Source organism: Leptosomus discolor, chromosome 2 (genome assembly GCF_034619465.1).
Source record: "Leptosomus discolor isolate bLepDis1 chromosome 2, bLepDis1.hap2, whole genome shotgun sequence".
In the NCBI taxonomy this organism is placed as follows: domain Eukaryota; kingdom Metazoa; phylum Chordata; class Aves; order Leptosomiformes; family Leptosomidae; genus Leptosomus; species Leptosomus discolor.
In genome coordinates, this window is record NC_141392.1 from 50,932,231 (window position 1) to 51,176,023 (window position 243,793).

The following is a 243,793-nucleotide window of genomic DNA, read 5'->3' on the forward strand; positions in this document are numbered from 1 at the left end:
CAGTCCAGCTCCTAGGATTAATAAGGTTATGGGAGAATGTTCACTTTTAAAGCAATGGCCCAGTCATAGAAATAGTATGATGGAGGCTAGCGTTCCCAACCTGAACATGCCAGTAAAAGCACTTTGCTGTAACACCTATTTTTCCTCATGTGAATGGGCATGATCTCTATTGCCCTTACGGTTTGCCATAAGGTCACCCCTTGTTGAAGCAACATCTTGTGAAAGAAATCTTCAAGAAAGAGCGCAGGAGTGAGGAGATCAGGTCTGGGCAAGTCTGCAGCTGCCCGAAGTACCCGTTTTCCACGGTGTCTCTTTGTCAGTCAGTAGCCTTGTCCTAGTTGAGGGGAGGGGATGCAAAAAGAGTGAGTCAGGGAGCAGAGTTACAAAGCTGGTGAGGAGCCTGCAACTTCATCTCATCCACAGCAGTGCTGCCAGGGTGCAGAGGGGTGACGGGATGGGGAAATCCCAGGGACCAGGGATGAGAGCCCTTTCCCATACTGTCCCTTCTGTGAGAAGCTCTGTGGCTGGAGCCCAGTGGCGGGGGAACTGAAGCCAGCTATTGAGGAGTTTTTTGAGGCAAAGAGCAGTTCTGGGCTTTCTCTTAAGGACAGAATACAAATAGCCAAGGAATGAAAGGTAGCCTGGGATTATGCCTTTTATGAAGGGCCTGATTTGTTTCTGAGCTGAATAACTCAGCTCCCTCCAGCACACTTTGCACTCATGGAAAACCTGCAGTGCCACAGTAACCAAACCCAGAGGTGCCAGTAAATGAAAAAGTGTGGCTTGTTGGTGCCAGGGACAATACAGGAGAGGGGTCTGCTGAGGGGCAACAGGGGGAGAAACTGTAAGTGAAGGCAGAGCTGATAGTGCCAAGGTGACAGTGTAGAAAGGCATTTTTGGAAAAGGAGATGTGGCCTTAGCCCCACTGTGGTAACCCACTAGACTCTGTGCTGCAAGGTTTGAAGGCGAAGTCTTGAGTTTCCCAAGACCTGGGCCTACAGCCAGGCTTCACCTCCCTTTCTGACCGGGAGGTGAAAGATTTACAGATACCGTAGATGTGAGGCAGCATATTGGATGTGCTTATTCATCACATGTGTGTGTTAGTCACAGGATAGACACTGTGTGAACTCTAGAGACTTGAGGGAAGCCCCAGCAATGCATAAAAGTAAACTCAGAAAGAACTAAAAACCACATAGAAAAGAAAGGTCTCCGGAGCCTGGGAAAAAGGCACACCTGCAGCAGCCATGCTTCAACCAGGGACTGGTGAGCACTCATGGCTGGTGGCATCACTTGATGTTGCAGTTCCTCAAGAGGCAGAAAGAGTAAAAATCTTCCTCTTAACTTTTTTTCAATTACAGGAAAGAGAAGAAAGTAAAAAAAAAAACAAAAAACCAAAACAACCTCAGGCTGAAGATCCCACAGAACAGAAAAGGGCAAGTCTAATGTCAGTCTAACAACAGACCCAGCTCAAAGTTTCAGCAGGTGGGAAGGTGCTCCCCATGCTTCCTGTACAAACGCAAAAGAACAGGGCAGCATAAGAGCTGTGTCTCTCACAGAGGCCAGCCTTGTAGGGTGTGAACATGGATGTGGATAAGAGCTTTGGGGAAGTCTCATGCGTCTAACACCACAGGGTGCATTTTGCGCTCTTAACAGTTACAGAGAAACACTTGAAAGTGCAACCTGCATATATTTGAAGAGCTTCCAGAAACCAGAATAACAGCAAAAGTCTGTACTTTTAAAAATCTCATGCTTTTTTAGACAAAGCTCATATCTCCTGATGTGTTTCGAGCTGACTCAGTATTTTTAAATGGCTGTCCTTGAGAATTGTAAATCTTGTTTTATTTTTTCTAGGTTTATTCCATAGAAATGCTTAAAAAGCAATAAAGTCAATCTCAATAGCCTTGCTTAAATCCATGATTATATCAATTCCGTGTTGTGGGTATGCAGGGAGAAACTAACTGAGTAGGAAATTGTAAGGGATTCCTGTAACAATAGTTACATTGTTGGTACATAGGTATAGCGTAATAATAGCAGAAAAGCAATAGCTACCTTGCAGCTACAAAAACCACCCAGTACCCTTTAAAGATATGTTTGTGTATGCTGTGTTTACCAAGATTAACAGTGTCATTAGGGACTGATACATTATGTACGATATATCTTCCATCTGATTTACTGAAGTTTTCTCTGGGCTTCTTTTCTTCAAAACTGTGGTTGTGCCTGATGTTCGCCAAGAGGAACCCAAGTTCCATGAAAACTCCAACACCTGGAAGCTGAGATCAGGAGTGTGCAAGAAACATGAATTAATTTAAAGACAGTGCTTTATAATGGACCACATAAATTTTCCCGCTGTAATTGGTATATACATTGAACATTTTATTGTATGTCAGCGCACATTATTCAGCACAGCTGCTGGAGAGGCATTGCTGAACTGGTGTTTCTCTTCCATGACAAACACCTATTAAGCAGTCAGCATAAACTCTTCTTGTTACAGCCTCTGACATCACCCTCAGGGCAAGCGGACACAGAACAGCAATTGCTGAATTGCGTATGAAAATTATAGTTTTATTGTCTATACAAGTGAAGGTTTAACTCCGATTCCTGCTCGAGTCAGCTCTGTTATAAAGGAGCGATTCTTTCAGGGAACAAACAAGCACAGTACACCATTGTATTCAAAGGAACAGGCACTATTTATGTATTGGAAAGCCTTGTTCACAATAGTGCTAACATTCTAATGCCCCAGAAGCCACTATTTTAGCAGCTGTAGAGAAAAAAAGCATGACTAACAAGATGCCATACAGAGTCAGATACAGTTTTTTTGGAACACAAATGGAATCATCCCACTTGATACAACTCAGTTTACTATGCACGACTGGTAAGTAGGGATCATGTATTTAATGTTTATATAAGCAGTTTCTCCACCGCAGCGTTCAAAGGCTTCCAGTGTCTCTTGAATCAGATCTCCAACATTTTCACGCTTCTGCTGGCTGTAGTCTATCCCATCGCCTGAATTAACTGGGTAATAAAACAAAAAACGCAAGAATTATATTAAATTGACTGTTATGCTTTGAAATAATGACATAGGAAGTTGCAATTGCTGGTCGGTCACTGTGCTTCTATTACACACTTTGCTTTGTGACACGAAACAGAGCTGAATTTGAGAATAGGGTGGTTTGGGTATATCTTTAAGGCTCTGTTCAGGCTCCAACTTTATATGCCTTCAAAATTTGTTTATGTACGCACTACTTCAGTATCTAAGTGAAAATCCTAATAAAAATAAAGGCATTTTCTTATAAGATAAAGATAGATGCTCTCTTACACAGTTAGTCTCTGAAGACTATTACTTTTTTAGTTCTAACATTGCTTATTTAGGACAAAATTCTACTGCCAGATGCATAAATGCTTATGTATAAAATGTGACTTAAGCTAGACTTGTTATGGTTTGAAATCTTAAATAGGTACTGTTTTGGGATTGTTCTGTGTTAGACATCATATTCACACACTTATGTTTTTTTCTGATAGAGAGGATGTCATGTGGTCTAAAAGGGATATTTGGAGTATAACTGGCACTCATTCAATTTCTGCTCCTGAAAAATGTGTAAAATTAAGCCAATGTCAAAAAGATGAATTATTGCAGCCCCCAGATGCAGTAATATTTACTGATGCTTTCTCTAACATGGACTAGCAAGGATGACACACGTTCATACACACAGAGCATAATTCTTTAAAAAAATCAGTGTGAACAATTGTGACAAAAAGAAATAGAAGAATAAGAAATAACTTCACTTGCAATGATGCTGAGAGATTAAAAGGAGGAAAATATATTTCATTTTGTTTTAAAACAATATTCTGAACACTATCTTAATATGGGCATATTTGAAGACATATATAAAAAGTAACTCGGTAGGAGCATAACATACTCAGATCAGGTGTGGTGTAGTGGCTAGCTGGAGCGGCTGTCACACTGCTGTAGGGTAGTCCACATGCAATCAGTCAGTGGTCTCACTTTGGGCAGTGGTGGCAACGTGCCCATGTCATACATTTGACACCTCAAATAATGCTGCTTGCTTATTGTCCCTCTCAGCTGGCCAGCAAAGGACACATTTGTCAAGACAAGGCAACCAACGACTCGAGTAGTGCCTGCCTTTCACATTAGAAACATGGTGCAGACAAGGGCGAGGGTAGATTTTGCACCCACTGCTGCCTCCACAACCCCAGGCCAATGGGGTGCAAATGTACAACTGCACCCATCCTCACATCCTCTCCTGGATCTCAGCCCAAGGATCTGGATTTAAAGTTTGCGGCTTTGTTACCAGTAAAAACTGATGAGCAGTGCTCATGAAGAAAGAGCTGATGAACACGGGTAAAAATTATCCTTTTGTTGAATTTTCCTTTACAATATCTGACTGCGCTCCAAGTTAATTATGTGTATATCAGTTTCTTGAACTCCTTACACACATTCGTGTCACTTTGCTTTTTGTAAAATGTTTACAGAAATGCAGATGTGACATACAAGTACTGGGCTTCTGAGCAGAAAGGCAGTTATTTTTTGGTGATGATTACTCTTAAGACATAAATAATTTCCCATATATTAAGTATTTATTTCACTAACATCAGAAGCTAGGGTTGTGATACCAAAATTTATTACAATGAATTTACTGTAATGTTAGAAATAATAGATTATGAGAGTGCATAGAAAACACCAAGAGCTATTAAATAAAAGGATTAGCTTATACAAAATACTAATGCAAAAAGAAAAGCATACCACAACTGAGTGCAATTTAGACTAAACATGGTTTGCTCTTGCAGAAAACAACTGAGATCAACTGTGCCTCATTACCTGTGTTGCATGTGCACTGCCAGCACTCCCCAGAACACCTGGAGGTATTTTGGATTTCACCAGTTTGAGCAAAGGAAACCCTGAACCTTGACCTAAGTCTTGGCAAATATGTAAAGGAATTACTGACTTTCCAACCATTTGTCTATTATCTGTAATTTTAAGCCTACACACATGCTCTGCTAATGAGCTTACACAGCTTTCATCGCTCTTTCAAAGAGTAGTAAAAAAATCAACCCTCTGGAAGTAATGGTGATACATTGCTAAGCAAGTTTGGAGGAGGCCAGTAGGACACCATGATAAAGCTGGTAACAGATGTATTTGCCAGAATCCCATGTTACAGTCTTTATTATAGAGCATAGTCTGTACGATAAATGATGCCTTAGATGCTTGATTAAAAGGTGCCTAAGAGAATGAGGCAATGATAAAGGAAATAGTCTGCAAGGGAAGACTCAATGTGTGATGAGCAGACCGCCATTACGATTTTTTTTTCCTACAGACCATCTGTGCTATATGAAGGCTTGTATCCTCAAGACAGCCATAATTCATGTTAATGTCATGACACAAGCTACAACCAACAATACCAGAAAGTTTATGTCAGTGTTGAGGTCACCTGGTAAGTACTAAAATAGCTACCCTATGCAGTTATAGGAATTAACAAATCTTTCAGACAAAAAAGATAATCATTAACCCAACAGGACAACATCTACTAAATGGATGAGTCAGAATGATCTGCCCAATGCACCTGAGGGTAAGTATCTAGTCATAATAATAATGATGATTAGTTGGAAAAAATAGCTACTGAAGTACAGCGGTCTCAGCATGTCCTTCTCTGGTTTGACTCTATTTCCAAATTAGTTTGCGTGAGAAACCAACTTTGTCCGTCACAAAAATGTGGCATATGTAAAGTGTGAACATGGATCTGATTCAAGCTCTCAATGAAGTTGTCCTTTGTGAGGGAGAATAAATCAACATGAAAATGATAGGAAGCACTTTTGTCCTATCTTTGTCTCAAACTGAATTGTCCGGCAAATTCAGCATGTATCAAGGACTCTTTTCAGAGGAAATGTTATTTCTGTGTTTGGAAGATATGCATGGAAGCAATACTAACAGATCTAGAGCATTACAATCATGAAAAGATCTTGTTTACCTTTCTGGATCAAAAGTTAGTTCCCAGTCTCCTAAATCATGCACCAAGGGTTTATGGTCCTTAAAAGTGAAGTGAAAGGCTTTGCACCTGTCAAGACCTGTGCTAGCTGATGAAAACAGCCAGCACACCAAGCCCAGGAGTGGCACTCCCTGCCCTGCCATCAGCGCTGCAGATGCCAGCTGCTGTAGCCGAGGAAACCCTGCTCAGACCCTCAGGGAGTGAACTCAGCATTTGGCAGGGAACGGAGGAGGATTTGAATTTTGCTTTAAAACATGGCTTGTATTTGAGTCTAGACATGCTTCTATTCGTGACTCAGGATATTAAAGAAATTCTAGTGTTATTTGTATTCCGTCTCATTTAATTTTAAAATTTCACTAGGGTAATACTACAAATATAAAATTGTATTGCATTAAAGAAGGACAAGCAAGTTTCTCTCAGTGCATTAAGAGCTTGGTAGGGCAGTTTTGAAGTCCTGGAGTGGTTGAGAAAGTTAAACCAACTCTTAAAGCTCAGTCAGATCTATTCTTATCTCTGGACATTTGTTAGCATCTGAAAGTGTCCTAGACATTCTTTCTGTTTATTAGATTTCACTTCAAAGCAGGCCAGGTCTCAAATAGAGTGTTTTTTAATCCCCCAAATATGTCAAAGTATCTCACTGGAAGTATCTTGCAGATACCAGAGCTTGCTCCTAGTTGTGGCTGTTCCCAAGGTTCTGCTTCATGGAAAGCACAAATTAAAACAAGTGTTTTCATACACCTGTTGTTGTTCTTGGGGTGTCATAGATTTTGGGATATTACAATTTCCCCAAATGGTAAATAGCTGAGGAATGCTTAGTGTTGGAGGACAGAGTAATACTTAAAAGAGGTTTCTGAAGAGACTGTGAAAGAAGCCCGGTGTCCCTAGCTTAAGCAATATTTTTAATCAAATTGGAACTCAAAGGCCATTCCTTTATTTTTTACTGATGAACTTTTGAGAGCATATACCCACATATATATTTCAACTTGTTGTTTTGGAACAAGTGGGTCCTAACAGAAATTGTTTAACTACTCAACAGAGAGCTCTTTTGTATAATTGGGTTTTTCTTCTACACAGATCAATACAGCTACTTGGAAAGATAGGCATCATTCATCCCTTTTTGAATCTTGAGAAACAGAGATACTGAAAGTTAAAGTGATTTTCTGCAAGTCATGGAAGGGCTCAGTTGCTAATCACACCTTTTGACTTTATATTGTAGATGATGAAAGTACTATTTATGGTAAAATATAACTATGGTAAAAATAATTTTTAAGCTGCTCAGTTCACCTTAGTCAAACCAACAGGTATTTTCAGCAATTAAAATTATTACAGTCATCCAACATGCTGACCACTTAACTGAATAAAATCTCTACTTCAAAAAACCAACAGTGATGGGATTGTAAAGTGCAGATGTATTTCTCAGTATGGAAATGTATTCCTACAGAAAAGCCTGTCACAGAACAATATATAGTTAAGCAGTAGAAACTAGCATTAAAATATTTTGTGGAAAATTTCAGGACTTCATCCCTTCTAGGAGTCAGCATCAGCACCAAGAAATAAATGGAAGAAGATTTCAGCTACAGATTGGCGTGCATGTGTGTCAGGGTTCACATCGCATAGGTATAGTTCAGAGCTTAATTAATTTTTCAAAGTCCTCTTGTTAGGATTAGTTTAATTGTCATAAAAGATGTTGGCTTCCTGACCGGAGTGGAAAATGAAAGTCCCTGATGAGTCAGTACGGTGGGAGGGAGGATCGCTTCTTTGCACCGCTCCTCTCGCTGTGACTCAGAACTGTGCTTTGAAATTGTCAGCTCCAGGAAGGATGAGGTAGTTCGCTCTCCATGTTCATTTAATTGGAAGTCTGTGAAAAGTCACAGGCTAAGACTCAAATCCTCCTGTCTGCTAAGAAATGGAGGGACACCTCTGGTTCATTTCACTCAGGTGAAGGAAGAGCCACCAGGAGGTTATGACTTCTGGTTGTTACTAGCCCAGACAGAACACCCTGTGTTCTGTTACCGAAGGCTCAGAGCAACATGAACACCGGTCTTACATGTTTCTTAGGACACGTGGAATTATGTGCACACAGAAGTGCAAACTGGCCTCACACAGGCTGGTCCCAAAACAAGAGCGTTGGAAAGAGGAGCTCATAGAGTAATTTACATTGGAAGGAACCTCTGAAGCCATCTGGTCCAAATGCCCAGCTCAAAGTCAGCTCCATTTTCAAAGTTAGGTCAGGTTGCTCAGGGTGAAATACCTGAAGTTGCTCAGCGTGGAGTAATTGCAGAATGAGAAATGGTACAGAGATCCCCTCGAGCCAGCCACTTCAGTTGCAATGAAGGGCAGTGCTGTTCTTTAAATATTAAAATGTATTTCGCGAAAGAGGATTTGCTGAAGTTACAAACTTCATATGGAGAATTATTATCTGTTTTGATACAAAGCAAACCTAAACTTTTGGCATAGTAACAGATTCTAACCTGCATATATAGTATTGTTTTTGGATGCTTAATCATATATCAAAGAAATTAATAAAATTTCATCAACACCCTGACTTGAAACTAAGAAAACATGATTTAAAAAAATTTAATATGCATCTTTAAAAGCACTTTAAAACATTAAAGCGGAAAGTACTAATATGTTTTAAGGAGTACAAATCTTGGAATATGCACAGACCTGTTTTTTGACGCTATCAACACTTAGAGTTCCTTATCGCGTGATCTGCTTGGCTCTTCCTTCTATTTTTCATCACTATGCTGAGTGTTTATCACTTTAGAATGCAAAGATTACAGAAGAACGTTTCAATCCAAAAAGAAAGCGTGTATGCTTGGAATTCAAAAAGAATACTAGTATAGAGACCTTTCTGCTCATCATAGCTCTTAGAAAAAAACAATTTCATACTTTTGATATAAATCAGGTAGGTATTATCTATCTAAATAAGAAGCTTCCAAGATTTTCTTAATTCTCATTGAAGGCATTTTGCTTTAGCATAAAGTATAATTTTTTTTCTATAGTTATCTTCCATATGCAGCTTACTTTTAGTTATTTCATAAATTAGCATTTATTTTAAAATATAAGTGCTGTTACTACAAATACTATTCAGAAAGTCAACAATTCAATAAGTGGAGGAAGTGCTCTGGTTGGAAAGAAACATTTGACTGACTTACAATGTTTACTAATGATGTAAGCCTACTAGAGATAGCTGTAACTACTTGTAAATTGCTGCAGTATAAAAAAACCCGCCGAACCAACAAACCAAAAAAGCCCAACTGAAAATGAGCCAAGACAGCAGCTGTTATCACAGTTTTCCATTTCCAGGAAATGTTAGCAGCATCAGATGTAATCCGTTCTAAGCCTGGACTTTTTTTAAAATAGAAGTACAAAAATGAAAAAGAAATCACAGATTTTGTAACAAATTATATTAGCAAACACATTTGATCAATGAGGGAAAAAAGAGATAATATTACTGTATTTTTTTCTTTCCTCTATAACTATTTAAACTTCTTCAATTAATTTAGACTTTGAAGTTTGCCTGTGTTTGTGCTACTGATCAATATCAAACAAAGTAGTATTAAATAACTTTAGATAAATGGCATGCTCAACAGGGGAACAGCAATCGGAGTCCAAGATCTCTATGGCCTTGGTACACTGTTTACTGTTGCAAAATAATACATTAGGTCACCAATGGTGCTTAAAGTGCAACAAGAGTTGCACCACTTACGTGAATCTGATGTTCTGCCAATTGTTTTGGATGTATATAAGCTAGTACAAAGTAAATACTACTTTTTAGCCGGAAATCATGTTTGTGTGTGCAAGATTTGTGTAGCTTTGCTGGACTGATGTGAAATACATTTGCTTGTCACACTGATTTCTCATCCAAATATAGTACAATTAATGCAAAACTAATAAAAACTATGGAAAACCAATTTTTTTTTGTGTATGTGAAATAAAGATAATTTATTTTTTAAAGTAATTCAAAGTGAGAAAGCTGAAAGTCACAACATGTTTTAAAGATCATTGATTTTCAGTATGAAACATAATCCTGCAACAGGCAATTTTTGACACTGAGTTCATTTATACTTAAAGTCAAGATGCTTGACAATCCATCCTCCTTTGTCCCCAGGAAAAGTTTTATTTGTGTAACCAAAATGCTTTTGAGGGAAAGCCCTAAATTTTTCTTTATCAGCAAGGAGTTCAGTAATTCATTACTTTGTGTTAATAACTGTTGATGTGTTTGTACCTCTGTCACGTACTTGTGGAATTTTCTGTGTCTAAATTCACTGTTCAAAATCATTACCACTTAAAGAACCTATTTGCTGTATCTTACCCATCCAAAATTTAACTGACAACTAAATTATATCAATGACTGCTTTCATAACTTTGTGACAGAAGGGTGAGCCCTTTATTATCACTGGAATGCAACCATATAAAAAAATAGGTCAATATATTAAAAATTTCCCATCAACATTATGAGAGCAAGTTGTTAGACATGCCCATAAGATGCTGGATATGCCTGAAGCTGCCAGTTTTCCAGTTTTTCTGTTCCCTAATTAAGCGAAATAAGCAAGAACCCAAAGTCAACTGAGGGTATTTTAGCAGTGATTTGAGAAGGGAGAAGGACATGAAAGCTACGAATGACTGTGTGGATTTGCCAAGATTTCTTTCATTGCTATGGGACAAGGACAGAATTTATGCAGTTTAAAGGACAGCCAGCACTGAAACGTGAATGTACTATTTTATCCTCAAGCCAGGCAGAAAGGAACACCCTGGTCCCCCACATATCTGTACTGAAAGGGTCAGGATATCTCCTTCTGATGCCTCTTTTAATTTAATATATATATATTTTAAAGTAAATTGAGTAATCTGATTACTGTTTCTTTCTGATTTTTTTCAGTTACATCAATGCCAATGGTAGATAAAAATACACACAAAAATTACCGTCCCAAGGTATGAATTTGCATTCTTTTTATGAAGAATCGGAAGGACATAAAAAATAAATACTTATCAAAAGCTAGTTAACAGCTGTTAATTTCACAACACGAAAAGCATACATTTGCATTTATAATAGCTTTTCAAGCAAACAGAAAAATAGCCAAGTTTTATGCAACAAAAATGTATTATTATGTGTAGTCTTTACTTTTACAAGAACGTAAAACTTCTGAAAAAGAAAGAAAACTGTGTACCCTATATGTGGTGTTTCTGCAGATTCATGGCTTTATAATTGTGAAAGTTGAAGCCTTTTGAAAGCAATACAGGAACTGCACATACACTACATGCAGACTGATTTTTTTATTATTTTTTTAAAAGCTTTAGGAATCTCTCACAAAACTGTCTCTTACTTACCTTTTTCAACATTTTTCCTGCATTAAGTGTGAAGAAAGATGAGTGGATAAGAACTATTCCATTAGTGACTCTAACTAGAAAACACCCACCCTTCTTCTTGCCTAGATTACACCTGTACCTTTTGTTGCTTGACCTGTTGTAATTCAAAAGGGTCCCAAGTAGGAAGAAAGCAGGAGGCCTAGCCCAATGTGCTCAATACCTGAGATCTTCTCACATCAAAGTCCATTTCATAAGGAAAGCTGTAATGCTTTGGGAAATAAAGTTATGTGCAAAAAGGCCAATATCTCATGTTATAGAAACTTATTCTTGTATATCAGTTCAGTCTTCTGAAGTGATACTTGAAGAGACTGTATGTTGATGTGCAAAGAAGGCACTCCTATATTCTGAGGCACAGTTTAGCGAGGACATTCTACCACTAGCATGAGGCTATAGCTGAACAAAAAGAAAGTACAGAAGATGGTCATCCCAAGCACATAATCTTTGCATCTTTTTGTGTCCTTTTAAATTAAGTAATAAGCTAAAGGAAGAATAATTTGAGGAATGGGGATATGAAAGCTCTTCAGTATAGCTTACTGAATTCTTCAAATCTTGTTCTGAACTAAGCTAATTTTTAAAATGTTATTTTAAAAATTGGCATTTAAGTATCTTCCTTTAGAGAACTTTTTAGCACTTTTTGCTGATATTAAATGAACTGAGGAGCCATATATTCCTCTGAACATGTATTTTTCCTGAGATAAATCGATGAAAGGAAGGTTGGTTGCTGGCATGTTGTGAAACTGCATAACCCATCTCGATGGTTACTGGAAGTCAACCATCTCAGGTACGACTGCTTATTTGTCTAGCTTGCCATCAAAACTGCAGAGACTCAAGTATTGGAGCATGCTGATACTGTGAGCTCTGATATCATCTGCTGTTTTTGCTTGTCTGAGAAGAACAACTTCACTGAATTTGAAATAAAAAAAAATAAAAAGAAACTGAACTGCAGTGGCAGTTAACAGTAAAAATGCTATTGATAACGTCAGTGGGTATGTACAAAGACAGAAGATATTTACACGTTTTTCCAGTAACTTGACCCAGTACCAAGACCACCTACTGAGATTTAGCAGACTGAGATGCTCTTGCAATACACAGCAAAACCTTTTGTCTCACCACTTACGCAATTTTATCGGATTACTTCCTTTACTATACAATGTAAAATCATTGTTTAGTGTGCCACTATAGGTATCATAGACTCTAGACTGTGTTTTTTAAAATGTACTCCTAATTTTTTCACCAAGGGATTGCAGAGTTAAGTTACCGAAACACACGCATTTTAGTGATGCCTAAATACAACTGTTTGTAACAAAGAAGTAATTACACACAACAGGTGACTATAAAAACAATAGGATGGAAAATGTTTACCAGTTTTTTTTTAGTTAAAACTATTATAAATATATATTACAACATTTTAATACACAATTATTTTTAATATCTAAAAATATGTTTTTCTTTTATTACACTTCATTACTTTTGTTCATTATTTTAAGAAAATGGTGGTATTCCAGCAAAAATTGTTAATGCAGAATCTTTTTTCCCATTCCAGACAGTATTTTTGTGAAAAAAATAAAAAGCAAGCATAGGTCCTAGCTATAGGAGAAAGAATTAAGAGCTTATTTACAGTGTCCACGATACAATTTTACTGTCGATATGTTTTTTCTTATATCGCTTACATGTGAAGAATTGCAATCATCCATAAGCACATGATCTCTTGAGGCCATACTTGTTTTTACATATTTACTGAAAAAGACCTTTAAACTTCTCTATTCTGGGACTGTGCCTTTTCTGCTTGCAAACAGGATATATGACACACATAGAAGGGTAAATTGGAACCCAGTTAAAACTGGTAATACCTTTATAATATCTGTATGGGTGCCTTCACGTAGAAAACATCCAACTGCCAACAACACAGCACTTTTAGTTTGGTTTGTAGTACTTTTCTTAATACCCTTTCTCTTCATGACAAAAGCAGTGAAACTGAACAGCAGTAAAGCTTGAAAAAGGATCTTTGCTTTTCAGGTGAATTTGTATTTGCTTGTCCTAAACTGCTGCAAATATCATGTATCCATACGCTGATGGCAGCATACTAGTTACAGCAAGTTCATTTCCCTTGCAGTGGTGTTTTGAGTGTTTGCTATCCTGACATATTGCTGTGCCAGAGCCTTAAGTCATAGGATCAGCAATTTTGTCATTTGTTATTCTCCAACCAATGCTGGTGTTGTAAGGCGACTATGACCACTTCATGTTCTCCAGCACAGAGTTACAGCATGTTACATTTTGTAATTGCAATCCTAAATTTTTATTCATCATTCACTCATCTTACAGCCCTTCCAGCCCTGGTGCCTGACAAACCGTTCCGCTTCAGAAGGAAAACAGCTCATATACACACACACACACATGCATGTCAGGACACGAGAGGTAAGTGATACGGCTGAATGCTCTCACCAAGAAAACAGTTAAATAGCACAGCAGAGCGCAATGTGTTTGAGTATTTGTAAGTTTGCATTTTCATGCATTATAATGAAGAACAAAAGTAAAAAGCTGTCAAGAAAATTCTTCCCTGGCAACTTAAATATGCTTTCTCATACTTGGATGATCTGAGAGTACATGCACACATTACAACTAGCTTTACATTAATAAAAATGGAATGGCCATTCCCATGAAGGAAAGTCATGAGGCATTTTTTAATATAAATTTGGGACACATTGAAAAGATAACCTAGAATACAGTATGACTAATATCTAAGCGTGACACATTTATTTCAAGAGTAATATTCTTTTGCAGTTTTCCTGGAATACTTACTGCTCAGTGGATAGGATCAGCCTCCAGAGGAAAGGGAGAAGTAACACCTCACAGAATTCCTTTATCACCTCTCTCCAGAAGGCCACAGATGGCTGTTTCACCTTCTACATTGTTTAATGCTAGTGGCTGCAGTGAGTTTACAGGTCTCTGATCCAACTCTGCAGCTGTAGTGCTGTATTGGTACCCATGGAAGCACTACCTCAAGAGTAATAGAAAACTCTGCTTCAGAAAAATATTATTGAGCATTTTTGGACAACAGCAGCTAGTGCAGAATGATGACTTTTGAAAGAAGCTATGGAATATTATTTTAAGGGAAAATAATAACATATGCTAGTCTCCATAAATTCATGTGATTCGAAATTATTCATGTGTCACTAACAAATTTTATCGTTGAATGGTGATATCTGGAAAGGTCTTCCTGAATTGTCCTAACACAGCCAAAGTTTATTGGGTGCTTGACCGATAAATAAAATAGATAATTCTTGTCCTGGGGACAAGAATGTAGACATGGGAGGATTAGAAGATAAAGAAAAATAAAGGCTGAAAATGGAGGAACAAAAGCCACAGACATTCATTTGGCCAATTAGTTTTTGTAAGTGTGCTCCATAAAGGTTCTAATTTATATGAAAACTTGTATCTTGAATTAGCATAGTTACTCCATAGTGTAATTTAATGTATCACACTGGACGCCACTCAACATGTTATATTTGAGTCTGTTGAGTTTCCACTGTCATTTTGTAGCAAAACAGGATGAAAATGTAGATAGTCTTATCTGCACGTCTGTAGCTAGGATCTGATGTCTTTGCTTTACACTTCTGAGTAAGAATCTCACCTACTCACATGTTTACCTCGGGAAATGATTAGAAGGGAATGTCAATGCTACTAATATCAGTATAGGGCTCCTACAGGAATGTGTGCTACCAGCTTAAGTATTGACTTTTTAAGATGGAGGAGGTGAACTGAAGCTGTTACTACTTCATGAGAGGAGAGGTACTAACAGCCTCCCAGTGCTTGAGACCTCTCCTCTTCTATTATCTTCCTTACTTTTAATCGTATGGATAAAAAATAGAGTCATCCAGAGATTTCCTGCTGGTTTGGTAATATCCTCGTTTTAGAGAGGCATACACTTTCCTCTCCTTAATATAAAGAAACGCTGAAGAGTCAGTAAGTCATTTTAGGCATGCTTGTTATCAGATCTAGTGCCTCAGTCATCTGCCTCCACAATTCCTGAAACTGCTGATAGTTTTCTGGCAGAGAGTATAACCACTGTCACTGAATCCTGAGAAGTCATGGGAGAAGTCAGGCTAATATCCGTTTATTTACATATCCTCACTATTGTAATATATCCATATCTAGCATCTCAGATTGGCTTAAACAGGGGTTATGATTCTAGCTCTGTAAGGGAAAAGGTACAATAAGGTAAGAACTTGATTTCATAGGAGAGGAACAATAATAGCACTCACAATTTTCTGGTAACAGACTGACTTGACTCCACACATCCATGGAAGATAACTGTGAAAACAGCCAGGCAGAATTAGAGACACAGGGCAGCAGACAGCATCAAGGTATAGATCTCTTACAATCAGAATGGAAATTTCAGACCAAGTTAGGAATTGCAACACTTAATTTGTCATGTGGGCTCTGCAAGAGAATTGGTAGGGCTGCACCAGATTCGCCTCATGGCATAAAGTAGGAGTTACTTTCCCAAGTGAGTGAAAGGCTGATCAGTGAGTCTCACAGAGGTAGCCAGCAAGGAACAGCCAAGCAGAACAGTGTCTAAAATCTTGCTTTTCTCTGAGACTCAAATGTTTGCATCGACCCTGGAGCTGCAGCCCAGAAGTTCTCCTGAGGGCAGATATCTATTGCCATTCCTTCTGGGTGAGGTTGAATGCTTTCTTCAAAAGCAACTTGTGCAACAAGACAGTAATGGTACCTGTTTCCCATGGATGTATGTTGGTTTTGTGCTACATCTCATTACGATAATACTTCAAGTCTCCCACAAGTTCTACCAGCTAAAAGATAGCATAAGCCAAGGCCTGTTCTGACACCTTGGATGTGATATATACCCTACCAACATTTCTCTCATCATGGGCATAAATTGGACCTCTCCCCTCTACCCAGATGCTTTTTTTTTCCAGAAAACATCACTTTTCCACTTTGATTGAATTTGGACAATGAGTTTAAAATTTTTGGAAGTTGAGGGTGGGGAAAGAATTGCAGAACAGAATAATCTTGTGACATCATAAGTCTTATATTTTTAGCAAGGCAGGCAAAAAAGTTGAGCAAGGGCAGCAGGGGCTGCCTTCGTTGTTACTGTATGAAAACTAATGGTTCCAGGAAGGAGGAAACAAGTCCAACATCATTCAGCCTATGTGGTTTCTAATCTACAACTTTCATGATCAGGTATATTTCACCTAATTATCAAATTAGTTACTCATGGAGAGAGGCTCTTTCGACCTCTATGCTTATGATTTGGCAAGGAAGAAGCTGTAAGACAGACCTTTTGTTAGACTATGAACATGTGCCAATGTTTTCTGAGACCCAAAGTTTAGCACCTGAACCAAATTTTCAGCAGCTACCTGAGCGGGCTGATCCTGAGCCCTTACCGGTTCCCAAATGACAGTTGCAGTGAATTAGAACATCTGTACATGAGGCTAGATACTTAAATGCCTAAATACAGATTTACATGAATACATCTACAGTGCCAAGTTTTAAGTGTTTTGACTTGAACTAACTTCCTAACAGATGGTTATTCTGCATCTATCTTCATTTATTTACGGCTGTTTATGTTTTTACAGACATAATAACCAATCTAAAAGTGATACAAGCTTATTCCTTGTATTTTTATTTATTTATTTTTCTATGACAGGTAAAGACACTACTGTACTGCACAACCTATAGAAATTACATAAAGATGATCTTTCTGTGTTGTACTCACAAGAGGTCCTTCCAAATATTCAAGTAAAACTGCCATGACCATAAAGCAAAGTGAACAAACATAGATGAGATGTTAACATCTTCTGTAACATTGTAAGCTTAAGCAAGATATTAACAAAAATAAACAAAGCCAAAAAACTCTGAAAAAAATGAGGAGAAAATAAAGAGAAATAAAGAAAATACTTCAGTATGTGTATTAGAAGCTTCAGAAAATCGAATTCAACAGAATTCATACAAAATTTCTCAATAAGATAAATCTCATGCTACATATAATGCAGTTTGTGGTATCATAAGCAGATGTAGGTCTGTTTCAGGAAACTGTCATGCAAGTGTGTAAGTGATTGCAAAATCAGAACTAAAGTGTCTTTAATTATATCAAAGCATTTCCTAAATAAAGAAGTAAGCAAGCAAGGCAAGCATGTACAAAGTATTAAGAAATGAAGGGCCTAATACTGCTCTCGGCTATATTAATGCCTCACCATGTAAATCAATGAGTTTCAGAAGACTAAATGAGAGAGGGAGTTAACTTTTCTCTGCCTCCTACAGTGATTAATTAGTTTATTTTCAATGTAAAAAAAAATCATAACTTTTTTTCACAGTACCAAAAGTACAAGAAAACAACAGCTATCCATTACCCCTCTAACAGGAAAAGGCACATGTGACCATGAAACACTGAGACTTTGGTAAGAAATGTCATGAGAAAGAGAATTTCTCAGCTTTGAAGTTGTATTTATTTATATATAAGTTGTAATATCCAGGGAAAGCAAAGTTTGCTGTAATCATTTTCTTACATTACTGTGACATGCATTTTTAATGCACTGCTTTAACTACAACTGTCTGAAGAAGATTCAGAAGATCATTACAGTTGCCAACATTCATTATACACCTTTATTTGCACTGTAATACCACAGCATTTGTATCAAGAAACCAGATCTGGAAGGAAAGGGAGGGAAATTTTCCCACTGAATTATGAAGATGGTTTATTTCCATAAGCCAAATAAATTCTTCAGGAAACATAAACTCAAAAAATTATTGATGTAGAACAATTTTTATCACATCAGCCGCAGAACTCCACTGGGGAAAACAGAAAGGAGAAGCCCTTAGGCCACATTTTGTGTGACCTAATTCTTTCAAGGGTATGTTTCTGCAAATTTTTAGGAAGTGACAATGCAAATGAACGACAGTTCCCACCGTGATGTTTTCATGGAATCTCTGCATAACCTTCAAAGAGCAGACTTTGCACCAACACTACAGTACATAGTTTTGTTGTAGAGTTTAATTACTTTTGGATGTAAATGAGCAGAAAAACAATTATCACACACCCAGCAGAAGAAACAGTTATGCTTCTGTAAATATCTGGTATTCTACTGCTGCAACTGTCAATTTAAAGTTTCAGTCTATATGCTGCTGCCAGTTAATGATTAGTCTACTACATTTTGGTGAAATTGCACTGCAGTCAAGGGAAAAGAAGTAAAGAGATGAGGGAAAAAAGAAACTAATATTGCTAAAGTCTAATTAGAGCGGCAGGGCCAGTGCTGGACTTAGCTGTGATGAGGCTTTCTACTAAATTCAATACACTGAATTCAGTGAGAGCAAGATCAAATGCTAAGGTTTGATTTTCATGGGTGAGTGTTAATAGGCGTGTGGATTAACTTTCTCCTCATGTTGTGAAATTGTTTTTATATTAATGTAAAGCAGAATACAGTCATTCTTCTCTCTGAAAGCATATTTCTAAAATCTGCCCGTTTACTTTCAGAGGTATTAGCACCATGCAGCTTATTTTGAAGGAAATCAGATTCCTTTAACAAAGAAAAAAATTCATTCTTTTGACTTCAGCATCATCAGCAATATCCAACAGAACTTCATTTAAACATTTTCCTATGTCAGACAACCATTTCTTACTTACATGGTTTTAATTCATGCTGGTTTGTTTCTGAATGAGTACTTGCAGGAAGTGAATGTGCTTTCATTTAGCAGCTTAATTTTTTCATTTAACAACTTAAGACCACATTTTAGCTATAGTTGATAAAATGTGAAAATTTAAAAATAATGCTTTAAGAATGTAATTGGATTTTATCTCAAAAAAAAACCCAAAACCAACCCAAAAAACCCACACCCTGATATTAAACTCTGCATTTCTTCCCTAGAACATGTAGGTAACATAACATTTCACCCTTCCTCCAAAAGTACTAATGAGCATTCACAACAGCTTTACTAGTGATACATTCTGAAACGCTTCTGGGTTCGTGACACATGAATTTGGTACAATGTGTTGATAACAAAACCTGTCTGAGTGCCCATAAATATATGTTGTGGAGAAATATTATGCATGATGCTCTTCCTCCTACACCTGCAATTATTTAATACAGAAAGATTCAAAATATGTAAGACAATAAACTTTCAAATGAAAAATATTAGATGCACATAATACACATTTTTCACTTTAAATTGTGCATAAAGTTTGCTTGTAGACCTTTGAAGTTGATGGGAAATTTGAGTATTTATTCTGCTGGAACTTTAAGTATTTCATATATAATGCATATGTTCCCTGAAATAGTTTAAATTGGCTACTACAAACAAATACTGGGATGTTGTATGCACATCTCAAATATTCCATAAAGCAGACAAAAAATGTAACATGGACATCAATTCCTTAATGCTTCATAGTGCCTATTCAATAGTAAAAGACATCAATAGAATTTTGTATTTGATTTGCTAAGGGAACTATAATCCCCCTGTTCCTTAATTAGTCCATGAATGCAAGGGAAATCTAAGGAACGCATATAACAACTATATATTCTTTTTCCTTTTAATTCTACTGTTCTGAGGACTTTCTCAAAAATTCTTTTGATAAACAGCCTTAATATAAACACCTCTATTGGCAGGAATATTTTCATTGGGGAATAACTGTGAGATTCCGTAATCTCTGATGTCAATAGTTCCATCACGCTGTTTATTTATCTCTAATGTGTGTAAAGTTCTCAGATTTCACCTTTCCCAGTGTCTCACAGGAACCAGCTCTTAGGATATAGCTGTACACAAATTCAGGATCCATCAGGACAGAAAAAGATGTGAGAAGAGAATGTTCTGGTAAATTTGCTAAAGCTGTCATCTTCCAACCTATCAGCTTATACTGAGGATTTCTCAGGAATTCCTAACTGGACCATCAAAGCAGTCCATTTGGATCACTCCACATTCAGTCACAGAATGGATAGTTCAAAATTTTGAAAAAGGTCTTTTTGCACCTAAGACTGACTTTAAAGTTGTACCCTAGATTGCTGATTAGGCCCTGGCTTTTTCATTGAGAACTACCTGAATGAACTACTGAAATTTATATTGTTTCGATATAAGAACAACAAACTGTGATTATTGGTATTCTTTAAAACTGCCAGGCCAAAGATGTGGTCTCTGTCCGAAGCATGAAAGTCCTGTAAGAAATGTTTTTCCTACATACTGCAGGGTATATTTCTGTGAGGAGACTGTCATCCTCAGTTGCTCTCTTTTGTATTAATCATGAATCTATCAATCCGAAAAACAAAGCTCATGGGAGCAGAATATAGGCTAATTCAATAAACAGAACAAAAGATTTCAGATTCCCTGTCAGAGGATATTAGATTGACCACAATTCTCTCAGCTTTCAGAAAAAAGCTGAAAACTCACTTCAAATTAGTATCCTTGTAGTCACTATACAAAGTAGCTAAGAAGAAGAAAATAGGACATGGATCAAGGTGGAAAATGTGAGGTTAAGAGTAAATGAGATTGCTGAGCTATTGTGAGTCTAATTAGTTTCTGAAAAATACTCAGATCTTATGATAGGTAATATTAAGAAATCTTATTTATAAGAAGGTGAGAATTACTTTACCCTGGAAAAGTATTTAATGTTGGAAAATGGTTTAACAGAAAATAAGATAGGAGGTTTTAGGGTTTTTTTTGGTTGTTTGTTTTTTGTTTTGTATTTAAATTTCATTTAAATAATCACATTAAGTAATAAATGTTTTGTGGCTGTTACCATAATCACAATTGATTTCTTAGTTGCAATGGTTTCTAAAAAGGAAAATGGTTTAAGTAAAGAAAATGTGCTATTTAAAATTCATGTGTATAGTACTTTGTATTTGTAATAAGATATGGAATATAACTGTGTAATTGACTGACATTCAATTAAAAAGCTTGAAATTAAGTAAAGATGGCTGTGTATTGAACTATTGCATTTTAGTGCACTTCTGTTGGCAAATCTACAGATCACTCATCAAGGGTGTAGAACTGTAAGTTGAAGAGCAGAGTCTGTAATCAACATACTTATCTGTCCCTCAGGGCTGTTATCTTGAGCAATGCACATTTTGATTCCATCTTTTGAACTAAACAGAACCTTTGATAATATTAGGAGAAACATTTAGATTTTTTTTTTTTTTCATGAAGTTAAACTACAAGTAGCATAAGATAACTTCTTTGGAGTGAAAAGCATTTATACGAGCTGAAGATCTGGCCAGTTCTATTTAATTACAAAAGAGGAAGAGTTTTTCCCAAAGATAAATTAATTTATTATTTCCTGAAACAACAACAAAAAATCATATTACCATCTTAAAAGCACCTAGTAAAATATACCTGGAATGTTTAGAATTATAATATAGACCCTGAAGAATACTATTGGAATTAAAAGTCTAATATTCACTCATGTTTATTGACCTAGCAGGAAAGAAGTGTTATTTGAATCTTAAAATTGCTAGCATGTAGTATTCAGTTTGGGTTCAGGAATAAGAATAGGAGTAATAGTGTGAGGGAAAAAATGAACTTTTTAAACCTCTAGATCATGACCTCAATGAGTAGTGTGGGACAGAGGCCCCCATTTGATATTATGAGCTTTCAGTGCTCGAGATTGTTCCCTGGAGCTGTTTCATTTATAATATTGCCGTTAGATCTGATTCACTACAGCCCATGCGAACAAGGAAACGGCAAGACCGTGGTCTTTAGGGATGTCTACAAATAATAGAAAGATGAATCCGCTTTTGTTCAGGAAGATGAAGCAAATGACTAAGGAAGAGGTATTTCCTACTACTACTAAGGTCAAATTCACTTCATGAATATATGAATGTCTTCTACTGTAATTAATGGAGGTGCAATAGGTCTACAAACAGAATCAAAGATTAGGTATGTACCATTTTAAACAACAATAACATTAGTATGATGTATGTGATGCTACATACCTAGTAAATTTACCTCGGTGAAGTTTACAAATTTGGATCTAAATACAAAATGTAGCTATTTGAATGTAAAATCACCATTTGTACTCCATCTATACATTGTGATAATCCTTTTGTATAATTTTAACCATATTTGTTAGTTACATATTATTTATTAAAATACACCAATAATTTTTGTCTTATTTTTCAAAGAAATATTTTCTTATAAGTAACAAACAAGAAAAAAACAGTCCAAATTATTCTACTGTACACAAAATGTTATCAACATCAGCGCGTTTTTTAAATGTTGCTGAAGAATTGGATTGTTGGTTTTTTTTTAGTTTGGTACCGATCGTTGATTCATGTTTCATTATACTAGTTAAATACATTGTCTCTCTATGAATGAGAAAATTAAAAGTACCCTGTCAGCATGTTTGTTAGATGTAATTGAATTTAGCATGTATGCTAGAAATGAAATCTCATTTCTTTTTCTAAATTTGTAGATTATATGTTGCATTAAGTAGCGCCTAACTGCCATACGATGTTTGGATTTTGTACCATTCCATCTCAATAAATTCTACTTCTGATTTCATTATTATAGTATTTCCTCCAACATTTTGAAATTTTTTTTCTGATGAATGTTACATTTTTAATATTTTCTTTCATAACTTCCATATTTCGGAATCCCATGATTGATTAGAATATGGATTTGAACAAATAAAATATACTACTTTTGTTGGTCCCAAACAAAAGACCAAATACAAGCGTAGAAAAGATGAAAACCAAACCAAAACATAATCCCAGGTATAAAAGGCCCTGAGCACCAGTGAATATTGACTGCCTACCTCACTTCTAAAGTGGGCTCCAGTGAAACCCTGACTCCACCTGTGACACTTTCTGATAAATATACTGACTAGCATTCAAATGGATCACTTATAAATAGGACCCCATAATAATCTTTCTTTTCTTCTCTCTTTCAGACAGACAGTTAATATAATTTTATACTTATGTCAGTGGTTATTTACTTTATGGCTTGCTAGCTATGGTAGCAAGTTCCTATTTATGTCTCAACTGACATGTACATAAGTTTTTCAGTGAGCTTGGAAACATAGTTTGAAATATGTTTTCAAATGACGAACTAGTAATTAACATATAAGGGCATGGCTACACTACACGTTGTCAGTCATTTAGAAAATTTTTTGGCTTTACTATTTAGAGGCTGCTCAGTTGGGCTATAGATCTGGATACACATATTAACTTTTACAGTCCTTAGTAATATAATACAAGGCTTTTACCTAGATATAAAACTTCTAGGATTGTTGGCAATAGCACAAAAATAAACAAGGTGCAGAAAAAAGCCCTTCAAACAAGAAACCAAATAAGGCACAGGATCTTCTCTAAAATTGGTCAGCCCAAGAAAAAGAAAAACCTTTAAGTATTTTTCTCTTTGCCCGCAAGCTCTGGAGGTTAATAAAACATATAAAATTGAGTCACTAGCAAGATTGCTCAACTAACCCTGAAGTTTTGCAAAAGGCATAAGATGAAGATCATCTAAGCTTATTCTGCAACCACAGTCACCCACATGATGAAATCAGTGGCCTGTACAAAAAGTTAAATCAGCTTCTGGATGAAGGGAGAGCATGTTTCGACAATATTATCAGGTAACTTTTAGACTTAAATTGGTATGAAGACAAAGGTAAGAGAAGAAATATAGGTAGCATGGTGAGTTAACACAATAACTGGCTTTTCACCCCAACAGATGAGAGCTGGAAGTCAAAGTCAGTGTATAAATGAAATATGTTTTCTGGTGTCATTCTTGTCCATTTGTTCACCGTACAAAATCACCATGAAATTTTCTCTGATTGTGATTGGCAACTGTATTCAAATAGTCCAGAACTGTACTAGATGCTGTTTAAAATGAGAAAGCTACAACATTGATGTAGAAAAGTAAGGTTGCATGATACTTCTGCATTTATCTCCTTTCCATGGTAAACGGCTTTTTATTTTTCCAAGAACACACACGAAACAAGAAATGTAAGTAACGAGGACAAAGAGTCCCTCCTTCACCCCAAATAACAGTAAAATGAAAGAATAGAAAGAGGTTTGGAAGGAAATGCTGTGTGAAAGGTCTTCTGGAAGTTTTCATGAAGCGTGAAGATTATGTAAGCAGAAGAGGATAAAAAACCAGATTTAAACACATTTGATTTAAATTTCAGATAATTAAGATGATTATTATGATGTCAATAGTTAAATCTCTTCTGTTGTTGCTTGCAGTGGCCTTCTGCCACTACTAACTTCACACTCAGTTTGTTTCTTGCAGGAAACCAGTAAGCTCAGGTTTATGGAAATAAACTGAAGGATGTGGGCAGATAGGAACTGTCTTTTTGATGGCTGATATTGCAGATTACAAATGCATTAGTTTCTGACAACTGTGACTTGGTTTCCAGAATGAATCCTGACCACAGGAAGAATTGTACAAGGCACATATTCAGCTGTAGTTTAGAAAAAACTTTGTACTGCCTGAGCCTTCTTCCCACAAAAAGGCTGAAGAAATGTAGAACTATGTAGGTATCAGCCTTTAATTACCAGGGACAACATAAATTCCATGTTTTCCCAGTGGGGTACACTTGCAAGTGGTTTATCTCGTCATTCCTGGTGTCTTCCTGTCTGTCACTTCATCCAGAAATAATGGAGAGAATTACATCGACTTTCGTCAGTGCAGAACTCTCAGCCTCGCATTAGAAAGGCTGCTCTGTTGACTTTTCTACCCATTCCCAATTTACTAATCTGTCTGAAGCTTTATTTGAACTTGCTTCTACTTTGCAAAATTACATGCCATTTCTCGTTCTAAGAAGGCATACTTGCTATAAGTATTGGGTAAATATGGAAAGTAAACCAAAATCTTGAACTTCTTAAAGTTCCCAGGCTATCAGTGCAAAAGCTGGCCATTCCTGTCCACAAACTTTTGCAGTCTTTAGTCAACAAAATGCAGAGAAGTACTAAGTTTGATAGCAACTATTTTCATCGGACAAATCAATTAAATCTGAAACAGTGCATCAGTAAGATGCATCATTGTTATTTTCCCAGTGAAGACAATTGGAATAAGAGAGTGATTTTGTGCTAAATAAGAGATAATATACTCATGCCCACTTAAATCTTTTTATTAGGAAAAATTTCTTTACTGAAACAGTTGTCAGGCATTGGAAAAGTCTGTTCAGGCAGAGTCACCATCCCTGGAGGTGTTTAAGAGACAGGTAGATGTTGTACTTAGGGTCATGGTTTAGTGGTGTTGATAGAGCTAGGACAAAGGTTGGACTTGATGATCTTGAAGGTCTCTTCCAACCAAAACTGTTCTATGATTCTATGATTCTATGTTTAAATCTATCCTAGTTTAGGAATATACTTGATTATGTGCTTAACTGTAAGTCAATGCTTATGTTCATTATGCAATGTTTACTTCAAATTATTAAAAGCGTGTTGCTGAATTCATTACCAGAAGAAAGTTTCCCAAGTTGCTTCTGGAACATCCACTACCCAAACCTTGGAAATACGTTGCCAGATTGAAAATTAAATATACAGGATTTTAATAGTCCTCTTCACTCAGGATCATACTTGTTAATTTTTACACACTTATTTTCTTCTGTTCATTCACGGTGCACTGAAATGGTGAATGGTATTAAATGCAAGGTAAACAAAGATGCTGTAGCATATTCAGGTTCATTTTGTAAACAGGACAGCCCCGAGCTCTGCAGGCAGGGAGAGGCTGGGCTGGGCTATCACACATGGGTAACTTGCCACATTCTTCTCATGCCACAGTGTCGCCTTCCTTACTGCTCTGGGTTGTAATCTGATGAGGGCACAGCAAACATGGCTTGATAGATAGTGCAACGCTAAAGTTAAATGACCCCTTCTGTGAATGCATCTTCTGGGAGATACTGTTTAGGACAACTGATTATTCAAGAATCTTTGGGATAAACTATGACCCTGGTCTCCTGCTTAGCAGAAACAAAAGCATTAAAGGCTACTTATCTCATGTTTTTTCCCTTTTCATGTGAGGTCTCTGGAACATTTGTGTATGACCTGGAAGACCCACATTAACTTAATAAAAACCTTGGAAAACACTGTAACCCCAGATTCTGGATCCATCCCTGATTTAAACAAGCAAAATGCAAATCTGAGCAGTCTTTCCCATTCTTGACTGTAAACAGAAACTGAAGAAATTTAGAGTCAGACCCTGCCTACTGCTTATGCTCAGAGTTACACAGGGAAATCAGAAAGACATTTTTGCACTAGCAGAGTTTCACTCAAAATTGTTTCTTGAATTGAGAAGCAATATTAAAGGTATAAAACCAACACTAAATAAGAAAACAGACACTTTGGTTCTTCTTGCTGGCTAGAAAGTATTTTGCTTCTTGTAAGATATTCTTTTAAACAAATTTGTATTTTTACTAGTAAGGAGAGATCCAAGTCTGATGCCATAACACTTTACAAAATAAGTGATTCTACTGAGTTAGATCGATCATCATCTATGAATAAATATTTATGCAATTAGACATGTTAATTTTGTACAAGGCAATGCCCTAACCTAAGGCAGACAAGATAAAATCAGTTTCATTTAAACAAAGTGAACATAAATTTGAAAAGCAGCAAATTTTTAGTAATGAAGTTTACACACAGAGTGACATGTGAATTACTTTTCATAGACATTTATACTTTAATATTCTTCTGACAAGTGAAAATAAGTTATGATTTAAAATTTGTGACAAACTCTTGATGCAAAACTTCTGTTAAAACAAGAAGGGACAGGGTACAGGAATGGGTAGGAAGAATTTATCTCTGAATCCTTTCAAGTCCTCATTTTCAGCTTCACAACTTAGATATTTTCACTCACGCTTTTGTAAAAGCTTAAAAATCCCTAGCCACTTTTGGAATTCCAGGCATAGATATTCTATTTACAGTTAGATTGTATATCTACATTTTAAAACTTCACACCATCTTGAGCACATCACAATACGAAACGATTCATTACTTTCCTGACATTAAGTCAAGGAAACAGTGTTTTGTATTTATAGAAGATATTCTGTAAAGAAAGGAAATGTAACAAAAACTGTTCCATAATTAAAGTTCAGAAAGTCTCTAGAATCCAATTATCTTCCTATTTTATGGCTCCTTTTAAATTCTTAAACTTCTAAAGAATTAAAAAGCTGTTGAAGTAAGATTTTTTTAAAAAATCATACCATATGGGGAATGACATTTTTGCCAGGAATATATAGCATCTTTGGATCTCTACCTGATATAGTAGAATGATGCCAATTTAGCATCAATGGAACAATGTCAGTTTACATAAGAAGAGTCAGCCCTTGGTAAGAAAGAATCAAATATCCAGATGTTAAGAAAAATATGTTGACTGAAAACTTAGTTATGGATGAAAAAGTTAATTTTAAAACAGAAGTGGATGGATTTTTTAAATTTTTACCCTTTATGAGTTTTAAAATAAAAAATGAATGGAAATTTCAAAAATATTGATCATTTAGACCATGATTTTTAATGCAAATGTAAGCGTGGATGTTTTTTTTTTACTGAATCAATCCTTGGTTACTTTTTCTCAATCAAAAGTGCCAAATTAGAAAAAGTTAGAAAAGTTTCAATGACTATGAAATAGCTTTCTTCAGAAGACATTCTTTAGGCAAAAAAGTTCATTTTTTCTTCAAGCCTAGTGCTGAGCGGACTTGTTAGCTCTGATTTGCAAACATTTCTATATATACACAAAAGCTTACTCACACAATGAGTCCAACTGAAAGTCAGGGAACTTCTCACAAGGGTAAATTTCTGCATATATGTATATGTGTTAGCAGACTCAAGGAGTTACTTTAGAACTTGTTCATACAGTGATAACAAAGCGATGCAGGTACTAAAAAATAATTATTAAAATTTTAATGTAGAGCATGGCACGAACCAGAGTAGATGTGCTATAAAGCATGTAAACCAGAAAAATCCCAGCTGACTGAAAGTTTTTCTTTCTTTTGAGAAAGCAAAAAAGATACTATCTCTTCCTCATGAATAAGCTGTTAAACAAAAAAAAAAGAAAATAGGGAAACTAAATCTGAGTTGACATAGTATGGGCTATAGATTTCTGAACCATGACAGAACACATTACGGCCATTTTTGTTTCTTTAGAAATCATAATGGAAGAGGAAAAGCACTTTAGTCTTACCTTCGAACATACCTTTAATGTTTTGCTTTCTGTTTTGTATTATACTCATTTCTGTATTGTCAGAAATAGTAGTGGATTTCTTTCTCCTGACTGAAACTCCCCTAAAAAATACTTATTTGTAATATACGAGCATACAAACTCATCCTGAAAAGTTTGTGGAAAATGATACATTTGCACAGTAGAGTTTTCTAAACAAAAAAACCTCCTAAAATCAGACTTACTAATCTAACCAATAGCGATGTTAGGAACTCCGAGATGTTAACAGGTTACAGATAATAGAGCACAATATTTATTTTGAGCTAGATAGATCTCCATATCCACTTTTTGAGGAAGAATTTTTAAAACTCACCCAGATCTGAATTCTATCATGAAATCTCTCACGTTTTCAAAATGTGCAGAGAGCGCTGATATGTAAATTCTGAATTTCTTTCTGGAAATTTGGGGTAATAATTTGTACACATGCTACTTTATTTTTGAAAAAACTGTGTCATGCTGAATTGTTATACAAACATAATCAATGGACTATCAGGAGACACAGTACCACAGCTCAAAGGCCTGCTATATGGTAACATAAGGAAAATGATAGTAAAGCAAAAAAAGAAATGGGAGTTATATTAATGATCCACATAATCTCATGTGAGAAGGTTAGTAAAATTTTAGAAAACTGGAATATAAAATGAAAAAAAAGTCCTCCCAGAGTTTAGGACATTTTAGTTTAAATCAAGCCCTAGAACAAACAGAAGTAGTTTCAGTTATTTTAGTGTCTACTGGCTGAAGTTACCCCTTCTGTCTTCCAGTTACTGATAAATTTTTGCCTCATTATAAACATTCCCAAATTGTCCTCCAGGGAAAGGCATGTGTGTTGGGGGGGAGGGAAATCAATGCCAACAAATACAAGTTTCTTCTACTGTATACAAGTCTTTCCTACACTATTCTTAGGTTTCTGAATCATTTTCTGAAATCCAGAATCTCTTTAAAACTACCAAAGCTGAATTTTGCACTGAATTCGGTTAATTCTTATCCTTTTCTCTCATCAGAATTTGATTTACATGTTGTTGAAGTCAGTGGAAAGAAATCACAAAGGATAACATTAGCCTAAGGTTAGTCTCTTAGTCTCCTCAACCTTTACAGTACATGAAGTGATTAGTTTCCTCCTGAGGTAAATCGAAATACCTAAAATTAGGTTCTTGTTTGGAACTGACATCTAGAGAAGTTTTTTTCTAACAAATGTATAAAAAGAAATTCTATGGAAATAATCATCCTTAGCCTAACTGCTAACCTTTTGACACTCTTTGATTCTTCTTCCTCCTCCTTTCCCTGTTAAAATCATCTTCTGTACTGGGTGCATTTTAATTTCATGTTAGCATGTTAGGCAAGATTTCCTTTTTTTTTTTTTTTTTTTTTTCATGTATGCACAATGCTAAAAAATCCAGTATTTTCTTGCAATTAATTATTTTATATTTTGGAGCCCTAGATTTGGCTGAACACATGCTGTTTTTCTTCCATGGGTCCTGGAAGTATTTCTTCCTGTCACCTACTCTACACATCTCTGATGTTTGTAGGCTAATTCAGCTCACAAGCTCAGCAGAAATACCAACCATTCTTTTTTGTTGCTAGATTAATTTTCTGCCAAAATACTTAATTGAATCATTTCTCTTGGGGGTGAGCTGAATGAAGCAGCAGGACCCCTTGGCCAGGAGGGAAGGTGAGAGAGTGCCTTTTTCATCAGTGGCAAAATACTATAATCACTCTGTGACTATGGTCAGATGATCTATTCCAGCTGCTGGAATAGACCCTGTGACTTTGGTTAAGAAGTGACCATGTGAAGTTACTAGCCCTGGAGACTCATTATTGCTCCATCTATCCTCCCAGATTCTCTAGATTTCCTTTGACCACCCCATATAGACGTTTGGTAAGATAAGCAAGAGTAAAACGTAATGAGGAAAACCTTTTTCAGAGAAGCTGTTGATCTGAATTTTTTTTTTTTTTTGTATACTTAACACAAATTATAGTTATGTGCTGAAAGGTGGTAATGATTCAGATAGCACATCACAAATTTTGTGAGAGAGCACCTATAGTCATCAACATAATGAGTTGGTTGGTTGGTTGGTTTTTTTAAAGCAAAATGCTGTTCTGTAGTATATATTGAATCACTGGTAGCCCAGCTTGAACCTGTTCCTTCCCTCCCTCCCAACCACCTAGGTACTGGCACCAATACTGACATCAACCTGTGAGAATTAACAAATATAGGCCCTGATGCAAGACAATTGTACTTCTGTTCATAGTCCATAGTATTAACAGATCTTAAAAAAGCTATTAATAAGAAAAATTAAGAAACATATCTGCAGTGTGGATACAACAGTCATAGTTGCTGCTGTGTCACATTGCCCTGAGGACATTTATTGGGTCACATATATAGGTGTGGCATATATGTCTTTTTGCATGTCCCCAAAAATCTGCCTTAATAAAAATCAGTAGATGTTCTGGTAATGAAACTAATGCACATAAGCAAGGCATTACATTCCTGAAAATATATGCTTTTCAGCTTTCCTTGTTTGCCGTGAGAAAAAATTACAGTAAAGCAATAATTTATGGAAGAATAAACAGGTTTGTCTCTTAATCATTCTTGCCAAACTCATTCTATTCTGGGCACTTTCATCATGGCCTCTTGTTTTCCTTGTGGGGTCCGTCTGTCCCCCCACCACTTTCCCACACTTTTCTATTCAGGAAACCTGTAGTTTGCTTAAGACAGGATTAACACCTAAATTTCATCTATAGTAAAAAAACCAGAGATGTGTTTTACTCTTCCGCCTAACTGCATTTAAAAAAAAATATTACTAATTCCAAAAACAATTGAAGTTGTAAATATCTTAACTGATATTGGAAATATCTTAATACAAATTGCTAAAACATGACCATTTAACCCCTCTCATACGTGTGGACAGAAGAAATAAGATGGCATATTTTACACGTTGATGAAAAATTAAATGGATAGAAGTAAGTCACTGGGTACAGAAGTATTTATTAAATATAAAGACATTAAGCAACGAGACTGTCAGTTAATTAATAACTAATAAACTGTTATAATCTTCTTCCTTATAAAGCCAACCGTATTCTCCCTGGCCCCTTTTTAATAGTTGTATACATGTTGGTTTAAAAATCAATGCATTTAAGATATGTTTGGTAATGTCAATAAGTGGGTATTCTCCTGCCTTGTTCTACTGCTGTCTAATTCACTGCAATTGTGCCGTGCTTCATTAACTTCCATTTTATTATACAAGAAGGTGAAATTTATCATGAGCACACATTAAATGCTGTGACTTCAGCTTCCTGCAATGGGCAAAGTAATGATTAAAAAATGTGTCTGCAACCTTATGGCTAGTTGGAGGGATGCCACTAATGTTTGAAAAATAATGGTCTTGGGTGACATGTTGTTATGATGGCAGTGGGGTGGTGTGCCAGTCATTTATTCCCTGTGGTAGTAATTGCATATGGGGAAGGAAAGAAAGCATCATATGATTGGCATTTGTAAGTTGAACTTATACTAACCAACTGGCTTTACTTCCCCTTTGAGAGAAAAAAAAAAGAAATCAGTGTTGATTTGGCCAAAGTGAATCTTATTAATTTAAGGAAGAAGAAGCCTGGATCCTGTGTCCTTTATGCAAATTCAGAGGGAGTAAATTTGCCTTAAAGAAGAGTGTAGATGTAAGACCAGAAAGAAGTTATTCTAACTTTACTTCACTTTCTATTTTAATTTACCTTTGATCAAACATAAAAAGTAATAAATAAAATTCTGTACTTGGAGTTTATCAATATATGTAGTTTTATGCTGACACCACCCAAACTTGTATTTCTAAGAGAGCAAAGGATAGTTATTAATAATATGTGTATGTTGTATTGTCACACAGATATTAATGATAATAAAAATATTAGCGTAAAAATTCTCCCTTGAAATTCTAGAAATTCAAGAAATCTACAGTCTCTTGTGAACTGCACATTGAAATTCCAGACATGAAAGAACAGAAAATTGTTTGAGCCACAATTTACTCAAAATATCTGAAAGAATAATTCTGTACAGTATGTTCACTGAATAAATAGCAATTTCAGCACATAAGTTAGGATTAGCCTAAGAGTTCATATTTTTCTGCAGTACAGTCAGGAGGAGAATGAATCTTCTTTAAAAACAGGACGCACATTCATAAGATAAATGTGTGACTGATGAACCAAAATACAAAACAAACAATATTTGACAGAAGAGTAGAGCGATATAAAACATAAATTGTTTGAACAGTAAAAAATAAAACCGGCATATTATTTTACGAAAGTACATGTTCACCATAGATGAAGATAAATGGAATTGGTTAGGGATGTTTAATCAGAAAGCCTCACAAACAAGCCCCCCCAATAATTTCCTAGAAACATTTTGCAGTCAGTCTTCTTCCTCAGAAATCATGCATATACTTAACAAAAGATCATATATTATATCTTATTAAAGAGCATCACAAAAACTAATATTAGAGATTATAGTGGGTTTGGAATGGATTTAGATTTTGTTAGAAAATAAGGTTTTTGTGGGCTAATGCAGCAGGAAAAAGCAGCGATCACAGTAGCAGGTCCTCATTCTCAGAAACTATTATATAGTTTGGAAAATAAATAATGTGCGTTGCTTCTAAACACATAAGAAAATAGATTTACTACATTGTGACTGAATAATTCCACTATATATTACAAGCAACTACAAGAAAGGAAATAATTAGAGTGAAAAACCTGTGGAAGGGCCAGTAAAGAAAAGAGTGGATACATTGTATAACATAAAATTTTAAAAGGGAGAAAGCAAAACCAACCCCTTTAACCCCAAACTTATTCACATGGTATGGTTTTCATCTTATTGATTAACAGAATTGCAACATATCAACCTCATTATAGTCTTCCAACAATCATTCAGTTCTAGTTGCCCTGACAGAAATTGTTCTTTTTTCAACCCAACCCAAAGCAGTGCATGGAAGACCTCAAACCCACAGAGAACTGAACACCCACTTTTCTGTAAAAGAAGGATGCTCCTATTTCCCGGTGTGCAGTCACACCTCAAAAAGCTGTGTGAATGGCTCTATAACTACATACAAGTTCTGGGAGAGTTCTGCAATGCACAAACAATTGCTCAAATATGTGAAAGTCATGGGTTTGGATAAAAAACCCCAACAACGTAAAGCTCCACACTTTCTTTGGGACAAAGGGAAAGATTATGGAGAAGAATGTGAAACTAATAGTGAAGCAACTCCTTTCCTAACATAGGTAAATATTCACCTACTTAGTAAACAGACACTAGGAGAAATATCAAATGGAAAAGTTAGTTTTACTGTTTGTTAAGTCTAGCAGTTTTGAGAAGGAATCTGACTGAAATATTTTGAAATATTTAACCAAAGCCCAAATACTGATTTCTCACACAGTTCTAACGCCTTCTTTTGAAAAATTACTTTCATTTTAGCTGCTCATTTTTTGACCAAATGATTGTGTCAAAAAAGGGATTAGCTTAGGTTCAGCTGAGGAGTAGAGCAGAGGAAATTCTGTGTATGCTAGTTACAAAGCAACTAGAAGCTGCAGTAGGCTATTTTAAGCTCTTTAACTATCAGCCGATTCTACTTACTCAGCTTTAAATTTTAGTACTTATGGTTTAGTTTATGCTGATGATGCCCTTTACAATCAAGGAAACCAGATGACAACGAGTGTGAAGTATGCAAGGATTTATACCATATCTGAGTCAGTGAAAATGTCTGTATAAGAACAACAGCAGAAAAATTGTAAATAAGACCTACTAATAATAATGTTTTCATCCAAAACTCTCAAAATTTTTGAGGAGTAGTTAGTTATTATAAATGCTAATAATCGTCACAGATAAATAGAAGACTTACCCAACTAATGCAAAAATATTTTTGAACACTCATACAGTGTGTGTTCGCTTATTTTCAAAACTGCCCTGATGGGAAATGACATGTCACTGGTTTCGTCTTATGGACAAGAAACCAGAGCACAGGAAGCTTTGGCAGAGCAAAGTTAAAACTCACTTAAGATCCTGGACTGACCCTAATTACAGACATTTTGAAATATCTCACATTGAACATACTGACAGACATTTGAGGAGGAAACAGAATTTGCATCAGGACAATTGTTAAGTCAGGTGTGAAAGGCAGTTTATCATGTACATAGAGATGTTAAACAATGTACTACAAGGAAATCTTGGATGCTGACACAACAGAATTTTAAAAATAATATAACATCTCCTCCGCAGAGTGGTTAAATTTCTCCCAGTAAGGCAACCATAAATTCAAGAAGATTAAAAATATGCAAGCCAAGTAATTTCATTGCTCTAACAGTTCCATTTTAAGGGTAGCTTTTCCCCTGTTAGATTATCTCTTTCCCTTTCCTATGGTAAACCAGTGCAGGCTGTCAATTAGGTTCATAAATAATCTCATCCCAGAACTTCTGCTATTCAGTTAAGCTAATGACTTGATTGCAGGCAGCCCAAACCTCAAGTGGTTGTTCCCTTCTACAATCCTGGCAAAGGCTTCAGGAGTTCCTGACTGTGTCAAATAAAAATTTAACACACTGCTTACCAGAGCTCGGGTGGAGTTATAAACACTGCAGCAGGTATGACATTGTAGCACATTACTACTGTGGGTTTTCTTTGCTTTTTCTTCAGTTCATAGTACCCCAATATTACTGTGAAACCCTGAATTCAGACTGGAAGTCTCCAATAAACTGGCTTTTTCAAGACCCAAAAATATCATTATTAAAATACTGTATTTAATACAAATGACTGGATGGTACTTTTAATGATTGAACTTAATTCCATAAGTGATATATAGAGTGGAATAAAGACCTTATAGCAAAATAAAAGCATTTTTTTTTACTGCTAACAAGATGCTCATGAATACTACTGGGCAAATATATCTCTGTTTATGCTGAGAATGAAATAAACTAATTTCACTCTTAAAAGCACATAAACCCAGACTTTAACTCCTTTAAATACCAGGTAAGCAAAGACTCTCAGTAGGTATACATTTTTAATCAGGAAGAAAATAATAACCCTGCTTATCTTGCTGGCTTTGGTTATTAGGTATGAAATTTGTGAAAAAACCTTTTTTACCAAAGGAATTATAAATGGCACCGCTTGCACACAGTGTCTAAATATCTTGACACCTGTTCTAGTGATACCGTGTGTGTAGTATAAACGTAAGTTTGCACCCAATTTGTATTGATTTCTGCTATTGATTCTGTCAATACTCACTGTCTTGTACACATCATACCTAACTTCTGTGCTGCCAGTGAAGTGCACCTGTTTTGCCTCTTTTAACAACTAATATTTCTCTTTTCTTCATCTTAAGAATCAGCCCAAGTGTTTGAGCTGGACACAGGCAATTGTTAAACACTGGCCAAACTCAACAATTAATTTGTCCAAATGTATTTTTGTATTACGAAAAAAAAAAGGTTTCTACTCCATTATGCAGAGCACTTATGTGAAAGGCACAACTGGTTGTTGACTAAACTACCAACCATACAAGACTCATTTCGGTTGTAAATTGCAATTCATCATTGAGTTCCCTTTAAATGTTAGTTTGGGTCTGAAATCATTTAAATAGCAAAAGAAACAATTGCCTGTAATATTTGGAGAAATCATCCTTTTTGAGGAGTGAACAAAAAACCAATTTGTAGGAGCCTGAAAAACATGACATATAATGAATGACATGTTGGCACCAGAGTATGAGTTTTAAAAATGCCAGTTTATATGTCCTTTCTTAGATATACCTAATTAAATAAGTCTTTTGAGACAGAAGATAATTTCATCAGCAGTATTAATTTTCTGTGTTTATCACTTTTTAACTGTAGGAAAATTCAGTATTATCTTACCTTTTTATCAATAATGTAAAATGCAGCTTTTACTGACTCAAACTGAACAAGAAATTCATAAGCAAGGAGAGCTAATCAGAACCTGAAGGTCATAAATAAATGCCACAATGATTGTACCCTACTAGTTCCTTCACAGCATTTTTCCTAACATATTGGAAATACTTCCACTGAGGTGCTCACCGAGTTGCGAAGCACAATTCCAATCTGTAAACATTCTGCATACAGTAATTTGCATTAGTTCCACATAATGTACAGCAGCATCAATTAATAGAGTGGATAGTGTCTGTACATCTGTTAGCTATTAGTCTTTACTCTAATTCATTAGATCTTTATCATTTACCTGAGCAGCCCATCAAGAACAGGAAAATGAGACCTTGGCTCATGTCATCTGTAGGATAGAACAGCCTGGAATATTAAATTTTCTTGTTTATGTCCAGCTACTTTATATGGACAATGATCTCACAAATTTTGGTACAGGACTTTGCAATTGCTCTATTTTTGTAAACTAAAAATTCAAAAATTGTCTAGGTCTAATCTGTGCAACTGCTGTGAAACTATGCTAAATACCATTAGAGCCAGTTTAAATTAACATGTGCTTAAGATCTTTCTCCTATAACTAACTGAACTGCATTCTTCCAGGTTGTCTTCGAGTTTTGCCTCGATTCAGAGCTGACAAAAATTGCTATTAGAATGATGCAACGCGTGTACACAATTCAGTTGATTGCTGTGCTTATTTTTCTCTGATGAGTCTTAAGTCATAGTTTTAAATTTAACTGATATCGTTCCTTCTAGTTCAACGTCATCCTTTATTATGTATCCACCTGTCAGGTAATGAAATTTAGTTGGAATGTGAAGACTTTCCTCTGATTTGAAAACATGGTGAAAAATGTTATTCCACAAACAGTGCAATAAATTGTGCTCTATATAGCACTATGTATTGCATACATTAATTTCAAACCACCTCTCCACCCTCCAGATTTGATGGTTAACTCCTTTGGCAAATAATCTTACTGCCCATCTCAAAAGTGAGGGTATCACAGACACTTTTAAATATTTACGTCACTGTTATTTTGAGGTGAATTCTACTTATCCTCATGGAAAGACTCCGAGTCTTGTTGGAATCTCACTGGCATGAAAAGTTTTCCTAAACTGTGCAAGATTCTCTTAGACTAAGGAAATTTCAGGATTGTCACTATATACTTTATTAAAACAGGTCATGAGTGTGGGAAGAGGCTTTCAACAAAGAAAATGTATTTGATTAATGGACCAGAAAATTAATGATTCTTGGGACTTCAGAGCTAAATCTACGTTTGCACTGATATATACTGTAAGGAGCCATGCATCTTCATTATATCTCTTGGCTACAGACATGAAAACAGATCCAGGTGGCATAATAACACAGTTTTGGAGTAATCCACCAATGCTAAGAAGAAATGGCTTGTACACTAAAAATTAGCACGACCTTGAAAATTAATAGTTCCAATTACCTGAATACTTGGCCTGACATAATGGTATAAAAAGGAATATTTTTCACACAGGCCAATATCGCAGATACTTACACAAACAAGCATGACGCTTCCCAGGAAAGTGATGCTATCAATGACTTATCTACATGGGCAGGCTTTGCTCAGCCATGTAGTGCTAGGCAGTTGATGGTACATAGTAGCTGCATGCAAATGAACAGTGCATTTTAATTCACAATGAGGTACAGAAGAACTTTCTCAGAACTGCATGTTCACTATAAACTGGGATATAGCTCATGTTCTTTAGTATCACTGGTCTCTCTGGGAGGGATTGTGCAGCGTGTGATGGAAACTTCATGAAAATTAGGTCAGTGTCATTGCAATTCCACAATGTGATTACAATTCAAAAAATGCAGTGAATTATCTCTCAATTCAACCTTTTGTGTTTGCAGGGTACATGAACAAAACAGTAGTCTATGCTACAAAATTGGCAATTATGAATGCCCAGTTAGGTGGACACTGCAGTAACACTTGATATTTCACTATGAAGCTTCACATCTGCAAGCCAATGTACTTCTCTGCAACTTTTGGCACTGTTGTTATATGAACACATAGTCTTGTGTTTGAAGATGTCTCTGCAGACAGAAAAGAAAGTGGGAGGAAAGAGGGAGATAAGGAAGAAAAGGGCATGGAAGGCTGAGTATTACAAGATAGTGATAAAGATAGTTTGCCTTTCTGAAAAGGAAAAACAGCGCTCAGGACAGGGAAATAATGAACAGAACTTTTAAAGGGCATATGCCAGATCACACTTTGGTGATTTTCTCCGGAGCAATGCATTCTGAACATTTTAAAAGCTGAAAGGCTAGCTGGCAGTAAAGCTGAGACACAGTCCACTTCAGAGAGATCTTGGCTGATTTTATACACTGGATAGTGTACACTGGAAAAGCCTTTTCGACTACTGAGTTATTGTTAGTCCTGGAGTCTGCTTTTTTTAATCTCTGCAGCAACTTTCAAAGGAAAGTGCAGGTTGATGCTTACTCCCTGTGGCAAAATCCTATTTATTCCTTCATAGTTTAAAGGGCTGATCTTTCTTCTTGGACTTCCTGTGATTCATTTTCATACTTTGGTTTTAATGTGGTGTTGCGACTGCAAACTCCAGTTACAATTAGGCTCAGCTATGCTAGAAAATGTCTCTGTTATGATTTCTTATCTGCAGTTCTTCTGGACTTTTCACTTTTCTGAGAGGAGAAATAAATTTAGGACTTCTGCATAGGTCCAGCTGAAAAATTATCAAAGCAGTATAGGACTAGGACAAAGTCCTAGCTACACTAATTCCAGGCACAAGTAAGTCCAAATACGCCAAGCCTTGCTGCCAACTTTAAAAAAAGGCGGGTGACATTCAATCAGCTTCATCCCAAGTAAATCCAGACCACTCAGATAAAGATAATAAACACACCCGACCACAGTAATGAACTTCTTGCTAAGGATGAGTAGTATGGCAGAAAGAACCAAGATTTGACAAATTTACACTTAAGACTGGAAGCCTTGGAAAAGCGTATGTGGGGACTAGTGTCTCAACAGTGTAAGCAATGCTATTTCTTATTATGCTTTACGCATTTTACTGGAGCTTCAGTTACAGTTCAGAATCTCCATTGTGTGAAGTGCTACAGACACAGGTAAAAAAATCATTCCTGTGTCAAAGAGCAAAATAAATAGGGTGGTAAACAGAAAGTAAGAGGCTAAATCACCACGGATACATGTCATTTAAATGTGAAAATAACTTCTGACAGCAGAGAAATGCTGATTGCTATCACAGTGCTACTTTAGGTTAATTTCGTATTAATTTTTGTGTAGATCACAGCCAGTCCTTTCAAACTCTCGTCATTATACAATTTACTTCAGCTTTGGATTGGAATTTCATTCTGTAGCACATTTTGCTGATACAGTCTGGTCACAACTGAAATGCTGAATTGTAGAATTAATATGATTCTAAACTTTTAGAGTATCCTCAAAACCTTTCCCAGAATCCATTGGATCATTTGGGTTTTGTTCCATTTGCTATTATTTTTAATTGTTTTGCATTATTGAGAGTCAGCTGCAGTAACAAAACTCTTTGATGCTGATAGGTGTTAAGCTCCTACTGATGTCAGCAGGAGATACATGGGATCAGCACTCCTCAGGTTTCACCCTACAGTCTCTATTGGGTTGACAAATATAGCCAAAGGCTGTGGGAGGAGGAAATCTTTGCAAATCTCTGCAGTCTCAAATGTTACAGCAATGACAGTCTCCAGTAATTACAGAGCTAGCTTCTCTGAAGAAGATCAAAATGGAAATTGCGGTTTTGTTATAAGCTGCATGAAGTTCAAACAGATTCCTTGGTAGTATAAAAACAAACTGCTGCCTAAAACATTAACAGAAATTATCTTTATACAATCAATCAACAGAGAAATTTTATCAACATCTAACATAAAAGATATGTAAACATTACCTTCTACAGCCGTTCTCTAAAACACCTAGGATACTTTTTTCACCTTGCTGATCTCTTGGAGCCAAAAAACCCCATAAACATAAAATCTATTTGCTTTTAAAGAAGAAATAGAAAAAACCTCAAGGAATATAAAACAAGAGGTATCAGACAGGATAATAGCTGCTGGCACTGTTTAGTTTCTGTTAATTAAATGGACAGTGTGCAGAACAAAATGTAAACTAAGGACCTGTTCAATGTAAAAGTATCAATTTCATGCCATGATTTCTACAGGGACTTGATTTTCAAGACACAGCAGACTACATCACGGAAAATTTGTGGCCTTCCATTAGTCTAATTTGTGGTGTTTTATTTATTTATTTATCAAAAATAATATCATTTTGAGGAATAAATGCAGTAACTGTGACAATAACACACAGTGTTCTCTCCTGTTTGGCATGACACTGGAACTTCTTGGTTTTGCTCTTGCATGAAGTTGTAATTTTATCAACATATTGGATTTTTTCATTTCCTTGCTCCTAGTAAAAAAAGTTAAAATGACTAATAAAGCTTCCACTTCAACCCAGACATTGTATGTACTGCTTTCTGGAGCCACCTTTTTGAGGGACACAGCTGTGACCAAGTGTTTGGAACATGGTATCATCTTTTAGGATCCTGTACAGTGACACTCAAGGTTCTTGAGTTTTGACTAGACACTATAGTATGAAGCACTACCAAAAATATATTCTGCTAATTTTGCAAGCACAGGCTTCAAACATGCTCCCTTCTTGATGATTTTCTGGGTAACATAAACAGTCCTCAGACAAACATTTAAACTTTCCTTTAAGACATACTTGCTGCTATTTTCCCTGCTAAAATAATTTATTTTATAATAATAAATTCTTCAAAGATCATATTGGCTTGATAAAGGTGAAAACTTCCCCTTTTAGCACCTAAATAAGCAACTTTATATAGAAATATTAAAATAGAAGTGAGGATAGAAAAGGGGCTTTTCACTTGTTCAGATCTCCTCAGTGGCATAACCAGTCCTCTACTGTTTTCCAAGGTTTATCTCCTGTAGTTTTGAAAGCCCTAGGTGACTGTTTCTTCAAGACATTTTCTGCAAACTGAAATATCAGAACATCAGGGAGTTTCCCCCTAATTTCAGTCTGACACATCCTTTTTAAAATTTCATCCTTTCACTCATCATTGTAGCCCCATGGTATCAATCCACATTATTCTCTTTCCTTGATGTGTATAGGATTCAAATATCTGTAAACTGAAGTCCTACCTTTTCAAAACTATACATACAGGGTTTTTTCATGTATCAGTTCCTCCAGCTTCTAAGAATTTTTATTGCTTTCTTTAAGCAGCCTGCATTCAGAAAAAAATTGGTTTTTTTTTTCTTCTGGTAACCTGAAGTCAAGAAATATTCCAAAAAGCCTTGACACCAGATCCATACATGAGGGACTAAGGCTTACCTCTTTCAAGGCTTTGGCTTCACAAGTTGAATCAGAAATTTTTGTCCTCTACAGTACCTTGCAAACTTATTTATTGTCTGCCATCACCCTGTTTTGTTCTAGTCATCGCTGGGTTTTGGACCATTCCCCGCTATCTCTAATTGCAGAAAGGCAGCTGGACAGAGATGAAATAATGAAAAACTGCCACAACTTTCCTTCTGTTATCAGGTCTGAAGGGTGCTGCTAGAGCTGAAAAATTAATATTACCAATCTGGGACTGTGTGTGAACAGGGTACCCAGAGATGCATTACTTCAGTGCATTTCCATAGCTGCTTCTATCGGCCAGCATCTGATGAAGCTCTAACTGTAGTCATTGTTGCCTTTCCCAAGATGTGTGCAGGCACGTAACAGCAGATATGCCAACTGATCTTTCTCTGAAATTTCACCTTTTTACTACTGCCATGGTACAGTTATTGCTGGCAGTACAGCAAAACAGAATTTGCACTCTATGCTGGTTGGGGTAACTTGGCCTGATACGCACTGCAAATTGAAAATGAGTACCTCACATCCTGAAGTTCACATTATGTACTGCCCCATATTGAATAAGTGATGTTTCTCGTCCATCCTCAAAGTGACTGATTGCAAGAGACTATTTTTGTGACTAGGGATCACTGATGTAAAAAAAGATTATTGGCTCAGGTCTATTGTACTTGTGTCAAGATTAGTCATCAACAAAACACGGAGGCAGAAATGGAGATACAGAATCACATATCCTGAGAACTAACTCTGCATCTGATCATCTATGTGTTCTATAGGGCTACGCAGAATACGGTAGTTATGAACAGAAATCAAACTGGACAATGTAGTTGTGCTTTTTGCCCTAAAGAATGACACTGAGGCATGCCTTGCTTCCAGTAAAAATCCAAAATGTTAATTTTAGTGTGAGGCATCTTTAAAAAGAGCAATATAAAATAGTCAGTGGTACACACTGAAGGAGTGTGGCTTCATCAACATGAGACAATGCCAAGAAACTGTATGAGAAGCAGAGATCAAAGATAGGAAGAGAAATTCTAGCAGATAAAGGACACTATGAAAATATGTTCAAACAAGTTCATAGGTATTGAACTTAGGAAAATGGTGGTTTCTGAACGGACTCTTTAATTCTGAATAATAGAATAAAACTATTTCAAAACCAGCAATTAGAGTTGGTTAACCACAGCTTTCATTTCCCAACATTGCAATAGCTTCATTAGCAGAACAAAGGGTGACAAAGACAGGCTGGTTTCTGGTTTTTGACAATATACTGGACTTAAAAACTCAGTTTTGGTCATCCAGAAACAAGCTATATATTTACACTGAATTCTCTGAGCAAATTCAAGTGAAAGATTTTGGTACAGCATAACAGCACAGCAAAAGTGATGTCCGCTTTCTTTAAACTAGCTCAGTAGCCAGGGTACACCTCCCCAGGACACTGAAGACCGCTTTCTGTTCTCAATGATCCGTCACTGAACCGTTTGTGAATTAACACTGACCACCTTTTAGGAGAGTTAACTTTTGAGCAGGAGGAGTTCCAAATCTATAACCTACTAGTACATGAAAAAAGAACGTACACACAAGAAACAAATCCTGATATTCCCTATGAGTACATGGAACCTTAAACAAGAGAACTGCTAGTTAGAACTGCAGCCATTGCTCTGATTTGACTCCCCGCATGGCCCCATGAGCTGGCACTGGAATGAATAGCTCATGTCTGGGACAGAGGGCAGGTGGTGGCAAAGGACTTCCCGTTTTGGAAGCAGCCCATATTTATGCTAGACTAACTATTGGGTAACCACAAGCCTATTTATAAAATGTACAAAACCAGCCCGTAAAATCCTTCTGGAGCTGACCTGTGTGTACAGCACAGATTCGTTGGCTGTGTTCATTAAAAACACGTGAACCTGCAGGATTACTGGAGGAAGAAATGGAATAAAAGTTTGACTTTGTGAGCCATTTAGAAGGAAAAGTTGTAGTACTTTACAGTGATATTAAAACTGCAGGTGACACTGACAAGGAATTCAATGTAAGACTAAAGTTTTTCAAAGCTTTTTCTGGTGCTCTCATGAAAGATACTATAATACCAAGTTATCCTATAATATTGAAACTTCTGAAAATAATAGCAGAAGCTGTAATTTGAGAGTTCTTTGCTTTACTGAAGGAGTAAAAGGGAAAGATATTTGTGAAAATCCCTCTTTGCTATTGAAATCTATTTTAGATTTATTTTTTAAAACACTCTTTCCTGACAAGCACAACAGAAAGATGCCTGCAATGCTTTGGCTACCCTCTGGATAAACAAAGCCTAGGCTGACCACTTTTCAAAATACGAAAAAAAAAGCCTTAAGAAAATATGAGAAAGACTATGACTTGTTTGGTTTTGTTCTCTTTTCTTTTCATTTTCCCAGAAAAAAGATACTCTATTTTTACAGTAAAATTTCACCTGAGAAACACAAATGCAGAGGTACAAGCTAAGATATTATAAAGTAGAAGCCTTCAATGTGGCAGAGCTAATTTTTTTTTTTTGCTTAAATTGCACAGACATTTAAACACTGACCCTGCAAGCACATGACCACATAAGTTTGCATAGCAAATCTTGTAACTGTCCTCAGTGAAACATGCTTTAAGATAAAGTCAGCCACATACGTAACTATGTAAGAGGGACATTTTAGAGGAATTCATTAGTAATATCTATAGTGGCAAATAAAATCACTTGACCCTACGGAGAGACACCCCAGGTCAGTACCCAGTGATTCAGCTAAACTCATCTTGATCCAGGTTGCTACCTCTGCTTGTCCCAGAACTGTGTTATCCTTCCAGGTTGCTTGGTCATAGCTAAGACATTTCAGTGTGTCACTGCAGTGGAGACACTTCTCAATTTGCCAAAAGACAGTGTAGAACTTTTAGACCAGTAGCTGTGACACTGTAATAAATGTAGAGACCATGACTAGCAAACGTTAATCCATAGCTGTCTGAGCTACTCCGTCATTCATATCTGCACACGTTTATGCACACCTTACAAAGAAAGAGGCCGATAGCAGTATGCTGAGATTATGTTAGGATAGAATTTCTACAGAGATAAAGTTGAGAAGATTATTTTATTCTGAATCAGTGTTTTTAAATTGCTAAATTTGTTCTTTTAAAATATTTAACAGTCCTTTATCTAATTGAAAGTGAAAAACAATGACAAAAATGTCACAGTGTGTAAGCTATGTTCACTTTGACTCATGACTATCTTGACAGCTTAAATTATTTGGGTCAAATATACTTTAGAACAAGAGGAAACATTTCCCTTTGAAATCAGTAAGTATTGTGTGCTCCTTCTTTAGATATAAATTTACCCTTTTTATCAAAACACTTCTGTCAATGAGGAATATAGTCTGTCCTGCTTATTTGCCAAGTAAGCCATACCTAAATAAATTTAGTTTCATGTTACTTGCGAAGTAAAAAACCTGAAAATAATACATGAAAATACTCAGGTGAAAAAATCCCCTAATGTGAAGACGATAAAGCCAATACACTGACATTCCCATAACCAAAAGCACGCAATAAGACATTCCTGGGAGATCAATCAAAGCTTGAGTATGTGTTTTTTGCAAACCTATTTTGGAACATTTTTATTGTTAGTACCAGATGTGTTAAAATACATACTGAAGCTTCACATGTCTAGCCCAGAACTACAAAGTATTGAAACAAATATTATTCTGCATTTCATGGTAAACATTCATATTTTGTTTTTGTTACTACCAACAAGAAAACAAATTATCACAACAATAATCAACTGAGGAAGAAGAGTTTCACCCCAGTGATACACAAAATCATATGAAGTGAAAAAGTGTTGTTAGAAACACCTTATCTGGTAAGAAAGAAACGAAAATAGTACAGCAGCAATAAGGCTCTCTTGCTTTAAGGACAAACTGTGGATTGACTCCTGAAAGCCCAAGTTAATATTTACTAACTCTAAGCACATTCAATAGCGTCAGATTTTTTCTTTTAGTGGGGCCACTGCTCCCTTTGTTTGAAGACAGAGCAAAGCTGTGAATAATGCCTAAGAGCAAAACTAAACCAGAAGTAAATTACTTTTTTAATGTGAGACCTTCAACCTCAATTCCAGTTCCCCAGAGGCCATCTTTGACTCCTTCTCACGTAATGTTCTCACAGATGTCAACTGGGGATAAAGATACTTCCACAAAGAAACTGCTGAAGAAACTGCTGCAGAGAAAGGTGAGGTTACAAGTATCTTTTGACACCGGTGAAGGGAAGTTTGGGCAGTGTCATGCAGAATGGCCAATTTAAATAAATGCGCTGTAGGAAGTTAACAGTGACTACAGATAGCACGGGCAAACTACACACTTGTTCAACGAGTCAGTGAAGGCTACTGCTCAGCTAAAGTAGTGCTCAAAATTAATTAACTTTTGGTGTTACACAACACTTGCTGAACTGTTCCAAATGCATTTGTAGTGTATCGTGTTACTGGACCCTTCTGAAGGCCTGTTCTGGCCCAGTCAAAAAATAAAAAAAAAGATATTAGAAAAGAGAAATTTTACATGGAGAAATGACTCTTCCTCTCCGTATCATAAAGGAGTTAGGGAGCAAAGGAAAAAAAGTCAGAATTTACTGTCTTAGTGACTGATGCAAGCAGTGCAAGCATTAAGGTTGCCAGGAGTTAAGAAGGAAGGTCCCAGGAAAGGAATGAAATTAACCTCTTCCCTAATACGGACTGAATATTTGAGCTGAATTTTTATTAACATTTGATTACTCTTCTGGAGTAAGAATTCCACTTCTTTTAATGCATATTTTATTTGAATTGAAACTTGTTTGACATCTTTTGTAATAATTCCTAATAATGTAAAAGTTTTGCACGAGTTTACAATATAGATAGTAATTTTTCATGTAAACTATTTATATTTAAATTTAATCCAGCACTACTTTCCTCCATCCCCACACCCTCTCAAAAGTTAGAATTGGACTTTTCAATTTCACAGCTAAATATGTATTTTAAAACTTACATTTCTTGACACAGTGTATATTCTATTAATTTATTATGTCAGTTTACATCTTTATATCTATGTTGTTCACTGCATATCTCAGCATTCATATGTTCGAGAGACCCTCTCATCTGTGGCTTTTGAAATACATTCCCTCACTGTTTTCACTTAGACTGTTAACATTAGGTGGTTTCGCCCTTTGGTCATGAAATAGTCAACAAAGCCTCTAAGACAGGTTTAGTTAATGACATGTGAATACAGCAAATGAAAAGAAATAAAAAAATGCTAGGGGTATCATGTCCTATCAGAGCAGTGATTAGATATTATTTGGTTCACCATCAATTATGGAAGATAACTGAATGGATGGAGCTTTCGTAAGAGTAGATCTCAGCATAACACAAACATGTCCTCACACACCATGTGTTTATCAAAGCAAAAACTGCAAACAAAAAAAATGCATACCATAAAGGTGTAATTATAAGTGCAATTGTTTAACAAAATATTTGTATAAAAGCGTGTAACAGTCTTACATAAATTAACTTTCCCATGGAAATCTATTTTTCTACTACAAATTCAAAACATAACGTTAGTATTATTTAAAGTCACTGAACTTTATTTATTAGAATCTAACAGAAAACTCTTACCTAAAACAATGTTAATAATTACAAATCTCCTTATCAATTGCTTTGTTAAATGCTTCATGTTTCATTATTTACTACTTTCATTATATTCACCAAGACTATTGTCATTAGGGAAGGATATCAGAAAATTTATACAATATGTATCCCACTGCCTTATCTAGCAACTGAACTTACAAAGTGTTTGTATGCGTTTTAAGTAAGACTCTTGTTTTTATTAGCTGCACAAAAATGAGCCTGCCTTTCACATCTGCCTCTTCTCAATCAAAAAAAGAGTCTTATGTCAAGTAATACAGGTTGTTCTCATACACTTTAAACCCTCTGATGAAAAATTCTTTAAATTGGAAAGGTAACAGCTCTCTTTTTCATCCTCTTTCAGCACAAAATACTTATTGAAAGATGATAATTCAAGCTGTTTGACATTGTTTATCAATTAAATAAAAAATCGAACTATTTTTCCCATATTTTATACAATAATACTTGCAATACTTGATTTTTCCTCATAAATCAGAGATTCACTGCATCATAAGCAGTACCTTTGTACAGAGGTCTTTTCTCTGTGCAAATTTGTCTCTGTACAGATTTATCTTAGTTTAGAAAGCACCTGTATAGCCCAAGATGACATTAAATAGAGCGCAGCATATAGAAAGTTATTATGTTGTTATTATATCTTTGTCATCATATTTATTGATTTGGTATACTAATATTTTAGTTGAAATAACATTCAATAGATCCTTGCTATCCTTGCTAGATCCTTGATACTATTATTTTTTAATAATTATCTTTCTTCCCTAAGTTATCCTGTAGAAGTAGAAGCTAGAAAGGCTTTCACTTATTTGTGTATGTACAAAAGTCTAAATTGACATTCAGCTGTACAAAACAAAACAGATTCTAGACTAAAATATCTATCATCTCAAGTACAGAATAAACTATAGTTATATCTGGATCTTCAGGAAATAGTAGATTTGAGACAATGCTAATCCTAGAGATAAGTTAGATTACTAACACAAGTACAAAGAGTTTGTCAGAAATTACTGCTGCCATTTAAATCGTGCTCATATTTAAAGTCATGATGTCAGGAAAAATGCAGAAGGTGGAGGAAACATTGCTGTAAGAACGTTCATCAAAAAAAACTTACTCCCATATGCCATTACAAGGCTAGCAGCTGTGTTGATGAAATCACAATTTCTTTTGGTGACATCCATATGGAAAGTAGAGCTTTGACATTATCCTTCAGTAAAAGCCGTGGTTTGATTTTCGGCGTGCAACTGTATTAGGCAATTGTCAATTCTATTTGATATTTTATTAAAAAAAAATGTTATGGGGCATATATCTACATGAAATGAGATGAGTTTCGTTTGGTGTGAAATATGTTGTGGTGGGCTTTGTTCCTGATATAAAGAAAATTGTCTGAGTCACAAAACTCAGATTTATGGAATCATAAAGCAATTCAAGCTGAGAAGGACACAACGAGGTTTCTCATCCACCCTCCTGCTCAAACCAGGGTCAGCTATGAAACCAGATCAGGCTGCTCAGGTCTTTGGTCTGTTAGGTCTTTAAAACCTCCAAGAACGGAGACTACAGAGCCCCTCTGGACAATCTGCTTCACTGCTTGGCTGTCCTATGGATGGCTTCATATAGAAGTTTACATTAGTAATTATGTCTCGAATTTTCTCAAACTGACTTGAATTTTCTACTTGTTAACTATCAGGAATGTTCCAATTTTTATTTCTACTGTACTCTCCTTGGGCTTGGTTTGTTTTTCGAGTGCAAAGTCATGACAACTTTTCGAGTATCTTGACAAAGCAGTTCTGCTTCCTTTTTACTTCTCAAAGATCTTAGTCCATTTAAGAACTCCACTTTGTGATTCTTAAAGTCTGGAAATGGCCCTTTTGCATCACAAGAGAAGAATTTTGAAATTATGAAGGTGCCCATTGCACAAGGAATTTCACTGAATCTAAATCACACAATATTTTCAGAACAACTCGGTAATCCAGTCATTGTCACTGACAGTAAGACCATATCCTTTTACCACATCGCGAGTGATGAAGAGCCCTTGATGCCCTGCCATGAAGACAACAGGGACATTATGATACAGTCAATTCTTATAATCAAGTTGCATAAATAAAATTATATGCCAGTCATACTAGACAGCCATAATCATTGTTTCTGACTTATTAAGCTATAGAACTTTATATGACATACTCAGTGTAGACAATAAGTTGAAAAAAAGTCAAAGATGTTGCTTCCTCCCCACGAGTGACTACTGCATTCTGAAATACTAAGAAAAACCAAGGGAAAAAACAGGGAGCTGAGAGAATCAGGAAAGACTAAGGAAAAGCTACAGATCATTTTAATAAATTAATCATTTAATGGGACATCAGATGTACCAAAACAGAATGACATACAGAACAAGTTGCAGCATATCCAATGTTTAATTAAAATTTTCTTATTTGCACCTATCTTTATTAGCTATCTCTTGCTGTCTTTTATATGAAAATAAGGTGAATAAACACTCTTTACATTTAAGGTGAAGTGTTTATTTGGTATCATAAAATGGTATAGGCAACAAATAGGTATTAAAGAAGAGGAAATAAATGCCAACAGGCTGTACCTGGTATGTGGCCCATCATCTTTCTTTAATTGTCCCACCTGACACTACAAAAGTGAGATTACTACAATGACCACTTTAAATTATAAATTAAATTAGGCTAATGAAGTAACTGGAGGAGTCTGCGAGTAGTCACAAAAATGAATGTACAAACAGCAACAGCAACAGAATTTTAAAAAGCAGACTGTACTTCACGCTATTTTATGATTTATATAACTCACCTTAACAGGGAATGAGGTTGTTGGCACTCTAGATGCGCTAATAGGCCACAAATGCCCTGAGCAACCTGTCCTGGGGCCCCTGCCTGTACCCCTGCCTGTACCCCCGCCCACGGGCCCTGTCGAAGCTCCGGCCTGGGCATCTGCTGCCCGCCTGGGCTGTGCGGTGGGTGCGGGCCCGTGTGGAGCCTCAGCTCTGGCTGGGGCTGCAGGGCAGACCCCGGGCACCGCTGTACGTGGCTGTCGGTAGGCCCTGTTACCCGTTACCAGCTCTGCCTGCTGCATTTGGATCCTGTGTGGGACGGTGCCCCACTGCTGAGCGTCACTACCCTGTGCTGGGGTCACCTCTGGCTCCTGCCTTGTCCCCCCTCATGGGGCTGCACTGCCCTTGCTGCTCCCTGACAGAGGTGCAGATCCAAGACCAGTAAGCGCTCTCAGCAGGACTGATACTCTTCCAGCTCACTGAAGGGCAGGGTGGAGAAGCCACCCTCTAGTTAAAGCTGCACATGAGCCAGAGTGAGTTTTCTCTCTCTCATCCCAAGCAGCTCTGTTGCCAGCTGTAGTAATATGATTTAAAAAAAAAAAAATAAATTTGGTTCACGGACTGCTTGAGTAGAAGATTCTTGCCCAGAGCATCTTCTAAGAAATATTTTTTTTAAGTTTACAATGTTGAGGTTTTGGTGAGTAAAAGCAGTATTCAGCAAAAGAAAAACCTAAAAAAAACCCAACAACAAAAAGCTAGAAAGTATCCATTTGCAAAATACCTGCATGGTGGAGTGTTTGTCATACCTCAGCTCCACCCAGCTTGACTTTGAACACTTAACAAGGTTTGAATTCCCTGATAACAGAGCATTCAAACCTTGACTACATAGCTCTTTCATAAGATCTGCCACTGTTGCTCTTTCAGTGTCACATAGCGGTGGGAGGTTTAGTGCAGAGAGGTCACAAGATGTTTTGTCATGCATCTCGCTGGCTTTGGTCTCAGAAGCCGAGACGCCATGGCAGCAGGAATGCCGAGGGCCAGCCTATACAAGCATTCCCTTCATCGCTCGCATTGCTGGAGCAGCACCCTGTGATAGAAGTGAATGTTAAGAGAGTATAAATATGGCAAGAATTCAGAGAGTAGACAGGCTTTTGAGGCGGCCTCAGGATTTGGATGATTATTTAAATGTTATTGGGAAGGCTTGAAAATTAAAGCAACAGCCACTTTTTCATTGGAGAATCAATCAATAGCAGACAAAATTAATTTCGTAGTTCATTTCAGAGTGCCTACTGATTGAATGGCAAAGCTGACTATTTTTGTGCGTACAGTAGCATACTGCTACTGTTAAAGTATACACATGTAAATAGAAAACTTCTGCATTGGTGCTCCAGCTTGCTGTTTTGTCAGTAATACCTTCCTCTTTTTAGTACTTAGCATGTGCAGTAGTAACTACATGGCACACTGAAGTCCTGTGTGGAGACACCTGAACTCTACAAGTTATCATGGCATTTTGCCTAAGGCTTTGTTTCATTCTCCTACAGGGTTAGTTTCCTGGAGCAAGCTTACTTGGCTGCACTGGTCCCAGTACCTGAACTCGGTTGCTCAGAGATAGTTTGTTTTACTGCTTTGTGTGACAAATATCCTCACTGTCTGTCAGGTACTGGAAAGCAAGACACTTGCCAAGTGTTTTAATATGTGTATGCCATGCCTAATGATTATGAAGGACGCTTGTTACACTTAAAAATCAAATTACTTCTAAATGAAAATATTGAAGGTACCTGTGTCATTGTTTCTTCTGACTTTCTTTGTTCACATTATAAACACAATTGGAGGTTTTTAATTTTACACAATTTTATTTCTTCTTTTTCAGTATGGTGCAAATTATTCCACTGAATAGATTACATTCAGGGAACTGAACGAGTACCCTGATGACTACATTTTAGAAGCCTTTTGACTATGGTTTATATAGTAAAGAAAACAATACACATTCAGTATTAAATCATGATATAAAAGCACATATAAAACTGACTGCTAGGTTTTGTTAGTGACACTTAAATCCTGATTTATTTCCTCGAATGCATCAGTTCTGACAATCAGATCAAGATAGGTGTCTGGCTACAACTGTAGCTGTTTAACTACACAAATTTGCATCTTCGCTTGCTCAATGAAGTCTCAGGTTCAAAGTCCAAACATTACTTGGCAGTCACAAAAAAAAAAAAGTGACAAATTTTATCCCTCCTGTTGCATATCAGGGCTAACATAAGGTGAGATTTGTGGAAGTATAAAAGCTAATAAATGTTCCCACGTAACAGCTGAAAATAACATTTCACTCATGCTGTAAGAAAAAAAAAAAAAAACACAAAGACAAAAATGCTGATATTCGAAACAGAAAAAATACGTATTTGTGGCTAAGTGTAGCTTACAAATATGTCACCTAAATCCTTAATATTGACGTTTCAAATAAATTGCAAATCTTCCATTTACATCTATGGTAGCAGTACCACATGCCTTGTTAGCAAGTGCTGTGAAGGAATGAATTTACAAACAAGAAATCCTTTTTTTACCACCAACAAAATACTTGCAGTAACTATCTTAATTCCCAGGTAGAAAATCTGTATTAAGTAGAGACAAAGGTGAGAGTATATTTCTCAAATGTAAGCGTAAAAAGATGTAGTAATTGTCCAAACTAAGTACTAAGATGGCAGGAAAATCAAAGATGAAGTCATACTTAGAGAAAAACCCAATACTTTCAACTAAGCATGGTCTATTTCTTTTCCCTAAATCCTGTTGACCAATTCTGTATTTGGATTTGTGTTCGTGTAAACCATTTAGTTTCACGTGGCCAAAACTTGTTTTAGTGTAATGGGATGCTTACACCATTAAAAACTTTGCCCATGTCTGCATGTTTAGTACTACTTATTTTTTTCAAGATTCTTTTCATCTCTTTTTATCTTGTCTATTGTAAAATGATTTGACTTACAGTGAAGACTGCCTGCTCAGTATGAGCTGTGGATTTACAGTAAGCTATTATTGCCTTTAAGATGTGAAGACAATCACTGTTGACTTGAAAATGTTTGTTTGTGAACCTAGAGAAACAGAGGGGAGAAAGACAAATGTCAAGAGAACAAAGAAGAGGGAAACAAACTAAAAGAAAACAAAAGTATGGACATATGTTCATATTTAATGCATTTATATTGGAAAGACATAGGCTTTTATGTTATCAAAATTCCATCTTTTTTTTTTTTTTTCCCCTTGAGAAATCTACACTAGTGATTGGCACTTGCTGCTGGGACCTGGTTCTTATCAGTGGATCTTGAACAGCATACATAGAATGCAACTCTTTGGTACCAGACATGGATGATCCATTGTGCCAGGATGCATAAGTTCACAAGTGTTTGACATGGAACACAGTTTAACTTGTGATCTTGCCATCTGTAGTTCAAGGTTAATACCTTTTATTTTGAAGCTCATAATGCATAATGGCACTGAGCATCAACTTGCTGTTATGATGTAGTAGGTATAAGCTTCATACGAGAAATAATTGAAAGCTGTATTTCTTTCCTTGGGTACAGACTGTCTTCAAATCTGTCTGGTCTGAAGTCTAGAAACAAGACCTCACAGAAAGTTTGGACAAGCCTTCTATGCTGTGTTGTCGTCCTGCCTCCTTTCATGCATCTGCTTATTTTTTCCCTTAATTCACTGTACTCTCTTGTATCTATGCATTCTTGTCTGCTACACACCTGATTCAGACTCACTTTTGCTCTCTTTTAAATCAATAACAAATTTCCACTTGAAGCTCAGGACGCTTTTCTGGTGATAACATTTTTAGCCTTTTTAGTTATAAAGAGTTAATAGGTCTATTAAAATAACAAAATCATTTTTAATATGCTAATGAACAAATGGACCTAGTTCCTAAACATGAGAAATTCCTGAAAAGAGACCACACATACCACACAATATACTTTCTTAACAGAGAGTACGCTACAAAACTACGTCTGTGCAACAGGCCAATTGATTTAAGCTGAGAGACCAGATAGACGCTAAAGCTTTTCTGCTCCAGCGTACCTAAAAGGAGCTACTTAAAAGGATGAACTGAGTTGTCTTCTCATTTGTTCTCCACTATTTTGACTAAAATCTCTGCCTTGGTTTATGTAAAGCAAGTATAACACTATATTCCTAGCTGCAGTAGCACAGCATTAGTTACCTGTTCTTTCAATGTCATTTTGTGAAATGTCTTAAGTTGTGAAAGTTATCTGATGTTCTAAACAGCAATGTCCAAAGATAGGTGGATTTAAAAAAAAAAAAAAACCAACACAAAAATAGTCACACCTATCGTTCTTTTCCCCTTCATTCAAATGAACACAAAACCATAGAGGCATACTGTTGAGTCTATTGACAAGTACCTAGATAATTCCTTCGCTTAGAGTTTTCCAAAATTTTGACAAGAGCTTCTCTACGTAAGTATAAAAGAGAGCAACAAATTTCAGTGCTGTAATAAATAGTGACCTGACCATAATCCTACAAATGGAGTCAGCAAACATGATGATTGATGACATAGAACAATAAAAATCATGGGATTTTTTCCAATCCATTAATAAAGTCAGAATGCACCTTGCAATAAAATGCTTTAAAGTTTACGAATATACTTAAATCTAAGTAGAGCTTTCTCTGATAATCAGACACTGCATGTACGTGTGCTTCTGTATTAAAACACTACTAGATATTGATGTAGAGGGCCAACGTGTAGTGGCCATTAAACAAAATATTAGGAAAAGAAAACGTGGATGCTACATTACATATCACCTATCTGAGCTTTGCCAAATGAGTCAGAATGATTCCTTCATAGGTAAGCCCTCAACTGCCTTCAGTCATTTAACTAACATGGCATTCACATCTGGGATTTCTGTACACATGCCTGAGCTAGAAGTTAGTGGGAAGAATCAGTAAATTGAGACCCCATGAGCTAACAGAGTTTAAGATTCTCTCCACAACAGCTAATCCTGTGACAGCCATGAGGTTTATAAAGCTGCAGATGTCTGCACCTGTCCAAAGTTTGATGAAGTGTTTCAACAAAACAGACCCTGAGAACTTACGGATAGTCTGTCTCCACAAATTTTGAGAGAACTTTTTTCATATGTAAAAAAAAATAGAATATGGTGTTGGAAAAAAAACCATCTGGCCTAAATATAAGGCATGAAAAAATTTAGTCCAGTGTTTTTGAAACAGATCAGGGTAGTAGAAGCAATGTATGAGAAATTAGTCTGAAGGCGGAAATTTTGTTAGTAAATCACAAAGAAACTGTAATGAATAAGGAACATGGTTTTTAGTGTCTGACAAACCAGAAAGAGAAACGCAGCCTATCTCATAGTCCCACATTTTAAACTATGCATGCTATGATTATAGTAATATACAACAGATACTGTGTCTGTACATAGGAAAACAAAGAACAGTTCTTTTTTAGGAACTATCTGTAGGAAGAACATACAATTTAGTCAACAAGGGAGCTGGAATAACCTCTTGTATTCTTTCCAGTGACTATAGTTTAGTATTTAGCAGAAGGAATGTTTTTGTTCTTTTCTGTGTGCTTTTTCTCTTCTATCTATCCTCCTCCTCTTTCTGGCAAAGCACAGATTTTTTCTGCTCTTGCACCTGGTCTGACAAACAGTACCCCACTATTTTTACATGTTCTAACCTGCAGCACTATTTTTCAGACAGCTGCAATTGCTCTCTAACCAAGAAGGCAAGCTTCTGACCTCTGCCACTAATGCCAATAGGTGATCATACAGCCTATAGCTCTCCAAGTAACAATTTATTCTACCGAAAAAATCTACAGCAATCCTAGTCCAGCAATCCCATCTTAAAATTTTCCTAGCAACTCACTGACTTCATCATGAGATGGCTACTGAATTAATTTCTGAACATGTATTATGTTTTCTTTCTTTCTGAAAACCTGAAACTGTTGGTAGAAGGAATGGGTAAAGTTCAGCCAAAGTGTGTTAAATACCAGACAGCTTTTGAAGACGATCAAATGTTAGTTTGGCAACAACAGAAAAGATTTCCTTAGAGTAAGTTTCATCATCACAGATATTTTTCCTGTTCTACACAGCATACACATTTTCAAAGAAGAAAAACATAGGATAAGCATTTTTGTGTCTTGGGCCCAAATGTCTCTGTGTACTCTGATAAATTCGATTCAGCTTACAGACAGGTTCAGAGGGGAAAACAGCTGCTCAGGATGGAAAAGGTAGGAACAAATTAAAATACGATCCAAAGTGAATATTTTCCAAAGCTTGACTTAAACTGAACGTACTTCTTTGCTTTTAACATTTTCTGGGATTGTAACATACCACAGAAAAATCCTGGGTTTAGAGGATTTTACTTCTTTTTGGAAGTCTTTTCAAATAACCTGTTTTCTCATAGCTACTCTGTTAGTCTTGATGATTCAGGTTTGTTAAGAGAAGCATTGAAAGGCAATTCAAACTGTTAATAAGCAATCTACACTGCACTAGAACTTGGAAACTTCAGAAATTTAGATAAAAAATAAGGAGTTTTTGTTGAAAGAGGGCAGGTCATATGGTGAAGAAATGTTTGTTTGCTAGTGTATTTGATATTTAGACTGTTACTCTGTGAAAGGCAAATGCAAGTGTAAGACAATTTAATTTCCATGTGAAGGAAATGAAAACATTCATAAATTAAATGTGAATTATTTTAAAATGTATTTTCATATGAAACTGATAGGATCTGAAGGGCAGTAAGTCACAAAACATACATTATGCTATTTTAATTTCTTCTCTTCAACAAACATATAGAAAAGTGCCTTTAAAACACAGGAGATCATCTGCTGATGAAGTGAGAGCAACACTTTTTCCATTTTCAGATAGTAATTATAGCCTTCAAATGCTACAGAATCTAAAGAACTTGCAAATAATTTATGAGTTTTCTGGGATGAAAATTTTTTTAAAGGATATCCTTTTATCTTATTATTCCATTTTACTTTTAAGGTGTATTTGTTCCAGATGTCAAAACTTCTAAGCAAAGGGTATACTTACCCAAAATATCAAGTTGGATCTGATTTATGTTTAAACTGTCAGTATCTCAGTATCCTAGAGAAATTAAACTACATAATGAAAACAGCAGTTTTTCTGCACCTCAAACTCCCATGCTTACTCCAGTTAGTTTTGAGAAGGCAAGTATTGTTAAGTCTTTAACTGGTAGTACATATTTGCAGTATAAATTAATCCCATTTGCATAGAGATTTATCCCAAAAGGCACCTTTGCAGGATTTTGTAAAATGTCAAGAGAATCAAGCTGCTTTGGACCAGCATAAAGGCAGCATTCCACAGAGTAAGTTCCTCATGGGAAACAGTAACAAATGAATGGAGAATGAGAGGAGCTTCATCAGTCAACCAGGTTAACCTACACCTAACTGATTATGTGACGAGAGGAAATCTGTCACATGGGGAAGACTGATGTAGGGTTTTAAATTTAGGGGTAAATTTTTCAGTGCTTGACTTTTAGAAATTATAATTTTTAAAATGTCAAAAGTTCCTAATGTTTTCTGGGTGTAAATACTTAATCCAGTAGTCAAGTACACTTTTTCACAATAAAATTATTCTGTTACTTTACAAAAACAGCTAATGAAAGCTATACTTTTAGCATTGAGTTAGAAAGTCTACTTATAGCTTCCTTTTGAGGGGAGAAAAAAGTTCACATTTTGAATCAAATTATCCTTAAAAGAAATATGGGAGGATTAGAGCCTTTATTTGAAAGAAAATGTTCAGAACTTCAGGCTTTGTGAATGTACTGGTGTTCTGGCAGGATCAACTCTATAGGAGTATGCTTGTCCCTTCTCTGCCTAAATATACCACAATTACGCTTAAGTAAACTATTTGTATACCATGAAATACATAGTTTAAGCAATGTATCAGGTTAAGGTTGCTATAGACATCCTATGCTTTCCAGTTGTAAAAGTGGACTGATGCACTAAGAGGGAAAGTAATGGAGGGACAAAAGCTTGGAAGAATGTTTGATGATAAGTCGATTTGGTTGATAATGGCCTAAGAATACCTTCCTATAAGGATCCCTTCTGTCCATTTCCAGCATTCTACTGTGCTCCTCTGTAACTTAGCATCTATTGGCCTAATGTTTTCCTCTTACTGAAGCATGGCATAGTACTGAAAGCATGTTGAGCCCATATCTAAGGGCTGGAAAGAACATAAGAAAGACTTTTCTAGGTTGTTCACTCATTCTGCTAGTACTGGAAGACACCAGAACGACACTGACAAATATCTTGATCCAGTAGATGAAGATCTTTAGTTGCCTCTCTAACATATCTTAACATTGCACATCTAGATGATCGTTCTGCAGAGATGTGTATTTTTTTGCAAGGTAATTACTACATTCTTCTCTCGTCAAACAATTGGGATATTTATCTCACTGAAAAAAGTATAGCAGCACTTTTTTCCCAAATATTTAGCCTGCTGAACCACTGCCTATGCTATGCTTCTTCCTTCTTTTATCTTTACCCCGGCAACACTAAGTAGTCAGATACACACTGATGTCACTAGGAGCTCTGTGAGATATTCAGCCCTACAGAAAACCAGATTTTGTGTTACCTGTCTTCAGGACATTCACAGAACTTCGTGATGTACAGGTAACAAATTTTCAGGTCAAAAGTAGTATTGCTTCAGATTTTCAGATGTTGTACTCCTGGCAAGATTTGGCTCTGGAAGAAAGTACTTGACATTGCAAGGTACAATTACTAAGCTGCCAACTTAGCTATGCTTAACATGTTAGAACGACAACGTATGCTACCTTTTGTACATACTACTAGCTGCATTTAGCACTGGAAGAAATATATATATGTTGGTTGGTTTCTACAATTTACGCCAGAAACATCTTTTCTATAGTACCAGATGCTGACAATGTAAACTCTAAAATGTGAGTTAGCCTCTAAACTCAGTTCTGTTAGGTTTTTTTGATACTACAGAAATAACATACAGGACAAATAAAATTTTCTTGCAAAAGTATTAACACACGGTGCTGCACTTTATGTGAAAAACAAAACCAGAAGAGAACAAGGTTCTGAAACTGATTTAGAACTGAACCCAACTGAAAAGAAATTCTGGTGCAGTACATAGCACTGCAGCACAATGAATAATCAGCTCATAAAGTTTCTGAATGAATCAACTTTTATTCTTTATGTTGTATTTGCCACTGAGTATTCTTTGTTTGTTTGTTCCTATTCTCTACCAGCAGCCCACTTTTTATACATGAAACAAATGTCTATTTATGGATTTATGCTACATTAAGCAAAGTGAAGTAATTATCTACTGTGTTATATGCCCTATCAAAATTAGTCTGACAGTTCATTTGGTTGGTTTTAACTACATAACATTGCAGAAAAATGGGAAATCAATAGAATTGCTAATACATATTTTGATTAAACTGGAGTAACATGTTGTAATTAAATCCATAGTTTTCAATTAAAAAAAAAATAAATTCTGCCTTTCTAAACTATGCAGCTTTCATTTATGAGATGCTGGAGTATAAATCCTGTAAGTAAGGAAAAACAAAATCAAGTGTAATTCAGTTTTTAGATAAAATATTTAGCTAAATTAAGTTTTAAAAGAGAAATTAAAAAAAAAAATAATATGTTAATCTATCTTAAAGATTGTCATCCTTTTTATCTTACTAGACAATGTCGTTCCAAATAATTGCAAGATTTTCAGACTTCTGGCACTATAGAAAAGATGCTTCTGGAGTAAATTGCAGAAACCACCCAAAAGCACAGGATGTACTATTTTAGAATATTATGAAAGAAAATTGCTCTATATTGTACCTGTTGCACTTTAGGAGAAATTAAGGTTGGAAGGTGTAATAGCAACAGAGTAATTTAGTGGTTGGAGTACACAATAAGAGATGTATTCTTGGCATAGTCAATAGGTGGGTATATTTATCTCAGAGACTCACTTTCTCTTTTTACATATATTTAAGTAGGTCAATATTACATTTTTAAAACAGTTACAGATCATCAACTGAAATACCACAATAACGTCAGAGCATTATACTACAGTCATCACAAGATCACAGTAAATGTCATAAACCAGCTCCAATATCTATTATTGAGAAATACAGTAAAGGCCGTGAATAACAGTTATTAACACTAGCATCTTCTGAAGCAAAATTTGGCTAAGCATTTGAGCTGGACAGTGTCTGCTTCTTACTTACTAGAGGTAAGTACAGCTGGTCTTGAGCTTCATAGGAAAATAAGCATATTCAGAAGCACAGGGTGCCTTCAGTACTACAGGGGAGTATTGTTCCTGATTCAGTGAAGGGATTTCCCCCCGCAGCCAAGGAAACTTCTCTATTTTGCTGGCTTTCTTGTTGGTCATTCGGGCTGTGGTTCCCAGCCCATGACAGCAGACTGTGCCATTTTAATAACTTCTCTTGTTATCTCTGACCTACTTGTTCTCCCCAACTCACTCTGACTGTTCATTTCAACTCTGACTGGACCATCTCATACTGTGTTAGGCCATTTCAGCATGCTAGCCTGATAGCAAATTCTAATCCTTTTGTTGGATCATATTTACTAGTAGGAAAAACAGCACAGTGAGGCAAGTACTGGGCATGGCCCAAGAGAACAGGAATGTACAACTGCTGGCGCCAGAGAAAGATGGAAATAGGATGTAGACTAGCTTGGGCTACTGTGGAACACCAATCACTTACAAAAATGCTAAGACTTCCAACCAAAGTCTTATAAGAACTTGCAAACCCTGATTAAAATTGAAAGTGATTCCAAGAATCATTTAAAATTGATTCCTTAAATAACAAACTGTAGATTTTAATACAAAGGTAGAAAATACAAGGCTATAATAGTTAACAACTGACATATAAATTAAGCCACAGTGCATGTCTTGTTTTAATAATTCCAGTGAACTTAAGAAAAAATACATAGGTCCAGATCTAAAGTAATCAGACCTCTTTGTCACCAAAAATAAATTGTAAGAACAATTTATTTTTCTCTGTAAATAGCCACACAGCTGTGCTTAAAATCTCTCTTTGCCACAATGAGAAAAACAACCACAACAAAGCCTTCATATACACAACTGCTAGATGGCTGTTTTCCTGACAGCTGTTTTCATACTGAACAGAGCTGGTTCATTGTTTTCTTGTGCTTCCCCTGTCTGTTGGTTTTCTTCCACCTGTTAATGGCAGATTTGCAATCTAGGATGTGGCGTCTTTTTGGCAGGGAGATTCCTTTTGCAGCACGTTTGCGCTGTGGGGACAAAGGAGTCCAGGTGATCTAGAACTCTACAAGGCAGACCGCTCGCTTGACTTTGTGCAATACAGGGCTTAGATATGGCACTTCTTTCCCCCAGGCTTGAAACATTCTGCAGGAAGGAGTCAATGATGACAAAATCAAACCAGCATGAAGAAGGATCTCCAGCCACTGATGACACCAGATTATTTGCTACTCTTTTAACCAACCTAACTTGGTCCCTTCTGATCTACTGTTCATTCCAGACTTTTTCTGTTTTATCTCATACTACAGTTATTTCAGTTTCAACCATACCTTTTTGCTGTTCTCATCTCTGCTCTATCTTCTTCTTTTAATCATTCCTCTATATGGATTTATCTTTTTTTATTAAATATTACCTAAAAATATTTAACTTCAATGTGAAGCCCTGCACCTTTGGCTTTATGGGCAATGTAGATCTCCACTGCAAAGAAGCCAGCACTTATTTACAGAGTACTAAAAAGGTGCAGTGAGAGAAGCAGAAAGAGTTTTTACAGTCTCGGTGAGGCTAATTCTTGAGTATTTGTATTGATCCCGTGTCTTGCTAGGAAAAAAATGGTGAAAAACTGGCAGAGGTACAGCAAAGAATCACAAGGCCTGAGAAAACATCATACAGTGTGAGACTTCAGAAGTGCAACGTGTTTTAGCTATTTGAAAGAAGACTGAAAAGTAACTTTGTTACAGTACATAAAGATCTTCATGGGAAGAAAATACTATCCACTAATAAACAATTTGATCTTCTGAATAGGGATATCCCGAGAACAAAATGCTGAGGACCAAAGTGAAATTCAAATGCAAATTGAAAATTCAATGCAGATTAGGCATGCAATTTCAACAGTAAGAACATCTGGTCACTGGAAGAAATGCAAACCAAACAAGGCCTTCAAATAAGATGTGGCTGCCTTTGTGACAGCTAAAATTCTGTCAACTTTAGAGCTCTCCCTTTTTCAATAAGAGGCGCGTTTTATTCAAACACACAGTATCAGGCATCAACATCAGAGTTGATGGTTTGCTTATCTCTTTGGCTTTGTAATCTATAAATCTCATGACTTTCAGCAACTCAGTGGCCTCAGTTCTACCAGTCTTGCCTGTGCATTCGTCTCCTGATTCTACAGTTATTGTGCAATGGCTGGCTGTTTAGTATAGAAGATTCTTTTGAAGTACTGAGTTAAAATATCATTAACTCTTCTGAAGTCTCAAAACCTGCTTCCAATTCTGCAGAAAAGTAGAAAGATTACTTACCTCATATTGCTTAGTAGCTATAGAACTTATTAAGCCTTATTAGTTTATGAAGTTTGTTGCTTAAGGTTTTGGGGACCAAGATCAGTAGCAAAATTAGGCTCTTTTATTAATTCATCTCAGTGAATATAAGAACTACAAATTTTGTGGTGCAGTTCAAGAAAACTGAGAGATATTAGTCTAGATGTTTTCAGGACATTTGGTGCATCTCTCCCACAGCAAAAAAATACAGAGTACAACTGTATTAATAAAACAAACAGGGCCACAGCATTGGCCAAGTACTGCTCCAGTACTGCCTGTACTGTTTAACTGTTAGCAGGCATCCAGGCACAAGTGCTCACCCACTAGAGAACAGGCTCGGGATATTTTATTTGCTAATACAGATATGGTCATAGAATCTAAGGCTATATATATACAAGACAATTTCCTCCCCTAAGAACCAGATCAAAATACCTCTTCAATAAATCTATCCAGTCCTATCTTAAAGGCCGTTGTAGAATCCTGAATATGATACATAAATTGTTCCAGGGCATAATAACTACACTCGCAGCTAGAACTTAATGCAAGTTAAGTTTGAAGCTGACAACTTTTAGTCTTTGGAAATTGCATTATCCTCTGTTGGTAAAATTAAGAGCTACCAAGAGCTTCTACCCTTTTTTGTCATGAGTAGGTATCTATGTCAAATGACAAAGCCCTCTCTCCACGGTTTCTGTAGTGTATAAAGGACTAAACTGAAGCCTGTAAATTTCATGTTTCAGGGCATCTTTTCTCATTCTAGAATACTTTGAAATCTTTCCAATATTTCATATTCTTCTTGAAGTGTGAATATCACCTTTGAACACAGCACTGTCACAATAGTTTACAATGAAATGTGCACAGTCACCTTCTACTTCTACGTGATAGTCCTCCTGTTATAAACATTGTATTATCCCATTTAACCACAGCACTGCACTGAGAATTCCTGTTGAGGCAGCGATCTTCAATGACCTTATGTTCCTTCCTGAGTCATTGTTTTCAAAGACAAGTTCTATTATGTAAGTACAAGGTGTGTACTTTATTTCCGAGGCTACTATGTTGCACCTAGCTATATTAAAACAAATTTTTTTCTCTACTGTTTGATGATTAAGGGAACTTTTGATTTGTCTTACTTTTTTCATACCTTACCAGACACTTTTACCTGCAAAGGTTTTGTAACAGTATTTGTATGGTCAATCAAAACATTGACAAACACCAAGTCAAGAAATAATTCACGCTAAGAGATCTCTTCACTTGTGGCCATTGGTATCTTCCCACAACTGACCGCATTTTGACATCTGCTTGTAAACCAATCCTTAATACACCTAGTATATCTGATTAATTCCATGTATTACACTCCTAACCAGTGTGACATACACTGCCAAAACAAATACATTGAAAGATCCATGCATACTATGTCAACGTGCATCATTAAATTGCCTGCTTACAAAATAAATGCTGTGTACATTTAACATCACTTTAAGAGTCTTAAATTAACTGGGAGAGTTTACCTGTTCTGTTTATTCCATTTTCTATTTGTCAAAATAATCTTTCCATGGAATTAGAATAGTTAGTATTATTCTGGATATGCTAGTTGTAAATCCATAGTTACAGGTGCATTGAAAATGTGGTTAAAATTAATTTTGTTGATTTTTGAATAGGTAACAAATAATTAAATATATTCATCCCTAACTCAAAGCAATTATTAAATTGAATATTTGTGAACATTTTCTGTGATTCAAATGAAAGATTCGAAGTTAGATTTTTTAAACAGTTGATTAAAATAACACAGAACAAAACACTGGCATAATATATTACTTTGGGTTTCTCTAGTTTTAAGTATTTAAAATTTAATAAATGCATTATTTACAACATATGTAAATATTGATCAAAATCTCCCACATAGACTGTGTGTTTCATTAACAATGTAAAGTATGTCTATACCTTTTATCTGTATTTTTTCTACTTATCTTAAAACTTGTGAGAGAACAAAGATTTACAGAAATGTCTTGCATTTACAGCTAAATCCATCCTATCCCATTATTCACACTAGTGTCACATATTCCAGCCCCCTTTGCTACTTGCCAGGTGTTTCACTTGCCCTCAGACTGGTTCTCGATGCTTTAAAGTGCCGTATGATAGGAGACGTACATAAAGAGATACATATACACACATGCATACTAACACCCATCCATACATATACACGCAATCACAATAAAGATTGCTCTGTAAATTTGGATTGCTTACTTGAACTTACATGTGCAAAAGTGTCAAAAGTTAATGGATTGATAAATTGGTGAACAAATCATAGCTCACAATGCTCTGAGTTTTTAATGTTTGTACTTAGAAAATGGTACCAGCAACCTTAGCTACGTATTAGTACATCTTTCGTAGCTGTAGCAATCATAAAAGAAACTAGATTGCGAATCTGGTCATTAATTTTGTCTTTTGCTTAATGTTTGTAGTTAATTTCAAAGAATGGAGAGAAGATGCTATTTGCTAGTGGCTGAATTTCAATAAGAATATAATAAAACATTGTTAGAGCAAACTTTTCACAATGAAATTTCTAGTAAAGTCTCACTTTATTCATTATTTTGTAATACAGCTGAAGCAATGTTATAGAGAATTAAGCTCCCATAATACTGCAGAATTATCAGAGTACATGGGATTTGTTATATGAATTTTAGATGAAGACGTTGTGTATTTGGTGCTGATTTAAGAATACATACTTTAAACATTTCATACTTAAATCAATAATGAACAGCATGTGATTCTCTGCACTTCTATTCTGAGTGATTCATCTGAAAACTGTGTGGAATAGAAATTATGTTGTGATATACTATGTTCTTTGATGGAATGATGTTTTTATTTGATATTGCAGCATTCTTTTCAGTGCAAGATTTTGGTGAATTTTCTTAAGTGGCCAGGGAGCCCTGGAGGTATATCAGCTAACACTAAGTTTCTAAACCTGCAATTCAGCAGGTAGAACTGGTTTATCGGCTCTGGGAGCCAAATCAAAACATCCTAGTTTCTCTACTGTTCTTTTATTTTTCTTAATAGTAGTAGAATTTTGCTGCCTAATTTTCGTGTTTGTAACTTCTTTTGCCACTGAACCAAATTCTGCAAAAGGCAAGCTATTTAAACAAGCTGCAAAATATATTTATATTGGCCTCTATAATATGCCATCATTTTCACATATAGATACTGTTTAGTTGTATGTCATGTTAACAAGTGTTAAGATGCCTTATAGGAGAAGATAGTAAATCCATTCTCTATCCACATGTTTTGTTCACATGAAAATGTGAACTGTTTTTGACTTACACCACCCGGACATTCCTGTTGTTCCAACGACAAAGAAGGAAATAAATAAATAAAGACAATACAGTTATTGCAGAAGGCCAGATCCTAACAATAGTGAATGTCAACCGTCTGCCTTATAAACAGGATTTGGCACAGAGACATGTCGGGAGAAAAGCAAGTTTTGGTGAAGTTGATAGCAAAACCTCTGCTAATTTCAGTACTCAGGTGTTCCCATTGGGTGCTTAAAAGAAAGCTAAACAAGCATGTATAATTTAACCTGAAACCAGACTAGCTGATTTTTCAAGGAAATAAAAGGGACTGCTCTCAAAAGCTGCAAATGAAAATGAGATTTTAAAATTACTTTTTATATTCTGCCAAGTACAGGTTCCTATAGCATCCCATTTATCCTTTTGTCATATGTTTTCTGAAAGTCTACCAAACTGCTATCTGCAAAAAAATCTGTGCAGTAAGGTAAGCCTGAAGAGGACATGTTCAGAATCTTGCAAATGAGATGACTAATATGCATGAAACCATTGGACTCAATATCCTGAGGCATGAGCAAACTGTCACCACTGACTGGTGACTCAGAAGTGCAAATGCTTCCTTCAATCTAAAAAACATTAATGTGGGAGAAAGACAGATGTTACTAAAGAATACAAGACTTACTTTATAAGGCTGAAGATTAATTTCTCTTCCTGAGTCTAATCAGCAGTACAGAAAAAAAAGAAGGCATAAATGCTTCTGATTGATTATCTATATTTCTGTGTTTATTTGTCCTATAGTATATGATTTGTATTGCTGTAAACGATCTTCTCCATGCTATCACAGAGTTAAGAGCAGAACCAACCTGTTATCTATTAGCTGGCTGGATATGGACAGTATTTACCTAGAGACTGAAAAAATCAAGATCCTTTACAACTAGAAACTAACTTAAGTAAAGTTTTTTGTACCTAGCCTACATTACTGTAATTTGTCTAATCTGTTACCTACCATTAGTTTTTCATCAGTTAGATTCATTTTCTCCAACATGAACAAAGCACATGTGATCATCAGGACCCGTTATCACAACTGCTAAATAAAGTAGCACAAGGCAATTGTGTAATGTTATTTCAGATCAAAATACACTTTGGCCAATATTTCTCTTCTTTTGATATACGATGTATATTTTCAATTTTTACCACATTTACAAAGCTTACTGTTTATTTGTGTTCCTGTTCAAAGAAAATTGCTGACTCAGGTCTACCAGGAGTTTATCTTGTTGCCACTGATTTTCTCTTCCCCTTGCCTTTTTCATAATTAGTACTGCCTATTTTAAGATTAAATCTGTCTGGAATATGCTCTATTCTATTGAATAATCTGTAAGCAACAGAGAAGAGCAGGATAGCACTGTCACCACTTGGAATGTAGTAGGCTGATAATTTTACTCATAGCAGGCCACAGAGGGATGCAGAAGAAACATGACTTATTTTCTTGAAATAAGCTAAGTATAAAAGTCTAAAAAGTAGATTTTAAGGCTATTGCTGAGGGGCAGATTTGCTACAGGCAAAACCTGTTTACACAAACTGTCTTCCAAAACTGCATGTACAACAGTGTTTTTTGGGATGAAGAAATATTTAATGATCATTCTAATGACCAGTCTTTATGAAACACAGTGACTAGGAAATCCTCTCTGAAACTTCAAGCCAGATGAAATTTAGCAAATCAGTGTAGAACAAAGAATAGATTTTCAAAAATTTCAGAATATATTACAGTCTGAAGTGAACCTGGAGTTTGAATATCAGAAAATATCCTTTTCTCCAATTTTATGAGCTACTTCAATAAAAGATATTTATCTACAAATAATTCCTATCATACTTTAATAAAAGATATTTCTCTACAAACAATGCCTATCATAATTTCTTACAATTTCACTCAACTCTAATTAAAAATGTCATTTGACAGCTCATTCCACCAGATGGAACTGTTCAAAATAGATTTAAAATGTTCAGTCATTAGCACATATATTATACACAGTATGCACAGTATGTATATGTTAAGAGTCCATCACTGAATCAAAATAACAGAGCTACTATGCACCTTGAACTTTTTCTAGACAGATTTAACTACACAAAATGAGGGAAGACCAAATTTTAGTTATAAATTCAATTATAGTAGCAGCAGTAATCAATTTATCCTGTTTTGTTTTGTTTTGTTTTGTTTTTCCTCAAGAGGCTGAATACTTCTTCATGTCCAAGAAGTCTACGAGCTTCCTAGATGTTTCAAAGTTGAATGCCCTTTAAGGAGGCATTGGGACTGACAATAATATTGATAATTGGCATTTTGGAATAGGAGGTAGGTGATTAATGCCGTAACAGGAAAACAGTATTTCTTAATGCTGAAAATGCATACATTTTTCCTGTGACACATAGCAGCTTTGTGACCCTTTCCAATTGTTCTATGGAAATTCTTGCATCATTACTGTGAAATTATGCAGCAGACTTTACACACACAAAGTATTGAGGTTAAAAAACTAACAAAGATTAAGTGAAAAGTAATATCTAACTAATTAATAAAGGAAAATAAGTGGAAAATAAACAGGGTACGTGAGAAAAGAATCTCCAGCATGTACAGGGATAGTCCCCCCAGCTCATGCGGGGACTCTACATTTAGGTTGTCAAAACCAAATTTTTCTAAGCAGACTCATTCTCTGTCTGCTGCAGCTCTACCTTACACTTACTTTACACCTTCCTGAGCGAGGGACCCTCAAACTACTTTTTGGCAGGCCCTTTGTCACAAGCTCTGCTTGGACAAGCTATAGAATCAAGACCATTTTGATCTGCAATATTTTTGTATTGTGAAACCATTCTTAACTGTTAGCAAGTTAAGACAAAAATGTAGACATCAAATTATTGTAATTTCATTGGTAATAATTGCACATAACAAGTCTCAAATACACACTAGCCTTGTTTGAGAGAGTGACTTGAAAGATGCGATTTACACAACATGTGCATACTGAAACAATATATTCTTTGATTCTACAGATGACTTACAGAGATCTGGTATTCAATAATTGCCAGTTATGTACAAATGGAATCTAAGACTTCTTACATTTACCAAATGCTTTATGTACAGTCCATGGGAAATTATGGTATTTTTCTGAATATTTTCCTGCATTCTCTTAATATTTTTAAAAACAAACATTTAAAAATGTATAACAAACCATCTCCTTTAAGGAGCACTAATATTTTTCTTAAATGCTGTTAATACTTAGTATTCAAAATTTCCCTTATAAAAATCTATTCACTACTGTACAGAAGCAAAGCTTTGTAGTAACATTTTATTTGTATAAAGCTGTGAATGACAGCAAGATGAAGCGGCTCTATCTCCCAAAGATAAAACAAAGCTCAAGGAGTGGATGAGAGTGAACTAAGTATTGATGGCTGGCTGTTTTTGTAGATCATTCTATTTAGATGCTTATTGCTATAAGCCGACTGTGTAACTTGAAAAGGAATATTCCACATTGACATGCACTGTAAATGTATCCCCAACCAGCACAGATGGCATAAAATGCTTAGCGTTGTTTTCAGACGACATGTCATGCTGTGGGAAGATATGGCTGGAATAAATACATTTTATTTTGCCTTCTGACATTTTTCCATACGATTTAATTATTCAGAGAATAGTACAAAAGAGAGCTTCAGTATGAGTGGGATCTATTATATACTCGTAAGTGAATTCAATACTTTGTCAAATATGTTTTAGAAAATAAAATTGCATGACATGTAAATAATATAACATTTGGTTGCACTTGGTTTAGCTTACGTATTTTGCCTAAAAGAACAGGTGATTATGAGCTTACTTTCCCCTTCATCTACGTATTCTGAATAATCTACATAATAAGCGATTATTCAGATATCAATGTATAAATTCACAAAATAATTCTTTCATTGCCAGAGAAATAAAAGACTGATTCTACCCTATTTTCACTATGTCTTTTGACAATAACAATGGTTACATGCAGAAGTGGAAAGAAAAAAAGATAGATTCTGTGTCAGCTCTGTGCAGATGCAGAGGAATCAAGTACAATAACCTTTTACATGCATTAATCAAGAAATAGCACTGCACAGATACTTTTTTTTCCTATTGCAGAACAAAGAGCCTGAGTTCATGCATCACTGAATGTGAGGCAGCAGCTTCCCATCAGGGACTGGCTCTTGGGGAGCCTGCAGGCAAAACAATGCAAACTGTAATTAGAATACTTTTCTCTCCCATTCTGGGAATAAACAATCTTTTCGTTGTTCATGTTTACACAAATAACAAAATACTCAGCTGCGTTGTAGTAACTATAGACGATACGGTAACAGTGTTATTATAAATAATATATATGCCAAAGTAATTTAGGCTTTTTAATAAATGTAGAAATTCTTTAAGCATTTTCAACCTCTTGAGTTGCTCAAGCATGTATTTTCTGCATAGTATATGACTCAGATTTTGTAATATCTGTTCTGCTTAAATATTTTCAATCAAATGATATTAAGTATGATCACTTTAAAAAGTATTTTAACTTCTTATATTACTTTTTTCAAAGCTTTTGAACTTTACCTTAGCTAATATACTGAGGGATTACTATAAAAAGTAATAAATCTGCTTGTCTGACCTCAAGTAATGGTTACAAGATTTCTCAAATTTATTTTGATCCAATAAAAAATTAGAAGTAGCATTTTTATTCCCTGCAATTATAACTACTTTATAGTCATGGAAGTCTTCGCATTTTAAGCTAGACCTCTGCAGTTGTTTTTCTTCCTTACAAGCTCTATCTACCTTTAAATTCATTATTTACTTTAAGAAACAAAACACACGGGAAAATTTAATATCTAGTATCATTGCACAGCCTATTTATAAATGGATGTTATATTCCAGAAGTGAAAAGCAAAGCTATTAATATTTTATTACTACTCTTGATTAAACCCCGAACACACTGTAGAGAGCAGACCTTCACTAGCTAGGGATGGGTTTGGATATTTAACACTTTGCCTGAGTTTTATGACTATCTTTACATCATTGTGTTCGGAATGCGTGCTATCATAACATTAACACGTACCAGTAAAATGACTAACACCTTCTAATGTTAGATGACTAACAAAAAAACTAATGGCAATTACACGATATGCTCAGACTAATGTAAAAGAAATACGAGTTTACTAGTTGGTCTTTGTGTGGGTAAGAAGAGTACCCCTTCCATTGAAAAAGCAAAGGAAGACAATAAAGAGTGTGCTTTTAAAATCTATACTACATGTGAGAAAGTAAAATAAAGGTTCATACATAGGCAAAGATTTAAATTATTTGGGTTACCTACACCATAGGCACTTCTCCATGAGAAGCCATCCAAGAATACTATAGGTAGCAGCTTATGTTCTAATAAAATTACCTTTACTTTAGAAGACCTGACAAAATAACTCAAGACACCAAAAGGGCATAGGATGAAGTCTTGCTAGAACATGAGTCAGCCTTGAGTGGATCTTCACCTCTTGTTACCATATATCCTTTACCACAGATTCTGAAATAATACAAGTAGGGGTACCTTTGCTAAAGCTTCCTAAGAAACCTGACTTTGTCAGAATTATAAGAATTTTTTAATCCATTATTCCCTAGTTCATCTGTTTAAGTGATGAACAGCCTTAGAACACACACACACAAAAGAAATGGATCTTCTCAGTTCTAATATTTATTCCTTTTTTGTTTCATGAGTAAAATAGAACTTGTAGATGTCATGAGGTTAAATTTGGATTACAGAATTTCACAAAAATACCTTAACTTTCTGGCCAAAGTTGCTAGACTTTAGATATCTAAAATCAGGTGTCTAAGTATACATTTCAGTAACTGAAAATAGAACTTAATTGTCAGAGATTGGAAGCAACTTCTGGAGAAATGAGGCCTGTGGTTTATTTTCTGAGGTCTTCTCCAGTCAAACCAGGGCTTGGAGGCAAACCAGATATATACAGGAGACATGGCATCTTAATACATAATACCGAAATTCAGAATACAGAAGCTCAGACAAGTACTGTGACCATATGCAAGGATGTGTATCTACTTCCTGAAACAGCTCATAAGATGTTGAGTGTAAATTTGGCTTCGAGCCTCTCTGATACACAGCGCAGAATCTCAACCAGGGATGACCAGTAGGAGTAACATAATTTTTAATCTATAGATTTTTAATTTAACAGCAAAAAGAAAGCATGTTCATAGTCATATATATTCTAATATATACAAGTGTAAGGCTAGGCAATGTTGCAAAGCAAGCCAAAATTTTGATTATGTAAGACTTAAAATTGCGTTAAAGCTGCAAGAAAAGTATGTCTTTCAATTCTACTTCTGGCCAAAAAAATTAAGATCATCTTCTCTTTGATCTTTTATCTTTCAAGAAAATCTGTATCTTCTTAAAAACATGTCATTGCAGTAAAATTGGGAAAATTATTAGTTCCATCTTAACAGTTTTAACTGTAGAAAACAAGTGGAACTAAGGCCTAGACTTTCAACTTCACAGATTGGAAAGAGATGGTGGCAGATTCTCCTGTACCCAGAAAAAGGCTAGAGAATCACCCAGCATCCTGCAACATTGAGGTTTTCTTTCCAGATCAACAGGACTTGTATCTGCATTTCCTACTTCCCACTGAAACTGATTTGATAATCACATTATGCATTAGCCTGTGTTTTGTACATTAGTTTGTGTTTTCTCAGCCACTCCTGTTAAAACTGTTCTGGTTTGCATAGGCTATTTAAATGCTTGCTGACACCTATAAGATGTAGGATACTCAACTCTTAAATGAAAAAAAAAACAATAAAATATTGAAACTCAAGTCCTTGCACTAAGAAATATTTAAGTATGTTGTCCTTAGTGGAATAACACCTAGAGAAAAAAGCCTGAAAAAGCATTGTCAAAAGACACACAGCATACTACAGTTCAGATCTATTTTCTATGTGCAGGGAGAAATTTGAATCCACAACTGCCAGGTTTTGATGGGTGCTTTAGCAAGTAGACTTTCAGGTTAAGGAGATTCAGGTCCCTGCTAATTTTATAATTATGACCCTCATTTATGAATTCTTTTCTATTTTTTTACTAAAACTAGTTGGCAAATTCTAGTTTGCAAATAGTTTACTAATGACAGAAGCACCAACTTCTTAAAATGTTCCCAGTACATGAACCACTTTGCAACAACACTTAGCATGATACATATTTTTTTTTATACCATCTTTTATGCTCCAGGCTCAATTCCATTGTCCCTGGAGTCAATGGAAGTAATTGATTTCAGTAGATACAATGTATTGATTTCTGCTTGTATTAAAAAATCACAGCATTTAGTACATAATCATCTGCTTACATTATATCACTTCCAGCAGAATAGAGAATCTGGATTAAATGAAACTCATAGGTTGGCTGGTGTTATTTTTTCACCTTACTTTTTGTTCATTACAAGTCACCTCAGGTACTTTGCAAATCAGCATGAAACCTACACAGCCTCAAAAGATATGTATATTGTCTTTAATTCCAGGTGAGGAAAGGCTGACGATTTCACTTTAGGTATTTGCTAAGATTTGTTTGCATTCAAAACTCCAACTACAACGCAGGAGGCAAAAAATAGAAATAGAAACTAAAAAGAACAACATTTAATATTTATAATTTATTTTAAATAACTTAATACTAATTGAATTAGTATTACTAATGTTATTCTGGTTATAAAAATTGCCATAAACAGTTGGATTTAATAGCTAAGAATGAAAACCACTATCTGTTCCGAACTAATATAATTTATATTTCTAGCATACTTTGAACTGGTGGATGCGGTCTCAAAGAACCCCCAAAGAATTTCAGAACTTTAGATACACAGTATAGTTCTTAGAATAAAAAAGCTGGACAGTAAAATGTAGCAGCCAGATAGATAACAGCTTCATACACTTATGTTCTACCACAGATGGAAAGGCCTTGGCTACAGTATCAAATCAAGATTTATTTCTTATTCAAGTTCACGGAATCTTCAGTTTTCATTTGGAGTAAATACAAGTCCAGTTCTTAATGTTCTGTCCAAGTAGAGAGCAAACTGCATGCAGTTTAACTACTTTTTCTTGGAAGAAGTGCAGAGTCAATAATTTTATTATTGAGCCTGTGGTTCTCTGCAGTCTGGCAAAAAGGATTCTTCTTTCTTTTCCAGTGATTATTGATTTGCAGAATAGTTTAGATTACACTCTGATAAGATGAATTATATCCTCTAATAGCACATGTAGACCTTCAGTTAGGAAGAGCTGAACCACCACTTGTACACATGGTCCTGTGATTCTGTCGTGATGACTAACTTGGCCACTTTGGTTAATTAAAAGGCAACACAAATCGTTCATTTATGGGCTGATCCAATTCTCGTTACAGTTAAAGTCAATGGGAATCCTTCCTTATTGAGAACTGGGTCAGACTATTCTCCAGTTGCTGAGTTTGGAAGGATATTATGATGTAAGTTTAAGAAAATGCTAAAGCTGTAAGAGATGGGCAGCGAAGCTATGAGAACATTGACAGAAGAAATCTAGTAAAATCAAATAGTAAAGAGTTATGCAGTACGAGGTAGACATTTTCTCTAGTAGTTCATCTCTGAAGTAGCCCTGTTGCTCCCCTCTCTCAACCCCCACTTGAACCTCTAAATGAAGTCCACAAAGTTCACTAATGTTTCAGTTACAACCAGCCACCGCAGAAAAGAGGAATTCTTTGGACTGCAGTGCCACCCAGAGCAGACACCAAGTGCAGGGATGGGAAAGGGGCAACAAATTAGTCTACTGGTAACAGAAAGGTGTGTTTTAAAGAATACATTACATACTTTGTGAAAATGTAGGCTCTTAAGTTTTTTGTGCAGTTAATTTTCTGCTTTGTGGAATCCAGTAGGGCTCAGTCAAGGTTAAAAGACCTTTGGGTAATTAGAGGAGAAGAAGAAATCATCCAGTCACCCCAATGAAAAACTGAGAAAATTTTCTTTGATAATCCATAACCATAAACCTTTAAGAAAAAACCCTTTTGCAATAAAACCGGGGCAATTTCACAATTTGAAGCTTTTTCTAGTTATTGTTCCCAGCTTACAAATGGAAGTTCAGTTATTTTGATACGAGCAATACAGAATAATTGGACTTCCTTTTTTTTAAGGATGTACTTTCTGATTATCTATTCCAGAAGTTGTTACAATGCACCCTGATAAGGCACAACAGTGCATGCACTAGAAAGTCTATTGTTTTGAAATTAATAATTGATAAATTTATTATAATAACAGCTGTAATTAAAATTAAATTATATTAAGTATTGTTGGAGAGGTATATAATATCATACCTATGCATTATATTAAATAAAAAGTTTACAACTTACCAATAAGTGATCATATCATTTGCATCCACAAGCCATTTAAAAAATAATTTTACACTCTTCATGCTTTGGTAATTCTTAGATTGAGTTATATAAAAAAGCAGTACAAAACCCAGAAGTTCTGATATACAGCTATATATTGTATATAAAATTTTATCTATTATCTACAAAACAGTGAAATTTCTGACAACATACAATCTGCTTATGTTACTTTCTATTTTATTCTTGTTTGTATAAACAGAGTTACTGTTAGGTAGAATTGATCAGAAAGAGATGGTTTGTACCTTATAGAATGGCATAAGTTCGTTCACCTGCTTGTCTGAACTTTAAGACTGATGGACTTCTGTACTTGACTCTGATTCCCACGGTCCTTATCCAGCTGTGGCTACGTGCCCTGTTGTTTCACTTCTGACTAGTTTTCCATCTGTTCTTCTGCCTGATTACTTTTGTTTTGGATAAATTTTAGGTATTAGTAGTAATAACGGTAAAGACAGTCGGCTTGAATCAATCTTAATTTGGGGGACAAAAGCCCCAACAACAGCAAAACTCCTAAACCAAACCAAACCTCTGGTTATAACTGGTTAAAGCATCCAATCAGTTTCCAGCCTTCATGCAATTCTGTGTTCTCCCACTAACATTCTTTGTTCAAGACAATGAAGAAATATATCTTACTCCTTTCAACATATATTTCTCATGATGTATTTAAGTTCTGAAAATAAATTATAATCCTGAAAGCACCTACTGAGAATTTTATTTTTCAGTTGGGCAACATACAGATGATAAATAGTACTTCTCTACATTTAATTGAAAGAATTAGGTCTTCTAACATGAAAGTTGGTCAGATTTCAATCGTAAGAAGAAATCAAGAGAGAGACCTTACTTGAAAATTGAAAAGGCTTTTTTATAAGCATTACTTTAATGTCAATGATATGGCTACAACTACAGTGAGTGGTCAGAAGATGATCAAATTTATAAATGTGTGAGAATTCTTAATACAAGTTTGTCCCAAATTTTCACATTTTCAGATTTCTTCAGAAAGAATAGCAGAATAAAAAGCATTTCTGGGGACTATCAGGTTATTTTCGTAATGAAATAGGCCTGTATCAATAAAGACACCAAACATAAAACCTGGTATTGACTCCATAGGTATGCAAGTCATAAATATATTTAGCTTATGCTAAAAGAATTTCGTTACAGCAGACCAAACAGGAGAGAGAGAAAACAATTGTAGTGAAAAAGCTATAATAAGCAAAATAGAAGAGAAGTTTCAGGATAACAATGACTTATAAAATCATTGGTCAAGGCACATCAGGGCTCATTTAGAATCATAGAATCATAGAATGTGTTTGGTTGGAAGGGACCTCTAAAGGCCATCTAGCCCACCTTGCAATAGGCAGGGACATCTCTAACTAGGTCAGGTTGCTTAAAGCCCCATCAAGCCTGACCTTGAGTGTCTCCAGAGATGGGGCTTCCACTACTTCTCTGGGCAACCTCTTCCAGTGATCCACCACCCACACATTAAAGAACTTTTTCCTAATGTCCAACCTAAATCTACCCTTTTCTAGCTTAAAACCATTACCCCTCATCCTATCACTACAAAATTTAGAAATTTAGACTTGCAATTGGGGTGAAATTTCAAATGCATTTTGCTGAAAACTGTTATACAAAATTAATTTTATTGGTCAAAGCACCAGGAATCTGTTTTGTTGCTGACTGTGAAATCCCAAGCAATTCATGCATTAATGGCACACTCCATTTTGGCTGAGCTGCGCCTGGTGGATAGGCTGCCAGCCCTCATTTGTCCATTATATACCCAACCCTTACTGAGAGTAATTCCCCCCATCAAGTCTACCAGTATGACTGCCCACAGAATCACTTCCTAATCAAGTTCTATTAGAATGAACCAGGTTAACACAAAGACTTTTAGACTCTGAGTTCTGACAGACTCAGGGCAAGGAACAATGACACATGCACTATACCAACTTTTAAGTAGATAGGGGGAAGGTCCCTCATTTGTTTTCTGTAGCACCGTCTTGATTTGATTTGGCCGCAGCCATAAAACAAGTCTACCTCTACTGTATTTTCTCATTTATAAATTGCAGTAAGTTTTGTACATCTACAAAGAAGAAAAAAACCTTTGCAGTTTCAAGGTTTACAAACTCAAGTATGATTGTCAGCTTCTATCCATGCTGATATTTTGTATATGAAATAGTGTGTGTGTGCATATATAATGTTTCTTAAAGAAATCTCTAAAATGTTTTTTCTTCAAATTACCATGAATTAGTTAAAGTATATTCCTAACTGCGCTTAAGTGCAGTTTATTTTCACTTAAGTGCATATATGATAGCCTTCAATGGAGACTTAAATGAATAATCTTAAATGGATGGTCTTAAATGGATTGTGGAGTCTATTGATTTAAAAATCTTATCTTTCTTAAATGGAGATAAGATTTCAACCTTAATTTTTGTTAAAAACAAAATCGTTACAAATGGATCACCAACTCTGATCTGTATAATTAACAACTTCCATGAAGTACATGTCAGTAGGTACCCTGTTGCCTGTCTCATTAAATCTTCCTTTTGCTTTCTAATCGGATAGAAAGAGTCCAATTCCCAATTTGAAAAATCAACACATTAAAGAAAATTAGTTTAGACATCGTTACAGTGTACATACATAAGTATCTACATTTTTTGGATGGGCACATTCTAAACAGCATTTAAGTACAAAACATAATTTCTCTGTGTGGCTAATTTGACCACACATATTGCAAACTGTTTTCATTTTCCTTTATTGTCCTCTAATGAGCTCATCAAGAGTATATAATTAGTGCAGTAAACTGCATAACACGGGCTCTGCCCTAAAGCAGCCAAGCGGAGTTCTCACTAGCCCCCTCTCCCACTGGAACTTAGTACTGTTAATGGACCATGATCAGTAGGAAGTATATCGAGGGATATGCTCTTTTTTAAATAGCTTGTGATCTCTGGCTTGAAGCAACAGTTCTGGGGCTATCACCATCTGTACTGACACACACATGAAAGTTGTTCTGTCTCTTTTTAATGAAGCTACCAAGGTCAATTAATAACGGCTTTGAACGGCTGAAAGACATTCTAAAATTCTCTGCTAAAATCCAAAACTACCAGTAGATATGAGTTTGTAAAGACACAACTTGTCAAAGTGATAAAACATTACAGACATGTAAGAAATGCACAAACACAAATATAAATATTGTATAGCAGTCAGCTAGACTTCAGTCTAGGTGTGCTATGGAGGACACTGTACTTGAAAGGTTTCGTTCTTCCTTTCCAACATGCAGTATATCATAAAAAACCAGCACTTTGTAAAAACAGTCACCTTGATGACTTAAAGATCTGTTTTTTAAGATGCACATCTGCTACACTGCTGTTAATGATCCATAAGATAAAGAGATAGTCATGTAATAGCTACATTATCGTGTAGAAATTTATTCTAATTTTCGAGTTCTGCTTACTGCAGGAGATGGCTATATGAACACAAGGAATTACAGACACTTGTTTTTGTCCCGGTGTTTTTGTCCCAACCAGCCCCCAAAACATGTGAAAACTGTCCATAGCCCAGAAACAACACTGTAGTATCACCTTTTCTGCTCCCCAACTGGCATCAACAGGCTCTTTTCAAAGAAGGTATGGCACAGACTCCAAATAAGCAAGTTTTACAATACTTTTACAAGGTAAAAGTAAGACATTTCTTCCAGAAGAATAGGGTAGCAACTGTGCGTGTACATTTGTGTGTGTGTGTGTGTGTGTGTAAGTATATATACACACACACATATGCATACATACAAACAATGTCCACAAAAACAGTTTTAGAACTTTTCCTACCATCAGCCAGCCACAAATAGTTGACAGTACTTAAACACTGTGTGTATGAGTAACTGACAGAAATGTAAGTCAGGGAGCAACAAAAGCTTGTCAAGAATGGATTGAAAAACTAGAGGAAAATGTAATCTCAGTTACTGTAAAATTTGACATCATCATTCCTCTCATATCACTTCTTATTTATTAGACCCTGCATAGCAAAATAGCACACTGAGGACCTTCTCTGGTAATCAGTTTATAAGGGCTCTAATCTTCATCTGCAATGATGATGCAAAAAAAAAATCATATTACCAATTAAATTTTAATTCCCTCTGTTCATCACCTACAGAATAAAGTACAGATATGTAATGTGGTGGAAACAGTTTGCTATTTGAGTAAACACTTAAAATCACAGTAAATGTTAAAATAACTATGCACAAAAGAAATTTCTTCACTTAAGGCTAAAGTATCATTATAATTTATCTTCCAGGGCTGCTGCAGCAGATTTTTAAATTTCACACACTACAAATAAAAGCATTGGAAAAAGGAAAATGAACAATATATTAAGAATACAGAAATATAAATAATCTTTTTAGGATTTGCTCATGTGGTCAGGTTTTTCTGTAAATATAAACAAAATCATAAAAATTATAAAGATTCTTAAACATATATTTTTGCCCGACATAAATATCAATTTACAGTATTTATTTTGAATTGCTACATAAACATTTGCAAATAAATTGGCCAATATATAAAGCAAAATCAACAAGTACTAAGGATGTATAAATAAGAATCTAAGTTTATTACACAACAGTAGGGAATTGTTTGTCACATTCTTTCCCAGATGACATTGCAAGCAGCACTAGATTTTAAACAATGTCTCAAACAGCCATGAATTAAAAAGAAAAAAATCCCCTGAACTTAACGTATTATTCTACTCTGAAACAAAGCCGCTATTTTAACTGAACCAAAGGGGCCCTTTAAATAAGATTTTTCAGTAAGTGAAATTCCATAATGTTTACAAAACTACAATGCTTATAGAAACAGCATAAAGAGTAATAATTTTTTGAGTTTTAATGAAGATTTATAAAATGACCCAGGATTTTTATATGTTCTTATATCTAAAGCAGGACGTCTGGATTTTATAACGTTTTCCTCTTAGAAGGAAGGAGAAAAAGTCTGCACTTCACTACAACTTCAGGATACAGCTGCAAGTCCTCAGGAGTGAAAGAGTGTACATACTCGTGAAAACAAAATGTAAGTGTAGAAAACATCTAGGTTAAAATAAATTTATACACTTCCAGGTCACACGTACAAGTCTGGCATTAAAAATATGCTTCAAGCTGTGCTTCTAGATATAGGTTAGATTTACATTAGATGTAACCAATGAAAAAATGAAATGTCATTCTTCATTGCAATCTATCTCTATTCTTTTCTCGAGCAGAGTAACTTATTAGGAAAAAGTTTTTAAAATATCTGAAAAAAGATGGACATGAAATGAGGCTGTTACTTTTGAAATAGAAGACTTTACTATTGAAAATAGATTTTTATTTCCTGCACTGCAGTTTAATATTCCTTCAAAAATATTTTCCCTCTAATAATGCCACCATTTATGTAATTTTAAAAATTAAAATAAATTGCATACTGAGTAAGGTCTTTAAATAAAATGAAGACCTGTCTGAAGACTAAATTATGTTTAACAATAACTATTGTGCTGCAGATCAGTATGGATCATTGTAGATTTTCTTGTAATTTATAATCTTTAATATTTGGAATTTGTACATTTTATACATATTGTGCAAGAAACTCGATTTTCACAATGTCATTTCATTATATGTGTACTCATCCAACTGCTGAACTGCTAAGCATCTCAATCCCAGATGTTGGATGGATTTTAAGAGCATTCCCAATCTTCACCTGCACTGGAGACTTCCCCAAACCACAGTGGGAACTCTCAAATTTGTGGAAGTGATTATGTCCAAAGGAACTCTTGTCTTGAAAGAAGAGCAATAAAGTAACCCAGTGGTAAATTATATAACAATTCCTGAGAGCAGAGTATACCTAGAGACAGAGCTGAAACCATTGAAGGACTTGGCTTCTGTTTTGCAAGAATTCACAAAATTCTACTTTTGTTCATATTCAAAACACATGCAGTCCGACTGTGGTAGATGAACAATCATAATTTAATGATATAATGGTGATGTAACAGCAGCTAAATGGGTTTTCCACCCAGAAAAGTACAGTAGAAAAGTACAGTCTGTTCCTGGCCTGGTCAGGGACAGATCTTACACAGAAGTCTAATTGATAGCCATAAAAAAAATATTCTGTGCTCACAACCACTTCCGATGTAAAGATAATGTTATGCAAAAGGAAACAGAATACATAATTAATATATACACAACATAATTATGAACATAATATATAATTAATACATGCATAACTAATATAGTTAGTGTTCAGATAAATGAATTTATGGCATGGTGACTGTCACTGCATCTGAGAGTGTGGGTTTCTACATTTAAACCCTTCTGCTTTGGTTAGCACCAGATTCTGCTCTCATTAAGATTTTTCCCTTTATGAAATCTCCTGGCTCCCCTGGCAATTTGTTGCTTTGGGATCAATAACTATAAAAGGTATTGCCTCAGTGTGCATGAGGGTATGAGAACTGGACCCGTGGCCTCTAAATGGCTCCTTTACACAAACAACATATCACATGCCATTCTAACTACACAAAAGAATGCCACAAAAGGGAACTTTTTCTCATAATGTTGGTGAATAATTGCACTGGACAAAACATGCTAAATATTAATCATAGCATAGTAAATGTATGCAGAATCCTGCTCTTGAATAATGTACTATGTATCTCTGATGGCGCTCATGCAAGCAGAACAAATATATTTCTCTCTGCAGTAATGAGAAGTACTTCTGTTAGACCGAAAGAAAAAGAACAAAAAATATAAAAATAAACATAAGGCACAGTAAGTTAACTGACTACTGGTTTTCAAAATTAACTGTTACAAAAAAGGCTCAATATATTTTTGTTGCAGTATCCATATTCTCAACTGAAATACAGTTGTCTTTACTAGTAAAAAACCCCACACCTCAAACATTTCAATATGTAACTTTTTAATCATATTTGCTAAGTCTGAACTTTTGTATGTAATTAATGCAAACACACAAACAGAACAAATCAATGAAGAATCTGCATATATTCCAGCCATTTAGCAAACATTTTAATTGCCACAGATTATGCAGACAGTTTAAAGATAGGATGATATTTGACGACCAGTGCATGTTTAACAACTTAGATTGCCAGGGAGCCTTGACCTCTTCTACCAGGTTTTTGCACTGTGAGTTTTGCCAATCAACAGCAAAACAACCTGGCTACTACCCCTGGAGAAGGGTGCCAGGAATCTCCACCAGTATAAAAATGGCAGAAGTAACAGAGTAACCCTTTGTGCCAATTTTTACCTACACTTCCACTCTATCCAATCATACCCTAGCATAACTGGTTTTGGTTGAAGGTGACTGCAGAATTGTTTCATTTGTAGGGAAGGGACAAAGCAAGGGTGTAATATGTTGGACACTAAACTCACAGAAAAAGGACTTAATTATTCACATGGTAGTACATTAATACTTGTAAAGCATGAAGCCATCTCAGATTCACTTCTTAATCATTAAAACAAATTAAAACTGTCCTGGAAGTGACTGAAGTAACTTTAGTTACTGAAGGAAACAGTTTTTGAACTGTGTCTATCCTCCTGGGGCCAACAGGCAAAAGCATGCTGCATAGCACTTTTGGGCCTTAGGTGATATCCATCTGATCATCAGGAAAAGACTATTATGGTTTCAATGCTCTCTTCAGTTCAAAGTGTCTGAAATAAGGACTTGACCCTAACGCAGCCCAGCAGAGTAGCATGCAAACTAGGAGTGGAAAAAGGATGGCGTAGCGGGTGGTGCAAAACATGATGCAATGGTATTGAAAAACTTTGTGGGAAGAAGGTGCCCAAGTCACCAAAGTTGTGTCCAAACTCCTGGCTGCAGGAATGAACTTGTGTGTGCTTTATAAACAAAAAGATGTGTCAAGACACAAAAAATGTGCCTCGGTTGTGCCACTTGGCACAGGCCAAATCTATGCCAGGCATGGTTTTAACAGTTAAATGACAGGGATCCTGTGCCTGAGCTCAATATTTCCTTTTTTTTTTTAAATTTAGCAGTAAGGATATAGCCTTATTGTCTCCCCTGCAGCCTGAGTCTAAACACGTGGAAAAAAAAATTGGTCACTACTTTTTTTTAGTGTAGAAGCTAAGTCACAAAAAACTAAATAGGGACTACTGCGTAATATCATACAGTGTATGAATAATATATGCTAATTTCTGCATGATATATTAAGAAGACTTGCACACTTTCAAAGGTCAAATATTAAATTTCCTTTTCTGTGAGCAAAATAGACTGAAGAACATGGCTTTATAAAAGCAATGCAGAAAACGTTGAAGTGTCTACACTGAAGAGGGAAAAGAGGTCTAGCAAATGTCTCTCAACTGTCAGCACTTCAAATCTGAAAATCAGAATCCCAAGAAATATGGTTGCAGGCTCTCTTATTTACTATTTACGTTCACTTTTATTTATCAGATCATGCATATCAATAAACCTTGCCTTGCTGCCTATAAAAATCCTATCCTAAATACAGTTCCTTAATGTATCCATCTTTGGAAAAAATGATGTCTTTATTATTGTTTTCGTAAGCACATGAGATAATAGAAGTGATAGCACCCTAAATCTTTCTTTGTAGAACTACATCAGTTCTCTACTAAATGAAGACAGAATAAAACCATCTTTGTTCTAATGCAGTAATTTGAATTCATCAGATTTTTAAGTATCTACTCATTCCCAGGCTGTTAAAACATGATTCTAAAACCAAGATTTTAGAGTGACAGATTTTTTTTTTTTTCATAGGCAAGAAATTAAAGTATATCTACTTTATTGTGATTATTTTGTAATCACAAATGACATAACAAAAAATATTCTCTAGGGAAACACAAAATCATCCTTGCAAAAACCAAAATCACCTGAGAGGTGATGAGATAGATGTGATATACAGTATATATTCCAGAGCAACTCTGTTCTAATCAAAATTTCTGTTTTGGATATTTCACATAAAATAAAACAATATGCAATAATATGTAGTATTGATAGGTTTTGCTGTCTGTGTTGCAATATAGATTTACTAGACCTAGGTTCATACAGTAACAGAGTTCCCGTGGTACACAACCAATGTTTCATCTAGCCAGTTTCAATCCTGCGAGCTTTGCATCTCAGCACATACTAACATGGGCATTTAGGTCTGTTCCGTTACACAGCCACCATGATGTCAGCAATGTAGATGCTCACATTTTTAGTTCTCAATCTTGCTAGTGTTAAAAGTGTCACTTGAAAATATTCCTCAAGAGACATACCAATTTAAAGTGTCTAAATTAATAAGTTACTGATTGTTCATGTAACTCATGTTCAGTATTTGTGCAATATATGGAATGCTTACATAAACTGATAGAGCTAAAAGCTATATTTAGTAATGAAAAAATAGTGATAATATTTGAGACAAGATACAAGAACAGATACAACTATAATGGATAAAAGCAAAACAGAAATAAACTTGAACCATAAATGGTAAACAACCTAAACCAATATGGTAAGTGATTACTTACACTAATTTTATAAATGATCAAGAAGTACATATTCAGTCCCAGGAAATAAAAATCTACAAAAGTTAGAACTTGGTCGATTCACTTCCAATTCAGAACTCTCTAGTGAGTTCATGTACTGTGGGGTTAGGAAGTAAACAAAACCCCAAAATTAATGTGTAAAGTGGCATGATGTTTGTTGAATAAAATCTGAGCAAGATAACTATATTATATTTCATCACACAATATATTAAAAAGGTAATTTTGCACCCAAGTATCACATATTACTCCTCAGAGTTACCTTTATCAAAACAGAGATTTGAGCACATATTATATAGCAGTTGGGACTGTGCTTTTATTTTATTTGTTTTGATAGCTTTGTGAATTACAGTTCACCAAAACCTTTGCTCACTCTAAGAAGTAATACAAAGAATGAAGGAGAGACAGACCACAGCTGACAAATACGGTGTTTAACTTGAAAGGAAATGACTCTGAAAAATGGAAAAATTCTCATTGGATTCAGCGATGTATAATTTTTATCTTGAGAGTTTGACACTTGGGCAATTTCACAGTCCTTAATTCTGCATAAGATCTCCAGAGCTTACTATCTGCATAAGGACTGCAAATTGAAGCCCTTAGTCAATATTATTCACATACAGCATATGATCCAGTGATGTCCTAAAGATCTGGGGCATGGCTTGGGATTATATGTTACAGCCCCCAAAAAAGAGGATGGTAAATTCTGAAACTTTTAGGTTGCATCAGAGGACAAAATATAAACCAAATAGCAACCTGTAGGTTGACTCTGTCTTACAATTAAGAATATTGTAATGTAAATGTTATGAATTTTTTCATTTTATTATTTTTCAATTAGAAAAGCCTTTGGAAAAAAGAAAAAGGCTTGGCATACTTTTCTTAGATGAACACACACTCTACTAAATATGCTTATATTATAAATCCCATTCAAGTTATGTAATATTTTGAAACCTTGTTATAAAGGGCTTGGTTTTTTTCTAAGTTCTGCATCAGATTCTTACTCTCCACTTGGCTGCCCCAAAAAAATCTCTACTCCTACCTTCAGTTTCATAGGTTACTTTGGGATTCCATTCAAGAAATGTTGACTCTTCAGTACCTACTATTTTCAGCTAGAGTAGTAAGAAAACTTTCTATAAGTTTGATAAGCATGCAGAAGAGGTCCTCTGCAAAAGAGGACCTTAAAGGTTTAAATTTATTCTCTGCTCCTTCTTTGTTTCCCTCCCTAAATTCAGTTGTATCTGACCTATTCTCTATACCCTGTAAAAATCTACATATCAAGAAATTAGTTTTCAAGAAGATAGGAAATAATCTTTGCATCTCATCAACAGAATCTTGAATTGCTAAACCCCTAAGAGTAATGTAATAGGATGTTCACTATAGATCTCCTTTCATTAAAAAAAACCCCAATCAACCAACCAACCAAATTACCCCCACCCCCCCACCCCATTTTCTGGTTCTATCACTACATGTGCAATATGCCTGTTCACAGATAAGTATGTGTATGCCAATCACTTCTGATCACTTAAGTTTGCTGGATACATACCTCTTCCTTGTGGGGGTTTGTGACACTGTAGTCTCCCTGCAACAAATATCTGTTTACACCAATTCAAGGAACATTAGAAAAAGTGTCCCAAAGCAACAAAATCATTCACATCCATATCTGGTTTCATCAAAGTGTTTGCATTACCAGTAGGTAGTTAAATAAGGTGTGGACGAGTTTGTTTTACAGAAAAAGAACACAACCAATTTAAGATCTTTCAAGAACAGATTCTGGGGGGCCAATTAGCATGTCTCCTGTGCCTCAGGGAAACTGTCTTTTCATAATGCCTACTGTAACCATTTGTGTCCTTCTTAATTAACATACCACACAATGTTTTTATTACACAGCCTGCAACTCAAATTATCCTTTTGCCTTATATTTATTTTCCTTACTATGTAATCCTGGACATCTATGAGGATTTGTCTGTTATGACCACTCCACTCTATGGCCTCTATTTACAACTGGCAGCCTTGTGACAACAGACAAATCGACTGGGGACATTCTGCTTCTCTCTGAAATCTAACACATGGACAGTTTATTCACCAAAGCTAACTTTGCTCCTAGTAAGGCTAACTTCTCCAGGCTCTTCCTGCAGTCAGTGGAGACAGATATGTTCCTCCAAAGATGAATCTTAGTTTCACATATCCAGCCTTTCTGAATACCTTCTACCTCTTTCCATTGCTAGTCAGGAATACAATATATAATCTACAGTTTAAAGTACAGGTCAACATTTAACATTGCACTCATATATTTGTCAATGTAGCTTTTTGTTAGCGTACAGTTCTCATGAATCTAAAATAGAACCACCTAAAGAGATTCAGGTACGCTTGCCTATGTCTTAGCTCTTTTCATTCCTCTGGTGCTCACTCACTCAAGCTCACATGACTGTAAAATATACTTGCTTTGCTTATCAAATCACAACACACACACAGACGGACAACTACTGAGAAAATGACAAGGAAACAACAACTGTAGGAGAAAAACCATCCTCAGAAGAAACTACAGAACTATCTCTCAACTACAGTAATTTCAGGAACCTCCTCTACAATGAAAAGGTTAGGTAATTTCTTTCTCAGTTTCAAAACAGGTTTCTATCACTTTCTTGTGTAATACTTCCCATAGTGGGAAGGTTAGATTTAACAAACCTGTAGTTTAGGACCATGCTATACTGGATAGAGATCTTAAAAAAGAGAGAAGACTGTAACTGCACCCCCCCAAAATTTGCCTTGGTTGAGGAGGAAAAGTTAATTCTTAAAATATATTTAACTTCTTTTAGTGGTATTTGCTGAAAGAATCTTCTTTCTTACACAAAGACACTGACAATAAGAGTAAGCCAGTAAAACTGAAAGAATTTTTTATTCTCATATTTGGCTCAAAAAATAAAAGCAGGAATCAAGTCTTCTGTAAGGCTGACATAAAGCACAACAGGATTAAGAAATTAATGAAACAGGGAAAAACGTTAGAAGGAAAAGAGAGGGTTGACAAAACAGACACACAGGTGAGGTTTGCTGAAGGACAAAATTCTTTGAATGAAAATTTGCATTTTATGGATCCAGTTTTGTTCCTCAGTTATGTTAGAATCTGTATTCTGTTTGTTCTACTCTGTAATTACAGAAATATTCTGAATATTTATGTGTAATTAGAATTTCTGCTCACCTAAAGTATCAAGGAATAAATTGATCATCATTGTTTGTACTACCCTATACTTTAAAATACACATAAGGGAAATATATGGAGTATTGCATAATACAAATCTACACTTACATTTAATTCCAAACCACAAACCCTAGCTCAGTTCAATGCCACATCATCCGTATGTCGTTGTACTATTGTAGAGCTTAAAAATCCTAGCTAAGGACCTTGGATGATGAACTCATCATTAATTGCACCATACAAATACATCAGAAATGCATCTGCTTCTGCCTCAGAGAACTTGAACATTAAGTAAAAAACAAGAAACAACTTATCAATACACAAGCATTGGGAGTGAAAAAGAAATTATACAATTACTGTTGGCAATATAGGAAAGTGCTTCAGACTATCAATGTCTTAACCAATGTCCAGCATTATGGAAGCAGAAAAGGCACTTTGTAGTGGTAAAGGTACTGTACCATTTGACAACCTTTGCTCTATATATTGGCCAAAGGCCTTTCTTATTTAATTCAGCTGTAAATGAGTTTCTGATCACTGAAATGGAGACTCAAAGACAGACAGTAGCAAAAGGCGACCCTATCATTGTAATGTGTTCCCCAGCCAGGGAAACTGTGTTATCTATAATCGTCTCATGAGACATTGGCTTGGGTGATCTAAATCAAAACTCTAATGATAAGTATAGTGAAAGATTAATCTTAGGGAAAAAGAGTAACTTCAAAAAATAAAGAAACACTAAGTAGTTCTCTGCCTGTGTAAATATATTTTAAAAAACACATGCAAATACAAAAGATAGTTGAAGTAGTTATAGTAGTATTCTTTAAGCGTAACCTTCAACCAAGTTAATTTAGTATTTATTGTAAAATAGTTGTTACAAAATTGCTATATATAGTTATGAATTATATGTGTTGTAATCTGAAGGATCCTTCAGACAGAACAAATTTATCTACAATTGTGACTGCTTGCTATTTAGTCTAGATAGCAAGTCAAGAATAAAGCAAGTAAAAAGCAGAATGAAAACATAAGACACTTCATGCTATACATCGTATTTGTCCTGCTTATACATCTATTTTTACAAGACACTGCTGTTAAGATTTCTTTGGAACACTGCCTTCACAATCTATAGTTTTTTTCTACTTTGCTTGTGCATTACTGACAAACTAATACTAAAAAAAACACACCCAAATTTTTTTTTTTTTTTTTTTTTTTGACCAGCTTTCTTTCATGAGTCCTAAATAACGGATTTGGGGCAATGGTATGATTCCTAGTATAAAAAAGGTTTCTTTACAGCATCTTACCAACAATGCGTAGCTACTAATCCTCAACATGCTCCCAAATTCCTTCTATTTGGTTTGTAAACTCACTGTAAGACCATTAAATCTCTTGTTTAGTAAGTGTACTTTGACAGGATGTCACAGTCTTAGCTGACACTGTGTCTTTTTGAGTTAGAAGTTATGAAGTGGTTTGTAGATGGAGTCAAAGCCTTTTTTTGGCTGGTATTAAAATAATCATAGAATCACAGAATCACTTACGTTGGAAAAGACCTTTAAGATCATCAAGTCCAACCATTAACCTAGCACTGACAAGTCCACCACTAAACCATGTTGCTAAGCGCCACATCCACGTGTCTATTAAATACCTCCAGGGATGGTGACTCAACCACTTCCCTGGGCAGGCTGTTCCAATGCCTGATAACCCTTTCAGTGAAGAATTTGTTCCTAATGTCCAACCAAAACCTCCCCTCCCCTTTTTATAGAGGGCGATAAGGTCTCCCCTGAACCTCCTTTTCTCCAGGCTAAACAATCCCAGTTCCCTCAGCAATTCGTCATAACACTTGCGCCTAATGTTACCCTACAATGTTGGGCTGTGGCAGCTGCTGAACAACATCGGCTTTCTTATCTAATTTCTGCCCTCAGTATTCTTTTACTTTCTGTTGTCTGATCCCTAGAAAATGTTTATGCCTGATAAATAAGTCTGAACATGTTTTCAACAAGCAAGCTTAATACTTAGACTTCATTTTAAAGCCAGTCTGTTTTTTGTATAGGCTTTAAGAAACCTTTGGAAACATATTAAGTTATATTTTTTACTGAAATGATTTTTTTTTTTCGGGTGCAAAGATGAAATATTAAACATAGCATTTACTGGAGTTTGTGAGAATTACTGTAGCTGAATTTTTTTTTCACTTCGCAAGTGCCCTGGTATCTTTGAGAGGCATTTTCAAGTTCAATCCTGTGTATCACAAAAATATCACAAAAATCTGACACAGTGCATGAGAAGAAATTAAGTCAATGGTCTTACGTGATTTAGGATGTTCATAATTTTTCAGATTTAGTAGTTGTCAAGCTACCCTCAAGGTCATTTTGGATAAAGATTTCTAGAGTAGTAGAGTAAATGATAAGGCAATAGCAAAAAAGAATTTCTGCATGTTTCAGGATAAAATAGCAACCGTTTCTTGATTTAACACTTGATTGTATTCTTACTGTTCTGTGGTAGAAACCGTGTGGAGAGGAAATTTTATTGTTTGTAAGTACACTCAGTCAATCACAATTCACATTGGTTGCAGTATGTAATACATGAGGAAAAAAATATACATTACACAACCATAAAGTTAACAATAAAATTTCATATGAAAAATCATCCTAATCCTCAAAACAGACTCGATAAATTCTCTATGAAGTTGTATGTTAAAAAGAAAAGGAAGATGTTAATAGCTTCAAAGATAAAATGGAAAAAAACTTTCCAGAATAACAAGATTTTCATCCTTGCTCACTTAGCCCATGATCTTCAATCATTTGTTAAAGTAACAATCTGGATAACCCATTTAGGAAACATGAGAATTAAAAATAAGCAGCATAAGGAGTTTCCTCAGTTACTAAAATTTCTTATTTCTTATAACAAACCCTAACACTATAGTCATGTGGCATGGGAATTTCAAACTAGATCTAGGTAATAAATGTTAAGGCCAGAAAGAACTATCCTGTTATGTGAGGACCACCAATCTTCTAGAATTACCTTTTTAAGAACTGTGATAAAGAATTACATAAAAAACCAGCTAAAATGCACAGATTTTATGCACGCAACCGAACAGGTACAAAATAGGGGAAAATGAAAGTACTACATGAGTTTTCAAACCCCAGCCTAAATGTAGATGATGGAAAATTACTGAGACAAATACATATATGATGAGCTGCGGAATTCTTCAAAAAGCCAAATGATTCTGAGATGTCTTCCAGATAAGATCTCTTTCCATCACCTTCAAAAGACTGAGAAATGTCAATCTAGTAAGAAATCCTTATGCATTATTTGCAAGGAAAACTAGCACTTTTAAATGGAATTGCTTAAAAAATATTTTTGTTATGGAGGTTTTGATGCCAAATTCTGCCAAATTTTTCCACAGAAAACATTTGCTTTTCAGTGGAAAACTGAACAGCAAATATTTTGTTATTTGAAGTTTCATCTGTGTAAAACGAAAATGTTGATTTGGAAATTCAGTTACCGTGGCTCACTGAAGTTACAGCTTCACACTTCATTTTGTTTACACCTTTCACGAGGCACTCAGTGACTAAGCAGTGATCAGTGCAGGTCCTGAATGAGGAGTATAATGGGGAATTTAACGTAGGTGAAAACTCAGGCTACAGTGAATGAGAGCATGAGGCATCAAAATTAAACTTGAACTGCAGACAAATATTTTCTGGTATCAATTGATGATTTGGTTTGTTTCATTTTCACCCTAAGACCAAAAACAGTTTGCAGTGTTCAATTTTTTAAATAGAAAGACTACAATTTTTGTAAAAAAACATGTAGTTGAAAACTTCAAAAGTTTTTATAAGATTCCTCTTTAGCAGACTAAATTTTTTCAGGGAAGGAGACAGATAAGCATTATGCAATTATTAAAGAGACTTTTATATCTTTTAAAATAAGGAAAATTGTTTAATATCACATTGTCCTCACTGTGGCCACTTTTCTCTTGAATCCTCCTATTTCATTTCCCTTGAATGCATGCATCTTTTGTGGAGAGAATAAATTTTGAACTTATTCCCAGTAGCTCCCCAGATGATCTTTCCCAAATATGTTTTGATACATACGATTTCATAAGCACTTGGCCAAAAAATTGCAACAAATGCTGTTAAAAAATGGAAAGATGTTTAGATATATACTACAGAGAGAAAATGAATATAGAAATCATGTGTCAGTAAAATGTATACAGTGTGTGTACAGCAGTGAAAAACACAATGCAGTAAAAAGAAATTGGAGTGTTACACATTTATCCAAGGTTGTGAAAAATTGTACAAAATATTTGTGTTATAGACAGTCAGTAAACACTTGATTAGAAACTCTATCATAACACATAAAATGAAGCAAGAAGAGCTAGACTTGAATGTTAGCTTTGGCATTTCTTACCTTTTCCTGAATGCTTAATTTAGCTTTCAAAGAGAAAATAACAGTGAACCTAATGTGATGTATAAGTAGAAATTCTTAAGATAAAAACAGGTGTTTGGAGGTTGTGAGTTCCTTGGTTTTGTTTTTGTTTTCAAAAACATAACTCCTAGCTGAAACAGAAGTTTCTGGATTAGATGCAGACACTAGTATTTGAATGTTCTGATCATAAATGTCTAATGTAGTTCGCCTAATTCTCAAATCAGAAAAGTCAAAAGGGGATCTCTCAGCTAGTATGGTCCTGTCAAAGCTGAGATTTTCATGTGCTAATTGCATCAGCATTGGGATGGCCAGGTGATATTATAACAAGAATACATATTTTTATTGGTGTGTCTAAAAAGGAGGATGATGGATGTGCAATATATAAAAAGGAATCAATAGTCCAAAGCTATGTGCCTCACAAAATCAACTTTGTTCCCTAGAGTGTTCTCCAAAAACTATGAAAAAAGCAGTCTTGAAATGAGATGAAATGATATAACAGAATAATAACTGAAGGACCCGAAGCACTTTAATCACCTAAATATTTCGGTGGTTTAACCACAGCGCAGTATTTATGCTCCTGCCAGTATCATTCCATTACATGGGGCTTTAATCTGTTTTCCTTGAGGGCACAAGAGAGATGCCACAAGGAAAATTGTCATCCAGACAAGGAGTTCCCTCTCTCCCTAGACCCTGTCTCTCCATTACCTGTTTTTTTATATTATTATTTTTTTTATATAAAAACAGAAAGGCAGGGGCTGAACCAATTTCTGTGATTTTGGCAACTTCACACTGACTTTCACAGAAACAGTCTTCTCAGAACAGAAATCCTAATTGAGCACACAAATTAAAAATATCTGTAACAAACAAACATAATTCATTTAGAATTATTAAATGAACACATTTCAGATGTATACTGAAAAAAATAAATATGCTACCTTAATAAATATGACAAGTAGAAACCATATGTTCTCTCAAACTTAGGCACATTTGTTTGCAAACATACATAAAAAGAGAAGAATTATGCAGAAAACAAGTATTTTCTCAGAATTATTTAACGTGTGCTCTGAAAGTAGTTCTAAATAAAGCTGACAGTGCCAGTACAACTGAAGAAATCACTTCTCAGTCCCACTAGATGCAAACCAACTACCTGAAAAACGTAGAAATGAATTACCAAGAAGAAAGGGTAAACCCCTAACTGGAAGGGTAGCAGTCAAATTTTTAACAATCTAGATTACTTGTAAGGGGGAGATCCAAAGAAAGCTTTAACATCTAGAGAGGAAACATAGGTGTCTTGGCTCTTTGCAAATCGAATCAGGAGCCTCAGAAGGGCAACAAAGAAGTCCATAGGGAGCTGCCTGCAGCAGATCAATTAAAAATGAGAAGTGCAGATGCACATCTGAAATTCTATTCCTCCAAAGCTTAGGGGGCTTTAATCAGAATTGCAGAATGGATGGCGCAGTCTTGATCTACCTGGGGCAGATGGGGAATTGTGAACCTATGGAGATGTAATCTCACCAAACCGGGGTGTATGCTGAACTCATTGATTCTGCGGGCAGTACTTTATTAGATAAATCTATGTCAGTCTGCACCATTCTTCATGCATTTTATTTTTTAAAAGATAGAATCAGAGAATAGTTTAGGTTGGAAAAGACCTTTAAGATCATTGAGTCCAACCATAAACCTAACACTGTCAAGTCCACGACTAAACCATGTCCCAAAGCACCACATCCACACACGCTCCAGCACCTCAATGTCTTTCTTGTAGTGAGGGGCCCAAAACTGAACCCAGTATTCGAGGTGCGGCCTCACCAGTGCCGAGTACGGGGGCATGACCACTTCCCTACTCCTGCTGGCCACACTATTTCTGATACAGGCCAGGATGTGGTTGGCCTCCTTGGATAACCCAACACCAAACAAGTCAGAAATAAAGCTTCAAGCAAAATAAATTAAAATCACTATGCCTGCTGTGTTTTAATATTAATGTTGTAGCTGCACATTAGATCTGCTCAAAGCATGCCTACAAGGTAGGCTTCTCAGGTAAGTCAAGCTCCTCCTTGTCTCATTTGGATACTTGCCTGCTGATATTAAACATGCAGAATAGACAGACTTACAGATGCTACTGTAATTCTGCATAAATCCAGTACTGAATGTCCAAATCTCCAAACTTGGGATTTCCAAAGGTAATTATTTCCCATAGGAACACAAATCCCCCAAAAGCATTAAACCAAAGCATGATATCAACTCTTAACTTTAAGAAAATGATGTTTCACTGACATACATACCCACACTCCTGGAACTTTGTAAAAGTCCTGATTAATTGTTAAACAAAATGTTGATTAAGGCCTACAACCCCTTTAAGGTTATGCCCATTTTACAGATCTTTACACTGAAGCACAGGAAGAATTTGATGTTTCCACTATTTCACTTGTCCATGAATTTCCTGTTAATTCAGAGGTCCTGACTCTCACCTCTATGCGTCACCCAATGGATAAGCCTCCTTTCCTTGGGTCAACATACTTAAAAAATTAAAAACTGAAAAAGGAAAAAAAAATATTGGATGCAATGTACATCCTCTTACATGGGAAGCTTTTAATTTTTCTTTTATCAAGAATTCAAGATGCCGAATTAATTAGGCTATTAACACATTAAAAGTAAGTGCTAAGTGTTAACAACATCAGTTTAATCACTGCTGAGTCAGTTTTATTTTACATTGACTGATGCTGTATTTTCAGCTAAGAAATTATAGATAGTAATTAGAAATTACCCAGCAATTATGATGTGATAATTCTCTAAATGTGTTATAAAGTACCTGACAGGGTTTTGACTATACATTAAAAGTTTACTATATCATCAGCCTACAATCACATGCTTTGTATTAAAGATACTCAAGCAACAAGTGCTCTGATATAGATGGGTCTTGGTACTTTCTAATTTCCATACTTCAGGGTTCCCGTGGGTTTTTTGTAACTCCATATGCAAGAATGATCACTGAAACAAGTCTGGATTGGCCAGTGTGCAACAAAATATGTGAGACAACGGCTGTTAACTGTTGAGAAGCTCTTTCCTGTCAACCCATATTCAATTATTATATAAAACATTATTTTGGGAAAGCTGTGCTTTCAAGATGAGACTTTTGACAAAAACAAAACAAAACAAAACAAGAGTTTTTTAAAAAGACCTTTTAAAAGACCATGGGCTGATCTCATAGAATAAAAATATTTTGATGTTCTTAAAAACATTCAAGTATATTTGTTAAATAAACATTCTTCGAACTATAATTCATAGGAAGCCTGTTGAAATAGTATAATTCATTACACTTGGGAATGACAAAAGTATATTTGCTTGCAAAATATGCATAGGAATGTGAAAAGTGTCACAATGAAGCATAAGAACAATTTGAATTTAGTACACAGTTTATATTACTGTTTTGATATGACTAGTATACTAACATGCCTTATTTTATCTTATTTATTTATAAGTAACCTTATGCATTATGTGGGAATTAATTAATTTTGTGGGAATCTCCATTTTCTGGTTAAAAAAAAAAAAAAAGATAAAGCATCTAATCTTAGTAGCAGGAGAAACCTGAGAAAAGTTGCCTGAGAATAGTCTGAAATCTCGAAGTTCAGAGGATAAATGAAGAGTACCTCAAATATATTACTTTGTAAAAGCTGATGTTCAAGCCACCCATTTTTTTTTAATCTGAAACATGTTTTTTGAACACAGAGTTGGCAAACTATATTTTAGAACAGGACTGACATTCTTTGTGAAGGACCTTTTGGATTTCCTAGTGGAAGGAGAAACAGTTGAAATGTTCTGGACAAGAGGGTTTCTTTATAGCTTATTCAATCACATTAAAGGATAATTGCTGCTTCTTATTAATATCCATGAACCACTCTGAGGAGCATCGCTGCCTCTGGAATACACAAATGGTTCTGAAAATACTTCAACTCCAATACAGGGAATACTTTTATCTATCGGCACAGTCTCTTGATTCTGCAGCCAAACACTTAAGTTCTGCTTTTTCCTTGAGAGTCTACGCAGTACTACTGTATTTTGTAAAAATAGAGTTCTCCAAAGTACAAGCAGCACCTTTCAGACAAGAGAATGTTTTTTCCCAAGTGAAGTTCAGGTGCTGTAAAGCATGCAGTTAAATTCTGCTTTGTGGCTTCACACTGCATTGACTGCTACGATTCAGCCACATCAGTTATTCTCAGTCATATCTCTAAAACTTTATTTCAAAGGCCTGACTAGATAGGTAGAGACTGTCAGAAGTTTATGTTAGCTTTAAGTTACTGATATTGTCAAAGCATTTTTATTGCAGCCAAAAGAAACTCAGGATTCAGTCTGCCCTGTTACCACTGTTTGCCTTACAGTGACTGAAACAAGTCACACACAAAATTACCAGGCTGGTGAGGTACCTTCCACAGGGCAGTGCCACCCCATACTTCTTCATCTGAGGCATGTGAAACCTAACAATATTTTCTTTTCGTCTATTCTACTTTATTTTATCTGCAAAGCTGCTCTTGGTCTCTACCAAATATTATAAATTGATGACACAAAAATATTTTTGTGTACATGGGTTGATGTAGTTCAGCTGTTAAGACTGCTCGGATTTGACAGCATAAAATAGCCGTTAAACTAAATCAATGAAATTTTCATTTACCTGTCAGGTAAATTATACAAGAGAAATTTGCTATTCATAACTGTCTAATCTTTTTAATAAACAGGTTTCTGTTTCAGACAGTGTTATGGTATACATATACCCTAATAGCATATTCTGGGCTCTGAAGAGTCTCTTTTCTTTCCTTTTCTTTTTATCTCCTGCCTGCTTTCACAAAAGAACAAACTTATTCTATTTGTTTTTAAACTGTATTTACCTCAGATAAGTCACAGATTTATAAAAGGCAGCTTAGAAAATAAGGCACCCAAAAAGAAAAGCTTTTGTGATGAAGAAAAAGACTATTTCCATCTTAGTCTACACATATTTTCCTTTCCCTCTTCACAAGGCTGAAATGAGTTTCATAAGAGTACATTTAACTTACATATTTAAATGAAAACTACGGTGGCATTACGGGTTTCATAATGGATTTAGTAAGCATTATTGTAACTTTTTTTGGTTTCTTACATTATATAGTAGCACATTTGTATTATAGTCCATATGTTGGAGAGCTTGCTTAGAGACTGCTAGTCCCCTCTCAGTCTGCAGAGATTAGACGAAGAGCTCCTACATCTCAGGAGTATTCCCCAGTCACTGGAATGAAATAATGTTCCCTTATCTTGCTCTCCTGCCAGCATTACAACACTGGCTACCAGTTTCAACAGAAAGCTTCAACCCATTTTCAGAGAACACCACGGCCCATCAGTGAGGATGCTCTCACTGTCTCCACCAATAAAGACACTAGTGGTAGTATCACCAACAACAGAAATTTGCTTTAATGTCTTAATGCTCTGTAACAGAGCACTCGGGAACCCAGGTGGAAAGAAATGTCTACTGCAAGTCAGGGCATAAATTCAGACACACCAAGTAGGCTTTGTGCCCCCCAAAGCACCTTGCTCACTACAAAGACTCTTCAGAAGTTCATTGAGCTCTCTCCTCTGGCTTTCAGACAGACTACCTTAGGAGGCTTGGATCTTTCCTCTGCTGTTTGTAACTTAGGTTGTATTGATTTATTTTTACCTGTAGCTTACAAATCAGATGGGTGAGCATGTTTCAGATGTTTTCAATACTTAAAACTTTTAATTTATTTTTCATCAACACTCTCCTTTATTTTTTAAAAAAAGTTATAAAAATTACCAATAGTAAAGTCACCTGTACATAAGAAATACAAATGGATAGAAAATGGCAGAATTTGCCCATATCCAACCAACACAGCTCCTTCTCCATTTCTGTAATTCCAGAGATCCAAATTACAGAACATATGCCTGGCAATTGCTTACCTGAACTATGTCTGTTTTGTGGCCCACAAACTCTAATGATAAAATATATTGCCATATATTTTGTTAACCATAATGTAATGTAAATGCTGTTAACCAATCATCCAATTGTTGGTTAACAGCAATTCCATTTATACTGTGTGTTCTCATGCACTTACAGGGAATTCAGAAAATAAAATCAAAATTATTTCTTTGATATATGAAACTGGAAGAAAAATGTACTTCACTGAAAGGAATTATGCAGAAGAAGTCAATAGAGACTTTATGAAGTATTGACCAAAAATTTTTTAATAAATATTTCTATTATGGGTGTTAAGAATTTAAAATTAAATACCTAGGTTATCTTCTGTTCTGAAAGGTCAGTAGTCCTTTACCACTTTTGCTGGTATTATGCGGTTATCAAGTCAATATAATCATTATGAAGACACCCATTTTGAGACGCAAGCATTTTTGGGAAACATCATAAGATAGGAAAAGACATCAGTATCAGAACCTTTTAATTTAGAAAAAAAGGACTATGTTTTCAAAATAATGACAGGGTGATTTGGAGGTAACAGAAGTAGAAAAAAGTGGAAATGTCAAAAGTACAATGGAAAAGCGAAGAAACATATGAGAAACTGTGTTTATGTGAATAATCAATTTTCTGTATACAATTAAAAAGAACGCGTTAACAACTCTGCATAAAGGAACACTTGAGGCTGGTTAAGAAGCACTTTGCCAGCAGGATGAATAGGAGCAAGGAGATATCATCTTTAAGCACCAAAGACATCATATCACAAAAAAGAGGATTTACAAAGTTCAGAGCCTCCCTTGCTAATCCAGTAAAAATCTGTACTGGGAATCACAGTCAGCTGCACTAAATGGCTGCCTACAGGGAAAGTCATAAAGGCTATCTCCTTTTTCATCACAGAATGCCACTTGAAGACAATGACAACCAAACAACACTGTTACTGACTGTGAAATTGGCTGTGTAGCCTCAGTATAGGGAAACGGATGGGAGTTTGGAAAGAATTGCCTAGACTTAAGTGTGATAGAACCAAGAGCTTCTGAAACTATCGTTGTTCTGAGCTCAGGTAACACTAGGAACTCTGAACAATGATTTATCAATTTTATTCGCTGAAAAACAACTCAAGAGACAAGCATGTGACAAGCTGAAGCTAAGACTATATTCTATATTTGTTTTATTAAATACCTGTTTCCGATATCCTAACATTAAGATTTTACCAATGCAAGTTTTTTACTGTTTATTTATAAGCCGGTCTAATATTGTGAGCAGAATTATGATTCAGACAAATCAGAGGTATGTCGTATAAATAAATTTTCTGAAGAACCTATATTCCAGATAATTTCTAAACTCAATGGGAATTAAGTATTTTCTGCAAGTCTGCTAGGGACCAGTGTATGAAGAACATAAAGATGGATATTTTAGATAATAGCAAATGCCTGTCTTGTCCAGAAGTGTCTCTCAAAGGAAGATGACTTGGCAACGTGAATGTAGGACAAGCATTTATGGTACTTCACAAAATACTTTCTCAGCTCCCACCATGTTGTGATTTAGGAATGTCATGAGCCAGAGGTGATCCATATGTTTTACTGAACAAGGAATACAGTCTTTTTATGACATTTTGGAGCCTCCACCGAACCCATGTAAATTTTTGGTATAATAATTTAAGGTTAGGAATTCCAGAGCTTCACGTCACACTCATTGCACGAAGAATCACTCTGGTTTGTTCTGAACTGGTCACAGGTAACTTGACCTTAAGTAAGTTGACCTTGATGTCTTATTAATACTTTTATTTTTTTTTAAACGTTCCCTTGACTATAAGCTTGTTTAGTGTGAGAGTGGTATTCATAGATGCTGAATTCGGGAAAGAGTTCCTTTCAGCAGGTAGATACTGATCTAGTGAGGTGGCAATGACTAAAACATGGGTCCTTCCAGAAACCTTAATTCTGGACAAACTTCCATAGTGTCAGACTTAATAGACCGCAATTCACACAGCTCCTGGAAGATATACCACAGTTCCTCCTTTCTCAAGCTATACATAAAAGAAGGAAGAAGAGTGTACACTCCACTCACCCCATCATGCACCTGTATGAACAGGCATTGGAGAAAATAGCCTGGATCAGCCTCCACACTTTCTTACAACCGGGATCAAAAACCTGCACCTCAGTTGCCTATTAAGCATACGGGAGATAGAGGGAGCATATATTTCCTGTCAATCACCAGTGAAGGAGGAATGAAATATAAGCTTTTTGAGGCAGGAGGAGACAGGGGAAGAATCTTTCCCTATCATCCACCTGCAAGTACTGAGTAAGTTGAACAGTTTCACATGGTAGGCCTTTCAAATATTATCCATTTCATTGCTGGTAACACTGAACTTTCAGAATCTTTATTCCTAAAAAAATGATGCTTTAATAAAATCTACAATTTTGAACTATTACTTTTAATTTCTTTTTGGTTTTTTAGTTCTTAAATTCCAAATATCAAGATTTAGTGTAGTTTGATATGGCCACAAATTCACATAGCACAGATGCCATGCAAAATGAAAATATGTTTTATTTTGCTCAGAATTCAATCAAAACTTAGAATGTGTTTAATGCCTTGTTAAGCTACGCATCTGGTTACACATGAGCTTTCTCTATTACTCACCTGAAATCACTGCAGAAAAGCCTAGTCAAGAGAATTTATGGGCTACTTCAGGCTGAAATTTGGAAAAAAGCATGTATTGTATATTCATTAATCAATGAGAGTCCTTCTTTTTACAGTCTTGTTTTGTGCCCGATACTGAAACAGGATCTGTTAAGGAGGAATCTCCTAATTCATAAGGAGCCCTACTGAAATTACTTAAGTTCAACCTACAGATTTTATTCATAACCTTTCATCCCACGACTTCTAGAAAGCCACAACCGTCATATGAATTACATTGTATTCGTGGAATTCCATATGTTACTGCAAGTTTCTCCCGAAGTAAAACAGAGTCACAGACATATATGTATTTAAAGGGATCTAAAATCTAAACGTCATTTAAGTCTCCAAGTCAGTCTTTTTGGACAGGCATTTTACAATCTGAGGCGAATCTTGTACTCACTAAAGAGTACGTATAAGATAATACATTCTGTAATAACGCAAACAGAAAGTATAATAGGAAGCAGTCCTATAGATAAGTATCAAAATGCCATGAATGTAACGAAAAACCTCTTTTGCAACATTGTGAGGAATTAATTCCTTTTGATCTATATGGCTGCATGTCAGTAAGAGAAACGTTAAAGTCAGTAACTTGGTAGATAGTTGAACAGGTAAGTACAGATAGATTTACTACAGAAAAATATTTTGAAGATTAGTTTGGCAAAACCAAGATACATCACATTGATTTCAGCTGGTGACTGTGGTGTAAATGCATTCACAGCATACAGTTCTCACAGTACTCGTGGTACCAGTTATTAAAGACCGAAACTGGCAATAGAGGTTTGCATTACAAAGAAAACAACATACTCAACTCTAGATACAAATTAGTTCTAAATTTCTCTGTAATAAAACCCGCTAAGTGAGCAGTAATAACTACAAATGTCACTGTTTTGCTAGCTATTATATAGCTTGAAATTTTTCTACAAGAAGGAGTTCTCTTGACCCTCAAATTAATTAGTTTGATTGCTACTTTTATTTTTATTCTTTCCTAAGCCTGCTAGTAGCAGTGAATCGCTTGTGAAGAGTACAGATTGGAATAAAAATGCCGGACTGAACTAATGTGTTGGAGGGAGGAAAAACCTTTGCAATTTATTAATGCATTCAAAAGACTGTTACAAAACTTTACAATTTAATTATTGGAAGATTATAGAACTGCTTCAGTGCTTCTGTACTGCATTAAATAAACTGTACGTGCATGGAGTAATAAATGAAATTGTTAATTTCAGTTCATCCTTAGGGAATAGTAAGAGGGGGGGTTACATTATTTAGAGCTCCAAATGGATTTGAGTTTATATACAGTAATAAATCTTAACTACATTGTTAATTAACCCTGCCTCAAGCCTCCTTTTACCTTAGGAGTTGAAAGACACAGTGTCTATTAGGATAACTCACCATTCATATTCTTAAAGATGTTTAGGACAGGGAGGATTTGCCGATAATAGGGCACCAAGGCCTCCCCCACCATGTCAGCTGACACCACCAGGTGCTGGAGGACTTTCAGTGTGATGCAGATGACCTGTCGGTTACGAAGGCTCAGTGCATCTGTGATGTAGAAAGAACAACAGGCAGAAAGCAGAATTAATTTCTAAAATGTAGAGGGAGGGGGAGGTGTCATCTAATGGACAAATTTAATTAAACAGTACTCTGCTGGGGATTGTAAGCGGGCCTCTATTAGCCCAGCTTTGAAAGATCCTAAAGATGGATTGCAGTCCTCATGCTATAAAACACTGCCTTGTCTGATTGTTATTTGTTCCCACAATTTGTGCTGACTCTTCAGTAACCCAAAGAATGCAGCTCTTTATTCCCTCATGCTGCCTGTGTAATACTGGTGTGGTCCAAACAAATAAAAAATAAATGTTCAGTAAGTACCATTTGGGGCCAATGGAACTGTACAACTGCAAGACAACCTGCAAAGGTTGACAACAGATACATTCTAGTGCAACAATTAGTGTTTGTATGTTTGTACTCATTTATTTCATGACCATTTTATTCATTCAACTAACAATTCCTACTATTCTGAGAATCAGTACAATGAAGCAAATGTTTATAGGAAAAAAACCCACAAAAAAAACCTTGTAGGCTTTTTTTAAAAGACAAACACTCTAGGAAAAAAAAAAAAAGATTTTGTCTTGCCTACTTAGATTTTTCTCTTAGCTTTCAGTGTCATGCTTCTAATCTTATGACACTAAGACATTTCATAAATACCTTTTGTTTCTCTTTTAATTTTACTAGAAGCAAGTACTTTGCATTCTCTTTTGTAATTAAAAATGAGTCATGCTTGAAATATATTTTCTTTTTTTCTGGCAAAATCCCTCTAGTTATAAAACCTCCTCTGAAATTACGCAGCTGGAAGCAGTTGTCAAATTTGGTACGCTATTATATATTGGTATATTCTCCAGTGTTCTGCCCACTTACATAGACATTTACATCACTGTACTGGAAAAGCAAAAACTGTAAAAGATAAGCTCATATTCAATGCCATATTTTTTACAACTACAGAAGTATATAAATATGTGATTCAATATAACATAACATAAGCACTTGAAAAGAATTATAATAAAGAACACACCAAAATTTGAAAAGGAGTTACTAAGAACTTCTTCAAGAACTGCCTATTCACACTGAAGTAATAGGATTCAGTATTTCTGGCACTGCGTTTTGTAAGTGCACAGGAACGCCGTCATGTAGGGAACGAAGCAGTATTCTCACACAGGAGCTCTGGGGTTCCAACATATAGGTTTATTCATGACTAAATTGTCATACACAGAAAGAGTAGCTAACCAAACTAATAGGGAAATTATCATTAACAGTTGTAATTTTCAGTACAATAATTATTAGTTATTCACCAAACATGAATGAATATTTGTGTTCATTTGTATGAATGAATTCATACAAACGTGAATAAAATTAATAAAATGAATTATTCATACAAACATTAATGAACTTAAATTAATCAATGACAGAAATTACAGCTTCTTACTCCTTAACCAATAAATTGTATCCATTTCCAGAAATAGTTCTTGCTGACTGTAGAAGCTGTCCTAGAGGATGAGAGACCTTATTTTCAGCCATGCAGAGGGTGTCATGTAAGTGGAAATGGCTGTCCAGCCACCCCTAGGGAGAATTTTTTTCGGCAGCTGGTGGCTCCCAAAGGTTTTCACAAAGGTTTTCAGCATTCTGTCTTGTGCAAAGACAACCCTGGTTTGAGTGGAAGCCAGGACTGTCCTGGTTAAGATTAACTCCTTAATAAAGTCAAGAGTGTGAATTATGCCTCATGACTGAGAAGGCATTCCAATGCGTGCAGCAAACTGAACACATACTGAATCCAGAAGGATGTTTTCAAAGAACAGCTCATCACAGAACCTGTCATGCAAGTTTCTTTACATGTGAGTTGTGCTGTAGGAGTGCTTGCTGGAACGTTAAACAGTAATACTGGCACTTGTTTCATCTGCATACTAGAAAATCAGTTGGATACTTGTCCCACCTCCCTCAAAACAGGGGCATCCCATCCTCCATTTGACACACAAAAAAGCAGACAGAATTTGGATCAAGATTTTGAGTACTAAAGTGATGGATATGGTAGAATCAAACAAACAGCAGAATTTGAGCCTGAAGCCCTTCATATTGCAGAAATCTGCAGTGTCTGTTAGGAAAACACTTGTAAATATCAAAAGTAAGACCAAATTGACTGCAGAACTGTTGTTATTATTATTAAATATTTGGACTGTGGCATGCATAGCAGTCAACCAGCTCCTGGCTTGATTATATTAGGCATTGTATAAACATTTAATTAGAGACCGTCCCTGCCCCAAGGATACATCAATTTCAAACATATGTTTATCTTTTAAAAATCTGCTAATTATTTTCTGTGCTACATCACCGCAGACCATTCTCCCACATGAATCAAAGAAAGAAAATTTTAATGCAGTATATGAACTAAGTTCATTTCAACATTTTGAAAAATGTCAGTGATATGCAGAGGTTAACAGAAACGGAAGAAAGTACTAGTATCCTTACACAGGAATAAAGTAGACAATTTAAAACTCAGTACAATATAACTACATATCCCTAAAGAAGGAAACATGCATAATATTCAAAGTACTCCAATTTGAAAGCATGCTAGGCTGTTGCCTCTTGACCTAGAAGTTTGCTCTAAAACGTGGATCTTCACAATAACAGCAAAGTGAATCACTGGTTTGCTTCTCAGTTAAAGCTACCTTTCTGGTCCCTAAAGGGTTTTTAGAGGACTTACCTCTCTCAACGGTATGTATTTCCCTTTAGGTCATCTAGTCTACATGAATTTTTATTGTACAATTCTCTTAAGCAGCAAGCTTGAAAAAACCCCAAACCTAATAAAATCAGCTCTGGTGTTTGTTAGTTCTGATGCTTTCTGCTTCAATGGTATATAAACTTGACGATTTTGCCTGTGATTAGGATACACACTTTTCTATGAGACTCTACAGCTTAAACAATTGCTCAGTGTAAGTATATAATGAAGTATTTAGTTCAAACATATTTAATTTTGTACTGCTACAGTTTTTCAAAAAAAGTATTGTTTGAAGTTCATCATAACTTCCTGATACACAATACCAACTCATTGACAGATTCAGTGATTTTTTTTTTTAAAAATTTTATTGGCAATTGATGTAAATTTAGAATTTTATTTTGTGGATTTCCTTTAAGAGCAGAGATTTTTCTTAAGACATATGCCACTTATTTGCTCATCCATTTAGAGAGAAGCAGCTTACATACAAAGTAATAGAAATAATTATTTTAAAATTTTCAAGTGTTTTCCTTGAGTAACACTTCTAACATCTCAAAGAAAAAGACCTAGAACCTATATAAGTTGATATTTTTTATTTTTATCTTTTATTTTTACTTAGCAGTGTGGAAAATCTTATCTCAGTCTCAGATGTTGCCTATAATAGAAGTCAGAGTTCTCATCTTTGGGACTGATACATTTTATAAGCCAGAAAACGTGACAGCATTCCTCCCAGTCTGCAATGGATCTTTTTCATAACACAATGGATTTTCACAGAAGAGATCGCATCAGAATGTTCTTCCCCAGATACCACATTGATAGCCTAAACTTTACAGAATCGAATCATATTCCCCAAACTTCCATCTCTTCTCTAAATAGTAAAGTTTAGATTTTGGTAGTTATATTTGAAGTTATGTTGATAATTCAATTCTCTTTAATTTGCACTGACCTTTAATTATATTAAATCCCTTTTTCAAATACACCTGTGAATCTATGTTTAGAAATGCACTGACAGTTTCCATTTTTTATTTAGTGGGTGATAAAATGGCATCTGAAATTCAGTACTAATAAATATTAAATAATAATAAATTAATAAATTCAGGAGACAATAGCTCAAACTCCAACTTCAAAAGTGAGAGATGTTGCTTGAAGATTTCGCTTTCCAAACATGGATGAGATTTATCTTTATTAGTTGGAAAACAGAAGTAAAAAGGAGTAATAAAGAACCTATTTTCTACACCTTTTGAAACTATCTGAAATGACCAGTTTTGAGCAGAAGAATCTAACATAAACCTTCTAATTGCAATCACTTGTACTGGTTGATGGAGCCTACAGAGGAGAAATGCTTTGGTATTTAAAAATCAAGACTTTTTTTTTGTTTTTTAAATCAGAGACCTTTGCTTTCTTTAAAAACATTTTAAGTCTATAAAACCATGTTTGTTTAGAGTTAAATTTCAGTCCGTGGTCTTAACAACCAGAACTCGTTCTCATTTAATGATTATTAAGTACTCTTAAATACAATGAAGATGTATGAGGAGAAATATAACTGTGCTTAGAACAACTGCTAGCAACAGGTTCAGCTTTACTTATCTAAATGCAACAGTGACATTGATTTGACATTAAATGGGAATTAACTGTCCAAGACAACAATCCGCATTTTAGATGCAAATAGAACGTGGAGAATAAGGAAACAGAAATCAGTTTAATTTAGAAATTTATTAAACATTAAAAAGGAAAAGACTCTGTAGGTGACACTGAGGGAGGACTGCTCTGTGCATTTCCCTGTATCTGACTCACAAAAAATCTGTTTCCCTTAATGAAACGTTTTCAACAAAGATTAAGGTATCCTTGATCTACTGTGTCACATATGGGATTTTTAACAGCATGGAAAAAGCCTTGAAAAGGAAAACTTCAGTGTATCTTAGAATGGAGATTATTCTTTTTAGACTCAACCAGAAGTGCTGGTCTGCTGACTGCAACTGTGTGGAAACAATACTTCAATTACTTCTATCTAAATTACAATTTAAGTGCAAAGATGTGAACTTTGTCGGCTTCTAGGCCTAAGTTCAGATCACCTACGTGTCCATTTTAGGATTCACATCACAGATCAGAAAAGATCCTGGCAAGTGGGTGATCCAAGATACTTAAGTGTTTAATTTCACACTATTTTCTTAATTAGCAATGCTATATCATGATGTTCCTACCGATCTTCTCTGCTCACTCCAACTTCTATGCTGTTGAGTACTATTCCTTCATTTGTGACAGTGTAGATATAAACTGGACCATTGAAATGATCTGAGTTTAAAAGTAATGCCACTCTGAATATATTTCAGTTTTATTTTTCATTTGGTGTTGTGGATTTTTTTTAATACATTTAAATGTGAGATTCACTTTGCTGCTCCACAAACAATTGCATTAGCAAAAGTCAGTTGCAATGAACTGTGGTGTGGGAGCTGGAACGCTTGGTCACTTTGCGTGTGAAGGTGTTGGAAACTCCTACATTGCCAGCAAAGAAAATGTAAAAGGTAGCACGCTCGCTATCTTTGAAAGGAAAGCAGGTGGTTCCATGCACTCTGTTGGATGTCCTTGTTTTTGCTTATAGAAATACCAGGCAAAGGTGTAGAAAATTCCTGCCCCCTTAGTGTTTATGTCTGCACGTGTGTCTCATGTGGAATCTGGGGAACTCTGCAGTCGGAAGAAGTTGCAGAAACATAATGAAAGCAAGCAAAAGGACTTAAGGCTTTTCTGATCTGGCATCTGTTATGGCAAATGTAATATTAAAAGCAATAATTTGCTCAAAACCTGAGTATCAAAAGGAATATTACATTCCCACAATGACCGCACAGAATTTAGAACAGGACTTTTCCATTGACAAGCACCTGGTACAATAAACATCTCTCACCCTCACGCCCCTTTTCCTGGCTATCTTTAGCTGGCTACAGGCAGTGGTAGGCCACAAGTGAGTTTTGATATACATCAGTGCATCACTGAAAGACATAGTGGGGCCAGACAGATCCCTCTGTTCCTGAAAAATAAGGGAACTCTCACGTGACCTACTGGCAGCTTTGCTTGCCACCCAGAGGCACGTGTCTGGGTTCTGTTCTGCTCTCTTGCCACAATGCAGTTTGTGATATGGGGCAAAGTTAGCCTCCTTCTACCTCTTTATCTGTCTGTAATATGAAAATAACAATATGGATCTTCCTGGCAAACAAGATATTGTGCTGTGTGTTGCGTACAACAGAACTTTCATAATACCTCTACAAAGTGCTTTGCTATTGGCCATATACTTCAGTTTATGAATGTCTGCTCTGGTTTAAATAACTTGGACAATGCGTTTACCTACATCTGCTGTGAAAGGGAGTAAAAAGTCTTAACACCTTAAAGTATTCACATTTTGCATTTTTTTATTTTTAGTTGGATTCCTTACAAGTTTGACATATACAGGTGACTGGTTTTTCCTGGCTAACATGCCATGCTATTACTATATTTATCAACTATTTTATCATGTTTAACCACTGCAAGGTACAATATATATTTTTAGTCTTTATTTTGAGAAATCAAAATAAATTTTGCACATTTTTCTCTTTGAGAAATTAGTGCCTCCAATCTGAGATTTTTTTTCTTCCACTGAACTAAAAACAAAAAAAAGAGTGCCTTTCAATTTGAACAACAAATAAAAAGCAATCCTTTTTCCATTAAATAGCATTATGTCATGTTATTTTAATCATACTTCAGGTATTTGAGGAAAGAAACCGTACCTGTTAATTTCAGTTGTCTGCCTTTTGTTAGTCATTGCCTGTTTGCATAACCAGAAGAAAATTTGTCGAAAGAATTTGGGCTTACAGTAACCCACAGATTCATTAAATAACACAGTTTTAATCTTTAATGATATAGAGTTCAAAAAGTGTGAACTATAAGCAAGGGCAGGTGGAGGATAGATTTCTCCTTAAATAGTTAAAATATAATACAGAATTCTAATATTTAATTTAAAATGTTTTTAGAGAGCAGCTTCTTATTAATATTTTCCTTTGATGAACATGCAAGAGAGAAAACTGCTTTTAAAAGCTTTCTATCTGTAGACTTATTTTTCTTTTATCCCTTTCCCCTCCGTCATTACCTTGCGTATACATTATGTATATTACCTTACCTAACAATTAACTGATTTACTCTTTCATAGTAGAAATATGGTAGTGGTCTAGAAGAAGACTGGTTAATCAGATATAACTCACCCACTGGGACACTTTAGAGACAGGACATGCGTAAAACACAGCTGAGTTTATTGTGGATGCATCTGAGTCACAGAAATGTATAGGTCTGACTATGTTGCCATATCACACAGTCATAGCAAATTTAAAAACTCTTAGAAGAACACACTTTCAGATTCCTTGAGATGGTGGTGTATTTTTTTTATATTAATATGGCGTTAATTAGAAAGGACCGTTTATCATTGATAATACTTAGGCTCTACACATTAAAGCTGATACAGAAGCTTTTTTTTAAATAAAAAAATAAAAAATGTACAATAAAATTAAGCAGAACCAACAACTAAATTTAGCTAGCAGATTCTTGAATGTGTTCCAGCCTCATAAATTGTCACTGATTTAAAAGACTATAGCACAAACCCATACAAATATTCTTGTCCAGAAGTCTCTTTATAATGCTAAAAGCTGTGTAACAGCTAAAGCTTCCAGGTAATTATTTCTAAGCTAGATTCTGGTCTCAGCAAGGCTTTTAAATCCTAACTGAGTAGGATCTGAAGAAATGATTTCAGCTTTTAAAAAATATGACACTACTATAAATATTTTTGGGTGGTGTTGGAAATACAGATAATGACATTATTCCCCTCTTGATGTGTTTCCCTTGTAGCGAGAAAAAAACGTAACATTGTTTTCATAACCTTTCACAAGTGTCACTTACAGAGTAACCATTCTGACTATTATATATTCCTTTTGACATTTTCAAAATCTTCAGGGAGAAAGAGATAATGACATCTATAATTAATCTTTTTAAACAGAGAATAAATTGAATGAAAGAAAAACACATTTCTGACCCTTCTAATAATATTATTTCAGTATTATCAGGCTCCAAACTACATTCTCCTTCCCCTTTTCCAAAACTGTGTTTGATTCTATTCATTCTGTGTCACAAATACAATGACAATACTTCTGTATTAGCATGGATGCTGAATCATCTCAGGAAAACAGGACATAGGAAAGAAATGATACCATTACTGATCAATGATGAAACAGACGCCAAGTTTAACAAGTATGAGCATCTATTAGTACAAGTGTAGCAGGTAGACTTAAAAGAGTCCTAATACCTAACTAGAGAAGGATGATGGTTCAGAATAATATCTCCTCAAGGTACTGATCTAAAGAAAATGAAAAGGAAAAAACAATATATCTGAAAGACTAAGTGTTTTAAGAAAAAAGTTTTCATTTTAGTGGTATTACACTTTGACCTTTAGTGGTTTTACACTTGTATTAAAATAATTTATTACCTTTCACATAGTTTTTCTACAAAAAACTGTTTGAATTACAAAAACTTCAAAATTAGTATTTTTTTAAATGCCAAAATTTTACATACAACATTAAGTAGTCAGGCAGAACTCCCAATTTATATAGATATATGTATATGAAAAGTAATGAGAATGATGATAGAAAAGATATCTAGTGAATAAATGTAAGACAACTATGGAATAAACAAAAGGAGAAAAAGAAACTGAATTCCGTAAGTTTCATCTGTTGATTTCTCCTGTCATTTTAGATGAACTGGTTTATACAGTTACGGATTTACATAATAACAAAATCAGGTAAGAAAATGTCACATCACATTCCCAAAGACCTAGAGCCACACTGAAATAAGAAAAACAGTAACCAGACACTCTGTTCTTCTGGATTACTGCACATACTAGGTGACTGAAGGCATAAGCCTTCTGGCCTTGCACACTACAATTTACTCATCTTTGCAATAATCTCCATGAAATGTACAGCCTGTCATGTTTTATTGTTTAATTAGCAACCTGTCAAAAAATTCTACACTATATAAATGCAATTTTAGCGATTTTTTTTTTCCCATGTGTTCACCTACTTTTTATTGGGATAATGAGCTGAGGAATGACAGGAAGAATCTTGTTTCCACCATGTTCCAGCATGTCATGGATTCCTTGACGAGCAAAAAACTCATATGGAAAAGTCATTTCGCAAAGCCCATCAAAAAACAAAGGCAGATAGTAAAAATAGTCCAGCTTTTCAATCTCTACCTGAAAATACAAAATAAATAAACAAATAAATGCAAATACTAATACAATGTCCAAGAGCTAATTCATGTCATCTACAAAGGTATTATTAGTAAATAATAATTCATTTTGTGTCACTGCAGAATATTATTAAGTCTCAAATACGCTTTATGGCCAGATATTGAAATCCAGAAATATTAGACCTAAAGAAAAGAATTAAAATTTATATGCTCTCATATATTTTCACTTTTCGATAAGTCAGTACCAGTTTCCGATATTCTTGCTTATACACCTTAGTTTGTAAGTTATCCATTGGAATAAAACCATGTGTTTTTAAGAATAACATTCTGTTTATTTCAGAAAAATCTGATCTTTACATCTTCACTTGGACACTCGAAAGAACAAATAAGAGAAAGAATCCTGTAACTAACAAATAACCAGCATAGCACAAATCTCGATATTTGTACAGAATTCCCAACTTTCTAGAATATTGACCTAATTTTATTTCCTATTAATTTCAGGAGCAGAATTCTAAAGAAATTCCATGGGTCTATCCTGTGAAAAAAGGTAGAGAAATTAGGTACCTATTTCTAATAGGAATCTTCCTCCAATCCTAAAATACCAAGCGTGCTAACCTTGCCAAATTATAGACTTCATGAGTGATTTTGCACTCTGTCCTAGTTTTCTTCCCTTTTCCTTCTACCCATCAGCACTCTGATGTTACACTCAGGATAGCCAGAGAGAAACAGAAGTTGTTTGCTTTCAGCCTGTCGAAGCTCTGAATACAGCTAAGAAGTGATTCAACAACAAACCATTTTCTCTGAACAGACTATGATCCTCGAAATGACTTGGAGATCAATCCAACTCTTTAGGCATCCACTTCTGTCTTTAAAGTACTTCTTAACTACTACCCTATTTTTCCAGTGAGATTATATTTTGGAATTGGATATCTTGTCAATTAGACCAAGCCGGAACTCTGAATATCCTAAAAAAATATTTCAGGTTAAGCCTAGCTCTTCATCTGGGGCCAGTAATCACATTCTCACTCGAATTGTAGAAGTCTGAAATAAAGCATCTAAGAATTGAACTTGGGTTTTACACTTCTTGGGTAAATACCACAGTCAGCAAGCAGCAGACATACATTCTCTGTTTGCAGCCATGATTCATTTTCCTCCCTGCTTGACTCTGAGCAGATCTGAATCTTGGTCTTGCACATCTTAGCTACTGACTTGGCTGCTTCGGTCTTTTGTGTTGAAACTGATCCATTCATGATAAATGAAAATTAATTGGAACAGTCACTTGAAAGTAAGTCCTCTACATTTGCTGTGAGCATCTCACTATTGGCAGATGTAGTGCCAATTACATACTTACACAGTCTCACGTGCACTGATTGTTAATCTCTTATAAGAAACTAAAGGGAACAATTGCATAATACCCATTAATCTACACAAATTAAATCAAGTCCCTGTAATGAACTATGCAGAAGAAGGAAAAATGAAACCCACATTTCCTGTTTTCACACCACCGTATATGATGGCTTCTCTGCAATTTTTGCTCACTGGCTTTTTGTTTCACAAGGAAAAACACCTCTATCAGATGTCTTCAGGATCAATTCATGAGAAAGTTCAAAAATAACTATACCAAGCAACCATGTTTGAAGATCTTCACAAAACAAGAGGACATTTAAATTCCTAAATTGATGGATTTTGTATTTCTTGAGGACATTCAGCATGCTACAGACATCACTTGTGAGATGATAAAAGAAGTCTGCCCCTAAAGTCACTGAGAACAGAAGACAGCAATATAGCAACTACAAACTTCTGGTGACAAGCTTAAGTCAGAGGCCAAATTGTTCATTACAGAGAGAAACCTGTATCAGGTAAGAAGTGGCCAGGTGGCCAAAAAACCACTGGCAAAAAGGCAGAACCAAGAATAAACAATTTTTTCCTGTTCTATGTCAACAGGACAGTAAGATGTCCTTCAGTATTTTCCTTTTTAACTTTTAGTTTGTAGTTTATAAGATAGTTACATTGTATTTTTTGTTATTGAATGTTCTGGTTTCAGAAAATGAAAAACAAACTTACAACAGCTACTTGTGTCCGGGGAAAGCTTTTATGTGAAAAAAAAAAAGAGACGCAATTAGTAACGTATGAGTGTTCTTTTTTTTTTAGAATCCATTCCTTACATGGGTTTTTGACAACTCTTTCAAAATTACAAGCTATTTCCATGGAAAAATATCCTTGCTGGATACACATCCATGTTAGATTCCTGAATCAGGATTTGCAACTATTTTGCTGAACACACATATAGTAGAATCTCTCATTTCTTTTCTCCAACTCTTCACTATATCTCCTCTAACTGTATCTACCAGTTATATTTTTTCTCAAAGCTGTGATATTTCTGACACTCTGAGCAATTCTTCTCAGTTGTTCTTTGCCCTTGAAATATGCTTTTCCTGTTTCAGATATAAAGCAAGCTTATGTGTTCGAAAGCTTGTCAATGTTCTTCAGTGATAATAACTGGCCAATAAAAGATATTAGCTTTATCTACCAATTCTGTCTTACAGTTATACATATACACAGGAAAGATGTATTACTTTAAGGTGAATGTGATTTATGGGTTTAAAAACAAATCTGCTTTTTACACATGATACAAAATCTTTATTATGAAAAAAAATCTCTACAAAATATAGGTATGACAAGCTGCAGAATCAGAAAGCATTTATGTATACTCCTCACTTCTCAATTTGTTCCAAAGCTGTAAGTGGTTGGCAACTGGTATGGCTCTGAAAAGGACTCTGATTTCTAACTCATTCCTTGAAGTGTCAGCTGGCCAAGCATAAAGCCAATTTTTATTTAGCATTTTGTGCTCTATAATAACTCCCACAATATGGAAGCCAGAAATATTTTGCCTTACATTCTATGGTGTGAAACTCTTTCCTTCTGTGTTTACTGTTTAGCTTTTAAAAGTGGCTATTATACAGCTGTTCAGAGAAAAATGTGATTTTGCTGTTTACGCCCACAAAATCCTTTTGTTTTTCACATCCACCCACAAAAAATGCTGATTAAAGCTCAAATTCTTGGCAAAACTTGTCCACATCTGACAATAATCCTGCAACTATGGATTTTAAGAAGAAATCTCACAATAATTATCATGAACTTCTGTCCTAGTTGTTTGTAAGTTGTGAGAACCCAACCTCTGAATTTTCAGTAAATAGGCTAAATAATAAAAATTGATATAATACTATAAAATATGATCACACAACAAAATCTGCGCCAGTAAAATCTTCTGTTTCATTAAACTTCCATGCTGCTTCTGTATACTGCAAGCTTGCTAGGTGAAAAAGAAACAATATACAGTTTATAATTGTTGTTTTATCAATATGTGTAACCAATGCACAAGACAGGAGGAAACTAATGGCAATATCACAGTTAATTTGTCCAGCAGAAAATCTGTTCCTGTGAAGTAGCTCATAGGGAGAGGCAAGTCTGCTGAGATAATGAAAACCCAGATAGAGTCTAGCCTGTAAATAGTAAAAATAAGCTTCATGGCTAATCTGCCTGTAAGATGAAGAAAACAAGATATTTGAGAGAACTTAAGATATAGAAGTTTGACAACAAAGATTTCATTGCCCTTTCTTAAATAATCGTATTTAAAGTAATCTGGTAATCTAGAAGGCAAACCTGAGTTTTAGAAGGTAGGGTTTAAGATACATAAACAACTTTATTTTCCATCTCATTTCACACAACTGATTACATAGTATGTCTTTGATATGATTATCCAAAACTTGGATTTGATCTCCTAGAAATATTATATCTAACTCTTTATGTACTCATTTAATGTCTTTATCTAAGTCATTAAAATTAGCTATAGTAAACAAAATTCTGGAATTGTTGGTTTGGTAAGGACAAAGAGGAGTTTTTGTAAGGATTCTTTGGAAAATAATAGTTCCTTTTAAGATTTGTCTTCCATTCTATACCAGCTATTTCATTGCTATTTTCTAGGTTAATGGAAAGAGAAAAGCAGAAACATTCTTGAATAGTCTCAGTTTTGAACTTCCTTTCTGATTTTTCTTCCAAGATTTCTTTCAACCTTCTTTCAAGGTTTCTTTTTTTCTTACAGTATCCTCTACCCACAGTTAAGATGAAGCTTGTGCATTTCACAGTTTTTGGTTTCTTGCTTTTAGTGTATTTGACTCTTCATTCATAATAGGATATTAGTTTTAATCTTCACTAGTATTTTCTAGACTTGATTAAATGCAGTTTTTCATATGGTAACTTTGCTTATGGTACTTATGGTTCAAAGCTCAATTCTGCTGTTGCATTTAGTCTCTACAAGTTTTCCAGCAAGAAATTATTCTCTTTTTAGTCTGCTGTATTTCTTCTTTCAATAACATACCATGTAGGCTCATACTACAAAGATTCTCTATTGAAAGAGTTCTATATTACTACCCATGTTCAATAAAAAAATGAGGGAAGTTGTACCTATATTTTGCATTCTGCAATGAAATTATAAAACACTTATCTTCAAACAAGTGTAAGATTATGAAACTCGAAGAGAAACAGATAATGGCAAGGGAGAAACTAGATAAGCACCCCAATAGGAATCTTTTAACTCAGTCAAACTGAATTTAAAGACTTTTCAACATATTCTGTAGATATTTAACTTCCCACAAGAAGTTAAATAACAAAATAAAATATTTGCCTCCCGTGGGTAAATTAAAAGAAGTAATAATGAGAAATGGTTTTGGAGTGTTACTGTACTGGCTAGCTGAATTCAGCTCTGAAATATCACTTCATGTAAAAAAAACCCCAAAATACAGAAATGTTACATAGATAATAATTTTGAATTTACTGCATTCCCTATTACCTCCATGTTAGTTACAAGAGTAGTGCTGTCATCAATAAAAATAGTTGATGAAAGCTAGGGAGAGATATTGTTCTATTATATTTTATATTGCAAGATATAATTCAATTTTCCATAGTATTCTCTATAACTTGATGTCCTATTGCTACTTTAAATGAAGTTGGAACACAGTAACATTCATGTCTGAAAACACTGAAGAGGTGTATGACATGAATAGGTTCCCAACTATGATGCGCACCTTAAAGTAAACGTAGTTCTAAACTGTTATTCTTTCTCATTTTAGGGTCATATAATTGATAATTACTTTCTAGCTATTATTCCCATCTGCATGAGGTTTCTTCTACATACAGCTCCAAAATGAAGCAATACAACTGTTAATATTCCTGTAGACTAATTGCCTCGTTTGCCTCTCTCCCTCATTTTTCCACTGCTTTCTCTCAGCCGACACTGCAGCCTAATCCATGAGTGTTCTTTTCAAATTATGGAGAAACATAATAAAATGTATCCACTTAGTTTTGGCTTATGCTTGATATGTATGAATGAGAAGCATGACTGAAACAGAATTATTTGGTAATACGGCAAAATTGATCTATTCATAATCTACTGTAAGCAACAATGGCTCGAAATAGATATGATCAAGACCTCTGTAAGATTATTGAAAATCAAATACTCAAATTTATGTTATTACAGCAGACATACTCTGCTCCACAGATATAATTTGGAGAACAATTGCTCCTAGCAATGATGATGGTCCTGCATGTGGTAACCAAAATGTTTTCTTTTCAGTTGCCACACCTGAAGGTGACAACCTAATCTTACTAGGGTTACTGCGGTGAGGAACTTTAGTAGTCAACTTGAAGGTCATATTATTCCCTAAATAACTAGAGGATTAATGATTGGGTGAGAAATGAGGACAAGGAGAACAAAGATATAAATATATGTAAACCCCTTCCCAGCTAGAAAGAGGGTAAAAAACCAACCTGAAATCTCTTCCTATAAATGCAACCTAAGAATAATTTTTTATTTAAGAAATTGATTCTCAGCTACATGTGTGAATCTCTCACAGTCTGTCAGCTATGCCATCCAGAAGATAACCTAGGACATTTCTGTAAGGAGGAGATTCCATCCTTGCATTTTTGTAAATCTTTTTAATCATACGGCCTGGATTTAGATTTTATAAATATACACTTTACTGATAATACAGATCAGGCAGGTCTTGCCAATATAGAGGAGGATCAGAGTATCATAGAGGAAAAAACAGGATGACAAAAACCCTCTGGATTATGAGATACAGGCCTTATAGTATGATATGCGATGTTAAAGTGGCAGGCTAATAGCAAGGGTTTCTGCTACAGTATAGGAGTTCATCAGTGTGATATAGTAAGACAGGAAAGATTTGAGCAGACTAATTAATCATTATGAGACACCAATATGATGCTGATACAGAAAGGGCAACTATTATTTAAAACGTATGAGATATTTCTAGTATAGATAGAAAAGCATTAATGCTACTACACAAGGCAGTTGTGAGAGCTCGTCTGTTACTGTCATCAATTTGACCTGATATAAAATACCCAGATTTTATTCCCAGTAATTCTTCATTGGAAATAAAAGGGACAAACTGATATATAGGAATACCCCACACTGAAGAAAGTAAAGGAAATTAAGTGTTAACTTGTTCTTATTTATTTGGATTCTGATCACATCAGCTTAACAGAGTCAACTGATTTCTAAAAAAGCGTGTAAAATATACTATTCTTTTAATACAGCAAATAGCTGTAGACTATGCTTAAAGGATTGCTTTCTTTTAATTGATGGGAAGCATTATAAATAGAAGATGAATGCACCCTGAGAAAAGTGCTCTGTAAACACGACTCTGACAAATGTGGAATGTGCTAGAGAATTGTTTGTGTGAAGCAAATAATGGACCACATGATAACCTCAGTGGCAGACAAAAGTATCTGCACTACTTCAGAATGTATGCTTATCTAGTTACATTCTTCTTGCTGCTCAAAGACTTGCAGACACCTTGTTAGACACACCCAATTGTTCCATTTTTTTCCTGTACATGATTTATTAATATGTTGTAAGAGTTCCACAAGCACAACAAATGTGAAACTTTAGATTAAGATAGAGAGGCATTATTTCTACATTTTGCTAATCTCTCTTATTTGCAATTGCATAATATGAGCATTACATGATGTGTAAAGATAATGTGCACTTATAATAGCCATGCAATCCTATATGCATCATATACACCTACTTTGAGAAGTGGATGGGAACTATTGACTCCTCAGGGGTCCACAGTCCCATGGTAGATTAAGTTCCACCCTCAGCTGCAATATCTGAGAAATCCCCTGCAGCTGCACTTAGGCACCAGCAAGAAAGAGAGGACAAACTCTGTTCCTTCACTATAGAACACACAAAGAATTATCATTGAGAAGAAGAAACTTGCAATTTTGGAGACACTTAATTAGACACCAGTAGACACCTCTTCTCTGAAAAAGAAAGCAAAGAGGATAATACTGTCCCAGAAACAGGCAAGAGGAGGAGGCTAGGTAGAGATTAATCCCCCCCTCTCAAAGGCAGAGCTTGAAGGTAGAAGAACAATAAGGAGGTGTCTGCAAGACTCTCCCAATACCTTTTTGAAGAAGATATATTGATCTTTGTTTATTTACTTTGTGCAATACGGACTTAATTTTAAACTTTATCGGAAGAAGTGTGGGCCGATTTTTCCATCCCAACAAAACACATAAAAGCACTATGTCAGGATAGAACTAATTTAAAATTTTCTTTTTGGAAAAAATATTCATCTTTTCCTCAAAGAATGTTTGCTACCATTTCAATAAGATGAAACTAAACATTTTTTATGTTATTTTTCAATAATTAATTGTGAAGGTAAATCAGGAGAGTGTCTCAACTGATTCTACTCGATTCAGAAAGCTAGTGGCCAAGTAACTGTTTTCTTGTTTTTTGGCATTCATTTTCTTTCTCTTTGCCAATTATTCATGCAAAGCTGACTGTCAAATTAACTTAAAAATCATTGGTTTTAATAAATAAAACCACAAAACAGAAAAATTAGAGATAAACAGGAACATTTGGACAAAGAGACATAGAAAGAAGTGTGTGTGGGAAAAGTTAAAAACAACTATCTAAAGACTTATCTTGTTTTAATAATTATACTATAGCATAAAATACCAGAAAACCTTCTACAATGTAATGTACAACTAGAATTGTCCATCCATACAATTTTGTCATAAGTTTCAGACATAGACATAGTGAAAAACTGGTGGGTTTACGGCTTTACAAATTGTGGAAGCTTATAAAACATGTCATTAAACATTATGATTTGCATTTTCACACAATATTTTTTAAAAATATAATAAAAATTATGAAATCAAATGGCTCAAAGACAAATTAGAATAGTGTTTTTTCTACATTAAGAGCATTCTATGAGACTGTTCCTATCAGCTTCTAACTCCTGACATTTATTTCTAGGCAGGAACATGGCCAGAATGGTCATAATAAATAGAATAAAATAGTGGTACTGTGTTCACTCACCCCAACAGAAGAGATATTTCTTCAAATGATTTAAGGTGAGTCTACCTTAATATCTTACTTCGGAGACATTACGCAGTTTCAAAGTTGATCCAAACAGGGAATAGTTGCATTTTGCAACAAAAGCAAATGTGTAGTAAATGTACTTCTGTATATAAATGTGATTAAGCTATTTCTTTTTTTTAGCCTTTCCCATTATTTCTTTACACTGAACAAAGTAAAGGGGTTGCTAATGGCTCCCTACAGAATCAGACATGTTATAGTCTTGATCACAAATTCCGAAAATGCATTGCCATGGGGTATTTCTAAGCATTGTCAGAGGAAAAAAAACATCATACCTGTCATACACCTGTTCCAATCTGCAAGTTTTTAGATTTTATTCCTATACCACCAACATCTAAAAGATTCTTCCCTCACATTGTACTAATCTCCAAAGGGGTAACTGTGTATTTGTCGATAACACTATTATTGAGCAAGGATAACTGTACAAAACAGGAAGGAAGACACAGTCCACAGTCTATTAATTCATTTCTTATTGTACAGTTAATCTTACTGATTTCGCACAGCATCTGGATAATTCTCTTAATGAGAACAACCTAGTTTTCAGGTTGATTTTTAAAAAAGAATCTATACTTCTCAGAAATATAATCAGAATCCTACACGCACAAAAGCCCAGTGACTTAACTGCTTGTCTCTTAAGTTTAGTAAGAACCAAGAAGCTGGTTTACAACACTAAATTAAAAGTTTTATAGGTCTCTTGCTCTTATGAAACAGGCTTTCTAGACACAGAGCAGAAATCTGTAGACTGTACTCTGCAGATTCAGCTTGTTGAAAGCAATCTAAAGCACAGTTTTAAGAGTTAACAAAATAACAGATAAAGGATATCTGGCTCTGTGGGTATTGAATTAGGATTTCAAAAAGCTTTCAATAGAGTCTTTTTCAGGAGATTATTAAGTTAGTAGCCACAAGAGGCAAAATGAAGTCCTTTCATGAATTAAAAGCTGGTTACAGTAGAAGAAGCAAAAAGGCTAATGGTCGAGTGCCCTGGGGATTAGCAGAAATGATGTTGCTTAGTATATTATCACAGGCCACAACAGTTTTAAATTAAAAGTATTACTCAGAATGATAGAAATTATGGAATATTGCAAAGAATTGAAACTGGTTGACAAAATTAAATGAATTACCAATGTGGTAAAGACAGAATGCAAGACAGGAAAATAAAAACTATAAATTACTTTTGCAACTTACAATGCTGCAGCTTCTGGTAATTGCACTGATTAATTGTAAGGCCAAATCATGTTGATAACTATGCAAACATATAGGAAAGGTGGTTCTTATTTTAAAGACTTGCAGTTAACAGTCTGGTCTGATTTGTAAAAAGCCCAGGCTGAGGCAAAGGTCAACAACACAGGCAGTACTAAGCATGATTACCTTCTAATATGGGTACTTTCTTGAATAAAATTTTTTAAAGCCATGAAAAAAATGAAAACTTTTTAAAATTTATTTTTTGTGATACTCTTTTCTAACTGCTACCATCTTGAATCTTCTGGAAGTCACAAAAACACTCTGAATTGTGGAATACCATTTTGTAAGAAGACTCAAAGTGATACATACAGTACCAGCCAAGGAAAGATGATAAAGATTTTTATAGATTCTACTAACACAATCTTCTCCAAGAGCTTCAGGGGAGAAGTTCATTAGGTTCATATAAAAAAATAGGCTTATTTGGGAGGAAAGCGAAAACAGTGAGCACAGTTCTCTGTCCCTAGGTCTGGAGCTCCCCTTATGAGACTTGCTCTCTGCTTGCTTTGTCAGTGGAACTAGTCCTACCTTGTATGTTCCCTTCTCTGAGGCGAGCATTCCAGGAGGAAGGTGTTTGCCACAGAAGGTCAGGTCATCCTCTGGTGACTCATTCTGGTTCTATTAATGCCCCATTGGCCCTGCAGTGTGCCACAGTGGCCTACTTAGGAGTTCTTGACTGGAGCTAGACAAAAGTTTCTGCTCACTGAACAGAATTATCTGAGCTGTCACAAAGAGGAATACTCCTCATAGAAGGTTAGTGGGAACTATACCTGATTTTAGATTAATTTAAGTTTGCTACTTTTGTTTATACTCCTTCCATGATTAATCCAATGGACACACAGAAGCTGAGACCTACATTATTTTAAATGCATATAGCAAAACCTAAATGATTTATAGTACGGGTTTGGATGAGGGAATAATTTGTCACAGCAAATTATGTTACATAAATATGGTAAAGCAAGTCATTACTGACATCACATTTGCTGAACTCACTTCTAAAAGGAAATCAACACAACAATATTGGTTTAAAAATCAAAACATTGACACCTAGTCAATCACTTGCCAGACTGAAACTATTTTAACTATTTAAAAATCAAGTCACAAATGTAAGTAAGACGCACAAACTACTGGACATTCCTCCACTTCCTAGATGCCCTAATACAGGGCTCCTAATGGAACTTTATTTTGATACTGTGTAAGCTTAATTAAAGAATAAAAATGTGTAACGGTGACCCAATTACTCAGGATTCCTAATTGTGTACCTCTGGTGCTAATATAGCCAACAAACAAAATTTCAGCTGAGTTCAAGAAACTGTGTAGTTTGCACCCAGCACAACTTGCTCAGTAAATGTATTTTAATGGTATTTCATGTAAAAGGCATCACGGTAATATTTAATAATATTTAGGATATTGTATATGGTGAAATGTATAAAACCACTTGTTTTTCATGAGGGTGGATAAGGTTACTCCAGTTCCTTGAATATTTTAAGATGTGTATGCCTCTTTAACATTTAAATTCTTCACTCTCCTAGAACAGATTATAGACACCAGAAAAAAAACCACATTCCCAGCAAGGTGAAGTCAAGCATACATAAAAAGTGTCTGACTTACCTTGTGACTTCTTCAGAGCCACAGGAACTAGATTAAGCTCTGTACTGATTAAGAGGATCCCTTAAACTCTGGTTAAACCCTTACTGATGTTTAAGACCAAGGGATTTTCAGAAAGTGGCAAGAAGCTGTAAGGGGTCTGTGGCATATGTTGACAATGTAATTTCATAATTAATTTTCTTTTGACTGACATCTCTTGAAAGTCATCCTCCAAGTGATTTAGTGGTACATCCATTTGAGAATCTGTTCCACCGGCCCAATAGGCTTGTTTGGTTGAATTTCCCACATATGAAAATGACATTCCTCCCCAGGAAAGAGAAATGTCTAAACATTTCCAGATAACCAGCCAGAATCCAGAAAGATACTAAAATATATTGGGACAATTACCATTAATGTTGTATATCTAGGCGAAGCACTCCTGTATCTTACCAACAGAAGATATGCAATCAAATCTTCTTGAAACAAGTTGAAGAAAGCAAGGCCACAATGTGTGAATCTTCACTAACTTCAGAAATAATACAGAGGAAAACTAAAACATTCTCACTGCTTGTGTGTTTAAGAAGGAACATGGACTAAGAGCAGTTTTGAAGCAGAGGACTGTCTAAGAAGAAGAGGTCAACCACCAGGAATCCTTTGTTCCATGGCCTCCCAAGAGTGCTGGAAGATGGCTCTGAAGTTACTTCACACATTTCAGTCACAGTCGGGTGGAATGAAATACCTGAGACAATGTGCTAGCAATGCTGAAAGGTCCCCAGAGGTAAGCTACTGACAGGTGAATCAAATACTAAATGAACCAATTCCAGACATTTGACAGAGACTCAGAAATGGAAGGGAATACTGCACCATCTGCTGGCTGATACCAAACACTGTGAAGGTGTTGTCCCCTCTATTTCAAGAGTGAACTGTGAAACAAGGTAGCCAGTATATTATTGTAAATTTCAAGGTCAGATCTTGGAACAAACCTGTTGGGCTACCATGGAAAAGTTAAGATCCTCCCCTTCTGAAAATTAATGATATTCCAAATAAGTCAAACTTAAGACTGGCACATAATTTTCAGAACTGATAACCTCCAGTGTAACTAATAGATGTTTGTGTGAACTATATCTACACTTAAAACCAAAACAGCACAGGAGTCATTCTCTGACCCTGATGCACAGTAGTAGTGAAAAATTTGTGAAAAATAAATCAATAGAAGTTGTCTCGAATGACATTTTAATATTATACTAAATATATCAAAGCACATATGAGCAAAATGTTTGGTGCAGATGTACCACTCAAGACTATTAAGCAAGTTAAATTGATTAGACAATAGCACTCTCAAGAAGTTAAAAATAAACCCTGTTTTAGGAGATTACAGTTGCTTGTGGCATCTGACATGGGTGTCAGTGAAATGAGTCACTGAACACAACTGTTATATTGATGGTCTCACTGAAAATGGTATTTCACAGTTGGAAAGAAGTCTTCAGATTACTTTCAGTCAATACATCCATTTGACTTCACTGATTTTTTTTGAGATCGTATGTGCCTAACAAATTCGACAGAAACTTAAATATTGAAATTATTCATGTGCTTCTTTGTGGTGTATTCATTTACCTGGGATAATTTACCTAGCTACGGTCATTTGGATTTCTGTGCAAAATGCCATGTCACCCCAAACAGAAGTTTTCTTCAGATATTAGATACAATGTTACTGTTATGATAACTGAGTACACTGATACCAATCAAAAAATTCAACAGATCTTTCTGAATTTGGAACCATAACAAACTTACTTATGTATAAAAAAATATGACACTTCGAAGTGGCCGACTATTGACCAAACTCTGACTAAAGATACTGAATTTAGAAACTCTTCCCCATGTAGTTCTGGTTGCTTCATGAAGCATTTATTTGGTCTTTCAAGAAAACCTTTTTTCCAAACATCTTCATTTCAGCAAGACAGATTGAGTCCCTGGAAGGAAGGAGTAGCTTAGGTGAAATCCAGATGGAAAATATCAAAATGTACTGCAATATCCAAGGCTTTATTTTATTGAGCTAGAAAAGTAACAGACAAAATTATCTTTGAAATTTAAAATATAAAATGCTTCTGTAACGTGGGTAAACCAAATGGTCATTAGCCTAAGTTCAACTGAAATTTCTTCTAGTAAAATGTGTCATTCTTACTTAGCAACTGAAAGAGTTGGTAAAGGAATATTTTCTAATTAAAATCACGACTAACAACTCTGGTTGCTAGAGGTCAGAGCATGTGTCTTTTTCTCTTTGGCATAACATATTTTATATTCTTTAATTATACTTCTTTTGTCTCAATGCTAAATTTATCTTGGAAAGTTAAATTCACATGCCCTGTAATGTTGAAATTGTATAGTTTTAAAGGCTTTTAATTTCTTGTTAAAGCCCGTATTATTGAGAATCTAGATAAATTTAAGAAGGAAAATTAAAGTTTATGCTTATTATTATAAGGTCATATGTGTCATGTATGTATTTAGAAAGCATAAAATTTTGTAAGGTATGCCATTTTGCATTTTCTTGTCTGTTGTACACATCAAAATTATCACTACAGAACACGATAGCTTTGTTTATATTGTATTAGTGCATTTTTCTACTTCAATAGTGATCGTTAATACTTGAATCAACAAAGAAATTATTTCTAATTCTTTTCCAAAGATCCCAGAGTCTTTCTTATATTTTGTGGATCTACTCTGTAGGCATATCTATAGTCTTTGTGGAAATCAGTAAAATATTTTTGAAATGGATGTACTTAAGCTCTGAACATACTGCAGATATTGTAGCAACACTTGCCAATATAAAATCCTAACATGCAGGCCTAACTAGACAATGTATTGAAGATAAGACAGTAATATTTTGACTATATATTAACAGCAACAACAACCTTTTGGATTTGTATAGCAAATTAAAATTATTACTAGTCAACTTCTTTCAAAAGCAGAAGCCATCAAGAAAACAGCTAAATCTTGCATTCTTAGCTCAAAATTAGAATTCTCCCCATAAAAAATGGGGAATGTGTTTACTAAGGTTATGTAGTAAGCTACCAATCTGCCACAGCAATGCTTTAGATGTCAACCATCCAGCATACTGACTCAAGATTTTTTTCAGGCTAGATGAACCTCTTCTGAAAATTATGGGAAAGGAAAAACTACAACAGAGGCTGAGATAAATAGCAACAGTAGACTACAGCTGATTTTTAATTTTCTTTGAAAGTAATAAAAAGTGTAAGCTGAAGGCAAATTTGTGGAAAATAAACTGAATTTAAGTAAAATAACTAACAGCAAAATGGTTGCTAGCTCTGTGTTTTTATTATCTCTGCAAACATCAAGAATTATATTATACGAAATCCAGTATCCCACAGTATAGCAAATCAGATTGTATTTCACAGGATCATTGCCCAGTTCTTTGTCTTTTTCCATACAATTTATCTCTGGGAGATGAACTGTGTCTTCCAGGGTGCTGCAAACTGAATTTGAAACAAACAGGTTTTTATGACACAGTTTTTACTAAATGAAACGAGATCAGATCATTGGATTTGTAAACTGTCCTTGAAAACAATACACTGAGGAGGTCAAAACATCATGTTGTATCTGTCTGTAAGTTACAGTATTGATATGTATTCCACATATGTATCTTTATGCATTTACTTAATAAGATTTTTTATTGATACTTCTAAGAGTTTTGTGTTTAAGAGAGTACCTAGATTCACTAGGAATGTTGTTCTGTTTTCACATTGACCAGAAGAATAAATGGCAATAAATTTTGCATAGAAAACTTGAGAGATCTTTCTTACACACATGATTTTTTTTTTTCTTTTCAAACACTTTGTTGGCCATAGCTATATTAATTCACAGTTAAATAGCGTAGATAAGTAATAACATAAATTGGACATAAAAATTAAATGGACTAAAATAAATGTCAAATACAAAGGTAAGATTGCAAGCTTAAAAAACCACCTAACTGGTTCCCAGGTCATATGAAAAAAACTATATAATAGGGGGAGAAAGGAAGTTGATGTAGGTAAAATAAGCAACTGCCTTTGGTTTGGTTTACATTGTTTTCTGTGTAAGTCCTTATATTGGAATAGTTTGTCATGTCAGTACTCACAGTTGATTTATGGCTTATATGGTTTTAAGCGAAATTTATAGTCATATTCTCAGTTCTCAGGTCCTATGTATTTTTGTTTGTCAATAGGGTTGTAGAGTTTGGGGTAGCCCTATTAATGCAATCATTGCTATCCAGTCTCTAAAGGGAAAAGAAAGCAACTTCGAAAAGCAGAGACTGACAACTAAGATCTAGTCATTATCCATTTAATTAATTTTTCTCAAATACAAACATCCACAAGTCATTAAATTCTAACAATATAAATTCTGCAAATCCATGCAAAGTAAATGGAGAGTGTTCTTTTTTTTTTTTTTTCAAAGTAATCTTCAAAATAAATTTAATGATGATGGTACAGACTTCTGACTAGCAAGGCAGGATCATTGAAAACAGTAGAAAAGCCCACTCCAGTACAGATTCTGATGGACAGGTAAAAAAGGTCTCAGGGTTGAAGTAAACAACCAAAGATAGCTAAGAAATCAGAATTTTTATTTAAATATTAGGATACCCTAGATAGGTTTTGATACAGAAAATTGATGTCAGAGCTGAACCCAAAAATAGATGAAAATTCAAGAGAATTTGTCAATAGAGTTGTTCTAAATTCAGGCACTGCTAACATCATCAAGTGCAGAAACTTTACAGATACTAGTTTTATGAATATCTCCTAATCAAACAGTAGTCTGAATAAGATGCAGTATAGTCAGACTGGGAAGAAATGTGTTAACAATTCTTCTTTGGAAAAATAGTTCAAAGGCAATACATAGGAGACTAAATACACTACCAGTAATCAATTGGAGTTGACTGAATTTTTAGGTATACTGATCAGCTAAGCTAATACATTACAGAATGTTTTTGGACAGTAGAGCTTGATAAGGCATACTACTAAAGTATAAATAGACTTCACTAATACAATGGGGATCTCATTTTTAGAAGCCTCAGTAGACAACGACCATGCAATGAAGAAATTCCTTGTGCTTTTTCTTCCACAGACCTATTTCCTAGCAATCATTATAATGTGGTGTGCTTGTCATGCAGTATAGTGTAGCCTTAGCAATCTTACTAGGAGCTCTGCATTAATTTTAGAGGAAAAAAAAAGAACAAAAAAAGCAGACAGGCTACCATGGACTGAGTCCCAAAGCAGTAGCACTACTCTTGGGCTTTAATCACTCAAGTTACCCCACTGTTTGCCTAGCTAACAAAATAGTGCTATGTAATGGAGAGTAACACAAATTATGATCTATTTTTTTAACCATTATACAAATATTTTCAATATTAGTATATTTTATTAAAAGTTTACTAAAATTTTTGCATAGCTGTATCAATTTTTACATTGTTGTAATGTTACTTCAGTAACTTAATTTGCTGTCTGGAAAATGCAGTGAAATAAGTTGGTGTGTCAGTGATAGATTTTTCTACATGAATCTCTCCTTGGACAAAGCTGGGGCATTTGCCCAAACAAGTACATTAGCACTGTCTGTATTGTCTCAGCATTGGGACAAAAAAATCATTTCACTGTGTAACAGGCTAAAAAGAAAAGCTTGTTACTACAATTTTTCTCACAGATTTTCTTTTTTGGGAGTATGCTTTATGTGTCAATGAAGGCTTACTTGTCATCCTACTGCAATAAGCTTCCAGGATGCTTTTAAACTCAGTTGGGATTGAAATGTACTCTAAAGGCTAATATAAACACATATTTATATAAAATGTAACAGAAATGCAAGAAGTGAAATAATAAGGAAAATGGAATCTGATAAAGATTTATATTAATAGTTGTCAAACGGACTGTGGAAAGTAAACTTGAAAACAGGGTGCATAGACATTGCTGGAACACTATAGAAGACCTATTACAATATTATTTTTTATTATTTCCCATATCAGTTATGCCCAACAATACCTCAAGAGTCACACAATTATCTAAATTTCTACTGGAATCCAGCAAAGTTTTAAGTAGGTAATTACTCAAATAATCTTAATCAATTTTTAAAAAGAGTAACAAATGTTTTCATTATTTGAATAATCCAAATTATATTTGATAGACTATTCAGTGGCTGCTACACTACTTAGAGCTTTCTTTCTATAGTATGAAATTCAGTAAGATCAATTAAACCTTATAACATAACAACTTCATCTAATCACAACAGAGAAGCATTCAGGATGGATATTGTCATAGAATAATGAACACTAAAAATAATTAAACTTATTGAGATTTAAGTGATCATAATCAAATTTCAGACTTAATACTCTGTTAAGATTGATGTTTCTGTTTTTATCTCCCATGGCATTTTCACTATAGGAAAAGATGTCTTCTTAAGAATACCTAAAGAGTCTAAAATAAGATTTTTAATACTTAGATACCATCAGTTTCTAGTGTAAAAATCCATTCTATTTCGTTTTAGTAATTGACAATTATCTAATACCATATGCAAGGTCTGGAATTTCAATGGAGAATTAGGGGACATGATGTTAGGGCAATTCTCTGAGGGAACTGGAGACAGAAGCTTGATTTTTTATATCTGAGCCACTTGTTCAAGCTTCAATAGTCATCTGTGCAAATTCAGTTGATATTCCTGGTTCATCATCACCACAAGTGAACTTGTCTGGTGGCCAAAGGATGATAAATATTGAAGTACAATTTCAGAGAATGAATTTACTTTCTAAAACCAGAGGCCGTGTCTCCACTTCAGATAGAGGCAGAATGGTTAGGGAGTTTGGCACACACTATAACCCCAAAGACTGTTATTTGTGCACATGACCTCTGCGAAGAGGAAGGAGATGTGGAAAAGACAGAAAAAGAGGAAGTGATACTCTCTAGGAGAATTAAAAAAGAGAAATGTAAACCTGCCATTCTAAGTCAGAGCAGCAAACTATCTCATGTCTCATACCGGCTAATACTGATACTTCAAAAAAATGAGCAAGAAATGCCTGTTAAAAGAATGTTTCTTTCCAACACTGATGAATGAAGCTTATAAGCAGCATGTATGTATCTATCTTTCAAATTTTAAAAAATTTATTTCATCAACAATTAAAATTCTGATTCCTGATGTGAATAATTTCTTAGCCTCAGTGGTTTCCTGTAAGGTTATTTTTCATTGCATGAGTATTTCTTATGCATTCTATAATCAACATTTGATCTTTTCTTAATTTCAAACTTGTAAGCATTGTACTTTTTCTCGTCACTGTTTAGAAGTATTTTGTCTTCTAGTGAAGTATGCCCTCAAACAAAACTACAAGAGTGAAATTTCAGGCCTGTGACAGTAATAACCAGTCCTTCAATCTCTAATCACCAGCCAAACTTTTTACGTTCTAAGGCCTGTCCAGTAACCACACTGAGGCTGTGACCACAGTGTGGTTTAAATTGCAAGTGTAACAAGAATACCTTCCAGCTCCTCGGCACTGGATAATTTTTAGCTACTTCCAGACTCCATGTTAGGGAGAAAGTACAAGGACGTGTTCAATTTCCTCTCTCAATTTCCTTCAGAAGTAAAGGCACCTAAACAGGAAGCCTGGAAAGCATTTTCTGTAACGCCAGGTCCTTCAATGTCCCAGGCTATACTGTGACCAGCATGTATTTCACAGTTTAGAAATAACCTAAGATTGTACCATCATATTCATGATAGTTTGGTTCAGTGATCAGTGAAATCTATGGAAATCCTCATTGCTGGGTCAGAACCTAAGTCCTCAGCTTATTCCAAAGGCTCATTAGGTACACTAATTTTGAAATAATGGATTATTGTCATATATTACCAAACTGATGAAATATCCCGATGTACCAATTTCATGGTACAAAGGAGACAATTTTACATGAGCACTAGCTCCATCACAGTTCAGTCCAGGGTCTTTTATTGAAAACTGATATGGCATCTAACAAATTTCATTTTGAGAGATCTCAAAATCTTTGTGAGACCAGAACAACAAGAACCCAGATTCCATCTTCCTCCGTTTGTGGCAAAACTGCCTGAGTTAGGACTGGCTCTATCAGAACTAGTATTTTGGAATCATTTAGATAGGTCTAAGTTTCAGGTACAAAGTTTAAGGCCTGTTTTAAAATCAAACTCTGCGTGGTTGATACTTCATTAATAAATACATTTATTCATTTGCATGAGAAGAGAAAATTCTTGAGCAGTTGTATCCTTCTGAAGATAACAGGTGAGAACATTGAAATTGAAGCTATTTGTGTTATTCCATGTTTCCTTCACTTATAGTTTCCTTGACTTCCTTATCTCTTACACATCCTCAGAATGACAACTCCATCTTTAAAAATAGCTCTCTCCATGTCACAGTGCCTTCAGCTCCCAACAGTATTATATCATTTTATCGTGAGTATCAAAAGTATCTTAACTACCATGTTAGGAGGTTAAAAAAAAAAGGAAAGGATTACTTGTAAAGTACATCTGAAGGCAAAACTCGATGCTGCTTCTTCGTGTAACTTTGGTCAAATACATGCCAAGTAACCTCTGTCAAGAGAAACACTTGTAACTAACCTCTTCATAACCTTATGGGCTCCTTACATACAAGAGTATGCTTATCTTACAAAATATATTTACCATTTTGGGAAAAAAAAAAATATTTCTTGCTCTCATGCCAAACGTATTCATCACAATCACACTAACATTTTAGTTTTGATTTCAGACTTCCTGTCACGTTCAATATGTCAAAACATTGCTGTTTAGCTCCAACACACAGTAAAGAAGGTATTCACCAGAATAAAAAAACAAAACAAAACAAAACAAAACAAAACCCACAAAACAGAAAAGGGAATTAACAAACTATCTGTTTGGGGGTAAGGTAGATTTTATATTACAGACAGACATTCAGCAAAGCATACTTAATCCATCAGTTTGCACATAAAACAAAAAATAACTGTAACATCTATCTGCTCTGAAGGGTAAGTTATCAAAAAAGCTTCTCATTAGTTGTCAGCTCAGAGTAACATCAAAAGCAGTCCCCGAGCATCCAGTAATATCTTTCTGACAACCCCCTTATCTCTTACAAGCTGTTGTGAGAGCTGAATCAAACCAGCATGTCATGAAAACTGCTTTCTAACAGTGTAAATCAAAGGAATCGCATGTGCCTGATCAGTTAACTACTCATTTTCAGATCATCACAACAGGTTAGATTTATAGCATGAAAAATACCATAGACAAAAAATCTACTTCTGTCACCTGAACCTGTTTTTTTTTTTTACTATAACAAACAACATGGAAATATATTAAAGACAATTCCAATATACAATTCAAAACTTCAAAACTTTCTAACTGAATTGTAATTTCCCATTTCCATGTTTAAACATTACATTTTGAAAGCAAAGTTAGGAAATTATCTTGGACTAAGCTTTCACTTTCCAGTTCTTTCATGTGACATATTACTACTATCTGCATTCACATCTGCTTTGTAAACATATTTGCATTGAGACAGCTTCCTGAACACATTGCTTCAATAAAAATTCAGGCTGTGAAGGCTGAAATTACTTAGGTATTTGTTGCAGAACACTTCAGAATTCAAGATAAAAAATCATATATGTGTAAATAGTTTCATGTGCAGAAAAGTAGGTGGTATGCGAAAGTTTTATTTTATCTCATTTTTGTAGCTTTAAATTTACCTCAACATGGAAAATATTTTTTTTCCTCTGCTCAGATAAAGAAAGAGAATAAGGCATAGGACATTGGACAAAATCCCTCTGTAAGTCCAAGAGCAATGTGGCTTTTGAGTAATAATTATGGTACATTCCATACCATTACACTGGAGCCCATAAAAGCCCATGTGTATAAGTATGTACATCTTTATGTACGTTCCTTCCTTTTTTTTCAACAGTACACAAAAGAAGGCAGCAAGGAAAGGAGTTGCACCAAGGTTCCAATCATGGTATAAAATGGCAGAGAGAATAGGAAACCACCAACACGAGCAAAGTCGAAAAAAACCCACTTAATCTGTTGAAGAAGAGAGCGTCACGTCGTCAGCCCTGCAATCTCCAGAGAATCTTCATTAGCTGTGGCACGGTTCTAGAAATGCCCCTAATAAGATGCTCTAGTTTTATGCAGACTGCCCCCACCACCCACCATGTCCGAAAGATTTATCTTTAATTCATCTCTTCCCACATAGAATCACAGAATTATTTGGTTGGAAAACACCCTTAGGATCACAGAGTCCAACCATTTATAGAGTACTTACTGACAGAGGAAAGACAAGATCTGGTAGTATCCATCTAGCTGACCAAACCATCAAAAAAATTCTCAATTTTTCAGGAACTGATTAATTCGACAAATTTCATTCCACACATTGTGGATGTAAATATTAGATGACGGATATATGATTGTTCATGCCTTCTGAGAGTTGATATCATCAGCATTATTTTTTATGCTTTTGAAATTCAAGAAGTTTTAGACAAAGGTGCCAGCTTCAATGCTATCAGTAGAACTCTGCACACTTTGTAAGTCTCCTCTAATTTTTCCTTTAATTCATTTCTGTTTGTGGTTTTACAGCCTCTTAGTAAAATTCTGCTAAAAATACTAGCACGCAGACAGTGAATGTGACAAGACAAAAATTAAACTGCGAAATTAATACTTTCAAACCTGTGAAACTTGAATGTCTGAAATTAATCTGCAAATCTGATCAGCTGAAATAAAACAGCTTTGTAAATATGATTCCTATATCAAATGAACAACATTGTTGATGTTCTTAAAGAATAAGTTTCAGCATAGCATAAGATTTCTGTAACTTCAATATGCATTTGACAGTAAGTTCTAAGGGCCACAGTAATTTAAAAAATCAAGTGTTTTCTTCTAATTAGTATTAAGAATGCTTGCAAGCTACTTCTTTATTCACTGAAGAATTCATAATCCAGTAATTTAATGAGACTCCGTGACTGATAAAAAAAGGAATTTGTATAATACGACCCTCTATCATACAGGTCTGAGAAAACAAATCCATTCAAAGGCAAGAATAACTTTTGCAGTCCTAATATTCTATACCTCTAGTTACCCTGTGTCCTACAATGACAAGTCCTAAGAGGCTTAAAAGAATCAAGAAACAAACACATACATACACATATCCACATCCTGTTTTCTTCAGTTGCTATTATGTTCAATAGTTTTAGTATTTTTTTAACTGACAGTGACATTAAAGATGAGGTAATAGGTTGGATTAAGGCTTAGAAAAGCTATTTTCTACTGACAAACTGTATGATCTCTGTGGAAGTAACAGCTTTTCTGCGCATCATTTTGGCAGAGTATGTTTCATGTTTGTACGCGAACAAGGCAGGCCATTTTTTTGGCGATAATCAACTTTAGAAAAAGGCAAAAACTCTAGCATATATGTTCTAGGAGAAAGCTTGAATCTAGGATTTATTGCAGAGTAAAAGCTAAAAAAGCAGGTGTTATGAGTAGAAGCTGTTTCTAGTTTAATTCCCCTAGTGTTTAGGAAAGCAGGACTACACATTTTCTTGTAAATAAACAGAATTGCATTAAAAACATGAATTCCATTAACATTTTTTCCTCCTGGCTAGAAAGATGTGCAAAACCTTTAACTTTAGTTAATCACTTTGGTCAGAAGACATAACAAACAAGTAATGTGTCTAACTGAAAGAAAATTATGTTTTACAGGACACTTGAAGAGGAAAACAGTAAGGATACTCATAAGCAAATGAAATAGGCCAGTGGTTATTTTTATAGTCATATAACAGTGTCATGCAATATATTTTCAAAGGATTCATATAAATTCAAGCTGAATAGATATAATAATTTTTTGAGTAAAAAGATGCAAAATGTTCCTTTATATTATGCACCATTTCTCATTTTAAGTCAGCTTTTCTCTGTGTAGAAAATGTTTTTCCTGTCCAATCACCCCAGTGAAGCCTCCCACTTTTTTTTTTTTTTAAATTCACATTTCTCAGGAATGTATAATGCAAAGCCCTACTCACTAACTGAAAAGAAGACGACAACACAGGTTGATTTAGATCACTGTAATACCATAGAACAAATAACAGCTGGAAAAGATGGACAGAAATAGGAAGTTTCTTCCAGCCAGTTTGAGTGGCCAGCTTCAGTCACCTACAGAAAAGATCCCCCAACACAGATCTATCTAGATCCAGGGTTAAACTCTGGTAAGGTGCTCGGGAGGGGTGGGGGACAGTTGAATGTTTTTTCATTTGTTTTGTGGCCAAAGAGCAACCGGAGTGAACTAAGATATGCCTGCAATCTAGAAAGGCAAGGAAAGAAGAGGACCAATGGAGACCTGTGCCCCATGTATAGCCAGATATCAGCAAAAATTATCAGAATATATGGGCATTCACCTAGTTCATTGACACTGAGCTGGACTTGGGCATGCAGACCATGAAGGCTGTAGAAATTGCTACAGAATTGAAATAATTCCTTGTGAAAAAGCAAGCAGCTACTAAAAGAAGATACAAATGTTTACGACTCTCTATATAAACTACTGTCTAACAAGTTTGATGGAAAATGTGGCACCATTACACATTATCTGAATACTTAAAAAGCAATATATTTCTTTTCCAAACAAAATTAATTTACAGTGGGGATTTAACTACTGAATATATACTATGATTTATTAAATATACAAGAACAGATAGTGATAGAAATATAACATGTTTTCCATCAGGCACATTAAAAATAAATTAAATAAATAAATAAATATTTCTAAAACTGTTCTCATATGGAGAATTGTCTACCAAAAAATTCATAAAAACAGTTTTGAAAACTGGTTCTCTGGAATTCAAACAAGGGAATTCAAACAGTAAGGTGACCTCATTTCATCATCCCTCTATTTTATTCCCATAGAAAACAATGCATTAAATCCAGGTTTTATTTTTGGTTCTTACTGAGGTTTTGGGTCAAAAAAGGGTCAGTATGTAAGAAAGAAATATGGTTAAAAATACAAATATATTTGGCATTTCAGCATATAAAAGATCTTTGTATTTTGCATTAACACTACTTGGATAGCATAACGGGGGGTCATTTTATCTTAATCGTGACAGCTAAGAGTGAAAAAATCTACAAGACATTTTTGGCGGAGCAAGCTTTACACTGAACAGTTTACAGAGCACAGGGCTAACTAGCATTCTATATGAACAAGCTGGGAAAACATAATGACAAATAGAAGTGAAAGTTTTAGGGTTATAGAGCCAGTTCCTTTCCTCTGCAAGCATAAAATATGGTTATGTTTCTTCAGAGACATGTCAAATTCACAGGTCTTCAAGCTTTCCCTATAACAACTAAAAATTACATTCACTTTAATTTCCCATTGCCTTAATAGATAGTATCTAAATTTTCCCAAGTACATATAATTCTCTAATGCAGTTTGTTTGGGTTACTTCTGAAAATACAGAAATATGCACTACAGAATAAATGCTGCTTATGCAATGACCTCTTAGTATAGAAGGTGTCATGTCTTCCTGGTTAAACTTGAATAATTGGTGTTCATTGTTGGGATGACAGAAGAGATGGAATGAGAGATGGGCTGTCAGTCAAACACTCTTACAGTTCTAGGAAGGCAGTGAGACAGACAACTGATGCGTGAGTCTAAGCACCAGTCACTGAAAAATCTGCAGGTGACAAAATTTAGTGCTCTTAGTCACAGAATCACAGAATCACAGAATGGCAGGAGTTGGAAGGGACCTCTGGAGATTATCTAGTCCAACTGCCCCACCAAAGCAGGTTCACCTAGAGCAGGTCACATAGGAATGTGTCCAGGTGGGTTTTGAATATCTCCAAAGGAGACTCCACAACCTCCCTGAGCAGCCTGTTCCAGTGCTCTGCCACCCTCAGAGTGAAGAAGTTCCTCCTCATGTTCAAGTGGAACTTCCTTGTGCCCGTTGCCCCTTGTCCCGTCGCTGGGCACCACTGAAAAGAGCCTGGACCCATCCTCTTGACACCCACCCTTAAGATATTTTAACTCTTGATAAAGTCCCCTTTCAGTCTTCTCTTCTCCAGGTTAAAGAGCCCCAGGTCTCTCAGCCTCTCTGTGTAGGAGAGATGCTCCAGCCCCCTAATCTTCGTAGCCCTCCACTGGACTCTCTCCAGTAGCTTGTTGTCCTTCTTGAGCTGGGGGGCCCAGAACTAGAAACAGTACTCCAGGTGTGGCCTTACCAGGGCAGAGTAGAGCAGGAGGATGATGTCCCTTGACCTGCTGGCCACACTCTTCTTAATGCAACCCAGGATGCCATTGACCTTCTTGGCCATGAGGGCACAACGCTGGCTCACGGTCATCCCATTATCCACCAAAACTCCCAGGTCCCTCTCTGCAGAGCTACTCTCAAGCAGGTTAACCCCCAGCCTGTACTGGTGCATGGGGCTATTCCTGCCCAGGTCCAGGATCCTATACTTGCCCCCGTTAAACTCAATTTGGTTCCTCTCCGCCCAGCTGTCCAGCCTGTCCAAATCTCGCTGAATGGCAGCGCAGCCTTTCACTGTATCTGCCACTCCTCCTAGCTTCGTATCATCAGCAAATTTCCTGAGGATACACTCTGTCCCTTCATCTAGGTCATTGATGAATATATTGAATAAGACAGGCCCTGGTACTGACCCCTGGGGATCACTGCTAGTCACAGGCCTCCAGCTGGATTCAGCATCTCGGATCACAACCCTCTGAGCTTTGTCCTTCAGCCAGTTCTCAACCGTCCTCACTATCCACTCATCTAACCCACACTTCCTAAGCTTACCTATGAGGATGTGATGGGAGGCAGTGTCAAAGGCCTTACTAAGGTAGAGGTAGACCACATCCACTGCCCTCCCTTCATCCACCCAGCCAGTCATTTTATCATAGAAGGCTATCAGATTGGTCAAGCATGATTTCCCCTTAGTGAATCCATGCTGACTACTCCTGATGATAATCTTCTTTTCCTCCATGTACTTGGAGATAACAGCCAGAACGAGCTGCTCCATCACCTTCCCAGGAATGGAGGTGGGGCTGGCCGGTAGTTTCCCAGGTCCTCCTTCTTGCCGTTCTTGAAGACTGGAGTTACAGTGTCTATCCTCCAGTTCTCAGGCACCTCTCCTGTCTTCCACGACCTTTCAAAGATGATGGAGAATGGCTTTGCAATGGCATCCGCCAGCTCCCTCAACACTTGTGGGTGCCTCCCATCAGGGCCCATGGATTTGTGGGTGTCTAGTTTACCTAAAAGATCCCTAACCCAATCCTCCTAGACTAAGGGGTAGTCCTCCTTTTTTTCTGACTTCTTCCCCTACTGCCAGGGTCAGGGATTCCTGAGGGCCAGCTTTAGTAGTAAGGACTGAGGCAAAGGCAGCATTCAACAACTCCATCTTCTCCATATCCTACATCACCAGGGTACTTGCCTCATTCAGCAATGGGCCCACAGTTTCCCTGGTCTTTCTTTTACTACCAATGTATTGGAAGAAGCCCTTCTTGTTGTTTTTGACATCTTTGGCTAGATATAATCCCAAGTGGGCATTAGCTTTCCTTGTTACATCCCTGCATTTTCTGGCAGGATTTCTATATTCCTCCCAAGTGACTAGCCCCTTTTTCCACCTGCTGTAAATATCTTTCTTCCCTTTGAGTTTTTCCTGAAGCTCCTTTCTCACCCAAGCAGGTCTCCTGCCTCCTTTGCTTGACTTCTTCCTCATAGGAATGCTCCAATCTTGAGCTTGGAGGAAGCGCTGCTTGAATAGCAACCAGCTGTCTTGGGCCTCTCTGCCTTCTAGAACCCTAGTCCATGGCATTCCTCCAAGTAGGTTTTTGAAGAGGCTGAAGTTGGCTCTCTTGAAGTCCAGGGTTGCAATCCGATTGATTGCCCTGCTTCTTCCATGCAGGACCCTGAACTTGACCATCTCTTGGTCACTACAGCCAAGGGTGCCCCCAGCCTTCACATCTCCCACCAGTCCTTCTTTGTTTGTCAGTACGAGGTTGAGCAGCGCCCCTCTCCTCATTGGTTCCTCCACCACCCGTGCCAAAAGTTATTGTCAATGCTCTGTAGGAACCTCTTGGACCATGGATGCTTGGCTGTGTTGCTTTTCCAGAAAATATCAGTGTAGTTGATGTCCCCCATGAGAACCAGGGCCTGTGACTGTGAGGCTACTTTCAGCTGGCTGTAGAAGGCCTCATCAACTTCCTCTTCCTGGTCAGGTGGCCTGTAGCAAACACCCACAATAGTGTCACCCATATTAGCTTGCCCCTTAAGTTTCAGCCATAAGCTCTAGACTTGTTCCTCCTCCTCCTCCCCTAGGCAAAGCTCGATACATTCCAGATCACTGCATGCAATTTCACATAATTCAAGTTTCAGGTGGGACAGTGGACTTTGATGATGCACTAAATGCCAAGAAATGTTTAAAATCACTGAGAACATCCCATTGTCAATATTCTCTTCCATCTTTTATTGTTCTAGGCTAAAGAAAACTCCTAGATTCTTTTTCTCCTAAAACAGACTTGATATACCCTCACCCATTTCAGTAGTCTCTGCACTTGTTCAGTTAAAAGTAATATTTTCTGTAAAGAGATTCTGAAAGCAGAATACAATCTGGTCTGTGAGGCCTTATCAATGTCTTGTGTAATGATTGTTTCTTTACAAAAACACCCTGCACATCCCAGAAGTCCACTAGCATTTTTGAATTATGCTGGCAGTTTACAGTCATCACAAAATCATGCAGCACTCCTTGATACCTATTATTTTCCTCACATTCTCCAGATGAAGAGTTCATTGCTTGAAGCCAGAGATCTTACTATTCAATTTCAATTCAGTCTAATTACATGAGTTTTCAAGATCAACCCATTTTTTTGGTATGATGATCTTGTCTTCAGTAATGTTGAAACCTTTCAACTGCACATTATTTGGCACTCTTTAATTGTTCTCCCTTGGTTGCTAGAGGACTCATTAAACATATCATTCCTAGGTCTGATACCTTATAAATAATATTGGAAAGCTCTTTCCCTCCCAATAATTTCCAATTTACCAGTCTCTATTTTACCCATCTCTTTATCAACTTTGAGATTCTTGTTAATCCTTATTGCTACATTAAATAAACATATATATAAACTAACTAAATGCAAAAATAATTTTTTTTGAAAAAAGACTATATGAAAAGCTTTATTTAAATCAAGACAGATTAGTTTTCATTGCATTACACTTAAACCAGAAGTTTTTCAATTAGAAAAACATGCAGTTAGTCTAACATGATCAATTTTTCATAAAATCATGCTTTCTGCCTCCTCTGTTTTCTTCTATAATATTGTCAGACTGATTTAGTGTAGCGTTAGTGTCTAAGTTCTAAAAAAAAAATCCCTGCTTTACTGAATCAATCGGTTTTCAGGATTTTAGTTTGGCATCCTAGTGTGACTTTAGTTATATAATGTGGCTACTCACCGTGTTCTTAGTTTAGCCCTGCATCAGCTTTGAAAAGGCTAGATCGAAGAACAAATATGAATAACAGATGAGAAATGCATATTCACCAACATCAGAAAATGGGGAGTCTGTTGTAATTTTAATTACTATAGAAGACTTCTTTGCCTCTGCCACTTCAGACATCCTTTTACTTTCCCTAGACTGAACTGCAAATCTCCTGTTTTCAAGATGAATAATATCACGGATATTAGCGTTTGAAAATATGCACAGCTTCAACATTTCAAAATTGTTACTACAAGTAGACCTATAATTATTTAATCAGTAAACAAATATTAGCAGTAATTATAGATATATACATATAGATATATACAGAGAGAGTATAATCTCTAGTATTTATCTGTTTTAAATTAGTCCTACATGAGCAATGGTCGCCTTCTTGAAGCTGAGTTACATGAAGAAGTTATCAACTGACCTGTTTAGACACTTCTGCAAGTATGATTCCTGAAGATCTAATGAAGTCTTCCATAAACACCATTTTGCAAGGCTGATTTTTTCAGGAAGTATGTCTCTGACCTCTAATGAACATGAACACTGATAAACAGCAATTGGCAAACACTTTCCTGCTTCATAACACTTAACACAGAATGCTGTAATGAAAGACCACACAGGCAGGAAATAACATTGACTATGTTATATATGACTGTTTTCTGGCCAGCAGGTCGATGGAGGTGATTCTCCTCCTCTACTCCACTCTCGTGAGACTCCACCTGCAGTGCTGTGCTCAGCTCTGGGGCCCCCACCACAAGAAGGACATGGACCTGCTGAAGCGGGTCCAGAGGAGGGCCACGAAGATGATAAGGGGGCTAGAGCACCTCCCCTATGAGGACATGCTGAGAGCGTTGGGGTTGTTCAGCCTGGAGAAGAGAAGGCTCCAGGGAGATGTTATTGCTGCCTTTCAGTACTTAAAAGGAGCTTATAAGAAAGATTGGGACAAATTTCTTAGTAAGGCCTCTTGTGATAAGACAAGGGGTAATAGTTTTAAACTAAAAGAGGGTAGATTTAGACTGGATATAAGGAAGGCATTTTTTACAATGACGGTGGCAAAATACCGGCAGAGGCTGCCCAGAGAGGTGGTAGAAGCCCCATCCCTGGAAACATTCAAGGTCAGGCTTGATGGGGCTCTGAGCAACCTGATGTAGCTAAAGATGTCCCTGCTTACTGCAGGGGGGTCAGGCTAGGTGACCTTTAAAGGTCCCTTCCAGCCCAGACTGTTCTATGGTTCTACGATTTAGAATGGGAATCCACTCAGTTTGGAAAAGTGCTTTTCCTTTGTGATGCAAAACTCAAGCTTTAGCAAAGGTATAAAATCACTAAATATGATAAACACTTTTCTCTTATTTGCAATGTACACACAAATTTTAGTGGATTGGCAAATTTCTAAGTCTGGGCTAAAGCTCTCACAAAAGACATACTTAGGAGATACCAAAGAAGGTGGTGTGAAGCAGACAAAACAGAAAAAACAAAGCTATATTAGACTTTTCTCCTGCCACTGCTTGTACTATGCTGTTGAAGACTTAAGGTTTCAAGATCTGCTAAGGACATGTAATGCTATTATACTTCCTTAGAAAAGAAATCTTTTATTTTACCTCTTTTCTTAAAAAAAAAAAACCAAACCACCAAAATAAACTCGCACTCCTAGGAATTTACTTTTAAAAATATTGAAATAAGCTTATTTCAGAAAGTCATTAGATTGAAAAGCCAGTTTTATCCTTTTAAATAAATAATGCTTCCAGGGATTGAGATTATTTCACATGAATCATTCTCCAGAAAGGGTCAAAATGAGTTCTTCAGCATACCTGCCTATAAAGTTGGCAACACATCAAATATTTCTTTTGGTTTGGGTTTTTGTTTGCATAAGTTTTGTAACAAAGTAATTATAAAATATACTAAACATAGCTTTTAATTTCTAGTGAAAATAAGACTTGAGTTTCTAAATGAAGATATTAATTGTTCTCTTTTCTCTAAAAGCCTTTATGTAAATTTCACAATTCAATTTTGACCCTCTTTTTAGAAGATTATTTGGCTATATTTTTCCTTATCTAGTGAGAATACAAATGTTATCTCTCAATCCTTTAATGTTATATATGACCATCTGTCCAAATTAAGCAAGGAAAATGAAAACAAAGGTTGTGGATGTCATACATACACCAGAAGGTCTTTGGTACAGGATACATGCATCCAATTCATAATTGGCCTCTATGGAGCTCAGTGCCAAGAAATACCACAATATCACACTCAAGGATTTCAAATAAGTATATGTCAAGACTGATAGAAGCAGAGAGATGAATTCAGTGAAAGACATAGATAGAATACTCTTAAATGTAAGTAAAGTTTCAGTTGTAAAAACTAACTGAAAGTTTTAAACTTTAGCTTCTACTTTCAGGACACAAAAGGTATGATGGTAAATATACCTGGATTGTAAAGATCTGCCATCCGTAAAATATAGAGCAGCTTTTATTGTGCTTGATCACATTACAGTGCAGCTGTGTTCTGTTCCAAACAGAAATAGATGAATTTAAAATGAAGTTGTTTGCTTAAAATAACTTAGTCCCTTTTTAATTGTTTTGATAATAAAAAGAAATTGTTATAAACACAAACAAATATCATGATTTGTAATAGTGGTATAAGTCAATTGCACTTGTTAAAGGATATATCAGATACATTTCCTACAGCCTTCGTTAACACCAAACGTATTTCAGAGCTGGAATTGTTCTGTGGGCATCTGTCTCCTCCTTTACATGCATTAGCGTTTGGATTCATTATAAAGGAACTCTAACTGCACAATGAAAAATCGTGAACAGTGTACGAACAGGCAATCACACTCCCCTTTAAAATTAAAATAGATACATCCAGGAAAAGTAGAGCAGTGGCAGATCATTAAAATAATTGCTTCACTTGAGACAAAATGACAGAAAACGGAAAGTTTAAATACTATAATCTTTTCTCTGTGAAGAGCAAAAGAAAGTGTGGGACTTGTTGCCTGCTAGGGAATGAAATGAACCATACAAACTTCATCGAACTTCTCTGTGAACGCTGGGTAGTTGCTGCCACCATTTCAACTCTGCTACCAATTTTTCAGTTACCAAAGGTAAGAAAGATAGTTGTTTCAAGATTCATCAGGAATGCATGGTGTTTCCTAACATGTCTTATACAAAGCTTCAGAATAAAGGAATGTTTGACAAAACTAATGGGAGGGGATTTGAGCAAATTTGCATTGGTTTAAGAAGGATCCCGGTGTGAGGAGTTTGGGGAGACTGAAATGGGAACTTCAATGGAATTAACATTTATTTTCTCAGGATTGTGTCTGTTTCCATTTTGTGGGAAATACTGACATTTTCTAGGATGCAAAAACACCTTTGTCACCCATAAGAATGTTGTTTTAAACAACAACAATTGTTCCTAGTTACTGACTAAAATTAACATTCCCAACAAAAATAACATTGCCTACAAGTAACCGTAGACTTCAGAAGCTCCAAGTTCCTACTCCTAGAGCAATAGTTGTACTGTTTCAATTGTCTTTGAAGATTTTGTAATGTAGTCCATATTACATAGGTGTGTTAGCAATGTGGAAGCTGGAATATTGGTCTTCTCGGTGGCTTAACAGGAAACTGGATAGATTTATAGTGGGAATTTGCTATGATTCAAAAGTTCATTTTGACAATGCTTCCACAAAGAACATTTAAGTAAAACTGGATATTTTTTCAGGCAAAATTAACTTTTTTAGAAAACTTTTGCCAATTTTATTTTGAAATACCTTCTGCAAATCTGAATAATCAAAAGCTAAGCTTCAAATATATGCTTAAAACTTTACATAAAGGAGTAAAGTGTTATTGACACCACTACATCACATTCAATTAGGCTGATCAAATACAAAGCAGACTGAGGAAAAGGATGCACATTAACAGGTTGGTCTCCTTTAAAGTTTTTATGTGAAACCTCTTTCTCTGGCCAAACTTTATACTTAGTTGAAAATTGAGTTAACTTTGTGAACTGTATTTTAAATATTTTCCTTCTGGTCCTGGTTTTGAGGTCATACAGTGCTTCTGTAAGCATGGTGTCTTTAGAAGATGTCCTGTTAGTGAAGCATTTCATTATATCACCATCGAAAATCTCTTTTTAGTTTACAGTATTATTTTTACTGATAGTTACAGGGGAAAATTCTACAACAAAAAGAATATAAAAGTACAGACTATACAATAACAACTTTGCAAAAAACAGCTAAGAACTCATATTTGTATTTAAGAGATTTAACATACATACTGGACTGCTGATAATTAGTAAAATATGGTTCCTAAGTCATATGTTAGTACTACTTTTTATTATGATACTGTTTAAAAATGTTTCAACATAGTTTTGAGCCAATTACTAGGTTTACTGACAAGTTTAGAGAGTCTGAGATGCTTTTGTTTTTACATATCTTCCTCAGTACTCCCATCTAGACAGTTATCATGTTCTTAAATAATTTATTTCAAATACTTTAGCACCCCAAAAGTGATAAACTCCTTGAATTTGAGTTATGGCTGATCAGTGTTCTGAGAACTGGGTTACTCAGGAGCACTTTCTAAGCGCAAACCTTTGGCCTGATCTAACTTACAGGATTCCAATGTCCTGCTGCTTATACACCGGAAACAGTGTTTCACGCCTGCAAAGGTAAAAACCAGTACTGTGTTGAGTGTCTTAAGTACAATCGCCCAAAAATTGAGTTTTGCATCTACTCATCACTCATCCAGTCAATGTAGTAAAAAATATATAGTCTTTCCCAAAGAACTCTAAGCATTACTTTTTAATGAAGACTGCATACACCGAGGCAAACCAAGAGACATTCATATGCAAATTATTTCCTTCTCACTGAAAGACCCTTTTAAAACATGAGATCATAAAGTTTTAACTATAAAATGCCCTCCAAGAGCCAACAGACAATCCTGGTAGCATCAGAGGTCCTGCATAATGGAATGAAGTTTCAATGGAATAAAATTTGTCCTTTAAGAATACCACATGGGGAACAGTTCCTATATTTTTACGGCAGCTATTTGCTTTTCCAGTCACCCAATCCATAAGCAAATAAATTGCATGTGCACATCTAACATCAAAGATTTTACATCTATTGCGAAAGCCATGTACAGCAAGGCTGTGTACAGGAAGAATGGAATAGCCAGATTATAGCAGATCTCAGGCAGCACAGTCCTCAGCATCTGCAAAATCTTTGAAACAGCCCCGCCCACTGGTGCCATGCACTCATCCATCTTAAGCTTCTGCATCTCCCTGACCTGACAGACCACCCATTTTCTTTAAAAGAAAGACCTGATACTTCCTGTTATTTTCATGCCTGGATTCTTCAATGCTCACTGTGTTCAAGTGAGGCTGCTTTCAGAGGACGTTCAAAGATTATGGTCCATCCTGCCAACCTCAACAAGATATTGCAACTGTTACTCAAAAACACCATTTGGCTAATGAAGCTTAGTTGTTGATGACCTATGCTGTATTACTAGTGATATGGAAAAATGTTCGATCTTCTCCCATAAATTGGAAACTTTAATCCAGATTGGAGACTATATTCAGAAAGCAGAATTAAAGAAATAAAAATTAATTTAGAAATTTACATTAATGTATTTCTCTGTTTCTCAGATTATAAAGTTTACCAGAGGAAAAAATGTGATCTGTAGTCTGAATTTCATCAGTTTTCATACCCCATCAATTACCACCCCCCAATAATATAGACTTTTTAAGACATATGCTGACTGAAGTGATTCAATCTTTTTTCCTTTGTGGGGTCCCTGTTGCTGTAACTGAAGCTAGGTAACCAAATTAAAAATACTTTTGTCACTAGTGCCAGATATGACTCAAATGCCACAATAGAAATAGATCTACCAAATAAGGAGATGACATTTTTATATAATCACTTTTCAGAGTAGATGTTTAGTTTGACGCTGTCAAGAGGTATTTCTACTTTATAAGAAAGATGTTTTGAGACAGGAAAAATACATAGTTTAGATATTGAATTGGAAAATAATTAAACAAAATATATTGATATTTCTATGTATACATACACATACAGTTATTATACACATACATATATATGTATATAGAAGTAACTCTTCCTTCAGCAAAGGTAACATCTCAGATGATAGACAATTTTCTCACTAGTAACTAGCCTTATGTAAATATATGTATCTTCACTATTTCTCAACAATCTCAAAGCTTACTTCAAAAATAAAACCAGTATCATTAGATTTCGATAAATAAAGATTTCCTGCAGCTTCAAACAAATATTTTTATAATTTATTTGAGAAATTGCATGAGATTTAATGTAGAGACTTCAGTAGAGTTTCTTTCACTGAACATTCTAATGTCACGAATAACATGATATAGCAATCAGAATATAACTAACATACGTGCATTTACATTGTCTGAGAGAAAATCAGTAAATTCTTGAGTGGAATAACTCACTTAGTAAGAGTTTATTTTATTTCTTCCACTTCTCTGTATTAAACCTGTGTCAATTCCACTTAAGTACTAGAATACTAGATTTACAGGGCCCAGACAAGAACTGAGGTCATCCATATACCTGTACCTAGAAAACCCTGGATGACCTTCATCCTCAGCCCCTTTCTTCTGGGTGGGCTTTTGCTGGGAATCTATTTCCTCTTTCGCTTTCTTTTTCTTCATTGCTTTTTAAAATGCAGTTTTAAACCTCCTGTTTACTACAAACCCCTTTTCTCAATTTCTGCTAATCCATTTCTACTTTCCCTGGTCTTTTAAGTACAACTTTTCCACTCTTCTCTCCTGTTTGAATTTTCACCTCATCTACTTCTACTTTCTCCATTCAAATCATATCAGATTTCTTAAAGACTGAAAAACTGGAATGCAGAAATACAAAACGGTACACATTGTCATAACACTTCTCACCTTGTAAACCATTATACTTTCTTAATCCTAGGCCTATAACCCTACTGCAGCTTCATACTTCAGATTAATTAATGTACCTCACTCAAAACATTCTAAAGAAACAAATATATTAACAAATCCTTTTGTTATCTATTACTCTTCTATTAAAATTATTTCCTTCACTTGCATTTGAATCCATTTGCTACTTTTTCTCTTTTCAGAAATCATTCTACAAACTTTTTTTCCTACCTGTGTCAGGATAGCAATTTTAGCTGAGCCTTCCAGCTTTCACAATTAAAGTATGATACAAAAATTTTCCTACAAAAATAATTTTTTTTAATGTTACCCCAAAAAAACCCATGGAATATCAGTAGAATGTTCAAATGTTATATCATATCAATTATGTAAGATGGAAGAAATTGCACCCTTTACCTGTGGTAAAGTGGTTCCATATCAATTTTGTGATGGTTGATTTTTAATTGAAAAAGAAAGTTTAGAGAAGGATAAATGCTTTAGTGTCAAAAGTCAAAACCAGGAGACTTCTTTTTGGTACTTTTTATTTGTTTATTTGTTTACTTTTTAAAACTTAGATGATACAATTTCTTCTTAGCTTGTGTAGCCGTATTTTCTAAGTGAACCTATTTACAAGAAAGTCTCTTATGTCTTTCAACAGTTTAGCAATGTGAAGTAAGGCACATATTCTGTTAAACATCTTCAATGACCTAACTCTTCTATCTAGTGTATCTAGTACAACACTGCTGTAAGGTACACCCTGAAATACTTAGACATTAATCTTACTGACTTCACTGAAAATTGTTTATCTTTAGGAGCTCATGAGTTCAATCCAAATATTTTGTGGCAAAAAGCCCCACAAACAGAGATTACATGTATTACTGAAAAGAAACAGACAACTGTAAGTTCAGTATATCGGATTTGGATACAGAATTAAGAAATACCAGACATCCAGGTTTAAAGAAAATAATAAAATCTGTTTTCTACTGAATTCTTATGTTGGGAGTTTATGACAATTCTTCCCCACAGTAAAATACATTTTCATCTTCTAATGTAGTTGGGTATCATCTGAGCAACACTAGTGCCTAGTAATTTCTTTACTAAATGTCTGCCGATTTTCAGATATGTATTCAGGTCTCCCTAATAGGTTTTGTTTCTTTTATTTTTGGCCACAAACTTCCATGCTGCTGTTGTTTATTGCTGTAGTTTGATATCTCAAAGAAAATACGCAAAATTATATCAGCATTGCTGGTGCTTTCCAATATTTTACAGATAAGGTTAGGTTTAATATTTGATGTAATAAACATAAACACAAACTCCAAACATCTTAAACTTTTAAATGAGAATATAAAAGTCCTACCAGTTTATTAGGTAGGTACTGATTGAAGCAGTGACTGCAAGTCAAATATACATTTTTAATAAAAAAGGTACTTCTGCCTAGATACCTTTGTCTCTTATTCAAATTCAATATGCAACTATAAGAAAGAAAACAGCCATCCATGATTGTTTGATCACAGGCCACAAAAGAATCCATCAGTTTATTTTGACTTAAAAATATTATTGGCGAGTTTTTCTCTGACGAGGCTGATATAGATAGTAAACAATGGTCTGCATTCATTACTGCAGGAAAGATATCTGTGAGATCTAGGTTAAAAACTAATAAATCACTTTTTTTTTTTTATTGCTTAATGCAGCAGCTGAGAACATGAGGTTACAGACTCGTAGTTTTACTATTGGCATGTTTCAGGTCTTTCTCAGAAATAGAAACTCAAAATCCACATACCCTAAAACATATGCTGTTTTTTCCAAAAAAAACAAAGATTCTAGACATGCTTTGATAATGATTCTATGGATAATAATAAAGACATAATAAAAAAAAGGTGCCAAAGAAAATCATTACTTTAGAAAGATTATAAAAAGTGATAACAAACTGAAAATTATGGTATGAATTGTGTAAAGACCTGGTTTCTAATACAAACTGGTTTTCCCTGTATGGTAAAGCACTATTACAATTTGCATGTAAATGGACTTTCAGATGCAGGAGCTCCAGCAGTCTAATCTGTTTAAGTCATAATAGACTTTCACATAATTTTCAGAAAAAGGGACATCCTTCTCTTACTGAATTCCTCAAAAATGCTACAAAATAGACAGGACAAAATTTTAACTATAATCTGCATCCTACTTATTGCTGAAGTAATTGAATGAACACATAACCTGAAACGTAATAAGTGTTACTAAATGCAAAACAAGCCATACAGGTGAAAAAAAAATAATATTCCAGCAAACTGGCTAAATGACCTCAAGAAAAAGGCCAACTCATCAATCATTCACAAATAAATAAAAAAGACTGTGCTTATTAGGGAGCTGTGTCTAAGCAGTAAACAAAAAGCTAGAATTTGGAAAATATGGAATAGAAAGAAATACATTAAAAAAAAGTAATGCCAATCATCTGGAATATGGTAAGAAGTAATGATCACTTCCCTTCAAAAGAATCTGCAGGATTAGAAAGAGTTCAGAGATAGTGAAACAGTGAGACTGGTTGAGGATTTAGGAAAAAATCTCAGGAACTGAAAAACTACGATTGCTTACTTCAAAAAAGGTGATGAATAAAAATTATTACACTGGAAGGATATGCAACAATGAATGGTATATGTGAAGATAGGCTGGGAGCTTCTGTTCTTCCTGCGGCAATGAACAGTGGGGCAGGAAGTCAAATTAAAAAAATGAAAAAAAAATTTAAATAGAAAATATTTATTTATAAGGTGTATAATTAATGTATGGAACTCATCATCTAATGTTGTTGGGAGATTCAAATGACTGAGTAATCATTTGACTATCTTCTTGAAAACATACCAAGTCATGAATTTAATAATACAACACAATAATACAACAAAATACATAAGAGTCAATCCTTTAAAAAGTATTTTTGAAAGTTAGGAGTATAGGATACCCAGTGCTTCAGAGCTTCGGTCAATTTGCAGTTACAAGAAGAAATTTTGAAATAATTCTCCATTTCTGCAGTGTGGCTTCCCTTACTTTGCATTGGTTCTGGCTGAATCAGAACCCAGAACATAACAGGTTTGGGCTGGCCTTTCTCTGGTCTAGTATAGTGGTTTTACTGTTTCATAGCTGTGGTGCAGAAGTAATGCTACAGTATGGATAAGGACTTTGACAAACAAACAGTTCTTCAGGTGTGCTGCATCTTTGTTTTGCACGGTACAAAAAAAAAGCTGAGCTTCTGAAGAGTTATACAAACTGTAGATGGTTGTTACCCAGAACTTTTCATTTAAAAATGCAAGACGATCATTTATAACATCAACAACTACAAGCAGGAGGGAAAGTATATATTCGATAGGAAAAAAGGCAAAAAAAAAAAAGCCAATCATTGCTTGGGAACGAACTTTAGTAGCAGTTGTAAGTTATACTCCATCTTGTGCTGCTAAACAGCAGTATTTTTCCCTGACTATGTGAAATTATCATTTGCCCCTTCCCAGGAAAAAAGGTTCAGGGTTTACCCACTTTACAGTATAGTCCTGAAATGTATAAAAATAGAGTATCTCAGTCATTTGAAATATACAATACCTATCAACAGCTGAAGCGAAAGGAGTGGAAGGTTTTATATATTACACAACTACCCAATATGAACTGCCCATTATTGAAAAAAAAAAAACCCATAACTAAGAAAAACAGTATTCTTAAAAGATTTCGTATTTAGAAGTATGAGAGACCAAAGTCAAATGTTAAACAATACATTAATGACAATGTGGCAGTAAAACTATTTAAAGAGTATAAAATTAAAACTAAAAAATGTCCAAAATTAGATTTCAGCTGCCTGGCAGTCAGTGATAGAAAGGGTCCTGTTTTAAGTTTTTTTGTTTTCTTATCATCTGTTAAACACAATTCACACAGAGATAGACTGCTACATTTTAACACTAACTGAAAGTACCAATTAGCAACAAACATTTTAGCCTCTGTACCTTGTCTTTTCATTCTGTCAGTACAGTCAGAATTATCAGTAGCTTTCTAAAAGTGTAACTTCTATGTCATTCTCTTCTACTATTATATGAAAAGAATATACTTCCCATTAGTCTGTGTGATTTTGAATAGTTTTAAAGTTAATATCTCTTTTCAATTTTCCTCTTTTGTCCTAAAATTTGGATTACCTTTTAGATCTTATAGATTAGCAAACTACAATTTTGCCTACCACACATTTCTCCTGTACAAGCTGAAAGTTTACACTGATGTTATATTCTTTCTGATGAGATGTGCCAATGTACTTCTAAAGAATCTGTGCGCCATCATGGATCAAAAATTTTAATAAGAATATAGCTGAATGGAAAACTGCTCTGCAGGACAAAGGGGGCCAAAAGAGCTGGACAAGCCCTTCAAAGCATGTCAACCTCTTCAAAGTCAAGCAAGGGTGGCAGAAGGACAGCATAGATGAATGTAAAATTCCTGTCTGAGCTCAAACATCAAAAGAAAGTAGATGGAAGCAAAGATGGACTACCTATGATGAATACAGAGAGCCATGATGACTGCCCATGATGAATATAGAGTGTGCAGAGTTGTAACCAGGAAAACCAAAGATCACCTGGAGTTGAAACTAGTGAGAAATTTGAGAGGTAACCAGAAGGGCCTGAACAAGCATCTTAGTAGCAAAAGGAAAACTCGGGAAAATGTGGGCCCAACATTCTGTAGGACAGGGAAAGGAGTGACAAAGGGCATAGTGTAGCAAGCAGGTCAAAAAAGAAATTCCTCCCCTCTATTCTGCACTTTGGAGACCATGTTTAGAATACTGTGTCCATTTTTGGGATACCCACTACAAGAAAGACATTGATATCCAGCAGAAGGCTATCAAGATGGTCAGGGGGCTGAAACATATGCATATGAAAAGAGGCTGAGACATGTCTGTTCTGCCTTAGGAAGAGAAAGTTAAGAGGGAATCTTACTGATGCCTTCAGCTATATCATGCAAGAAAATAAAGAGCCAGACTCTTCTCAAAGGTGAAATGCAATAGAACAAGGGACAATGGGCATAAGTCACAACATGGGAAATTTGAACCGGATACAAGGAAAAAAAAATCACTGTGACGATGGTTGATATTGGAATAAGTTGTCCGTGGAGATTATAGAATCTCCATCCTGGGAGGTGTTAAAAAGCCTTACTTGGGCACAGCTCTGAGAAACCTGACCCAAGTTGTTCCTGTGTGGGGGTTTGGACCAGATGACCTTTAGAGGTCCCTTCCAATCATAAAGCATAATTTATTTTTATAACAACCCAGTATGAGTAATGGAAGTTTATTTATTAAACTACACTTATCTCAGCCTATATTTCAGCACTGTAGGAGAAAAAGAACTCTTTCTAGTGCTCACCCTCCCATGGAATACAGAGTTGCCTCCTTTGCTGCCAATGTCCCAGTGAGATATTGTTAGAAAAACTGGTTTTGCAAACATGAAACCATATGCAAAATCACTTTTTTTGTAAGAATGTCATTATGGGTATAGTAATTTCTAATTAGAATTCTGAACCATTTGCTTCTTCCAAAAGTTTGCCAAGAATTTAGGACAGAAATTATAAAGAATTTTCTTTTCAAAACTTTTAACTTCTATGTATTTTTTAGAAACCATATTTTTTTCAGTACTTTCTAATTGCTACATTTCCTTGGAGTGGTGACATAATGCCAGAATAAAAATCATGTTCCAACCAAAAATGCCAGACAATTACATTCTATTTACTTAAATCTTTTAATAAGCATTGAAGATGTGTTATTTTTACATCTGGTTTTGCATCTGTTTCATTATTAAGGTGCAAGTCTTAATATTTAAGCTGAAGATCATAGAATCATAGAATCATAGAATCATAGAATGCATTGGGCTGGAAGGTACTCCCAAAGGTCATCTAGTCCAACACCCCCACGTTATTTTTTTTTTCCCATGAGATCCCACATTCTTCTGCATGTAAAGGCATGTTTGAAATCACAAACAAATAGAGAGAGATAAAATGACTCCGGAACATTGGGACAATATAGAGGATCCAGTAGGAGGGACAAAAGTTATTCACAAGCTCATGAAGCTCCCATACATTAAGCAACCCTTCTTATTCAAAGCAATAAAGCACAATGGAAACATACAGAAGTGTTTTGTTTTGTTTGTTTATTTTTTGATTTTGCTAGCGGAAGCTCTTCAGAAGCACTACAGATTATAAATACTGAACTTGGAAATTTTTGTCTCTCCTTGATACTTACATCTTTTCGAAGTAATGGATGGGATGAGTGGAAGACTGAAAAATAGATATGTTGGAAATGTGGTGGAAGGAAGAAAATCAGTGAGAGATATTATCAAGGTACAAATTATAACTGAGTTCTGCTATTGGAGGGCTGCTGTTATTTGTTAAAGAAAGGAAATACAATGAAGTAAACGCTAACTATAAGAAGATCTATCAGGAGCTCTAATTAATTAAATAAATGCTGCATTTAATAATAAGTTATTTGAATCAAAGCTACTCAGAACAATTTATCTTAAACAAAAATACAATTATGAAATTTCTGTATCACCTACTGTAGGTGCATACTATCACTTAAGTAGATACCGGTAGCAGCAGAATAGAACATGAAAAATGTGACATCAATAGAACTAGTAAAATGGATCATAAAATTAATGGTCATCTTTATAAATACGATTTATTTGGAAGGATTCAAAGAAAGACGTACAACAGCCATCAAGTACATGAACAAGGATGATTCTGCCTTTGTATCAGTATTTCTAGAAACCTTCAAGAAAGTGGTGTATTCATACCTGTTGGACCCTAGTGTAATATCTCTGGAGTCCACTATAGATAGCGAAGAGAAACAGAGGTTCCTTCTGGGGGTGAGTCTGGATAGGAGTCTAGTTTATTCCATGTGTGAAAGGTCTATCTGAGTGCATTAGTTAGGAGGACAAGTATGCTTCCGAAGCAAATCCTCTGATAATCCTCATTTATATCATAAAGTAATCTTGGAGTGCTTGAATTGGATTCCTTTTGGCTAAAGCTTAAACAAAATATGTGCTCCAAGAGCATACTTAGTCTGTTCCAAGTGCTGATGGGTATTCAATACACAAAATCAAACCACAGCTATTCAGAAATAAATCTCCTGTAATAAATACAGTGTGGATGCAGACTTATCATTACTAACTGTTTTACAGACCTGCTTCTATTGCACCATACTGTTTGCTAAGATGGTGATGATAGCTTGAATTTGTCCTCAGGAAAGTTTCCTCTTTCGCCATTGTCTACAGAGGGTGCCTGAAATTGCAGATGTGCATAGAACCCCAAATCCACCACAAGATTCTTATGGAAAATAAACAGTCATAAGATAATAAGGAAAATCCTTTAATAAATTAGTAAATTGTTGAAGCATAGTAATGAGGGATAGAACTGAGCAGTCAGCTTCCAAAATGTGAAGTTACTGGTAAGATTCCAAATGGATGTGTGCTGGGCCATTGTATTTAAAAATTAACTAGAAAAGGGTGATAGCATGATAGATCAAATTCATTATCAGTAAATGCCGAGTAATACCTATGAGGCAAAACAATCAAACTCCTTATTATACCAGTGTACTACTCAGGAAGGAGATCTTGAAGCCCCTGCAGACAGTCATCTGAAAATGTAGGCAGACTGTTTGGCAACTGTCAGAAAGGCAAATAAAACAGTTGCAATCATTACTAAACAGTAAGTACTGGTCATAAAACTTCATTATGTCAGATGGCAAATCGATGATGCTTGGCTGCTGCAAAATTTTGTAGTCACATGACTTTAAACAGTGTGTAAAAGAAGTTGAGAAGATAAAGGAAAGGGTATCATGGATTATCGGAGGTACAGAATATTTTTTCATAGCAGAAAGACTACGTAGGCTAGAACTATTCTGTTTATAGAAAAAGTGATGACTGAGCAGGATATAGTTCAGAAATCATAAACAGTATAACAGTATAGGTGGAGTGAATCAATAAAAATAATTCCAATTTTTTCATAATACAAGAGAAAAATATACATTCAGGCATAAATTTAAGATCAAAGAAAGCATTTTTTTCATACAATGCATAATGAAATTCCAGTCTTCCTAAATACAAAAATTTGAATTCAACATCCTGATTAGCAAGCTGCTAAGCCACTGATATTTGGAAACTGGAAGGTTATACTGGGGAATATAGAAGAAATATTTACCCTGTTGATGATACTTTCCCTGTTTCATCCCAATCACTGTTAGAAATGAGACAAACAGACCTTTGCATGAGTATGTTATGTTCTTATGAATTGTTCTTATGATTGTTCTTATGAATAATATGATATAAAACTTTCTTGGGCTCTGAATTGAAAAAGAGAATATGATCACTGAAATTCGAAATCTGCTTTGCATAACAACAAATGAATCTACATTTTTAATATTCACTGAAATCAAATGTAATCTTTTTTGTTCTCATTCAGGGCTGGGATTATGCTTATTAAAATGAATGAGAGGCTTTTTATCAACTTCAGTAACAGGCCTGAAATTCAGTTTGAAGTAACATGTATAATTGTCAGTCAAATACCTGAACCGAATATGGAATATGAAAAATGAAAAAGAGAAGGTCAATTCTTTCTCCATGTAATTTAGTAGCAGCAATAAAACAGGTATTATCCCTGCAACTAGGCAAATGACATCTATTTACATGTCAAAGGAACTTTAAAGATATACCAAAAAGTGAATGTAGAACCAGACTACCAAGGAAACTTTACCTCTCTCCCTAACAGAAAACACAAGCATTGCTTTATTACTATGCACAGAAACTAATTGCAAAATGAAGGAAAACTACTGGAGAAGAAATTATGGACAAAATAATGGAGAAATTAATGATATTAGAATACTGAATTGACTGCAAAATTCATTAAAAGTAATATTAAATTTAATACATGGTGTTTTTTAATTTCCAGAAGAAAGCTTTCAGGAGTATTCGGAGGCAGAAGTCTGACTGGTACCTATTTTAACCATTAAGAACACTCCTACTTTAAAATAAATAAAGCCTGTTTTGCAAGAATAATAAGAGCTTTTAAAAAACAATGTGACATTGCTTAAGGGAAAAATTCAGGTATGTTACTAAAATCTCTCTCACTTGGTAATGAACAATTACATGGCACTCATTATGTGTTCACTCACTGCCATATGAAATAAGTCTTGTTTTACAGAGCTATATTTATCACAGAAAGGCATTAGAAACATCCCTACAGTGAATATTCTCATTTTAAGAGATTTTTTTGCATTGCTACTTTATAACTTTCTAAAGCAAGTACATGTGTTTATTTATTATGAACAGTAGGCAGTGCTGGCTTCCTCCAACTATTCATTTCCCCAGACCAGTATTTTTAAAAACCTTTCTCCTGTCAGATATGTATTCCTTGGCTGTTTTAAATCTCATTAAAAGCATTTAGCCTCCTGTGTTTTTATTAAACAACACACATTTTAAAATTAATTATATAGACATTATAAAATGAATTATATAAAAATTATTTTAATGTATATTTAAGCCTTCTCTTAGAATTGTATCATTCTCTGTGTTACGACCATTATTATTACGCAGATATATATCTTAATCTATTAGTTTAATGTCTGAATAGACCATTGTACTATAAACTTTTTTCCAAGTTGCATGGAAAGTGTTTCATATTGAAGAAACCGATAGCTACTTCTGGAAAACTACCTTTCTAAAAGTGAAATGAAAAGTATTTTCCTAGTATAGGTCTGCTTTCTTCTTCTTGCTCACCAGTCAACAAGATCAGTTTCCATTTAAAAAGTTAATTCTTCTGGCAGGCCTTTCTCAGAAGTTTCAGGAAGAGATATTGAGCAGGATGGACAAAACCCAAACACAATATGAAATTAAGTATTAAAATGGGTTTATGATTTAAAATTAATTCATTTAAACGTTCTTAGCAAAGTGATCCACAGTTCTGGTTTTGATTGTAATGTATTACTTTAGCTTCTAAGCTGTATAGTAGTAATTACTAAGACAGTATTTATTGTCATATGACAGTTTTACCTAATCACTAAAAGTATTTAAAAACTACCATAAAGAGGTTAATTAAGCCATGCCTGTGTGCTTTTACATGGCAGTATTGTTTCTGGCAACAGATTTGATATAACCCCGTGACACAAGTCTTACTTTAGTTCAATTAGACTGTATTAATATAAAATTAATAATAACATCCAAGGAATCGTAAATATGTCCTGTAAATCTTCCAGCAAAAATAATGTATTTTTTTCAGTACTTGTAGTTAGATTGCATTTCTTCTAATTCCTGACAAGGTCCTAAATATCACTGCCCAGAGGAATCCTTGCCATAAGATACTCTTACTGGAGCAGCTGTAGGTTACCCAGCAACCAGTTCACATCAATTCCTGTTGGGTTCTCTGTCGGGTTCTCTGTCAAGAGCAAATCAGTTATTTGCATTTCTCTCTCTCTTCCCTTCTTTTAAACTCTTCCAAAGGGAATATTGTTGTTCCATAGGCATAATGCAGAACCTACTGACACTATACTTGAAGTTCTAAACAAATCAGTTGACAAAAGATGTGTCTAATTGCAAACAAACAGATACTCCAGTCTTTCTGCCTGAAGATTGCAACAAAATTTTCTATAAAACCCCCACAGTATATGCCATTAACAACAAACAGTTTCCTGCCACATTACTATGTAAAGGATAAACAAAGTCCCTTTTTTGCAAAAGGATACAGATTTAGCTGTTCTGATTATTCCATACACTAAAATGAATTGTTTATGGCATTCTAACATACATTTTAGTACAAATTAATGGAACACTTATCAAGTTTTAATATTAAAAAGATTATCAAATAATCATTTGTAAAAGTATTTGGAGAACTTAGTTTTCCTACTTTATTCTTGTCATAACTCCAATTTTTGCAGAGATATATTTATAAGTAATAGGCTGTTAAATTTAAAAAATCTTTATAATTCCAAAATAAAACTAAATATTAATAAGTGACATTCCATTTCGTAGCTCTCACCTCTGCAGTAGAACATAACTTCTCCCATTTTTAATTTGGCTAGTTAAGTGATAAATATTTTCTAAAATGAAATTGTGGGGAAGATTATTAGATTGTTTTTTTTAAAAAAATATAGGCTATAATTAATGAGTCTGAGCTTGCTATCAAATGCAGTACTTTTTTTATGTCAATAAATAGTTACTGACATATGTCAGTCCTGGAATATTACGGAAATCATAATTTATAATTCAGGTATATTATCACACACAAAAAAATATGGAAGTTTAGATCCAGTAAGTACTGAATACTTCCTCTGACTGTTGTGCAATTTTGAAAAATTTGTATCAACAGAATGAGGAATCATGATACAGCCATTCTCTGCAACGACCATATTACTATTTTATTATTACTTAATTTTGTTTCAAGAATATTGCTATATTGCCTGTAAATATAAATATATAAATATATATATATGTAAATATATATTGGCTGTAAACATGCAAATGTAGTTGCAGTAGAAAGACTTTTGCCACACTTTCTAGACCACTGGGTATAAGATGGAAATTAACAAAAACTTTCTCAATCTCAATATATCTACAGAATGAAACTATTGACATTACTTCAAAGTAACTGCCTTATTTTAGTTTGCTTCATGATGGCAGTATCTTCTCACAGCTACAAGAAGTATTTTTTGTGTTACAAGTGTAGGTCAATATACTGGTAAAAAAATGTCCTGATAACCTGTTGTTAATTATAGAAATGCTGAGTACTCCAAAGCCAATAAAAAACTCGAATTAAATAAATAAGAGAAAAATTACGTATTTCTAGTAAAAAAGTTTTTGTTTTGCACTCCTACTGGCAACAAAAAGAAACCCTGAATAGTTTGATAAATGCTACAAATATCTCCAAGAATTACAATTTTGACATATAACCCTTCCATAAGCCTTTCAAGTGGCTGCTCCATGCAATTTGGAAGATTATTCCAGATTTTCACTCCTGACTAAATTTCTAGTCACAATTTCTAACCATGTATTTATTCTGAGTAGCCATATTTCTTTCTCAAGGTTTGTTTGGCTCAGCTAAATATGCCACTCTCCTTAAATATCTCTCTGTAAAACATATTTCATTCTCCTAGTTATCTTGGGAGTTCTCTACATCTCTTTAAATTAATCTTTCTTGAATACAGGTGACGAGGACTACAGAATATTCCAAACTAGGTCTTAGCAAGGCCTTGCACAATGCTGTATTTTCTGTCTCTCTTAAATGTACTAATGCATTGCAAAACTGCATTAGAGTTGCATCATATCCATATCCCATAGCCATCTTCCAGTCAACCGACATCATCAGAAGTTTTTTTATATTTTACCATTTTTTATCCTCTGTTTTTCGTAAGTTAAGCACAAACTCCCATTTACATCACTGAGAAAAAAATCCCTAAGAATCAGGTTAATATCACTAATTGCGGGAGCTGCGTGAGGACACTGACACGATCAATGTGATCTAACAAGTGAACCTTTATTTCCGTGTTTCCAGTGCAATTTATAACCCTCAGCCACACCCAATAAATACTGATTGGCTTCATCGCAAATAACAGCCCATAGTCCAACCTGATTGGCCACATTACGAGTCATGTTCAAGTCATGTTCACAAATGTTCACACCCTTCTTCTTCAAGAAATTAAAACTGCATCATTAATGGTGACTGTCTCTTCTCCTGCACCTGTAAGATGTTCATGCCCCCTGCACCGGAAGTTGTTTATGCTTTCAGCAGTTCCGGTACGTCCCAGCTCAGATTCTCTGGAAAGGCTGGATTGTTCACATGTCCCTTATTTCGTAAATATCCTTCCACAACTAATCAGTAACTTTTATTATTACTCTCTATAGACATAACTTTTTGGTATTAAGTTTCAACACATTTCACAGAATCTCAGAATGGTTTGGGTTGGAAGGGACCTCAAAGACCATCTAGTTCCAACCCTCCTGCTATGGGCACAGATATCTTCCACTAGGCCAGGTTGCTCAAAGCCCCATCCAACCTGGCCTTGGACACTGCCAGGGAAGGGGCAGCCACAGCCTCTCTGGGCAACCGGTTCCAGTGCCTCATGATCCTCAGAGTAAAGAATTTCTTCACAAATATAATCTAAATCTACTCCCTTTCAGTTTGAAACGATTACCTTTTGTCCTGTCACTACTGTCCCTGATAAAGAGTCTTTCCCCACCTTTTCTGTAGGCCCCCTTTAAGTACTGGAAGACCATTATAACATCTCCCTGGAGCCCTCTCTTTTCCAGGCTGAACAACGCCAACTCTCTCAGCCTGTCCTCATAGGGGAGGTACTCCAGCCCCCTGACCTCTTTGTTGCTCTCCTCTGGACCTGCTTAAGCAGGTCCACGTCTTATGCTGGTGCCCCAGGGCTGGACACAGAACTCCAGGTTGGGTCTCTCCAGAGCAGAGCAGAGGGGAAGAATCACCTCCCTCAATCTGCTGGCCACACTTGTCTTGATGCAGCTCAGGAAGCAATTGGCTTTCTGAGCTGCGAGCGCACATTGCTGGCTCATATTCAGTTTTTCATCCACCAGCACCCCCAAGTCCTTCTCCCCAGGGCTGCTCTCGATCTACTCATTGCCCAGCCTGTATCGGTGCTTGGGATTGCCCTGACCCAGGCGCAGGACCTTGTACTTGGCCTTGTTAAAATTCATGAGGTTTGCACAGGCTCACCTTTCCAGCCTGTCAGGGTCCCTCTGGATGGCATCCCTTCCCTCCAGTATGCTGACCACACCACACAGCTTGGTGTTGCCAGCAGACTTGCTGAGGGTGCATTCAATCCCACTGTCCATGTTCCCAACAAACATGTTAAACAGCACCTGTCCCAATACCGACTTTTGAGGAATTCCACTCGTCACTGGTCTCCACTTGGACATCAAGCCGTTGACTGTGACTTTTTGAGTGTGGCCATATTACATAAGCTTGTTTGCTAAATTAATTTCTTGATAGGATAAAGAGCTATTTAAGTTGCCCTATTACAGCTCCATATTATTACTATGAAAAAAATTACACTGAGAAAACAAAGTCTTTATAGACAATATGTAGGTCATCCAAAAATGAATGCCAATTAAACCTTTATATTGCACCATACCACTACGTATTCTACAAATGTTTCATATTTTAAATAAATTCTATTTTATAGACTGATAATGCAAATATGCTAGTCTTAATTTTATTCTCTTTCAAATTATAACGTTCCTTTACGATTAAAATTACAACTAATGTTATCGTAAAAAAATTGTAATGATCTTCTAAAAACTAAACCAAATACATTTAAAAGATTTTTTCATATGTGTTTTTAATATATTTTTCACAATATAGCAAGGCTAAAAGAAATTAATCCATTGGAACAGAGCAGATAGATAGCTATGGCTATCTAACAGCAGAAAACGCTTGTTCCTATCTGCCTCAATGAGCTATGCATTGTTAGACTTCTTTGATGGAGGAATTATTGTTTCCTATCTTGGTTTTCACATCAGTGAAGGACAGATATTCCTCTCCTGGAGAGAAAAGGTTGAAATACTCCTCTTACTTCTACTTCTGTATTTTTATCAAAATTACAAGTAGTGATTTGAAGATGCACAGAAGTAAGGACAAAAGTAACTGGGTAAATCCGCAGGTAAGATTACTGTATGTGTACTGCATGCAGACTTGTCTCAATGACAGAAAAAGACCAAATAAAACTAGAGAAGACTTAGCCACTCAGATATCAATGGTCCAAAACAAACACTATTTACTTTATGGTATGTGGTTTTTCACATGGCAGTACAATAACAGGATTTTATTCTACAGGTTTTCTGAGTACATAATACATTAATACTTAAAACATGTCTATAGAGACAGAACAGTTAGCTTTCTGAGGAAGAACAGAAATATGCTGGAAACCTTAATATGAAGAATTATTATTATTTAACATCAAATATAAACAGCTGGTACTCTTAAAAGTTCAAAACCCAAATGGCTCCTCTCAAAGGTTACATCAAAGCAAAGTTTCACTGAAGTCAAATATACAGGTGATCCTTTCATACCAACTGAATCTACAAGAAAAAAATAGTTCCTCAAATGTTCCCTAATGTACTGAAACCAGGTATGTGTTACTCACATATCATTTATTATCTTCAGTATAGTGCTTATTAATGGACAAACTAATCTAAGGATTTTTGTTATGAAAAAATTGGTTCCTGTAAAAGGATGTTTAAGAAAAATTTGAAAATTGCCCTGCCCTCAAATGCCAAAAGATTAGACTTAATTTGAATTTTTATATAAGCTGCTAATATTTCCTTATTAAAAAATAAGATAATAAGCATTAAAAAAAATATGACTTTTTAGTAATTTATTTACATTAGCTTCAGTACAACTGTCTCTCAAGGCAGATTTAAAATCTGCAGTCTTTGGAGGCGATGTCAAAATTCCCATTTACTTCAATAAAATAAGGTTTCGAAATGAGGTCAATAATACCATGAGAACTTAAAGACACTTCCATCGTTTTTGTCAACGTAGATAATGGCACTGCTAGTAAGGCAAATAACAGTGTGTTTATTTTTCTAACATTCCATCTACTTGCCTGAAAAACAGGTTGCAACATGATTGTCACAAAGGGAAAGTCAGAGTATTTTGAAACAGTTGCATTTTATCCGGTGAAAGTATGAGCAAAAAGGAAGCATTCTTACTCCTTAGACTAAGTCTATTAAAAGAATGCTAAAGAGAACAGAGCATGCAGATCATCTGGAGAATTCAGAACTTAAAGTGATTAATTAGACCTTATTTTGTCTCGAGCAGATTTACTAAGCTTTTTTCAACTTAGCCCCATTGTTTGTAATTACTAAAATCACACCTCCATTGGCTAGTCTTAGTTGCTTCATGCATGAACAGCAATCTGATTGAGCACTCTTGTTAGGATTTCATTCGTCATTGTAATTAGCCATAATCATAGCCTTCCTGGGTGCATGAGAATGTGCAAACGACCGATTCACAACCCCAACCTATTTGAATATGAATCTTCTCAGTGAGTAGCAATAAAATAGTGGAAACAAAGCAGTTTCTCTAGGGAATTTTGTAAAGCATCCCTGTCTCTAATTCTCCCCCCTTAAAAATGTTCCCTTTTTAGTATCCGAATTCTGTTTGCTAAAACAAGGCTTGCTTAATGAAGACAATGGATTATTATTTCTTTAAGTGGCACAGCAGGGCCCAAGTATTACAGGCCCAGCTCTTTCAGCCTCTGCCAAGGACACAAGGAACAAAGGGGCAGGCAGTAACGCGAGGCAAATAGACCTCTCCTTACACTGCAGTTCGTGAGCACTTTCCTCGGAGCAAGACCCAGGTCTCGGCTATTCTGGAACTCAAAGACAGGGTCTTTTTCTCCTCATTCCTGTAAATGACTCACACATTGAAAAAAAACTCATCGCAGCAGACACGGCCCCAGACGCGGAGAGCCAGGCAAAGTGGAGGAGGGGCGGCACAGCTAGTTCCACCACAAACGCATTCATAGTGAGCCACCTAATGGCGACAAAATGGTTGCTCCTTTTCATTTCCAGTCAAAAGTTCCTATGGGAGACAGCCTTGCAAATAGGCACTGGGTGACAGCCAAATTTACTCTCTGCCAAGGCAAAGAATTAGGTGGGAAAACATGAATTTTGACGACCGCAGCTCTGGCACGATGATCTAGTTAATTTTTTAACATGTTTAGCAATATTTCGGTAAGAAGCAGCCTTGGAGGCGCACTAAATGTCAAATATAAAGAATTATTAGTTAAGATGCCACACACCTCTGGGCTGAAATGAAGTTTTGACTTGCGTCATCCCAAAAATGGCCTTTCTTGAATAATGAATATGAATTGATTTTTTGTTTCTTGAGGATATAATAATACGTAAACACAGCCTGGTATATCTTAACATATAGGCTTGTTTTGGTAATACATTTAATTTTGAAATTATATTACTTTAATGCATTATGATCAATTAGTTTATATATAGTTTATATATATAAGTTTATATATAGTGTATATATGTATTAGTTTATATTGTCTTGCTACAATTTTCCAGATCATCCAAATTAATAGAACAGCCATGCAATGATATTTTATTCACAGAAATATTTGATTCAACTAACAGAATTATAAATATATAATGTAAATTACATCAATAAACTATAGATTAAGTAAAAATACAAGTAGAAAGTTCATTCAAATGAGCATGAAACAAAATCACAGTATTAAACTTAATTTCAATGGGAGATAAAGATCTAAAAGATTTATTATTATAGGTCCCTACCTATATAGCAGAAATGGAAAGCCGAAGTGTTTCATACTTACAATGTTGAGTCAGCAATTGTTCATTGTTGTAATTAATACAAACCTTTTTTCCCCTCATAAAAGTAAGTCTAACGTGTTCATGAAAAAAAAAAAAATAGAAAGGTCAGGATTTATTGCAACTAATAAATGGGATAACTACTAGATTACATATTAAATAATTTTGTAAATTGATCACAACTTTTAGAAATCTTGCTAAAAGTGGGGGTGGGAGAGTTGACACATATACTATTTCTGAAGAAACAACTACTTTCAGTGCTGAGCTATGCATTCTGGGAGACTGGGGAAATCTATGATCAGACCATCCTGAAGAAACTGCAGCATGGAAGAGATGCAAATTAAATTCTGCTAAATGTTGCTCTGCCATACTAGCTCAGAAAATAGTTCCATAGCAACCATTTCCCTGTCAACTCTTACAGTCCATGCTGAAGAATCTTTCCCAGATGCTGAAAGAACAGTCCTGTTTTAATTAGAATAGCAAATACTTCTTAAGTAACAATGATCAGCAAGCTGCCACATAAAGGCACCTAGTAACATAGAGGTTTATGTCATCTCAGTCTTCTCCATTACCTTAGACAAACAGAAATCAGGGAAGCAAATAGGACAGATGTAAAGCTTTGTTGATGGTAGCTGTTGCAGTTGCTCTCCTGTTTCATCCCTTTGGGTACAACTCAGTACATCGCATGTTGCTGCACTCTATGAGGGTATTTGTATTCTGAAGTCATCATTAGAAACCTGATAAGATTGCAAGATCATCTCCTGCCCTTCAGTAAACAATGATGAATAATGCCCATACCTTAATATGAAAAACATTTAACAATACAGACGGGTCATTCAGAGAAGTGTTGCTGCTCTCTTTGCATTCAGTTTTGTTGGTCAGTTGAAGGAAACAAAAGAGTTTCTGATACTTCTACAGCATGCCTCTTCAGCAATATTTGGTAAAGGAAATATGTGACAGAGATTCTTCTCAGTTCATTGAGATGTATGTCTCTCTTTACTATTTAATTTAGATTTTAGGACTTTATCCTCCATATTTGACTGATGTTTTGAGTAATCACTAGAGAAAAAACACTGTAAATTCTTTATACAACTACATGTAAGAGCATATTCCATTAAAACTGGAAGGTAATAAGTGTAAGAAAATCTTTTAGCCCATTACATAAAATGTATTTTTTTAATTATTGCAGTATGGAATAAGATGCAAACTATTAATGAGTCACCATTCTATTATAATTCTTTCCATATACATTTATCATGACAATATTTTGCCAAAATACCTTAACACTTTTCTGCATCAAAAGTCACCAAAATTTGAAGAATGAAGTTCCAGTGAACCTTCCTTCCCTCAATAGGGTTGATTCACATTTTCTTTAGAAGGATCCTACTCAGAGAAGAAACATGGTGTAATTTTATTAGCAGCTTTGTGTCTATGAAACCTTTGATTCGTTGAGTAAAGAAGCTGGGAGGTGTGTTATTACTAAGAAAGAAGAACTTAAGGAAAAGAAGGAAAAATTCAAAGATGCAATGGAGGGCCCTGGGTGCCCTCTTTCTGCCTCTGACAAAACACTATTATCTGTGGCCATAGAGTATTTTACTTGAAAAATTTCGTATGTCCACTTAAATGTCCACTCCTTGTTCTCCAGAGACAATACTTCAGAGTTCTGAATCCGATTTGCAGACATGCCAAGTAGAAAAATAAATTGCTTTGGTTTGGTTTTGAAAGGAAAAGATTGTTTCAGATCTGGCTTGAAAGTACATTTTCTAGGTTTTTAACTCAAACACTTGTTTCATTTTACTGAAAGAGTATACTTTGATTCTGAGCAATTTTAAAACATTTGATTTAAAAATTTGAAGAATAGTTTCTAAAGTCTTTCAATTAGAGCCTTCATAAAAATTGTATAAGTCAGTAGGAGCTGCATTTTGAACAGATAAAATAAATGAAATTAAGTAATCTGAACAGTCAGGTCTTAGAATAAAATTACCAGCTTCTAATTGATCACTAAATTATTAAAATAATTATCAGGGTTAGGTTAGAATTAGAAATCTAACATGAAGTCTCCTTTTGTGACCTTTCTCTTTATCTGCAAGACAGGTTTAATAGTGTAAACTTTGTAAAATATACTGATGAACATTTATGAGGCGATCTGATAGTACACTGAAAGCACTATAAAAAAGCACAGATTAAAAAGATACAAACTAATGTATTCTTCATACAATGTTCCTAGGGACCACTGATTTGATATTTTATATTTTAAAATTATATCCATATATAAAATTGATTTAAGATGTCTTCCCTTCCTCCCTCTGTTGCATCTTCCTACTACTGCCATGGCTTACACTCCTTTCAGTTGCACCAGTAAATGTCTGTGTGGCTGCACTCAGATTACTGTAATGACCTGAATAAAATAAAATAGTGAGAAAAAAATAAACAAAACCAAAATGAAAAAACTCACCACAGACATATGTTTTAGTGGTTTTAACATCCACCATTTTAGTGATCTGATTAATAGAACAAAACCTAAGTGCAACTGAGGGAGCATTGAACTGTGGCACAGGACATGAACAAACAGATGGAACTTTTTTTATCTGGTTCTGATGCAACAGCAAGTGTTTGTGTAGCTCTATCCCAAGCGAACTATCCATCCTGCATATCAGATGAAGCGAGACCGTAAGGGAAAAATATATGATTTTGTAGTTAAAGAGCATAATAATGAATCAAAATATATTTTTTGTTGTTTGTCACGTATGGAGTTTCCTAGTTTGTTAAAAAAGCAAATAAAAATTTAAGAAGATTTGTGTGGCATCATACCAATAAGAAGAACATTTATCAGCAGAGACAGAACATGCAATCCAAAACAGACCATTTCCACATTAATAAGGATATGGCGTTTGTCATCATCTTTGGGTATAGAAGAACAGAAAAGTATCTGAACACAGAAGTTTTCCCAGAAATCCAGTGGTATCATCAGAACACAGACACTCAGAAATCCTGAACACCACTGTAACTCTCTCCTAGTCTTCCTAGGCCTGTATCTTCATTTGAAGAAGTCTGCTTTTAAAAACACAGGTTATTCTTGCAAATAACACTACAGCAAGTAAAAGGGGCCAAAATGTTACCAACCTGTGTAATTACGCTCAGCTATTCTTCTTAAAGGGCGGTTAGATTTATATTGCTTACTTTGGTCTAGCTTTAGTAAAGGAACGAACTGCAGCCAAAGAAGTGCAGTCAGATCTAAAAGCCTGAAAGGATTTTTGGACTCCATGGGTTAGATATTATCTGCTTGTCCAACACTACATCCTTGAGGCTTTCCAGACATTTCTATAGTTATGCAGTTTCTACAGTTCGTGCTTGAAAACTCATCTTTGCATCATTCTAAATTACAAAAATGAACCAAATGTTAATAGGAGGAAAGAACATGTATATATTTAAGCACCTGAAGACAGTAAAACATTAAACATAAACAAAAGGAGAAATGGGAGGTTCACAGAATCAAACTTTCATTTCTTTGACCATAAAATGACATATTGTCTTTCTGATATTATTGGTCTCTTCATATGAGTAAAATTATCCATGTACACAAGATTTCTCTGGAGCAGATCCCCCATTAGCGACCCTTCAATTTCCCATGCTTTCATTTAAAAGAAAGCAAACTAAAATCAGTTTTCTACATTCTCATTTATTAAAAAAATAGCTTCATTCTGTTTGTCTCAAGTTCTCATTTTTTGGAAATATTTTTCAACCCTACCTCAGTAGTTTATGTATGTGCTTGGAATATTTTCTTCTGTTTTGTTATTAAGAGTGAACTTTCACTACAGAAGGGTATTTCACATCATTTGCCTTCTGACGCTTATTATTCAAAAAAGCTTTTAAAATGCAGTATTGAATCCTTATTACTGCAACAGCAGCAACAACTGCAGGATGCATAGTTTATTTGTCCATGCACATGTGTGTGTGTGTATATATACATACACACACACACACAGAGAAGATATTTCCGTAGCAACAACTCAAGTAACTATTGATTTTCCTCTAATATGTGGATTTTATATTTCCATTTTACATTTCCATTTTACATCCCCCCCCAAAAGATTAAAGGCAAAGCCTGCAATTAAGAATGATGAGTAACTGTACAACAGAGCTTAAATTTAGAGGGACCTTCAGAAAGTTGAAGACTAGGCAAACAGAAACATTGTGTCACTCAACAAGAAGTGCGAAGCCCTGCAGCTGGGATAGAGCAACCCCCAACACCAGCATAGTCTGGGAACTGACAGGCTAAGCAACAGTCCGGCTCCCTTGAGGGTTATGGTGTTTGCCACATTGAATAACAGCCAGCAGTGTTCCTATCACAAAGAAACCAAATCACATCCTGGGCTGCGTTAAAAAGAATGTGGCCCCCAGGTAGAGGAAAGTTAATATCCTCTTTTAATAGGCAATGGTAAGGCTATATGTAGAATAACATGTCCTGTTTCCTCGCCACGACTTAAGAAAGATGCTAAGGAACTGATGATTCGGTTCATGGTTACCAAGATAGTTATCAGATAAATTAATTATTATTCCATATATTGCCTTTACATTCTGGTATTCAATACCTCTGAGGGAGATTTGTGAGGTATTTTATGTTTTTCTCTATTTTATTTTAAACTTAAAAAGAAAACAGATAAGCCTCTCTACTTGAATCACTTTTAGAACCTAATACTACATGACAGGTACTGTTAAAATTCTTCTACTTTCATTTAAATCACATAAAATCTAGACGTCCAAAGCACTTTGTACAATGTCAATACACTAATCATAGTCATTTTAAATGTTTCTGGCTTTCCTGAATCGAGACGGGATTTTCCTCAGTAAACTACATCAATTTCAAAATCTTCAAGAATCAGACTGACACAAGTTTAGAGAGCTGCTACAGTGTGTTGACTGTAGGATCTAAAGCTGGAGGTGTTTTTACATTTAGAATTTAGTTATGGTAAACTGAACATGAATACAAATCTCAGACATCTTACGAATGCGATTGTAAATTTACCTGATATGGCTAGAAAGGGATAACAATTATGTACTGAATATATATGTATGTATAAATACTGTACATGGAAAAAATGGGGTTTTAAGTTAAAGGAATGTTAAAAATACAATGGAACAAATTAAGTCTATTAAAAACATTTAAAGTCATATCATTATTTCTGTGCCTCAGTTTTTTTACCTGTACAACATCTATGTTTCAGAAGCACTGGGAAGCCTTACTTATCAAGCAGTAGTATGTTTTGACATTTTTCAAAAGAAAGGTAATGCATAAATACAAAATAATAAGCTTATCCATCTAATTTCATAGAATCACAGAATAATTTACTTCAGAAGAGAGCTCTGGAGATCATGTCACTCAACTCCCTGCACCAAACACAGATAACTGTTTTTCTACTGTCCAGCTGGAATTTCCCTTATTGAAATTGTGACTGCTGCCTCTTGTCCTTTCGTTGTGCACCACTGAAAAGTGTCTGGCTCTGTCTCCTCCTCAACGCCCCTTTAGGCACTGGAAGACTGCAATTAGACCTCGCCTAGCCTTCTCTTGCCCAGGCTAACCCAACCCAGTTCCTTCAGTATCTCTTCATATGTCCTGTGCTGCAGCCCCTTGGTCATCTTGGTGGCCTCCCTGGTGGACCCTCTCCACTATTTTGATATCTGTCTTCTATTTTTGTGGGCCTAAAACCAGACATAGAATTCCAGATACAGCCTTATGAGTACTAAGTAAAAGGCAATAATCCTTTCCCTGAGCTCCTTGACTTTGTATTGCTAATATAATCTAATATGTGGTTAGCCTTCACTCTGCAAGGGTGCACAGCTGAGTCATGAGGACCTTGCTGTCCACCAGGACCCACAGATCCTTTTCTGTATAAGTGGTAATAGCCAGTCAGTCATTCTTCAACATTTCATTTAATTCAAGCAAAAAGAAATCCATCAGAGTTTGGACTTCAAAACTCAAACTCTCTTGGACTCAAAAAGCATAGTAAGACATGTATAAAAAAACCAACAAACAAAAGCCCCAAAACCAAACTAAGAACTAATACATAAGTGTATAAAGACAATCAGTGAGAAATATGATAAAATGCCCGGAGAAAATATTTGTGGAAACTCAAAATTATTTGGGATGTCAGATCGTAATTTAGAAAGGCAAGGTCTTTGATGAGAAAGTAAATAACATCTTTGTTATAGTTTTGAATATATAATGTAAAAGCAAGATACAAACCCAAAGACTTTCTGTTTTATAGCAATAAAAATTAAGTAACAGCAGTAGTAAATGATGGGGGGGGGGGAAAGAAAAAAAGGAGAGAAGATTTTGGAATAAACTCACAAACTAAACCAAGTGGTAGGAGTTTGAAATGAGTACAGGATGGTCAATATGCTAGAAAACATTCACACTATGATTAATAGCAACAACTGGGCCAAAGATCTGATGACCAGGAAATGTAATAATCTTCCAGAAACTACAGAACAATAGTTATTACACCCCTAGTTGGTAAAAATGTTGAAACTCTAAAAAATATAAGAATAAATACACAGATTAACATTTTATAGGATATAGATACAACACCTTTTGCTAAGGAGCAATGAACATTTTCAACTTAGTAAAATTCTTGAAAGATCAATAAAGTTGTAAGCAACCGAGAAACATTTGATATTATAAGCTTCACTTTAATTAGAAGTTCTGTCTTCAGAAGGTCATTAAAATGGCTTTGCCATGGTTCTTTATAAAAAAGTAGCATTTATTAGAGAATAGGTTAAAAATTGCTATGAGAAACAAAATCCACACAGGTTTAAAGTTAGAAATAAATAGCAGTAAAAAGTCAGCATAGTTAGTAGAAAATATTTGGCCCACTAAATCTGTAATTTAGATATATTGACTTAAACGGGAATTTGTGGACAAAGAACCTGACTATTGAACAACTTTACCAAATATTTCAAAGTATTCTGCCGCGAATACTGACCAAATGACAGGACTCAGGCACTATGTTTGCTGAATGACTGTAAAGAATTCCAAAGAGATGCACGATATTTCTTGGCAGGTTTGAGGTAGGCCATGGTAGATTCTACTGGTTTAGTGAAATTTGGTATGTACGGTAGGACATGAAAGACCTAAATCAAATATCTTTCATGTAAGATCAGATATAACTACTTCTAATAATCCCACTGGAAAAAAAAGGCAGTAGGTTTTAGCTAGATGATATTGTAGAGGCTTATCCTGTTACGCCATCATTTTCATTATCTGCAGCTGACAATGTGTACATAAGTGAAGAGATTTCTTAGCTGACAGAAAAATATTAGTTTTAAAAATGAAAACTTAGAAAAAACATTCTAATGAGCTTGTGCACTTTATCCCCTATCCTGCATAAGGCTAAGGGATTAGTTTTGACTTCCTTACAGAAGTAACAGTAGTGTAAAAGGCTGCCACTTTATAATGAAATATACATGGGTACAGAATTAATTATTAAAACAGAGGAAACATGTTTCACTCTTTTTTGTTTGAATGAGAGAATGAGAGAACTCACTTTTACATTCTAAGGTTTATCAGCAAACCTTTCTGATAAAGTAAAAGATGAAGCAAAACAGCACAATTCTAGCAGGTCCAACATGTATTTGTTACCTTTAAATTTTCATCAAATAACCCAATACTAACCAAGAACTGGAATTCTGGACCACAACTGGTGCATATCTAAAAATTAAGCAAATTTTTGGAGGATTATTCCAACCTGATAGTCACCATATTAGGTGATATCATCACATTAGGTTTCAAAAAAAACTAGATTAATGATCTAGGATCCTAAATGCATAAATAAACAATTACCTGGGGAAAACTTATGGGGCTGAAGTTCCTGCTCTCCATGATTGTTATTACTGATGGTTACTAGCTGTGTCTAACTAATGCACCAGGAAGTGCTCAGGCAGTTGGACTAGAAGATCATTGTAGGTCTCTTCAACTGAAATATTCTATTCTATTCTATTCTATTCTATTCTACCACATGAGCATTCCAAATCAACTTCATGCAAAGTCAGTCGGACAGTTTAAATCACCTTCTGAGGTGGTAAATCCATAAAAGTTTGTCTTTCCATGAGCAAACAGATTTATTGTCCTAATTATCTGCAACTCTCTACACAATAAAGTATAAATATTACCTTGTTGTCTGTAATCAGAAATGTTTGGAGACAAGAGATCTCTGACAGGCTGATGGCATGAGATATGTGAACGGGAAGATGTATTCGCTTCATCTTTTTATACTTGTTATACATAGCATAATGACTTCTATTGTATCTGGACTGAATTTTATGGCCTTCTTTTATTATCTCACAGAAATAATATATCAACTTTACCATAGCAGATGATAAACATTGCAAATATTTTGCTATGCATTTCTGATTTAATTGGTGAATGAATGATTTGAATAAGTTCAAGTTTAAAAATAAATAAAAATCCATACATAAATTCAATAAAGGTCAAGGTTTTTCCTTATCAGATAATCTTTATCAACAACAAAAAAAATTCTTTTGTCATTTCAGGAAGAGTTTGTAGCGTCATGACTGTGGCTGTATGCTGCTTATAGTTTGTCAAGAAAGAATAGGGCAAATTCAGTAGTATTACTGAAGAGTTTTAGACAATAAATTTCCCCACCTCTTCAGAAAACCATCAAAACATATAAAGAATGAAAAATGGTATCGCAGAAACAAGAAATAAAATACAGATTTAATTCCACAAGAAAAAATTGAAATGTAGCTTTCCTCTTTAGCTTAAACTTGAGATTTCCAGCTAAATCACAAAATTGCCAACTATTATTTGAGCTCATACTGAATCAACCCCTGAGAACTGTATGATGGCAAGAATTTTAAACAGGCAAGTTTACGTTAACTCTGAAAGCGGTAAAGTAGGCTTAATAACTGTGACACCTGAACTCCCAAACTTCTGTATACTATGCCCTTTTGTATCAACTTATAGATACTAATGTTTCCAGCGAAACTGCTGCATAAGAACAGAAGGTTACACTTTGTCACAGACATAAAAAGGACTGCAGTTTTCACCTAGTTGATACGGGGGGATTTTTTCCAGAAAGCATATGAAGGGATCTGTGAATATATTAAGCAAAAAAATCATATTAAGATCAGCTAAGAATGCATATTGTCTTTCACATTGTGGAAGCACAAGGTAAGGGACAACTCAAAGGAAACTGAAATTCACCCGAGTTCAAGTGTAAAATGGACTTTCCAGCTCGGGCTTTATTAAAAGGAATGCTTCTGCCCCAGACACAGGCTTTATCCGGGGAGCCCAGTTTACCAACCCGAGAATAATAAGAGCAGCAAGGTTCCAGTGTTGTAATTAAACAGCAAGGCAAAGCTGGGGTCTCCCATCTGAACTGGTCTTTTCAAGAGTCTGAAAGGACAAGGTAAGAAGCACAGAGTGGGAAATCACTTACTGTACAGGTTTATATAAATATTTATGATTTCTTAAGGGTATGACCACTGGCTTCTGACCCTAGTAGAATTTCTTTGGATATGAACAGAACACATCAACATTGATTGTGTTCCTTTTTCAAAGAACTGTACTTCAGACCACTTAGTCTTCATGATAAGACGAGATTCACTACATTACAATACAACTCATGTTCCTAAAGAGCTATGTATTTAGACTGAAAGTTAGATTACACTGAAAGCAACACTTTTTTTTAGCCTCATTCTAGCTCAAGGAAATTTTAATTTGAATATTCATATCTCTTTAAAGATCATTATTTGTGATCTTCTGAGGTATTATTTGTCTACGTATTAGTTCTTTAAATAAGGCATGGATTTACCTGCACATATGAACATAATACTAATTTTAAAACAAAGAAAATCAGTCCCGATGCATAAGGTTCGAATTAATTATTTTGAAGAATACTGTGCTAGATTTTTGGAGGTTTTAACTCTGATATTATAAATACAGACTTCCACCAGGTCCTACAGCACTCCGATTTTTGGCATGATATTGAAGGAAGTCACAGGAGAGACAACTAGTAATCCACAGATTCTATCACTTAGTACAAAACCTGCTGTATTTATAATTCTCTACAATTGCCTGTTTCCTGAGCATTAATATGCAAAAGCCAAAAGCCAAGGGAAACTATCTCATTTAAATATTTAAGATAATTTATTTTACCCCTGAATACCTACCACATGCTACTACTACTGTCAAAAATCCACACTGCTATTTGAAATGGAAATATAGACTCAGTCTTCAAATTTTTCATGAAAAGGCACGATTCAACCACCTCAACAGAGTCTTTATTAGTCACATTTAAATGAGTTGAATTTTTAAGGGTGTTGGACATGAATGTCTTAAAGATGCAATAAAATTAATTTGGAGCTGGCACTTATTAAGAAAGTTGCACCATTATGATTGAAAACAAACAAATGTAAATACATTTTTCTGATTTTAGAAGTAGGTAATAGGTATATCTTACTAACATCAGTGTTACACAGTGTAAGCAAAACTATCACTTCAATGGGTTTGAAAACAAGGCATTAAGTACATGCTTACATCTCAGCAGGAACAGAGCTTTTTCATGCCACATTGATACCTATTTTCTCAAAACTAAGTTTCAGAGGATGAGGGAATCTTTTTGGCAAAAAAAAAAAAAAAGGTTAACATTTAGGTCTTCCTGTTTTAGGAAGTTTTCATTAAACTTAATCTGAATGACTTCTATTCAAGGAGACCTTTAGACCATAACAAAACATGTAAAAAACATTCCTTACTTAAACCAGTTCCTGCTGAGCTGTTCTCCTGAATAATCTCATATGAAGACAAACTTTACAGATAAGCAAGAGGAGATACAGATGAAAGAACCAACAGGGAAGAAAGTAAAAGTGTTAAGCAAACAGACTTCATTAATTAGCAGAATAACAATGTGAGGAATGAGAGCAGTGCTGAGCCCAGGTCAGAACTCTGCAGCACAGCAGATGTGAACATGAATTTGATGTGAAAGGTTCATAGAGACTAGTGATGCGAAAATGACACTGAAATGATGATGAGTTAATTTATACTTTGGAAACAGTAAAGGAAATGAAATAGGGAGATAAATTTGCCTCATGCACACACCTAACATATAGTGGACAACAAAAAAGAAACAATGTAGGGGTAACAAAATACATAGTGTTTATCATAAAACTGATGAGAACAGACATCCTCTATAATACATTTCTAAAGTAGAGACATTTGTTGAATATGTTTTTAGAATATAAGTTTTCAGTGATAGTGATCTTTTCTCTATTAATTTGTTAGAGACACACAGCGTGACATTTTCTTAAACATCTCGCATTTTCCTTTACACAATTTACAATTTTATAAAGCCATATTATAACTGTTTAACACATCTCTTGAACACACTGAAATAAGATGTTTATAATTTCTATTTAATTGTCACAGTTTATTAGCGCTACATTTTCATAATCGTCAGTCAGTCAGTAGCATATAAATATACAAATACCTCATACGTATGCTGGGTACTGACTTAAGTGTTTGAGATTCCACTTATACAACAAAAATAATTCATAATAGTGATCTAGTTAAGCTGCACTGCCCTGCTTTTCTTTATTGAGTTCAGAAAGTATACTTATCTATGTGAGTTAGGTCAGGATATCCATGGCTACATAACATCAGATGATTATGGAAAGCTACAAATCAACTTATTTTTTTCTTACAAATGTTACAGATACCTCAATAAGCAATAAGCTTATACATGTAGAGGATGATTCATCCTGCTATTCACATGCCCTTTTTATACTAGACCTCTGTGTTTTCCAAGTCAAAATCTGCCTCCAAATTTTCACATTAAAAGACTTTGTTTGCATCATTTCTACATCATCTTTCTTAAATTAAAAATGCACTTAACTATATGTCATTTTTTTACCTGAAATTATTAAAAAAAAATCAGACTTGATAAGATAAAGTAGTTGAGGAAATTATTCAGTCTCTGAGCCTCAAAGTAGAATGGTCACAGTATCTGACTACCAGAAATGAAAACATCAAACACACATTGATTTTTATGTTGTCAATTCCGTTTGTTTTGTCACTTGCCAGAGAACTCTGCAATCTTTGGGTAATAGGAGGAAGGCTGACAACTAATGGACAGAGAACAAGCCATCCATTTATTGGGACAGGGCTCAGAAGTCACCTTCAGAGTAGGTACAGAAAATTCATCTACGCTGTGTTTGTAGCAGTGAACAAAACTTTCTGACAAACAAGAAGAAGCACTTTTAAAGACATGTTTCTGCCTGCAGCTTAAAGATTAAGGTGGAACAAGTCCTGGCACTTCTAAGGCAACCTTTGTAGCTAGGAAAAGCTTATCCTGGCTGAAACACAGTATAACAAGATGTCTTGGCTGTATTACCTACTTGCCTTCTAAAAAGTTTCCCTCTTTAAGAAGAGAGGTAGCTGTTTAACAGAAGGAGGAGGAGCAATCTGCTTTTTGTCCTATATGTCAATCTACCAATTTCTGAAGCTTACAACATCACTCGTGTCCTCTAGGGTCCTGAGTAGCGTGAATTGTCTTTATCCAAGTGCCTAGCAAATCATTGTCACATAGCAGCAGTCGACCTTTCTTTTCAATCCATGCACTTTTCAGGAGTCATAAATCAGTTGACTTTCAAGCTCGATGAGATGGCATATGCCCTGGTTTGAAGAACAGATGGAGGCTTGGGGGAAAATTGTTTCTGCAGGCTTGCTACAAGCAGCATTACTCCATAAAAGTGAACCATTCGTACTAATTTCTCACATAAATTATACAGGCAGGGAGCACCAGCCCATTCAGCAGAAAATCTTTCATCTAGCTTTCAGAGGTCATTTAGCAAATTTAAATTAAAGTTATTTCTGATACATGGCTGAGTTTTCATTCCATACGCTTTCAAGAGATGGCAATTTACATCAAATAAAGGAATGGCTTTAATTGTGTATGCAGGGCAAAAGGAACAGTAAATTAACTGCCACAATATTACTGTTTTCTAGAATCCTGGGGTAAGTTTTGACTATTAATTAGCCACAGAGGAATCAATAATTGAAATATGGAAGCTCTGTACTATAGGAATCAGGTAAACTGTCACTACTCTTTGCAAGGCCTGTTTTAGACTTCAGCTGAACAGTAGTTCTCATATTCAGCATTGATGTTGTTAAATGAAAAGGAGATCTCAGTCATTTCCAGGAAAACATTCTTTACTTTTTAAGGGAAACATATTATTCAGCTGTTAAGCAAATGTACATGTCATACTTCTAATAAACACGGTACTTTATCCGAGCATGGAGAAAAGAGTCATTTCATTAGATTCTTAAATTATAAATATGAAAGAAATGGAAAAGACCACAGGACTGTAAAAAACCTAACTTTGGAAAGAATTATATTTTAGTGAGCCATAAGTACTAACAGAGAAGAGATTGCATTAAGTAACCTCTAATACATAATGTGACATAATTCAGTGTTTCACCAGAAATATTAATTTAAATGTACAAACTAAAAACAACTGATGAGAATATTGATAAGTAATGAAATAGTTACTTTGAATTTTATGGTATTTCATATAAACATAGTGTTTTGCTACAGTGTTTTGAAATACCATTTTGACAAGATTCTTTTTTAGTCACTAACATCACATTTCTTCTAAGACATGCAAAGACATCTCCTTTTCTGACGTGAAAAAGAACTTAACAGAAAAGACTAAAGTCATGAATGATTTGTAGATTAGTATTAAGAAGTAGTGAGCTAACAGAAAAATGCATACTACAGAGCCCTTGGCTATCTAAATTTTTGATCACTGTCTTAAGCATTCAGTTAACTGATGCACTATTATTATGAAATGTTTTTCAATTGAAAATTAATTCTAGCATAGTGCTTTTAAAAACCAAGATATGAACAGACTAAATTTATTTGGAATTAATGTTACTTAGTGGTGGGATCAAATCAATGTAGAAATGTCAGTCTTGAAGAACCTATCATTCCAACACTTTCTGTGACTATACATATCATGGAATGGAAACTGGAAGCACCCAGAGTTACTCAGCAACTTTAAAAATGTTGCCTTAATTGAAGGACACCAGCTTGGTCCCCTATTTTAGCCTACAAAAGACAATTAATCTTAGTTAACTCACATAAAATGTCAGATACAAAATAAATAGCGACTTCAGAAGAAAAAAACAACAACATACAGATTGAATATAAATATAAAATTATCACACTATTAAATATAAATGTAATTAGTTACAAACTAACACTTTTTAGGTGTAAGAGAAGGATTTAAGTCTGCTGTTATCAAAAGAATGATCATAACTTCTTAACTTTGATAACTCAGGACATTATAATTTACAGCTAATCAGAAATGGATTCCTATAAGCATTATCAAGGACTAGATACCTAACAGATCAGTAGGGAAATTCATAATAGGGACAAGATAATGGATAATATTTATCTACGGCAATAAGGATCCCATTCTAATGCAGTCAAGAGGAATTTTGTTGTTTTATTTGCCAGAAAAGTTATCGCATTTATTCTGTAGCTCTTTTGTATGATTTCAGGTCATACAGAGGGTGTAGGTGTAGTACATACACAATATTGTTTAAGAGATTTAAGCTTTTTATTTAAATGAAAATCAGGTCATAGTCATTAAGACGTGACTAATTTTTAGTATTACGCATTCAAAAAAGGAAACTGGAACAGACTTCTGATTGCAACTTTTAACAATCTCTAAGAAAAAGTGACGTGCACATCAGTGAAGACAGCATTTTTGATAGTCAATGGTTAGGCACTTGTATCACAGTCACGAAGAATTATGAATGGCAGTTGTGTATACACAACTGTTGATGAACAGTATTTGCTTGTGCTTGGTTCAGTAAGCCATAGTGTACAGATTAATAGTAATTTCTGAGTAAAGATGATGCAACAGAGCTATTGCTACATTTTTAGTTTAGAACAGAATAATTCTCTCTTGCTAACATGCCACATCTCAAGTTTGCTGTATTACTGTCTCCACAGAAAACTGAGGTTTTTACTGTCCTTTAAAGAATAAAATTACTATTTTCCAAACTATTCCTTTACACTAAATATGTTCGTACAATTGTTCTTTTTTTTTTTTTTTCCCAGAGGCAGCATTTAAAATTTGTTACTCCAAGACTTTACCTCAACTGATATTTCTAGTCTTTTTAAATTATTATGCATTATTTCTGGCTTAAGAAATTCTTGCTTTCAGTTGTCTTCTCTTGAATCTACACTGCAATTTTATGTTACACCAACACAACTGTATTGGGGACAGGCTTAAAAAGGATCACTGAAATAATTAAAAAAAGGAGCCCTCTGGGGAAGATAAACAGAACTCTACTGCAGAAGAAAACTATGAACTATTTCTTAAAACATTAATGAAGACATTAAATAAAATAGAAACTAATACCACTCTGTGCTGTACCCACTGTGCCTAAGCATGATACATGGCTGCTCCTCCTTGTATATAATACTGCAAAAGCTTTCATTCTGCATTACAACACTTGTAGGGGATTTACAAGTTTTCTTTAAGATGAGAGTGCCCTTTCAACATCTTTTATTAAGAAGATATTAAACACAGTTTAACAAAGAACGGAAGCAAAAAAAAAGCTCCCTCTGTATCTGCAAACAAATGCAAAAGAAAAGTATTATTTTTCATAGGCAGTTTGTTCTCTTTGCTTTCAGATATCTGAGGCTGCCATTCCACGAGCAGCTAAACTAATCTAGCAGTTTCAACACTGTCATTGCTGATCTTTCAGCTCTCTCCCATTCGACACTGTACTTCACTACTGTTTCTCCTTCACCAACACACAGCTTTAGCACTCATGGACCCTTTTGTAATCAAAATTCCCAGGACTGTGAACATGTTGCTAAACGAGAAAAGACACATCCACATTTTTCCCTGAGTTAGTGTGATAAATTTACTCACGGAGGGCTCTGATAAGCATCAGTGCCAGTGGCAACTATGCCTTAGAAATAGAGAGCAGAAGAGGTGAAGTTGGACGTTCCCCTTCTGATGGCAATAAGCTATTAAAACCCCTTAACTTCCAGAATTACATCTCACCTCTAAATTGCCAGACATTAGTATAACAATGGGTTCCTTCTGTAAGGTAAATGAGCTCCCTCCAACCATTTTTCACTTGTTTTGGGACTTGAAGTTGGGGAAGTGTTACCTAAGTTTACTTAATACTACATAGGGGATAATATACAGTGTTTATTCATGTGGTTTAATGGTAAGACAACGCCAAAAAAAAGAAAAATACTGAGACATTATTTGAGAGCTCTTCAACTGAAAACTTTTCTCCCTTCCAACTATATCGGTTGATATAAAAAAATATATCTTCTCTCACTTAAAACTTATCCCTCAAACAAGCAAAAAACGTTGCACTTCCAGGAAAAGAAAACAGAATTTAAAACCCAGCTATTTTATGGAGAAAACCTCAAAACAAAGCCCAACACCAAAAACATAACCCAAACCTGAATATAGGTACCAGTTTAATCATAGCAGCTCAGAATTTTATATAAACTGCTATACAACGTGCTGACAAAACCAAATGAAGAATAAGAGAGGCTAGTAAAAATTGCAGTTCTGTTGTATGTTCAGATTATCTGTAGTCCCTGTTACCGAAAGCAGCCTTTAATAGTCTGCACAAGGAAAAAGTGTATGCACAAGCCAAACTCGTGATGTTAAGAGCATGACACTTTCTTTTACCACTGCATCTAGTGTCTATCACCAAGAGGTAATTTTGTTACCATAGCTTATACTAGCCCCTGAAAAAAACAAGCTATGTAGAAAAGAGAGGATGAAGAGAAATGGTAAAAGTCACATCCTTAGTGAACATAGCTTTTCTGGAAAAAAACATAAACCCTAAAAGATGTAAATTATGTTCATTTTGACATCCTGCTTTTGAATTTGGTTTTCATGTCTCTGAAATTGCTAAAATTCTTTTGAAGAATAGAAGCTTTTTTCCCCCTGCATAATGACTTTCTGAATTAACCCAACTTCCTACAAAAAAATATTTTTTTAAACATTCTGATGACTTTCAGTACAATACAGGGAGACTGCGTTTCAAACACATTCTTAATAATTCAGAAATACTTTATCTGTTTTATCAACTTTCTTAGTCAGAGGTTTAATTGCATTCTGACCTTTTTTAATTCAGTAACGTATATTTAAAATTGGAAGTCCTTTTCAGACCTGAACTATGAGCTTTTATTATTCATAGCTTAGTATGAGATTGTGCAAAAGAATATATTACTACATTTTCAAATAAAATTGTGATATACATAAACTAAAAGAGAACTGCAGGATCCCACATAAGCAGTCAAAGGGCTTATAAATATTTTAACACATTCTTTTTTGAAACAGATCAGTTTCTACTATTATCTAACTCTAAATTAACAACAATTTATGTTCCAAACTATTGTGCTTGATACACATCAGAAACACATTTTCAAACCGTATCATTATTATTATTTATTCTCTGTTAGTGGACAAAAACAAACACTTCAAATTTGGAAAGACCCTTGAATATTTGTTGAATAATTCAACTTAACAACTTTTTTTTTTCTAGATCTCAAAAGCTATTGCTTTATCAAAAAACTTGAGTATTATATATTTGCAGCAAGTTTAAGGCACTAATATCTGTACAGTACTATTTAATGACCACTGAGGGAGCAAGAAAACAAACTAGGGATTTAAATTAGAAATTAAAATATTATATTGAGTGTATGCCATTTAGCAAAGAATTCATTAACTGCTAGTAGAACCCTTGAATGAGAATGAAAAGTCTTGAATTCATTTTGTATGGATTCTTCCACTTTAATCAAAACCAGAAATTTGTATGTGGTCAGTTACAAAGATGGTGGGTTTCTTTTCACAGATGTAATTAACAAGTCGTTCTCTATATTCACCTTTTGAAAACGACAAAAGGACAACTTTTCTCCAGTTTTGAAAACAAAGATTAGGAACACCAGGACAGTCACACCTGCTTCTTTTAGAGGGCTGATTACAGCCTCTAACACTAGATAATTTTAGTTTGGTATTATCAGAGCTTTTTCAGAGCTTTTTTAATTCTCTCTTTTTTTTTTTTTTTTTTTTTCCTCTGGATGGTATTCTTTAAAACCAGGTTCAATTTCCTGTTCTTGTATATAATGATTTATATATTGTAAATGTATTTCATCTGTTCATATGTTTTCTTCTATCAGGTTGAAACAGGTTTATTTCAACTTGCAATAACAGTAAAACTTACCAACCAGAATGCCAATATTACAGGGGTATTCAGAGAGATGTCTTTTTAAACTTAAAGACTTAGTCTAAGAATTCACATAGAAGACACATCTTGCTAGAACGATCTTGTAGTGAGATCTAACTTTCTTTGGTACTTTTTTTAAGAAAAAGCACCAAGATAAATACCATGGTTTCACTCCACAGTTTAATCTTGTCTATGATTAACATTAATCTGGAGTAAAAAAGCCTCTTTCTAAATGTAGTGCATTTTGGAAATAATTAAGCTAAACAACAACAATAACAAAGTACTATTATTCCCGAATTAAAGAGTCAACGCATGCAATTATTCAGAAATAATTCTGAATAGTTCCTGAACTTTAAATTTATATCTTATCTAGGTCTACAACCATAGTCACATATAGCCAGCTTTTACAGGAAAATAATCACGGGCTTAAAATTAGGGACATGCAGAACCGTTACAAAATCAAGTGTCATTTGTGCATCTTTTTTGGTACCTATTAACAAATTCATGGATATTAAATCATTTCATGTTCTTCTGTTCTAGCTGACAATGACTGCATTCTGTCCACAGAATTACAATATTGTGAACAAGAGCTCAAAGCGTTTTAAAAAAAAAATTAATGTCTGACGATCACAGATATTTTGTTTTGTTGCAGTAATTATGAAAAACAAACAAAACCTGTGTATTTTGTAGGAAAGACCAAAAACCCATAGTATTTTCCTTTGTCAGAACAAATCACGTTTCTGGGACCCCCCTGCATTTTCTCTCATGCACCACTTGGTAGACAAACTAACAAGAGTGAAATGAACCATGATATACATTACATCTAAACAGAGAAAAAAGACCCCTCTCACAATAAAATATTGATATTCTGCAATTATAGCAGGATTAAAGTATCAGTGTAACATTTATTTCTTCCTTTTTATCCTTCCACTAGAATCATGATTCATGCAAATAAATATTGTTCAGCCAAGATTTTATAGACTATTTTGCCTAGACACATTTAATTATTAAACTATTTTTTCATTTTCATGAATTTAAGCAGTATTGGGTAAAATACATTTCTAAAAAAATGTACCTATTTAATCAGATTTACAAATAAATATGATGAACTGACAAAAATTAGCCATTAGATGTACGTTGGATACTTTGACTATTTGCATGTCCTTAAAACAAGTGAAAAATACAGACCTTACTTTATCTGCACCTTTAAATATTAGCTAATGATGATCAACATTCTCACCCTTTTGCAGCAGTGGGCAGCCTCTAAGACCTTAGAAGCTATCTAATGTACAGTTTGAACTAGAAAACTCCCTTTTGCCTGCTTCATCTACTTAAACTGCACAATAATCAATGATGGTAGCATGCCAAATTAAACAACAGCCTCAAGTAATTCTACTACCTCAGTATTGTTTTCTTGAATGCCTGCCACAGAACTCAGTCTGGATTGATTTGACTTAATCAAGTGGCATGGAATAAGGGAAATAAGGTTGGACCCTCCCATGTGCTAATGTAAGAATGGAATAGTCACTATACTGCCTTCTTGCATGCATGCATGCTTAAGTACTGATAATTTGTTTTGAAAGAAAGGGTTAACAGCAATAGCAAAAGCAACTGTTGCACGGCATCTCAGTCCTACATTGCACTAACTACATGCCAATGTTTTACTGTGGTAGGCAGACACTAGGGAGATATTAGGTCTATAAGACTGCTAATTGTGTTAAGAAGAAATATGTCCTGGATCTTTGACTAGAGACTCTGCTCTTGTGACTGTCTTAAGGTAGTATGTTTTCAAACAATTCAAACTGTCACATACAGGGAGCAAACACTCACTCTAGGCATTCAGCTGTGGTTGGAAGGCTTGTAGATAGCAAATTTCAAGATGTCACAGAATAACAGAATCATAGAACATCTCAAGGTGCAAGGGACCCATAAGGACAAGTCAAGTCCAACTCCCTGCTCCTTGCAGAACTATCTAAAACTAAATCATGTGACTAAGCGCATCGCCAAGATGCTCCTTGAACTCTGACAGGCTTGGTGCTTGACTACTTCCATGGGGAGCCTGTTCCAGTTCCGCCCTCTCAGCAAAGAACCTTTTCCTAGTGTCCCATCTGAACTTCCCCTGATGGAGCTTCATTCCATTTCCTCGTGTCTTAAGTAAACTAAGCAGTAATTAGCAACATCTAGTGGAATGTTAGTCCTTACGATGGAAGAGTACGCATCAAATAGCAATTAAAATGAGGTAAATTGTACTTCTCAGTCTAATTTTGAGAAATGAGAAGTTAAAATGCCTCAAGATAAACATTAGATTCTGCAGATTTTTTGCAGCTGCTTGCAAACCACCTTCGGGTCTTACCTGGTAAGGAAAGATTAGAGTGCAGACTTAATGTTGTGAGCCTGTGAGTTTTAGTTCAGAAAGAGCATTTCTAGGGTCACCTAAAGACCAGTTGCACTGGAATCTTATTCTGATCATGGATAAAATCCTGTTGGACAGAGATTCCCTTTGCTGCAAAGACTATTAATTGTTCCTTGTGCTGATTCAACACTGCAGTGGGCAACAAAATAGTAGCACAGATCTTTCTTCTATACTTCAATAAGCAAAAAAGCTACCTTAAAATCTCATTATAACAAATCATATAGTATCACTTACCACACTATAGGTCTAATCCTGTTGGCTTCATTAGGAGTAGGTAGGATCAGCTATAAGATCGCAAAAGCCCTCCTTTGTGTGTTGAATTAACATAGCTATACATTTAAAATTGGTATTATGTTCTTGACACGAACAATTCAAAACATCCTACAAATCTCTCATATTTTGCTCAGGCATATCATGTCCATTTTCTGTAACTATCACTGCTTCCAGCAAAATCTTATTCTAGTCCAATAAATAACACACACACACACACAAAGTAATCCATGATAACCAAAATTATTAAATAGTATGAGCAGGTTAAAGTTCAGCATTCATTTTTCAAATTAAATTTAAAAGTCTGCGGTAGTTACTTAGAAGATTGGCAAGTTTTACAAATAACATCACCAAGCCTTTTAGAGAGAAACACAGCCGCATTAGAATGGAGTCATTAGGCAATACATTTATTTTGAAGCCAATTAACCTTTTGTCAGAGAAATGTCGGAGCTGTAATGGTTTCAGCAGAGGAGGTCAGCCTGTAACAGAGGCACGTATGACAGCGATTACGCTGTCTGACATATGCTGTAGACTGAAAGTACAGCTGTGGAATGGGAATCTGCCTTCGTTTGTATTCTGCTCTGCATTTTCAGGGAGCAGGCAATCTTGACCTATCCATTTAGGTAATTAAAGTTTCTATTTGAAGTGTCCTGCAGGAAGGTGAAATTTGGGGGAGATAAATGGCTGCTGCTCACTGTATCCAGCCACTTCCATCATTTGATGGACTGCCTGAAACAGGCTGCATTGCCAGGTCCTCATAAAAATAGAGATGAATTGGGCAGGAGACAATTCTCTAAGGCAAAACAACTCTGTCATCTTCCTTTTTGCAGCCTATAATTTAATTGTTAGCCAAGGTAGACAGCTGACTCAGGGGCCTTTCTCTAATGGCTTCCCCACCATCTTCAATTTGCTAAGAAATTATTTCAGTTTATTTACTTACAAGCTAACTTTGTTTGACAATGAGAGATGTCACTTCAATAAGCTCAGCTGGCTGTCACAGCTGTGCCATGACTTACCTTCCAGGCGATTTTGTTTCCTTTAGTATCATGCTCAAGGGCAATTGGGAAGTCTCCTCGCTCATAAAACTTGCGAAACGCTGTGGGCTTTGTTGGTCTTTCTTTGAATGCTCCTGCAAGCGGGGGCCCTCTTACCTTAAAAAACCAAAACCAAACAAAACCAAAAACCCACAAGGTTCAGTGGTAATATATTTTTAGAAAAAGCTTAATTTATATGTCTCAATAGAAACAGATAAGAACAAAGAATACTATTGATCTCCCAAATTATAGTTTGCTTTCTTCTTTACATGTTATACTTAACTACTTTGAAAGTACACTTTGGCAATGACCTACAGGTTTTGTTAATTGTTTTTTTGTTACCACTTCAGATTGTCCCATAAAAACTGTGTATCTTTCAAAGTAGCTATCTCCATTACTGCAGCATTTTTAAGCAAGAATTAAACATCAAGAACATACTGACATTATGTAGTAGAAGTCAGAAAATCAAGCATCTCTGCTTTTTCTGTTTGTTTCTTTCTAGAAGTCACTTGACTTGATTTCCATCTAATATACCTGTCCTCACCTTCCATTGTCTTTCCCTGGCTGTTTCCTAATCATCTTTACCATATCCCTTCCTCACATGCTATGGATGTGGCTTTCATACAACTTCCAGCCCTTCAGTACTGATGACTGAAGCACTGCAAGAAATTAAAGTCTCTCAGACTTCTCCCCTCTGCCTGTGAAGAAATTTGATTTAGCTCCACTTAGTTCCTTATCTGAGGTATTGCTGGTTAGCATCTTGTGGAGCCTGAGTGCCTGAATGACAGTCCAATTCCAAAATGCTCACGCTTTTTTCTCAGCCAAACACAGTAGTAACAGCAACTAACAATTGGCACTAAGATAATAAAATTTCAAGAATTACTTCTAAGAAATCTATTGTTCAAGCTAATTAACAAAGCTAATCTCAAATGTTAAAAGAGACTAAGAGAGCTAAACTAATCTCAAATGTCCTTGACAACTGATTCTTCCCTGAGAAACTCCTGTCTTTTTTTTTCATGTTTTTATAGCCATATATCTGGGATAAGAACTTCCAACAATTCTCTGTGTATCTCTTTTGTCAAAAATGCCTTTATGACTTGCTACCTTTTATAACATAGAAAATAATGGCATTTTCAAAAAAAGGTGAGAGCTTCAAGGATTGTAAATCATGCCCAGCATTTTGTATTGTCCTATTTGTCTCTCTGTCCTCAGTGACCCTTATGTTAGTTTCTAGCAGTACAAACAGCTTTCCAGTGAACAGAATGCAAACATGTAACATACTTTGTTTCATTTGTGCTATTCTGTAATTGATCTGTGCTAACTACAGATCTAAATCTGACTTGGCACTTTTTTCCTCCAAAGTATTTTGACATCATTTTCCACCGGCTGAGGTAGGGGGGCTCACTAGTGATATGCCTACGCTGTACTTGACTACAAATTGCTTAAACTAGGGCTACTAAATTGTGACCTATTGTTGCACATTGCTGTCACTAGACATGTCTAGTGACAATAGATTTAACATGCATAGCTGTAATTTTGCTTAGTAAACACGTCTGCAGCAGCTGACAGTAATACTCCAAGAACAGCATTTCTAACCAATGTAAATAAATCTACACTTACTGTTCTGCAGAGGACAATTTGTTCTGTGACACTTTCACTTGTCCTTAAATTTTTTTTTTTGCATTTCAGGCAAATCTATGAGTCACTGCTCATTTGAGGCCACTAGAAAAGCATCTATGTTCTTTTTGTATATTTTTCATATGCAGGACCTTCACACATCCTTTAAAACATGATTTTCTGTACAATATTAGGAGTCACTGTTCTGTTAAATTTTAACTTAAATTTGATAAAGAATATGTTTATTTGATTACATGAGATACAATCTTAATTATTTCTTGCAGACTACCATCCTTATAGGTAGCTAATGAAATCCCAAACTGCATCTTATCTGAAATGAAACATTTTCTTCTTCCCAACTCACGTTAGTAAATTTGCTATGAACCTTTTCCTACCGCACCTTTACAAATTTTCTGGAAAATATGCTTGTGTTAATTCAACTTCTTCATATTCTTTATTCAGGAACAAAAAAACTAGAAGGACCAAAAGAATCTTGGTTATAAAATCCATTCTGTTGTGCATTACCCTTACTTCAATGGTTAGAAACCACATCTTAAATAGTATGCCTACTATGATCTGTCATCTCAAAAAAGGATATGGTAGAATTAGAAAAGGTTCAGAGGAGGATAATGACTGAAAGTATGGAATGGCTTTCATGAGAACAGAATAAACCAGGAAAATTATGACTAAGGAGGAAAAAAATAAAGAACTGTAAAATCATGACTTCATGGAGAGGATTAACAAGGACAGATTCTCCACTGTCTCCTTCAGTAAAAGTTCAGGGCATCAAAAAAATCTAGTTAGTGACAAGTTTGGAAAAAACCCAAAAGTAGTTAAGTATTCATGCAGCAAGTAGTGGATTTGTGGAATGCCTTGTCAAAAGTCAGTGTTGGAATCCTAAAAGTTTCTGTACATTCAAGATGTGACTGGAAAAGTTGATGAAAGAAAAATCCATTCAGGTTTATTAAATCCACATTATCAGTGATCAGAAATACAATGAGTATTATCCTTTTTCATGTGATAGAGTCTGTCTGGTAGATCTCCTAGCATTACATTTAGTCTTTCATGGTCACGTCACACTGGCATCTCATAGTTATCCTTTGATTAACTGCCACAGCAGCTGTCTTTTCCAGTTGATGAGCTCTATGTCAATAACAGAATTTCTTGTCATTGGTTTTACGTGCATTATCTTGTATGTTGTACCATTATATCTAATTCCATTTCTATTACACCAGTTCTCAAGAGCTCCCGCTACCATCTGTGTGACACCATGATCTTCATCTGTTTTAGTAACAACATCAAACATTATGTCAACTACAAATTTCATTACACAATCCTATTTTTCTTTTTTGTCAAGGTCACTAATGAAAATATTAAATAAGGTTAGCCCTAAAACAACTTTTTAATAAGTTCCATTAATAACTTTCATCTACTATGGTATCTCTTATTTCCACATTACATGTCATTATTGTCTCCATTTCAATATGGACCTTCTTAACCATCTCACGCATCTCATAATTCTTGTACCGTATGACTAGCGAAGTAGTGTATATAGCTAGAGAAGTAGCAAAATACTCGAAAATAGTCTAGAGAGAGAGCTGTTGTTTTTCCCTTTGTCTTAAAGATGTTTTTCTTGTCAGTTTGGTCTATAATACACAGAAAGACCTTTTAAATACCAGGAAGAGCAACTGACTCCAAAGTGATGAAACAATCTAGACAGGAATGAACCTAAGATCTGCCTAGACGAAAAGAATATCAATGATCAGGAAGAGAGTGGAACTGTCCCTGCATTGAAGAAATGGTACCTTGCATGATTGAAGAGTACTGTTGCTCTGCTTTGAGTTTATTACATGAAGACAACTTGTTCCTTTTGTTTGCATCTGATAAAATAGATTACGAGACATTTGCTAGAGTGGCTGCATTGAGCTAATACTGTTTACCTTTTGCAAATAGTTTCCTTTCCTTTCTATCTTTATTACTAGGGAGACAATCACTATAACATTGGGTATTCTGAATACTGTTCTCTAATGCAGACCTCTCTTTGGGTCATTCTAGCCACGCATCTTCAATAGTCTGCCTGAGGAAAAGTATATGTGTAGAATCTACTTTTTCACTTTTTATAACTCCTGATCTACACTGTTTCACATATTCATTTTCCTATACTTAGATTTTCAGTAATGCTTTTTGAGACCAGACTTCTTTTTTGTTTTTGATTTGCAGATAATCACAATGCAGGAATGCCAGTCACGGATCCAGATTAATTCCTATAAAAAAGTAATAAAATAGCAACAATTAAATTCTGGAACAGAGTATTCGTAGTGAGAAGCTGCCTCAAAATCTTTAGGCCAGTCAAGTTCTCCATGAAACAAAGTCAACTTTACTTCTTTTTTGCTTTTCATACAGAGTATGTTTCTCACAATAGAACTGTTGAACAGTCGTACCTAACAGCTGAATGGCCATTCTTAGTAGCCCTTTTCCTCATGCAGATTTAGCATTTCTCCATGTACGACTCCTTAGGACCTTCCTAGCTGTCATGTGACAGTTTCTGAAGACACATCTAGTCCATAATTTCGGAATGTAGAAATCGGAGGGATAATGCCTACTGATGCTGGTAACAGCTGAAATAATCTGATTTACCAAACTGCTTACATAAACTATGCTTTTCAAAATCTTACAGAAATGTTATGGCTTGAACTTTTAGCGTAAGACTAACATGCTTTTACTGGCTCATTGGCAGCTAATCACAAAGGGAGTTCCTAGAGGTTGTTATTGGGTCTGATACTGTTCAACATCTTTATAAAGGAGGTGAATGACAGAACTGAATGCTTGCATACCAAACTGGGAGGAGAGGTACTAAAGACCAGACGGAATAGCCACCATGCAGAGAGGCTTTCACAAACTAGAAGACTGGGCCAACAATAGTTGCATAAATGTCATGTCTTGCACACGAGATGATAGAATAATCCCAAACAGCAGTACAAGCTGGGTAGGATTGGACTAGTTGGGGTGTAGCTTTGCTGAAAAGGACCTGAGGATTCTCATGGACAGCATTAATCTTGAGCGAGCAGTGCCTTTGCAGCAATGAAGGTAGAATGAGCCCTGGATTGCATTGGTAAGGACACAGTCAACAGATCAAGGAGATACACTCTATTGACATTTGTTAGGGCACACCTGGAATATTGTGTCCAGCTCATGACAAAAACTGAAAAAAAGGGAGAGGACCATGAAGTTCTTTAGAGGTCTGGAGAGCTTAACAGAAGATTCAGAAACTGGATGTGTTTAGCCCAGCAAGGAGAAGGCTAAGGGGAGGATTTATATCACAATCTTCCAATCCCTAACAGATAGTTATTGAGAAGACGGAGGTATTCTCTTCAGAAGGATGTATAGGACAAGAGGCAACAGGTGCAAATTGCTTTGAGGCAAATTGTGTCTGGATATAAGAAGAGAGTTCTTCACTGTCATAAAAAAATATAACACTGGAATAGGTTGCCCAGAGAAGTGGTGGAATCTCCCTGAAAATATTCAAGATTTGGCTTGTCAGGGACCCGAAAAAAACAAATCTAAGACTCAGCTTTCAACACGATGTTGGACCAGATGATCTCCAGAGGTCCCTCTCAGCTGAGGCTTCTCTGCGATTTTATGTTGCTAAGCAAAATACAAAAAAAGAAATCATACAATGCTTTTCCTTGTGATAATGAGTTTTTTCTTCTTACATTTTATATTGTTATAATTACAGACTAAAAAGGTTGTTCTGAAGGTATTCCATTTATTGGAAAAACAGTAACAAATACTATCTTCTTCAACCTAATAAAAACATTTCATTGCAACACAGCTAGAAAGATTAAGATTAGAGTTCCAGTTAATTAAAGGCTAATATTCATGATGGTAAAGTATATGAAGCAATAAACAGCTTCTGAGGTTCGTTAAATGCCAAAGAGAAGTTGAAGAGTTTGATAATTGCAAAACTAATTTATTGTAATTCTGTGCCATTGAACTATGTGACAAGATAAAAGATACAAGCCATTACAGGGAAAAAAAAAAAAAAAAAAAAAGAGAAAGACCATATTTCTTTCATTGACTTGTGGGCATTTAAAACCATTGTATCAGGTTCCATTCTTAGACTTCTGAGTGATGGCACATTAGGAAAATTACTAAGAAAAATTATTTGAAACCAGGCTTAAACAGTGATTAATTATTTGAAGACTGAATTTTCTAAATTTCCTAACTGTCAAACTGTATGCATGGTGATTTTTGTGAAAACTACCACTAGTTTCACGAGCAGTTTAAGCCAGACAAAAATTGACACTGACACAGAGATAGGTGGTCTTTCCCAACTAATTTGCCTGCATGCTGACATAATGTACTGCCCTCCATTAATGACAGAAGCTTTCATGTAAGTATTCAGAGGACCAGATCAGGAACAAAGGGATATTTTTGGTTGGGTTTCCTTTTTGGTGTTGTTGGTTGGGTTTTTTTTTTTGTTAGGTTGATTTGTGAAGTATTAGATCCTTAAGGTGGTTTACTACAAAGATGAGTGAACACTTAAGCCAGCACAAGGGAGAGCAACATCAAGTCTGACAGGAAGAAATAGGTGACAGTGAATAGGTGATAGCAGAACAGACTGAGATCCTACTGTTGTTGTACAATGATTCATATCTTAAAAAAAAAAAAAGACCAGTGAAATTGTAATAAAATTTAATGGTTAAAGACGTATCTTTATTTGATTAACCAAGGTTAATGCATTTAGATGACAATTGGAAAGAATGAAAAATCTTCCATTTTTTTGTCTGCCAAGTTCCTTACAGGAAGATTGGAATTTAACCAGATCTTTTTATGTTTTCTCCTCACAAAAATATTGCATTAAATTTATTTTTTGAAGCTATAGGGATCAAAAGTTACATGCCCACTCAACTATCTTACCTAAAAAACACACTGTTCCTTGAAAATATAATACCATATTATCATCTTGAAGAGCAAAACTTTCAGAAATAAAATCATAAATCTTATTTCTTTGTTTTCAAACTGAAATTATATTTGCAGAAAACTGCACTGCGTAGAGGCTACTAATGCATACTACTGTCACAGGGAGATGTAAAGGTGATGGCACCAAGGAAATGTTTGTGTAACTACTGACAGGGTCTTTGTCTCATCCTCCTCTTGTACTGCTGTTAAACTAACACTCTCCTTGGCTAATGCATCATAGTCCAACTGGCAACCCACTTATTTCCCCACAGAAAAGATCACCATTCATTTCCTTGTGTAGTGGAGCCAGAAGCTGCTGCCAAATCCTAATGTAAACCTCAAGTAAAATGCAAGATATATCAAATAAGCCAAATAAATTACACTATGCAGTGAAGGACTACTCAAGCTAGCAGGAATAAAGAGCAAATAATACATCTAGCACTATGCAGTGACCTGTTGGCATACAAAGTTTTACCAGAACTACCAGCCACAAGGTCATCACCCAGGTAGTGTGATAGAGCTCTTAAGTTGGCTGCCCAGACATAGACATAACGCTGCCCAGTTACAACTAGTGTGCAGAGAGCAAGCCCAGATGCAAAAGCCATGATTCCCAGTTTGTGGTTCTGGAGTTAGCATGCACATAGGTATGTGTTCCTATACGTGTAACACAGACAAGCCCATCATCAATGCAAGTCCAGCAATCACATGCAAAAAAAACCATCAAGATTTTGGCAGTTACCTACCAACACAACAGAAACAATAGCATGATAATAGTATTTGGTGACATATCCATTGATTTTCTAATAAACATAAGTAATAGTAGCATTAAAGACTTGGAAACATGAATCGTGAACAGTCAGACTCTGCACTGGGCATCTCCAAGACTGTCTACTCTGACTGGCAATAAGCCTGTACTGCTCTGTATTCATTTACTGATCCTATTTTGATTAAACTAACATAGGTGGTTAATACATTCTACAATCATATTTTGATTTTGCTATGCAGACATACTGAAAACTGAAGAAACTTCAAATGACAGGAGAGGCACAGTAAGATGTCCCAATAGGTACTCTTGAGTTCCACATTAATTTATTTTCTTTAATATCAATATCACAAGCATTCAATATCAAAAGAACGTGATCCATCAACATGTATCAGACAAAAGCTTTTTATATCCAAAAAGAAACAGGGAGATCTTTCTTCACATGTGTGACTCTTGATATGCTTTAAATGGTGCCACATCTAATGCCTAAAAGCTGCTTCTGGGGCTACTGCACAAATCTGGTCAACGGATCAAAGCCCATCTCATAGCTTCAAAAGTCAAAATGAGAGAAATCAATTTTAAGACCCCAAAATGAAACTACTGATAGAAGGTCAGCAAACATTACAAACACTTCTAAAGCACCAGAACTTGAAAGAAAAATCAGACATGTGATTTTGTACAAAGATACTGTATCTCATTATTGCCTTGAGACACTACTGAAAGTCAGTCATAAGATGCATGCAGAATTACTCTATTTCATCACCTCAGAAATGTTATTTTTGATTGAGGAAAAGATAAGCTGTTTCGATAAGCCAGCTGTGCCTGTGTTACAAACTGCTCTACAGCACTTTGTTCTCAGAAGGTGCTCCATCTCTCATTCTTCACTGGAGTATAGCATAACTATTTCATATAATTTAGATTTCTCTCCTGATGCTTGCCAAGCAATTTCCTTTAATGCAAAGGGAGAAGAGTGACAACTGCTAATAAATTTATCTCCTTCTTCCACTCTACAGATGAATAGAGTCTTTCTTCCCTTTCTTTATTAGTTTCACAAGGCTTTCCAGTGCATCAATTCCACTAAATCTGGGAGACTTCCGAACTTTTTCTGATTGTGGAAATTCTTCCATCTCCAGTTTAATGTTTAGAAAAACATAAACTCACTGTGAGTACATTTACATTCATTTTTTTTCAGCTAGGATCACAAGTGTGCTTCTGAAGGGGCACCCAATTATGGCTCACATCACAAAGCAATTTCTAAGTGAATGAACTAGTCCTTTCAGGCAGCAGTCAGTCTGAATGAAGAAAATGCCTGAAACATGTAAAACACCATATGCTCAGCATCAGATCTCTTCCTTTGGTGATCCTCTCCTATTGGCCTGCACTGCTCTCTGTAGATGTAGAAGTAACCACAATGTTCTTTATGGCTGCATATGTATTTTTGATTGCCAAACCTACATACTGCAAGTTCTAAGAAGGTTGTTGGCCAGGAAATTACTTGATTTCAACTGAAGAGATGGAATAGGAACACTAAAAGCAACAGCTAAAGAGGAAAGGAGAGGAATGGTGGATTCCTCATTACCCCCATTACCTATCCTCATTTATCTCATCTTGAGTAAACAGCACAATTCTATAACCAGAACCCATATATCCTACAGTCCTGTATATGTTTGCCCACCTACTCCATTTTAAGTCTGAAGAACCAAGTGGTAGAACTGAATACTGAACCACTGGGAGAAGCCATTATTTATTAAAAAAAGTTGTGAAATCAGAAGTCTCTGAAATAGATTAAGAAACTGCTTAAAAAGCTACTACATATTTTATTTGCTTTATTAAGTACTTCTTTATTAAACACAACAAAGGTAACTCGAGCTTAAAAAGAACAAAAACTTTGCATCTAGACAGCCAAAGCAGTTCCATTTTCTTTCCAACTTCATGTGTGACATGCTTAAAAAACCGAACAAATTAGAGTAATGGTGAAAGCAAGACGACACTAACAGCTAGGTGCAAAATTACCCCCAACTTCACCTTTTTCTAAACATAAAGAAAATGAACTGGGTTTAATTGCCAACTTCTTTTGCATCACTTGATAAAGTTTACCCACTGTTTTTCAGGTTGAGAATTACCACTGAAATATTTATAAAACATTCAGTAGTTGCTTATTTAGGAAACCTTCCTTGTCTGTCTTAAACAGATAGAAAATCTCACTTGTAGGAAATAATTCCTGGCATACAATAACCATGAAATTCAGATATAATAATATATCAAACACTATTCATAGAATTAGGAAAACTTTTATGAAACATGATGATTTTAAAAGGAAAAATAAAAAGTTGTTATTTCAACCAATATAAGAATATGAACAAATCCAGCTGCTCCAAAATGTATTTTATTTCCTTTTCAAATTTTTTAAGGTTCAAGTTCAAGCCACTACATTTCTGTTATAACTTTGACCATTGAGTGGATCATAGGTCTCAGCTTACTCTGCATGCAGGTGTTAGTAGGCTGCACTTATTAAGGAAATTTCCAACCTTTCTGAATAAGTAAAACTCAGAAGACAGTTTCATACTTTAATTTTTGAGAACTTAAGCCACATGAGTGAAGGCCTTTAACTCATGATGAGAGAGTACATTATATGCATCTTTGCTCTGACTGCAGCAATAGTGAAATCTTGCGTTTTTGTAATAAACTTGAAAAACACCGTTTTATCGATAACAGCATGAATTTTAAGATCTCCCCAAACCAATTTCCATATGTTACATATTTTTATTTCGTCAAATTACTTTATGAATAATATACTATGTTGGAAAGAAAACACTTCTGCTTTAACATAATTCAAAAGAACATGCCTGACTATAAGCAGCTGATGATTTCCACTGAAATCAACATATCCTTACAGCCAGTATTCACAGCAAAATTAATATGATGTGATAATATTTTTTTTGATTCTTATAGGAATGAAAGCAGCTTCTTATGCTATTACAAACATTATTATCAATAATAGAAATCACTGTCACATGAACTGATGCCACTGCCAAAGAGGCTTTCAACAAGCACTCAGTCATCCGTCTGCCACTTGACCATCTGTGCCTTTTGCAAAGTACACCTTACATAAATATTAAACTTGCAGTGACAATACAGACTTAGTGTGGCTGATGTGTCCTCACATTTACCGTAGTTTAACCAGCTTTCCAAAAAATTCTGTGCTAGAAAGCGTATGTGAAAAGCCTTTTTGTATATCTGAATGGGGTTCTCAGTTGACTTAGTGGGCTGTTCTAAGGCTTGTATGAGAATCTTAAAATCTTAGGAGAATCAGCATTCTTAAAGCTATACATACATTCTCTACATAGGAGGGGTTCTGCCTCTATCTATCAAAATTTATCTCCATACAATACTTGAGTTATCTTCATGCTTCTTTCTTTATCTTTATCTAGTTAATTGCAAGAAAGTCTAGCAGTTCTATTTACTTATTTCTTTGTTATCATTAGAAAAAAAATGCAGAAACCTTACACACACAAATCCTTCACTTCTATTCCTTTCTCCTAGGCATATACATGCAGCTTGTCCAGATCTGGCTTAGGGTGTAAAGTTTCATCTACGCAAATATTTTTTCTATTTCTCTAATTGCCTTAGTTCTTTTAGATTCTGATCTATTACAAATGATCTTGTAAGATATTACTGGGACAAAATAGTAGCAAAAAACTTTGTTGGTACTGAGATTAGAATTTAGTACATGATGCAATATCTATTCTACTGTGCGGAAGTTTTTCTTCCTTTCTCTCAGTGCTAATGCTGATGATGAAGGTATGTATCAACCTACTAAGATATCTGTCTTTTTTGCAAGCAAACAGATCAATGGCTTTCTTTGATGTTAAATTCAAATCACCCCCTCACAAGAGGAACCCTAGTAGGAAAAGAATAGTTGTTCAATTCAAACTGTATGCAGTTGAAAAGGCTTTAATAAACTCCATTTGCTTGCTTTGCATATAGGTAAAAAAACCTGCCCCTAGGAGAAGTAAAATTTTCCTTGGTGAAAAAGAGTCAATTTTGGCTTATATGAGAATTCAAAACAGTAGGATGCAAGTGAAAAGGAGCTCTCTCAGACTACGTCCTCACAGGTACTGACAGTTGCTAGCTTGTGATTGTGAAATGACAGATGTGTTTTTCACAGGTCATAATGCTATTAGTTTCACAGATTTTGTTATTTGAACTGCTTTTTGTATTTGCAAATGCAGGTTTAATAACTTCTTGACATCACAGATATTCTCCAAATGTTTTGTTTCAATCACCATAATCACCTAGACTTACTGTTTGCATCCTTTTTCCTTGAAAAATAATTTTTCATGTCTAAATAGGTGGTGGTTAAAATTTGATTATGTTGATGTCAATAATTTCAACACAGCTGGAAGACATACTGTCTGTTACTGATATCTGCTAAGTCTGCATGGAAATATATTAATCTTGACCAGAACATAAGAAACATTTAAAATGAAAACTTTTGAGCTTTCTACTCTGTAAGCTCCTGTTACCATTTCTATTTATTGAATATAGCTATTTCTGATACTGAGGCTCTTATATAGCATCTTTAGTCCACACAGCATTGTTACTATGGGCTAAATCAATCTGTCCCATATTCAGGGCAGTGAGAATTCTGTGATCACTTTGAGGTCTGGAAGATATGGGGAACCCTTTTGTGAACTTAAAAATATACTCCTTAAAATGAAGTTATCAGTCATCTCCATACTTGCTAGTTTGGCAATCACATGTTGATTTTTGTTAATCTTCAGTGACAAGTTTAAAATCTTTCCCACATCATCCCATGCTTTTCTTTAACAATTCCTCCATTTATGTGTGCTGTGACTTTACTTACTCTAGGTGGTCCTGCTCTGGCAGGTGTTTGGACTAGATGATCTTTTGAGGTCCCTTCCAACCCCTAACATTCTGTCATTCTGTGACATAAGAAATGGCTTTAATCAACTTAATCACTCTTTGCTTTAAGACCTTTTCTGAAGCCTCTTCTTCTTTTGCTGAAATTGCTGAATTTTCTTCAGAAGTATCTGAAATTAATGAGCTGTGAGTTCTATCATTATTTTTTAAAAGACCACGTGGGCAGAATGGGCAGAAGTTGATATTAACTGTTTGGACATCGGGATATCTCAGCTATGTGGAAAAGTAGAGCTAGATTAACTTTTCCTACTGAACGCCAAAGCAGGTTTTTTTTTTTCTTAATCTTAGTATTGGTTTTGTGATCCATTTATTCTGTCATGTTACCAAAAATGTGTTGAAATATTACAAATCTCTCTCTTTTCAGTAAGCTGATTAGTTTTAGACTGGAGAGTACTGACAGAGTTTTTTGGGCTTTTTTTGCCATTTCAGAAAGAAGGCTGAGATGCAGATTCTTAGATTCTTTTCAGTGTCATCATCATTCACTGACATAAGCTGTCCAGCTGCTTCAGTTGTAATTTCCTTAGTTTCTGCATAAGATAATTAGACCTTAAAATGTCACTTCAGCAGCTTGCTAGCCTTCCTGTCCTATATATTTCTGTGATTATAGATTCAGCTAGGTATAACTTTTTCATTATTGCATACATCATTTATTCCATCTAGACTTGAAATAACACAGAAGATTGACCCAAGTTTTTCTATGATTCACAGGAATCTTCTTGGAGATATGTTTTTGCATAGGAAGAAATCTTCTATCTAGCCAGGCAAAACATAGTTTTTGCAAATTTTTGGAGCTCATCTCGTTCTTTGGGCTCCAAGAAATCCCACAACAGATGTAAAGCTTTTTTCTTTATCTTCCAGCAAACATGAACAACTATGTATTTTATTTTCCTCATCATGATTCTTTCTTCTTATAGTCCTCATCATCTCAGGAGCTGACCTGCTAGGGTGCCGATAGGAGCAGAATCTTAACCTCCCCCAGTTTTGTGCTTAGCAGGAAGCATGAAGACACTCACAGGTGAAAGTCAAAGGACAGAAACAGACTATCTTCAGTATATTTTATTAGCAAACTAGCCCTAACAACCTACACAGTGAATGCACGAAACTTAATGATAATTTTCTTTTTTTGATGATTTGAAGATTCTCAAAAACGAACAAGGACTTTTTTACTGAGGAGAAACTGAAAGGTATGCACAATGGCATTCACAAGAAGGAATGCACAATGTGCCTACCCTTTCCAGAAAAAGTGGTTCTTTTAGATGTTACGCTGGTTTTCAGTCAAATTACATCTAATTCACCCTACTTTTTTCTACTGTAACATCCACATTCATACCCAATTGAGTTTAAAATTATCCCTCCAATTTACTGTGTATAGACTCCTTATACAACAAAGGGGCTGGCTCTGGCAGAAAAGGGAGAATGCCCTAGCCATGGGACTACACAGTATTGGGACGCTTTTTTCCTTTTGTCTTCTGATGTAGTTTTATATGCTACATAGGCTGTTCTGAGCAGGGACTGGAATGAAAGTATTTAGCTTCAACAGGGAGCGCCCTAATCTAGTTGGTTTTATCTTCTTTCTCGTGTATTTTGTATACAAGTAGTTCCTATGAACTTCAACAGTTTCAACATTTACCACAACACACTGGTTCTAGAACCCTTGACAATATTGCTTTAATTGATTAAATGAGAACTAAGTCATACCCCAAATGCACCTGTTCCAGTGCTATAACTCTGTAAAAATCTAAGGTTTCCATACCACAGATGAGTGTCTTGACCTCCAGGATACCATCATAAATCAATATTTATAGAAAAATGATTCCTGAAATTTATCAGTGAACCAAAAAGAGAAAATAAACTAAGGTGGAATTATGAAGAAACTGCTCCACATAGCATGTAAAAAAAAGAGGGTTAATCATAAAACTATTAAAAATTCTCTCAAATAGAAAATTGTATCAAAATTGTAGGGATGCCATTCAGAGGGAACTTGACAATCTGGAGAGGTGTACCTGTGTGAACCTCAAGAAGTTCAACAAGGCCAAGTGCAAGGTCCTGTACCTGGGTCAGGGCAATCCCAAGCACAGATACAGGCTGGGCAATGAGTGGATCGAGAGCAGCCCTGGGGAGGACAACTTGGGGGCACTGGCAGACGAAAAACTGAACATGAGACAGCAGTGTGCGCTCGCAGCCCAGAAAGCCAACTGCATCCTGGGCTGCATCAAAAGAAGTGTAGCCAGCAGGTCAAGGGACATGATTCCCCCCCTCTACTCTGTTCTCATGAGAAGACCCTGGAGTACCGTGTTCAGCTCCAGGGCCCTGTCCTGGTTTCGCTGGGACAGAATAATAGAATCAATTTTCTATTCAGGAAAGCTGCATTTTTGAGAAGACTGCAGCACCTGATTTGGTGAGAACAAAGCTGATAAGACATTTTGGGTTAGTTCATGGCCAGCCTGGTATGTGGGTCTCGAAACTGTTAAAGACCTTGATCAGTATGAAGTTAGCCAGGAGCGAAAGCCAGGGCAGCTGACCAACAGAAGTATTCCTTACCATAAATGTCACACTCACTATAAATTGGAAAGTTTGCTGGGTATGGGCCCTCTTCAATGGTTTCCATCCGTGGAGGTTCTCGCCTGTCATTCTGCTCCTGAGGTCTACTCTCCCATCTATTGTAACCATCACACTTTTGTTAGAGCTGTGGTACTCACTGTGCTTGACACGTAGCATCCACTGCTAGGAGCACATAGCTTGTGATCACTATACGGGCTGAATATAACTTTATATTAGTATACTCATCTTTTCTTGGTCCTTATTTCACTCCATTCACTGTCTCTTTTGTCCAAACCAGATATCTTCTTCATGGTGGTATAACATGAGAGGAGGATGAGACAAACTGAAACAAGACAGCTTCTACCAGGCTGCCTTGAGAGAGGTTGCCCAGATTCCATCCTTCGAGATTTTCAAGGCCTGACTAGGTAAAGACCCTGGCAGTCTGGTCTACTCTCATAGCTGATTCTGTTTTAAGCAGAAAGCTGAACTACTGACCTCCTGAGATCCCTTCCAACCTGAATGATTCAATTTTATATTCCATACTACATCATATATGTTAAATTTCTCTTACTCCAGCATCACTACATTCATATTCCTCCCAGAAAACCTTACAGAATTGAGTCTTTCAGCAACTATCTATATGGAGTAAGTGGAAACAAAAGCATATATTAAAATATCTGGACTAAAAACTAGCCAAACAACATGCTTTTCTGAACTTAGTGTCTAACCACATCAGAATAAGCCCTTTGGACTAATGCTCTGTTTTCTTCTGTCAAACACAAGGGTATTGAGCCAAATTACTAGCACTAATGGCAATTTATATGAATAAACAGACCATGAGGAGATGAGGTTTAGTAATGAGTAAGTTATTGTCCTGTAACCCATTTTCTTCGTGATATGTTGTAGGTATTTACAAGATTGAGAAATGAACCTGTGCCTGACAAATTTCATGGCTTTCTATGATGGGGTTACAGTGTTGGTGGTCAAGGGAAGCGCAACTGATGTCATCTACCTGGACTTGTGCAAAGCACTTGACAGTGTCCCACATGACATCCTTGTCTCTAAACTAGAGAGACAAGAATTGGATGGATGGACCACTCAGTGGATCAGCAATCGGCTGAATGGTCACACTGAAAGAGTTGTGGTCAACAGCTCGATATCCAAGTGGAGACCAGTGACAAGTGGCAATCCTCAGGGGTCGGTATTGGGACTGGTGCTAACATCTTTGTTGGCAACACAGACAGAGGGATTGAGTGCACCCTCAGCAAGTCTGCTGACAACACCAAGCTGTGTGGTGTGGTCAATGCACTGGAGGGAAGGGGTACCATCCAGAGGGACCTTGACAGGCTGGAGAGGCAGGCCTGTGCAAATCTCATGAAATTCTAGAAGGCAAAGTGCAAGGCCCTGCACTGGGGTTGAGGTAATACCAAGCCCAAATACATGCTGGGCAAAGACTGGATCGAGAGCAGACCTATGGAAAAGGACTTGAGGGTGCTGGTGGATGAAAAACTGATTATGAGCCAGCAACATGCACCTGCAGCCCAGAAAGGCAATCTCATCCCAGGCTGCATCAAGAGAACTGTGGCCAGCAGGTCAAGGGAGGTGATTCTCTCCCTCTACTCCACTCTTTTGAGATCCCATGTGGAGTACTGTGTTCAGCTCTAGGGGCCCCAACATAAGAAAGATATGGAGGTGCTTGAGCAGGTCCAGTGGAGGGCTATGAAGGTGATCAGGAGGCTGGAGTACCCCCCTACGAGGACAGGCAGAGAGCTGGAGAAGAGAAGGCTCCAGGGAGATCTTTGAGTGGTCTTCCAGTCATTAAAGGGGATCTATAGGAAAGGTGAGGAGGGACTTTTTACAACAGCGTGTAGTAGTAGGAAAAGGGTAATGGCTTTAAACTGAGAGGGGGTAGATTTAGATTAGATATTGTGAAGAAATTCTTTACTCTGAGGGTGGTGAGACTAGGAGAGGTTTCCCACAGCAGTTGTGGCTGCCCCCTCCCTGGCAGTGTCCAAGGCCAGGTTGGACAGGGCTTTGAGCAACCTGGTCTGGTGGAAGGTGTCCCTGCCCATGGCAGGGGGTTAGAAGCAGATGATCTTGAAGGTCCCTTCCAACCCAAACCATTCTATTCATAGCAAATTTGGATACAACATGTAAATACAGAAAAAGCCACCTGTGTTAGCAAATGTGTAAATGTGATGCCAAATGGATGCAAAAGGGACAACCTAGTGAGAGGGAAGAAGTCATCAACATAAACATCACATTCCTCCTATGAAAAAGCTGGGGTGCTGACAACTTGCCCTAACCCTTTCTTTTGAGGTTTGAGCACCATTAACTTCAGGACTCAGACATACATTAGAAGGGCAAGCACAGCACCAGCCTAAGGCATAGGTAATAGAAAGCTTGTATGTATAATTTTTACTAGTTTCATTATCAGGCATAAGCAGTAATAATTGCATAATTTGATTATAAGTGTAAGTATCTTCTTACCTAGACTGATAACAGTTTATCAGACTGTTAAGACTTTAATTAGATGAATCATAAATTCTTGGGTTTGCACACACAGTATGTTTTTGTAGCCCACAGAAATTGCACAGGGCATTTACTAACCTTGCCCTTGAGGCTTTGCTATTAAATCTCCATGCAACAACTGATAGAGAATGCAATTGACCTAGGCTGTAATTCAAATGCAATAGCATGCAGTTACTATGCTACTAGAGACAATCCTTGCTGAAGCTTTAAGAGGTTTAAGTGTTTTAGTATTCAACTTAACTTTTTGCCCGAAAATTCAGACTCATTTCCTGATAATTTTCAAAATATGACTCATTATGATGGAGATTTAAAAAAAAAAAACGAACACCACAACACCAACAAAACTGAAGAGAGGGAAGATTATGGGTTAACGGTTGTAAAGGTGCTTAGAGTTGTAGTAAATGACTTTGTTTCTAACCTATCACAATTTTGTTTTGTTTTTAACAATTGTATTTTCCTTGACACATACAAGCAACATATTTAAAGACTTCAGGTTTACACAGAATCTAGAAATAAGGTTTGCAGATAGAAATATCTTTTATTAGATGTATTGGTATAACTGGCAAAATCAAAACAGGAGCCCTCCTTCAGTTTCGTAATAGAAACTGCAATTTCAAAGGTAAGACAACAATTGGTGACAATTCAGTTTTCTATATTTCCATTGTGCCATCTTGGGGAAAAAAAAAAAAGATGGTTGTGTAGTTGTGAAGTAAAGGTGTGGAAGACCAGTGAGCAGCAACTATTATTTAGCTGTCAGCCCTACTAACATTTTAAGAAGGAATTAATTTTCAGCAATACAGTATTTGACAGTTCAGCTGTCAACTGAGAGCAACTAATAACAACACTGATGGAAGTCAGAATGAAATACATACTGCAGCTAATCACTCCACAGAAGGAGGTCATATGACTAAAGTAAAAAAAAAAAAAAGGGTATATTTATAATGCCTTTACTAGATTATTTCTAGGTCTTGCAAAAATTAGTGCCTTAGAACCATACAGAAAGTGTAGTGGGAATGTAGCAATCAAGCAGAATGTATCAATCTAGGAAATTTGCTGACACAAGGAAATAACACACTTAATGTGCTTCAATACTTTGGAGCTTCTCAAATAGGTAATAAAGCTACAGGTGCATCACCAGCCTCAATAAAGTTCATAGTTCTTTTAAGACTGACAACATCAAAAGAAAACCCCATATGATCTCCACACAAATGTTTAATCTAGTATCAATTATTTCTTCTCCTATCAGGCAAAAGCTACAGGCAGATCACACATTTTTCTTTAGAATATACAGTATTTTTATGGTAAAAATATGTCTGTATTTATAATTTGAGTATAGCTGAAACATTTCAAAAAGTGATTTTGCTTTTTAAAAACATTAATTCAAGACCAATTAAAATGGCTGACACTAAATGAAAGTTTTGCCCACCAGCTGAGGCATTTTTTTAGAAGAATGGAACTTCTGAAGGAAATAAGCAGAACACTTCGTAACTGGCTTTCCTTTCACAGAATACATTTCCTCAGATGTAGACAGATTCAGAAGGAATGAAAACTTAGATAAGAATTTTGAAGTGTCATAACTTATTGACTACAATAGAGTATTTTAATAAGAATTTTAATGCTGTTCAAGAATACATTTACCTGCTGCTGATTTTTAATTTTACCGATTACAAACATTTAGCTCAAATTTCCTATCCTTATTTTGATATTGAATTCTCTAGAATCTTATATGGAAATGGTTTTGAATGAGAAGGTGTATGAACACTTAAATTCCAGGACACTTTCTTTCTGTGAAAAAGGTCTAGGCAAATGAAAAATTTGCTATACGGATGACTAACAACAGATCTCTTGGTGAATCTATGTGATTATTGAAAACAATTGAAATATTCAGCTGATAAAATATTTTACATTTTATATGCTAAAGGACTTGCAATCTCACATCTTATTGTCCGGTAAGAAATAATCATCGTCTTAAGTTCCTCTTTGAAGGCTTGAGTACAGTGTCTCTGCTCTGCATTGTATTTACTTTTTAAAGAGAAAAGATAGTCTTCTGCTAGGTGTTTACCGTGTTGACTAAAATGGATTGAAGAGACTATCTAGAAGGCCCACCTAGTTGAAACTGTTTTAGTATAAACCCAAGTATTCACATAAAAAATTCATTGCCAAGTTACCGAAAATATTTACACAAATCAGCACAATAAGATTGAGGATATTCAGATATTCTCATACTTTTGGAACAGTAGAAGGTAAACTCATTTAAACTCATTAAGTAAGTTACTCGCTATGAGTTATTGCCTCCAGTCCCAAAAAACAGGAGGCTGTAAAATCCTATTTATGTAATCAGTCACCTTTTGCTTTATATTTATCAATCAAAAATACTTCCTGCTAGTAATAACACAAGGAAGAAAACTAATCATATGGCAAGATCACAACTTTTTAAAATCTCAGCAAAAATCATTTCAGAGGATTATACAGTGTTGCCACAAAACTGCAAAGTTGCACAGGCAGAGCATGCAATCAGTTAGAAAAACTAATTTTCTAAATTAATCTAGATTGCAACTGGCATAATAAAAACCTTGATGTCAGAGACTGAAGTTTGCAATAATAAAGCGACTTAGAGAGGATTAAAGAGGATATAAGAGATTATCAGACTAATCACAACTGATATTGGCACAAATCAGATATCAGAGGACATGTTGTAAAACAATTAAATGTGTCTTTAGAAATATCAAGTCCTAATATCTAACAAACAGAAAAGTGTATATTCATAGAGACCAGTATTGTGAAAGCCTAGTAATTTCAATATTTATTCCTTTGTCCAATATGTGAACATATTGTCCAATATGTCTCCAAATATTTTTGTTAACTTTTCATGCATAGAAATTAATTTTCAATACTGGCATAGGAACAGGAATATCATTCAAAATAGGAAACTAAGCAGGTTATATGCACAAGAGCAAATTCTCCACTACATTTTGAAAATTAAACTTTAAAAAGATATCTTTTGTGTAACATGGACAAGACAATAGTATAGGATCCAAACATGATAAGATGATACATTTTTCAGAAGACAGCTTCCATTGAATACTGACTTAACTCTCCACCTAGTGTTTAGTAATAAGTAACATAACACTCTACTACATAACAGTTCACAATTATGTAAAAACTCTGTCAACTAAGCTCAAAAAAACCCCACACCAAAACTAAAGAAAAAATTCTCAACTTCCCCCTGTTAGCAAACTAGAAAAGAGACTGTCAAGGTATGTGAAAATCAGTAAGTGGAAAGAAAAACTCTCTTCATAAGAATTCGATTTGTTTGAATAGTTCTTTTAATATTTTTGACAGTTGGCACATTCCATTTTAAGAAAGAATCTGCTTAAAGCAAACAAGAACACAAACTTGTAAGGATGTCACCATAACAGCAAGTATCTTGAAAAAAGCAGAACGTCATTAAACAAAAGTAGTTTTGTCATGTTTGGATATAGGGCATGACACACTTAAAAGTCAGAAGGTACCTATATCTTAGGAAGATTTTTTCTAACAAGCTGAAATAATCTGCAACACTACAAATCTCTGACAAAAGAGGAACAAAGAGGAACAAATTGTATAGTGTTAACTACACACAAGTTGGAATGTAGATGTAGAATCTAATTTCCAAAGTTGAGTTTGGAGGATCTGGTGACTAAATCTAAGCTAGTTATAAAATAATAAGATTTATAAAAGATTCTCAAATCTCAGTTTTCAAAAATTTTGGCAGATGCTTTTGTAACTTGGATTCAATGTTGATTCCTTGTATATAAGACTAATTACAAATTTAAACCTATCTTTGCAAAACCGGACGGTGACTTACACAAGAGTAGACATCAAACAAGCCAGAGGCTAGCAATTTTCTTATCCAGATAGAGCAGTGCAACACCCAAACAACCCAGATATGATAAAAACTGGAAAAGACAGAAGTGAAAAATATTACGATCTAAGAACAAACAGTTAAGTTATAGAAATGCTCTAAGAATATATGACTATGAATACTGGACTTTTACCACAGGTAAAATAATCTTTGAACACCTTTGGTGATTATTGTTAACATTATAGTGAAGAAAAATTATTGTCTTTATATGTAACAATGCTACATTTGCTATTTGCACTAGTGGCAAAAAAGAATGAGACACTTCTGCTGAGACTTGGATAATTTTCATGTCCCTGAAAAGATACAAGAGAAGAAACCTCTTAGGCTTGAAGGAAAAAAAAAAAAAAAAAAAAAAAAAGACAGCTTTGCAATTCAGATTTCATTGCCTCTGAATAAACTGAGCACTCAGAGTAAATATAGAGACCATAAGCTGACCAAGATGACTTTATGAGAAACTAAGCAAGCAAGTTAGCTTTTAGACTTTGCTAAACTTGAACTAATAGATAAAATACATCTTCTCAAATATAGTATTCTCAAGTTAAATCCTCTTAAAGGACAAGACAAGTAATTCAATACTTTAACATTTTAAAATGTAGATAGACTAGCAAATGAAGGAAGATCCTGTACTTCAAATATGTAGGACTGATCTCCTGCCTTCAGAGTAGACAGCATAAATAGAATAATCTGTGGCATCAAATCATACTGATTCACATATACTAAAGAGTTATTTCATAAAGTATTGCTAAACTTTGGTCGCACTGTTCTTGCTAAAAATTCATGTCTGCCCTAGGACGAGCTGAAACACACTTGTAGGCAGGGAGAGCAGATAATTTTTCTAACTCAGTATGTGTTGTAAGGTCTATGGATACCTCTTTTTCTTAACTGATTTTTTTGATGTGCATCTACATTTGTCCAGATGAATGTATTGGAGTCTAGTGGAAGACATTGTATTCAAGGAGTTCATGATCTCAATCAAGTCATGCCTGCTCTATTTGGCCTTGTACTCAAGGCTTGAGAAGCCCATCTGTTAGTATGATTATGGTGCTGTGAGGGAATCTGCTGGAGTGGCCCATGCCTGCCTGTGCTGGTGAATGTCATGACAGATTATATTTCAACCTGTGAGGAAAAGAGATGTGATTGTTTGCTACACAAGAGGCACCACGGTATGGGAGGAAGGAGGAAACTCTCCAAAGATATGATGTGCGCAGTGTGCCATGGGAAAATCCATCTGGGGATCAGCCCAGTACTGCACAAAAGGAGGGTTCCCAGCATCTGAAAGGATGCAAGATTTACTTGCTATCTATATTAATCTTTTTATCCCATTTTATTAAAATAGCTATTTTATTATGTCCTTTGTTGTCAGGCCTTTCTCACTGAGATCCAGAAAGAACCATACACCCTCTTTCTATACCCCACCTCCTGGAGCTGCAGAATAATTCCTACCCAAGGGTCATTAGCAGATTATCAAAACCAAGGGTGACTACATAAAAAAGCAAGCATTCAATCATCAGTTTGCTTTAGATCACCAACAGTCAGAATCTACTAAGTAATCTGGAAAGAGTTTCCAAAGAAGTTTACATGTATTTTTAAAAATTAAAAAACAAAATAGGTACAGTTAGTCAATAGGATTGTAAAAGCCAGTGCCAAAGAATATGGTTCTATGCACATTTCATCTGCCTGAAATGAGGTGTTCACATACACATAGAAGGCTGAAGAATTGTGGTATGAGGGGGTTTGTGCCTTGTCTTCTCCTTCTACATCTTCATCGATTCATTAGTTCTATGGGCTTTCTGTACCCAAAGAGGAAGGGAGCACAGAATATTGCAATACTATTGCAATATAAACCTGGAAAATTATTAAAACAGCTTAAAGATATAATTAATGAATAATAAATTAATTAATAATGAATAACAATAAATTACAGGTTAGTGGAAAGATCTAAGAACTAGAAATGTTCAAGGTGATTTTTCAAAAAAAGCTCAGGAAAAGTATAACAACACTAGAAAGGAAGAATAAGTAACCTGGTGTTGTTCCCAAAAAGTCCAATCAGGACTGGAGGGTAAAAGTAAAAATTAACTGAATAAACAGATTAAAATTCTTCTGATTAAAGTATATTTAGAGAAAAGATAAGAGCCTTAACTAAAATGATAGCTGGATGTGTTTAAGAGACAGGTGGATGTACTTTGGGACATGGCTTAATAGTGCTGATAGAGCTAGGACAGAGGTTGGACTCTATGATCCTGAAGGTCTCTTCCAACTGAAACTGTTCCACGATTCTATGATTAGAGAAAATACCAAGAATGTTAACCTATTGAGAAAGAGATTATTTGCTACTAAAAAAAAGTTAAACAAGCTTTAATAATTTGTCCAAAAAAGTAAATATAGTAAAGAGGTAAAATAAATGAAATTCATGTCAATGTAATAATTTTTCCTGCTTCCAGTTAATGACATTAAAAACACGACACGGTGTCCACCACACTGGTTTATGTACCCCAGTGCATCCCAAATGGCAAAATAAAGAGAAGTATTTAACTAGATAATGAAAACTACAGAGAGTAAGTCATGCAGTATAGATGTAATATATACAGTATACACTATACTGTAAACTATATCACCAAAGAATATGATCAATGTAGAATTTTGTGCATGAGTGTGTGAGAAAGAATAGGAGAGAGTACATGCATGCACAGCCTGAACATTTTTGTCCAATACACCTGAACAGAACACTCAGTAAAAACTGGATGTGTTACAAAGATTACAGAGGATAAAGGAATTCATGATAAATATCATGGGTTTAGTAAAGAACTAACCCGAACAGACTTTTTTTTAAATTTGCAGATATGATTATAGAAAAGCCTGTGGTTTAACTCTATTGCTTGAAGTAGGAAATCATGTCTACCAGTGTTTCTTTAACGGGCCCCTGTCAAGTGCAAACTTCAAGAATGGTTCTGCTGTCAAAGATTATTTTTATATATATATATATGTATATATATATATATATATATATATATATGATAAGGTGAGCTGATCTAACATCTCACCACTGCCTTAAGGTGGAGATTCCTTTTTCCCCACTCCCTGCTACTAGACACACAACATCTGATTTTTACTAGCTGATGTGCTTATGATAGTTCTCTAAGTTGATTTATCTCAATAATTTGAGGAAGAAAACTATCCAAGAAGAAAAATGATGATACTTGTTTGCTGGGTTAACAAACCAAATGAGCTTATGCTCATGTCAGATGAACAGGAGAGATGGTGCAAGAAGACAGGCTGCACAATGAGAAGCAGAGGAGGAAAAAACCCACCACCAAACAAAAACCCAAGAAATGGTCAAGACTTCCAGGTAGCAGCAAAGTGTTATATGAGCTCACCTGCTTATGGAACCACACCTGCAGAAAGGAGTATTTACTGCTGCTTTTGGAAGAACCTGGTAGAAACAGTGGCTGCAATGCACACATTATTCAGTAAAGGAATGTGTCCCTTCACTCTGGGGCAAGACAGCTACAAAGAAATTCAGTGTAACCCTTCCAAGAGTTTGATAAATCTTCTGAATGTCCCATTAAATCCCATTTAAAATTGCAAATTGCTTTAACTCTATCTACTCTAGTAAATACTAAAAGCTGTCTCAGTAGTTCTGAAAGAAATTTGACTGAAGCAAGGGGAAATAAATCCAGTGGGCTCTGGACCAAGTCTGTAAAGCACATCATTAACACTCATCCATAGTTGGAAATTTTCCAAAATATTTAATATGCACTAATTACTCTAGAACAATTGTTTCTTACAAGCTCTTTCTCCTCAACTCCATACGGAAACACACCTCAAAGGACAGTATGCACAGAGATAATTATACTTTGGAAAGTCTAAACACACACACAAAAGATGGATAAATACTCCCTTTACATATGTATTGCAGTATAATGAGTTACATATAATGCAAGAAATTACCTTAAGAAATTACCTATCCCAATTGCTGATATTACCTATAACACCAAAATAATTTTCATAGAGTCTCTATTTATAAACTTTGTTTTCGTATTAGTCCATTATATACAAGAACACAGCCCACTGCTGTTTATCTCTTATTACGTTCATGATAGTAATAGATAGTTTTTTGGAATCCCTGCTTTTCAGCACATAGACTCTATTCTGCACATCTGGCCTGCACTTCCTGCTTGCAGACTGTATAACCTTACACTGAGCTACATAAAAATACATTGTTGGAACACTTGTAATAGCTCAAACAAGCCGTGTAGGGAAGCCTCCAGGAAATCACACAAACAAGCAAATTCATCAACAGGGAACAGAATATATCTTGCCAAGAATGACAAAATTTGCTTTACAGGAACAGAGTTAAGTTTTGGAAATTTCAAAGTAAATGTTATTTTTTATTATTTAAATTCTTTTGAAATTAGAATTTTTAAGAACTATAGTATACACTCTAAGATTTTTTTTTTTTTTGCTTCTCAAACAATCACTAGAAGAATGAGAGACTTAAACTTTCCATAAAGTTAAAAATGTATGGAATTCAACCTTTATGACTACAGTTGAATTTTTTCATTAATTCGTAAAAAGCTCTATGACATCTAATCTCCACAAAAAACTACCAAACAAACAAAAACCAACCAACCACCACCAACAAAACCTTAAAAAGAATGGCTGTCTAGTACCTCTCAGTAAAACTGAGGTTAAAGGCTATCTGTGGTAGATGACCTTCTTTCATCACTTAATTTAATTAATTACTTAAGAAATGGCTAAATACATAAATCTGCTTCCTGTTAGCTAAATTCAGGTGCAGGTAGAAGACTCCTTTCACTTTTTAGAGCAGTTTTACCTATGTTCCAAGAAAGCAGTTGCCTTTCAATGAAAGCAATGAACCTGAAGATACGTATACCATAACTAAGCCTATGACAATTGCTTGCAATGCCCTTATGAAGACTGATGCAGTTATATATGTTATATAACTAAAACAATCTTGCCAGATAGTATTCAGACATGGCTAAAAGTATTCTTCTTAGTTCATTTAAATTATAAACACTCTTAACTTTGTTGATACACAAAATAAAATACACCAGATACTATGTCTTCAAGAAACAAGGAAATGCTGTGAAAACAGAGACTTCAACAGCAAACATACCAGCTGAACAAAACAGACTGATATAGCTGAATTTACAATTATTTTCTGCCTTTATAAATTACTCCATATGAAGAACTGCTGAAACTTTAGAAATATTAAATGTATTTCAACTTTGAGAACTTGGTTACTGCCACTCATCTTATCTGGAGTCTCAAGACAAAAGCAACATAGCTACACTGATCAGAGAACTGATTAATGATTTTTAAATGTTTACCCGCAGAAGTTAAACTAAAACAAAATGCAGACAAGATTTTAGAGCTCTTCTAGACTTTACAGGCCTTCTAGTTTAAAGAAATGCAAATCCTTTACAAGCAGACTGGACAAACACTTGAAAAAAACCAAGAGCACGTGAAAAATATGAAACTAATAGTATATTTATTCCCAAGGAATTTTTAAAATTAAAAATTATACTTAGGCAATCTTATACCCAGTAATTCTGCAGAATTAAGAGTTATGCAATAAGCTCCTAACTCTTTAACTAGCAATAAAAGGAAAAAAAAAGACAGGAAGAAAGCTGTGATAAAATACAGGCACAAGTTGAAACAGCTATTTTAAATTTCATAGGCAAAGTGACACTAGAAACTGTTCTAAAGAAAAAGAAAGCTTCTTTGATACTAGAAAGCCATGATCTTCACCAGCCCTGGTGGACATTTCAGTAATATCACCAGTGGTTTTCTTCCTACTATTTTAGGATATCCAACTTCACATTTAAATCCATTAGGGTCATAATAAAAAATATGCTTTTCCTTTTTACTGCCCATTCAGTAATGCCTTAAACTTTCTATTTTCAAGAACTGAAACTATTAAGTAGAAGAGTCTACAGATCCTACAGATCTTCTTCACACGAAAACTTAAGAATTTTACTCTATTCCAAATTAAACGGAGATGAAGCTTAAACTAATGATAGAAAAAACATGTCTTGTTGTTGATTCTTTTCTCATTAGGATCAAAAAGAGAGATCTTTGTCCCAAAAACTGATGCATCAGTCTGCCTAAAATTATCCACACTTCCAAAAACCTCTTCAACTCCTATGAAGAGTAATGTAATATAATGTCTGACTAACTCAAGTAACAATAAAATACAAGTAGAATTACAATGATTAAAGTTCAACTGATGCAAACTCTTAACTTTCTGGAAGGAAAAAAAAAAAAGACACAGATGAATATTAACATTCACTGTAATTTTAATCAGTAATATGCAAAAGAGGTTGTGACTTTCCAATATGAAATAGTCCTTGACTTTCATAATTCTTAAGCACTTTCTTTTATCATTTTGCTGATGTATGTTCTATTTTAAAATCTGAAGGATAATGGATGTGCTTCTTAAACAGTAAATTGGGTTTTATATCAGAGACCTGTCAGCACCACGACAGGTTGACCTGACAGTGGTCTTGCATTTGCAGCTCTCCTTCATGACTGCTTTTCAAGGTGATAGGTCAATCTTCAGAAAAGTGCAGATTTCTTGGTCCCTTGGGAAACATCTTAAGAGTCATAACATTCACTACTTTTATGATCTTCCCAACAGATAAAAAGCAGAGCTATCTACATATATTTTTTATTAATCAAGGGCATTTAAGATTGGGTAGACAGTGTAAATTAAAATATAATTTATTTTTCTACCTCCTCTAGGACAAACATCAAAATCCAGGAGAAACGGGTTATCTCTCAGTGTTACTGAGAACTGCAACACACACACACAAAAATAAAGTCAAACGACACTTGTTTTAAGTTTTTAGTGAATGACTTCTTTAATTTCACCCATTTTTAAATGAGTGCATTAAGACAGCATCTCAGCATAAACATTAAGACTTTCCTTTTATTTTAGATATGAAGTTTCAACAGAGTAATGAAAATCAATGTTCAGAAGATAAACAGTTAACAGCAACATCAGTTGCAACAAAGTACTAGCACACCTTGGACTCTCATCTTTGTTCAACAAGTGCTGATCTGTCACAGGACCTCACCATGCATATTCATTAATTTATTTGCTATGCTGATTACTCCAAGCCTAATGAGAGTGTTTTTAAACAAAATAGTAACAGGTTTTACATCTACTGACATTGTAGAAAGACTGTTTTGATTGATCATATCCTTGAAGGCTACAGGTATCAGCACTGCTCTATAGTACAACATGGACGAAGGGAAAAATCCTCAGAAAGGTAAGAGCTAACTATATTCTATTTTGCAGACTTCCTCATTTGGATTATATAGCTGTAGTAATATTTTAAGTCTACCTTATGTGGACTATGCTACTGTGGCTTGTTATAGAAGAAGTTTTCCATGAAAGCTTTCTCTGTAAATTTCTAAATAGAACAAATGCAAGCATCTAAAAATCCACTTTTGAGAGCTTACTGTATTCAGTCACTGATACTAACGTGTGCACTGGAAACAAGCTTTTAGTTATGACTGTACGATGATTTCATAGTGCTATGTTTACCAAATTTGTATTTCTAGGAATGAAATATACGAGAACTCAAAATTTAGAACCAAGGAACCCGATCAAAAAGCAAGATGATGAAGCTCTGATATCACATTTTTTTTAAAATAAGAACTACGATTCTTTTATCATCACATCTGCATGCTTCTGCTACAACAACTTTTTAAAAGTAGTTTTAAAATTCAGAATGTACTCAAAATTCAGAAAAATAAATGACATGGCAAATGCAGTACAAAAGTCACTGCTGACTCTAACACAACATGACTCTTCCAACAAAGCTCTAGAAGGGCATATATTCTCAGTCACATTTCTGTAGGCAACCAATTGAAAACAGTATCATACTGATAACATGAGTATTCACAAGTAATTGTGCTGTAAAAACTATTTATCAGTACATTTTCAAAGTTAAAACCAAGAAAAACAGATACTGTACTTAAATTACATTTTGACATTTTATCTTGCACTGTTAAGTATCTAAGCAAGCATGATAAAATATCATTCTTTGATGCTGAAAAGACCATAGTAAACCTGTTGTATCAGCTGGGGTTTCTTGTTCAACCAGCTATGATAAGTTTGCATTTCACTGAATGGTAAATGAATACTAACATTGCTCCAAGATGAGACAAAATCAGGAAAAGTAGAGAATCAGGAAAAGTAGAGAAGACCCATGCACTGAAGTAAAACCAAATGTAACGAAATAGCACTAATATCAACAAAAACATACAAAGTCATACTCAGGCGAATGAATATGCAGCAATCACAACTGATGAACAAGCCATCCTCAGGAGCAGAAGAAAAGCCAGAACAAGAAAAAGAAAACCCTCTTAGCCTCATCCAATTCCCCCCTTTTATAATGAACATGACATTTATGGTATGGGATACACCCGTTAGCCAGCTTGGGTCAGCTGCCCTGGCTTTTGCCCCTCCTAGCTTAAGCACCTGGTCAGCTTCAAACCGCTAATAGCCTGCATACCATAGCTGGCCTAAGAGTCTATCGCAGCAAAACCAGGACAAACATACTAAGTAAATTTGCCAGCATTCAAATTAAAAAGGAGTAAGGTGTGCAGTTGCTGGGAATCAACATTTATACTGCAGCAATTTACTTCTCCAGTCACTTTTTCTATTACTGTTTTTAAGACATTGATGTTTCTAGAATCATTCTCTAATTATGTCCAGTATTTTCACCCGCTTTTCTTAAAGTGTAATCACAGTAATTTATAATGACATTTTACTTAACCTTTAAAAAGATGCCAGTTATTTCTGAAAACTTTAGAAATAAGCACTGTTAGGTATCTAAAAGACTAGGGAATAGTGCAAAGACAGAAGTAAATATATCTACTTTTCTAACTAAAATGTCTTTTAGTATCTTCAAAGCTGCAGTGCCACAAAGCGTTATCCTTGGTGCAATGCTTCCTTTTCCTCTCTTGCCTTAGATCTGGTTATGCTAAGCTGTTCCCATGCAGTAATTAATCAGAAAATTATATTCATTTTTAGGGAAAAGGGCTTTCTTTTCTGCCAATTTAGCATGCTAAAACAGCTCCTCCCACATGTAAAAGCTAAAATCTTTTCATTCTGGCCACTTTCCCTTTTGACATGAATGTCAGAAAGCAATAAGAAAGGTTAAGGATACATGTGTATATATGGACCCTCTTGGGAGAAGCGGATCTGAATCACTTCAGCCTAAGAGAAGGAAATCTAGAACTTCCACTTGTTAGCCAAAATCTTCAAACACTAGTTTATTATATAGAGAATAGCAATTGTAGCATTGGCACAGGAGCAAGTCCTGACTTCATTTGTTTCAGGAATACTGGTAGCTGTTCATTCTCTGAAAAATTCTCCAGTCTTTTGATTTCAAGGGAATGAGGGTACCTCCTGGCACCTCTAAGCCAGAGATGATGAATCTAAGTTGATGTGATACAGTATGACAGCAGATGTTTCATATTTCCTATTGAATAGACAAAAAGAGGCACCTCTTCAGAACAGAAGTTTCGTGGACTATTTTTTATGGCACTTATCCTCAAGATGCTATATAGGGAGCTTAGTGACTAAGTTGTGGATTCCACATTCTTGGGGATCAAAAGCCTAAAATTTGCAAAAGGATTGCATTCTACATCCATTATTGGAATTTCCAAAGCCTCTTAATGATTGCAATGCCTAATCAAGCAGCTGGTACCTGGTTCAAAAGGCAAGGCAAAACCGTAGGGTTTTTGAAAGAGAAATGTTATACAATCATCACCACCAGGTAAAGACAAGGACTTTATTGTTGGCAAAGTGCCAATCAGTTATATTTCTCTTGTAACTGGATGAGGAAAAGTCAATTCCAGTAACATATGATTACAATGACATGTTATATTTGAGAATTAAATCATGTTATGCCACACCAAATTAACAGGAAATGTTTTAAAGAATTGTGTATTTTATGGCAGCTTCCCAAATACAAAATCTATGGGAACCAGCATTAATCTTTTACAGGTTTGCCTAAATCTCTATCAGGGTTATTCCATTCATGTTAATCATAGAACTTTAAGTAGAATGGTAACTGCAACAGGAAAAATGCCAGGAAAAATGCCTTCTCAATTTCCTTTTTTTTTTTTTTTTTTTTTTTTCTTTTCTAGCTCTACTAAACTTCATAATTATGTCCTGATTTATGATTTTTTCATTGACGTAACATGCATCTCAGTATAGTATATGTAATTAGCCTTCAAGAATCTTTCAAGAACAGATTTGTCTGGATGACTACTATTTGAAGAAATGCTATAAAACAGCAAGTTGAAATTAGATCTACAAACTGAAGTTCATTCTTTCTCATAGACAACTAAGTGAACATCTTACTAAAGATCACTATATCAAGATACTAGAAGTAGCAGAATTCACAATGAATGGAATAATCCTTTTTTTTTTTTTTCTGACTGACCACCTAAGAATGTCATATTAAAGGATCTTTTGTTCGTAACACTTAGCAGCTTAGAAATTTACAACTAGAAATTCTTGTCTTAATTGCATGCATGGACACCATAATGGTAAAGAAAGTTAGATATATGCTTTATTAATTATTATTGATTATTATCAGTATTCTACAATCAAATAAATTCTAGCATTCTGGAATAATAATTTTCCCAAATAATTAAAATAAAATGCATCTGACATACACACATTTCTAATATATTAATTTCCCAGATACTTGCTTATTAGATTTAGTCATATTTGTCTGCATACAGTGATTGAGCAGAAGATTTTAATGTTGTAAAATGAAGAAGTAATCTAAACCCAGTAGAGTTAACATTGTAAATGCAGTCTCATTTCTGACCCTTCTGAGTTTATCCTGAGGACTGAATAATAAAAATTAGTATACTGTAACATTGTCAAAAATTATAGCATATTATAAATGTACAGAGAAGCAGTAATTAAGGTATCACAGGCAATCCGGAATCTGGCATTTCCTAATTTTGGTGTGCTTTACAACTAATATAATATTTGTTCCTATGTAATTCATCCCACATACTCTTTTAAAGAAAAGAGCAAACAAATAAACAGTTCCACCTTTGCAAATGAAACAACTCTCTATTTCTCATCGTTTTTCTTGGAATATTAAGATACCTTCATGACCATATGGTGTTTGTGTCAGAGGCAGAGGAGGAGGAAAAAAGAAGGGAAACTATATGCAGGAACAAAATGCCTTGGACATGGGGAAACATTTACTGGGAGTGGGAACCAATTTTTATTTCTTCTGCATACAGCTTTGTCAGGGGTAGGATAAAGCCAAGTTCTGAAGATAGGACAGGTTGGCTTGTTTCGGCTCCTGTCACACCCCTTCCAATATATAGCAGCTCAGAGAGCTCTCAAGCATTCTCTTCGGCAGAGGCCTGTCTGTATGCAGTATTATTCTGGTAGTTGGAAAAGGTTCTGCCATCTAAGTATTAGCATTACTAGCAACGTCCCTATTAGCTACCCAGCTATGCCATGAAGGCTGTAAGAGGACAGAGCACAAGTAATACTGTGATTATGAACTCTTATTTTCAAAAATTTGTAACCATGAAAAGCAACTTTTGGTCTAAATTTTCTCATACTAATTCTATGCCAACAGGTTAAACTCTTTAAAAATACCTAATAATGACCTCTGCACATTTATATAACCTAATTAGTTATGCAAACATAGTAACAAATAATGATAAATTTGCTTTAGGATTACACACACACTTTCTCATCCATGTACCTAAAAATACCTTCGTTTGGTTATTAAATTATCACATATCCAAATGGTATGAAAACAGAATTTAAGAAATGTGTCAAAGTAACTTAACTGTGAATATAGCTGTCTCTGTGTGCAAATACAGGAACACAAAGTTATTTATATTTGTACAGGTATCTGTATCAAGTATCTGTGTACCTACATGTATTTACAGTTCAGTAATGCCTGTTAAAAATCTGACAGACGTGTTAACTAGACACGTGTTAAAAATCTGGTAGACCTGTGTTGTGAAGGTGCTCCACTGTGAGCGGAGAGGTTATCACAGCACATGTAGGAACACTCTGTACCAGGTTTCACTGAGCTGACATGAGTAGGGGAACTGTCAGTAGGTCTGCAGTTTCTGGCACAAAAGTGTTCATCCGTTCAAACGGACGCCTCTGCTTGTATACAGCTCATCTGACTTCTACAAGGGAAATTAAAATGTGCATGGACTCAGAAATCTACATAACTATACCTCAGTACAAAAACTTACCTTAGATGCTAAAGTATAAAAGCATTCTGAGAGATCTAGCCAGCTTTGCGTAAGCACAAAAGCATAACTGTGTAATTGATGTAATGTGGTCTTCTTTATCTAGGTTCTTTTTTTAAAAAAAAAAGATTAATGAAGCACAGGAAAATATCAGGTTCCATGTACCGTCTTACTCTCTTTTTTTCATAAAATACTTGTGCAAAAGCCTTACAAATGCAAACTTTGATGGAACTCTATACTCACCACTTAAATCCTGTAAAAACATAGTAACTGATCACTCAAATGTTACTATAAAAGCATTACAGTAAATATATTATTTATTCATAGGCTACATTGAGAATAATTAAAATGTACATTCTGATGAAGAGGATACATTTTTATTTAACATGCTGATTTTTAAGAAAAATAATCTCAAAACATAATACTATTTTTTATAATTTGCAGAAAAGAGCTCATTCTTTGGCAACATTTGGAAAAAATATAGATAGAAGCTCTGTCTATTTCGTAATAGAATATTAAGCTTTTTCACCCTCAGTTACATTTTACCTTATCCACAACAGTGGGAGAAAGTTGTGTATATATGATTACTGTTTGCTGAGCTAAGTTGGTGGCTCTGTTTATTTATGAGTCACCACATAAGCCACCATTACAACGGACAGTATAGAATTATTATTAACAGACAAGCTAAAAACTGATCGAGGTAGAAAAACTAATCCTCAAATGGGATTCTTCTCAGTTGCCTGGACAAATATGTTGAAGTACAAAGTACAAAAAACTTTGAGGACAAGCAAAATACTTAAGTTGAGTCAATCTACAACGCTTGAAAACTTGTTTTCCTTTAAATATTTTCAGGTTTTTAGAGGTAATTCTTATAAATTAACCTATAATACAGTTCAATGGATCACTAGCTATACATCTGGTTAAATGTAATGGCATTTTGTAACAGAAATGACAAACTATAGTTTTTAATCATTATTATTTTACTGATTTGAAGATAAGTTTTAAATTAAGTTTCAAATTTCATTATAACTTGAGCATAACAATACATTTTTTAAAATAAAAAAATAGAGTGTTTTGGAAAGATAGAAAATCTGAAAATGATTCATCATTGGCCTTTCCCTTTACTGAATAACTTTCTGATGACCATGCAACTCCAGAAGTCTGTAAGATGTGATCCACTAAACACATGCAGAAAAGTTGCCTGATGATTAATTTCTTCTTCTAAATACTATATAAAATTAAATTTAAATATGATTTTCCTCTAAATTCTGCTTGATTCAACCACATACACATTTCCTTTATGCAATGTGATCTGATTACCAGAGATAAAGTACTCAATGTGAATCACACACTGAAAAATGTTGTTCAGTATTTCATATCACTCTGCAAGAATTTAATAACAGAAGAACATCTTCAGGATGCTAGCTATTATGAGGTAATAACTCGGAGAATTAGTAGCACTTGACTTCTGCCATGTAGCTCTAGGGATGCTTTGTTTAATTCATATTTACTGTAATTTGTTGCTCAATTATACCCCCGCTCACTTGTAACTGTGGTCCTTTTGGTCAAAAGCAAGCCAAATGTCTACTGACATTGCAGACGGACTGTCTGCAAACTGAGCTATGGAAGATAGAGAAGTTAGTTTTGACACCTATACACTGCCACCATCTTACTATAATTGCTGAAATAGTAATATAATATGGCCAATATTATTATACAGTGCTGAAGTGCTATACAGAAGACTGCTACCCTTTACAACTCATCGAGTCACACTATCTGTTGCGGATGGAGTGATGCACTTCACTCATAGGAGAGCAGTAGCAATATGTTTATTGATATAAACCAGCGATATAACAAATTTTGATAGTAAATGTGACAGTGGTTTAACAAGATTTGATGGCAACATCAAATTGATTATTTACTTCACAGAGGACAGGGTCAGACAAAACTGTCAGAGAGATCCTACTGTTGAGTCATGCAGTTCAGAAAGGACCACCTTGCTTTCTAAACTCCTTCTCACAGAGGAATCTAGGTGCAGCTGGATCCGATCCTAGACTCAGACTTGGTCAACAGTTTATGTCTAAAGGATTATATACGTGCAATCACTCCTTTATATCCTTTAGGTAAAATTTCTAACTTTAGCATGCTATTAATCACTTATTGAGAATCTGTTGCAGCAAGGAATGTCTCAACCTTGAGGAGTAGCCTTGAGAGGTATCCCTACTCTGGGGGAGCCTGCTGCTGTGCAGGAGACCTCAATGGGCCCTGGGCTGTCCACTATTTATGAAATAAGATAATTGACTCATAGTCATATTTGCATGCCAACTACAGATGTTAGTTTCTTACAAATTTGGCTTGAGTTGGGCATTGACCAATGCTGCGGTTAGGTGGACACATTGTCTATTGTGTTGTTATCTGTCTCCTCCGAAATCCACTTTCACCAAATGCATCCATGTATCACTTGAGCAGGCTTACAGGAAATAAAGGGCAGGTTACGGCAGGCAGGGCGGAGCACACTGTCACACTATCACAACAAGCCTGTAACAAAAAGTCAGACCGCAATGATTGAAAAAAAGTAAAAGAAGAGTAAATAAGCCTTCACTTAGTCTAGTTACAGAATAAATATTGATTATTGAACTTTTCAACGTGTTTTCTCTACTTATGTTCCTATAGCTGACAGATTTTATAAAATACTAATGAACTCTGTTTATAAAGATGACAAAAAGCAAAAGGCCAGCTTCCAAAACAATAAAATCAACTGAAGTCAAGATACACAATAGTATGTGAAGCTTGAAAGGTTACAGTACAAAATAGCAAGCTTGTTTTCACTATGAAGAATGAGAAAGATAGCAGAGCCACTTTCTAGTTATCTTCCTTCCATGGAGTTTAAAGTAGATCTGGTTTACCTGATGTCCAAAAAACTGAATCTTCCAATGATGCTGGTTAATTTATTCACCTAGCTTTGTTCTAACCTACCAATACAACAGTATATTCATCCCACATTTATTCTAATCACCACCAAATATAATTACAATAATATAAGTAAGTAGCAGCTAGCTATCTGTTTTTCTCCACACAGAAAAACTTCTTCCAACTTAGATCCTGGAGTTCTAAGTGAAAAAAAGCTAGCATTCAAATTCTACAAAACTCATAAACCATTTCAAACACTGCATTGTAATATTTATTAGTGCTGTTAGTATGCTAAAATTTTACTTGTATTACATAATCAGAAATCTACATAATCTAGAAATGCATAGTAACATTTGTGTGGCGCTGTTAACACTAACAACATCGCTGTCCTCGCATCACGAAAATGTAATTATATAACTTAAGTGAATTTTTATATAGTAAATATAGAAAGGCCTGCACACTTTCAGGAGGAACAACAGATATAAGATATGCTGATTAGAGAGGAATAATAGTGATATATAATAAAAATTAGATTTATAGTCTTTATATTCATCACACTGGGATAAGAGATGCAATTCACCTCTTCAAGAAATGGTGGAGAATGAAATTCTAAAATTAGAGTGTATACAAGAAGTATGTCTGTCTTACTCTCAAGGAGCAGGCAGCTGATGTAGTTGTCCCATGATCTTAATGGGATGGAGACTTTCATAAAAGGTGTAGTATGGCATCCGATGCCATTTGGCAGTCTACATCCCATTTACTTCAAGTGAGCTCCATGAGGAACTGACCATAGGGAGGGTGGAAAATGATGTGCTCTTGGGCCCAAAGGATAGCAGTTAGCTGACCCACCGGTAGGGGGTTACATGAAGCATTCTTCAGGGCTCAATACTCACCTACACAACATCTCATTAAGAAGCTGGACCATGGGACGGAAGGTACCCTGAGAGACTTTGTGAATGACATCAAATTTGGAGGGGGGGCATTCAGAAATATCTTGACAGGCTGGCAAAATTGGTTGACAGGAAATTTACAAAGTTCAGCAACACTAAATAACAACGTTCTGCACTGAAAGAGTTCAGGCCAGGCACCGACAGGCTAGAAGGCAGCTTAGCAGGATCTTGGGGATAACTGCAAACAACAACTTGAACAGTTGTGTAACCTTGTGGCGGAGATGAGGCAACTGCATTCTGGGCTACAAGACGCCGAGGGAATTCACCATACCCCTTTATTTGATGTTTCTGAGACTGTATTTAGAGCGCAAGATCACATTTCAGACTCCCCAGTACAAGAAAGACATTGATACATTGGAGCAAGGCTGGTGGAAAGCCACCAATATGAAGAGGGGGATGGAATACACGACACATGAGGAGAGGATGAGGGAAACAGTTTGTTCAGCCTTAAGAAGAGGAAGCTTAATGGATATCTCATTGCTGTCTTCAGTCACCCAGCATGAGGGCACAGTAGAGATGTGTAAGGCTCTTTCTAGAGATCCACATAAAAAAAAAAAAAAGGCAATGGTCACAAATTGCAATAAAGGCAATTCTGACTAGATGGTAGAAAAACCTTTTTCACAATGAAGGCAGTCATCAGAACAGTGTTACTGCCCAGGCTAAAAAACTCCTCTTAGACCAAATGTTCTATCCAGCTACTATGTAATATAGCTTTTTATTATTTGGAAAAATGATAAAAATAATTTAAAAAAAAACCCAAACCAACATACTCTTCCACAGAATTTGAATTCTCAGCCAATGACCTAAATCTGGGCAGTCGGGCTTTCAGACTTGGTAACAGCTTTCAGAGTGCATTAGTCTTGCTTGCGAAGTATTTCCTCTCTGGCACAGCCAAGAGGAAGATATCCATGCTTACTTCATTAAACCTATCAGCAGTGTTTGACACTGAAGATCAGCATGTGCTGCCGACTTGCCTAGGAGACCGGCAGAAATGAATCAGTCACCCTGAACTGGATAGGTCAATTCCTGTCAGTCAGCTTCAAGACAATTCTGATGGGTGGTTTCTTTCTAGCGCTGAAAGCCTTTACTTGTGTGATGCTACAAGGATTGGTACTGCCTCTTGTCTTGTTTAATGCAAAACTTTATGAGAGACCTTGAGACAACATACTTCTTGAGTGGCTACAGAAACTAGCAGATTCCTTATTTTATTTCATTCCTTCAAACACAGATGGACTGCAGACCTAAGGCTCTTGTGAAAAACCTGGATGTATTGTTAAAAAATTACTGGAATAAGAGAAAGAAAGCTCTGGTACTGGGAAAAAAAAAAAAAAAAAAAAAAAGACAGTTAGAAGATACTCAGTGCCAAACACTGCTGAGAGGTTTGATGAGGTACACATACATCTTCCTTGTGGCTGTGCTGGAAAGGAGATGGTTTACCAGGAACACTAGTGCACTCTGAATGCCATAAGTGAGATTGAAGAGCTGGCCAAAACTAAGTTACTTAGGTCCTCTTGATTCTTCACTGAGCGTCAATCCACAAATAGTGCCACCAGCCATACATACATACACACCCTCACCATCTTTGCTTTCATATTTTCCAGCTGTACATTGATGTTATTATCGACTATTCACTTTCAATCTGGAATAGTACAAACACTGTAGCTGAGTATGACATGAATAACTCAAAAATTCAGTTTGGTCTATCATTCTCCAGGTCTTTATATCATACTTCAAAACATTAGGGATTTAAAGGATAAGCATGTATATTTTAGTTTTCGACACCTAAATTCAAGTTCTGCTTAGCTGGTTCATTTAAGTCTTAAAAAAACTTCAACTGTAAATGGGACGGCTTTTTCTCTTTCTTATATTCCATTAAGGTTTTTGTATACAAATTCTGAAAATATCAAAACTTCTGCTACTCAAGTTTTTAGGAAAATTATGAGGTTTTTTCAGGTTAAGGAGTTATACTTTGATACTCAATTTTGGTTGCAGCACAGAAACAGTAAATCATACTATCTTGAGAATGTAAACAGCATAAATACAGGCCCCATAGCAGAAAAGAAAAAAGGCTTATTGTTCCATACTTTACACTCTTCAGCACTGAAGTCCTCAGCTATCAGTTTCTTTTCAATTTTTTGTAGCCCACAGAAAGCATATCTAGTCATTAAAAAGTAACATATTAATGCAGGATGTGAAGCTATTTAGGACACTAAACAAAAAAATATATACTCTGAGAAAAATTAAATTAAGTATCCAATACATATTCCTATGTCAGGACTAAAATTCTGACTTCTTGAAAACTATAAAAATTACCATAGCTTTCACCATGACATTTCATCTAGTACCTGAGGGCAAATTAAGTTTGTCAGTAAATATTTATGTCCCATAAGCCTATTAACTGAACTCACAGATCACTGAATAAATGCTTTTTAAAAAGAATGCAAAAATGGATTTTTATCAACATGGTGAGAATTTATTATCCCATGATACCATATTACCTCTATCATTCATACCATTTTATATCTAAAACAAAGTTTTCTAACAGTTATTTTCCATAAAATGCCTCTTCTTGGAAGAATTCCTTTTATTACTGTTCCCGAGATACAATTTTCTACATAGGAGCTGGGAAATTAAGCAGTAGTTCCATGTTATAAATTGTCCGTCACTTACGCAAGTAGAAAAAACACTTTAATCTCACAGATTTACTCATATAGATTCCATAAATTACAATCCCATATTTTATATTAATGAACATTGATAAAACTCCTTTTGTCTTATTCTCAGTAACATGTGAACACAGATATTTGGTTTATCTACAAAGCAACTGTTTTCTCCATGCCTTTTATTTTTCTCTACCACTTCATTCTATTTTAAGAACTTATTGTTGTAAGACTGGCTTTCATTAATACAACACATATTTTCTATAATAAACTCCTCAATATACACTAGAATTTTAGCCTTATTGGTAGCTTTGCAGTTGCAGTCTTTGACTGTGTCTTTGCAAAATAAAAGTATTACTATGATGACTAGCTTCCTGTTTACAAATGTATGTTATCAGAAGACATTTAGTAAAGTTTGAGAAATGTTTCTTATATAAGTCATACCTTTTCATTAAAATCATGTTTGCAGTATATTAAAATCAGGAGGTTAAACAATAGGACCCAATAAACAATGATATACTTACTGGTTAATTACAAAACTTAGTAGCAGATTCTTTAACCTTTAGTCTTGTGGAATAACACCTACAGGCTAAACATGGAAGCTAGAAAGGTAATCAGAGGTTTCTCCTCTGTTGCTATAGGGAAAGAACTTCTACTTTCTAATGAAGTGACAAAAAGACTGTGCTTCAGATATTCTGATTCTACAAGAAGTTTTGTATTGTGCTGCTGATGCAACCTGGGTGACACTACCAGTCACTTCACTGGAAAACCAGTGAAGTCACTAATGTTCTTGTAGTTCCAAAACTGAAGTCTAGGCTCTGAGACAGAGAGTTTATCTTTGCAATAAAATTATGTAACTCAGTTATTAAGTGCTCAGACATTTTGGTTCACCCTCAAGCAATGGCTTCTGATTGAAAGGAACAAATCTTTTTCTTCCTTGTATGAGTCACTTCTTGCAATAGTTCAATTTTATCTAGTTCCTTTGTTATTTCATGTTTTTTCTGGTGAATGGAATGAATGCATACGGGTACCACTTCTAAAACAGCTTCATAAGGAAACAAGGCTTATACATGCATGCTGTGTGTACACTTGCCTGCCTTCATTCCTAAAGATTGTGTATTGATTGGTCATTTTCAACTGAATTTGAGATAAAGGCAGATTTCAAGCATAAACAGTTGCCTTCATGTTTTGTGGAAATACTGGAGAGCAGAGAAGAGTGCTCCAATTAAAAGGCTTGTCTCTCATGTTATTAGACACCAAATACCTTATTAAATATCAGCAGGAAAAGCTTACTTTTGATACTAATCAAAACTAACCTTTAAACAAAAAAACCTGCATGATGTGAGGCTTTGTTAGTTTGGATGCTTATTGAAGTACCTGGTGCAATGGTTTATTTTCACTTTGTTTTTCTTCATCTAGTAGCATAATCTTCCAGTGGTTAGGCTGCAAATGTTACACAGCTTTACAGAGTCCTTTTAAAAACACGAGAACCACGACAATGTTTATGAAGGTCTTCCTTAAAACCACATCTTATTTTCTTTCTCTGGAAAAACATGATGCAAAATGATCAATTTAATCAGACAGTTTGTGACTTGCAAGAAAAGAAGATGCCATAATAGCTCCTTCAATGGATACCTTGTGAACTACTCTGTCTCTGAGAGTGGGTCTATGGGACCCTGAAGTAAAGTCAGCATACATCTAAAGCAGTCAGACAGCGATGAAGAAAATCATGAAACAGACTGCAGAAAGAAAGAATAAAGAAACCTGAAAATACAGGCTAAAGGAGTCAGTAGTAGATGCTAGAGAGGATTACAGAATCCACTCCATATAATGAACATATTACGCTAAGTGGAACTTTTTTTAATCTCCCACTAGTTAAAACCCAATATTTACATTATAATATTTTCTAGACACTCAATTAAAGACTGTCGTCCCATTGAGTTATGCATGATACAAACCCAAAGTGAAAAACATGGTCTAACAGTTGAACACCAGCCCCCAACATCAGGGCAATTCAAAGAGCCTAAATGAGGCTCTGAACCCAGGCTCCTTCAATTGTTGGTGAAAAGAACAAGACACTTCAGCAACTGAAAACGATGAAGTGTGGGGAGACATGCTGAATACCTACAGGATGCTGAATACAGGGATGTATGTGAATTTCCATTCCTCTTTGGAGTTCAGTCACTTGAATCAAGACTATAAAAGCAATATACCTGCCTACTGAAAATGCGGACCATGAAATTCTTTTCTGAAGACTAAAACCTGCTTTCAAGAAGGTCCCATTAAATAATATTTCCATCTTTTGCATATTTATTTAGGAGTTACAATACAAGCTCAGGAGGTGGTGACTTTCTTAATTTCTCTTTCCACAAAATTTCAAGTCTACAACTTTCACTTCCCAGCAGCATATCCTGAGAACTCAACTACAAAACTGTTTTTGCCCAGTAGGCCACACAAGAGCTAAGAACACAAGCGTTAAGGCTTTAGGAGAACTTCTAACACAAGGTAGTCTACCTCCAGTCCTATACTGGTAAGAACATTCAATTAGGAGTCAGCTGATGTGCATTTAGCCTCTCTGAAGTATGAATTCTAACCTGTGAGTTCTCAAGTAGAAAAGGTCATATGCACACCTCGGCTAGAGCTGCTTTCAAAGGAAGTGTTTTGTCAATCAGAACAAACATTTTGCTTGTATTTTACAAGTTGAGAAGTGCTTAGCCACGTAGTTGGCTAAAGGCTGGTGCTAAACACATCATCAGGCAAGCTTTTTTGTTATCAATGTTAAAAAAGTATTAACTTAAAACTAGTGAAAATAAAGAATATTTAATGTTATAAAAGAATGAGAGCTCATAATCTTCCACTTGCCGAAAGAAAAAAAAAACAAAAACAAATAGAATAAAATATGGTGAATAATCACCTAAATCCTACTTAAGGATGACCTGATAAAGAACAACTTAAGGAATATCAAACAGGAGAAAAAGTCTAGATTTAACTGATTTATTAGTGGCAATTTAGTGATTACCTCTGCAAATGTATTTTAATATATCCCCCCAATACATACTTTGTTATTAATGTTTACTGGAACACTGTACAATAGAGGAAGAATTGTTCTGTTTCTCCTAAAGAGTCATTTGTTTTCTCACTTAAGCTGAAAAAAAATTCAATTCTATCTGGTGACAGGGAAAAGGAAAAATGACAATCCAAACAGAAGCAACCCTATTAAAACCCAGTAAGTTCCCCAATAAAATTTATATCCAAAGATCTGAACATTGTATACTATTGTCAGGCACAGTATTGTCAATGGTTGACACAGTTAACATTTCTGTTATAAAGATTCCCTTGTCAGATAACAGTAGACAGAGTTTGTGAAATTTCATGCAAGCTTAAATGTGTAAATCACTGATTTACACTGGTACAACTGAACTTATTTTGCCTTTTTAAAGTAAAGTGCTGAATGTTATACACTTTTAGTGCACTGAGTTCTTCATTTTGGATGAACAATTGAATGACCAAAAGCCTTCAGATACTTAAAATACTAAAACTTGACTGTTGTCCTGAATAACAATATTGTAATACACATTAAATATGTCCAAAGGCATACTAGAAGCTCATAAAATAATCATGACTTAAACAGGTTTTAAGTAGAAGTCTGAAGTATGCTAAAACTTTTCTTTTGTGGATTTTTAAAGTTAGCATCTCTCTGTAAGTTGTTGTCTAACTCTAAAACATTCACACAGTGAAATTTGACTATTTTGTGGTAATTATATATAGGTCTGGACTGAAAATTTCTAATGGTATTGCATTGGTTAAGTTAAACATTGGCATAAATTACAGATATAATGGACTCTCTGACACCACCATTACCTTCGGGTTGCATTACTTTCTAAAAAACCCCATATCTTCTAGCTTAACTAGAAGTTACACATTTCATGCAGCAATCACTTTCTGAATTTGACGAACTATATTACGCACAAGATCAAATCAAGCTGTATTAATTGTTCCTCTGAACTTACTCTATTAATCTAAAACCTTACAAAATAAATGAAGGGTACACAAATTAGAATGGCATGAGATGAGTTAGTAAAACACTGTACAAAAAGATGTAAAAATATCAGCTAATACAGGTATACTTCCTGTGAAAAATATTTTTTCAGTCATATGCCACAAAGCTGCAATTTAAAAGTATGATGCGCTCATTCCTGTGAGATTTTTTTTAAAGTAGAACTTTTTATCTAGGGTATTCTAATAAGGTCTGGGTAGAAGCTTTATAGGTACATTCTCTAAAAGTTTTCTAGCCATGTGGAACTGCCCTCCCCCCCAAAAAAACCCACCTGTTGAACATCACTGCAAGAGAAATCCATTGATACAAAAAAAAGACACATCTGGAGGATAAATAAAGAAAGTCAGAGAAAAGTGAGCATGGAGCAGTAGATAAGACTGCAGAAAGACAGAGATCAATAGACCTGCTTTGGGAAGTAGGAATGTATGTTTTCAATGTCTGCAAAAAAAAAAAAAAAGCTTTATCAAATTCTGGCTGTCAATGTCAGTAAAGTACGCACGCACCTTTGCTTAAATAATTTTAGCCAAGAAGATATCCAATACAAAACACTAATGTCACATTAAATCATTAGCAATAGAGCATAGGGCATAATTTATTTTTTTCTAAAGATTTAAATGTAGACCACTAGTCTTCTCTAAATAAGTATACAACAATTAATTTTGAAACAGAAAGCTTGGATCATAAAGTATCTCCCCTAAATTTATGCAACAAGACTTAGAATAAAAAGAAACTAATTAAAAGCTTTCAGATTTTTTTAGAACACCTCAAATATTACTATAAAATATTACTATAAAAAGGGAGCTATGATTGCCACACTCGGGGGCGCACACAGGAGTGGGAGTGTGCACAGGGGTGTGCACCAGCCTCACACACGTGGCCTTGTACGAGCTCCCTTGCATGATCCCAGCATAGCACAGGTCCTTGCACCCTGACTCCCATGCAGGAATGCTCCTTGCACAAGCCCTTGCACACTCACTCCCTTGCAGGAATGCTCCTTGCATGGGGCCTTGCTTGCTCCTTTAAATTGAAATAAAAAATACAGAAAATAGTATTTCATCCCATAAAACATGGGCTTAATAAAACAGCTGTCATTAAGACAAATCTTACAGAAAAGAACCCCCCCCCGAACAATTACTGAAAGAATGAAAGATCCGCTAAACTTTAGAAGACTTAATACCTACAGATATTTTCAAGAACACATGGGTAAGTCCAAGCAACTTATGCCGAAGCAGTTCTTTCTTTCATATCATAATGAGATGCACAGTGAGACAAAAGTTATAATAAAAATGTTCATGTGATAATGGCAAAAACCAACAGATGTCTTAAGCACACAAGACAGGCAAGAAAATACTGTACCCTTTGACTTGGATTTACATTGTTTTTTGTGCAAAATCCTATGTATTGCCTACCAACCATACAAAAAAAAAAAATCTCAGTAATATGCTTATGACTATTGAAATAGGCATCAAAACATAAGTTTAAAGACCCATTCTTCCTCCAAATGGTTGTTACGTAGGAACTTAACAGTATGCCATACTTGCTTCAAGGCATTCAAGAGTTTTCATTGCATACTCATTTCTATGGTGTATCTTATGTTTTAACTTTGTCACACGTTGTGCAGAACTTTTGTCCTGACTGCAGTATACAATTTTTTACTCTACACAAGTGATAAAAAGTCTTCCATCAGAAAAAAACCAACACCCTAAACAAAACTAGTCTGGATCCTGAACAGGCTAATGACATTAGCTTTCAATTAAGGCACAACACGCTATCCACATACTTCTATTATCAAACTGAAAACAAATCTGTATTCATTCTTGCTATCAAGATCTTGACATCCCCTTTTACAGAAACATGAAGAGTAATTTTTTTTAAAGAAAAATCTCGCTTTCAAACACAAGCACGCAAACTGTTAAATAGACCTTAAAAATACCATCACAAATGTATGTAAAGCTGAATTACTATCCTGCTATAATTCAGGCAGGTTTTATTATTGCATCAGAATCCTGTCTTGTCAAGTAAGAGACCCAAATGAAGTTCTATAGAGGGTCTATCTGACTCTAGAATTACATTGCTCTGAGAAGCAATTCCTTTACTTACACACATCGCCTCTACTTACACCCACCAGAGACCAAAATTTGCAACTATAATAAGCATAATATTTGTAATGTATCCACAGAGTCAGAGTGTAACTGTTAAACACAAAACTTCCATAATGCAGCCTTCAGCACATTATGACCTCATACTGGACCTATGTAACTACATCTTATCTGACATGTGTTTTATCTAAGAAAGGAATTTATCAGAGCGCAGTATATTTTCCAGCAAAAATTATGTAACTGCTATCAAAACGAAAAGCTATGCCAAACTGCTTATATGAATTTCATGTATATCAAGGAATCAACTGTTGCTGGGAGGAACCACTCAGTCTTTCACACTATTTTTTCTATCACATTGTCTAGAAAACTTAGCAATGTACCAACAATACTGTTTGCTACTTTTTTTTGGCTTTGCCGTAATTGTAATTTCAAAATTGTTAAGAAAACTTCATGAAAAAAACAAAACCTACCTGACCCCTTCAAAGCCTTACCAGATCATTTCAGTTAAACGTAGACCAGGCATATATATTAACTGGAAGTATTGGACAGGAAAAGAAAGAAAACGTCCATTTCCCTGGTATGGACTCCAGCCCTCTCTGCCCGCAACAAGGCAACAACTGGCTTCAGCACATCAGTGCATAAGTTCGGGGAGCGCAGCCATAGCAAAAATCATATTGGGCTAGTGATCACCCAGGTCCCCACTTTGGGGAGGGTCATTTAGTTCCTCTCCTGGTTTCACCAGTGCTCTCCCACTACTTTCTCTAGTGCAAATGCCACTACGCTACCTCTCCTGTCACCTTCACCCACTTAAAACTTCCAACGTCATTTAAGTTATAGCAGTGACAAGAGGAGACTGTGAGACAAGGGACAGCATCCAGAGGTTGACAGCTACAGGCAGGGCCTGCTGCTTCAATTCCTCACAGCATTCACTGCGTACTTGGCAGCAGTACTTGCTGCACATTTCTTGGAGCAGACTGTATAAGAAGACTTAGCTGCATAGGGATCTCAGCTGATAAGCACATGCCGCTGCTACCCAAGCACTGATGCAGGCTGACTCAAATGTGTTTATAAAGTCAACCTTACATTTATGATGTAGTTCACTATTACAACCAGACCAATATGGTGTTATTAGTTATTCTGAGGGTCAGAAGGGAGACCAACTTACCAGAAAAATAAAGTTTCTTCTCAGTTGTATTCATCACCCCCTTCCCATCACATCTTCAGAAAAGCAGCAAAGCTATTAAAGCAAAAACTCTCAAATGGCTTTTTCCTTTTTCTTCCCCCAGTTTGTGAGTCACTTAATCATCACTAATTTGACTGACCTTAGTAGTAGCAGAGCCATGGAGTAGCCACAAGCCACCCTCTTATGGAGGAAGAGGTAGAATCATGGGAAAACTCAGGTTGGAAAGGACCTCAGGAAGTTTCCAGTCCAACTTCCTTCTCCAAGCAGGATTATCTCTGAGATCAGACCATGTTGCTCAGGGCATTTTTCAATTTGGGTCTTTAAAACCTCCAAGCAGACTTCACAGCTACAGGAAACCTGATGCACTGCTTGACGATCCTCACGGTGAAGAAGCTTTTCACCCTTCTGAACACCTTGTTTCAACTCACATCTCCTGTCCTCCCATCATTTATCAAAGTGAACAGACTAGCTCTATCTTCCTGACAGCCTTCTCATAGCTACTGGGCTATCAGGTCTGTTAGGACCTAATAACAGTAGGTACCCTGGTAGCTTTCTCTTCTCCAGGCTGAAAAAAATACAGTTCCCTCAGCCTCTCCTCATGGAACATGTGCTCCCAAACCCCGTATTGATGGCTCTTCACGGAACTCACTCCAGGTATGCTACAGCATCCCCAGTCAACTAATAGGGAGAAGACTAAGATAAAGGCTGAAGCCTACAGAGCGGCCAAGATTTTCCTTAGCTGGAATGAATGATATCAAGTTGAAAGAAAGAATATGTACATATGTTCTCTGGAAACTGTTCTGGAGTCTGGGTGCTGAGAAATGTGTATGGCAGATGCTTTCTAAATAATCTCTTTCACACTTTGTGCTGGCTAGCTCTAGGGGCAGGCCCAGCTGCACATGGGAGTATAACTCAGGTATTCAGATAACTTCCTACGCAGCAAGTTGATGGCTAAAATCCTGTTCTGAGAATATTACTATTATCTATTTTCTAATATTTTGTTCTGAATGCCTACACTTGCAGTCAAACATCTGAAAATGCCCTCTTGATTCAATGAAATACCAGATGAAGATACCCACACACTCAGAACACTGCAGGATTGTATGAAATCTGTAACCACAGATTTCTGTAAACACAGAAACTGTAAGACCTTTTCTCTCATATATTTTAAAAAAATTAGTCTGACATTTCCTTTTTTATATGTTTCAATTTGCAAAGTTCAAAATAGTTTAATTCCAACGCAAGAATTGACAGAATTTGACAACTATCTCTGTAATTGTCTCCAGTTAGAATATTTTATTCATTAATTCATAAAAAACCTGATTAGTAGAGGAGTATTGAAACGCCACTGTCATCATGATTTAAATTCCATTTACATTTACCTCCCCTAGGTATGAAATTTAAAACCTTCCAAGGTCTTTTTCTACATAAAATATTGTGAATCAAGTGAAGTGATTCAAGACAACAAGAAACGTCATTCAAAAACATGAAATGGAGTCTAACTGATCATTCACTTATTATTTAAGTCATATTACTGAATTATAAAAAAAAAAGACTTATTGGAGATTCAAGCGTGTAAAAGATTTTCATAAATGAAACAGCATGATTTGTTCATGCTTGAGGATATTAAACAAATCTTATCATCTAAGCAGTGCAACTATGAACAATATCAACATTTTCCCACATTTGCAAAAATTAAGGGATGATTTTAAAGTATTTTGAAATAACAAGACCGGTATGATTAAGCCATATAAGTTATAGCTGGAAACTATAATATGAAATACAGGCATTTAGAAGACATAATGGTCTAAGCATTAGTATTTTTTCTGTGTATTCTGCTTTTATATTATACTATCAAAGTGGTCATTACAGTAAAAACAAGCATGGAATTGGAAAGGAAAGTAACTTTATGAAGGGAAATAAAAATCTCCTTGCGTTGAAGCTTTTCATGTTTGGATCTAATGCAACAGAAGTACCTCATCAATGCAGCTGCATGACTATCAGTATTGGCCCAAAGGAGGAGGTACAAACATGGAGCAGAAGCAGGCAGGGCTGTAGCATCCACAGCTTTCGTTAGCTTACGCTGTTACCGAACTGTACGTCAGGTCTGCACTGCTATGAATAAAAATGCCGAGCTGCTTTTCATCTAGGTCTAACCAGGACTCCAGTCCGGTTCACGGCGCAGCCATACAAAAGTTTACATTGCACAAGGAATAAATGTGCAGGGACGAAAACCTTTCAATCGTGGTGCAAGTTTATGCTGCTTTAAATACTTGTGGAATTACTCTGCTAGAACTCGGTTTCATAACTGGTTTTAAATGAATTAAGACGGCGATGTTGCCAAGAGGGACATTCCCACCTACACAGCTTGGGCTGACAACATATTCCCATTTCCTCTTCTTGCATGTTAACTCAACAGCTGTTAGAGCTGATCTATCCTCCCTTGTAGTTGCAAGAAACGCCAATGTACATGCAAAAGGAGAGACAGAAGCATGTGGTCAGGACTGGGAGGAGGGCAGGACAGAGGAGCCTGGTGGTAGCATGAGCTTTGCTTGCCTCAGTCACAAAGACTGCAGTTCAACACCGTTTGCTTAAATAGGCTGGAGTAGTTTTCAGCAGGATTTGTACAAATGTGAGCGCAATAAGGGGCAGCAGTAACAAACAGGCTGAAATAGGAGGGAGGTAGGACTGCCTTCCAGAGCACTGACAGTTTAAATTGACTCACGGTGTTCATAAAGTATACTTGTAGATTGTGCAAAATTGCTATTGTTAAACTGGAGCAGTTCCTCCAAGATGGACTTACTACTGCGCAATAAACATTTACCAAAACATTCCTCTAACTTGACATCTACTTGCCCCAAAATGTACTGCCTTTTCCAAGAAATTAGCTATTACTTTAGAATGGTAAAACCTTTTTCCTGTAAACAATGCTTTCCTATAGCCTTAAAATCAGATCAGAAACTGTTACTGCTACAAGGTAAATAACAAAAGTAGTTTTAGTTACACAATGTGGACGAACATAAATAGAACGTCAAATCACAGGTTTCAGAATGTAAACAGACCACATTATCTCTATGGTTAAAATTAAACTCTTGCTATGAGTTATTTCAGAATCATAGAATCATTAGGTTGGAAGAGACCTCTAAGATCATCAAGTCCAATCATCAAGCCAACACCACCATGCCCACTAAACTATGTCCCGAAGCGCCACATCTACAAGTTTTTGAACACCTCCAGGGATGGTGACTCCACCACGTCCCTGGGCAGCCTGTTCCAATGTCTGACCACTCTTTCAGTAGAGAAATTTTTCCTAATGTCCAACCTAAACCTCCCCTGGCACAACTTGAGGCCATTTCGTCTTGTCCTATCGCTTGTTACTTGGGAGAAGAGACCGACCCGCACCTCACTACAACCTCCTCTCAGGTAGTCATAGAGAGCAAGGTAGTTGTAGAGAGTTTGTTATCAAAGGGTAAACAGTAAGAAAGTCCTTCACAACACACATTACTGCTAATGGCTTGAAAGAGGAGTTTAACAACAAAGACTGAGAACTCATTCCCATACATACAGACTGTAGAATCCTAAATGAGGAACAGAGGGATGAAAATCCAGAACTGCAATCTAAATAGCATTTTTTCTGCTTATAAACAATTACAATTCTTTTAGGAGACGGGAGCTGTACTTCTGCACGTAGACTAAGGCCGCCAGGTTGAATAGCTCTGCTTTGGTTTTTGAAATCCAGGAACAAAGCAATTCTTAACACAGCTCCCCTTCTAAGGCCATCTAGTAGACATTCTCACTTTACCCCTTACATACAGGCTGGAAGTGGCCCGCCACTAACACCAGTTTCTGACTGATTTCATGGAATACAGGTGGATGTAATACCGATATTTTCTGTACAAAATCTACTGGTTTACTCACTAAGTGAGGAAGAAAATCTGAATTCAGTATTCTGGCCAGAGGAGTTCAAATTCACATGCTGCAGAAGGATAGTTCAACTTACCTGGTAAGAGTGTTACTAAAGGAGGACCTGTAGAGGAAAGCTAAACTCCTTTCCTGATGAAGCTCTGCCATTTTTTAGTGAGGAATTCAAGGTTCAGGAAAAACAGGAAAAAAAGAACATCCTTTCATAGTTTTATTGGCTCAGCACTCAGGAGGGGATGTCTTAAGTTCCAGTTCTACTCCAAAAACATCAGATCTATTCTAGCAAGCAATGACGCACATAAAAGTCCAAAACCCAAAGCCTCCAAAACTTCTGTATGAATGATGTATGCACTAAACTATACTGTCTAGTGAGTTTCCTACCTTGCCACTTGCTAGCCCTATGAATCCTAACTCTTTGCGGCACAGTAAGAGCACTTTGATAGGACATGTGGAGACTTTTCCCTCTGTGATCTTTTTCACTTCAGTACTCTTCTAAATTGTTGCTTAAGAATCTTTTAAAAGTTAGGAGATAGACTGGAATTCCCTTTCTACAGTTCCCTTTAAGTAAAAAAATGAATCCTCTCCTTGAAAAAGTGCTGTTACCACCATTTTATTACAGAAAAGGGTGGCACTAACACTTTAATCTCTCATGTACAGTTGCAGAAAATAGAGAAACGACCACTTGAAAATGATCAGAATTGAACAGAAGTATCTTCCTGCCATCCACCATCCACACTCACGTACAGACACTTTTCTACTTGCTAGTCTGCATATTAATTTTTAATTATATTCCTAATTCTACCCATGCAGTACATGTGAAGTATGAGCACATAACATGGCATTCTTGGTTCCACTTGGAGGACAAAATTAAAATGTAAATGTCACAGTATCTACCCTGTTAGTGTAGAAGACCTTTATTGGATCTTGCTCGTAATCCAAACTGCTATATGAATTTACAGTTTTGGAATAACGTAAACCAAAACATTCTCCTCAGATCATGAACAAATTTTTTGGTGAATATTTACTAGAGTAATGTATTTCAATAAGTAAATTTCAGATTTAACCAGAGCTAAGAAAGTCTTGAATATTTTATGTACTTAATTTCTGTACTGGCTATTCTACTACTGGCTATGAAAGCAGACCAGGGATGAAAACTTTACCCAGCAACTTTCATGAAAAATGACTTAGTAAAACGCTCTTTGCACAAGCTACATCAGAGAATTATGGAAGCTTTGCTACAGTATTTACAGTCACATATGCAAAATGGTAATCTGTTAGACTCCATGCTAAAAGTTTGAGATTCACTGCATGCTTGCACCAAAGGCTATTAATCTGTACCTAGTTATTTGACCTGGAGATACTGAACACATTGCTGCCAACCCCATGCCTTGTCATGCTGTTAACAAAAAGAATTACCACATCTTAACTATATTTGCCTGCTGTGCTTTCAACCCTCCAGTCAACTCCTAAGCCTTCCATGAGAACTTCATTGATGAGGTCAACCTCTGACAAGTGAGTACTCAATAAATCTGAAGCTCCATTTAACCAGTTGGAAAAGAGAAAAGGGACACCCACTTCTGCACAGACAGAGTGGCAGTGAGATACTCCTTATTCTGTCCTGATTTTTTTGCACGTTGACCTCTGGGAAATTATCCCAGTGGCTGCCTGTCCTCACTCAGAGCTTTTACAAACTGCAGCCCTGGCACTATGAATCTTCCAGGACCTCTAACAGTTTCACTGCTTCCTACCCAGGCATGAGCAGAACCTGTGGAGCAGTCAGAACACTGTTAACCCTACCTTTGACAGGGTGCCAAGGGGGCAGGCAGGGGGACAGGCAGGCAGGGCAGCAACAAAACAGGTTGCCTGGAAAGTCAGGGAATCTCTGATGTTGGAGAGCTTCAGAGCTTAGCGAGGGAAACCCACGACTGCCCTGAACAAGTGCTAGTGACAGGCCCACCTCAGATGGGAAGCGGGGTTAGATGAGCTCCAGAGGTCTGTGCCAGAAGACCATCATTTCTATGATTCAATGAGTAGCTCCAAAGGCAACAGATTTACCTGTCTACTGTCACTTAATGACAGCACCACATGATTTACCATTCTGTTAATGTTTAGGAAGTTAGAATTGCAGCCATAAACATTAAAACTCCATATATATTTAAAGGAAAACTTAAATTCTGATTAAACTCATAGCTAGATTTGTTCACAAGTCAAAGCTCCTTTTTAAAAATTAAATATGTATTTCTCAAACTCCACTGAAACTGCTGATTCTTCTGGACAAAATCAAGTCTCTTTTACAGATCGAGGTGTAAACAAATGCATGCAAATATCCATGACTTGAATTTTGTCAAGGGAAGACGAAACGTCTTTTAAAAATTAATCTTTAAACTCGCTGAAGTGTTATAGTTTGTCCCACACAGCTTTAGAATTTAAAACAAACAAACCAAACAATCTTTAAAACAAAGGGCTTTGCGGTTGGTTTTGCCTTGTATTTTTCCCCACCATGTTTTAGTTTTACTAATAAGGAAAAAGTTTTTAATGCACATGATTTCTACTCCATTTAAAATTTGTTTAAAAATGGACTTGTTTGGGTTTTTAAGAGGATGCTCTTACAGATAACAAGTCTAGAGAGACTGCTCCAGGAAGACTGTTTCAGCAAAACATGGGAAATAAAGTATTTCATAGCTGTTGTCAGAAGAATTTATAGAAACAAAAAAAAGCCTTAAGAACACAAGGCTTTGCTAACACCTTGAACTGTGTCCAAATAAAGAAAAATACGATTTGGGAGTTTAAGCACAGATACGTGCTCATATTAGCTCATTCACTTACACGTTGAATATTTGCATTCTGTACTAGCTTTTTTTTATTCCTAAAATCGGTCAAAAGTAGACAAATAAAACAATATTAAACAATTTGAAAGGCCTTTATCCTAGCTTTTTCACTCACTTGTAAATTTGTTACAAATTGGGACTGCTACTGAAAGTGAAGTTCACTGGATCAACTCCTCTTTGTCTTTGAAGTATGAGTTGAGGAAGTAGCGTTTGTTTCCAGTTTAGTATTCTCCCATACCGTGTTGAAGCTCTTTATTATTTTTCAAGTTTATTTTAACAATGAATGTGTTTTCCAGATCTTTGCCATCCTACGTGACATTCACATCAAATTTAGACCACGCTGTGCCAGTGTATGAAAACACTTTCAAATAATACTACAGTATCATTTGACAGCATTTTGCTTAACGCGAGGTAGTAAGCCTTGCATGCAATTCTACAGGCTGACAGCTTAATAGAGCGTGCATTGACGATACAAAACAACACAGAAAAATTGTGTCACCAAAGCAATACGCTTGGAAGCAAAGCGTCACAACTTCCACCGGCATAGAGAGTTACCTCATGATAGTGCTTCTGTAAAGCCTGAGGGTAATTTCAGCAACCAGCAAACTCCAGACAAAGTGTGAGCAACTCACACACCTTCCTGACACGCTTTATCCCCAGCTCTAACTCGCCGTGCTTCCTGGACACGTAACAGTAAATTTTAACATCACCTCTCTACCAGCAGCAAACATACCACGGTGTTTTTCATCATGGCTTTAACAGTGAATCCGTCGGAGACCTGCTGCTTGCTTTTCTTCACGGGCAGCAGCGGCTTGTGCTGCTGGGGGCACCTGTCACCTACGGGCTTTGGGGGGCTTGAGCCCGCTTTCTCCACTACCATCTCCCCACCAGCGTCAGCGACGGACGAGGAGCAAAACACAGACTGGAAAAAACCAAACGCACGTCAACGCCCCGCCCCCAAGGAGTTAGAAAGGGCCGTCGGTGTCCCGCGGCTCCCTTCCCAACCAGCGATGCCCCCCGCACCCCTCCCGCGCTTTCCTGGCCCCTGACACACCTGCTCGCCCCCCAGCCCCCTTCTGCACCCCAGCTCGTCCGCCTCCTCCCCTCCGCTCCCGCTCCTCCTTAGCATCACAGAACAGTTTGGGCTGGAAGGGACCTTTAAAGGTCACTTAGCCCACCCCCCATGCAGTGAGCAGGGACACCTTCAGCTACATGAGGTTGCTCAGAGCCCCGGCCAACCTGACCTTGGATGTCTCCAGGGATGGGGCTTGTGCCACCTCTCTGGGCAGCCTCTGCCGGTGTCTCACCACCCTCACCGCCAGCAATCTCTTCCTAACGCCCACTCTAAGTCCACCCCGACCCCTCCATCGCCACCCGCTCCTCTCCCCGCGGAGCCTTTCCCGCCTCACCCCAGCGCCACCCGCCGGGGTCCCTCAGCGGGGTCCGTTGGGGGCGGGGCGGGCACTGGCCGCCGCCGGCGCTTGCACGCGTCCCCTGCCTCGCGCCCGTCTCTAGGCAACGCGTCAACAGCCCGCCGCCTCGAGGCGGGGGTCACGTGCGCGGGGGAGGCGCGAGGTTAGCCGAAGGAGCCCCGACGGCGGGCGGGTGCCCGCCACGCGCAGCCGACGGGCGGGCGCACGGAGCACCGGGCGGGCCCAGCGGCACGCGACAGCGATCAGCCGGCAGCGATGAACGCGGGGGGAGGCGGCCACGTGGGGAGAGGTGGGCGGTGTGAGAAGGCGAGAACTACGTTACCCAGAGGCTCCACGCTCCCCCCTCCCCCCCCCCCCCCCCGCGCATGCGTAGCCCGCCGCTGGCCGGCCCCGCCGCTCGCTCTGTGTGGACGGCCCGCAAGCGCGGGGCGCTCAGGGTTGCAGGGGCGCTCGAGCGGCGGGTGCGGCCGGCACGGGTGCGCGCGCATGCGCGCCTGCCTTCTGTTCCCCTCCCCACCGCGCCGCCGCCATGATAGGTGAGTGAGCGAGCCCGGATGCAGATCCGCCCTTTCCTGCCCGCCCCTCGGCTGCCGCTGCCGCCGCGGGTGCGTCAGCCCCGGGGGTCGGTGTGGGCTGGCGTGGCTCCCCTCGGCACGTCCGCCTGCGGCGCCTCCCTGGTGACTCGGAGTCGTGGGGCGCCTCGGGCCCCGCTACGGGCGGTAGCGGGGGCCCACTGTCACCGCCCCGGCGGGTCCCCGCGGGGACGAGCCGGCACTGCGCGGCGCCGGGTGGCCGCGGTTCCAGGGGTACTGGGACGGAGTAGGGGGGACTGGCTGGGCTGTGCCCTTGCCTCCTCCTTGCCTTCGTTACTGCGCCGCTGGTTAAAGCACTTCGTGCACTTGGCGCGGCCGTGCAGAGGACTCGGGGTCAAAGTGCTGAAGTGTCAGCGCCCTCCGTTACCCCTCAGGTGGGGGATGGACCCAGTAAGGGCCTGCCCAGGGCGTGTCATCGAGGTCATTTTTGAATTATTTTTTATTTCCGCTTGGTACATTGATTTTAAATACTGCTAGACAAGGTTTGTGTGATCTGTGAACCTTTTTGGCCTTGCCTGGTGTATATATATATACACGTTGCTGGTATGGCATGGTATTTGCTGGCAGTGATGGGAAAAAGAAGCAACTTAAGCGTAATCACATTGGGAGTTTGGCCATTAGGTCCTTGAGTTGGCTTCTGCACCCATCTGATGCTGGCATGACGTGAGTCAGCTGTTTCAGTGGGTTATCTTCTGTTATTTGTAAGATGAATCCATACCTGGGGAGTCCCACAAATTACAGGATCTGTTTTGTAGTCCTTGCCTCTCATTA

The 243,793-nt window shown here is 35.7% G+C and overlaps 1 protein-coding gene across 1 annotated transcript; it reads right to left on the minus strand.

Moving 5' to 3' along the window:
* Positions 1 to 2,851: 2,851 nt before the first annotated feature.
* On the minus strand, positions 2,852 to 241,882 carry PACRG (parkin coregulated). Its single transcript, XM_086461063.1, has 5 exons — positions 241,730 to 241,882; positions 186,817 to 186,951; positions 111,622 to 111,793; positions 102,663 to 102,812; positions 2,852 to 3,012 (listed from the first exon to the last, which is right to left on the minus strand). Exons 1-5 carry the CDS (start codon positions 241,874 to 241,876, stop codon positions 2,852 to 2,854), a joined length of 765 nt encoding a protein of 254 aa, XP_086317189.1. The 5' UTR covers positions 241,877 to 241,882.
* Between the last annotated feature and the right edge of the window lie 1,911 nt (positions 241,883 to 243,793).

What these genes read in the sequence shown, in the direction of transcription:
- PACRG (XM_086461063.1), bottom strand. Translation starts at nt 241,876, where the DNA reads ATGGTAGTGGAGAAAGCGGGCTCAAGCCCCCCAAAGCCCGTAGGTGAC. An exon ending in CCATGATGAAAAACACCGTG is followed by an intron (nt 186,952 to 241,729) that starts GTATGTTTGCTG and finishes TGGTTTTTTAAG; the next exon opens with GTAAGAGGGCCCCCGCTTGC. An exon ending in GCTCATTATCCCAATAAAAA is followed by an intron (nt 102,813 to 111,621) that starts GTAGGTGAACAC and finishes TCTACATCACAG; the next exon opens with ATGCACTGAGCCTTCGTAAC.